The sequence below is a fragment of the Hypanus sabinus genome, chromosome 21 (genome assembly GCF_030144855.1).
Source record: "Hypanus sabinus isolate sHypSab1 chromosome 21, sHypSab1.hap1, whole genome shotgun sequence".
In the NCBI taxonomy this organism is placed as follows: domain Eukaryota; kingdom Metazoa; phylum Chordata; class Chondrichthyes; order Myliobatiformes; family Dasyatidae; genus Hypanus; species Hypanus sabinus.
Genome location: NC_082726.1, coordinates 50,952,219 through 51,240,576, shown reverse-complemented (window position 1 = coordinate 51,240,576; position 288,358 = coordinate 50,952,219).

Genomic DNA, 288,358 nt, shown 5'->3' with positions numbered 1-288,358 from the left:
AGTCAACAAAAGTTTAGTTTCTGAATAGATGATTGATGAACAATGTTACAACACCAGTGCCGAAAATGATCTGTTGCTAACAACAGCAAGGACATTACTCTATTCCAAGTCCCTTATTGAACACACGTTGTCTTATACAGCCTGCTGACCAAAGTGTTCCAGTTGCCATAGCAACCAACTCCCAATGCAAAATCAAATGAACATGAAATGTGGCTATGGCAACACTTTTACTGTAGTTTTAGTTTTATTCTGTGTATTTGCTCCATAATCTACAGAATCCATTGCAGCTCTTCTTTTATTGGGCTTTGATCCACGATCCTGGATTTCATTTTTGGGCGTGAGTAGAAGCTATCCAGCCTATCTCTCTTAACAGTCCCTGTGAAGATCTTAACAGATCTTCAAAATCTTTCCTCAAAACTGATTTCATTAACATGAGAAAATCTGCAGCTGCTAGAAATCCAAAGCAACACAAAAACTGCTGGAGGAACTCTACAGGCCAGGCATCATCTACGGAAAAGAGCGATGTTTCAATCCGAGGATTAGTAAGCCATTGGCATGCTGTGTTGACTCAAGAAGTATGGCAATACTTGTGGTGCCCCCACCCCAGCAAATCTTGGACTATGTTGGTCATTAACGTAAATGAATGATTCCATTCTACGTTTCAATGTCTCAATCTACATGTGACAAATAAAGCTAATCTTTAATCTTAAAAATGTATCTAGACTGAATTTTATCAGAGAAGTACTTTAGACACATTCCAAGTACAGCAGTGACATGTGATGGGCATAGGCAGCAATTAGTTTGTGTACACAATTGCCAATGATAAGTTCTAAGTGCTGAAAATGAATATACGACGTCTTTATTTTCGGGAGTTTAGTACATGATCTTACTGATGTATACAAAAAATTCTTGAGGTTTGTCAAAAAGGATACAAGAAGAACATTTTCACCAGCAAAGGGAGGTTAGAACAAGTCATGGTCTCAGGATAATTGGCAGCCGCTTAGCACTTAGATGAAGAAACTGATCCTTAAAAAGTTGAGAAACACTAGAATCCTCCATCTCAGAGGGCTGTGGCTGCTCCATCAATTACTGTATATAGATGGTAGCAATCAGTACATTTTTCTACACCAAAAGCATCAAGGGACAAGGTGATTGATTGGAAAAATGAAGGTAAATCTTCAGCTATGATCTTATAGGATGATGGAGCAGCCTTGAGCGATTGAATACATTTCTGTTGTCCCTATTTTATCTGCTCTTAGGTTCAGTTAGAACATAGAACGGTACAACACAGAGAAACAAACATGACACACCAGAACAATTTAGCAGGTCAGGCAGTATTTATGGAGAGGAATAAAGAGCTGGCACTTCGGGCCAGGACTCTTCATCAGGAATCAAGTTGTCTCAGCCCGAAACATCGGCTCTTTATTCCTCTCCTCAGACGCAACCTGACCTGCTCAGCTCCTCCAGTATTTTGTATGTATTACTCTGGATTTCAGGCACCTGGAGAAAAGATCAAGGGTTGAAGAAGAAGGAACCTGACAGGAAGAGAATAGTGGACAATAGAAGAAAGGGAAGGAGAAGGGGAACCAGAGTGAGGTGGTGGGTAGTTGAGGAGAAGAGAAAGGGTAAGAGGGTATCTAGAATAGGGATTGGTAAAGGAGAAGCAGTGGAGGGGGAGAGAAATTACCAAAAGTTGGAGAAATTGAGATATCCCGAGGAAGCTTTGATATAAGACTCAAGATTGTTTCTGTAAGTTAATGAATGGCAGCTATTGCATGATGTGACGTTCATTCTAATGAAACGGTGCTGGGTGGCGTCTTAAAATCAGTGGACTTTAAAAATTTGTAAGCCAGATTAAAATCAGCAAAGGATGAAAAACAGCGAATGCCGGAAGAAGGCTCCCGTGGACAAGGATACAGATAATTCAGGTCTGAGAGCCGTGGGTTACAACAAGGAGTCTCTGACCTGAAGGGTTAATTCTTCTCTGACCTGATCAATGTCTCCAATATTTCCGTTTAAAGGAAAGTATGGGGGGGGAGGAGGCTGAATTTCAGAGAATATTCTTTACACTGAGAGTGGTGGGTGTGTGGAAGACCCTGCCAGGGGTGGTGGTGGAGGCAGACACATGAGGGGTATTTAAGAAACTCTTAGACAGAAACTTGGATGATAGAAAAATAGAGGGTTATGTAGGATGGGAGGGCTAGATTGATTCTAGAGTATGAAAGGCCATGCAACCTCATGGGCTGAAGGGCCATGATGTTCTATGTTCGATGTGCTATGTTTCATATTTCTGTACTTTATTAATTTTCAGAAGATGAATAGTATTGGATAAAGTGGTGCTACAGCCCTATTTACAGTCATACATAATAGAAAGATTATTGAACATGGTGCCTGAACCGAATTATCATTAGGTAATAGTTTTTAGTGCAAAGAATTATCGTAAGCATTAAGCATTACTGCTCTAGCAGAAGATCAGCGATTAAACACATGATTAAGGAGTAGAATTGACTAAATTAAGCCCAGCAATGATTGTTTTCAAGAGATTTTCTTCTCCAGCAAGTATGCAATATTAAAAGGACTGACAGAGAGATAGGCCTGAAACAAATGGGTGGGAGTGCTGTAATTTTACACCCCTTTAGCCTAGCAAAAGTGGCACATTCGCTGTTCCTATACATACTGACACAACCCTGGAGACCTCCTCAAAAAGTCATAGACAAAATAAAAACAAATCTATTATCAACCTACTTATATGTAACCATATACTATCTCAGCATTCATTTCCAATAGAAGTTATACATAAACAAAGACTGACAACCAACCTATGTACAAAAGACAAATTGTACAAATAAAACAAAGTATTGAGAACATGAGTTGAAAAGTCCTTGGAAGTGAGTCTGTAGGTTGTGGAATCACTTTGGAGTTGTGGTGAGTGAAATATTCCACGCTGGTTCAGGAACCTGACGGTTGAAGGTAGTAACTGTTCCCGAACGTGATAGTACGGGACCTTAGGCTTCTGTAACTTCTGGCTAATGGCTGTAGGGAGAAGAAGGCAGGGCCTGGACGGTGGGGGTCCTTGATGATGTTTTCTTGCGGCAAAGCTCCATGTACACATGCTCAGTAATGGGGAGGGCTTTGCTTGTGACCGACTGGACTTTATTCACCACTTTCTGTAGACATTTCCATTCTAGAGCATTGGTGTTTCCATACCAGGCCATGATACAAGAAGTTAGCATGAAGAATAATACATTCCTCGGAGATTCCTGTAAAAATAAACACACTTGTTAATACCGATATACTACTGCAGGGGTCCCATGTAAATACCAACATCATCTTGCAGCAGCCTTGAAAAGTCTGACACACACTTGGCAGATATTGACACACTCCTGGGAACCCCTGTAAACACAGGAATAGCCTTAAGGCACCTCTATAAAAGCTACCCCAATCTCAAAGGACATGAGAGACTCGTGATGGGATCTGGAGCAACAGACAACCTGCTGGAGGGACTTAGTGGGTCAGGGAGTGTCTGTGGAGGAGAAAAGATTGTCAATGTTTCAAGTCGAGCCCCTGCAACAGGACCTGGTGTGGGGTCTTGGCCCAACTAGCCCAATACCTTCACAGATGATGCCCGACCCACTGAGTTCCTCAAGCAGTTTGTCCTGCACTCCCGAGGACCCTGCGAAGACTGACACATTCTAGAAGGACTCCTGTGAATACAGACCCCTTATTGATTTGATACAGACTTTGCTGGAGACACGTTGTAAACACTAACACACACTGCTGGAACTGCTGACACCCTTGCGTACACCTGCGAATTACCTATCAATGCCAATACACCCCTAGAAACCCCCTGACAACATTAACACACCAGTGGGAACAGGCAGAAAACAATAACTCATAGCTTTGGATGCACTGTAAACACTGCACACCCATGGAGCCTATTTGTGCTTGCTACCAGACTCTTCTGGAACTCCCTGAAACCACTGGGAACTCATGGACTGTACAACTAAACGACCTAACAAAAACTGACAGACTATCGAATATTGAAAGGCCTAGATAAAATGGATGTGCAGAGGACTTTTCCATTAGTTGGAGAATCTGGAATCAGAAGTTACAGCCTCAAAATAGAAGGGCAGACTTTAGAATAGAGATGGGGAGGAACTTCTCCAGCAAAAGGGTGGTAATTCTGTGAAATTCATTGCCCTAGATGGCTGTGGAGGCCAAGTCATTGGGTGTACTTAAAGTGGAGGTTGATAGGTTCTTGATTTGTATGGATGTCCAAGATAATGACAAGGGTTGGAGAATTGGGGTTGAGAGGGAAAATGAATCAGCCATAATTGAATGGTGGAATAAACTCAATGGGCTGAATGGCCTAATTCGGCTTCTATGTCTTATGACCTTAATAAACTTCAATACCGTTCACCATTCCAAAAGATGACACTCCAACAGTGCAGCGTTACCTCTGTATTGTGCCAGAGTATTAGCCCATGCTTGCACTCGAAGTGTTAGAACAGGATGATGACAAAATCCTTGCCTTTGACTTCATGCCATCAACTATAGCAGAACCTTACAATTTGCTAACTACTGTTACTAACTACATCATCAACAACACTCAGTTTTGAGATATTGAAGTAGTTTGGTTTGACTCCCCAAGATCACAGGGATAACTATTTAATGATACAGTGTGGAGCAGGCCCTTCTGACCCTCCAAGCTGAGCTGTCCCTCAACCCCAATGAACCCTAACCTAATCACGGGACAATTGAAATGACCAGGTAATCTGCCCGGTATGTCTTTGAACTGCAGGAAAAAACTGAAGCACTCGGGGAAAACCCACACGTTCCACAGAGACTCCTTACAGTATGGTGCCGGAATTGAACTCTGAGCTCTGGAATGCTCCGACCTGTAATAGTGCCATGCTAACCGCAAGCATAACTAATATACTAGGGTCATAAAAGGCCTGGTGGATAGTCAGCTCAGTGAAAACTTAGAGTGATGTTGACGTGTTCATCCGATTAAAGCTTTCTGACTTCACTGCCACTTCACCACAGGTTCACTCAGCTAATGAAGCGTCCCACCAAAGTTGTTATACATACAGGAAGACAACACTATGTTGTGTAATTGGACTGCAGTGCTTGTTTTTTTTTCACTGCACATTGCGCTCCAACACTGATTTTACTCAAACTCAGCAATGGATCACTACAAAACACTTCTTGCATTACAGAGTATTTGTTTCTCATTGTACTCCATTTTGCACTGTTGTTTCATAGTTGGTTCTTTCCTCTTCCCTGTCGTATGATTTACCTATATTTTACACTCACTGGCCACAAGTGTACATTTCTGCACATCTGCTGCTGCTGTAGCCCAGCCACTTCAGGGTTTGACATGTTGTGTGTCCAGAGATGTTCTTCTGCACACCACTGTTGCAAAGCATGGTTATTTGTGTTACTGTTGTCTCCCTGTCAGCTATAACCAGTCTGACTGTTCCCCTCTGGCCTCTGTCACTGATGATGATGGTATCCGTCTGTCAAAAAAAGGAGCATTTTACAAGCCTGGGCGGAAGGTACGAAGATCCTGGGATGCCCAGTCATCAAGATCCCCCTCTCAGCCTCACCCGTGTCATCCAAAGGAAAGTGAAGCAATATGTTTGGCACCAGATTGGCTGCAGGAGCTGATGGAAAGAATGTTCAATGACATCCAGCCACCTCAAGGGCTGCACTCTGGGCTTGCTGTCTGTGTTACTCCCGTAGCCTTCGTTTTCCCCGAGCCTGCCACAAGGCAGTGGGGCTGTTTACTCATAGCTGGAGATCTGGTTCATGAGCAACAGGGCGTGCCCACACACCGGTGGGCCCGAGCGCTACGTGACTGTGTCCAAAAGGAGTTCAGTTTCTGTGTGTCGCCAGCGAAGAGGCACTACGTGAGGCTTGCTGTTGAAGAAGCTATGTACTTGCAGGGAAGCACTTACACACTGAGCTCTCCTTTTCGTGAGACTGCTATCCAGAGGTGGAAGCTGAATGTGAGAGTGACAAACACTACCCACTGCACTACCACACTAGATGTGCCACAACAATGATTTGACACTCTCTCATTAACAAGGCGCTTTCACCCACAGAACTGCACCATTTTTGTTTTCTTGCACCATTCTCGTAAACTCTAGAGACTGTTGTGTGTGAAAGTACCTTCTGAGATACTCAAACCACCCCGTCTGGCACCAACAATCATTCCGCAGTCAAAGCCACTTAGGTCACATTTCTTCCCCATTCTGATGTTTGGTCTGAACAACAACTAAACCTATTGATCATGTCTGAATGTTGTATGCACTGAATTGCTGCCATATGAATAGCTGATTAGATATTTGCATTAACAAGCACCTGTACCTTATAAGGTAGCTACTGAGTGTATGTCACAAAATTTGTCTTTTGACAGCAGTCCAGTACAAGACATAGAAAAGATTACTATAAGCTACAGTAAAAAATAAAATAAATGATGGTGCAAAACAGGATTAGTGAGGTAGCGTCCATGAGTTCTTGGACCAATCGGGTGGACAGGTGTACTTAATAAAATGGCCACTGAGTGTATATTACGTGTTGTCTGAAACTCCATGCCTATGATGCTGCCACAAACAGGATTGTTTAATGCACCTGTACCCCATGTGCCTCTGCACATGACAATAAACTTGACTTGATTTTACCCGGAGTCAGTGATGCCTGTGATCGCTTCAAAGACCTGACACCTTCAGTCAGAATGCATTAGTGTGCACCATCTACACATCGGATGAGCGAGAAATGATCTCACATCGTTGAAGATATATCCCTGACCTCCTTCCAATTTGAATTAGAATCCTCATTAGACCATAGAAGCAGAATTAGGCCACTTTGCCCATCAAGTTTGCCCATTCTATCACAGCTGATTCATTACCCCCTTCAACCCCACTCTTCTGCCTTTGACACCTTTGATAATCACGAACCTATCAACCTTTGCTTTAAATATACTGCTTGACGGCCTCCATAGCCGTCGGCACAGAATTCTACAGGTTTGCCACCCCTCATCTCTGTTCTAAAGGGACATCCCTGTATTCTGAGGCTGTGCCCTCTGGTCCTAGACTTCCCCACTATAGGAAACATCCTCTCCACATCCACGCTATCTAGGCTGTTCAGAGGTGAAGAATGCATCGACTGCAATCTCTCTCTTCATGGCTTTTCTCATTTCACAGGCACTGACAATGCAGCAGTGTAAATAGCATCACTCTATCTGCCTAAACCATACACACCAACATTTACATTTCAATTGGACACCTTCCAGAAATATTAATCATTCCTTCAGAAAGAATGGCTTTAAATATATGTTTCACTATTAGCTAGCTAAATACAATATTACCGTTGTCTTGGACAATAAATAACAATCAAGTTTTTTCAGAAAATATAGATGTGTTTGGACAGATTTCCTAGAAGGGTTTATTTATAAAACACTAAATAGCAGTTAATGCAATCAAAAACTGTGTACTCACCAAGCAGGATGTAAAACACAGAAGGAAACATTTATAGAGAGCGAAAAAAAAGCTGTATATCACCCAAACAAAGAAAACTTTGTATTGATTGGCAGATCTACAGACATGGCTCAATGTGTGTGAAATCATCTTTGGGATTTTAGTCTGTTGGTGCATCATTAGAGCAGTGTTAATGGCTCCAGGGGCTGTGTTCTGTTCCTGGCACAAGATGTGGGAATTCTGCAAGACCTCCGGTCTTCTGGATAACCACATCCGCACTAGGTGCTCCGAACTGCAGCTCCTTGGAGAACGTGTTAAGGAAGTAGATGTGCAGCTTGGACCATTGGCTCAAGCAGGAAACTGAAGATAGGAGCTACAGGGAGGTAGTCACGCCTAAGCTGCACGAGGCAGGAAAATAGGTGACTGTCAGTAGAGGGAAGGGAAATGGGCAGCCTGTACAGAGTACCCCTGTGGTTGTTCGACTCAACAGTAAGTAAATCGTTTTGGATACTGTTGAGGGGATCAGCCCAGTCTCTGACCCTGAGTCTGGTGCAATGGCTCAGACCGGAAGGGACGGGGCGAAGAATGGGATTGCAGTTGTCATAGGAGGTTCCCTTGTTAGAGGAGGAGACATGACATAACAGGGACAGCTGGATGGCAAGATGCCTCCCAGGTGCCAGGGTCAGGGATGTCTCAAATCAGGTACATGACATTCCAAATGGGGAGGGTGAGCAGCCAGAAATCTGGCTGCACATTGGCACCAATGACATCCGCAAGAGAAGCAAGGAGGTCCTGAAGAGAGAATTTAACAAGCTAGGCAGAATGCTGAAAAACAGGACCTCCAGGGTAGCAATCTCCAGATTGCTGCCTGTGCCATGTGCCAGTGAGGGTGAAAGTAGGATAGTTTGGCAAATCAATGCGTGCCTGAGTAACTGGTGCAGGGGCAAGAATTCAGATTGCTGGATTTTTGGGATAGCTTCTGGGGAAGGTATGAACTGTACAAAAGGGACAAGTTACACCTGAACCTGAAGTGGACCAGGACCTTTGTGGGGAAGTTTGGCAGAGCTGTTGGGGGTTGCGGAGGCAGGGTTCATATTAATTTTGCAGGGCAACTGGAATGATAGGGCTATTGGCTTACAAACAGAGATAGTGCGTTGTGAGACCGACAGGGAGGACAGGCAGATGACAGGGCAAAATTGCAGTCAGTGGGATGAGCTGCAGTGTAAAAGGGCGACAAAATTAAAAAGAGTGATGGACACAGGGCTAGAGGTGTTATACTTGAATGCACACAGTATGCAGAATAAAGTAGATGATCTTGTAGCGCAGTTGGAGATTGGCAAGAATGACATTGTGGGCATCAGTGAGCCGCTGCTGAAAAATGATTATAGCTGGGAGCTTAATATCCAAGGTTATACATTTTATCGAAAGGACAGGCAGGCAGGCACAAGGGGTGGAGTGGCTCTGTTGGTAAAAAATCAAATCCTTAGAAAGAAGTGACATAAGATCAGAAGATGTAGAATCCTTGTGGGTAGCGTTAAGAATCTTCAAGGGTAAAAAGACTCTGAAAGGAGTTATATACAGGCTTCTGAACAGTAGCCAGGACATGGACTACAAGATACAACAGGAGATAGTGAATGCATCTAAAAAGAGCAATGTTGTGATAGTTATGGGGTTTTCAATATGCAGATAGATTGGGGAAATTAGATTGGTGCTGGATACCAAGAGAGAGAGAATTGTAGAATCCCCTCAAGATGGTGTTTAGAGCAGCTTGTGGTTGAACACACTCAGGGGTCAGCTATTCTCAACTGGGTGTTTTATAATAAACTGGATTTGATTAGGGAGCTTAAGGTAAAGGAACCCTTAGGAACCAGTGATCGCAATATGATAGAATTCCCTCTACAATGTGAGAGGGAAAAGCTAAAGTCAGATTAGCATTACAGTGAAAGTAAAGGGAGTTACAGAGGCATAAGAGAAGCACTGGCCAAAGTTGATTGGAAGGGGACACTAGCAGGGATGATGGCAGACAGCAATGGCTGGTGTTTATGGGGAAAATTCAGAAGGCACAGGATAGATAAATCCCAGAGAAGAAGTATTCGAAAGCAGGATGAACAACTGTGGCTGACAAAGAAGTCAAAGCCAACATAAAAGCAAAAGAGAGGGCATTTAATGGAACAAAAATTAGTTGGAAATTAGAGGACTGGGAAACTTTTAAGAAGCAACAGAAGATGACTAAAATAGCCATGGGGGAGAAGATGAAATATCAAGGTAAACTAGCCAATAATATTAAAGAGGATACCAAATAGTTTTTCAGATACGTAACGAGTAAAATTGAAGAGAGAGTAGATATTGAACTGCTGGAATATTAAACTGGAGAAGTAATAATGAGGGACAAGGAAATGGCAGATGAACTGAATAAGTAAGTATTTCACTATGGAAGACACGAGCAGTATGCGGGAAGTTTGAGAGTATCATGGGGGTGGGGACAGAAGTGAGCGCAGTTCCTATTACTAGGGAGATGGTGCTTGGGAAACTGAAAATCCTGAAGGTGGATGAGTCATCTGGATCAGATGGACTACAAGATTCTGAAAGAGATAGATGAAGAGATTGTGGAGACGTTAATAGTGATCTTTCAAGAATCACTAGTTTCTGGAATGGTTCTGGAGGACTGGAAAAGTACAACTATCACTCCAGAAAAGAAATTGCAGGCCAGTTAGCCTGGCTTCAGTGTTTGGGAAGATACTTGAGTTGATTGTTAAAGATGTGATTCCAGGGTACTTGGAGGCACATGATAAAATAGGTCAAAGTCAGCATGGTTTCCTTAATGGAAATACTTTGCTTGACAAATCTGTTAGAACTCTTTAATGAAATAACAAGCAGGATAGACAAAGGAGAATCAGTAGATGTTGTGTACTTCAGTTTTCAGAAGACCATTGACAAGATGCCACTAATGAGGTTGCTTAACAGGCATTGCAGGAAAGTTACCGACATAGATAGGGTGCTGGCTGATTGGCAGGAGGCAAAGATTGGGAATAAAGGGAGCCTTTTCTGGTTTGTTTCAGGTGACTAGTGGTGTTCCACAAGAGTTTGTGTTGGGACCACTTCTTTTGACATAATATGTCAATGATTTGGATCACAGAATTGGTAACTTCCTGGCAAGATTGCAAATGATATGAAGATAGGTGGAGGGCAGGCAGTGTTGAGGAATTAGAGAGGCTGCAGAAAAGCTTAGTCATATTTGGAAAATGAGCAAAGAAGTGGCAGATTGACTACAGGAATAAAAGTATAGACTATTTTCTAAGTGGAGAAAATTCAAAAATCCGAGTTACAAAGGGACTTCGGAGACCTTATGCAGGATTCCCTTAAGGTTAATTTGCAGGTTGAGTTGGTGGCAAATGCACTGTTAGCATCTATTTTGAGAGGACTAGAATATGCTGTAAAACAACAATGTAATCCTGCGGCTTTATAAGGTACTGGTGAGGAGGCTTCACTTGGAGTATTGTGAGCAGTTTTGAAAGGATGTGCTGACGTTGGAGAGGGCTCAGAGGAGGTTCACAAGAATGGTTCCGGCAATGAAAGGCTTATCATATAAGTAGTGATTGATGACTCTGAGCCTTTGCTCGCTGGAATTCAGAAGAATGAGGGGATCTCATTTGAACCAATTAAATGTTGGAAGGCCTAGGTAGAGTGGATATGGAGAGGATACTTCCTCTAGTAGGGAAGTCTAGAACCAGAGGGCATAGCCTCAGAATAGAGGGATATACATTTAGAATGGAGATGAGGAGGAATTTTTTAGCAAGAGGGTGGTGAATCTGTGCAATTCGTTGCCACAGGTGACTGTGGAGGCCAGATCATTGGGTGTATTTAGGGTAATGGTTGACAGGTTCTTGATTAGTCACGGGGAGAAGGTAGGAAAGTGGAGTGAGAAGCAAATGGATCAACCATGATGAGATGGTAGCACAGACTAGAGGGGCTGAATGAATGGCCAATTTCTGCTCCGATATGGTCTTACTTTGCTGAAAATCAACCGTTGATAATGATTTCTGTCACTTGTGAGTTTAACATCCTTGCATGTGTAGTTAGTGCCTTTCGTATCTGTCTAATCTGACAGAATGTGTAATCTTTCTGTGCTGTACTTCTCTATGACTCTATGAATAAAATTCTTACACACTTTCAAACATACAAATGAGGGCACTCAGTCTATCAGGAGTTCTGTGTCATTCAAAGTCAAAGTCAAAGTAAATTTATTATCAAAGTACATGTATGTCACCATATACTACCTCATGATTCACTTTCTTGCAGGCATTTACAGGAAAATAAAGTAATAGAATAGAATTGATGAAACATTACATAAATAATGCCTGACAAACAACCAATGTGCAAAATTAAATAAATCGTGGAAATAAAAATAATAGTACCTAGAATGTGAGTTTTAGTGTCCTTGAAAGTGAGTCTGTGAGCTGTGTGATCAGTTTAAAGTGGAGGTGAGTGAAGTTATCCACATTTATTCAGGAGCCTGATGGTTGAAGATGTACTGTTCCTGAACCTGGTTGTGTGGGACCATAGGCTCCTGTACCTTCTGCCTGATGGTAGAAGCAAGAAGAGAGCATGGCCTGGGTGGTAGGGGTCCTTGATGATGGATGGTGCTTTCTTGCGGCAGGGCTCCACGCAAAGGGGCTCAATGGTGCGAGGGATTTGCCTGTGATACACTGGGTTGTATCCACTGACCTGTTTAGATTTTTCTGTTCCTGGGATTGTTTCCATTTCAGCCAATGATGCAACCACTTTGCCAGGTGACATGCTGAATCTACACGTGCCTTCTTTGTAATAGCACTTAAGTTCCGGTCCCAGGATGGATCATCTGATGTGATAACTTGAAAGAATTTTCAGAAATATCATAGTCAAACTGTGTGAAATGTCTACTTGTCTATCTCAGTAACCTTTACTTATCAAGAGTCGACCTATGTTTGTCTTAAAATAATACAAAGTTTCTGTTTCCAACCCCTCTTTGGGAAGAGCATTCAAAAGATTCACAACCGTGAGAAAAAGCACTTCACCTCATCTCTGTTATAAATGGATAACCCTTAATTCTAGGTTCACCCATAGAGGAACCATTCTGTAAGACCATAAGACATAGGAGCAGAATTAGGCCATTCAGTCCATCTGGTGTGCTCTGCCATTCCATTATGGCTGATTTATTATCCCTCTCGTTCTCCTGCCTTCTCCCAGAAACCTTTAATGCCCTGATTAATCAAGAACCTATCAACCCCTGCTTTAAGTATACACAATAACATGGTCAGCACAGACATCTGAGGTAATGAATTCCACAGGTTTGCCACCCCTCAGCTAAAGAACTTTTTTATCATCTCAGTTCTAAATGGGTGCCCCTCAATTTTGAGACTGTGTCCTGTTGTTGTAGGCACCCCACTGTAAGTACATCCTCCGCGCATCCACTTTATCTAGACCTTTCAATATTCGATAGGTTGCAATGATATCCCCCCTCGTTCTTCTAAACTTCAGCGAGTACAGGTCCTGTGCTAACAAACGTTCCTCATACATCTGTTAATCCTTTTATTCTTGGGATAATTCTCACGCACCTTCTCCAGACCCTCTCCAATGCTAACAAGCTTTTCTTAGATAATGGGCCAAAATTTGCTCACAGTACTCCGAGTGTGGTCTAACCAATGCCTAATAAAGCCTCAGCAATACATCCTTGCTTTGATACTCTAGTCCTCTCAAAAAATTGCATTTATCTGTCTTACCATTGACTCAACCTGCAAGTTCACCTTCAGGGAATCCTGCAAGAGGACTCCCAAGACCTTCTGCACCTCTAATTTTTGAATTTTCACCCCGTTTAGAATATAGTCCATGCCTTTAGCCAAAGTGCATTAACAGTGCACTTCCCATCATTATATTTCATCTGCCATTTCTTGCCCTTTCCCTTAATCTGGCTAAGTTCTTTTGCAGACACCATGCTTCCTCAACACTACCTGCCCCTCCACCTATCTTTGAACCATCTGCAAACTTGGCAACAAAGCCATCAGTTCCATCATCCAAATCATTTTCATAACAAGAAAAGAAAAGGTCCCAACACCATTCCCTGTGGAACATCACCAGTCCGGGCAGCTAACCAGAAAATGCCACCTTTATTCACACTTTTTGCCTCCTGCCAGTCAGCCAATGTTCCTGTAATATCATGGGCTTTTATTTTGCTAAGTAGCCTCTTTTGTAGCTGCTTCTCATATGCCTCCTGAAAATCCAAATAAACAACACCCACTGACCCACCAGCATTTTGTGAGTGTTGTTTGAGCACCCACTAACTCTTTTTTGTCTATCCTGCCTGTTATGTCCTCAAAGAATTCCAACAGACTTCTCAGGCAAGATTTTCCTTTTAGAAAAACCGGCTGACTTTGGTCTATTTTATCTTGTGCTTCCAAGTGCCCTGAATCCTCATCCTGAATAATAGATTTCAACAACTTCCAACCACTGAAGACAGGCTATCTGGCCTGTAATTTCCTTTCTTCTCTCTCCCTCCCTTCTCAAAGAGTGGAGTGACATTTGCAATTTCCCAGTCCTCAAGAACAATTCAGAATCCAGTGATTATTGAAAGACCATTACCAATACATCCACAATCCCCTTAGTAACCTCTTTCAGAATCCTGGGGTATAGTCCATCTGGTCCCGGTGACTTATCTACCTTCAAACTTTTGAGTCTCCCAAGCTCCTTCTCCTTAGTAATAGCAATGGTGTTCACTACTGCCCCCTGACACTTACACATTTCTGACACGCTGCTAGTGTCTTTCACAATGAAGACTGATGCAAAACACTTATCAAAGTTCCTCCACCATTTATTCATCCACCATTACTACTTCTTTAGCATCATTTTCCAGTGGTCCGACATCCATTCTGATCTCTCTTTTACTCTTTATATATCTGAAATAACATTTTCTATCCTCGTTTATATTTTTAGCTGGCTTACCTTCACATTTCACTTTTTCTGTCTTTATGGCTTTTTTAGTTTCCTTCTGTTGGTTTTTATAAGCTCCCAATCTGGTACCTTCCCGCTATTTTTTGCTATATTATATGCCCTCTGTTTTGCTTTTATGCTGTCTTTGATTTTCCTTATCAGCCACGGTTGCAACGCCCCCCCTTTTGAATACTTTTTCATATTTGAAATATCTTTCCTGAGCCTTACAAGACTCCCCATAAACACCAGGCATTGCTGTTTTTTCATGATTCCCGCTAGTGTCCCCTTCTCGTCTACTTTGGCCAGCTCCTCTCTCAAGCCTCTGTAATTTCCTTACTTCACTGTAATACTGATCTGCTTGATTTTAACATCTTCTTCTCAAACTGCAAGGTGAATTCTATCATGTTACAATAACTGTCTCCTAAAGGTTTCTTTACCTTAAGCTCCCTAATCAAATCAGGATCATTACATAATGCCCAACCCAATCCAGGATATTAAGTTGTCTTTCAGCCATGCCCACAACATCATAACAATCTCTAACTGCAGACATTCATCTTCATTCCATAAGTTGCATGCATTCAAATATAGCACTTTCAATCCTGTTTTCATCACCTTTTTTTTTTGATTTTGGCCACTTGTTACTCTTTAACTCATCCCACTGACTGCAAATTTGCCCTATCATTTGCCTGTCCTTCTTCATTAGGTACTCATCACTGGCTGCCTATTCCCTTTCCCTTTCCTGATTGTCACTCAGGTAACTGCCTCCTGCAACTTAGGTGTTACTTCCTCACTGCAATTCCTATCTATCACCTCCTCATTTTCCCCTCTGAGCCGAAGGTCGTTCAGCTGCATTCCAGTTCCTTAACATGGTCTCTTAGGAGCTGCAGATCAATGCACTTCATGCAGATGTAGTTATTAGAGAAATGGGAGGCTTCCCGACATTGCCACATCTCACACAAGGAACATACTGCTACCTCCAGATACATTCCAGTGCACTAGCTATGTAGTAACAAAAAAAGACTTACTAGAAACTTTCTTACTTGCTTACTTAGAACATCCAGATGCTTACCCAGTCCTGTTCTGGCTCAAGCCTGTTGAGCCATAGCCAGACCACTCTAATACTGCCCCACTCCAACACTGGCTGATCTGCTTACAACTTCCTTCTTTTCATTGGCCCCATGCTGATTTCAGCCTGCCAAAAGAAAACTGAGAGGTCATGAGCTCTTTTTAAACTTCTCACTGCATCAAAAATGAATGATGTCTCACCCTAATTTCAGTTGCTAAAAGTGAATGAATTCTCTCCAGATCCACCTTGCAAAACCACTCAGAATCTTTTAAGTCCATAAACACTCTTCTGTCATGAAATTTGTTGTATTGTGGCAGCAGTACAGTGCAATACATTAAAATAAGAATATAGAAAATATGAATACCTAGTGTAAAAAGGAAGCAAAATAGCGAATAACATCAGAACTCTGAAAATTCTCCTGGTGAAGGGTCTTGACCTGAAACATCGACTGTTTATTCCTCTCTTTGGATGCTGCCTGACCTGCCGAGTTCCTCCAGCATTTTGCATGTGTTATTATAGCTTTCTGCTGTTGTCTTCACAAACCACATTCTGAATTTGTGGGGTGAGCTTGTAAAGAGAGAGTTAGAGACAAATTGTCACAACCTTTGCTAGAAAAGCAACCTGAGAAGACAAGAGCGGGAAAGAATGTGGGATACTTAGATTTATAAATAGAAGTACTGAATGCAAAAACAAGGACTTCATGCCATATGAATCTCTGCTATAGAATACTATGACTGATTCCAAGCACTGCACTTCAGAAAGGACTTGGGAAAACTGCAGAACAGTTGATCAGGGATATAGAGATATATTCTAAGTACAGAAAATCAGACACAACACGATCCTGTTCCTTTGGAGAAGACTGGGAGAGAATCAAGGAAGGCATTTAACATTATAAAGATTTTGGATGGAGCAAAAGTGGGCGGATAGCCAGATGTCACAGATTTAAAGTAAATGGGAATGAAACCAAAGAGGAAACAAGAAAATTGTTTTTACTCAGAGAGTTGTTAGGTCTGATAGATACTGCCAGGATAAAAAAAAAGGTTGAAGCAGATTTCATTGAAACTCATAAAAGGCAATTGGGCATATACTGTAAAGAGAACTATGTTGTAGGGTTATGGAGAATGCACTGGAGTGTAGGAGTTCATTAGATGGCTTTCCAGAAAGCTGTCATACATATGATGAGCTGAATAGCCTAAAACTGTGCTGTAACATTTAATGTGATATGATACATAAGGTTTCTGTATGGTTAATGCATCAAAAAGCCATATTTCTGTCAATCTACTGGTGCAGATGTTAGCCAACCTATATTTAGTGGCTTATCATCTCACACAAGGACGTTAAACATCTGGTTCCTAGGATCACTCTATTTTATTTGATTGGCAAATTCAGTGACTGATCTAGGTCAGCAGCAAGCCAGAGTTTATTAAAGAATATTTCCAGGCATTGAATGTCTCTCATTCCTGTTAGATCTTGCAGTTATGTTTTCTCTCTCGGTTCCTCTTTATTCCTCATTCTGAAATTAATATCTGTAATTACAATATCCCACAATCATTGCCCACTCACTATAATCTCGCTCAGGCACTGTCCAAACCTAGTAATCTCCCCTAATCAGTAATATTTCCCAAGCACTGTATGATCCCAGTAATATCTCCCAATCACCATCTGCTCACAGAAATCTCTGTCAAGCCCTGTCCAATCCTAGTAATCCCCCCTAATTAGTATCTGCTCACTGTCCGATCCCAGTAATCTCACTCTGTCACCATCCACTCACTATAATCTCAAGCACTGATTGATCTCAGCAACCTCTCCTAATCACTGACACAGTCCTAGTATATTCACTCAATTACTGCCCCGATCGGGCACTCTCAACTGCCCCCTGAACCTAGAAACCTCTCCCAGTCACCGACCAAATCCCAATATTCTAACCCAATCACAGCCCCAGTCTTGTTATCCCAGATCCTGCCATCCTTTGCAACTCCATTAGTTTCATAGATTAACACACATAAGATACTGGAGGAACTCATTCCCCTCCCCCCCCACCAACCTTCTCTCTCACGTAGCTTCCCCTATCACCCGCCAGCTTGTGCTCCTTTCCCTCCCCCCACCTTCACATTCTGGCTTCTTCCTCCTTTCTTCTTAGTCCTGTTGAAGCATCTCAGCCCGAAACATCGACCCTTTATTCCTTTCAGTAGATGCTGCTGGAACCTGCTGAGTTCCTCCAGCATTTTGTGCATGTTATTCTGGATTGCCAGCATCTGCAGAACCTCTTGTGTTTTCTTGTATTCAAATTCTTTGCCAACTGTACACCAACTCAAAAACAGTCAAACACTTCCAATGACAAATTTAAGAACCCATTGTCGGTGGAAAGAGGCCATCTACAAAGCGAACGACTCCTTATCCTTATCCTAGCACCAACAAGCCATATTGTTTGGTGCAGTCCTCTTTGAATATGTCCTACTAGGGACAGTTTAACACATCTCTGTCAAAGCAGCCATGTAAGGTGCTACTCAAAGTGCTGTTTAACATCCCTCTCCACACAATGTTTAATATCCATCTCTGATGCCCCCAAGCATTTGTTTTAATCCCTCCCATGCTGTGTAATATAGAACCTCTTGGAACTGCTGGCTGCAGTTTCCTTCTTCCATCTGCTCATCCAGTAAAAATGGAGGTACTTTTTGGAAACAAGAGACAATCTGCAGATGCTGGAAATACATAGAAATCCAAGTAAATCACAGAAAATGCAATTCTATTGGAAATAAATGCTGCCTGGTCTGCTGAGTTCCTCCAGCATTGTGTGTGTGTTGTGCATACTTTGGAAGTGACTTTACTCTAAAGAGCAGAACCACTTCCTGATGCTTTCATCACCTTCTGCCCAACCATTGATGGTCTTGGCTATAGCTACCTAGACCTTGAACTCTGATGGGTCCCTCTCCAAACATTCTGAAGTGAGAACTAAAGACACTAACAGCCGCTAACATGGTAATCACATGGATAATGTTAGATTATCACCAGTTAGATTGTCCAAGAGGACCACAACCTATGTGCCTCAATGACCTGGTGAGCTATATTGGCTGGAGTCAGGACTTTATTCTTTGGCTCTACATTGATGAAGGTAGAGCAGTAAGTGTAGTGTATATGGATTTCAGCAAGGGATTTGAAAAGGTGCCCCATGCAAGGCTTATTGAGAAAATAAGGAGGCATGGGATCCAAGGGGACCTTGCATTGTGGATCCAGAAATGGTTTGCCCACAGAAGGCAAAGAGTGGTTGTAGACGGATCATATTCTGCATGAAGGTTTTTGTGACCAGTGGTGTGCCTCAGGGATCTGATCTGGGACCCCTCCCTTAATGATTTTTATAAATGACCTGGATGGGGAAGTGGAGGGATGGGTTAGTAAATTTGCTGATGACACAAAGGTTGGGGGTGTTCTGGATAGTGTAGAGGTCTGTCAGAGGTTACAGTGGGACATCAGTAGGATGCAAAACTGGGCTGAGAAGTGGCAGATGGAGTTCAACCCAGATAAGTGCGAGGAGGTCCCTTTTGGTAGGTCAAATATGATGGCAGAATATAGCATTAATGGTAAGACTCCTGACAGTGTGGAGGATCAGAGGGATCTTGGGGTCCGAATCCATAGGACTCTCAAAGCTGCTGCGCAGGTTGACGTGGTTAAGAAGGAATTGGCCTTCATCAACCGATGTATTGATTTTAAGAGCCGGGGTAATGTTACAGTTATATAGGACCCTGGTCAGGCCCCACTTGGAGTACTGTGCTCAGTTATGGTCACCTCTCTATAGGAAGGATGTGGAAAATATAGAAAGGGTGCAGAAGAGATTTACAAGGATATTACCTGAACTGGGGAGCATATTTTATGAGAATAGGTTGAGTGAACTTTGCCTTTTCTCCTTGGATTGGCAGAGGATGAGAGGTGATCTGATAGATGTGTATAAGATGATGAGAGGCATTGATTGTGTGGATAGTCAGAGGCTTTTTCCCAGGGCTGAAATGGCTTACACAAGAGGACAATTTTAAGGTGCTGGGGAGTAGGCACACAGGAGATGTCGGGGGCAAGTTTTTTTACTCAGAGTGGTGAGTGCATGAAATGGGCTGTCGACAACAGTGGTGGATCTGATAGGGTCTTTTAAGAGACCCCTGGAAAGGTACATGGAGCTTAGAAAAATAGAGGGCTATGGGTAACCCTAGGTAATTTCTAAAGTAAGTACTTGTTTGGCACAGCATTGTGGGCTGAAGGGCCTGTATGGCGCTGTAGGTTTTCTGTGTTTCTCTACTTGTTAGTAGGGTCACTCATGCCAAACAAGTTAAAGGGTAGAGACCCCTGGTCCTCCAGGTTCAGGGTTTCAGCTCAGAGCTAACAACCCTGACTTATAAAGCAAAACTGTTATGGAATCAGCAAATTAGAATCCTTCTAATCTGAATGGCCAAGGACAGACAGAGATGGAGGATCTTCACTGCTGCAGTAAACACCAGCAGTGCAATGGGCAATAATTAAGTCACCAGTTAGATGACCCTCTGCTGCAGAGACTGTCCAGTTACTATTCCACTTCACACTTTCTTTTACAAAGATACTCAAATATGCCTGTGTTTTAACAGTTTTAACACAATAGGTAATGGCAGATGTGGTGGGTATGAACTATGGGTATCTTCATCTTGTCTTGGACCAAGTCTGGCCCATATTTTACTAAAACAACTTTGTATCCAATTAGCACTTAAGAGTGTTAGAATTAAGGTAATTAAAAAGGAGGAGGCCATTCAGCCCCTGGTATTTCTTTCATTCAATAAGACGGTGGCTTTTTGTTTAGAGACAGTCTTTGAAGTTCAATAAAGCATAGATAATGGACCTTCAGTCATGCCAACCATCAAACCCGTTTACACCACTGTTATACTAATCCCTTTACATTCTCCCGCCCATTCCCATTCCTTCCCTTCTCCCCATCAAGGTTATACCACTCATCTATACACTAGAGCAATTAAATCTACGTTTTTGTATTGAGGGAGGAAACATAGAGGAAACCCTCAGGATTGAATCTGGGCCACTGCAGCTGTGAGGCAGAAGTCCTGTTTTACTTAAACTCAGAACCTCAAATTCCTTTAACAACACACACAACTTGCTGGTGGAACACAGCAGGCCAGGCAGCATCTATAGGGAGAAGCACTGTCGACGTTTCGGGCCGAGACCCTTCGTCAGGAATCCCTTTAATTCCTTCCAATATAAAGAACTTGTTCTTGTCTGTCTCCTGTCTGCCTTTGTACAGTCAAACCTTTGCACAGGAAAATGCTCCTCGCGTTATGCCCTCCACTCCTCTCTCCACCCTCAGCCCAACCTATAGCTGTCAATTGAAGCACAGCAGGATGAGAGGTGATTTGATAGAGGTGTACAAGATTATAAGCGGCATAGATCGAGTGGACAGTCAGTGCCTTATTCCCAGGCCAAAGTGGCTAATACGCGAGGACATGACTTGCAGCTGATTGGAAGAAGGTAACTGGGGGATGTCAGTGATAAGTTCTTTACTCAGGGAGTGGTGAGTGCATGGAATATCCTACCATGGTGGTGGGAGAGGCAGCAGATACATTAGAGGCATTTAAGAAACTCTTAGATAAACACATGGATGGTATAAAAATGGAGGGCTATGTAGGAGGGAAAGGTTAGATTGCTCTTAGAGTAGGTTAAGATGTCAGCACAACATTGCGGGCTGAAGGGCCAGTACTGTGCTGTTAAGTTCTACACTCAGTTACCACTTTATTAGGTACAGCTGTACACTTGCTCATTAATGCAAATAACTAATCGTCCAATCATGTGGCAGCAGCTCAATGAATAAAAGCATACAGATGTGGTCAAGAATTCTGATTGTTGTTCAGACCAAACATCGGCATGGAGAAGAAATGTGATCTAAGTGACTTTGACCAAGGAGTGATTGTCGGTGCCAGACAGGGCAACATAGAAACATAGAAACATAAAGAACCAACAGTATAATACAGGCCAAATATGCCTTTACCTTAGAAATTACCTAGGTTTACCTGTCGCCCTCTATTTTTCTGAGCTCCATGTACCTGTCTAGGAGTCTCTTAATCGTATCCGACTCTACCACCATCACCAGCAGCACTCACCACTCTCTGGGCAAAAACTTGCCCCTGACATCTCTTCTGTACCTACTTTCAAGCACCTTAAAACTGCCCTTTCGTGCTAGCCATTTCAGCCCTGGGAAAAAGCATCTGACTATCCACATGATCAATGCCTCTCATCATCTTATACACCTCTATCAGGGTAGGTGGAGTATCTCAGAAAACGCTGATCTCCTGGATTTTCACACACAAAGTTTTCAGAGAATGATGCGAAAACCAAAATAAAAATCCAGTGAGCGGCATTCCTGTGGGTGAAAATGCCTTGTTTATGGGACAGGTCATGGCCTAGTTAGGGATAGCCAGCATGGCTTTGTACAGGGCATATTGTGTCTTACTAGCTTGATCTAGTTTTTTGATGAGGTGATGCAAGTGATTGATGAAGGTAGAACTGTGGATGTTGTCTACATGGATTTTAGTAAGGTGTTTGACAAGGTCCCTCACAGGAGGCTCATCCAGAAGATTGAGATGCATGAGATCCATGGAATGGATTTAAAATGAGAACTGGCTTGCGCATAAAAGGCAGAGTGTAATGGTCGAAGGGATTTATTCTAGGTGGAGATCTGTAATTTGTGGTGTTCCACAGGGATCTGCACTGGAACCTCTGCTGCTTGTGATGTATATAAATAAATTCAGATGGGTGGATTAGTAAGTTTGCAGATGTTATGAAGATTGGTGGTTTTACCGATAGTGTAGAGGACAGGCAAAGAATACAAAGGGATGTAGACCAGTTGCAAACATGGATGTAGAAATGGCAGATGGAAGTTAACCTTGCCAAATGTGAGATGTTGCATTTTGGTAGGTCAAATGTAAAGAGACCGTACCACTGTAAGGGGAAAATTCTTCACAGTGTTGATGAGCAGAGGGATCTTGGGGTCCAAGTTCATAGCTCTCTAAAAGTGGCAACACAAGTCTGTCTGATGGTTAAGAAGGCATATGGCATGCTTGCAATTATTAGGCAAGGCATTGAATTCAAAAGTCGGGGAGTAATGTTGCAGCTTCATAAAACTCTGGTTGGGCCACATCTGGAGTATTGCACACAGTTCTGGTCACCCCAATATAGGAGGATGCTGAGGCTTTGGAGAGGGTGCAGAAGTGGTTTACCAGGACATGCCTGGATTAGAGGTCATGTGCTATAATAAGAGGTTAGACAAACTTGGGTTGTTTTCTTTGGAGCAGCAGAGGCTGAGGGGAGATCTAACAGAGGTTTATAAGATTTTGAGAGGTATAAATAGCGTAGATAGACAATATCTTTTTCCAAGAGTTGAAAAATCTAATTCCAGAGGACATGCATTTATGCTGTCAGAGGTAATTGCAAAGGAGATGTCAGGGGCAAGTCTTTTTACACAGTGAGTGGTGGGTGCTTGGAATGTGCTACCTGCGGTGGTGGTAAAAGCAGATACATTTGAGATTTGTAAGAGTCATTTAGATAGGCCCAAGAATCTGAGAAAAAAAGAAGAATATGGAGGTTGTATAGGCAGAAGAGATTAGTTTAGTTAGCCATTTGATTACTAATTTAATTGGTTAGGCAAAGCATTGGTGGTCGAGGGACCTATTCCCGTGCTGTACTATGTTCTATGTCAGAGGAGAATGACTAGACTTGGTTCAAGCTGACAGGAAGTGAATACTAACTCACATTACCACACATTACAACAGTGGTGCATGGAAGAGAGTCTCTGAATGCACAACATATTGAAGCTTGAAGTGGATGGGCTACAGCAGAAGAAGACCACACTGGGTTCCATTCTTGTACCCAATAAAGTGGCCACTGAGTATATACTCCTTGTTTGAGACCTGGCACTCTACTGTGTTCTACTCCAAATAGTTGGCTTAAAGATGTTGATCTCCAGATGCTGTCTGACCTGCTCAGCACCTTCACTTTCTGTTGTTTATTCCTGATGCTTTGTCATCCTCTACTTGAACTCAGCCCCACTGCCTACTCCTTTTAACTAGACCTTCTCAAGCTGCGTTGATGCGTGGACTAGTGGATAAGGCATTGGTCCAGTGATCTGAAGGTCACTGGTTCGAGCCTCAGCTGAGGTAGCGTGTTTGTGTCCTTGAGCAAGGCACTTAACAACACATTGCTCTGTGACGACACCAGTGCCAAGCTGCTTGGGTCCTAGTGCCCTTCCCTTGGGCAACATCGGTGGCGTGGAGAGGGGAATGCGTGCAGCTTGGACAACTGCCAGTCTCCCATACAACCCTGCCCAGGCCTGTGCCCTGGAAAACTTCCAAGGCGCAAATTTATGGTCTCACGAGACTAACGGATGCCTATACTCAAGCTGATTTCAAATCCTTCAGCTAGTTATTGAAGCACACCTCCCTCACTCATCAACATGTGGAACATTTTAGGATGTTTTAATCTACATCAAAGGTGCTATATAAATGCAAGTTGGTGTAGGGATGTGACACTCACCTAATCCTGTGATTATTTAATTGCATTCTGGTTAATAATAGTACTAATTAGCCATCTGTAGTCACCCATACATCACTACAGCTGTTTAAGTGCGATATCAATAGTAGATTAAAATAGATTTTAAAGTCACAGGAACGTGACTTCAGTGACGTACAAAAAAAGTTTTCCACTTTTGCTTCATCCCGGTTCAAAAGTTGTGTTCTTATGATCATGGTTGGTAATTTTGCTAAAATACAGACTTACATTCAGTAGCCATTTTATTAGGTACCTTCTGTAGCTAATAAAGTGTCCACTGAAAGTCTGTTCGTGGTCTTCTGCTGCTGTAGCCCATTAACTTCAAGGTTCAATGTGTTGTACATTCAGAGATGCTCTTCTGCACACCACTGTTGTATTATGTGGTTTTGTGAATCACGGCCCCCTTCCTGTCAGTTTGAACCAGTCTAGCCATTCTCCTCTGACCTCTCTCATTGACAAGGCATTTACACCCACTCACTAGATTTTTTTTTGCTTGTTTCTCACACATTTCTCTGTAAACTCTAAAGACTGTTGTGCGTGAAAATCCCAGGAGATCAGCAGTTTCTGAGATACACGACCACCCCACTTGGCACCAACAATCACTTAGATCACATTTCTTCCCCATCTGATATTTGGTCTGAACAACAACTGACTCTATTGACCATGTCTGCATTCTTTTATCCATTGAGTTGCTGCCACATGATTGGCTGATTAGATATTTACAGTGATGTGCAGGTGTACAGGTGTACCTAATGAAGTGGCCGCTGACTTTTACCACTTCAGGAGATCATTACTAAGCATCGTAAAATCAAGTGAAATCTTTTGATGTGGGGTGAAGAGAAAGAAACATGGCAGCCATTTTGAACACAGAAAGTTTCCCAAGTAATAACAATGATGGAACAATTTGCTTTAGAGTTATTTGTGGAAGGATAAAAATTGTCTGAGATAATGGTGAAAAGTTAATGGTGAATTTTTCTAAATCGCTTGGAGTATTGTGAGAATTACAGGCCCTTCGGCCCACAGTATAGTGCCAACCTTTTACGAGTAATCAGAGGAGAATTAGGCCATTTGGCCCATTGAGACTGCTCTGCCACTCGGTCATGGCTGATCCTTCGTAACCCCATTTTCCTGCCTTTTCCCCATAACCTTCGACACCCTTACTAATCAAGAACCTATTAGCCTCCAGTTAAATACACCTAATGTCTTGGCCTCCACAGCCTTCTGTGGCAATGAACCACCTCCCTCTGACTAATAAAGTTCCTCCTTATCTCTGTTCTAATGGATATCCTTGTATTCTGAGGCTGTCGCTTTTGGTCCTAGACTCACCTTCTATAATACAAACTTAGTTAATCATTTCAAATGAGCGAGGGTCCAAGTGAAGTGAGAACAATGAGGGAAAGAAGTCCATTGAACTACAATGCTATGGGTTGTTGATTGTTCTACCTTTACATCTCTGGGGCTTAGGTTGATAACTTGTTCAGATGTTGGGGTAAAAGTTTCTGTCTTAATTCACGGAGAGTGCAGGTGTAGCTAGAAAACAATGCATTTCTCACCCGTCTCTGAGTGTACAAGGGCCGATTGAACTGCAGGGACTTTCACAGGGCAGCTGAGAGTCCCATGTTGCTGAGGGACTGGGCTAAAGTAGGAAAAGGCAGATTTGTTTCCCAAAAGGGCAATTGCTTTGACTGTCAGAATATTTATTGTCAGCCCTGTGCCAGCCAGTGAACTGGGGAGACACAGGACGCTGGAATCTGGAGCAACAAGCAATCTTCTGGAGGAACTCATTGCATCACATCCTCCACCCCCGTCTCTGGTTCTACTCTACCAGCTCCTGGTATTTGTTTTTTGTACATTCAAATGTCTTCTCAATCTGGTCTTTCCAAGGAACTCACACAAAATGCTGCTAGAATGCAGCAGGCCAGACAGCATCTATAGAGAGAAGCACTGTCGACGTTTCGGGCTGAGACCCTTCGGCAGGACTAACTGAAAGGAAAGATAGTAAGAGATTTGAAAGTAGGAGGGGGAGGGGAAAATGTGAAATGATAGGAGAAGACCGGAGGGGGTGGGGTGGAGCTGAGAGCTGGAAAGGTGATTGGCAAAAGGCATACAGAGCTGGAGAAGGGAAAGAATCATTGGACAGGAGGCCTAGGGAAAAAGAAAGGGGGAGGGGAGCACCAGAGGGAGATGGAGAACAGGCAGAGTGATGGTCAGAAAGAGAGAAAAAAAGGAGGGGGGGGAACTAAATATATCAGGGATGGGGTAGGGAGGGGAGGAGGGGCATTAACGGAAGTTAGAGAAGTCAATATTCATGCCATCAGGTTAGAGGCTACCCAGCCGGTATATGACGTGTTGTTCCTCTGACCTGAGTGTGGCTTCATCTTGACAGTAGAGGAAGGCATGGATTGACATATCAGAATAGGAATGGGACATGGAGTTAAAATGTGTGGCCACTGGGAGATCCTGCGGACAGAACATTCTTGCTTCCCAAGGAACTGTCAATTGTACCCTGACCACCTGCTATGAGACTTCTGCAGGAATATGGCCTTGTCACACCTCAAGAATGATGGTGACGCTGCGATAAAATCAGGGAACTTCAATTGCTTGCCACGGTCAACCTTCCGTTGCCAGTCCGACACCGTGGTGAGCAAGCCTGCTGGTGACCTGGGTTGAGGCTGTAAATTATTCACATGTAAACTCGTGATAATTTGGAGTCATACAGCACAGACACAGGCCCTTCAGCCCAGCATGAAAATGCTGGCTCAGTGCTTATCCATATTAGTCCATATTTGGTACTGGCATTGATATTGGAATTGTTTTACTATTCTCACATGTGCTAAGTAAGATACAGTGAAAAGCTTGCAATGCTTACTGTTCATACAGATCAATTCATCACACAGTGCATTGAAGTAGAACAAGGTAAAGCAATAATAATGCAGAATGCAGTCTAAAACCTACAGAGGAAGTGCGTTGCAGGTAGAGTAGAACTTCTATATCTTGGTGTTTCAAGCTTTTATCTAGTCGTTTATTTTATTATTTAGAGTTACAGCATGGTTACAGGACCTAACAGCTGAATGAGGCACACTGCTCAATTATACCCATTTGATCGATTAACCTACTAACTCGGATGTCTTTGGAATCTGGGAGGAAACCGGAGCACTCTAGGTAAACTCACATGGTCACAGGGAAAATGTGCAAATTTCTTGTGTGCGGTGGCTCTGAACCTGGGAGGCCAGCACCTTAGCAGGGATAGGCTAACCACTATGCTAAATGATGTAAGTATATTTGTCTTTGTCACCCACTCAGACAGTGTATTCCAGATTCACACCATTGTGTGTGAGTGGGTGAAAAAATTCCCCTCAAATTGCCTTTAAATCCCTTCTTAATCTCTCAATTTTTACCTATTGCCCTTTTGTTTTACACATCCTCATCCAGGGAAAAGAGATACTTAATATCAACTCTAATTATTCCCCACTCCCCAAATTTTATTTTTCTTATTTAGCGATATAGCACAGTAATAAACCCTTCCGGCCTAATGAGTGCACGCTGTCGAATTAAACCCATCAGACCGATTAACTTACTAACTCGTACATCTTTGGAATGAGGGAGGAAATCAGAGTATCTGGAGGAAACCCACATGGCAATGGGGAGAATGTATAAACTCCCTATAGAGATTAGCAGAATTGAACCCTGATCGTTGGCCCTCCAAGAGTATTATGCTAACAACTATGCTACTGTTGTAATGTGAACATTATTAAAAGTAAGTTAATGCTAATCGGGAAGCTGCTGGTAACAAGACGCTGGTTCCGGGGTTGGCGGGTTTTTCTTCCGGTATGTATTGTATATAGTTCCACCACCCAAGCTGCACAGGGTACCTGAAAGCCTCTGTATTGTAAAAATCATTTGCTGTCCCAGATGAAGATGTTCTTTTGGCCATAAAATTGTTGAGTGGCCCTTTTGTAAAGTGGAAGTTACCACATATTTTTGGCGACGAGGTGAGCTGGTTTTGTGGACGTGTCGGCGTGTTTCGAACAGGAGCTGTGAGCGGGCGAGGAGTCTCGCATTCAGATGGCTATGTTCGGGACTATCCGTGAATTTGTGGAGGGAGTCGAGGACTGGCTGGAGTATGAGGAAAGGTTGGGACACCTTTTCTGTGCTAATGGAATTACTGAGGAGGCTAAGAAGCGCTCTATTCTCCTGAGTGTGCGTGGGGCAAAGACGGACAAGCTGATATGGAACTTAGCTATGCCGTGGAAACTGGGAGAAATTCCATATGATGAACTGGTCAAGCTCGTGGGGAACCACCACAATCCGAAACCTTCGGTGATAGTCCAACGGTTCAAGTTTCACAGCCATTTCAGCAAGCCAGGTCAGTCTGTGGCTAATTTTGTGGCACCACTGTATAAGCTGTTTCACAATGACTCTAAGTGGCAGTGGGGTGAAGAGCAGGAGGAAGCTTTCAAGGAAGTGAACTAACTCCTACGCTCAGCAAAGCTGCTCATTCACTATGACCCAGACAAAGAGATCACCGTTTCATGCGACGCTTTGCCCTATGGAGTCGGGGCAGTTCTCTCACACGTAATGGAGGACTGTTCAGAGAAGCCTTATCGGTTTTGCTTCACGTACCCTGACGGCTGCTGGGAAGGGATATTCACAGCCAGACAAAGAAGGTGTGGCCGTTGTTTTTGCAGTCAAACGCTTTCATCAGTACATCTATGGACGTGCATTCACAATTTATACGGACCGTAAACCACTGATGAGCCTTTTTAGTGAGACCAGATGCATCCCACTGCTGGCCTCAGCCAGGATACAGCGTTGGGCTCTCACATTGTCAGCCTACCAGTGTATTATAGTGTACAGAGCGGGAGGGGATAATGCAAACACTGATGTGCTGAGTTGACTACCTTTACCTGAGACACCTGTTACTACATATGTGCCTCCTGAGATTGTGTTTTCATTGGAGAGGCTGTCAGAAACATTCGTAAAGGCGACCCAGGTCAAGCAATGGACAGAGAGGGACCCAGCCCTGTCTCAAGTCAAGACTTCCCTTTTACAAGGTTGGCCCAGTCGTGGAAGGAGAGGAACTGAGGCCTTATGCCAAACGCAAGACCGAACTGAGGCCTTATGCCAAACGCAAGACCGAACTGAGGCCTTATGCCAAATGCAAGTCTGAACTGAGGCCTTATGCCAAACGCAAGTCTGAACTGAGGCCTTATTCCAAACGCAAGACCGAACTGAGTCTGCAGGATGGTTGCATTTTCTAGGGGGCGATGGTCATCGTGCCTCCCCCTGGCCATTCACAGATTGTGGATGAAATTCATGAGACTCATCCAGGGGTGTCTCGAAGGAAAAGCCTTGCAAGATCCTACGTCTGGTGGCCAAGAATGGATCAAGATCTGGAGAACAAGGTAAAATCATGCACGCAATGTCAGACCAATCAGAACATGCCACTACCAGCTCCTTTGTACCCATGGGAGTGGCCAGTCTACCCCTGGTCTAGGCTACTTCTGGACTTTGCTGGCCCCCTTATGGGACAGATGTTTCTTGTAATGGTAGATGCACATTCTAAATGGATAGAAGCTCACATCATGAGCAACATCACAGCCCCTTCAACCATAGACAAACTCAGGCAAGTGTTTGCAGTCCACGGGTTGCCTGACACTCTGGTCACTGATAATGACCTGACGTTCACCAGTGAGCTTTTCAGTGAGTTCATGCAGCAGAATGGCATTCGTCACATTCGGACGGCCCCTTTCCACCCAGCCTCAAACTGTTTGGCTGAGCGGGCTGTTCAGACAGTGAAGGAAGGCCCGAAGCGGATGACAGGGGACTCTCTTAGTACCCGGCTTTCACATTTCCTGTTTAAATACCACCTCACTCCACAGACTACGACTGCACGTACCCCAGCAAAGATCCAGATGGGGCGTAGGTCCAAGTCAAGATTGGACCTGCTGTGCCCGGACATGAAGGCAAAAGTGGAGAGAAAGCAGGAAAAGCAGAAGGAGGGACATGATCAACATGTGCGAGAGAGACAGTTAGAACCAGATGACAATGTCTATGTGAGAAACAATCAGCAATGGCTACCTGGTGTTATTCTTAAGCAAAGTGGTCCAGTCTCCTATGTTTTTAAGCTGACTGATGGGTGTGTTTTCCACAGACATCAGGACCATGTGCACCTGCATCATGATTCTGGCTCATAGACAGTTCCATGGAGTTTCCCATGGTGAGACAGACTACTGGGGAAGCATGTCCACCAGTGACTTTGCCAGAGAGAGTGAGAGCGAGACACTAGCAAAGGGGGCAGAGTCCCCTGAAGAGGATGGACGTTCTCACGCAGACACACAGACCCCTCTCGTGTCCCCAACACCAGATCCACCCAAAACATCCTCCCCAGTGGTGCCGGCTGGGTCACCAGGGGTAGTGCGTAGATCACAGCACCCTCGTGAACCTCCTGACAGACTGAACCTTTGATTGGATAGTTTTTTTTGTTGTTAGATTGAATGTTGAATTTGCTATGCTTTTTTTTTAGGTGTTTTGTATTGGTAACCTGTTGCTAATGATACCACTGTCTTTTTATTTCCCAGTTCTTCTACATTTGGGGAATGTTGGATGTTAAAGGGGGAGAAGTGTTGTAATGTGAGTATTATTAAAAGTAAGTTGATACTAATCAGGAAGCTGCTGGTAACAAGAGGTTTACTCCAGGGTTGGTGGGGTTTTGCTCCCAGTATGCATTGCATATAGTTCCTCCACCCAGGCCGCACGAGGTACCTGGAAGCCTCTGTATAGTAAATATCATTTGCCGTCCCAGATAAAGATGCTCTTTTGGCCATAAAATTGTCAAGTGGTCCTTTTGTAAAGTAGAAGTTACCACAGCTACTGTGCTCCCCTTGGATGCCTCATCCCTCTATCAGGTCATCCTCAACCTCCTCCACCCCAGGTTAAACAAACCAAGCTGATCGATCCCATCCTTTAACTGAAATGCACCACTCCAGGTGACATCCAACTAAATCTCCTCTGCTTTTTTCTTTCCATTGCAAGCAACTGCAACATATAACTGTATGTGTGCTGTGTGTGAGAGTGAGTGCGGAGTTAAAGAATAGAGTGTACCATGTGTTTTGAATTTTGACACATTGCTGTCAGTTTTGGAGTTGATTATATCCAGTTACATTTTTTTTGCTAGCAGCTCTACCCCTGATATTTGCCTTGGAGGGCAGCAGCACAAAAAGACTGTAGACACCACAAGGATTACTGTACAATCTACTTGAAGAACTGTAATATTCCCACTGAATCCAGAGTGCTTCTGGACCATGGCCACTCAACATGCAAGCACATTCAGGCTGGTTGTGAGAACTTCCAGCCCACACTCAGGCCATGCATAGAAAAGAGAAGGAAGATAGTACTTCCCATCCACCCACCTACCTAATCAGCTGCTATCCACCCCCACCCCCACTGAACAGTCTGCAGTTCCCTCATTTACCACCTCCAGAAACCACAGAACTGAAAGCAAGACCAGCATTTATCAGACTAGTGAACCAGAGTGGATAACTTCATTCAAGCCAACACTGAACGAATCCACAACTATGAACTCACTTTCCAGGACACTACAACTCATGTTCTCAATATTTATTAGTTATTTGCTTATTATTATTATTTCTAGCTATACAATTTGTTGTCTTTTGCACATTGGCTGTTTGTCTTTGTGCGGAGTTTTTCATTGGTTCCATTGTGTTTCATTATATTTACTGGGAATGCCCACAAGAAAATGAATCTCGGGGTTGTAAATGGTAATAGATTTATTTTGAACTTTGATTCATTGCTCATCGCTAACTGCCCTTGAGGAGATGGCTGTGAGTTGCTTCTCTGAGCCAGATGGGATCTGATGACAATCCATTATTATTCCTTGGTTTATAATTTGTGGAGTTGATTTCTGGCCAAACTAATTTCTTCCCATAGCCGCTTCCAGATCCACTGTGTGTATCTGACATCTTCTGCTTTTACTTCCTTTTTAAAGACTCCCAAGTATTTGTTGACCAGTCTCCTTGTGGGTTTGGAACATCATGTTGAAACAAAAACAGTCATTATTTTTAAAAAGTGAATTATTAGTCAAACTCAAGAATTTTTTTTGTTGCTAGGGCTCCAGATGTCTCACAGAATTGGAGGTTCAATCTCCCACACCCCTCAAAAGCAAATGGAACAGGAGAAAGTTTGTGTATCTCTGAAAATATCCTTCAATTAATCAGAATTAGAATCAGGTTAAGACTGACATATGTTGTGAAATGTGTTGTCTTGCAGCAACAGTGCAGTGCGATACATAAAATGCTATAAGTTATGATAGGAGGTTGGGGGGGGCGGGGTAGAAGCTATTCCAAGAATATTGAGTGAGAGTATTCAGGCTCTCTTACCTCCTCCCTTATGGCAACAATGAGAAGAGGGAATGTCCTGGACAGTGAACATCCTTAATGTTGGATGCCACCTTCTTGAGTCATTACTATTGAAGATGCCCTTGATGATCGGGAGGCCAATCCCATTGGCTAGTGTGGGGTTAAAGTAAAGGCAACTGATGAATCCTCCAAGGTGGCTACAATTAATCAGAAGGCCTGTGAAAGAAAAGAAGGTCACGTGATGAAACCTCCTTGTGGCATAGACTTGATCATAAATGGTCAGTAAGGAGAAGGGCATTTCACATTGTTAGGAATGGTTGGCATAGATATGCAGAGGAGACGCAGAGTATGTCTGATCTGTGAAATGGATCTTGTTGCAGGGATTAAATAGAATTGTTTCTCCAGCATTTTCTACAGCTGTATTTTGCAGACTCTGCCAGAATGCATAGATCCTGGTGGCTATGTTACTTGAATCATAATTCAGAGATTGTTGTAGTAATTAATGTGAGCTTAATTCAAGTCACACCTAGTGAGTTTGGGAACTTTTTGCAATATCATAGAAACATAGAAAATAGGAGTGGGAGTAGGCCATTCGGCCCTTCGAGCCTGCACTGCCATTCAGTATAAGCATGGCTGATCATCCAACTCAGAACCCTGTACCTGCTTTCTCTCCATACCCCCTGATCCCTTTAGCCACAAGGGCCATATCTAACTTCCTCTTAAGTATAGCCAATGAACTGGCCTCAACTCTTTCCAGTGGCAGAGAATTCCACAGATTCACCACTCTCTGTGTGAAGAAGTTTTTCCTCATCTCGGTCCTAAAAGGCTTCCCCTTTATCCTTAAACTGTGACCCCTCATTCTGGACTTTCCGAACATCGGAAACAATCTTCCTGCATCTAGCCTGTCCAATCCCTTTAGAATTTTATACGTTTCAATAAGATCCCCCCTTGATCTTCTAAATTCCAGTGAGTATAAGCCTAGTCGATCCAGGCTTTCTTCATCCCAGGAATCAATCTGGTGAACCTTCTCTGTACTCCCTCTATGAATGTCTTTCCTCAGATTAGGGGACCAAAACTGCACACAATACTCTAGGTGCGGTCTCACCAAGGCCTTGTACAACTGCAGTAGAACCTCCCTGCTCCTGTGCTCAAATTCTTTTGCTATGAATGCCAACATACCATTTGCTTTTTTCACCGTCTGCTGTACCTGCATGCCCACCTTCAATGACTGGTGTACAATGACACCCAGGTCTCGTTGCACCTCCCCTTTTCCTAATCGGCCACCATTCAGATAATAATCTGTTTTCCTGTTCTTGCAACCAAAGTGGATAACCTCACATTTATCCACATTAAGTTGCATCTGTCATAATTTGCCCACTCACCTAACCTATCCAAGTCACCCTGCATCCTCTTAGCATCCTCCTCACAGCTAACACCACCGCCCAGCTTTGTGTCATCCACAAACTTGGAGATGCTGCATTTAATTCCCTCGTCTAAATCATTAATATATATTGTAAACAACTGGGGTCCCAGCACTGAGCCTTGCGGTACCCCACTAGTCACTGCCTGCCATTCTGAAAAGGTCCCGTTTACTCCCACTCTTTGCTTCCTGTCTGCCAACCAATTCTCTATCCACATCAATACCATACCCCCAATACCGTGTGCTTTAAGTTTGCACACTAATCTCTTGTGTGGGACCTTGTCAAAAGCCTTTTGAAAATCTAAATATACCACATCCACTGGCTCTCCCCCCTATCCACTCTACTAGTTACATCTTCAAAAAATTCTATAAGATTCATCAGACATGATTTTCCTTTCACAAATCCATGCTGACTTTGTCCGATGATTTCACCTCTTTCCAAATGTGCTGTTATCACATCTTTGATAACCGACTCTAGCATTTTCCCCACCACCGATGTCAGATATCTGAAAATGAATGAAGGTAAAATTGATGTTGAAGCTAACACAATGTCTCAAAGCTCCAGCAGGTTTGTTGAATTCCTTGAGTGAGGGAGATCTGCCAACCTTCCTTGGTTTGGCCCATCGTTGCTCACTCACCAACGAGACTGGCAGTGAAAGAAACCGATGAAACGGCTGGCTGCAGTACAAGTAGGCTGCCCACTGCCCAATTCTCTCAGGGTAACAATGAGCCTACACCAAATGCCAGTATTGCTCGTCGTGCCACAATCTCACACCTTCCATATATTTAATACCACATTGCCCCAAGCTGTGTTACCAAACAAACAGGCACTAAGTCTTGTGTCATGGAGGGTGATTAAAAGGTGGATTTTAAAGAGGGGAAAGTTTAGAGAGGGATTTTGGTCACCTGAGAAACAAACTGTAACGATAGAGCAGTAAAACCAGAGGATAGGCAGGAGGTCAAGGCTGAGGTGTTTTGGAGTGTTACAGAGCTTAAGGAGATCACCAAGAGCCAAGGTAGCTTTGCCATGGTCCGCCGATGCTGCCATGAGCTCGAGAAGTGGCTTGACAAAAAACAATTAGAAATATGAAGAGAAAAACATTTCCCATATGAAAAAACAAAGGAGATCACAGGGACAGGGAGGGGAAGACCATGATGGATTCAAAAACAGAAGTATCAGCTTTAACGAAGAGTTCCTTTTTAACCTAGACTCAATGTATGCCAGCGAGCAAAGGAGGAAAAGGTTAAGACATATGGATGTGAGTAACAGACACAAAATGCTGGAGGAGCTCAGCAGGTCTGGCAGCATCTATAGAAAGTAATGAACAGTCAACATTTCAGGCCCCAACCCTTCATCAGAAATGGAAAGGAAGGGGAAGGGAGCCAACATAAGAAGGTGATGGGAGGAGAAGGAGGATAAACTAAGGTGATAGGTGAAGCCAGGTAGGTGGAGGATGGGGGATGATAGGTGAAAAAGGTAAAGGGCTGGAGAAGGAATCTGATAGGAGAGGAAAAGTGGACCAGAGGAGAAAGGAATGTGGAGAGACAGGACGGGAGGTGATAGGCAGTTGAGGAGAAAAGGTAAGAGGGGCAGCCAGAGTGGGGAATTGAAGAACAGGGAATAGGGAGGGAGGAAAAGTTACCAGAAGTTGGAGAAATCGATGTGTGTGCCATCAAGTTGGAGGTTTACCAGACAGAGCATGAGATGCTGGTCCACCAACTGGAGAGTGGCCTCACTGCGGCAGTAGAGGAAACAGAACACTTCTAGTCTGGAATGACAAAGGCAATAAGCTAAGAAAATAGACTCATTAATGAATATCTTTCTGTTTAATTATCTAGCTGAGGAGAACCCTTAATAGGCTATTAGTAATTTGATTTGACAACTTTTTTATAGTGTATCAGTATTTAGGTGGGAGTGCAGTTGTATTATGTTGCTTCATCCTTATCGATCCAGATTCTCTTTGTAGATAAACAGAAATTAACTTCATTTATTTATTTTAGTTAGTGATACAGCATGGAACAGGCCCTAAACATGAGAAAGTCTGCAAATGCTGGAAATCCCAAGGGAACCTTTATTCCCCTCTATAGATGCTGCCTGGCATCCTGAGTTCCTCCAACGTTTTGTGTACGTTGCCCAAGATATCCAGCATCTGCATTCTGTCTTGCGTCCACATTTTTTTATGGTCCTGGCAACTTCCTTGTCTCACGTTGGTTTCTGCTTTCAAGATTTGTTGTTATGGAAACCCTTTCCTGGGGGGTTCAGCCACTTCTTGAATACTTTGGGGCATCTGGATTGCAAGGGTTGAGGGAGCCACAGAATTACCCAGAGTATTTTATAAAATGCGGAAGAAGCTTGTAAGACTAATATATACAAAGATTTTTTACCTCAGAATGCCCCAGAATAGGTTACAGTAACCTTGAAGCTGCCAATGGGGAAGTACAGCAGTCACAAGCAAGAGAAAATCTGCAGATGCTGGAAATCCAAGCAACATGCACAAAATGCTGGAGGAACTCAACAGGCCAAGCAGCATCTATGGAAAAGAGTACAGTAAACGTTTTGGGCTGGGACCCCTTCATTATAAATGCATTAAATAATAATTTTATTACATTTTATTATTAAAGCCAATAGAACTGTTGCCATTCATGTGTGGTATAACTGAGGGACTTCCTCACCCAACCCAGTACTTCCCTGTTGAGTAGTGGAAGAACTCTATGCTATGCCCTTTTCCCACCAAGCTTCAGCGCGTCCCTTACCACATACTCCAGCCCAGTGTGTTCCCCTTCAGCAGCATTCCTCTGCGGGCATATCGATGTGGTCGCAGTCCAGCAAGTTTCGGGCTGTCAAAATGGTGTTTTCCACTGAGCTGATGATCTTCTAGCCGCACCTGATGTCTGCCTCCGTGTGTGACCCTGGGAACAGCCCATAGATCCGCCTCACAGTTGCCCAGGATGGGCTGTGACACAGGCCCTCTCATCTTTCTCCGCACCCTCTTTGCAAACCCACAGCCTGCGCAGAGGTGAGCTTGCATTGCTTGCCCACTCCAGTCATCCTGTGGTGGTGATAAGGCATTCTGTCAGATGGTCTGGACAATCTGCTCGGAGAACCACCCCTTTATGTCCAGCAAATCCTTCTCCTGCAGCGTCCGCAGGACTTTTTGATCTAATCACTGCTTGATGGATTTATTATCAATGGTTGTGTTCCAGAAGGATTTTTCCACAAAGGAGAAGTAGTGTGCACCGTGCAGCTGACAGGGACGTTGTGTGCCAGTGGGCCCAGATCTATCCTTCACAGTGCCAGGGGCAGATAGAGCCTCAGCACAAAGTGGTACCTGGCATCCATGTATTAGTTTCCATGCACAGCCTGATACAGCCACGCACGGCGTTCATCAGGGTGAAGTCAAAATTGGGTATGTTTTTCGCTCCTGTTGTCCAGACCAATGCATCATGACTCATCTGACCCTCTGCATCTCGGGTCCCAAGATGAACCTGAAGGTGGCTCAGGTGATTTCCAAGCCAGAGGAGTGGACGGTACAGGGCACACCAGTCCTGAGGGAATCTCTGATGCACCATCGCCTCCCGGAGACGGGAGGCGAATGATAGGCTTTTATTAGCTGCAAGAGACCACCACACAACATCCTGGAGACTGAGGGAGGAGCGGTGCCTCCAATCGCCTTTATACAGGGGTCTGTGGGAGGAGACACAGGAGCAGTCAGCAGAGGGGTGTGTCCAGACAGGTATATGTAGTTCACCACATTCACCCCCCCTTTGTTTTAAAAGAGAGTCCCCATGGGGCGAAGTTTCTTACGAGTATATTTACAGGTTAAGTCTATCGGGCAGTTGAATCTGTTGCTGCGATCTACGTAGCACCGGTGGTGATTGCACTAGTGACATTGGTTGTGCTGGCTCCAGCCTGACTTGAGGTGTCAGCCCATTAGGCATCAGTGGTCCCTCATGCGTGTGCGAGGCGCCCAGTATGGGAGTGTCGTGAGGAATCTGTGTAGGGCTTGGTGTGCACGATGTTTCGTGGGTATACACCTCGGTGGGTACAGGGTTCAGAGTCACCGTGGAGTGTTTGGGGTAGGGGTTTGGTGCTCCTGCGGGCGCCAGGTCGCGGACGGAGACCGGGTCCTCCCGCCCATCAGGTAAGACCACGTAGGCATACTGGGGGTTCGCATGAAGTAGGTGAACCCTCTCGACCATCGGGGAGTATTTATTGCTCCTCGCATGTTTCCGGAACAGCACTGGCCCTGGTGATGTCAGCCAAGCTGGTAGGGTGGTCCCAGTGGCAGACTTCCTGGGAAAAGAAAAGAGTCACTCATGAGGAGTGGCATTGGTGGACGTGCATAACAGGGAGCGGATGGAGTGGAGCGCCTCTGGGAGGACCTCCTGCCAGCGAGAGACCAGCAATCCCTTTGACTTAAGGGCTAAAAGTGTGGCCTTCCACACAGTGGCATTCTCCCTCTCCACTTGTCCATTTCCCCGGGGATTATAGCTCGTGGTCCTACTAGTAGCAATACACCTAGCCAGCAGGAACTGGCGCAGCTTGTCAGTCATAAAGGAGGACCCTCTATCACTGTGGATATAGCAGGGATATCCGAACAGAGTGAAGAGCTGGCGCAGGGCTTTTATAACAGACATGGCAGTGGTGTCGGGGCAAGGGATGGCAAAGGGGAACCACGAGTACTCGTCGATTATGTTGAGAAAGTAGACATTGCGATTGGTGGAGGGAAGGGGGCCCTTAAAGTCGACATTCAGTCGCTCAAAGGGGCGGGTGGCCTTGATAAGTTGTGCTTTTTCAGGACGGTAGAAGTGCGGTTTGCTCTCAGCGCAGACTTGGCAGTCCCTGGTCATCGTCCTGATGTCCTCAAGGGAGTACGGCAGGTTCCGGGCTTTCACGAAATGGTAAAATCGGGTGACCCCCAGGTGACAAAGATCTGCATGGAGGGCGTATAGCTGGTCGAGCTGCGTGCTGGCACACGCTCCCCGGGATAGGGCATCAGGGGGCTCATTGAGCCTTCCAGGCCGGTACAGGGTATCATAGGTGTAGGTGGAGAGTTCCATTCTCCACCGCAAAATTTTATCATTTTTGCTTTTGCCCCGCTGTTGATTGCTGAACATGAATGCAACCCGGCGCTGGTCGGTCAGCAAGGTGAACCTTTTGCCGGCAAGATAGTGCCTCCAGTCTCTAATAGCTTCCACTATGGCCTGGGCTTCTTTCTCCACCGCGCAGTGCCGAATTTCAGGGCCTTGAAGGGTACGAGAGAAGAATGCTACCGGCCTTCCTGCCTGATTGAGGGTAGCAGCCAGCATGAAGTTGGAGGCGTCACTCTCTACTTGGAAGGGAATGGTCTCGTCCACCGCATGCATCGTTGCTTTGGCAATGTCCCCTTTAATGCAGCTGAAGGCCGCACGGGCCTCGGCAGAGAGGGGAAATGCGGTGGACTTGACCAGGAGACAGGCCTTGTCTGCGTAGTGAAGGACCCATTGGGTGTAATAGGAAAAGAAACCCAGGCACCATTTGAGGGCTCTGAGGGTGGTGGGAAGAGGGAGTTCCAACAGGGGGCATATACGGTCGGGGTCAGGGCCAGTGACCCTGTTCTCCACGACATACCCAAGGATAGCAAGTCGGGTGGTTCCGAACACACACTTGTCCCTGTTACAAGTAAGGTTCAGAGCTTCGGCCACTTGGAAAAATCATTGGAGGTTGGTGTTGTGATCCTGCCAGTCGTTACCGCAGATGGTGATGTTATCCAGATATGGGAACGTGGCCTTCAGTTGGCACTGGTCCACCATCTGGTCCGTTTCCCTCTGGAAGACAGGGACATCATTCGTGACACCAAAGGGGACGCGCAGGAAGTGATAGAGCCTGCCGCCTGCCTCGATGGCGGTGTAGGGGCTGTCCTCCGGGTGGATGGGTTGCTGATGGTAAGCGGACTTCAGGTCTATGGTCGAGTACACCTTGTACTGAGCTATCTGATTGACCAAATCCGCGATGCGGGGTGGGGGTATGCGTCAAGCTGCGTGAACCTATTGATGGTCTGGCTATAGTCCATGACCATCCTATTTTTCTGCCCTGTCCAAACAACGACCACCTGGGCCCTCCAAGGACTTGTGCTTGGCTCAATGATCCCCTCCCTGAGCAGCCGCTGTACCTCTGACTGAATGAAGGCCCGGTCCCCCGCACTGTACCTCCTGCTTCTAGTTGCCACAGGGTGACAGTTGATGGTCAGGTTGGCGAACAGCAGTGGAGGAGGGATCTTGAGGGTGGAGAGGTTGCAAGTGGTGTCAGTAGCGCGGCTGTTGGCATGGTGCTGGGTGGGATGTGCGGGTCGGTGTGTGTGTGGGGTCAGTAGTGGGGTATATGATGAAGTCCCACAAAACTGAGGATTTCTGACAGTGATTGGTGGGAGGGGCCCGTCATACTCCATTGTCACTCTTTTCAGGTGGCTCTGGAAGTCGAGCCCCAATAGCACAGGGGCACACAGTTGAGGCATAACCAGTAACGCAAAGTTCCGATATTCTGTGCCCTGCACCCCAATGTTGCTACACAACCCCCCCGGATGTCTGTGGAATGCGATCCAGAAGCCATGGTGACCCTCTGGCTTACCGGCCGTGTTGCGAGTCCGCAGCATTGCACCGTGTCCAGGTAAATAAAACTCTCTGTGCTGCCCGTGTCAAACAGGCAGCTAGACCTGTGCGCCTCCACCAGGATGTCCATCATTGACCTTGCGAGTGGTGTGGGGCCCTTTGGTCGAGGGTTACGGAGGCCAGAGTTAAATCGCCATCTTGGTGCCCGGTAAGCACCCGTGGGTCGGAGGCGGGGCGAGGTGGCGCCGACCAAGATGTCTGCCCCCAGGCCTCAGACGAGGCGGGCAGGCAAGATGGCGGCGACCAAGATGGCGACCCCCATGCCTCGCACGCGGCGCTGCTCGACCCCGCTCGTGGTTTAGACTTACAGGCCTTGGTGAGAGTGGCCCTTCTTTCTGCAGCTGGAGCAGGTAGCTTCTCGGGCCAGGCAGCGTTTTTGGGGGTGCTTTTCGAGTCCGCAGAAGTAACACTGCACGGACTTGTGACTGGCAAGAGCCATGGTCGATTGCGGGGAGTTCACGGACTCGCGAGTGGCAACAGCTGTGGTCGATTCGCCGGCGGGTAGCAGAGTCTGCAGCGTCCATGGGACCGGTGGGAGATCGTGCGGCTGGACAGCGTCAACATTGTGCAGAGCAGCCTCCCGCATGTTGGCCAGCACGATCGCCGACTGTAAGGTAAGATTGGCATTTTCCAGCAGCTACTGGTGCACATACACTGATCTGATCCCCGTAACGAAGGCGTCTCGTACCAGGAGCTCCGCATGCTGTTCCGCCGTCAGTCCCCTGCAGTCGCAGGCCCGCACGAGTGTTTGCCCAGACAAACTCAGCGCTCGACTGTCCGCTGCTGTCGTGTCGCTAAGCGATGTCTTGCGTAGACGGTGTTCACCGGCCGCAGGTACTGTCTTTTGAGGGCATCCAGTGCCCCTTGGTAGGTCGGCAGGTCCCTGATTAGGGAGTATACCCATGGACTGACTCTGGAGAGGACACGCAAGCCAGAGTTCAAAGGCAATGGCTGATTCGGGAGATTGAGGATCAATGTCCAATTTGTCTGGTCGTAAAATGCTGTCCATGTTTTAAAATTGCAGCTAATAAAATTGATGCACCATCAATAACTCTCGGAGACTGGAGGCGAATGATAGGCTTTTATTAGCAGCAAGAGACCACCACACAACATCTTGGAGACTGAGGGAGGAGCAGTGCCTCCAATCGCCTTTATACCGGGGTCTGTGGGAGGAGCCACAGGAGCAGTCAGCAGAGGGACGTGTCCAGACAGGTATATGTAGTTCACCACAAGCACACACCTGACGACCAGCTTCCAGTTATTGGGGGGTAGGGGGAGGTGTGTCCTCCACAAAGTCCCAGTTTCTCGTTTACCTTCCCAATCCTCTCCAATTTAGCCCTTCCAAAAATAACTCTGAAAGAAATTAATAATTGAGAGGCAAACCTTTATGAGTCTCTTATGAGCTGACCACTATTTTAATTGACAAGGGTAGTGGTGGCTTCCTAAATATGCATTTCCCTAAAAGATGACAAAGTGTTTTCTTTTTAGACCATCTCCCTTTATGAGACACAGAACCTGCCTCTCCCATCTCTAGATCCCCACAGCAAACTCAAGAATTTAAATCAGATCCATTTTTTCAGCCTTGAAATGCTCAGACATTTATACCTCAGTTAATCTGCAGTTTTGTCTTTCCTATAAAAATAAGTAGTTTTAAAACTAATCTTCTGTCATGTGGGCAGGACCAAAAAAGGCCAGTGTATATTGTCTGTCCCTCTTGTCCTTGAGAAAGGAGTGGTGAGTGGCCTTGATGTGCCTCTGCAGCAAAGGATCATCCACAGTGTTGCTGGGAGGGAGTTCCAGGATTTAGACCCAGTGGCAAAGAAGGAAGAGCAGATGCTTCCATGTCAGGAAGCATCCTAAGATTTAGTCCTGCAACCTAGAGTGGAATCTGCAGGCAGCGGAGTTTCCTTGTGTCTGCTGCTCCAGTCACCAGTGACAGATACCAGGGCTCCCAACATGAGTGGCTGCAGGATATTTTGTAGATGACACATACTGCTACACCAGGAGCAAATGGAGTTGAGGAAGTACCTTTCAAATTTTCAGTCTATTTTCAACTAGTAGGGTTACTGAGTAATGACATTTCAAAGCTGAAAGTTGATTAGTACAGTTATCTCAAATCTATCCATAGGCCTTAGCAGTCACATACTTACAGATATCAATTGCAACATTTCAACAGTAAACCCAACCATATTTCTCAGGGACAAGTTAGTCAAATGACAAATCTACCTAAAGACTTTGAGAGGTTGGCCAAGACTAGACTAAACTCCTGCCTCAGCAAGGACCTGGACCCACTGCAATTTGCCTATCACCACAATAGGTCAAAGGCAGTCGCAATCTCAATGGCTCTGCACACAGCTTTGGACAACCTGCACACCACAACCACCTATGTCAGGATGCTGTTTATCGACTAAAGCTCAGTGTTTAATACTATCACTCCCACAATCCTGATCAAGAAGTAGCAGAGCCTGGGCCTCAGTACCTCCCTCTGCAATTGGATCCTCAATTTCATGACCGGAAGACCACAGTCTGTGCAGATTGGTGATAACATATCCTCCTCACTGACTTCTCCTCAGAGATGTGAGCTTAGCCCGCTGCTCTACTCTCTATATACCCAGGACTGTGTGGTTAGGCATAGCTCAAATACCATCTATAAATTTGCTGATGATGCACCACTGTTGGTAGAATCTCAGGTGGGGATGAGAGGGTGTACAGGAATGAGATACACCAACTAGTGGAGTGGTGCCACAGCAACAACCTGGTGCACAATGTCAGTAAGATGAAAGAGCTGATTGTGGACTTCAGGAAGGCTAAAATGAAGGAAAACAGACCAGTCCTCATAGAGGGTTCAGAAGTGCAGAGAGTGAGTAGTTTCAAGTTCCTAGGTGTCTGAGGATCTAATCTGGTCCCAACATATTGATGTAGTTATAAAGAAGTCAAGACAGCAGCTATACTTAGGAGTTTGGAGTTTGAAGAGATTTGGCATGTCAACAAATACACTCAAAATCTTCTATAGATGTACCGTGGGGAGCATTCTGACACGTTGCATCACTGTCTGGTATGGAGGGGCTACTGCACAGGACAGAAAGAAGCTGCAGAAGGTTGTAAATCTAATAAACTCCATCTTGGGTACCAGCCTACCAAGTACCCAGGACATCTTTAGGGAGCAGAGTCTCAGAAAGGCAGTGTCCATTATTAAGGACTTTCAGCACCCAGGACATGCCCTTTGCTCACTGTTACCATCAGGTTGGAAGTACAGAAGTCTGAAGGCACACACTCAGCGATTCAGGAACAGCCTCTTCTCCTTTGCCATCCGATTCCTAAATGGACATTGAATCTTTGGACACTACCTCACTTTTTTTCTAATATACAGTATTTCTGTTTCTGCACTTAAAAAAAAAATCTATTCAATATACGTAATTGATTTTCTTGTTTATTTATTACTATTATTTTTATTTTATTTATTATTACTATTTTTTCTCTGCTGGATAATGTATCGCATTGAACTGCTGCTGCTAAGTTAATGAGCTTCACGTCACATCGCGTGGTAATTAATCTGATTCTGATTCAAACACCTCCTTATGTACCCTCTCAAGTAAGCCGACCATGAGCGCGGCTTAATACTTGATCCTGATTGGCTGGATCTGAATCGCCTATTTCTGATTGGTTAGTTTCAATTATGTCAACACTTAACGCAGAAAGAATTCTCTTTGTTCTTATGGGATGCATTTGACCTTACTCCCTCCTCTCCAATGAGTTCTCACTCGTTTGATCATGACTTTTCCGTCCGCATCTCATTGACATGACATTCCTCATGACTTCAGAATCACAATCAGGTTTATTATTACTGATGTATACTGTAAAGTTTACCACTTTGTGGCAGCAGCTCTGTACAACACATAAAAATCACTATAAATAACAATTAGAAATATATAAAAAAATAGCTCAAAAAGAGAGCAAGATTGCGAAGTAGTGTTCATGAGTTCATGGACTGTTCAGACATCTGATGGTGAAGGAGAAGAACCGATTCTAAAGCATTGATGAGGGTTTTCGGGCTCCTGTACCTCCTCCATGATGGTAGCAATGAGTAGAGAATATGGCCTGGCTGAGGCTGTTGTAATCCTGACAGGAAATTCTATTTCCAGCAATTCCCAGACTTACCAGTGACACCTTCCATATTTCAATATCCTGCAAAAGCCTTCAATTTTTTGAAGGCACTGGAGGCTGGATGTGATGTTGGTTATTAAGATGCTGAGGTAGATGCTGAATTAATTAAGCCAAGTGATAGCATAATGTCTGGCATGGGCCAAAGGAGGCGAGTGAGGAATTTGAGCGAGTGTTCAGTGCCATTTACCGGCCTTTTGCTTGCTGCTGCTGAAATAGCTATCTGTGTGTGACGATCTCTCACTCACTGCTCCTGAGGGAAGACTCCCACATTTCTCTGTCCCTCGATACTGTCAGAGGATGGTACCGAAGTTCAGGATCTGGCGTTTGTGGGTTGGACTGTAGTTCAATTGGACTCGTTCAGTTTTATGTTTTTATATTCTGTGTTTTCACCAGTTCTTTCTTGCCATTTGCGTTATTTGTTTGTGTGTGTGTGTGGTGTCTGATGTGCTGTTGCTGTTTGTCCAATTTTTTGTGTTGGGGGGAGTTGACGTTTTTCTTTAAAAGCTCCCATGTTTCCATTTTGTTCTGTGGCTACCTGGAGAAGATGAATTTCAGAGTTGTGTATTTCATAGGCCTTGAATGGTCTCCCTCTGTGTCATGAATACAGACTAGTGAAGCTAGTCGGCCCATCGCCTCTCAGCTCCAGTGATCCTGGTTCAATCCTTGATCCCTGTGTAGGGATGGCCATTCTCCCTGTTTTCCCTGGGTACACTGGTATCCTCCCACATCCATAGGATGTGCAGCCTTGTTGGTTAAATAGCCACTAGCAAACGGTGGGAAGGGCGGAGAATAGATTACAGGGAGGATAGGATTGCTCAGTGAATTGGCATAGACTTGATAGGTGAATGGCCTCTCTCTTAGCTGGAATCAGAATCAGAATCAGGTTTATTATCACTGACATAAGTTGTAATTATTGATTTGAAGCAGCAGTGCAATGCGGGCATAACAATTTGCTGTAATTTTATGATGAAAAGGAATGAATAATTAAATACTGAGTGCAAAAAGAGGAACAGCAAGATTGTATTCATACACTCTTCCCTATTGAGGGTAGCTGAATGGTCTCCGACCCTCGGTGAGGTAGGGGATCTGTCTATCCCAGCAGGTGAAGTCTGCCTTGTCCAACGGTCAAGAAGGCAGACCCAGCAGGTGTTGGTGGAGCACTAAGAGCATGACAAGGCACTTAGACGTCCTGGTCGTCCAGGGCAGCAGGAGAGGTCTCCAGCTGTTACGGTTGTCCGTGCCGCTGGATCAAGGTCCCTTCTGCCGAGGGAGTGGGACTGCCCCTGTGCAACGGCCGTTCTACTTAAAACTCCATCACGCACAGGTTTCTGTGTCTTCTCTGAATCCGAAGGACTACTATATATTCATACAGTAAGTCCACAGATGTGTCAGAAATCTGTTGACAGAGGAGAATAAGCTGTTGCTAAAACCTTGAATGTGGGTCCTTCTCCCTGATGGTAGTATTGAGTAGAGGATATGTCCCGAATGGTGAGGGCCCTTATTGATGGAAACTTCCTCATTGAGTCACTGGCTTTGAAAGATGCCCTCAATGATGAGGAGGGTTGTGGTCTGATGGAACTAGCTTGTTCTAAAACCCTCTGAAGCCTCTTATCATCCTGTGCATTGGTGACTCCGTATCAGACATTTAGAATATTTCCATGTCCATAAAAAATATGGAAAACTAGCATATAGAAAAAAATTATCTAACCCTATACCACACAAGAAACACTCTGCAATGCATTAGGTAAAATTAATTAAAATGATAATTGCAAAGCACTCAAACTTAATGGCCATTTTGCACCTAATAGATTGCACAGATATCAGTAAAATTAGTAAGCTGTTTAATTAGTTATTATTAGGACAAACAGGGGATCTTATACAGTGCCTTGGCAGAATTCATTTCACCCTCTTTGCATCTTCATCTTTTGAGATTTGTCTTTGTCGGGAAGTCTTGACTTACAGCCCCAACAACCGGGGTTCAGTACTGACCTTCACTGCTGTTTGCGTGGAGTATGCAAGTTCTCCCTGTGACTGCGTGGGTTTCCTCCAGGTGAAGCAGTTTTTCCCAACCTTCTAAAGACTTGTGGCTGGGAGGTTAACTGGCCACTAGTAAATGCCTCTCGTGGTCCTGAAACACCACGGTCCTGAAAAAGCGTTGTGGCGTTTTTACTATGTACTGTACATAGCAGTTATGGTCGAAATGACATTAAAAGTGACTTGACCTGACTTGACTCATGTGCAGGTGAGTGGAAGAATCTTGGGGGTCAGCAACAAACTATCTGCTGGAGGAACTCAGCAGGTCAAGCAGCATCTGTGGGAGGAACCAAATTGTCAACATCCGAGTCAAAACACTGATAATTTCTTTTCTCCCACAGATGCAGCTTGATCTGCTGAGTTCCTCCAGCAAATTGGTGTTAAGACACACACCAGCTTCCAGGGTTTAGATGCTCGAACTCTCTGGAATATGGATAGCTCCTGTGGCCCTTTTAAAGATTTTGGTCACCCCATTATTTGGCAGTCATGTTTTGGTGGCATGATTTAATATTTAAAGGGCACCTGAGCTGAGCTTTGGTGCTGAATCGTCACTCAGTTGTGGATTCTTGTCTAGCTTTTAGTTAAAAGAACCCTGTCTTCATTTCAGTCTCGTATCGTGTCTTGATTCTAGTCTCAGATATTCCAGCACTTGGGTCCTAACCTTCCTCGCCAAGATCTCATGTCACAATTGGTTTTTCTCCATATTCCAACATCTCGTGTCTCCAAGGTGAACGAGCTGCTCAGTGTGCACAACCTCAATCACCTCAACAGGGAACTGGTCGCACAACCTGTGGGCTCACTTTTGAAGACCTTGCAACCTGTGTTTTCAATCTTAATTATTTATTATTCTTACTAATTTTTTATATTTGCACAGTTTGTCTTCTCGTGCACATTGGCTGCTGCCTGTCTTCGTGTGTAGTTTTTCATAGAACATTACAGCAGAGTACAGGCCCTTCAGCCCTCCATCATTCTACTGTGTTTCTTTGTACCTGCTGTGAATGGTGGCTGAGAAATAAATCTCAGGGTAGTGCATGGTAACATATGCAAACTTAGATAATGTATTTGCTTGAAATTTGAATGTGGGAATTATTGCTAATGGGTGTTGAACACGGGCAGCAACGACTTTGAGCTTTGGAGGGCTGTTTCTGTGCTCTATTGGTCTCTGACTCTATCCCTCCAAAGCTCTTCCTTGAGGGTGAAGAGGAGGGGAGATGCAGTTCAGCACTAAATTAATTTGGAATGAAATGACAGTGCAGATAAAGATATGAATGAGGGGCGTAAAGGGTTAATCAGTGCAGCATTTGGACCTTGCCAGCATTTTGTACAGAAACACACCCAAATGGGAACTTTTGGTGTGGTACAGTGTGAACAGGAAGGCCAGGGCTTCCGAGACACTTCCTAGACGGAAAAGGCCCAGGGGAGGTCCAGTGGCCAACAACTGAAGTATCAGTCCAGGCCAGGCCTGGTCTGTTTGTGGGAAGTGAGTGATTAGCTTGGTTCTCAGCAGTTAATTGTCCTGGGTGGTTCAGGGAGAGTCCCCTGTTTCACAGAGACACTATCACACCTAAACTCAGCCCACCAAATTGAGAGGGCAGGCAGGGCACAAAGCAAAACTGCTCTGCAAAAGGGCAAATTTATTCTTTCATGTTTGTGGGAATGATTGCTCTACAATAAGTGAGATATCTCCTGAAGCATTTCTTCTCCAAAATCAGTTTATTTCAATTTATCCCCAGAGGTTAATTGTGAATATAATCTTCACACCATCACCGCAGACACCTCGGGAACATCATTTTTGTGCAAGTTCTTGCAGCTCCAGCTCGTGATAAGTATTCTGCGTGAACAATTATTGATGTGCAATGTGCACTGCAGGTGCCTTCTACTAGTAGTCTATCAAGGTAGCTTTATACATATTTCAAGCAATGATTTAAATTTCTATATTAACTTTTACATCCCTTTCAGTGAAGGATTTTTGAACTGCTTTGATGCAATGCTAGTTAATGCACAGCACGTTCCCATAACTAGATAATCTGTGTTAGTAACTTCAGCTAAGGGCACTCCAGGGCACTGGGCTTGATTGCTTTACTCCACCCCACCCCTTCTGCAATCACCTCTACCCTCAATCATCCCAACCACTTCAATATTCATTCTGTCCTCCTCAGGCTGAGTTCCCTTCTCACTCCTTCCTCTTCCCGAACCCAAATCCATCTACAACAACCTAGTCCCCTCTTCAGATCCCATCCTCAACGCAATCCCTTTCCATTAACCATCATCCCCTCCTCCACCTCCTCCTCAACCCTCGCTCCTTTTTCCAACCTCTATTCTTCCTTGGAAATTGATACCACGGACAGACACCAATGAGCTCTCTAAGTCAATGGTCCCACTCCCACCCCCTTTCCAACCCACTTTTCAGGAAATCAAGGCAGGAGTCTGTCTCTGTTCTTATTCCAGTACACATATCATGCCCAGCCTCTGACGCCACCACGTCTCCACCGGCCCATGATCTCTTCCATCTCAGTAGCCTCCAATATTGAATTTGCATTCCGGTAAAAAAGCAATTCCCTCCTCCTTCTTCTATTCCCCACTGGGCTCTTACCTCTTCTCACCTGCCTATCACCTCTCCCAGGTCAGCTCCTCCTTTCCTTTAGCCTCTCCTCCTCTCCTATCAGATTCCTTTATCTTTTGTACCCACCTGGCCTCACCTATCATCTTCCAGCTATCCTCCTTGCCTTGCCCTCCGCCTTTTTAATCCCCTTTCCTTTTCAGTCGCCAAGAAGGGTCTTGGCACTGTTTATTCATTTCCACAGATGCTGCATGACCTGCTGAGTTCCTCCAGCATTTTGTATGTGTTGCTAAAAATCTATTGTGTTGAACTTCAGCAGCAGTTTCTGAGCTCCTCCATTCCTACCTTGGGCCACGGTCCCCTGGCTTTGTCACCTTTTGCTGTTCTTTCCACCACCACCATTCCCGTTCCTGCCACACTCCATCCAATCACCCCTGACACAATGGTCGAGTTTGACATCAAGTGATGGAGTGAATCAAGAAGGGTGGGTGGGCGGGAGGTAGGGGAGGGATTAGGGGATCGACCAGCATTGATATCAAAGCAACAAAGAGGGAAACCAATCAATTAGTGGAGAGGTTCAATCGGGGGTCAGCAGGGGCAATTGTTCTCCTGTCAGAGTGAGGCCTGCCTCTCATCAGTCATGGGCAGAATGGGAAACACAAGGCAAACTTAAAATGTTTAAATTCTGCAGCAACATCTCAGTGAATATGTACTTGTAGAGTACAGTAAGCACACAGCCCATCTCCATCAGATCTTCAATTTTCCTTCTGAGCTAGTGCAAGGGATACCTATTCAGGGCTTCAGCCAAACCAAACCCTCACTTGGGTCCCCTCATTTGGGCCTTCATTGTCAGTAAGTCGAAAGAGAGGCTTTTCTCTCTGAGTTTTATTTAACAAGGGAATGGATGGAGAGTTTAAGAGGAGAGTTGAAATGATTGATTTGAGAGAAGTGGATTTAGACGCTGCGAAGCAATAGTTGTCGACAGCAGTGTGTGAATGTGGAATGTGGGTGTCATGGTAGTATAACACTATTACAGGTTCAATTCTGCCGCTCTCTGTAAGGAACGCATCAGACCAGGCAGCACCTGTGGACAAAAGTGCAGTCGACATTTCAGGCCAAAACCCTGCTGAAGGGCCTGCAGAGTTCCTCCAGCATTACTTGGATTTCCAGCATCTGCAGATTTTCCCTCATTTGTGACCAATTCGTATCCTCTAAATCTTTCCTACCCATGTACCTGTCCATGTTTCAAGCAAATGGGTCTAACCTGGATGGGCATCTTGTTCAGCTTGGATCAGTTTGGCTAAGGGGCCTGTTCTGCGCTCCATGACTCAATTCCAGATACTTAGTAGTGTAATGGTTAGCATAATGTTATTACAGCACCAGCACCCCGGATTCAAATCCACTGTTGTCTGTAAGGAGTTGATCTGTCCTCTCCGTTCCAGATTCCCTGGTTTCCTCCAGCATTCCAAAAATGTACAGGTTGGTGGGTTAATTGGCCTCATGGGCTCGTTGGGACAGAAGGGCCTAGCCTCAAAATGAATAAATAATTGAAATGGGCAACTCTTTCACTGGAGTCTGTTCCTTGAGTTCCTGAGTCTCTGGGCAGAGAAGAAAGTCTTGGCCTTCCCTTCAGATCCAGTTTCCTCAGTGATTTTGAGATCCTGTGGCACTGAATCTGAAAGATGTGACGGGACCAATGCAGGCTGATTGTCGTGGCAGTCTCCAGTGTCATTGCAGGAACCTCTCCTTATTACCTGGTCCTCTCTGTCTGGCATTGAAGTGGGAAGATGGAGTGGCTGCTGGAGATGAGATAAGCTGCAATGCTTGGTAAACACTCTCTCTCAGCCAGCCGAGCTGCTTCTGGAGACGAGACGCTCTGTGAGATACCATCTGTGATTAGTCACTTGCTGTATTGAATCCAATCTTAAATGACACTTCTAATACTGTACATGCAACTTTTATTATTGTGCATGAGTGTGTCTAATGATGAGTTTTCATTCCCTGTAATATCTGCTGATCTTTAATGTTGGGTGGCATTACAAATTAGCCGCTGTCAATGACCGTGGCAGCTTCGCAATTTGGTTTCCTCTGTAAGTGTATTCAGTTTGCTCCACACTCTTATTCACTGTATTTTCTGTATTTTATTAGAATAGACCTTGACTTCCTGCTGTTATGACAGCAGCAGATGGTGCTTCTTCTCACTGGACGGTCCCGTGGGATTGAGGAGGTCTTGCGCCCACTTTAGATTTGTAGTTTCTGAGGTGCTGTTGATCCTCAGACTCTGCCACTGATGGGGCAGGTGGGAAGACAGATTGTGAAGTGGTCACTCGGTGTGTCCCTGGTTCAAGCTCTCAAGCTTCTCAGTGCCATCCTGAACACTCTGTCTCCATTTTGAGCAGTCATGGGCCATGAGTTGAAGCATTTCAAGAAAATTCTGAGCACATCTTTAATCCTATATCCATTGAGCTCTCCTCATAAACAGAAATGTAGCACATTATTGCAGTGCTTTACAGCGCCAGTGATTAGTAATTGGTGTTCAATTCACTCTGCTGTTTTTAAAGAATTTGTACGTTCTTCATTGGCCATAAGATATTGGAGCAGAATGAGACACATTTGGCCCATCGAGTCTGAGTCTGCTCCACCATTTCATTATGGCTGATTTATTTTCCCTCTCAGCCCCTGTCTCCTGCTTTCTCCCCATATCCCTTCATGACCTGACTAATCAAGAATCTATCAACCTCTGCCTAAAGACTTGATCTTCACTGCCGCCTGTGGCAATGAACTCCACAGATCCACCACCCCCACTGGCTAAGGTTCTCCTCGTGACCATGCTGGCTTCATCTCTCAAAGATGTACAGGTTAGGATTAGGGTTTGAAGCGTTAGGCATGGCTATACTTGTGGGCTACCCCACCCAGCGAATCCTCTGACTGTGCTGCTCACCAATGCAAATGATGCATTTCGGCGCATGCTTTGGAGTCTTGATATGTATGTGACATATAAAGCTAATGAAAGCTAAACATTGTTGTGTTCAAACTATTCAGTGGAGGAGTCTCCCCAGCTGTCCTGGGAAAAAACTCCTGGTTACAAAATTTCCCCTCATCTATGTACTGATGGTTAGCCCATTATTTTCAGTTGGTTTCTTGGGTTCTAGACAACCATCTAGGTGATTTACCATCTATGCGTCTATCCCATCAAGCCCAGGATAAATCAGAGTTTCAATAACATGACAATGAGGTCAGGCAGGCAGCTTGGTTGGCTGGACCAGCTGGGCTGAAGGACATGCTTCCACATTAATTAACTCTGACACTCATTCCTCTTAAACACATGGGGTATAATAAGTCTTGTCAACATAATCTTTCTACTTTGCACCATTATCTGTCCTTTCTCTTTTCATTTTTACTTTTCTCAGAACTTGCCTCTCCCAACTATTTAGTTTAAAGACCATTTTGAAACTTCAAAAGTACTTACCCACTTTGTAATCTGAAGAAATATTCCCTGTCATCTATATGCAGGGGTGCGGCTTGGGAGAGTTTATTCATAGCAGCGACAAAAGGCTTGCTTACCTTTCAATGGACTTAGTTGAGCAGTAATAGAGTACCAATTCTGTTGTCCATTTAAGCAGGTGAAGCCCACCCCCCTCTTTTATACATTCCTTTTCTAATTTGGAAAGGAGATTCCAAATCCACCTGGAATGACTAGGATGAAGTTTATCCGTGCATGTGTGCCTAGTTATTGTCCTGGAAAAATGATCTTACTTTTCTCATGTCTGAGTTTGACTCCCTCCTGTTAGTACTGGCTATTTTAAAAAACGCTCTGCAAACTGTTTGATACAAGGGGCTGTTCAAGTAGACACTGTTTTCTGAATGAGGTAGACTTTGTTGGCAATGGGACCTAAGCCGCTATCATTGGTCAACACAGTCACATATTTGAAGCTTATATCACCATCTTCTAGGATGTGCTGTGGGATCAAGGGAGAATCTTTGGCCCAACACATTACTCATATTGGTAAAACATTTGGGTCTTATAGTATGGGGTTGAGTGGGGTCTGGGATCAGCCATGATGGAATGGCAGAGCAGGCTCAATGGGCTGAATGGCCTAATTCTGCTCCTATGTCTCATGGTCTTTTCGTCTTGTCTGCTCTCTAAATGAAAATGAAGACATGAAGACATGAAAACATAGGAGCAGAATTAGGCAACTTGGCCTCTAGAGTCTGCTCTGCCATACCATCAAAAATAACCTTTGACACTCTTATTACTCAAGGGTCTATCAACTTCTGCTTCAAATATACCCAATGTCTAAGGCTCCACAACCAACTGTGGCAATGAATTACATAGATTCACCAACCTCTGGCTAAAGAAAATCTTCCTCATCCTTGTTTTAAAGGGATATCCTTTTATTCTGAGGCTGTGCCTTCTGGTCCCAGACAGCCCTTCTATAGGAAACATCTTCTTCACGTCCACTCTTTCTAGTCCTTCCTACATCCCTGTGGCTCGACTTTTGTAAAGAGCCTTGTGTCCTGACCAATATTAATCAAAGGCTCTGTGCTTCTCACACACAGCAGATTAGGCCAATTATGTGCTGAAAGGGACTACATAATTCTGACTCTTTCCCTAAACTGACAATTGCTTCACAAGCAAAAGTGATTCTGAGAATATGTATTTAGTTTCCAAAGCTCCAATTCATTTTTATTGCTATTATTATTGCGCAGCGCATCACTGGTGGGAACATACTGATTAAAGCCATTTGTCTGGATTTTATTTTGCTGTTTAAGCCTTCCCCGTGCCTCCGGTATTATTAAGTGAGATCCCCGCAAGTGAAGAAGTTTCAGTCTGTCTGTTTCATTGTGAGGGACCAGGCTGTTAGAGCTGTGATAAGGTGAGGGCCTCTCATTAAAACTGCTGACACAGGACTAGTGGATGTGAAATGACTTTGTTCCATATTAGAAGGGCTGGCATCACTCCTTTATATTTGATCGGAGCTAACCTCAGCCAGGCATCAACACCACCCACACAATCTTTAACACATCCCCAGACATTTCATGGCAACATAATCAGATGGAAATGGAGGTTGAGACAATGAAAAAGATATAATGAATGCTGGCATAAAGACATTGGTTTTAACTGGTCTTAAACGAGCAGAGAGTCAGTGAGACAGAGAGAAAATTCTATAGTTATTGAGCTTCTCCAGCTGAACCCTCAGTGGTAGGCAAAGGAAGTAGGAGATGCACATTTGAAAAGCAGAGAGATTAGAGAGGGTTGTTATAGTAACAGCACTGTAAACGTATGCATACATCGCGTCAAAACAACATTCAATATTCCACAGATTTAACGTGGGGTTCTGTGCAAGATGTCATTTTTCTTTAGTGCACTCATCCACTAGAGGGCATAGCTAACTATTGATCACAACACAAGGCTCACTCCTACCCCCCAACATACCCCAGAATTGCAAAGACTATCTTAGCTGTACAGTTGGAGGAGGGTGTTGAGGTAGGGAGGGATGCAAGCATAAAGAGGTTTAAACAGCTGGAAATTTGTCAATGATTATAGAGTTAAAAGGTTAAAAGAAATTGATCTGTGTTATGAGCTGCACCACAGAATGCTGGATATGCTCAAGCAAGAGTCTGATAGTCAAATCAGGAGAGAACTCTAGGCAGGGATCAGCCTGTCTTTACTAGGTGGTCTGTGGCTGAGATATAAGACCTGAATTTATTGAACAACAACCCTCAACTTCAGGATGTCCCTAAGATGATCACAAATGCTACTGTTACACGAGAATGAAGCGTAGCAGCAAATTCTACATGTAGTATGTTTCAATGTGAAAATAACATGAAATCTATGTTTTTGTCTAATGTTGTTGACTTGGTCAGAACATTATGTTGAATACTCTGTTCTTGAATGTGACAAGATCCTTTATATCCACTTTGGCTTAATATCTCATTTGAAAGACAGAACCTTCGCTACTACAATACTCTTTTGGTACAACACTTACCTTTCAACTGAGAGGTGGGAGAAGAGATGAATGATATGATAGACTGTGCCTATTTGGTCTAATAATAACTGCAAACTATAAACGTTGATTGGTAATTGGTTCATTATTGTTACTGTACTGAGATATAGTGAACAGATGTCGTTTGAATGCCATCCAGACAGATTACTCCAAAGATAAGCACATCAAGAAGGTGTAAAAGGAAAATAAAGCAGCATGCATAATAGAGTGCAACGAACAATCTGCTGGAGGAACTCAATGGATCCAGCAGCATCTGTGGGAGGAATTGCCAATGTTTCAAGTCAAAACCGTGCAACAGGACTGAGGAAAAGTTCTTCAAGATCTGCATACTTGTGTCCTGAAAATGATTTCGGTCTGAACTGTTGACTGTTTTTTCCCCTCCATAGATGATGTCAGACGCTGAATTCCTCCAGCATTTTGTGTGCGTTGTTAAAAGTCAGCATTACTCAGAGAGACTTTGCAGAAGAATAAAGGAAACCCAGTCTGATGCAGGGTTTGCTTGAAACATCCACAATTCCTTCCACAGACATTGTTCCTCAACCAGGTTGCATTTTACTTCGTACTCTAGCATCTGCAGTCTCTTGTGTCTCCTCTGCTGAATATAGTATAAAAATTACAGAAAAACTGCAGTGCAAAGGCCATAATGAGGTAGACTGAGAGATCAAGAGTTCATTTTTAGCTTACAAGATGTCTGTTCAAGAGTCTTTTAACAGCTAGATAGAGGCTGTCTTGGTGGTAACTTTTGTAACTTCTTCCAAAAGTGAAGGGGTGAGAAAATCTGAGAGACAGATTATTTGCCATGGTGTTGGTGAGAGTAGTGGGAACGATTCTACAGCAGCTCCATCCCACTCAGGGAAAAGTAGGTGCTTGATTGGCATAGATTGATTACCATTAGCCCTCTAAGCTCCATGTAGCCATCCAGGAGACTCTTAAAAGACCCTATTGTTTCCACCTCCAGCACTACTGTCAGCAGCCAATTCCATGCACTCACCACTCCCTGAGTAAAAAACTTACCCCTGACATCTCCTCTGTACCTACTTCCAAGCACCTTGAAACTATGCCCTCTTGTGCTAGCCATTTCAGCCCTGGGGAAAAGCTCTGATTATCCACACAATCAATGCCTTTCATTATCTTGTACACCTCTTTCAGGTCACCTCTCATCCTCCGTCGCTCCAAGGAGAAAAGGCCGAGCACACTCAACCTACTCTCATAAAGCATGATCTCCCAATTCATACATCCGTTTACAGGAAATGGTGGGAAAAACAAGAAAAAATCAGTGAGTGGCAGTTACACTATGTCGGCAAAAGTGCCTTATTAATGAGAGGGGTCAGAGGAGAATGGCCAGACTGGTTCAAGCTGACAGGAAGGAGACAGTAGCTCAAATAACTATGTATTACAACAGCAGTGTGCAAAAGTGCATCTCTGAAGGTGCCTTCTGTATCAGTTAAATTGGGCACTAAATGTAAGTTATGAGAGGCCTGGAGAGGGTGATTAGAAGTGCCGATGCTGAATTAAGCAGTCTAGAGATAGTGTATATAGATTTTTTAAAAAAGCTAAAAATATTTGGGTGCACTTCAGGAAAAATCATCCAAAGGCCAGTGGTTGGCGGGGGGGGGGGGGCGGTTCTGGAACTCACTGCCTGGAAAGGTAGAGGAGGTGGAAACATTCAAGATACTTAATTGGTACTTGGCTGAGCATTAAAGTGCTATAGCAATAAGCATATGGAGTAAAAGAAAGGAGTGTGACTAGTCTGATTAATTCTTTCTCGGATGGTTTGAAAGACCTGGATGGCATGTAAGTGAAGGGCTGAGTTGTCTTTGTGTGGGCAACATAGCTAATGAAGTACTACCTTAGCTCCAGTGACAGGGGTTCAATCCTGACCTCAGCTGCGATCTGTGTGTACTTTACATGTTCTCCCTGTGACCTTGTAGGTTTCCTTTGGGTGCTCTTGTCTCCTCCCACATCCAAAAACCATGCGTGTTATTAGGTTAATTGTCCGTGGGAAGTATGTACACGAGTAGCAGAATTGATGAGAAAGTGGAGAAAGTAGATTACAGTGGAAATTGTCGGAGGGAGTAATTAGAAATTACTCTATGAGTCAGTGTGAACTCAATAGTATTGATATTGGTTTATTATTGTCACATCAAAGTTCAAAAGTTCAAAGTAAATTTTATTATCAAACTACATTTATGTCACCCTATACAACCCTGAGATTTATTTCCCTGTGGGCATCTATAGAATAGTATCGGTAACAGGATCAATGAAGAATCAACCATATTGTAGAAGACAACAAACTTGTGCAAATGCAAATATAAATAAATAGCAATAAATAGCGAGAACATGAGATAAATGAGATAGAGTCCCTTATAATGAGACCATTAGTTGTGGGTGCGTTTCAATGATGGGAAAGTGAGCGTCATTATCTCTCTTATTCAAGAGCCTGATGCTTGAGGGATAATACTGTTCTTGAACCTGGTGGTGTGAACCCTGAGGATCTTGTACCTTCTACTTGATGGCAGCAGCGAGAAGAGAGCACATCCTGGGTGGTAGGGATCTCTGACGATGGATGCTGCCTTCCTACTGCAGCATTTCACATAGATGTGTTCAAAGGTTGGGAGGGCTTTACCCATGTTGTAGCTGGCTGAATCTACCTCCTTTTGTAGGAGTCTCCGTTCAAAGGCATTGGAGTTCCCATACCAGGCAGTGATGCAGTCAGTCAATACACTGTCCACCTCACATCTATAGAGGTTTGTCACATGTACTGATATATAAAGAAAAATTTACTTTTGTATACATCCATATAGATCACTTCAAAACATAAGTACTTTGAGATAGTACAAGGAGAAATCAACAACCAAACACAGAATATACTGTTGCGGTTACAGCTACAGAGAAAGTACAGTGCAAGTAGAAAATAAGGTGCAAGAAACACGATGAGCTGGACTGTGAGGTGAAGAGTTAATCTTTAATATGGAATGAGTCCATTCAAAAATCTTATAACAATATACAAGGATATAAGCTGTCCTTGAGCCTGATGGTGTCTGTTTTCAAGCTTTTGCATCTTCTGCCCAACAGAGGGCAAGAGAAGAGAGAATGTTCAGGCTGGCAGGGGTCTTTGATTATACTAGCTGCTGCTCAAAGGCAGCAAAAAGTATAGACAGAGTCTATGGAGAGAAGGCTGGTTTTCATGATGGACTTAGCTGTGTCCACAACTCTCTGTCAAATGGCTTACTTTTATGTCGTAAAGGAACACAAAAATACCAATTTTCCACCATTCTAGCAAGGTTTTGGGGGATTTTGGTTTGTATTTGTAAATTGGTTGGAAGTGAAAAGAGGTAAGGAGTTAATTAGGTCGCTCTTGACGTGGGACATGATTTCCCTTTGGCTGTTGGGGGGCTTTGAACAGACCTAAACATCTCCTGAGCCCCTGTTCCTCTGGTTATTGCTTGTTATTGTCATGTTTAATTTTCTCCTTCACCAGTGCAAAGAAGCCAAGATCCTTCTGATGCTGTTATTATATCGTTGTTATGACAACCTATTCTGAGCAGCAGGGATTATATATCTTTATATTTTAAACATTTCCAGGGTTTTGCAGGCTCACAGAAAGAAAACACACAGAGCCAAAATCTCCAATGGGACTGAGGTTAAGATAATAATCAGAATTCTATTTGGAGAGAAGAGCACACATCAACAAACAGCCTGAGAAACTAATTAGCAGAAATGGAGATTAGCTTGAAAGAAGTGCATGATCGTTGAGCATAGGCATAAGGCGTATGACGCATCGATGAAGTGGACAACTAGAGACTTTTTCCAAAGGTGGAAGTGGCTAATACAAGAAAACATAATTTTAAGGAGATTGGAGTAAAGTATAGTGGGCATGTCAGAGGTAGGCTTAATTTGCAGAGAGCAGTGGGTGTGTGGAACACACTGCCAGGGATGGTGATAGAGTCAATTACATTAGGGACATTTAATAGACTTCTTGATAGGCAGATGGTGGTGGTATCCTTGCCCGTGTTTGACCTGATGCTATGAGACCGCATGGGGTTCATAGTCAATGCAGAGGACTCTAAGGCATTTATACCAATGAGATATTTATTCAGACAACAAGGCAGTCAGTCAGAAAAGAAAAGACTCCTTGTTTCCAGCAAGCCTTTTGTCTTCAGGATTATGAAATAAAAGCAGAAAATGCCGGAAATACACAGCAGACCAAAGAGACACAGTTAATATTTCATGTCAAAAACCCTTTATCCGATTTGGAAAACTGAAAACAGAGATACACCAGGGAGTGCAGATGTTGGCATCTGGAGCAACACAAAGTGCTGGAGCAACTCTGCAGGTCAGGTGTCATCTATGGAGGGAAATGGACAGTCAACATTTCGGGTCCAGAGGAAGGGTCTCATTGACTGTCAATTTCCCCCTCTGGATGCCGCCTGACCTGGAAAAATAAGAACAATTTACAGTGCCAATGATTAGGGTTCAATTCCTGCTGCTGCCTGTAAGGAGGTTGTATGTTCTCCCCGTGACTACTTTGGTTTTCTCCCATATTCCAAAGATGTATGGATCAGGGTTGATAAGATGTGGACATGCTATGTTGGTGCCAAGCTGACCCCGGCACATCCTTGGACTCGGTTGGTCATTGACGCAAATGATGCATTTCATAATATGTTCAATGTTTTTTTGTACATGTAACAAATAAAGCTAATCTAATCTAATCTAACATCAGGACTGAGAGGGAAAAGGAAGCATTTTTTTCTCTTCCTTCTCAGTTCTGTTGTAGGGTCATGACCCTGAACATCTTTTGCTCCCATGGATACAGCTTGGTCTGTTATTGTTCTTCCACGTCCAGTGTGCTCTCTCCCCTTTCTCTAACAATGGCTCTCATCTGTTCCTCTTCTGCCTCATCCACCCCTTCCCTGTATTTTCATCTCTCCTCTTCCATCACCACTCCCTCTCATCTTGTTCCCTTCCCCACAGTGACTTTGCTGACCTTGATGAAGATCTGAATCCCAAAGTCAGTGATACTCCTTTGGGAGGTGCAGAGAGGAAACCCTTTGATCTGAGCTGGGGGTCTATATATGCACAGCTCACACTGCAGGTTGATTATAGACTTTGGAGCTCATTTGGCTTCTCATTATGTCCCAGGGAAAGAGACTGAAGGTGGAGCAAATTTAAACAGACCAATCACTGAAACCACCTCGGTTTAAATAATTCTCATGTGCTTAGCTTAAATTCTATACGGCAACCAAATACTCTGCACTGAGCCAAGCAAACACTTTGATGTTTTCCAAAATAATCTGATAGCTGTAAGTGTATAATTTACATTTATTCAATTTGTGGGATTTGATCATCACTGGGCAATGTTTATTGCCCATCCTTAAATGCCTTTAAAGTGGTGATGAGCCACTTCTTGAGTCCTTCTGGTGTAAGTATTTCCACCAGAATGAGCCGCCAGCAGAAATGTTGGATGCAGGTTCAACTGCAGCGTTTAAGAGAAATTTAGATTAGTATATGGATGGGAGTGATATGCAGGTCAATGGGACTATACAGAATAACAGTTCAGCATGGACTAGATGGGCCAAAGGGCCTGTTTCTTGCTGGAGCACACTATAACTCTGTGACTCAATACCTTGGGGAGGAAGTTCTGGGATTTGAGCCTGACAGTAATGAAGGAATAGCAATATACTTCCAACATGTGGAAGGAAACCTTTAGTGTGATGGGGGTTATGGGCTGAGAAGTGATGCTTAAGTTGCTGAGGTAAGTAGCTGCAGAACATTTTGTTGATGGTACACGATTCAGACATTATGGGTCGGTGGTCGAAGGAGTGAATGTGTGCACTGTTGAATGGGTGCTACTCTGTTAGGCTGCTCCGTTCTCGATGGCTTTGAGCTGCTCGAGTGTTGTTGCAGCCACTGATATCCAGGGATGTGAATAGTACTTCATCGCTCATATGACTTGTAGATAGCTGAAAGGATTTGATGTGTCACAAAGTGAATCACACACCACGGGTCCAACCTCTCATCTGTTTTTATAGTTACTACTTATAGTTGCTGTATGGTTACCATTGAGATCAGAAGACACAGCCTCAGAACAGAGGGACATCCTTTTAGAACGGAAATGAGAAGGAATTTCTTTAGACAGAGAGTGCTGAATCTGCGGCAGCTGTGGAAGCCGAATCTTTGAGTATATTTAAGGCAAAGGTTAATAGATTCTTGCTTGGTCAGGACATGAAGGGATTCGGGGGAAGGCAGGAGACTGGGGTGCTATGTGGATCAGTCATGATGAAAAGGCAGAGCAGACTCGATGCATCAAATGGCCTAATCTTGCTTCTATATCTTATGGCCTTATTTGTATGTAGCTGCTCCAGGGTTTGATGTCGGACAATTCGGCAATCATAATTGGGATTGATTTTATTATTGTCACAAATACCCAGATACAGTGAAAAGCTTGTTTTGCATTTTGATCATTGGATCAAGGTCGAACACTGAGGTAGAACAAGTTGAAGCAATAACAATACAGAATAAAGTGTCACAGTTACAGAGAAAGTGTAGTGCAGGTAAACAAGTTGCAAGATCCTAACAAGATAGATTGTGAGGTCAAGAGTTCAACTTATCATACCAAGGAACCTTCTTGTCCCTCTTATGCTCTTACAGCACCAGGGTTAAAGCTGTCCTTCATCTTGGTGGTACATTCTTTCAGGCTTTTATGTCTTCTGCTCAATAGAAGAGGACAGGTTGACTGGGGTCTTTGTTTATGCTGGTTGTTTGAATGAGGCAGTGAAAGGTATAGACAGAGTCCATAGAGGAGATTTTGGTTTTCATGATGTGCACTATGGGTTTAGATATTCCATTTTTGGTGGATGTCATTGCCTACACTGGTCTAGTTTGAATTTTACTTGCCACATATCACCCCATGCCTAAATGTTGTCTATGTCTTGCTGCATGCAGGCAAGGCTGGCTTTTATTTATTTAGAGATACGGCATTGGAACAGGTCTTTCTGGCCCATCGAGCCCACGCCCCCCTATTACAGCCATGTGACTAATTAACTTACTAAACTGTACATCTTTGGAATGTGGGAGGAAACTGGAGCACCCTGAGGAAACCCATGCGGTTGTGGGGAGAATGTAAAACTCCATATAAAGAGCGGAGGGAATTGAACCCAGGTCGCTGGTGCTGTGAAGTGTTATGTTGTCCAATATGCTACCATGCTGGCCCAGAACTATGTCAACGTCATTACTAGGCTTGGATATTGAGCTAACATCACTGTTTTTCAACATCAACTCGGTCAAAGACGCTCTTTGGTCAGACTGAAACTTGATGGTCTACCAACACACGGAGATATCCGTGGGGGAATGCTGCCGACTGGCACATTCTCGGCTGCAGGAGTACGTGCTGAGGGACGCACTCAGACTCGGTACAGCCACCGCAAGGGCCTGGTGGGGAAGGGCCGCAGTCTAGGGTTCTTCTCCCGTGGGAGTTGAGGGGTGGGGGGTTGGGAGTATACCCACTGAATGTAAATATGAAAGAACAAAGTGCCACGTGGGTGGCAAAACTTTTGAACTTTGAAAATGTAAAGACAATAATGGTACCAACTGTAAAGAATTGAAAGTCTTTGAATGGTTATTGTATATAATTTTATTTTTGAATAAAGTATATTTTGTTTTATAAAAAAAAATCACTGTTTTTCTTCTTCTGATGGAAGAAGGATGACAGGTGAAGCACTTGAAGATGAATAGGGCTGCTATCCTACCAGCACAAGGGCCTGCCCTCATATCCCAGGCCTGAGACGATTGACATCCAGCAGGATCACCATTTCTGTGAGGTCCGACCAGCTATTTCACTGTCTTCCTTTTGATGTTTATTCACTTAAGTTTGCGGGGATTTCCAGATGCTACACTCAGTCAAAAGCTGCCAGGTCGGGAGCAGCATCTGCTCCAGTCACCATGTCAGGGGCAGTCTGCTCTTCTTTATACGTGTGAAACAGGGCTTTGAGTTCTGGAACTGAGTGGACAAATGACTCCAAATTTTGATAGGCATGAACCATTTTGGTTTGTGGACCTTGGCCCCTGTTCACTGCTCCTTACTATTATCCTCTCTACGTCCCCGCACCAGCCACGCCACATGCTTAAAGGTAAAGACTGGACTATAAAGATCAGCTTTATTTGTCTCATGTACGTTGAAACATACAGTGAAATGCATTGTTTGTGTCAACAATTTAAACAGTCTGAAATGTGCTGGGGGGTAGCTGCAAGTGTTTCCAGCATCATGGAGGCATGCCCACAACATGGCTGCAGTGTTGGCTCCCCGTGAATGAGACCACAGACCACAAGTCATCGGAGCAGAATTAGTCAATTCAGCGCAAGGAGTCTGCTCCATGGCTGATTATTATCCCTGTCAACCCTATTCTCCTCTCTTCTCCATATATCCTTTCACGCCCTTACTAACTAGTTAAGAACCTATCAGCTTCCACTCTAAATAGGCCTAAACCTAACTCCTAAGACTTTGGAATGTGGGAGGATACTGGAGTACTCAAAGGAAACACGTGGTCAGGGTAAACATACAATCTTGTTAGAAACAGCGGCAGGAACTGACCCCTGATCTTGCAGCTGGAATTGTAAAGGGTTTTGCAAAGGGCCACGCTACTGAGCTGCCCTAAGAAAGGTACCCAGCTCGTGACCAGCAGCACCAACTGCTAGATACCAGTAACGTGCATGGAGCACATTGATACAACCACCCATTTCCAGTGAGGTCAACACATTAAGTGACAAACTCAGTGCTAGTATGATTTTTAGGCAGCTGTGTTGGTTCCCCATGAATAAAACATACAACAGAACTAGTCCATTTAGCACATTGAGTCTGCTTCACCATTCCATCATGGCTGATATATTATCTCTGTCAATCTTACTCTCCTGCCTTCCCTACATAACATTTTCTGCCCTTACTAATCCCATATTTAATAATGATTTAATAATATTCCTCTACACTCCTTTATGATGAACTAAGACACTAAACAGGACACCTTTCTGTTGGCCGAGGCCTTTGTACAAAGACTTGGAGTCTCAAGAGTAGGAAGTTCTCCTCAACAATCCCCCAAATAACTTTACCTAAACCTATTTGCACTTTCATGTCTCCCATCATGGAATTTTGTTGTGCAAACAATATGACTGACTTTATTTAGTAATGCGATCTCGTGAATCGAGTATGACATTCTCTTAATGGTGAATCTTCAGGTGGTTGTCAAGGTTGATCTGGGATCCATGTATTCTGGTGACAATTGGCATTTGGAACTCACAATCATGTCTATTTGCCACTTGCACAATGCTACGGGACTTAATCCAGGATGTTAGGGTGGATTCCCTTAATGGAGAATGTCTGTGTATGATTTTATTTAACGTGGGGAAGCTGACCCACGGGCAGCCACCACACGAACCTTGACGGATCGGTGGCAGGGTCCAGCGGTGTGGAGTGCTGTAGCCTTCGTCGGCCTTCATGGCCTCCGTGATGTGTCATCATCTTCTGCCAGCTTCACTGTTGAGTGGACTGCTCTTTGTCTGGAACTTCCCCTTTGACCTCACTGCCATGGGTGACCCTACCAGGAGCTAAGTTCCAGATGGCTGAACTCCGGGTGCATCACTCTCGGGATCTCAGGAACTCAAAATCGGTCCACCATGACAAGGTGATGATCCTCAGAGAATACAATCTTTGTTCACACAGATACAACCAAAAGAAAAACATCCAGTACACTTAAGATATTGCTGGGCATGAGAATAAGGTGCTACATAAGTGTAAACATTTTTATTTTAACTACTGTTCTATTGCAATCACAGACTATTTTTAAGCCAGTGTCTAGTTCATATCAGAAGATTAGAGCCACTGGACCTTGATGAAGATCTCCTTAATCACTGTTGTGTCTACCACAGACCAATCAAGGAGGATCTTTGGGAACATCAAAACTTTCACAGGAACGAAGGGATAAAAAGCACTTGAACTGCCTCCATCAACAAGTGAAACAGCTGTCTCCTGCTGACGCATTCCCTACACATTGAAAAGACAAATAATAACTTGCTCAACAACTGAACCCAAATAGAAGAGATGATTCACTGCCCTCCTCCTGCCCAGAATAGTTCCACAGAAAGAGATTGTGCTTGTTGACAACAATCCTTGAAGAAGTGGGAAATTACTGGAAAATTCACAAGGCTACACTTCCTGCCCAGCTTATTTTCCTCTCTCTCTCTCTCTCTCTCTCTCTCTCTCTCTCTCCCCCTCTTTCTGTGTGTGTGTGTGAGTGTGTGTATGTGTATGTGTCTCCTTCCCTCTCCCCCTCCCTACCACTCCCCCTCCCCCTCCCCTCCCCTTTCCTCTCCCTCTCCATATCCCTCTCTCTTTTTCTATTTCTCTACCCCATTGTTTCCCTCTCCCCTCCCACTCCCCCTCCCTCTCCCACTCCCTCTCCCCCTGTCTCCCACTCCATTTCCTCTCCATTTCCCTGCCTTTTTCTATCTATCTCTCTACTGCCTCCCCTCCCTCTCCCCCACTCTCCCCCTCTCTCTTCCCACTTCCTCTTGTTTTTTTTGTCTCTATCTCCTTTCCCTTCTTCCTTCCGCTCCACCTCCTTTCTCTTCCTTCCATTCCCTCCCTTTCTCTCCTCTCTCACCTCTTCCTCCCCTTCTCCTCTTTCTTCTTTCTCCCTCCCCATCTTCTCATTTTGTGTCCTCTCCCTCCCTCATCCCTTCCCCTCTCCTTTCTTGCTCCTCTCACTTTTATCCCACCTTTCACTCTGTTCCCACTCCTTTTTTACTCCTTCCTCTCTCTTTACCTTAAGCTTTCTCTCTTTTTGCCTTCCTACCCTTCACCTCTCTCTTTCTATCCACCTCTTTCCCTCCCACTTTCTCGTTCCTCCCTCTCTTCTCACAGCCCTCCCATTCCTCACACCTTGTGCTTGCGTCAAATTCTGACACATTATCATCGCCACTGGTGTTCAAACGCTCAGCTCTCGGGGTCCTGAGCTCAGAAGTTCTCTCTCTGCCACTCTCCCTAAAAACTCTTCAAGCAAATTCTCTGTCTTGACTGGTGGAGAGCAGGGAAGCTGCCTGCTCTCAGCTGTGGCGAGGACTAGGCGTCAAGTTGTGGTGTCACCTGTCTACAGCTGGCCAGTAGAGTGCTGGGGGGTGGTGTGGCATGGCGTCCAACTTGCAATTAGGGTTGCCCTCGCTCCCCGGCGTTCACTCGGCAGAAGACAAACCGTATTGTTTTTCAACGTTCATGCTGCAACATTCATGGATTCAGGGTCTTGAACTATATTTTTTAGGTGTGACTGATATCTTATATGTGCTTGCTATCTATTGGTGCTATTTGTGCCTTTTCGCTGCATTTGACCATTGGTACTGTGTTTTGCATCTTGGCCCCAGAGTAACGCTGTTTCATTTAGCTGAACCACCTGGCATTTTTGCAGTGTGAACAGAAGTCTCAAAGGTGCAGGGAGGTTGTGGCGTGATGTGTATGAGCCATATCGAGGCAGCGGGAACCAGGCCCGAGAGCAGGGATCGAGCCAATGTTTGGCTGCGGAAGCAGGCTTGAAGGTGATTCAAAGTAGCAGAACTGAGGTGAGGCAGAGTCAAGGCGCTGGAGCCCGGGCCTGAGAACAAGGAAGAAACCAGGATTTGACTGATTTAAGCATCGAGCTGATTTGAGGCGGTGGGTCCCTGGCCTGATGGCATGTTGAAGTGGGAGGATCTGGGCCTGAGATCAAGGTCCTGTCTGGCCAATTGAAGTGCTGGGCCAGATTGAGAAGGTCAGGATGTCAGGGCCAGAGGTGAGGGATGGGCTGGTGTTCACTTTGCTGCTCCATGGGGTTTCCTAATCTCCGTGCTGAACTGAGGCTGTGGCCTGCAGTTAATGGACTTCAGGACTGGTTGTGACTGACTTCATGGCTGTGGACTCATGTCCATGAACTTCACTTCTGAATGACATTTGCCTAAATTTTATTGGTTGCATGATTTTTTTCCTGCACTTTGGGTGCTTGACGGTCTTTTTTTAAAAATGGGTTCCATTGCATTTGTTTTTGTGTCTGCTTCTGAAGAAACAAATCTCAAGGTTGTACAGTATACATACTTTGATAATAAATGCTCTTTGTATTCATGGATATACACATATGGCTGAATGACAATTAAACTTGAATTTGAATTTAATACCTATTTTGTGCTTTGATGTTATTGTTATTGTGAAGCACCTTAAAAGCACACTATAGAGGGTGTGTGCTAGTGCAATGTAGCCATCAGTCTTAATTCACCCGCCATAATAGTATTTGAACTAATTGCCTCCCATGTCTTTTTTCCCCTTGTTAGACCTATTGAACATGACAACCCAATTGAATTAGGTGCCCTAGCCTTTGGGCATTCGCAAAGGGCACTATTTAATAACTTTGTAATAAAGTGATGTTTCCTGGCAAGAGGAATAAGACGGTTTCTGTCACTCTGATAAAGATGTGTTAATATCACTAAGTAAAACACATGACTATTGATTCATTCATCTTGCTCATTTGTCTTGCTGATTTTCCATGGTAGTTGTGCATGTCTTGTTGGATATTTTTCACTGTGTTACATATTCAGTGACAAGATTAACCCTATCACCCACTAGTGTTCTTGTGTTCCATTGACAACATGTCATGAACACAACAGGTTCTGCAGATGCTAGAAATCTGGAGCAACACACACAAAAATGTTGGAAGAGCTCAACAAGTCAAGCAGCATCTATGGAGGGTAATAATCAGAAGATGTTTTGTTCTAAGACCCTTCATCAGGACTGGAAAGGAAGGGGTCAGAAGCCAGAATATGAAGGTGGGGGGGAGTGAAAGGAGTACAAATTGGCAGGTGATAGGTGAGTCAAGGGCTAAGGTAATTGGGTGGAGGACGAATGTGTGAAGCAATTAGCTACAAGGTGATAGGTGGAAGAGGTAAAGGTCTGAAGAAGAAGGAATCTGATAGGATGGGAGGGTGAGCCATGAATGAAAGGGAAGGAGGAGGGGCACCAGAAGGAGGCGATGAGAAGGTGAGGAGAAGAAGAAGAAGGGGTGAGAGCAAAACCAGAATAGGGAATGGCAAAAGAAAGAAGGAGGAGGTGGGGTGGGAGAAATTAGCAGGAGTTAACGAAATCAATGTTCATGCTGTCAGGTTTGGGGTTGCCCAGATGGAATATGAGGTGTTGCTCCTCCAACCTCAGTATGGCCTCATTGTGGCAGTTAGAGAAGGCCATGGATGGACATACCTCACAGACAGAAACTCCCTCTCATGGAAATTCAAATGAGGTGTAATCTGTCTACTTTTTCAAAGGTCGGTCGACAAACTCACCTGTAGTTAGCAGTCACTGTTCTGGCGCAATTGACCATCTTATAATTAAATGCCGGCCATATTACCTGCTTGGTGAGTTTACTGTTGTGTTCATCACTGTTGTCTACATGCTCCCCACCACTCTAAGCATGAATGCCCAATGATGCAGTGGGAGAGTCTGACAACAGCTCTCTACTAAACAAGCATCCAGATGGTCTCTTCATAAATATAGAAGACATCAATAATATTAACTTGCCGGATATTTTACCCAAATTCCACTAGCATATCACCTTGGCCACTCAGGACATCGGCAACACAGCAGTGGACACAGGAAATAGTTTCGAGCTCCTGGAAGTACACAGCTCCCATGACCACTCATGATCCCAGAACACATTCTACACAATCAGGAAAGCTCACCAATGCCTCTTCTTTTTGAGGAGGTTGAAGAGAGCTGGATTATGCACGTCTATACTCACGCCATTCTACGGTGGCGCAGTAGAGGGCATCCTAATGAGTTGTGTCACTGCATGGCATGGAAACTGCATTTTTCTGAACTGGAAGGCTCTACACCAGATAGTCAAATTGCATCACCTGGCACCGGACTACCTGCCGTCAAGGACATCTATAGAGAAAGATACCAGAAAAGGGCCAGTAACCTCATAAAGGATCTCACACACCCAGCTCATGGGCTGTTTGTCCCACTCCCATCAGGGAGGAAGTCCATGCCAAGACCTTTGGACTCAAAACCAGTAATTTCTCCAAGCAGTAAGGCTGATCAATACCTCCACCCACTAACCCTCCCTTTCACAACCCCCACTACCACTACTTTATCATTTCGTCAGTCACCTTATGTACAGACACTACTGTACCTAGCATCACCTTATGGGCATACAATCAATCTATGTATATATGCAAACTTATATATTTATATTTATTGTGTCTTTTAAAATTATTATTGTGTTCTTTATAATATTGAGGTTTTTTTTAACTGCATCAGATCTGGAGTAACAATTATTTTGGTCTCCTTTACGCTTCTATACTAGAAATGACATTAAGTGATCTTGATCTTGAATCTTGAATCTTAAGAAAGCATGAGAAAGGAAGTTCCTGTATTTCTAACACTCGAGCCCAAGGACTTTAATCACCATTTAGCTGGAAAAGCAGATAATCTGTGTACAAGAATCTCCCAGAAAGAGCAATATATACCAGGGGGCATAATTTTATGGTGATTGGAGTCATTTAAAGGAGGGGGGATGTTTGAGGTAGGTTTTTTACGCAGAGCGTGGTGAGTTCGTGGAACACCCTGCCAGGGATAGTGGTAGAGGCAGATACAGAGGGCCACGGGTGACAGAAAAATGGAGGACCGTGTAGGCGGAAAGGGTTAGATTGATTTTAGAGTAGGTTAAGATGTCAATACAACATTGTGGGCCGAAGAGCTTGTGCTGTGTTGTAGTGCCCTATTTTCTATACTCTACAATTATATTGACTGGATAATCTGTATGTTTTAAGTCACTTTTGTTTAGGAATAAGTATAGACAGGAATGTTTGGGAGAACTTTGCTGTTCAAATAGGGGCACATGATCTTTTACTACAGCATCTTGCATTTAGAGCATCCGAATGTAGTAAAAACAAACACTGTCACAGAGGCATGGAGACATTGTTCTGATCATCTAGGAGAGCAGATGGGTGTGGGAGGGATGTCTCATCCTGATGGAGGGTTTGAACCCTAAATGTTGACAATTCCTTTCCTCCCACAGACTCACTGAGTTCCTCCATTAGGTTTTTTATTGTCTTAGTTTAGTGTACTATGCAGGAGGCAGTCTGACAGTGTGGACCACACACACCTCTGTGAGGGTACAGCTAGACTTAATGGCCAATGCTCTTCCTCCAATACAACTGCATTGCTATTCATTTCATCACTGCTTCTTGGTGTGAAATAGCTGCAGTATTTAACAGCATTACAAGGAATTAACTGATGACAGGTCTCATCCTAAATTGGCATCTGTTTATTCATCTTCCAAGATGCTGCCTTATCGTCTGAGCTCCTTCAGCTTTGCATGCATGTTGCTCTGGATTTCCAGCATTTGTGGAACCTCTTGTATTTACAATTAATTGCAAGAATTTCATTGAGATGTTTAACTGGTGAGTTAAGGAGCTGTTTTACTCCTTCTTTCCTAATACTATCCACAGTCTTTTTTCTCAGGGTTGGGGAATCAAGAACTAGAGGGAATGAGCTGTCTGTTGAAGGCTAGGTCTGTGGCATTCAAGTCTGGCAACCCAGGCCTGTACCAGAAAACCAGGTATGATATGTGGAGGGCTATTTCAAGGGTGAAGAGGCAATTTCGAACAAGGTTGGAGGCAGCATCGGATGCACGGCAACTCTGGTGAGGTTTGAAGGACATTACTTCCTACAAAGCAAAACCCAATGGCATGAGTGGCAATAATGCTTCACTACCAGATGAACTCAACACCCTCTATGCACGCTTTGAAAGGGAGAACACAACTACAGCTGTGAAGATCCCTGTTGCACCTGATGACCCTGTGATCTCTGCCTTAGAAGCTGATGTTAGGCTGACTTTAAAGAGAGTAAACCCTTGCAAGGCAGAAGGTCTAGATGGAGTACCTGGTAAGGCTCTGAAAACCTGTGCCAACCTACTAAGGGGAGTCTTCAAGGACATTTTCAACTTCTCACTGCTACAGGCAGAAGTTCCCACTTGCTTCAAAAAGGCAACAGTTATACCAGTGCCTAAGAAGAACAATGTGAGCTGCCTTAATGGCTATCGTCCAGTAGCACTCACATCTACAGTGATGAAATGCTTTGAGAGGTTGGTCATGACTAGACTAAACTCCTGTCTCAGCAGAGACCTGGACACACTGAAAAATGCCTATCACCACAATTGGTCAGCTGTAGACACATCTCAGTGGCTCTCCACGCAGCTTTAGACCACTTGGACACCACAAACACCTACGGCAGGATGCTGTTCATCGACTTTAACTCAGCATTTAATGCCATCATTCCCACAATCCTGATTGAGAAGTTGCAGAACCTGGACCCCTGTACCTCTCTCTGCAATTGGATCCTTGACTTCCTAACTGGAAGACCACTATCTGTAAGATATCCTCCTCGCTGACGATCAACTCTGGTGCACCTCCTGGGTGTGTTCTTAGCTCATTGCTCTACTCTCTATATACACATGACTAGGCTTATCTCAAATACCTTCTGTAAATGTGCTGATGATACAAACATTGTTGGTAGAATCTCAGGTGGTGATGAGAGGGTGTACAGGAGTGAGATATGCCAACTAGTGGTGTGGTACTGCAGCAACAACCTGGCACTCAGCGTCAGTAAGACAAAGGAACTGATTGTGGACTTCAGGAAGGGTAAGACGAAGGAACACATACCAATCTTCACAGAGGGATCAGAAGTGGAGAGAGTGAGCAGTGTCAAGTTCCTGGGTGTCAAGATCTCTGAGGATCTAACCCGGTCCCAACATATCGATGTAGTTATAAATAAGGCAAGACAGTGGCTATACTTTATTAGGAATTTGAAGAGGTTTGGCATGTTAACAAGTACACTCAAAAACTTCTATAGTTGTCCCATGGAGAGCATTCTGACAGGCTGCATCACTGTCTGGTGTGGAGAGGCAACTGCACAGGACCGAAAGAAGCTGCAGAAGATTGTAAATCTAGTCAGCTCCATCTTGATACTAGTCTACAAAGTACCCAGGACATCTTTAGGGAGCAGTATAATTGATTTACTTCCTCATTTATTATTTTTTTTATTTATTATTTTTTCTAAATTATATATTGCATTGAACTGCTGCTGCAAAGTTAACAAATTTCACGAGGCATGCCATTGATAATAAACCTGATTCTGAGTTTAAAGTGAGAGGGGATAGATTTAATAAGAACCTGATGGGCAACTTTTTTCATCCAGAGGATGGTCCACATATGGAATGAATTGCCAAGGAACTGTTTGAAACAGGTACTTTAATAACACTTAAATGACAGGTATGTTGGTAGGAAAGGTATAGATATGGATGGGCCGATGGGGCTAACTGAAATGGGAACCCTGATCAACTTGGACCTGCTGAGGAGAAGGCTTGGTTCCTTACTGTATCATTCTATGACACAGTCAAATCCACGGGGAAAGCCACTTTTATACTCATAGTTGGTAATAATCAGCAGAATGGAAGTAAATGGATGAACTGGACCAGTTTTTGATTTGTATACTCCAGTGAAAGGGGCATCTGTGACCTGCTTCACCTGGTTATTAGATCAATTAGTCGCCCCAAGCTTTAGATCAATTTACTCTGGGAGAGTTTGAAGTGAGCGAATCAGGTGAGTTACAAGGTGATTCCGTGTGTGTTCAGAGGGATCTTCTGTTGGCGTGACAGCACATCTCCTATTCAATCCCCCACTTTTTTCCCCAGTGTAATCAAGAAAGGTTTGATTCTCCTGTGCAAAAACAAAACTTCTGGAAGAACTCAGTGGCTCAGGCAGCATGAGTAGGGCAATGGGATAGTCGATGGTTTGTGCCAAGGCCCTGTATCAGGATTGAGAGTGTAGAGGGAAGGTAGCCAGATAGATTCAGATTAGATTAGATTGGCTTTATTTGTCACACGTACATCAAAACATATAGTGAAATGTGTCATTTGACTCAACGATCAACAGTCCAAGGGTGTGCTGGGGGCAGCCTGCAAGTGTGGCCATGCTTCTAATTCTAACATAGCGTGCCCACAGCTTACTAACCCTAACCCATACAACTTTGGAATGTGGAAGGAAACTGGAGCACTCAGAGGAAACCCACTGAGTCTCAGGAAGAACTTGGAAATTCCATCCAGACAGCAGTGGGAATTGAACCCTGATCGCTGGCACTGTAAAGCATTGTGCTAACTCATATGCCACTGATAGATGATAGGTGGATACGGCTGAGGGTGCAACCGGAATGGATCTAGTTGAGGGAAGGTAGAGACAGAGGCAGTAGGGACATATGGAAGCAGATAAGGGGAGATGAAATGGGACGAGGCGATAGGATAGGTGAACCAAGGAAGAAGGCAAATGAAATGTTGGCCTTAATTGTTAGAAGGAATTTAAGAATTTAAGAACAGGGAGGTTGTGCAATAACTGTATGGGTTACTAATGAGAAATATTGGGCATACAGTGTGCAGTTCTGATTTTCTTACTTGAGGAAAGATATACTGGCTTTGCAGGTAGTGCAGAGGAAGTCTGAGGTTGATTCTGGAGAGGAGGGAGCTGACCTATGAGGAGTGATTGAATCACCTAGGACTATGTTCACTGGAATTCAGAAGAATGAGAAGAGATAGATAAGACAGAGGCAAGACATTTGTTTCCACTGGTAAGTGAGACTAGAACCAAGGCACATAGTCTCAAGATTCAGGGAAATAGATTTTAGATGGAAACAAGGACATTACACGATGGGGCCAATAAGTGGCGACTTTGCGGGCAGCTCTAATGGGAAGTATTGTGTTAAATATTCCCATCTGGAATTACTACAGCTGATATCTGCAGTCATAGCCATGGGTACATCAGTAGGCAACATTATGTAAAGATGCTTCTAAAGAAGTTATCAATATTCAAATCTGGTATTATCAGCAGAACCTGGACTGCAGACTCAGGTCACAGTTCCCCTTTAAGAAACGGAGGCATAGAAGATGAGCTGGTCTGCAAGAATGATTGAAACACAGAGACCTTAGACCCCCACCCCTGACCACGCTGCAGGTGAATGTGCAGTCTTTGGAGAATAAAACGGAAGACCTCAGAGCAGAATTGCATCACTGGAAGGACATCCGGAACTACTATGTACTTTGCTTTACGGAAACATGGCTCATTCCCGCCGTTTCGGATGCAGCACTGTAGCCTGATGGCTTCGTCATTCTGCCACAAAATGAGACAGCTCAGTCTTTTAAAGACAGTGGAGGTGGAGTATGCTTTATGATTATCATGGTGCACAGATGTGGTGGTTCTGTCTTGGTTCTGCTCACCTGCCCTGGACTACCTAGCATTTATTTCAACCAGGCCAGCTTTAATACATCACCTGTGGAACTAAAGAAGCCAACACACTTGACCATTGTTATAACACCATCAAGAAGGCTTACCATGACATCCAACACCCACAGTTTGGAAAGTCCGATCGCCTGGCTGTACTTCTACTCCCATCTTATAGGAAGAGACTAAAGACTGCAGCACTAGAGTTGAGGACCAAGAAGGTATGGTCAAGGGAGTCAGAGGGGTGCTTGCAGGACTGCTTTGAGTCAGTGGACTGGATAATATTTAGGGACTCATTTTTAAATCTGAGTGAAAAGGTTACAGTTGTACAGATTTCATCAAGACCTATGTGTGTGCCTTTGAGAACATACTGGACATGTCCAAGCCAAAAGCTGTGGATGAACCAGGAGGATTATAGTCTGCTGGGGGCTAGATCTGTGTCATTTAGACCAATGATCTAGAACTATATAAGAAGTGCAAGTACAATCTACAGAAAGCTATTTTAAGAACTAAAAAGCAATTCCTTTGAGGTTAGAGACAGAATCGGATGCACATCAGCTCTGGCAGGATTTGCAGGCCATCACTTCCTACAAGGCGAAACCTAACATCATGAATGACTGTGATACTTCGCTCCCAAATGGTGTCAACACATTTTATGCTCACTTTGAAAGGGAGAATAAAATTACACCCGTATGAATCCCTGCAGCATCAGATGACACTGTCATCTCTGTCCCAGAGACAGGCATCAGAACGTCTTTCAAGAGGGTGAACACTTGCAAGGCGTCGGGCTCTAATGGTGAAAACCTGTGCAAGCTATCTGATAGGAGTGTTCAAGAACATCTCCAATTTCTCACTGCTGCAGTTGGAAGAGCAGGGTGAACGGCCTCAACGACTATTGCCCAGTTGCACTCATATTTACTGAAGTGCTTTGAGAGGTTGGTCATGGCCAGAATCATATTGTGCTTAAGCAAGGACCTGTATGTAATGCAATTTGCTATCACCACTATAGGTCTACACCGGACGCAATCACTGGCTCTCCTCTTTATGGTGGAAATTAAAGTGGGGGGTTATATGGGTCAGCACAACATTGTGGGCCGAAGGGCCTGTACTGTGTTGCACTATTCTATCTTCTATGTTCCTTTTGTCCTTGGATCACCTAGACGATAGCAATACCTACTGTATATCAAGCTGCTGTTTATTGATTACATCTTAGCGCCTTCAGTTCTACTCAACAAGCTCCAAAACCTGGGCCTGTGTACCTCACTCTGCAACTGGATCCCTGACTTCCCCCTGGAAGATCATAGTCAGTGTGCTTGGGAAATAACAGCTCCCAGCTGACAATGAACCCTGGCGCACCTGAAGAATGTGTGCTTAGCCCACAGCAGTACTCTCTCTACACCCACAAGCATGTGACTAGGTGCAGCTCAAGCACCATCCATAAATTTGCTGGTGACACAACGATTGGCAGAATTTCAGATGCTGACGAGGAGGCATTAAAGGAGTGAGATAGATCAGCTGGTTGAGTGATGTTGTAACGCTCAAAACCAGCAAGATCAAGAATTTGCTTGTGGAATTCAGGAAGGGAAGTTCAAGGGATCAGCAGTGGAAAGTGTGAGCAGTTTCAAGTTCCTGGGATTCAACATCTCTGAAGATCTGATACGGGCCCAACATACTGATGCAGTTATAAACAACGTATGACAGCAGCTATATTTCAGGAGGTTAAGGAAAGTTAATATGTCACCAACACACGCAAAATGCTGGTGGAATGCAGCAGGCCAGGCAGCATTTATAGGAAAAATTACAGTCAACGTTTTGGGCTGAGACCCTTTGTCAGGACTAACTGAAAGAAGATATAGTAAGAGATTTGAAAGTGGGAGGGGGAAGGGGAGATCCGAAATGATAGGAGAAGACAGGAGGGAGAGGGGTGAAGCTAAGAGCTGGAAAGTTGATTGGCAAAAGGGATACACAGCTGGAGAAAGGGAAGGATCATGGGACGGGAGGCCTAGGGAGAAAGTAAGTGGGAGGTGAGCACAAGAGGGAGATGAAAAGCAGGCAAGGAGTGATTATGAGAGGGACAGAGAGAGAAAAAAAAGAAAGTGGGGAAATATATATAAATAAATAAGGGATGGGGTAAGAAGGGGAGGGGAGACATTAATGAAAGTTAGAGAAATCAATGTTCATGCCATCAGGTTGGAGGCTACCCAGATGGAATATAAGATGTTGTTCCTGCAATGTGAGTGTGGCTTCACCTAAACAGTAGAGGAGGCCATGGATTGACATATCAGAATGGGAATGTGACGTGGAATTAAAATGTGTGGCCACTGGGAGATCCTGCTTTCTCTGGTGGACAGAGCATTGGCGTTCAGCGTAACTGTCTCCCAGTCTGCGTCGGGTCTTACCAATATGTAGAAGGCCGCACCGGGAGCACTGGATGCAGTAAATGCCACACCGGGAGCCTGGCCGGCTGCGTTCCACCAGCATTTTGGGTGTGTTTTTTGAATTTCCAGCATCTGCAGATTTTCTCGTGTTTGCGTTAATATGTCACCAAAGACTTTCACCAATTTCTACACGTGTACAGTGGAGAAAATTCTAACTGGTTATATCACCTTTGGGTATGGAGGGGCCACTACATAGGATCAGAAAAAGCTGCAGGAAGTTGCCAACACTCAGCCAGCTCTATAAAGGGCATAAACCTCCTCAACATTGAGGACACCTTCAAAAGGCAATGTCACAAGAATGCAGCAACCATCATTACAGAGCCCAATCACCCAGGACATGTCCTTTTCTGATTGTTACCATCAAGAAGGAGGTACAGGAGCCTGAAGACTCAACTTTTCAGGAACAGCTAAAGAAAAAAATGCTTTAACCAGAGAATAATGTATCAATAGAATTCTCTGGTGAGGGAAGCAGTAGCAGCTGCCTCATTAAATATATTATAGCATGGTTACAACCCCTTCCTCACCATCATTCAGGAATCCAGATAGCCCTTCCAGTTGTGGCAGAGATTTATGTGCGTCTTCTCCAGCCTCAGCTACTACACTTGGTGTTTCCGGTGAAGCTTCCTCTTTATCGACGGGGCCAAGCATAAACTTAGAGACCATTTTGCAGAGTACCTGTATTCTGTCTACCAAGGCAATCTGAACTTTCCAGGTGCATGTCAACCCCTTCCCAATCCCACACCAGCTCGTCTGTCCTCAGCCTTCCCTCCTGCCATGGTGAGGTCAAAGTGCAACTCGAAAAACTGCACCTCATATCCTGCAGATCTCCAACCCAGTGGTACAAGCATTGAATTTTTCATTTTCAGATAAGCCACCTCTCCCTGCATTCCTTCCCCACTTTTGCACCAGTTCACCTAGGTCCTATTGAGTCCTGATGCGGGGTGTCAGTCTGAGCCCTCAGCAGTTTATTCTCCTCCATAGACACTGCCTGGCCAGCTTAGTTCCTCCAGCATTTTGTGTCGTTGAACAAGCTTTCCAGCATCAGCAGAATTTCTTGCTCCTAAGGAGTCTCCCTCTTTCTTCATCTGTTCTGTTTTTCCCCATCCCATTATCCATATTTGTTTCCCTCCCCAAATTGTTTCCTTCTGCCCATAATTCCTACTTTACCTAGTTCCAGTTGTCACCCACCAGCCTGTCTCTACCCTTCCCCTACCTGGTTCCATTGCCCCCTTCCCTGCCAGACTTTACTCTTTCCACCTAACAGAGAATAGGCTCCCTCTCAACACTCCCCACACCCCCTCCCCTGCCTGGTTCGATCTGCTCATCATACCCCTCCCCCTTCACCTGGTTCCACCTATCACCTAGCCTCTGTCACACAGTCCCCTCTCACTTTTATAGACTAGCTATCTCAGGGGTCAGCAACCTTTACCACTGAAAGAGCCACTTGGACCCGTTTCCCACAGAAAAGAAAACACTGGGAGCCGCAAAACCCGCTTGACATTTAAAATGAAATAACACTGCATACAACGTTTTGTTTTGCCTTTATGCTATGTATAAACAAACTATAATGTGTTGCATTTATGAAATTGATGAACTCCTGCAGAGAAAATGAAATTACATTTCTGCATGCAACAAAAACATTTTGAACTCCGAAAAAAAGACGTTGGGTTGAAGGTTACTTTTAAGTAAAATACTCAACGTCTATTTGAGTCCTTCTTGTATTTATGAAAAACGCCAAACTTAAATTTGCCGCCAGCAGCAAACCAAAAATAACGTCAGCCAGCTGTCAACCTGAAAAATAAAAGGACTATTTCACTGAACAATGAAAACATATGAATATACGTAAAATAATAGGCAATTAAAATATTTATCATACTTGTTCAGGTTGACTCACACCTGACAATGCAGTCGTATTTAGTAGGGATGGATCGATGCTTAGGGGAGTGACCGGGAAGGATAATGTGTTTTTTTCCTCTCTGAACTCACAGAAGCGTTTCCCAAACGATGTTTGCATTGCGATGATTGCAGAATGTAAATACTCCGAATTTATCATGTCGTGACCTTGTTTGAACTCCCTCAAATTGGGGAAGTGAGACAATGTGCCTTTCTGTAAATCTCTGGCAAGCAACGTCAACTTGCGCTCGAATGCCAAAACATCCTCCAACACGTGCAGGGCTGTACGTCCTTACCCCGTTGAAGAGCTGTGATCAGCGTGTTCAGGTGCGCTGTCATGTCTACCATGAAGTGTAGCTTTTCCAGCCACTCTGGCTGTTCCAGCTCAGGAAAGTTGAGCCCTTTGCTGCCCAGGAAAGTTTTCACTTCTTCCAGACACGCGACAAAGCGTTTCAGCACCTCCCCCCTGGACAACCATCAGACTTTGTTGTGCAGCAGGAGATCAGAATATGCAATTTCCAGCTCGTCCAGTAACAAACGGAATTGACGGTGATTTAAACTTTTTGCCATTATTTTATTGACAATCTGAATGACAACATCCATTACTTCTGTGCATTCCGGAGGAAATGTTTGAGCGCACAGTGCCTCTTGGTGCAAGATGCAGTGAAAAGTCAGCAGCTTTCTGTCCAGCAACTTCTGCAGTAAAGCCACAATTCCCTTGTGCGTTCCCGTCATATTCGGTGCCCCCATCAGTAGCTACTGACACCAGATGGGTGGTCTTTATTCCTTTGGCTCTTAAACAATTCAAGACAGCCTCACAGATGTCCTCCCCCCGTGTTTGGTCTTTTAGAGGTATCAACTCAATCAGTTCTTCCTGTGGCCCGGCAGAGTTTACATACCGGCAGAACAACGCTATTTGTTCAATATCACCTTTGTCTTTAGACTCGTCACAGGCAATCGAGTAGGCCACAGCTGAATTGATGTCTTTAATTTGCTGTCTTGTGATGTCTTCTGCCATTTTTATGGTTCTGTCTTTGACAGTCTTTGCAGAGAGGGGCATATCCCTGATTTTCTGCACAATTTCACTCTTGTTTTTAAAGTCCGTGAATAGATGTTCTGAAATCTTAATGAAAGATTCTTTTATATATTCACCATCTGTAAACTGCTTCCCGTGCCTGACTATTTCCTGAGCGGCAATATAACTGGCGTATGTTGTTGATTTTCCAGACTTCATCCATTTCTGGAAATGATTTTTGCTCAGATCAACCTTCCGCATCAGTTCCGAAACGGCTTTTTTTCTCTCATCTCCATCCGGATATTTTTGAGCAAAGGCTGCGTGTTTATTCTGGAAATGCCTTGCGACATTTGACTTTTTGTTGTTTGCTAGTTTCTCATTGCATATTAAGCATACTGGTAAACCAGTCTCGTCAACAGTGAAAGCAAATGAATCTGTCCACGTATCATTAAACGTTCTGTTTTCTTCAGTCACTTTTCTTTTTTTAGAATTCTCTATAGTTGGCTTACCTTGGATCGAAAAATTAAAGAAATCACGCACTGGCGGGTGTCAGGTATTGGCAGTGGTGACGTATATTAATAGCGATAAAAACACGTTGTAGCGGTGTGCTCACGCAGTCAGTAAACTGCAGTCGAATAACTTTATTCGAACTAAACAGCCTTGCTTTTAAGCCTCCCTCAACCCAGCCCCCATGGACGCAGATGCTGCAAAAGACGCGTACTCACAAACCCCCGTAGGCTATCTCCCTTAGCCGGAATGCTGGCTAATTGTGAGGAAATGTGTCGCCACACTTAGATTGTACAAGATCACCATAATCTTCAAATTTAGAATTACATTTCAAAAGCTAACAAACTAACATAAAATACATTTTAATTAAATACTGACCAATTATTTCCCAAAGCCACAGGGAGCCGCAGCACAGAGGTGAAAGAGCCACAAATGGCTCGGGAGCCGCAGGTTGCCGACCCCCGAGCTATCTCATCTCTAAACTCACAGCCCTGACGAAGGACTTTGACACAAAAAAACTGACCATCCGTTGCCTCCATACCTGAACCTAACCTGCTGAGATCTTGGAGTTGTTTTTTGCTCCAGATTCTAGTGTCTGCAGTCTTTTATGTTCAGATATTTCTTTTCTTCAGTAATTCTTGCTGATTTTTTTTTCAAATAACTTCTGAGGATGTCAGATCCTAGGGAGAGGCAAGGAATGAAAATCCATGCTTTCTTTTGTATGTTAACAAAGGATAATTAAATCATGAGGCACCAGCCTAAAAGACACGTAAACTTCGACCCAGTGTCCAATCAGACATTTGTTATCAACTGTTTTGTGGAAGTGCCATCCAGTACAACTGTGACTCATCGCCACATTTAACAATCTGTGGAGGGAGATAATCTCTCTGCTCTCTGGTTTCAAAACCTGCATCATCTTCTTTAGTGACCAATTACAAGTGTTCTGCCTGAACAAGATCAGCAGTACTCTGTACTGTTGTTCTAAATAACATATACACACATACAAACACAGATGCACGTACTCACATGCAGAATGCAAGCGCGCACATGGAACTAAATCAAATCAAGTTTATCTTACTAATATACGTGTATATAAATGATATATATAACCATAGAGAAATGAGACAATGTTTCTTCAAACCAGGGTGTAAAGCACAGCAGTACACATAACGCACATTACACATGTAACACACTATAACTTATGAAGGTAAGGATAAAATCTTCAGATGAATCATACAGAAATGAACAAATTAAATATTGTAAGGTACAGAGCAGATTAACCATTGACACTTTGAATGTAATGTGGCAGGGTCTGAGGGAAGAATCTGTTTTTCATCCTGACTGTTCTTGTTTTTAAATCGGCAGTCAAGATACACACACACACACACACACACACACACACACACACACACACACACACACACACACACACACACACACACACACACACAACAGCTGAGCTGGTGTCTCCCACCCTCATTTCCTTCCCCACTCTTCCAGTAGATCCTTAAACTGTACCACTTGTGACAGAGTTCCTGGTTCCTGTAAAGCCATGGATTTATTGTTCAGCTTGAAAGGAAACAAAATTCTGAGTTCACAACTCCACGGCAGCTGAGATTGAACAAATTGCCGTGAGGAACAGATGGCACAAGGCCTTTAGACTGAACACGTGTCTGGGTGTAATGAGAACCTGGATTTGATTAATTGCATGTTATATATTTGTGTTTTAATTTGCCAATGCTTGCAGAATCACTGGCAATTAGTCACGCCATCCGTCCATACTGATTAAATTCTAGGTAATCATATTGTCTCTTTAATGTGAACGGGTAGGATGTTTACCCCGTAGACAGAAGCTTGTTGGTTCAAATCCTACTCCAGCGATGAGCGTGTCATCTAGACTGGTGTGTTACTGAGGCAGTGATATCCATCCAGTGTTATCCTTGGGACAAAGGTCCTTCGCCATTTCAAGGGAAGAGCAGGGGAAGTCCTCTGGTATAGTTGTCCTTCAATTAAAAAAAATATTAACATGTAGCAGTTAGCGAGATGTTATTACCAATGGGGAGACCGAGTTCAGTTCCAGTGCCTTTGTACAAAGTTTGTACATCTATCCCATGAACACGTGGGTTTCCTCCGGGCAATCTGGTCTCCTCCCACATTACAAAGATGTGCCAGTTGGTAGGTTGATTGGTCTTTGTGAATTGTCCAGTGACTAGGCTAGAGTTAAATAGATGGGTTGCAGGACAGTGCAAATTGTTGGGCAGGAAAGGCCTGTTCCGTGCTGTATCTCTAAATAAATTAATTAATGAGGTGCCTCCTCTCAGTAGCCTGTTTCGTTTCCTTGTAGGTCCCAATAGATCTTTTTCTTTCAAAAATAAATTTTACTTAGACTAAAAAATACATACAAAAGAAGAACAGAGGAGAAAGCTCTTTTTAGTCTTGTTTGATCTATATATTCAGCCTTGCTGGTTCTATATATAGCAGTGCTAGCTGATCTTTCTTTCTAAGTACCTTTGCCACTCATGTGTCCCCTTGGGGTGATGTGCCTTTCAAAGTGGGGTTGGGGGGGTTCTTGTTTTCATGAAGCAGAAGGACCCTCAACTGTGGTGCTTCCCCACAGAACTTTTGCTTGGCTGCTCCGAGCGTTTCTTCATCCTTGTGCCTTCCTAAGAGTCTCTCAAATGTCCCTAATGTCCCTAGCAGCCTCTACCACTGCCACCGGCAAAGCATTCCAGACACTCACTGCTCAGTGTAAAAAAACGTAACTGACTTCTGCCCTATACTTTCTTCCATTCACTTAAAAGGACGTCCTCTGGTATTAGTTGTTGCCACCCTGGTAAAAAGGTGCTGACTGTCCACTCTAACTATGCTTCTTATAATCTTATACACATTTATCCAGTTGCTTCTCTTTTTCCTTCACTCCTAGCTTGCTCAAGATATGCTCCCTAATCCAGGCAACATCCTGGTAGATATCCTCTGCACTCTCTCTAAAGATTTCACATCCTTCTTATAATAAGGCAACCAAAACTGTACACAGTACTCCAAAGGTGGGCTAACCAGAGTCTTTCAGGGCAATGTTACCTTCTGGCTCTTGAACTTAATCCCCCTGATTAATGAAGGCCAGCACATCACACGACACACACAAAATGCCAGAGGATCTGAGCAGGCCAGCCAGTGCCTATGGAAAAAAAATACATTTGATGTTTCGGGCCGAGACCCTCGAGCAGGACTGGAGGAAATAAAGCTGAGGAGTAGAGTTAAAAGGTGGGTGGAGGGAGGGAGAAACACAAAATGATAGGTGAAACCAAGGTGCGGGGGAGTGTGTGAAGTAAAGAGATGGGCAGTTGATTGGTGAAAGAGATACAGAGCTGGAGAAGGGAGAGTCTGAAAGGAGAGGATAGAAGGCCATGGAAGAAAGAAAAGGGGAAGGAGCACCAGAGGGAGGTGACGGGCAGGCAAGCGGGTAAGGTGATAGACACATCATATGTCTTCTTAACCAACCTATCAACTTATGTGACAACTTAGAGGAATCCATGGATTTTGACTCCAAGATCCCTCATTCCATTCCTTTATTTTCACTGCTGGAAGACCAACAAGTTTCAAGCAGAACAAAGAGTGCCTTTAGCTGAGTTGATGAGCTTCCAGCCGTACTTGACGTCCATTTCTGCCTATGTCCCCAGAGCCCAAAGATTAGAGAGCCCTTTGTTAAGAAGCTGTGCGAGTTGAACTGAGACAAGGTTCCTTGCACCCTTCTCCAGACCCTTTTAGCAAACCCAGAGTCTGCAAAGAGATTGGTATCTGGCTTCTCCACATCACAAATTAGTGAGTGCCCCCAGCATTTTGTGAGGTTATTTCACCACATTTTGCCCCTTTGAATAGTGGAATTCAGTATCTCGGTTGCACTCAATGTAAATTAGTACCAGATAAAGTCTGCAACAGCCATGATCTCTGGAGTCCTGTACGGCTAAGGTTTGACTGTCCTTGTACTTTCAGTCCCACTTTAGATATTGATCAAGAGAATGATTATTTAATCAGTTCTTCAGTTAAGAGGATAGAAATGGCACTGTGATTTAATTACTGGCCTGTGAATTAGGAAATGGTAATTATCTTACATTTATAAAAAGGAGCTCTGGTTTCCTTTTAACAAACTCGTAAGCGCTGTTGTCACAGGAATGGAATCAGACAGGTCTCCCTTGTGACGAGTCCAACCCCACCCTACTCTGAGGACACAACTGGGAAATTGCAGCCCAGTCACCAAAGTACTGTGGACTTTTTGGGGGAAATTTGCACCTAGTTGCCATAGGGTCTATGGATCTCGATTGCAACTCTGAACATTGTTGGATCCTGACGCTTTTGAGATCCAAAGGTGCTTCAGAAATCAAGATTGAAGTTTGGGTCATTTTATTAAAATGAAGAAGAAGAAGCACCAAGAGAGCGAAGAAAAGAGACAGACTGAAGAAAAGTAGTCGTGGTCTTCTCACGCCAGACAAGAGGTAACAGTAATTTCATTGCTGACAGTTAGTGAATAAAACAGTCAGATTCAAGTAGTGTGGCATCTGCTACTGAGGCTAATAAGTTTCTAGAAAAATACAGGAACAACTGCACCATAATTCACTGGAAAATTCATTGAGCAATTACGTGCTGATAGGTGATTATTTAAAAATATAGGCAAGCATAGGAAAGTTAAACAACAAGAAAAACAACAATTCTACACTCCCATCCAGCACCATGAATGCAAGCAAGTCAAGGTACTGTACATGTCAAGGAAGGTATTTTTTAACTGTCCTTGAGTATTTCATTGACGAGTAGGCTGTTTAAAGATTGAAGCAAGCCATTTGGCTCAATGGATCTTTAATCGTCTGAACAGGCTACAGATTCACCATTTAGTGACATAACTATCACTATCTAGTGCTTTCCCAGCATACTGTATATGATGAATAAACCCTTCCTGGCTTCCAGCTGCATACAGGTATTGATCTTAACCAACGTTTCAATGACAAGCTCTGGCATCTCCATCAGGGATGATGCCAGGGCATGCCTAGTGTGGTGGTATTTATACCCCGTCGTCTGTTCCCCCCTCCCCCCCGATTGGTTAGTCTTTATCCAATCAGGTTTCTGCTGTTCCACTTTGTTTAAAATTGAATTCCTGTTCTTAGAGCGAGACCTTGGTTTTTGTTAAAATTCTTTTCCTCCAGTTTTATTTCAATGGCTTTCTCCACCAGCTGGTTCTAAAAGCCAATGATGTGGCACAGTATTTTTGTGCCATCGGTCAATCCTATGACCACTGTGACCACTACTACTGCGGATTTCTCTAGGTAACCCAAACATCAATGGGTTTTGGGACTATTTCGTGAAGGAAGCCTTTGAAATACAACTAGAGAAGAGTCTATTCATGTATCTTGTGTTGTGACAAGGCGATGTTTACCCTCATTGTGTTTCAGGTTTGGTCAAACTTATTTCAACAGGCGGTATCCCTGCATCGTAAGGAGTTTCTTGGCTCTTGCCAGGCTAACATTTTGTACTTAGTAACTGGGGTGTGCCCAAGAAGGAAGAGAGTGCATATTCCGTGTCAGGCAAACTAATTAGTGTGGCAGATTAACCGGGTGCTCTACACAACATGACAATTATCCAAACAAAGCAGAAAAACCCAAGGACTGTCAGTGAAGGGGTCATGACATTTTTTGACGTTATTATCTGAGAGAGTCAGAATCAGGATGTTTCCTGTAACTCCTGCAGACTTCCTTGAACTAGGAAGCAAGGTTTTGTGTGAGGCTGCAGTTTTTTGGTTTGCTGAGGGGGCGTTTTCCAGCAGGGTGTGGTTTGGTTGTCATCGCTTTGCGCAGTTTCCCGGGGCCACCACTTAAAAGTATTGCCAAGGTCAGCCCTACAGATGGTGACATACTTCCTGTTACATAAGAACAAGCCAAGGCTTTCTGTAAGGAAGAACCTTGTGTGCAGCCTGGCTTGTTTCCAAAGCATCTCTGAGCAAGGCAATAGCTGCCCGTGACTTCCTCTAGTGCAGGCACGCCACTGCTTAATGGCTGCCACACATTTCTTGGTGAAAGATGAATCTGAAGAATATACAAAGGCAATTAGAGATTTAATCTTTCTTTTATTCTTAACCTAGTCATCGTTTAATGGGCTCTTTTCATCCATTTTTTTTTCTGTTGAGGTCTTAGTATTACACAATTAATTGTTTGTTACCCCCCTTACTGTATGTTCTTGTTGCTGCCGGTCACCCTGTTGGAGGGGCTGGAGACAAGAATACGAGAAAATGAGAGCAGGACCTGCTTGCAGGCCTCTCAAGTCTGGCCCGCCATTCAATATGATCATGGCTGATCTATGCTGGTCTCAACTCCTTACCTGTGCTAGTTCCCCATAACGCTCAATTGCCCAATCTTCTGAAAACTTACCCGCCACCACTTTAAATACTTACATCTTCCACTTCTGGGGAAGAGAATTCTGGAGATTCATCACCTTCTGTGAATAATAAATTCTACAGGCCTCTATTTTGAATGCCAGGCACTTTCTCTTCTAACTACATTCCTTGCTTGAGACTCTTCTTTCAGTTTTAACAATTCAGCTTCTGCCCTGTCATGTCCCCTCTGGATCTCATCTGTGCCAATAAGGTCACCTATCATTCTTCTAAACTCAGAATCAGAATCAATTCTATTATCACTGATATGTTTGTTTTGTGGCAGCAAAATTACTATAAATTACAATCAATAAATAAATATTGCAAAGGAGGAATAGTGAGGTTCATGGACTGTTCAGAAATCTGATGGACGGGGAGATTGGTGGTTCTCCATTGTGTCTGATGTTGACAGGAAACGTGCAGGAGAGTTTTTAATATGGAAAAGCCATTGCACTGGGAAGTTCCATAATCCCAACCTCAGAAATCTGCGTTTAATGGTATGAAATAAGTATCATAATCAAGGGTCTTCCTTTGTTCAGTGGATGACCATGATGCCTTCTGTGCCTTGTCATGCCCTTCGCTCTCCATGAAGCATTGCAGAACTGCCGTCCTGGCCACTGGACCTCGCTGGAGACCTCATCCACCCAGTCCGCTGGGACTGACTTCACATGCTAGGACAGACATGTCCCTACAATACTGGGGTATGAGGCCCTCACCTAGCAGCCTGCTTGTTGAAGCAGTGTACTGAGCTGTGGCCGCAGAGAAGAAGCTGTTCATAAAATGATGAATGTTGGTCTTCAATTTCCTGTACACCCCCCCCCCACCCGATCATATTAATGAGAAGAGGGCAATTCCAGGATGGTCAAGGGGTCCTCCATATTGGATTCCATTTTCTAAAGCTACCACTTGTTGAAGATGTCCTCCTTCATGGGGAAGGTTGTGGCCATGATGCAGCTGGCTGAGTTTTCCAACTCCATCACAGCCCCTTTTGATCCTGTGCAATTGGAGTCTCCATACCAGGCGCGGATAGAACCATTCAAAATGCTCTCCATTACTATACATCAACAGACATTTGCTACTCTTTGGTGTCACACCAAATCTCCTGAAACTCCGAATGAAGTGTAACCACTGGCATGCCTTCTTCATGATTGCATCAATGTGTTGAGCTCTGGAGTGATCCTCAGAGATGGTGACGCTCAGGAACTTGAAGCTGGTCACCCTTTCCACTACTGATCCTCAATGAGAACTGGTGTGTGTTCTCCTGACGTCTCCTTCCTGAAGTCCACAGTCAATTCCTTGGTCTTGCTGATACTGTGAAAGTAGTTGTCACAACATTTTGCAACTCATCAATCTATCATTCCAAAGAAGACAGACCTAAACTCTTTGACCTTTCTTGAATAACTTTGGTCTTGGGTTCATTGGTACAAATGCAAGTTTGCAATCCAGAAGGAAGAGCCTGCGAATGTCACAGTGATGCTATTACTTGTAGGCACTGCTTTATTGTAGTATATAGCAACCAATAACTGAATCACATGCTTTTTACATCGAGTTTTAAAGAACAGCTTTATTTGTCACATGTACATTGAAACATACAGTGAAATACATCATTGCATCAAATCAAATAAAGGATTGTGCTGGGGAGCCTAAAGGGTTGCCACACATTCTGGCGCCAACATAGCATGCCCACAACTCATCATCCCTTGCATCTTGGTTAATGCATTGCTTTTCAGCAGCCAACCATAAGATCAGGGTTCAATTCCTATCACTATCTGTAAGGAGTTTATAGGCGCTGCCTGTGACCAGTTGTGTTTCCTCCAGGTGCTCTGGTTTTCTCCCACATTCCTAAGACATACAGTTAGGGATAGTGAACCTAGTACTGCATTTTTATTTGAGAGAAAAAGTTTCTGCATGTGGGAAGGAGTAAAATAATAGGCTGCCAAAACTAGGACATTCACTGAGCAATCCATTATGGAATTCAGCAGAGATTTATTTCTCCAGAGACGAGTTAGAAAGCTCACTCCCACATAGTGTGCCTGCTATGAAGGAGAAGCTAGATAACGGTAAGAAGAAGAAAGTAACAAGAGATTTATGGGTGGTAGCTTGAGCATGGATGGGTGGAGACATGAATTATAATTGCTGGTGTGAACTAGCTGGGCTGAATGACGTGTGGAGCTGTTTATTCTTTGTAATTTTATGTAAATATAAAAATAGCGACAGCAGAAGAAATACTTTGTTAATCTGTTTTTAATAAGGCTGCCTGTAGGAGCAAACATTGCTCCAGGATACAAGAAGAGCTTAAATGATTTTCTTAATATTCTGTAAATCCAGTGCAGTACATTTTTCCGCAGAACCGAACACACAGAAATACAGCATAGAATCAGGCTTTTCAGCCCATTATCATCCATGGCAGCCAAGATGCCCATTGAAGCTAATGTTATTTGCTCTCATTTGGCCCATATCCAACTAAACCTTTCCTATACATGTACATGTATAAATGTCTTTTAAATATTCTTATTGTACCTGCCTCAACCACTTCCTCTAGCAGCTGATTTCTTATACCCACCACCATCAAGAATTTGCTGCACAGGTCTCTTTTAAACCTTTCCCTTCTCACTTTAAGTCTATGCCCTCTAGTTTTTGATTCCTTTTCCTTGTTAAAATAAAAGATCTCATTCACCCTATTGGTAGGCCTTAGTTTACTGCCTCATCCGAAGATCTCCTGCTTTGTAGCACACCTCCAATACAGTGAAGAAGGATGCTTTAGTAATGTTGCGGGTTGTGTAGATGTCACCCAGCTCTAGGAACTCAGTCTTCAATCCTGACCTCCAGTGTAGGCTGACTGGAGTTTGCGCTTTCTCTCTGTAACCAACTGAGCTTTCTCAGTGGCGTCCAGTTCCATCCAACTTCCCAAAGACATGTAAGAGAGATTAGGTTACAAGTAGTAGAAGAATGGGAATGATGCGAATGGTCTGAGAGCCAGCACTGGGTGGGCTGAACAGCTTCCTTCTATATTGTAAAAGAACAAACACCATAGATTCTGCAGGTGCTGGAAGTCTTGAGCATGACACGCAAAATGCTGGAAGGCACAGCTTGTCAGGTTGTTCGGGTCTCGGCCCAAAATGTTGACTGTTTGTTACCCTTCGTAGACGCTGCCTGACTCGCCAAGTTCCTCCAGCTTTCTGTGAGTGTCATAAAGAAATATGAGTTTAGAAACAATGTCAGCTACATGTAGTTTAACACTCTAGGGTATTTCACAGGACCAAAAATACATTAAAACACTTGAAATACTCAGAAAGTCGTACCAAATTTTGTTGTGATGATTAAGAGAAGAACCTAAATATTCACACTGTTTTTGTCTTCACAGATGCTGCCCGACTTGCTGAATATGCACATTGTTCTCTGCTTTAATTTCAGGTCGTCTTCAGAGGCTTTTTTTGTTTCACTTTATATATTTTTTTTCTCCATAGGAACCTGTCAAACAAAATTTGGTGTCAAGCTGCATGATTAAGGCAGATGACAAAGACCAGGCAGAAGTTGGCTTTCAGGAGTCCCTGAAGGAGGAGAGGGAAGGAGGAGGAGAGGAAAAGGGTTTTGAGGGGAAAATACAGAATTCATGGCATCATCAGCCACAGAATTTATTTCATTTTTAAAAAATTATTTATTTAATTTTTAAAATTAGTTATTTAAGTTACTTATTTTATTCAGGTGCTACATTAATGTGGTAGATTATTGCTGAGGGTATGTGCAGGAGAGTCAAGAAACCATCTTAAAATGATTTAAGCAAGTTCTCTGACATTGTTTTACTAGGTGGGCATAGTAAAACAGAACACACCTTCTAAGTACATTAATTAATGAAAGGAAGCCTTGTGTTTACATTAACAAACCTTTCCCAGTCTCAGATCACTCCCACAATGTTTTTCAACCAGTCCTCCAGTGATGTTAGAAATGCCTGGCTATGCTCAGCAAGATCCCAGAAAACAACAATGAATCATTCAATAGACATGCTGATCATGTCGATTGAATGATAAATGTTGCCCTCTGCTTTCCTTGGGGACTATACCTTGAGAACTTGTAATAGATAGAACAGGAAAACTATAACAACTCATTCAGACTGGAGGTACCACTGACAGGCCGGCACTGCATCACTGTCACACCAACCTAGCCTCATGCCCATGTCTCAGAAATGGAGCTTTAATCCATTGCCATCTGACTCAGGAAGGCTGACACTGGAAGCAGGGGATTCAGCAGGACCAGGAGAGCATGAAGCTGCTAGAGATCACGCTCACCCTCCCACAAGCAGGAGACACAAGAGACTGCAGATGCTGGGATCAAGCGTAACCCACAAAGTGCAGGAGGAACTCAGCATGTCAGGTAGCAGTGACGGTGGAGATTTGTGCCGACACCATTCAGACCTCGTGGAACATAGAATATTACAACACAATACAGCTGCTTCAGCCCATGAAGCTGTGCCGACCCTTTAACCTTCTCTAAGATCAATTTAACCCTTCACTCTTATTCCTTGGTATTCTTCTTTTGCACTATATTTTTCTTGTAACTTGTGGTACATTTTATGCCTTGCACTGTACTGCCGCCAGAAAACAACAAAATTCATAATAAGGCTGGTTCAAATTCTGATTCTGAGATCTCAGCCTGAAACATTGACTGTCCCGTTTCCTCCATAGAGGCTGCCTGACCTGCTGGGTGCCTTCAGTGCTTTGTGTGTTGCTGCAGTCCACATGCCCACAGCTGATGATTCCACTAATGGTGCTAGAATGCACCATCTTCCTCTTCAAAGCACAATACTTGTTTTGAACCTAACCACATACAACAATGGTGTACATTGGACTGTGAGGTGAGCTTTGGACCATATAACTGAGCTATAGGTGAAGGTGTTCTGAAATAAAAACAGAAAATGCTGAAAATACCCAGCAGGCCAGCCAGGAAAGAAAGATAGTAAATGTTCCTGGTCAAAAACGTTACTAAGAAAGTGGAAAAGCAAGTCATTCTAGGAATTAGAGAAGATGGAGGTGTCTAGTGTGTGGAAAAAGGGAATGTCTGCAATAGGGTGACATAAACTGATTGGACAGCTCAGTTCCTCTGTGTAATATGTTGCAAAGGCTGGGTGATGCTATATACAGTACTCCTTCCCACTGGGATATGCACAGCAAATGGATTTAACATTCACAACCTGGATTTTAGATCCTCTCTTCCCCCCATCTCTCTCCTGCACTTCTCTTTGATCCTACAATCTTGTGACCTTCACATTCCTCCACTCCAAAACAATCATTTACTCTTTTAGAATCTTCTCCCTCAACCTCTCAGGATGAGGGTCCCGACGGAGTGGAGGTAGAGGACATGTTTCCTATAGCAGGGGAGTCTAGGGCCAGAAGACACAGCCTCACAATAGAATGAAGTCCCTTTAGAACATCTACCTGAATTGACTCAGCATCAATGTGTTCTTCAATAATGTGTCTGCCACGTTTCCTGAGATGTTTAGTTCTGTTACACATAGTGCAGCAATGGTAGAAGTTGTTGTAAAGGCTAGTAAGTTGGTTTGTTATCATCACATGCTCTGAGGCACAGTGAAAAACTTGTCTTGCTAACTGTCCACACAGATCAATGTATTACAATAGTACATTGAGATGGTACAAGGTGAAACAAGAACAGAATAGAAACATAGAAACATAGAAAACCTACAGAACAATACAGGCCCTTCAGCCCACAGTGCTGAGCCAAACATGTACTTACTTTAGAAATTACCTAGGGTTACACATAACCCTCTATTGCCCTAAGCTCCGTATACCTATCCAAGAGTTTCTTAAAAGACCTTATTGTATCCGCCTCCACCACCATCGTTGGCAGCCCATTCCATGTACTCACCACTCTTTATGTAAAAAACTTACCCCTGACAGCTCTGTACCATCTTCCAAGCACCTTAAAACTGTGCCCCGTCGTGTTAGAATACTGAACAATGTGCAACAGAGAAAGTGTCATGCAGGTGGGACAATAAGGTGTAAGGTCCTAACACGGTAGATTGTGTGGTCAAGGGTCCATGTTAATGTACTAAGGAGCCATTCAACAGTCTTCTAACAGAAGGATAAAGGCTGTTCTTGAGGCTGCTTTCAAGCTTATATCTTTGGCCAATGGGAGGTGGGAGAAGAAGTAAATGTCTGGGGTGGGTGTGATATTTGGCTGCTTTACCGAGGCAGCAAGAAGTGTGAACAGTATCCATGGAGGAGAGGCTGGTTTCCATGATGTGCTGAGCTGTGACCACAACTCTCTGTAGTTCCTTGCAATCTCGGATACCAAGTCATGTTGCATCATTGTAAGATACTTTCTGTGGTGGGTCAGTAAAAATTGATGAAGGTTGATGGGGAGATGCCAAGTTTTATTAGCATCCTGAGGAAGCAGAGGCATTGGCGAGCTTTCTTGGCCATAGTGTCAAATTGGTTGGACAAGGACAGACGGTGTATTAGTGGTAGTAGTGGATGATCACGAAGAGTTTGAAGATGTGTCCCCAGATTACTCCGAGGAACCCAAATCCAAACTGCCCTAGCTGTGGCATGTTGCTATCCCCAGATCATTAATATTAACTTTGGACTGAGAGTGCAGTGAGGATAAAGGCTGAACTCCTGAACTCCCTCACCAACAATGCAGAACTCTGCCACAAACTACACATTGAGTAAACATAATCACCTGTCTCTATCAATTACTGATTTATGACTGGCCTTTGGTCTGTGGGAGGTGACATCTGCCACTGGGACATTTATCAGTTGTCTCTTTCTGTTGGAGCTCCATGCATACTCAACATGTGCTAAGTACAGAGGTGAGATTTCCGTTCCATGAAAGGCAAAGTACCAAGCATGTTTTCCATAGTCTAATGGAAGACTAACTTTGTTAAATGCACGTTGACCTGCTTTTCTCCTCCAGCCTATGCCTTATCCCGGGTTTATTTGACAGCAGCCCAGTTCTGTTCTCCCGCAGAGGCTGCTTTTGAACTGGCTGCTGAGCCCAGATTCCTCATTAGGCAGAAAAAGGACAGGGTTCTCAATTAAAGCAAGAATTAACAATTTACCAGCACTGTTCACAACAGTACAAGAGGTGTAAGTGTAACAGGTGGATCATGAATCAGTTTGTTTTTCTCCTCGCTGTGATTGCTCCTGGAGACTCTGGATCTTCAGAACAAAGGTGTGCTCTCGAGTGCATCAAGTACTTACTTTGCACAGGTGATTATGTCATTACATTGCATATTTTCATAATTTCATATTTATGTACACCTATTTCACACTGCATTAATGATGCTGAAGTGCTTTTTCACATAAAGGCAACTTTAGATTTGGGATATTAACCACCTTTCTCAGTGTGGATATGGTCAGTGTGGTCATGGTGGAGGATTACAAATACCTGGGGGTACGAATTGACAATAAACTGGACTTGTCAAAGAACACTGAGGCTGTCTACAAGAAGGGTCAGAGCCGTCTCTACTTCCTGAGGAGACTGAGGTCCTTTAGCATCTGCGGGATGATGCTGAGGATGTTCTACGAGTCTGTGGTGGCCAGTGCTATCAGGTTTGCTGTTGTGTGCTGGGGCAGCAGGCTGAGGGTAGCAGACACCAACAGAATCAACAAACTCATCCGTAAGGCCAGTGATGTTGTGGGGGTGGAACTGGACTCTCTGACAATGGTGTCTGAAAAGAGGACACTGTCCAAGTTGCATGCCATCTTGGACAATGACTCCCATCCATTCCATAATGTACTAGTTAGGCGCAGGAGTACATTCAGCCAGAGACTCATTCCACCGAGATGCAACACTGAGCGTCATAGGAAGTCATTCCTACCTGTGACTCCTCCCTCGGAGTGTCAGACACCCTGAGCCAATAGGCTGGTCCTGGACTTATTTTCACTTGGAATAATTCACTTATTATTATTTAATTATTTATGGTTTTATATTGCTATATTTCTACACTATTCTTGGTGGGTGCGACTGTAACGAAACCCAATTTTCCTCAGGATCAATAAAGTCTGTCTGTTTGTCTGTAGATGTATCACCCCCAACTAACTGCAAATTTTGTCTCTCTGGTGTTGTCATGTCTTTGCCATAGACTCACAGAACAATTCAGTGCAGATTCAGGCCCTTCAGCCCAACCAATGCATGCTGACCAAGGGGCACCCCCAGCTAGTCCCATTTCCCTTCACTCAGCCATTCTTCACTTTCCCAATGATGCACAATCATCTAGAAAAACTTTATATATGAAGCTGACATTATTTGCTACCATCATTAATATGCAGATGCTGAAAATCCAAGCAACACACACAAAACGCAGGAGAAGCTCAGCAGGCTGGGCAGATCTGTGGAAAAGAGTAAACAGTCAATGCTTTATCAGGACCTTTGTTGCCAACCCTATCCAGATGCCTCTTGAATGATACTACTGCATCTACAATGATCCTATTGTCTTCTTGAAGTGAAGAGCATGTGACTAGTTGACTCTACTCACAGTTCGCATTACTCAGTGGCCACTGTATTAGGTATCCTGACACCTGCTTCTTGATGTAAATCTAATCAGTCAATCATGTGACAGCAACTCAGCGTATAAAAACATATAGATATGGTCAAGAGATTCAGTCATTGTTCAGACTAAGCATCAGAATGGAGAAGAAATACGATCTAAGTGGTTTTGACCGTGGAATGATTGTTGGTGCCAGATGGGGTGGTTTGATTATCTCAGAAACTGCTGATCTCCTGGGGATTTTCACGCACAGCAGTCTCTGGAGTTTACAGTGAATGGTGCAAAAAACAAAAAAGCATCCAGTGAGCAGCAGTTCTGTGGGCAAAAATGACTTATTAATGAGAGAGGTCAGAGGAGAACAGCCAGACTGGTTCAAGCTGACAGGAAGATGACAGTAACTCCAATGACCACACATTACAACAATGGTGTGCAGAAAAACATCTCTATATGCACATGTCAAACCTTGACGTGCATGGACTACAGCAGCGGAAGACCACAAGCATACACTCAGTGGCTATCTTATTAGGTACAGGAAGTAGCTGAGAAAGTGATCACTAAATGTGTATCTCTTCTTCAGAACCTGACTCCAGATCATTGAATTTCATTCTGGGCAGATACATGTCAATTGCTGTTGTTACCCTTGTTACTAGTTGTAGTGTATTTTGAGGTGACCTTTGCGTGCTTTTCATACAGTACTCATTAATTCTAATGACAATAACATTCAGGAGACACCAGGAGCTTCAAAACAAGGGTGTGTATGTACTTCACTGCTATTTTATTTAATCTAGAGACACAACATAGTAACAGGCTCTACCAGCTCGATGAGTCTTCACTGTCCAATTACGCTCGAGATAAATTAACCTACAAACACACATGACTTTAGAATGTGTGAGGAAACTGGAGCACCAAGAGAAGACCTACATGGCCAGGGGGAGAACATACGAACTCCTTACTCCAGACAGCAGCAGAACTGAACTTGGTTCACTGGTGCTGTAATAGCGTTACGCTAACCGCAACGCTGCCCTGCTACCCCTAACATTGCGGACTAACGGCAACTAACGCATCTCACACGTGCTCACTCAGATGTAAGAGTATGGCTTCTGGAGTCCATAGGACACTTTGTAATTCAGGAACAACTTTACAATGAATTCCACTCTCTTACATTCCAATCCCTAGCCCCTTAACTTGATACGGAGCTCTACCAGCCACAGCTCCATCATATTATCCATTGACATATCCCCAGGGAACCTCTATTATCTTGCTCAGCTGATAATTCTTAAGATTTCCTGCTCACGTTGCAGGGTAGTTTTCCTTGAGATCAGTTCAAAAATATACTGTTTAGTATTTTCCGTTCACATCCTTGGGGCTTACTTTTCCTACTTAAGTGCTGAAGTGATAATCTAGCTGTACTTTATCTCTACCAATTTATCTTTTATATAATTCATCGATACTCCCTTAACTCCCCTCACATGAGTTTGCAAAGCTTCTACTTTTATCTACTCTCGTAGCTCAAGCCTTTCCCCTTGGGATCACTCCTGCAGCTGTCAGCTAAGCTCTCTCCGTTTTGGATAAGTTTCTGCTCTTCAATGCAGAGGGAGGCTCAGGTTTTCAAAGCTGCTGGTGGGAGCAAGTTCCTCTTAGCCGTTACATCACCTGCTTCACCTGAATAATTCACAAACATTCATGTGCACAGAAGAGGGTAGATGGAGGTTGGGAACATTAATCCAACCACGTTTGAGGCATTGTCCTTCCTGACCATCCACCACCCGCCACCCATGTTATGTTAATCATTTTTACTCTCCCTACATGCCTGTGAACTCCTCCATGAGATTCCACCTCTCACCCACACACTAGGGCCAAGCGACTGAACAACCTGCACGTCTTTGGGATGTGGGAGGAAAGAGGAGCACCGGGGAGGGGGGAAAACGCAGAGACAGCATGCAAAGTCCACATGGATTGGACCAGAGTTCAGGATTGGACCTTGGTGTTTGGCGCTGTGAGGCAGCAACTCCAGCAGCTACCCGGTGTTCATTCAGTCTACGTCAGCCATAAAGGAGAAACCTACCGGGACAGTGCCATAGTGGTTAGGGTAACGCTACTATTGAGGCAGCGATCCGGGTTCAATTCCTGCCACTGCGTGCAGCCGTTCCTCCCACATTCCAAAAACGTACGGGTTCATAGGTTAATTGGGCACCTAGTGTAATGGAATGGAGCGGGCTCATTGGGCCAGAAGGGCCCTTTACCATGCTGTAAACCTCTAAAACTTAAATCTAAATCTAGGATAAACCCACTTGCCGACTCTTGATCTCTGTCCTTGCACTATACGACTCTTGTAGCACACAGTACAGGTAATGCAATGAGATTTTCTGCCTCTTACTTACTAACTCAAACCAGGAGCAGCGAAAAATGGCTCCTGCGCTGCGCCTTCTTGTTGCTAACATCCTTATCTCAAATAATAATGAGGCTGCCCACAGAGAAGAAGTCATCATCCTGACATAGTAGTGTCAAGAAAACAACCTCTCCTTTAATGTTGCAAAAAATAAAGGAACTGGTTGTGGACTACAGGAGGAATGGAGACAGGCTCACCCCTATTGACATCAATGGATCTGGGGCTGAGAGGGTGAACAGCTTTAAGTTCCTCATCATCCACATCACTAAGGATCTAAAGGGGTCTGTACATACTGGCTGTGTGGTGAAAAAAAGCACATCAGCGCCTCTTTCACCTCAGACAGTTGAAGAAGTTTGACATTAGTCCCCCAAGTCCTATTGACTTTCTGTAGGGACATGATTGAGAGCATCCTGACTGGCTGCATCACTGCCTGGTAAGTGAGCTATACTCCTCTAAATCGTAGGCCTCTGCACAGAGTCGCACAGTCAGCCCAGCGCATCTGCAGATGTGGACTTCCCACTATTCAGGACGTTTACAAAGACAGGCGTGTAAAAAGGGCCCGAAGGATCAATACGGTCCTGAGTCACCCCAACCACAAACTGTTCCAACTGCTGCCCCTACAGGACCACAGCAAAAAAGCCAGGACCAACAGACTCCAGGACAGCTTCTTCCACCAGGCCATCAGACTGATTAATTCATGCTGATACAATTGTATTTCTATGCTATATTGACTGTCCTGTTGTAAAAACTATTTACTACAAATTACTATAAATTGCACATTGTAAATTTAGACGGAGACATAATGTAAAGATTTTTACTCCTCATGTACATGAAGGATGTAAGTAATAAAGTCAATTCAATTCAATTCTTCAGGGAAATAAGTTGATAGTTTTCACCCTTTCTTTTTCTCTCATAATGTTATACATCTCACTTATGTTCTATGTTCCAATGAAACCAGCCCAGCCTAAACATTCTCTCCTTAAACATAAATATCCAGGCCAGCCAACAACTTTATAAATCTCCTGTGCACAGAATCAGGGAATCATAGAAAGGCTGGAATATGGAATGAAGCTATTTGGCTCATCCTGTTTTGAAGCAGTTTGCTGTAAGAACAGTCCAGCCTGTTCCACTCTCTTGCCAAGTACTTTTATTCCCTTCTGTAATGAGGTGACCATTACTCTATGCAGTACTCCAGCTGGGTCCTAACTGACAATTAATGCTGTTCTGGCATATCCTCCATCCTTGTATTCTGTGTTTGGCTAATTCAAGCAAATGTCACCTATGCCTTCCTAACCTCCATTTCAACCTGTCATGCAGCCTTCCTGAATCTCTGGGTAAGCACTCTACAGTCTCTCTGTTCTAATGTACTTCAAAATCAGAGATAGAATCAGGTTTACTGACGAAGGGTCTCAGCCCGAAACGTCGACAGTGCTTCTCCCTATAGATGCTGCCTGGCCTGCTGCATTCCACCAGCATTTTGTGTGTGTTACTACATCTGACATGTGTTGTGAAACTTGTTTTGTTTCCCTTGAGTTCTCATTCATTCCCTCAAGTTGTTTGCCCTCTTCACATAGATTCTTAACACACTTCTCTGCCCCAAATTCCATTTGCCAACTTTGTGCCCAACTAACTGATTATTGGCAAACAAGAGAATATCTGCAGATGCAGATGCTGCAAATCAAAGAAATGCACACAAATGGTGGGGGAACTCAGCAGGCCATTTATGAAAAAGAGTAAACGGTCAACAGTTCAGGCTGAGATCCTTCATCAGGACTGGAGAAAAGAGGTGAGAAGGAGGTGAGAAGAAGGTGAGGGGAGGGGCAGAAGAAGTACACGATAGGAGGTGATTGGTGAAACCGGGGGGTGGGGGAGGGGTGGTAGGGGTGAAGTAAAGAGCTGGGAAGTTGAATGGTGGAAGAGCTAACAGGCTGGAGAAGTGGGAATCAGACAGGAGAGGACAGAAAGCCAGAGTAAAAAGGGAAGGGGAGGGGCATCAGAGGTGATGGGCAGGTGCGGAGATAAGGTGAGAGAGGGAAATAGGAATGGCGAAAGAGAGGAGGGGTGCGATTACTGGAAATTGAAAAATCAATGCTCATGCCGTCAGGCTAGAGTCTACCGAGGTGGAATATAAGGTGTTATTAGTAACAAAAATAAGGTAACCAGTTATTAATATATTTTTCAACATTAATCTTACCAACAAATTTGACATCATTGGCAAATTTCTTAATTATGCCCTTCATATTTGTCCTAGTTGTTTATAAATACCACTAAAACAAATGATCTGAAGCTACCAAGTATGTTTGAGGGAATTCTGTTGATATACATTAAAGTTTGCCTCAAAAACAGATTGTAGGGTGAGCTTCAGTTTAAGGCCTAGCTGATTTTAGGCATTGATCCAAAGAGAAATTGCAGGTGTCCTTTGAAACTAAACTCCATATTTTCTACAGTAGGACAGAATTAACTGATGAAACAAATGAGATGCTGGAAGAACCTAACATGTCAGGTAGCATCAGAGGAAGGAAATGGACAGTCTTTATTTTGGGAAGATATGATTAAGGGTCTTGACTTGAAATATTGACTCACTGATGCTACCTGACCTGTTGAGTTCCTCCAGTCTCATTTGTTGCTCCAGATTCCAACATCAGCAATCTTCTGTGTTTTCATTTAATTGACAGGAAGTTTTGCACTTTGACAACTGGATTCTCATTGTGACTAAACTGCAGAAAGGAACTTACTGTTAGATCGTGAAAAAATATAGTCATTGTTATTGGAACTCATAAGATCCTGAGAGAAAATTAAAAATCAAAAAACTGCAGATGCTGAAAATCTGGAATACAAGCAGAAAATACTGGCAACACTCAGCAGGTCAGGCAATATCAGTGAAAAGGAAAATAGAGTTAACATTGTAAGCCAGACTGAAGGAGGTGTATTGTACATTATGCATTATATGCATTTGACATACACTTGTTTATTGGGACATGTACTAAGATACACCTGACAAGCATGGACATAGAGAGCTTAGTGATTTTCAGTCAATAAAACAAAAGAGATGGTCATTGACTCAGAAAGCAGACAGTACACATGCTTCTGTCTACATCAATGGGTTTGAGCTTAAGAAGGCTGAGAGCTTCAAGTTTCAAAGTGTGAATGTCACCAATAGCCTGTCCTGGTCCAACAACATTGATGTTGTGACCAGGAAGGCTTACCAAAGACTCTGCTTCCTCAGAAGCCTAAAGAAGTTTGCATGTCTCTGTCAACCCTCACCAATTTTTATCAATGCGTCATAGAAAGCATTCTGACTGGATACATAACAGCTTGGTATGGCAACTGTTCAGCATGTGAACCCCAGAAACTACAGAGAGTTGTAGATACAACCCAGCACATCACAGGGACTAGCCTCCCCTCTATGGATCCTATCTGTACTTCACATTGCCTCAGTAAAGCAGCCAACACAAAGACCCCTCCCATCCCAGATATTCTCTGTTTCCCTCTCTCCCATTGGGCAGGAGATACAAAAACCTGAAAGCACGTACCACCAGGATCAAGGATAGCTTTTATCCCATGGTTGTCAGACACTTGAATGGACCTCTCGTAAGATAAAATGGACCATTAACTTCACAGTCTACCTCGTGATGACCTTGCACCTTATTGTTCACCTTGCACTGCACTTTCTCTGTAGCAGTTACACTTTATCCTACGTGATTATTGTTTTAGTTATTCTAGCTCAATGCACTGTGTAATGATCTGATCTGTGTGAACAGTATACAAGACAAGCTTTTCACTTTATCTTGCTGCAATTATAAGCCAATACAGTGAAAACTTGTCTTGTGTATTTGGTTTTACAGATCAAATCTTTACATAGAGCATTGAGGTAGAATAACAATGCAGGAATAAAGTGTAACAGCTACAGAGAGAATGCAGAGCAGGTAAACAACAAGGTGAACAATAAGGTTCATAGTAATTTGGATGGTGAGCTCAAGAGTCAACTTATCATACTGGAGTGTTATATAATGTCCTTATAACAGTGGGATTTAAGACATCCTTGAGCCTGGGGGTATGTGCTTTTAGGCTTTTGTATCAGAATAACTCAGAATGAAAGTGCCTGTGTGACTCTGTGGAGGGAAATAAATATTTGACGTTTCAGGCTGAGACAGGATTTCATCATTCTTGATGAAGGGTCTCAGCCCAATGCATCATTTGTTTATTCCCCTCCACAGATTCCTGACTTACAGAGTTCCTCAGAATCTGTGTGTGTCATTCAATATTTCCAGCATCTGCGGAATCCATGCGACTTAATATAATTAAATGTGTCTGTGCTTTTATGTGTGTGAGTGAGCATAGCTGTGTGCTCACGTGTTCTTGTGTGCATGTGTGTGTGTGTGTGTGTGTGTGTGTAAAAGAGCGAAGAAACTGTCTGGTTCAAAGCACACTGGCAGACTCTACAATTCAAATTTATGTTCCACAGAGTACACACAGTCCTTTAATTGCAAATCAAAGTAAGTGTAGAAGACAGGAGCTGGCATATGTTTTGAAAGCAGATGTTTAATAGTCTTTAATTCTATGCCCTGCAAGGATTGCATCTGTGTCTTTTTTAGTGGAATTACATCATCGTTATTTTATACAATTAACTCCAAGATTAAGGGATGTAATATTAGATTTTAAGGAAAATATCTGAATCCCATTGGCTGTTAGTTAGCAAGAAGTTGTACCAACTGTTGAAGTGTCCCAGATCTGAAATGTTAACTCTTCTTATCTTCCCACAGATGGTCCCTCATATGCTTAATGTTTACAGTACTTTTCCTGTTTTTATTTCAGATTTCCAACATCGGCAGTATTTTTTTCAATTTTTCTGTCTTGCTGATGTGTATTATGTAATAATGAGTTCTGTTCAAAGTTCAGAATTCAAAGTGAATTTATTATCAAAGTTCGCATATGTCACCAAATACTACCCTGAGCCTCATTTTCTCGCAGGCATTTGCAGTAGAACAAAGAACTACAATAGGATCAATGAAATGGACTGATAAGCAACAAATGTGCAAAAGAAGACAAACTGTGCAAATACAAAAGAATAGTAATATCAAACAATCAAACAAACAAGCAAACAAATAAATAAATAAATACTGAGAGCGTGAGTTGTAGAGTCTTTGAAAGAGAGTCCACAGGTTGTGTTCCGTGATTTGTTCAGTGTTGTGGTGAGTGAAGCTCTCCATACTGGTTCAGGAGCCTGATGAATCTGCACAAAGAAGCTTGTCATTGCCTTTTGCTGCATACAATAGGATGGAGGTTAATGCTCGCTATGAAATGACACTGGAACGAATGAAGACCGTTTTGCTTTAGTTGCACTGGGAAGAGACTGTTGAGATCTTGGGAAAGTGAGCCTCTGTTGATTACACCTATGGGGGGGGGGGCGGGTTGATGGATTTGGATGGGATTCGATGGTCAGTTATTGGATGACCACACTTGTTCAGTTCTGGTCGCCTCATTATGGGATGGATGTAAAAGCTTTAGAGGGGGTGCAGAGGAGATTACCAGGATGCTGCCTGGATTAGAGAACATGTTCTACGAAGTTAAGTTCAGTGAGCTAGCACTTCTCTTTTTGGAGTGAAAGAGGATGAGAGCTGAATTGATAGAGGTGTACAGGATGATAAGAGGGATAAATCGAGTGGATAACCAAAGACTTTTGACCAGGGTGCAACTGGCTAATATGAGGGAGCATATGAGAGAGCCAAGTATCAGAGTATTTTCTGAATTAAGTTCCTTTCACAGAGAATGAATGTATGGAACACCCAGGGGGTGGTAATAGAGGCAGATAGATTAGGGGCATTTAATAAACTATTAGATAGACACACGGATGACAGAAAAATGGAGAGCAATGTTCAAGAGAAGAGTTAACTTAATCTTAGAGTAAGTTAAAAGTTCAAGACCTCATCGTGAGTCGAAGGACCGTACTGTGTTGCAATGCTGAATACCCTATGTCATCCATCTGCAAACTCTCTTTGGAAAGGTAAATGGAATCTGCTGCCCATGTTGGTCTTGTAATCTCACAACACAACGTATGCATGTATGAACCTGTCCCACTACTGCAACATTCATTCTGTTCTCTTCAGGCCCAAAGAGTCTCAAGAAAAAATATCCATTAAAACCATAAGACATAGGAGCAGAATTTGGCTATTCAGCCCATCGAGTCTGCTCGCCATTTGATCACAGCTGATTTATTTTCCCTCTCAAACCCATTTTCCTGCCTTCTTTCCAAAACCTTTGATGCTCTTACTAATCAAAAGCTTCTGGTTTAAGATGGTGCTACCAAACGTGTGTGACAGTTCATTGGTGGTTCCAATGGCGAGACATTCAAGTAAAAGCATTACTAATAATACCTTTTTTGGAGTAAGTCATGCTAAATTGTCATTGCAAACAATGAAGAGGTGAGTGAAGGCAAAACAAATTTGAGGGATGAGTCATTGTACATTGAAAGCTTGTACATTGCAGAATTGATGCAGACGGAGTGAGCCATTTGGAGACAAGAAGCCAAGGCAGAGGAGTTTCAATGCCTGTACAACTGACCCAGGTGCAAGGTTGCATTGCTCTGGGTGCTGAGCTGATTTGGAAAAGTTGAGAGTGGCTTTGGGCTGAGCAGTGAAATCTGGGCCCGGAGCGAGTTGCTGGGCAGTGTGTTCAAGGCCCAGAGTCTTTCGCGAATGAGGTTCCCAGATTCTAGTGCGAGGTACAATATGCTGTTTGACCAATTTAAACAATATACTGGAGAGACAAGGTGTAGGTATTGGAGGCGAGAGGTGATTTTGCTCACTCTCCCACAATGATGACTCCTCTCTATGAGACTATGAAGACTGTCACTGTCTGCTGTGTTCTATCCCTGCTGGACTGATACAGAGGCGTGGGCCTACTCCCGGTTGCTGCAGGGTTTGGATCCAAGTACTCACTTTGGTTCAGAATGTTGTTGCTCACTATTATTATTTGCTTGATTTGTGTTTTTTTCCCCTTTCCCTGAACATCGAGTGTTGGTCTTCATTTTATTTATTTTTAAAATTGGGTTCTATCGGGTTTCTTGCTTTGTGGCTGCCTATAAGCAAATAAATGCCAAGGTTGTATCATTTATACATTCTTTGACAATAAATGTACACTGACTCTGATTCTGATTTAGCAATCTCTACTTTAAATATACCCAATGATTTGGCCTCCACAGTAATCTGTGGCAATGATTTCCACAGATTCACCACCTCCTTGCTAAAGAAATTCCTCCTCATCTCTATTCTAAAGGGATGACCCTCTATTCTGAGGCTCTGCCCTCAAGCCCTAGATTCTCCTACTATTGAAAACATCCTTTTCATGTCCACTCTGTCTAGGCCTTTCAATAGTTAAAAGCTTTCAATGAATCTCCCCCTTATTCCTCTAAAATTCAGTGAATACAGACCTAGAGCCATCAAATGCTCATCGTTGATTAATCTTTTCACTTCCAGAATCATTCTCGTAAATCTCCTCTGCACCCTCTCCAATATCAGTGCATCCTTTTTAAAATATGTGTCCCAAAATTGCTGACACTACTATCAAACAAAATCTCACAATGTGCTTCAAGAGGTATTTGCTTTTTGTAGCAGAGAGAGGGTTGGGGAGCTTAATGAAGGGGAATTGTAGGTCTCAGAGCTTAATAGCTAAAGGCTGGTTGCCAATAGTGAAGCCGTGAAGTTCAGTCAGAATAGGCAGAGAGTAGAAATTTCAAAATATCATTGGGCTGGAGAAGCGAGGGAGAAGTGAGACAGTGAAGGGAAAGGAAACTAGCCCAGTGGTGCGGCCATTAGAGCTGCTGTCTCACAACTCCAGTGACCTGGGCCCCATGCTGACTGTGTGGAGTTTGCATGTTCTCCCAAAGAATATATGGGTTTAACTTCTGTAAGTGTTAGCTTTCCACCCACATCCCAAAGATAATGAAGGTTTGTAGGATAATTATCCAAGGTAACCTGCCTCTAGTGAGCAGGGGGTTTCATATAATATGGGAGAGTTGAAGGGAAATGTGGGGAGAATAGTTTTTGGGAAAATTAGTGAACAAGTGGTCTCTGAGAGCTGGCATAGATTGAGTGGGCTGAATGGCCTCCTATGTTGCAAGGAATTATAGAAATTGAATACAAAGACATCAATCATGAATTTTGATAGCAAGCTGTTGCTTGACCATGCTTGTCAGCAGGCAAAGGGCTGCAAAGCATACAGTTGGGGGTGGGTGGGTAGTAAGAGCATGTACAGCAAAGCTTTGGAAGAGCTGGGGTTAAGGAATTCAGCAAGATTAAAGTATCCCATTTTCTGCAGCCTTTCTTCTGAATCCTTGCACTGACCTCAAACTCCCTGGAGTTTTGCAGAATTTGATGTGTTGCTCAGTGTGGTGTCTGACCAGTATATCTACAGATCTCTACAATCTGTCAAATTCATTAGACTGACTCTCTGCTTACTCCAGAGCTCTGTATAATAATTTTACTTGTTGAGGAGCAGCATCTCTGAGAGGCCTTGCCAACACCAAAAACAACTCTACTCTCACTGTCACTCGGCAATTATCCTTAAATCTTACAAACCGTTCAATTTGAGGCTTGTCCTTCGATGCAACTCAGGTTTCCATTACCAAAAGCAAATATTTGAAAGTGGTGGGTTCAAATGTCACTTCAAAGACTTGAAGAAAAATCCTGCATTGAATTGTTAGGAATCCACATTTTTATCCCTCATCCTGGGAACAAAATATCTGAATGAGTTGTTATCCAGGGCATCCTCCCTGAAAAATGTGCTTTTTCACACAGTTTTTTCGCAGTCTCATGACAAAGCAAAGCACTTTACAGCCAACTAAACCACTTCTGCATTACCCTTATAATTGTAATAAAGAAAATCTGGCAACTGATTGGTACACAGAAAACTTCCACAGACGCAAAGTAATAGATAACTTCAAAATACTTGTTTTGTTGATCAACATTCCTGTCCAATTAACCTAGCAACCGGTACGTATTTGAACAGTGGCAGGAGCACCCGGTCGAATTCCATATGGTCATGGAGAGAATGTAAAAACCTCTTAGAGTTTGCAGGAACAAGAATTAAACCTGTGTCACCTGTACTGTAAAGCATTATTGCTAACCATTACACTATCATGCTAACCCACTCACTCTGGGCCTGTACTTGCTGGAATTTCTACGCTGTAAAAAATCTATGACTGATATTGGAATTGAGATAATTATTGGCAGGACATTGAATAACATCACTCTGGGGGAATCTTAGCTTTTCTTCAGAAAAGAGCCATGGGATCTTTTACATACTTAACTTATCAATATCTTACATATAAATAAGTTATTGATACCTTACGTAACTGCAGAAACAGTGAATGGGAGCTCAGTTTAACATCTAATTCAAAAGGTGGATACTCTTGACTGTGTAGTCCACTGTACTGAAACATCATCCTAGATTTTTTCTCTGGATTAAGGACTGGGCTCATGACACCCTGAGCCAGGGTAGGAGTGCTGCATTGCCACAGCAACACCACCATGAATTTGACCCTAACCTTTTACAGCGGCAGCCATCGGTTTTATAAGGCACTGTCAGACCACATTTGGAGTATGGTGAGCAGTTTTGGGCCCCCTATCTAGGAAAGGATGTACTGGCATTGGAGAGGGTGCAGAGGAGGTTCATGAGAATAATACCGGGAATGGAAGGGCTAACATGCAATGAGCATTGGATGGCTCTGGACTGCACTCACTGGAGTTTAAAAGGCTGATGGGAAATCTCATTGAAACCTACCAAATATTGACAGACCTTGGTAGAGTAGATGTGGAGAGGATGTTTCCTTTAGTGAGGGAGGCTAGGACAAAAGGACACAGCCTCAGACCTACAAGGGTGCTCTTTAGAACAGAGATGAGGAGCAATTTCTTTAGTCAGAAGGTGGTGAGTCTGTGAAACTTATTGGCATGGGTAGCTGTGGAGGCCAGGTCACTGGGTATATTCAAAGAGAAGGTTGATAGGTTCTTGATTAATGTAGGTGTCAGAGGATACGGAGAAAAGGCAGGAGAATGGGGTTGAGAGGGAAAATGAATCAACCATGGTGGAATGGCAGAACAGACTCAATTAGAAAATGGCCTAATTCTGCTCTTCTGTCTTATGGTCTTATGGTTATATAAAATTAACCACAGTGACCCCTTGACCATTTGACAACATCGCCACCTCCCCCCCACCACACCCCATCCACTACTCCTATTGAAGTACAGGCTTGCCAACACCCTGTCTGACTTGCCGAATGGTTGAAGTACTCCGTTGTCCACCTTACTCCAGCAGTGCTGCTGGGGGCGGGTGATGAATGTTTTCCTTCAATGGAACTTATTTGCCTAATTTATTCAGGTATGCTGGTGGAAATTCATTTCCTATAGTCTAAGGGCCTCCTAAGGAATACAAAAAATGCCCCACAAATAGTAATTGGTTGACCATTTCAAAATCCACTTACTCTGATTTCAATCTCATTAATACAGCAAACAAGTTCAGTCATGTGTGCAGGTGTGTGTGGATTGGTTGGGTGAATACACATAAAATTATCTGAAATACCTTTATTTCTTGTCATTCAGCCAAAACTAATGGAATAATCTTGGTAGCTTTCTTAGCACCAAGAATGTGAGCTTGTTTGTTATAGGACTCCGAGACAGGTAAGATTAAATGATGTAGATGTAGGTTAATTACAGTTGAAAACAATTCTACATCTTCTGCTGTGTTGAAGATACCACTTTATAGACAAGGTGTTTTCTAGGTTGGGTGGAATTGATTGCCTGACACTATTAAAGGATCACTTGTGAATTCAATTTTCATATTAAGATGAGACGCTGGCACAAGGAAATAATGTTCAAGCCACTGAAATGTGTATTTGCATATGTCCCTTCACATTCCTTTCAGAACGTCGTGAACACTTTACAACTCAGGAAAGCACTTTGGAAGTGTATTTATTTGTTTGTTTGTTTAGTTATTTATTGATATACAGCACGGAATGGCCCTTCTGGCCATTCAAGTCATACTGTCCAGCAACCTGCCGATTTAATCCTTGCCTAATTACAAAACTATTTATCATGTGGTTATTGCAGTGATACAACATAGATCATTGCAGCACAGTACAAATCCCTCAGCTCATCGTGTTGAGCCGACATTTTAACCTACTTTAAGATTAATCTAACCCTCCTCAAGCACTTTCATACTTGCCAATGCCCCTCTTGGGCACAATATACTTTGCGAAAACATGTCTACCACATGCTAACATGAGAAAAATTATTCTGCTCTAACATTTTATTTGTCTTTAAACCAAGTTTGCACAGTACCTGTGTGCTGTACAGCTGCTTCAATATCAATGTGATCCTTGAGTTTCATAGTGCTTAGCAAGAGTTGAAATATCTGGTTCAACTTGTGACAACAAAAGCCTTAAGTTCCCATGCATAACAATGTCCAAGTGGTTTCTGTTTTTTATGTGTATGTGGTTCACTGCACTGAAGCCTCTTTCAACAAGATAGGAGGATGGAAATGCATGAAGAGCAGTTTTCCTCTTCTCCAAAGATCTGGAAACTTTGTAACCACATACGACAAAAGCCAACACTTTTGCAAAGTGTTTTTTGGTCTTCATCATTCTGATTTTTGATAATTTATTCTTGCAAGCTCTCTTCCTGTTCTTCCACCTTGCAAAGAAATGGATTAATTACCCAGTCCAGAATTTCCAGGTCATTCAAATCCTTGAATCGATTCTGAAAATCCTTCTTCATTGACTGCAGGTGTAAGCAGTACTCTCACAAATCACTGGCTGTGAAAGAGTGTGCCATATATTCCAAGCACGGAAATTGTGAGAACATTCTTCTCCCATTGTTTTGCTTATATATTTCCAATTTTCCGATAAAAAATGGCACTGCACATTTTGTCTGGATTAAACTGAAATTCTCACCCTGCAGTTTAATATTTAGAATGTTCATTTTGTCATACAGATCGGCTGGGTATACCACATCTCCACATAGAAATTCAATCTTGTTTCCCAAGCTCTTGTCGCCTTTGAGCAAAAATTCAACCACAGTGTCAAAAAATTCAAAAAGCGTTTTAAGAGCGCAGCCTTTTGACAGCCAATGCACTTCACTGTTGAGAAGCAGCAGTTCAAACTCTTCATTGTTATCTTGGCATAACTGGCAAAATATTCAGCTATTTAATGAATGAGCTTTAATTTTGTCGATAGCCGTTGTTACAAGAGTCATGCTGGAAAAAAGTAATTGGCTGAGGTTTTTGGCTTCAAGATTTTAATGATGAATTACACAATGGATTACAAACAGATCTGGAATCTCCTTTCTCATAAATGCCACTAAACCAGCATGGTGACCTGTCAGATATGGTGCTCCATCTGTTGCACAAGAAATCATGTTTTTAATTGCAACACCTTTATCCTCAGTATACATTTTGAGCTCATTGTAGATTGATTTTCTGTTGATATTCATTTTTAATATTTTACAAAAGAGAATCTCTACATAAGCTTTTCGTTTATTTTTGATAAACTGTGCATATGCCATTAGCAATGCCATGTTGTCTCGCACAGTGACTTATCCAGTTGTATCCCAAATTCTGTTTTTTGTAGCTCTGTGCATAGTTGATACTCAATGTCTTCACTCATTTCATCAATACGATGAGCTACAGAGATATTACTCAGAGGAATTGATTTTCAAATACTGGTATCCATTTTCAGGACAGTGGTGAGCATTTCTGATTAAGCAGGCATTTTTAATCTTTCGCCAATTGTATGAGATTTTTCACACTTCGCTATCATTTTGGAAATGCTATAAGAAGCAATGAGACCACAATCAATAATAGTAATACCATCAGTAGCCTTTTCAGGGTGTCTTTTATGGAAGTGTTCCTGCAATCTTGAATGTTTCATGGCTTCATTAAACAGTACAGTATTACAAATAAGACGCATGGAGCTGGGGTGTCACTGATCTGATGGGAAAGGAATAAAACCATACTCCAGGTATCTAACATTGTATTGATGCACTTTCTGTAGTTTCTGTTTCTTTGAAGGATTAAAATTCAAAGCTTCACCACTTTCAAACTCATCAGACTGTACATATTTATCCATCATTAGCAGGGCTAAATTAAGATAAAAATGAACACAGACTGGTGTTGACAAAGACAATGAGTTGACATGGATGGAACGATGGTAGTGGTATGCAAGGGAAGAGTGAGGTGAAGATGAAGACGATCACAACAGTGAGAATTATGTTGATTGGAATCTGAATGTTAGTTGGGATACAGCTGGTATTTTGCAAGCTAACTTTATAGTTAGCACGATCGACCAATCACGTAAGGTCTCATAATCTCTAAAGTTGGTTCTTGACCGCACATATGAAATCACTTTGAACACCTCAAGAGGAATCATTGGAGTCAGCAAGTTCATTGGTTGGCTTTATTTGACCATTTGGTTCTGGCAGCAGTGTATTGTTGCTCAACCTGTTTCCCGTAGGTCTGCAGAGAAAGTGGAGAGGATGTACATGACTTAACAACTTTTCAATTGCATGAACTCGTTCTGTGCTATGACTCAAGGGGAACTATAGAAACACTAGTTGCTAATTTATGCATCCCCAGGAGTGCTCACTGCCTGCAGAGCTATGGTTCTTCCTGTGTTCCAGCGCTTTATCCTTCATTTGAAAATACCTGCTCTACTAATGGTTGGCTAGGTATCATGCCACAAGTTAGGGTGCCACTTACTGCCTCCCCCAAGAATCTTGAACACTCCAGATAACTTCTGTTTTCCCTGACAACCCTTTAGGACACCTTAACTGCCCCCTTGGGAATCACTGATCTAACCTTTCCAACTAGAGAGCCCTCTATTTTTCTATCATCCATTTGTCTATCTAAGGGTTCCTTAAAGTCCCTAATGTACCTGCCTCGACAACCACCACTGGCAGGATGTTCCGTGCACCCACCACTCTCAGTGTAAAAATCCTACTTCAGAGATCCCATCCCCTATACTTTCCTCCAATCACCTTAAAAATTATGTTCCTCGTATTAACCATTTAATCTATGGGAAAAAGTGTGTCTATTCATTTGATCTCTTTCAAGTTACCTCTTTTTGCTCCAAAGAGAAAAACCATACCTTGCCCAGCCTATCCTTATAAGGCACACTCTCTAATCTAGGCAGCATCCTGGTGAATCTCTTCTGCACCGTCCCTAAAGTTTCCAGGTTCTTCCTATAATGAGGCCACCAGAAATGAACACAATTCTTAGTTATGAGGACATATTAGATAGGTTGGGTTGTTTTCTTTCGATCACAGGATATTGAAGAGTAACATTATGAAGTTATAAAAGATTATGAGGAGAACAGATGAGGAGTATAGTAAACATCTTTTTGCCATGGTGGGAGTGTCAAAGATAAGACGGCATAGGTATGAGGTTTAATGAGAATCCAAGAGGGTATTTTAAAAATAGTGTATGGCTGTGCTGCCTGAATTGTTGATTAGAAACAGGTACTTTCACAACATTTGTGAAGTACCAAGAGAAGCACTTGATTCATAAATGCACAGAAAGATTTGGACTACTATATATACAATGGTTGGCATGGATACGATGGACTGAAGGGCCTGTTTATGTGCTGTCCAACTCAACAAATATCTGGCTCTGTGATTTGATGCCAAATTTAAAATACAGCATCATAGGAGCATAGATATAAAACACAGAGCATCACAACACAGCACCAGGCCCTTCGACCCACAATGTTATGCTGAACCAAATAAATTAGTAATCAAATAACCAACTGCACTAATCCCTTCTGCCTACACAATTTCAACATTCTTCCATTTTTCTCATATTCATATGTTTATCTAAATGTCTCTTAAAATTCCCTAATGTTTCTGCCTCCACCATCATCTCAGGCAGTGCATTCCAAGCATCCACCACTCTCTGTGTAAAAAAAAACTTGCCCCTGACTTTTCCTTTGAAATTACCCCCTTTCACCTTAAGTGCAAGCCCTCTGGTTTTAGTTATTCCAACTCAGGGAATCTGTCTACTCTATCTATGCCTTTCACGATCTTATAAGCCTTTATCAGATCTCCTCTCAGCCTCTGCTGTTCCTGAGGAAACAGCCTATATTTGTCCAACCTCTCATCAGAACACATGGTCTTTAATGCAGGCAGCATCTTAGCAAGCCTCTTATGCACCTTCTGTAAAGCTATGACATCAAAGCTGCCTCGAACGGGAGCAGAATCTTCTGTTCTTATTTGCCATATAAAAGCTCTGTGATTAAAACACAGGCTCCCCAACGTCTTGGTCAATCAATATTTAACCTTGATTAACATTTCTCAAAATGATCAATAGGGTAGCTAGTTGAGCCAGAGCAGCAGAGAGCCAGGTTCAATCCTGACCTCGTACACAGTCTGTGTTGACTTTGCACAGTCCCCTGTGGCCATCCCGGCTGTGTGCATACTCCCTGTGACCATGTGAAATTTCATGGAACTGGGTGCTCAAGTTTATTCCCACACTACTTAAGATTCTGAGTACTTTAAAAAAATAACAATTTTGCGTATTTATTTAGAGATACAGCATGGAACAGCCGCTCCTGACTCAACGAGCTGCATTGCCCAACAATCCACTTACGTAACACTAGCTAATCACAGGACAATTTACAATGACCAATTAACCTACTAACTGGTACGTCTTTGGAATGTGAGTGGAAACCAGAGCATCTGGAGGAAACCCTTGCAGTTCATGGGGAGAACATACAGACGACATTGGAATTAAACTCCAAATTCCAACGCCCCGAGCCGTAATAACATTGTGTCCGCTATGCCACCGTGGTGCACCTATCAGGTTGGTGACTTATTATGTTGCTTTAAATTGCTTCTAAATCATAGGATATATTTAAAATGGAGATTAATAGGTTCACGATTAGTCAGGCGGTTGAGGGTTTCGGGGAGAGGTCAGCAGAGTGGGGTTGAGAGGGATAGTGGGTCAGCCATGATGGAATGGTGGAGTAGAGTTGATGAGCAATAGACTAATTCTGCTCTTATGGTCTTATTGTGTAAGTGTGTGTTTAGATCAGGGTAGGGGGAGGTTGATGGGAACTTGGAGAGAATAAAAACAGGATTCATGTAGAGTGAGTATAAACAGGTTGTTGATGATCAGCATTAACTCAATGAAACAAAAAGCCTGATTCCATGCTGTATTTCCCTACAATTCAATGACACCTACTTTTATTTTTGAAATCTAGCAAGGTAACAGGTCCTTCTGGCCCATCGAGCCTGTGCTTCCCAATTCACCCGTGGATCAATTAACCTACTAATCCATATGTCTTTTGGGAAGTGGGTGGAAACCGGTGCACCTGCAGGAACCCCACTCATTTACGGGGAAAATGGACAAACACCTTACAAAGAGCAATGGAATTGAACCTGGGAGCCTTATGTCCCACACCACCATGTTCAGGAACGGTTCTCACCCTTCGACCATCATGCTTCTGAGCCAGCGTGGATAATTTCACTCACCTCAACACTGAACTGACTCTCCACAACCTATACACTCATTTTCTGGTACTTGACAACTTATGTTCTCAGTAATATTTATTTACCTTTTTAAAATTATTTGCATGATTTGTCTTCTTTTGCACATTGCTTGTTTGTCAATCTTTGTTATTTATATTTTTCAATAAGTTCTATGGTATTTCTTTATTTTCCTGTAACTGCCTTCAAGAAAATGAATCTCAAGGTAGTATATGGTGACTATAGATAATACATTCAGACTATAAGATCATTAGACATAGGAGCAGAATTAGGCCATCAAGTCTGGTCTACCATTCCATCATGGCTGATTTATTGTCTCTCTCAACCCCATACTCCTGCCTTTTCTCCATAACCTTTGACACCCTTACTAATCAAGTGCCTACTTTGGCTGTGTAATAGCATTTCGCTAACCCCTGCGCTACCATGCTGCCCCTAATCATCATATGTCATCATATAAAGCCATCAGTCAGATAATTTGCATTTTGTGAGATCTTCCTAGGCAGAGGTTAACTCCATGCCATGGCAGACCCCCAAGACAGGAACTATAAGACGTGGGATTTGCTATGCGCAGTGTATTAAGGTCAAGGGGCCAGCTGAGGCTGCTGCCGTCATGTCTGTCTGAGAGGGAATTATCGATGGTGGCAGAAGATAGAAAGGAACTGGAGGGAGAAGGGGTGACGCAGGACAGTGAAGGAGTTGTTTTGTATGAAAATAAAGATTAAAAACCAGAGATAGTGCGATATCAGTTAACAGCCTTCCTACATTACCTTTTGAAGGCAAACAAGCTGAAATTTAAGCTACTAACTTCATGGGTTATTAAAACATTGTTTCCAAGGTCGCACCTGTCCTTTAATCCTGGTTAACAGGCTTTTCAAGATCTTGTGAAGAATTCTACTTCAGAGGTGAAAAGCACTTCACAAACAGCCCTGTCTGATATTGCAGAACCTTTCAAGTTTACAACACCATCAGTCACATACCAATAAATTAATTACATTTCCTGTATTATCCTAATTTATACAAATACCTGTGGTGCAGACATAATATTTGAGGCAGCGCTGTTGAATACACAATTCACATTTCTTTGGAACTTTGTGTGTGAATTATTTGCTCCTGCTCATTCAGAGAATAACTAATTCAGTCCGCGGACACCAATAAATAGCTAAATGACTTTTGCGGAGGAAAAACTTAATAATTAGATGCATTGCCTTCAGAACACATTCCACTTTACAATTGACTCTTCCAATTCTCTGCAGAACAAACTCTGACTTTAAACTCTCTGCAGACCAAACACTTCCCTGGTTGTGTCCCAACACACTAAATCCCTGTCATTTAAACTGGTCTGGCAATGGCTAAACATTAAAATTTTCATCAACAATAAACAATCTGCTGGAGGAACTCAGCAGGTTGAGCAGCATCAGTGGGAGGGAAGGAGTTGTCAACATTGCGGGTTGAAACTCTTCATCCTTGTTTTCAAAGTTCTGCCTGGCTCCTGCCCCCATCCCATCTCCACCCTCCTCATTTCTGTAACCTCATGGTAGCAGCATGGTAACACAGCTGTTAGCGTTACTTTATTGCAGAGCCAGGGATCAGCTAGCGAAGTTGAATTTCTGCTGCTGTCTGTAAGGAGTTTGTACATTCTCCCTGACACCTGTGGGCCCACTTGCGGGCATGCTAGGTTGGCGGCAGAAGCACGATGGTTTTTCTGGGCTGCCCTCCAGCACAAATTCAGATTGTGTTGGTCGTTGATACAAACAATGCATTTCACTGTATATTTTAACATACATGTGACAAATACAGCTTATCTTTAAATCCAGGCAGATACACTATTGCAATATTGGTGTTCATCCAATTCTGGTCTCTTGCCCATCCCCATATACAAACTACATGAACATTAGTGGCTGTACCTCCTGCTAGAAGACACTACACTCTTGTATTGCACTTCACTCTAAGACTTTTCTAAAACCTGCCTCCTTTGCCACAGGACAAGAACAGCACAGAACAGGCCTTTTGGCCCACGATGTTGTGTGGACCTTTTAACCTATTGTAAGATCAATCTAACCCTTCCCTCCTATATAGCCTTCCATTGCCCTTTCATCCATGTACCTACCTAAAATTTTCTTAAATCTCCCAAAAGTTTCCACCTCTACCACCATCCCTGGGAGTGTGTTCCACACTCTCAACCATCTTCTGTTTAAAAAAGCCACTCCTGACATCCTCCTATACTTACCTCCAATCACCTTAAGACTATTTCCTGTCACATTAGTCATTTCTGCTCTGGGGAAAAAAGGCACTGGCTGTCCACTCTGTCAAAGCCTCACCTCTATCAAGTTCACTCTCATCCTTCTTTGCTCCAAAGAGAAAATCCCTTGCTCGGTCACAAGACGTGCTCTCTCATCCAGGTGGAATCCTAGTAAATCTCCACTGCACTCACTCTAAAGCTTCCACATCCTTCCTATAATGAGGTGACCAGAATGGAACACAATCAATAATGAAACCAGGTGTTAGATGTTAAGGTCATAAGAATAGATACAGCACTCAGCTCCCTGAGTCTTTCAATAAGGTCACGGCTTTTCTATTTTCAGAATCAGGTTTATTGTCAATGACCTTTTTTTGCTCACTACCTATATCCCCATATCCTGTGAGATGAAACTTCTGTCAATCTCAGCTTTGAATAGACTCAGTGAGTGAGCATTTGAGGCAAGGGAAGGTAAAGGCAGCACGGCTGCATAGTGATCAGTGTAACACTTCACGGTGATGACTGTAAGATTAAGGTTCAATTCCCATCGCTGCCTGTAAGAAGTCTATGTGTCTCCCCATGACCGTGTTGGTTTACTCAGGGTGCTCCAGTTTCCTCCCACGTTCCAAAAGCATATCAGTTAGCGTTAGTAAGTCATGGCCCTGCATGCCGACACTTGCAGGCTGCCCCCAGCACTTCCTCAACAAAAGTAACACATTTCACTGTATGTTTGATGTACATGTTACAAATGAAGCTATTCTTTATCTTTCAAAGGATTTATAGCCCCTCACATGAAGAAACTTATTCTTATCTCAGTCCTCAATAGCATGATCTTCACAGATAGACAGACAGACAGACATATTTTATTGATCCCGAGGGAAATTGGGTTTTGTTACAGCCACACCTACCAAGAATAGTGAAGAAATATAGCAATACAAAACCATAAATAATTAAATAATAATAAGTTAATCATGCCAAGTGGAAATAAGTCCAGGAGCAGCCTATTGGCTCAGGGTGTCTGACACTCCGAGGGAGGAGTTGTAAAGTTTGATGGCCACAGGCAGCAATGACTTCCTATGACGCTCAGTGTTGCATCTCAGTGGAATGAGTCTCTGGCTGAATGTACTCCTGTGCTTAACCAATACATTATGGAGTGGATGGGAGTCATTGTCCAAGATGGCATGCAACTTGGACAGCATCTTCTTTTCAGACACCACTGTCAGAGAATCCAGTTCCACCCCGACAACATCACTGGCCTTACGAATAAGTTTGTTGATTCTGTTGGTGTCTGCTATCCTCAGCCTGCTGCCCCAGCACACAACAGCAAATGGCAAATGGCAAGCAACACACTGAAACCTGAAACTTTGTTCTTAGACTCACCAGCCATATTCCCTCACAGGTTCATTGGCACTGCAGGAACATCACCTCTCTTAAATTCTAATCATTTGTCATGGGACAATCCCCTTAAGCTCAGAATCAATCCCAGCATGTCCCTCCACAGGCAGGGAGACTAAAACTGAAGATGACAATCAGAATGATGTCTCACAAAATTTGGCGCAATTTCAGGAGATCTTCTAGGCTGGTAGATGACCAGTCCTAAGAAAACAACAACTCCTTTTAACTGTAATCCTCACGACTATCAAGAACATCTTCAAAAGGTGGTGCCTCAAAAAGAAAGCATCTATCATTAAGGACCCTCATCAGCCAGGTCATGCCCTCTTCTCATTACCACCATCAGGGAAGAGGAACAGGAGCCTGAAAATCCACGTTCAATGTTTTAGGAACAGTTTCTTCCCCTCTGCCTATCAGATTTCTGAATGGTCCATGAATCTATGAACACTACTTCACTATTCCTCTTTCGCACTGTTTATTTATTTTTATTGTATCTCATGGAAAATTTTTTATGTGTTACTCTGTACTGCAGTCACAATACAACAAACTTCATGACTTATATCGGTGTTAAATGAACCCGATTCGGATTCCAACATAGAAAAAGAACATTCGTCCTATTGAGTCTATGCCAGTTCACTGAGCAATCATATTCTCCCACTAATTTTCCCTGTGATCTACTTTCCTCACTTCCTGTCAATTCCCCCATCTTCCCAAAGAGCAACGACTGGTGCTATTTAACCTCCAAGCTTACACATCCCAGTGTACCAAGGGGAAACAGGGAGAATGGCCATCTACACACAGACAGCATCCACGGTCAGGATTAAATCAGCGTCACTGGAGTTGAGGAGCAGTGTACTCTTCACAGCCAATCTTGCAACATTACATGACACTGCTGCCACAGAACACAGAAATTTCATGACCTATTCTCAGTGGACAATTTATTAGTTGCGCTTGCTCGTTATTGAAAATATCTGATCTGTCAATCATGTGGCAGCAACTCAATGCATAAAAGCATGTGGACATGGGCAAGAGGTTCAGTTGATGTTCAGACCAAACATCAGAATGGGGAAGACTTTGACCATAGAATGGTTGTTTTTGTCAGATGAGGCAGTTTGAGTATCTCAGAAACTGCCGATCTCCTGGGATTTTCACACACGACAGTCTCAAGAGTTTACAGAGAATAGTGCAAAATACAAAAAACATCTACAGAAAAAAACACTTTGTTAATGAGAGAGGGCAGAGGAGAATGTGTAATCTGGTTCAAGCTGAAAGGAAGGTGACAGTAACTCAAATAACCATGTGTTACAACTGTGAGGTGCAGAAGAATACCTTTAAATACACAGCACATCGAACTTTGAAGTGGATGGGCTACAGCAGCAGAAGACCACACCGGGTTCCACTCCTGTACCTAATGTACTGTCCATTTTGTGTATGTTCGTGATAATAAACCTGATCAATATCGTGTCCTGGGATCTATTGGTACCGGAACAATGAGTCAATTGAATGATGAGATCTTTGATAAGATATCAGTATATCTTCAGTTTTTCTCTACTGTTAGGCTAGAAGATAAATTTAAGTTCTGCCTGTGGTTTGACCCATTCTCTGCTTAGCAACTGAAATTAGCAACATCAATAAAGAAGCAAAGTTATTCCTTTGTGTAACACTATTACGGTCTTGCCAGGCAAATGTATCATTGAAGCATTTCTATGTCATTGTACAGTAATAATCTGCTCTCAGCTGTATCATAACGCTTTGACCAGGACTTTCTATTTAATTAATAGTTACCATTACTGACTACAGGATATAAAATGGTGTATCTAATCACCACGATCTAATTTGCTCCATTTACAGGAATCGCCTCCGCTAGAACCATTGCAAATCTACACATCGTAGCTAATCTTGCAATATTGCTTGAAATGTGAATTCATTCCAAGTGGTTAAAAAGAAGAGTATTGACCATTTCAGCATTAGGAAGTCTGTCACCAGTAAAATTTACATAAAGCACCATCTTTTGTACTTTCCCAAGATATTTTTTCCCCAGACAGGACAATTGGTAGGATAGGAAAAGTGGTTAAGAAGGCATAATTTCTTTAATTGATGTGTTTTGCAAGAGCAGGCATGGAATGGATGAACACGAGGAAATCTGCAGATTCTGGAAATTCAAACAACACACACAAAATGCTGGTGGAACACAGCAGGCCAGGCAACATCTATAGGAAGAAGTACAGTCGACGTTTCGGGCCGAGACCCTTCATCAGGATTAACTGAAAGAAGAGATAGTAAGAGATTTGAAAGTGGGAGGGGGAGAGGGAGATCTGAAATGATAGGAGAAGACGGGGGGGGGGGGAGATGAAGCTACGAGCTGGAAAGTTGATTGGCAAAAGGGATACAGAACTGGAGAAGGGAGAGGATCATGGGATGGGAGGCCTAGGGAGAAATAAAGGGGGAGGGGAGCACCAGAGAGAGATGGAGAACAGGCAGAGTGATGGGCAGAAAGAAAGAAAAAAAAGGGGGGAAACTAAATATATAAGGGACGTGGTAAGAAAGGGAGGACCAAGGATTCTTACCCCATCCCTGATGTATTTAGTTTTGCACCCCCCTTTTTTTTTTTTCTTTCTGCCCATCACTCTGCCTGTTCTCCATCTCTCTCTGGTACTTCCTTCCCCCCTTCTTTCTCCCTAGGCCTCATGTCCCATGATCCTTTCCCTTCTCCAGCTCTGTATCCCTTTTGCCAATCACTCTTCCGGCTCTCAGCTTCATCCCACCACCTCCGGTCTTCTCCTATCATTTTGCATTTTCCCCTCCCCCTCCTACTTTCAAATCTCTTAGTATCTTTCCTTTCAGTTAGTCCTGACGAAGGGTCTCGGCCCGAAACATCGACAGTGCTTCTCCTTATAGATGCTGCCTGGCCTGCTGTGTTCCACCAGCATTATGGAATGTGTGAAATAACCTTGATCCCCTTATTTAAGAACTGAATTTGAGGGGATTCAAAGAGATTTGGTAGACTATTTCCTGGGGTGAGAGTGTTGTCCTACCATGATATGGAAACCCAGGAATGAAAAGGTCTTCATAAAGTGCTGGATGCACCGCAGGAAAAGCCCTCCCCACTATTGAGCACATTTACATGGAGCATGGCCACAAGAAAGCAGCATCCATTATCAAGGACACACACCATCCAGACCATGCTCTCTTCTCACTGCTACACTTGGACAGGAGCTACAGGAGTCTTAGGTCCCACATCACCAGCTTCCAGAACGTTCATTACCCTTCAGCCATCAAGCTCCTGGACCGGCTTGGATAACTTCAGTCACTTCAATATTGAACGGATTCCACAACCTATAGACTCCTTTCAATTTCACTTTGATAATAAGTTTACTTCGACTTTGATGAGTGGTTAATGGAGCCCAGAAGAATTTAGCAGTGCATTTATTGAGTAGCAAACAAAAAGCTGGCTGAAACCCTTCATCAGGTTGCGCCTGAGTTCCTTGAATGCTGAGTTCCTCAAGAATTTTATGTGTGTTGCTCAAGATTTCTAACATTTGCAGAATCTCTTGTGATATGTAACTTAATGTAATTGAATGAGTCTGTGCATTTACGTGTGTGAGTGAGTGGTGTGTAGATGAGTGAGCACGGCTGCATGCTGACACAAGTGTGTGTGTGTGTGTGTGTCGTTGGTGGTTTTATTGAAATATGTAAGATCCTTAGGGGACCTTACAGAGAAAATGTCAAAATGTTTCCATGAGTGGGAGGGCCTTTAATCACCAGATTAAGGGAGGATGGCCATTTAAAATAGAGGTGTGCAGTAACTTCTTACAGAGGGTAGTGAATCTCTGGAGTTTTTTACCCTAGAGCGTTGTAGAGCCATGATCATTTGTAAAAAAGAGGTGAGTACATCAGGAACAGGAGAAGATCTGTAGGTGCTGGAAATCCAAGCAACATGTAAAAAATTCTAGAGGAACTCTGCAGGCCAGGCAGCATCTTTAGAAAAAAAGTATGTTCGAAATTTCATTCTAAATTTCGTCTATTCTCCAGATGCAACCTACAGCTGCTTGGCTGTGTCTGTCGCACAGTACGTATTCTGGCTCTGCAGCCATATGCCAGGTGGAAGAGGACCGTTATTCTGTACAATTGTAAGGCTGCTTCCTTTGATCAACACCTATTCATCATTATTAAGTTAACATCCCATTAGTTGTGTTCTGAAAACCACAAGTTATTGCTTTAATATCGTGCAGTTTCTCTCCTCTGACTCAGAACCAACCCCTGCACTGTGTGTTAGATTACAGACAATTCCTGCAAATTCCTTTCCATCTTCCTGATGCACCATCAATAACTCACTGAGATGTAAAGGTGAGATATCGGCTTTTATTGACTGGAAGAAGGAACAAGCAGTGAGTGACCACCATACTACATCCTGGAGACTGAGAGGCCGGGCTCAGGCCTCGATCGCCTTTATACAGGGGTCTGTGGGAGGAGCCACAGGAGCAGTCAGCGGTGGGGTGTCCAGACAAGTATATGTAGTTCACCATACTTCCTCACCCCTGAAAACTTAACCTTACATTAAACTGATATTAAACTTTCTGCTTAATCTCCAAGCATCCTAACTCCTTCATAGCTGCATCTATGTAACAACAACACTAATTCTATTTTCTTGTGGGAAGTTTGGCAGGGGGTGCTGGAGTATGTCAGAGTTGAAAGTACCAACTGCCTTTGTTCTCACCTGCTGACATTCATTTCTGTAGCCAGTTCCAAATACAACAGTAGTTGATTACTCTGCACTCATAAAGCAGAGCATTTGACAAGGTCCCCCACGAGAGACTCATCCAGAAACTCATGAGGCATGGGATCAGTGGAACCTTGGCTGTTTGGATAAAAAAATTAGCTTACAGGAAGAAAGCGGGGGTAGTAGTGGAAGGAAAGTATCTGCCTGGAGGTCAATGACCAGTGGAGTGCCACAAGGATTTGTCCTGGGACCCCTTGCTCTTTGTGATTTTTATAAATGACCTGGATGAAGAGGTGGAAGGATGGGTGAGTAAGTTTGCAGATGACACGAAGATTGGAGGAGTTGTGGATGGAGCTGTAGGTGATCAAAGGTTACAAGAGGATACAGATAGGCTGCAGAGTTGGGCAGAAAAGTGGCAGATGGAGTTCAATCTGGACAAGTGTGAGGTGATGCATTTTGGAAGGACAAACCAGAACGCTGAGTACAGGGTTAATGGTCAGTTACTTAAGAGTGTGGATGAACAAAGGGACCTTGGGGTTCAAATTCATATGTCCCTCAAGGTTGCTGCACAGGTTGATAGGGTAGTTAAGAAGGCCTATGGGTTGCTAGGCTTCATTAACAGAGGGATTGAATCCAAGAGTAGAGAGGTCATGTTGCAACTCTACAAATCTCTGGTGAGACCGCATTTAAGAGTATTGTGTTCAATTCTGGTCACCTCATTATAGGAAGGATGTGGAAGCTATGGAGAGGGTGCAGAGGGGATTTACCAGGATGTTGCCTGGATTGGAGAACAAGTCATATGAAGCAAGGTTAGCAGAGCTGGGACTTTTCTCTTTTGAGTGTAAAAGGATGAGAGGGGTCTTGATAGAGGTCTACAAGATTATGAGAGGCATAGATAGGGTGGACAGCTAGTACCTGTTTCCCAGGGCACCAATAGCAAACACCAGAGGGCATAGGTACAAAATTAAGGGAGGGAAGTTTAGGGGAGACATCAGGAGTAAGTTTTTTACACAGAGGGATGTGAGTTGTGAGTGCCTGGAATGATTTGCCAGGGATGGTGGTGGAGGCTAAAACATTAGGGGTATTTAAGAGCCTCTTGGACAGGCACATGTATGAAAGAAAAATAGAGGGTTATGGGGTAGTGTGGGTTTAGTACTTTTGTTTAAAGGAATATATGGATCGGCACAACATCAAAAACTGAAGGGCCTGAACTGTGCTGTAGTATTCTAGCGTTGAGTGTTTAGTGTCTAGCATTAAACACAGAACATAGAAAAGTACAGCATAGTACAGGCACTTCAGCCCACAATGCACTGCCAACCTTTTCTAAGAGTTAGGAGTAGAATTAGTCCGAGATCCCTGAGCCACACTACTGGTCACCAATCTCCGTTGAGTTTGCTCTATCATTTCATCGTGGCCCTCAACCTGATTCTCTTGCATTCCCCTTTACCCTTTGATGTCCTGACTAACCAAGAACTTATCAAACTCTGCTTTAAGTATACTCAATGACTTGGCCTCCATTGCTGTTCGTGACAATGAATTCCACAGATTCACCATGCTCTAGTTAAAGAAATTCCTCCTGATTGCTGTTCGAAAGGGATGCCCTCATATTCTGAGGCTGTGCCCTCTGGTACTAGACTCACCTACTATAGGAAACATCCACTCTGACTAGACCTTTCAATATTCAATAGGTCCTTCCACCCACCATTCTTCTAAACTCCAGCAAGAACAGGCCCAGAGGCATCAAATGATCTTCATATGCTTCTTAATTATTCTCAAGAACCTCCACTGATCCTCTGCAATGCCAGCATATTTTTTTGTTTTTAATGGGCTGGAAACTGCTCACAATACTCCAACTGTTGTCTGACCAATGCCTTATAAAGCCTCAGCATTATATCCTTGATTTTGTATTCTAGTCTTCTCAAAATAAATGCTAACATTCATTAACCTTCCTTACCACAGACACAACTTGCAAGTTAACCCTTAAAGAGTCCTGCACATCAATCCTCCCAGGTCCATTTGCAACTCCGATTTTTGAATTTTCACCCTGTTTAGAAAATAGTCTGTACCTTTATTCCTTCTACCAAAGTGCACGACCATACACTTCCCTACGCTATATTCCATCGGTCTCTTCTTTGCCCGTTCCCCCAATACGTCCAAGTCTTTCTGCAGACTCCCTGCTTCCTCAACACTACCTGCCCCTCCACCTATTTTTTGTATTGTCCGCAAACTTGGCCACAGAGCCATCAATTCCATCATACAAATTGTTGACATATAACATGAAAAGAAGTAGTCCTAATACAGACCTGTTCAGAACAGCAATTGTCACCGGCAGCCAACCAGAAATGCCCCTTTCATTCTGATTCTTCCCCTCCTGCCAATCAGTCAATGCTCCATCCATGCCCTTCTCTTTTCCGTAATACTCTTAACATGTTAAGAGTCCTCATGTGTGGTACCTTGTCAAAGACCCTCTGAAAATCCAAGTAAACAACATCCACTGACTATGCTTTCTCTACCCTGCTTGTTATTTCTTCAAAGAATTCCAGCAGATTTGTCGGGCAAAATCTCCCCTCAAGGAAACCATGCTAACTTTGGCTGAGAGTACTTTGTCATGTACCCGCAAGCACCCTGAAACCCCATCCTTAATAATAGACTCCAGCATCTGGATTCAGGCTAATTGGCCTTTAATTTCCCTTCTTCTGCTTCCACCCTTTCATAGTAGAGTGGAGTGACACGTTCAATTTTCCAGCCCTCTGGAAACATGCCAGAATCTAGTAATTCTTGAAACGATCATTACTAATGTCTCCACAATCCCTTCAACTACCTCTCACAAGAACGCTGGGGTGCAGTCCATCTGGTTCAGGTGAATAACCTACCTCAGAGTATTCCACTTCCCAAGAACCAACTCCTTAATGACAGCAACTACACTCACTTCTGCCCTCTGACATTCTCAAATTTCTGGTATGCTGTTAATGCCTTTCCCAGTGAAGGCTGATGTAAAATACTTATTAAGTCCATCTGCCGTTTCTTTGACGCCCCCCCCCCCCATGCTACCTCTCCAGTGCCATTATCCAGAGGTTCAATATCACCTTTTTAAAATCTTTTTACACTGTATCTATAAATACATTTTGGCATCCTCTTTGATATTTTTGGCTAGTTTACCTTCATATTTCATTTTTTCTCTCCATATAGTTCTTTTAGTGGCCTTCTGTTGGTTTTTAAAATTTTCCAAATTCCCTAAATTGCCAGTAATTTTTGCTATATTATATGTCCTTTCTTTTGCTGTTACACTGCCTTTGACTTCCTTTGTCGCTCATGGTTACCTCATTCTCCCTTCATAAGACTTCATCTTTGGTATGTAACTACCCTGTGCCTTCTGACTTGGCCCCAGAAACTCCAGCCATTGCTGTTTTGCTGTCATCTCTGCTAGTATCCACTTCCAATCAACTTTGCCAACTCTTTCACTCATGCCTCTGTAATTCCCTTTACCCCACTGCAATACTGATATATCTAACTTCATAATTCTCCCTTTTAGACTGCAGGGTGAATGCTGTCATATTATGATGATCACTGCCTCCCAAGGGTTCTTTTACCTTAAACTCCCTAATCTAATTTGGATCATTATATTACATCTGATCCAGAATTGCCTTTCCCCAAATGGAACACAAGTTGCTCTAAAAAGCCATCTTGGAAATATTCTACAGATCGCCTCTTTTGGTATCCAGCAGCAACCTAATTTTCCCAAACTACCTGCATATTGAAATCCCCCATGACTATCTTAACATTGCACTTATTAAATGCCTTTTATATTTCCCATTGAGATTTATATTTCACATCCTGACTACTGTTTGAGGGCCTGTACATAAGCCCCATCAGGGTCCTGTTACCCTTGCAATTTCTAACTCTATCCATAAAGATTATACTGTACATCTTCTGATCCTATGTCATCTCTTTCTAAGGATTTGATTTCATTTTTTACCAACAGAGCCACCCCACCCTCTCTGCCTACTTTCCTTTCCTTTTGATTCAAGGTTTATCCTTGGAGGTTAAGCTCTCAATTATGATCTTCTATCAGTCTAATTTTAGTGATGCCCACAACACTTAACTGTGCCAGACGATTATCTACCTTATTCCGTATACTACGTACATTCAAATATAACACCTTCAGTCCTGTATTCATCACCCTTTTCAATTTTGCCTCCACATCCTACTTCACCTCATCCCATTTACTGCCACCTTGCCCTATCACAGTCTCACTACACACTTCATCGATCGGCACACCATCTGCCCATCCTCAGCCCTATCATCACTCCAGTTTCCCAACCCCCTGGCAAATCAGTTTAAACCTTCCCCAACAGCTGCAGCAAACCTGTCTGCAAGGATATTGCTCCCCCTTAGGTTCAGGTGTAACCCATCCCTTTTGTACAGGTCATGCCTTCCTCAGAAAAGATCTCAATAATCCAGTAATCTGCAACCCTGCCACCTGGCATCAGGTCCTCAACCATTCTTTCATCTGTTCCATCATCCTTTTCCTGCTCTGACTAGTGTGTGGCACTAGAAGTAATCTAGAGATGAATACCTTGGAGGTTCTATTCTTCAGCTTTTTCCCTGATTCCCTATACTCACTGTGCAGGACTTCTTCCCCTGTTGGTACTTACTTCATTGATGCCAATATGCACCATGACATTTGGGTGTTCACTCTCCCTCTTGAGAATCTTCTCTAGCCACTCTAAAACCCTAGCACCTTGGAGGCAGCATACCATCCTGGCCTCTCTTTTGCAGCCACAGGATCTCCTGCTTGTCCCCCTAACTACTGAGTCTTTATCAAAACTGCTCTGCCTGGCTCTACCCTTCCCTGCTGAGACTCAGAGCCAGCCACAATGCCACTGGTCCAGCTGCTGCTGTTGTGCCCTGGTAGGCCATACCCCCACCCCCACCAACCTAGCCGTGTCTAAAGGGATATAACTGTTGCTGAGGGGAATAGTCACAGGAAAACACTGCACAGACTGCTCACTCCCCTTACTTCCCCTGGTGGTCACCCATCTACTATCTGAAGCCTGCACTCTCGGTATTACCAACTCAGTAAAATACTCATCTAAGAGGTTTTGAACCTCTTCGATGGTTCAGAATGCATTCAGTTCCAGTCCCTCGATCTCGTTAGTCAGGAGTTGCAGTTGGATGCACTTCCTGCAGATGTAGCCATCAAGGAGACAGTCAGTTACCCTGAAATCTGACATCTCACAGGAGGAGCATTCCACTACCTGAACTACCATTCTGCCTACAATTGTTATGTCTCAAACTTCTCAAAACTAATTTCTAGCCTGTGTTAGTCCTTGCCAGAGTTTGACCACTCTAACACCGGTCCACTCCAACAATGGCAGCTCTGCTCAAACCCCATTTCTTTTTATTGGCCCTTGCTAATTAACCCTAGTTACTATTAACCCACACAATCACCCTCTTTGCAGACAAGTCCTGACAAGCTCACTCACTTTTTAAGACTAGAGCTTTAAGTTCAACAGGAACTGACTTCAACTCACACTGTGATCTCCTGCTCCACGGACAAGACAGAGGAACTCAAACATTGGAGGAACTAAACAGGTCTGTCAGCTTCTGTGAAGAGAATATCCAATTGATGTTTTGGACTGATACCATTCGTCAGAACTTTCAACCTATTCCAAGATTAATCTGACACTTCCCTCCCACATAACCCTCCATTCTACTTTCATCCATGTGCCTATCTAAGAGTTTCTTAAATGTTCCTAATGTATCAGCCTCTGCCACCACCCTTGGCAACACATTCCACACGATCACCAGTAAAAGTCCTGCCTCTGAAATCCTGCCTATACTTTTCCCAATCACCATAAAATGATGTCCTCTCTTTTTACCCATTGGCGCTCTGAGATATGAGAAGAATTAGGCCGCTGAGCCTGCGCCACAATTCAATCTTTGCTGACTTCTTTCAACCCCCTTCTCCTTCCTTTTCCCCATAACCTTTAACCCCCCCCATCACCAATCAAGAATCTTTCAATCTCTACCTTAAATATGCCTTTTGACAACCTCCAAAGGTGCCTCACACCAGCTGAGGGGTGTTTGAAGATGATACTCTCACAATATTTAAGAAGCATCTGAATGAGCATGCAAATCACTGGGATGTGGTAAGTTATATACCTAGTGTTAATGGAGGGGATTAGTAAAGGGACTTACTTGATACCATGGACAAGCTGGGAAAGGGGTTCATTTCTGTACTGTATGACTCTGTGGCTATTCAGTCCTTCCTCGGAATGGAAAATGTATTGAGAAAGACCTGTGAGATATTCAGGTGGACACAAGATGTTCTGCAAATAGATACAGCATGACAAACAAAGACAATTTTCTCCCTTGTTTACTGAAGTTACTATTCCATCGTTGGTTCTGGGGGAAGGGGACAGTATTTTGCATATCTTTTATGGATTTATTGAGTATGCCTGCCAGAAAATGAATATCAGGGTTGTATATGGTGACCTATAGTGTACTGTATGTACTTTGATAATGAATTTACTTTGAACTTTGTGTTTTGAACACACCATAAATCTACATATAACCTCTGGCCCCAAGTAAAGAAAGATTGATTTACATTTGAGAATTGTGTACAGTTTTGGTTGCCCTTTTATAGGGAGGATGTCTTTAAACTGGAAATCATGCAGAGAAGAATTACGAGGATGTTGCCAGTACATGAGGGCTTAAGTTTTATTGAGAGGTTGGCAGGTTAAATCTTTTTTACCTGGAACATAGGAGATTGAGAAACCGACTTTTACAGAGATACAGAACATCATGAGGGGCATAAATTCAATTACTGTAAAGTTCTGATAATCCGGTTCCTTCAGGAATTTGATGTGCCAACTGACAGACTTACCAGACTTTCAAATAATCCACTGGAAAACTCAACAGACTGAGGAGTTTCTCCAGCTCTTCGTTGCTCCAGATTTCAGCATCTGCTGTCTCTTGTGTCTCCAGATTTTCTGGACTGTTGGACGTTACTCCAATTCATGCATAATCACAATTTTTCAATGATGCACACAAGTACAATGAACTTTCTAGCGAATAGTGTGAGTTTAAATGGAGAGCAGGGAACTGGGGCCTACTGCGTTCAAAGGAGAAATGGAGCATGAGAGGGAAGAAGCCAGAACAATAAAGTGGCAGGAGGGAAGGAGTACAATCTAGAAAAATAGAGGGCTATGGGTAAGCCTAGAAATTTCTAAGGTAGGGACCTGTTCAGCACAATTTTGAGGGCTGAAGGGCCTGTACCGTGCTGTAGGTTTTCTATGTTTCTAAGCTGGTAGGTGATAGGTGAAGTGGGAGTTGGGAAACCAGAGAGGAGGGTGAGGAGAAGAGAAGGGGTGAGGAGGTAACCAGAATGAGGAAGGGAAAAAGAGAGAAGGGGTGAGGGTTGAATTATCTGAAATGAGAAAAATACTGATTATTGGCTTTTCTGTATTTTATATCTTGTTTCTGCCTTACATTGCCATAGAGTTATAGAAAAGTACAGCACAGAAACAAGCCCTTCAGTCCATCTAGTTTGCACTGAACCATTTAAACTGCATACTCCTATTGACCTGCATTGGGACCATAGCCCTCCATTTCCCTACCATCCATGTACCTATCGAAACTTTTCTTAAATGTTGGAATCACTTGTGCTGGCAGTTCATTCCACATTCTCACAACCCTCTGAGTGAAAAAGTTTCATCTCATGTTTCTCCTCAACCTTTTCTCATTTCACACTTAACCCACGACCTCTGGTTGTAGTCCCACCCAACCTCAGTGGAAAAAGCCTGCTTGAATTTACCCTATCTATACTCCTCATAATTTTCTATACTTCTACCAAATCTCCTCTCAATCTTGTATGTTCCAAGGAATAAATCCTAACTTAATCAATCTTTCCTTATATCTCAGGTCCTTTAGCCATAGCAACATCCTTGTAAGTTTTTTCTGCACCCTTTCAACTTTAATTCCATCTTTCCTGCAGATAGGTGACTAAAACTGCACACAAAACTCCAAATTATGTCTTATCCGACTTTAACATAACATAACAAACCTGTACTCAATACCTTGATTTATGAAGGCCAATGTGCCAAAAGCATTATATATAACCCTACCTACCTGTGATTTCACATTTAATGAATTATGGAGCTGTATTCTCAGATTCCTTTGTCCTACCACATGCCGCAATGCCCAACTGTTCACTGTGTAAGACCTACCATGGTTGGTCCCACCGAAGTGTCCTGGATAATTGATTCCAGAATTTCACCCAACACTGATGTTTCTCGTCAAGGAGTTGCTTATATCCCAGCAAGACAAATTCTAAACCCTTGTAGCCAGTTTAATCCAGGTTGTGATATTACATTTCTGACTTTCCTCCAACAGCTTGTGGTGAGACTGCAGCTTGTATAAGTCGATCAAGTCCTCTGACAGACCGAAACCAGTATTTTCATTCTTCACGGTGTACAGATTAGCATCATCCAAGTCTGACCATTAACCCCATAAGAGTGGAAAATTGCTTCCTGGAGATTTCATGCAAGGTTCAATCTGCTCTCTGGCTACTTCGAATGGCAGCAAAATAACAGCACACTGTGCAACAATAAAACTCAGCAAGGTGCTGAACAACCAGTCCAACACAATATATCAAGTGACATTACTTATAAAATCAGAAAGAGTTTAAACCCAAACAGCTGGTTCTCTTGGTCAGAGTAGGTAGAATTGGAGTCAGAATTTAGGGTCTACTGCTTAGAAACATAGAAACATAGAAAATAGGGGCAGGAGTAGGCCATTCGGCCCTTCGAGCCTGCACCGCCATTCAGTATGATCATGTCTGATCATCCAACTCAGAACCCTGTACCTGTTTTCTCTCCATACCCACTGTTCCCTTTAGCCACAAGGGCCATATCTAACTTCCTCTTAAATATAGCCAATGAACCGGCCTCAACTGTTTCTTGTGGCAGAGAATTCCACAGATAGGGCCGAGATTGTGAGAAATTATATTCAGAGGTGTCTTTATTAGGTGTCTCCTGTACCTAATAGAGTGTCACTGAGTCTATGTTTCTGAACTTCTGCTCCTGTAACCCATCCATGTTGAGGTTCGATGTGCTGTGCATTCAGAAAAGCTCTTCTGCACACCACTGTTGCAACGTATGGTTATTTGAGTTACTGTCAGCTTGAACTAGCCTGGCCATTCCCCTCTGACCTCTCTCATTAACGAGGTGTTTTCACCCACAGAACTGCTGCTCACCGGATGATTTTTGTTTTTAGCACCATCCGGAGAATGCTGTATGTGAAAATAGCACTCAAACTGCCCCACTCAAAACCTACAATCATTCCATGGTCAGAGTCACTTAGATCACATTTCTTCCCCCATTCTGATGTTTAGCCTGCTATTGCAGACACCCTGCGCAATACCACCTTCTCTTCTTATCCGGACGATGTGAATGTGCACCCATTGCTGTTAAATATTATGGAAATTCTTGCACTTCCATCTTAACAGTGTGAACTTGTAAATCTGATAAATCTTGTAATCTTTGACTTGTAAATCTTCTACATCTTAGTTTTAAGGTAGCTTATATTTTTTATTTGTTTTTTTACTTCTTTTCTAATATTTGTATTTCAGTGTACTTACAATGCTCTGTGACACTGTCACTTCCTTTGGGACCAATAAACTATCTATCTATCTATCTATTCAGATTGTTAAATACATGGGTTGTAACCAGAGAAAAAAAAAGTGCAAGGGTGTTTATTAGGTATGCCAAAAATTAAACTTACAAAATTTAGAGAAAATAGCAAAAGGAAAACTGTCAGCATTTAAAAAATGATATCTACTGGAAATATAATAGCTCCATATTATTTTTGGTCAGTGTGAGCTCCTGGCAGCTCTGATCTCTTTCCCCCACTGAGAGCAATAAGCCCTGTTTAATAGCCATCAAGACATACCATCTTTAATTACCCACAAGGATAACTTAAGATTACACATGAATTAGAATATGCTATGCCCACAATGTAGTTACAAACATATTATAAAATAAACAGAAGTATCCACCTCCAATACAGTATACAAACAACATTGTCATGCTTACACATCCCCATTAGTAAAGAAATGGGATTTTCCACTGTGCATGATGGGAAACGGCACCATAAAGCTAACTCAAACACATCAGCTCGATTTCAAAATATTCATAAGAATTTACCAGGAAGACACAGCCAACACAATGACAGCCGAATGACAAGGCAATGTTTGCATGTGTGTAAATGTGCGTCTGTAGAGAGTGTGTTTACCGATCGCTCTCTACCACATAGGATTTTGGCAGATAGATAAAGAAATAAACAATATAGGGACAGAGAATAGTGGGCTCTGGTCACAGTCCTGTGGAATGACAGAGCCTGCCTGTGAAGCCAAATGTTTTATTTCTGTCCTATTTCATATGGCCCTATTTGTATTTTCTCAAAAGTTGTTGAGAACGTTATCTGGCATGCTGAAACGTGTTTGGCATTTCCTCATAGAGATCCGACTTCTCATACCTCAAAAAATAATGGAATAGAATGATATCTAACTGTGTCCAAAGAAACGTTTTCCTTTGACAATGATAGTTCTGTACCAATCAAATTGTTGATAGTTTTTAACTCCTTAGAGTATGACTGTAATTACTCGGGATTGTTAGATTTTTTTCCAGAAATTCCCAAGAGTCATTATGATGTAGATTCAGGGGTAAAAAGAAGCCCGAAGTGCATAATATGACAGCTCCAAGACTAATTACAACTGGAAGCTATGATTTTGTCGGCTGGATTATCAAGTTAGTGGATAAAATGTCCCACTTATTACATAGAACCCAGCACCCTGATTAATGCCTTCTCTGGACTACTGGGAGATCTGAAAATAATGCATTCTTGGGCTCAATGTTAATTTTGAAATGATACACAGAACTCTCAAAGGAAACAGGACACTTGTCACATGTTTTTCTTTACCTTGTATACATCGATAAATAGCACATTTGCCTCTGGGTATTTGAAGAGCAAATGGTCCTGATGTCGAGAGTAATATTCCACAAAGGAAGAATTGGATCACTTTGGACAGGAGGTACAGGAGTCCTAGGTCCCACACCGCCAGGTTACTACCCGACAACCCTCAGATGTGGTGAGTGAACAAAAGAAATTGATGAGGGTAGGGCAGTGGATGTGGTCTACATGGACTTTAGCAAAGCATTTGACAAGGTCCCTCATGACAGACTCATCCAGAAAGCCATGAGGCATGGGATATGTGAACCTTGGCTGTTTGGCTAAGAAATTGGCTTAAAGGAAGAAATCAGAGGATAGTTGTGGAAGGAAAGTATTCTGCCTGGAGATTGGTGACTAGTGGAGTGCCGCAGGGATCTGTCCTGGGACCCCTGCTATTTGTGATTTTTATAAATGACCTGGATGTAGAGGCAGAAGGATGGCTGAGTAAGTTTGCGGATGACACGAAGATTGGAGGAGTTGTGGATGGAGCTGTAGGTGATCAAAGGTTACAAGAGGATACAGACAGGCAGAAAAGTGGTAGATGGAGTTCAATCTGGACAAGTGTGAGGTGATGCATTTTGGAAGGACAAACCAGAAGACTGAGTACAGGGTTAATGGTCAGTTACTTAAGAGTGTGGATGAACAAAGGGACCTTGGGGTTCAAATTCATATGTCCCTCAAGGTTGCTGCACAGGTTGATAGGGTAGTTAAGAAGGCCTATGGGTTGCTAGGCTTCATTAACAGGGGGATTGAGTTCAAGAGTAGAGAGGTCATGTTGCAACTCTACAAATCTCTGGTGAGACCGCACTTAGAGTATTGTGTTCAATTCTGGTTACCTCATTATAGGAAGGATGTGGAAGCTATGGAGAGGGTGCAGAGGAGATTTACCAGGATGTTGCCTGGTTTGGAGAACAAGTCATATGAAGCAAGGTTAGCAGAGCTGGGACTTTTCTCTTTTGAGTGTAAAAGGATGAGAGGGGTCTTGATAGAGGTCTACAAGATTATGAGAGGCATAGATAGGGTGGACAGCTAGTACCTGTTTCCCAGGGCACCAATAGCAAACACCAGAGGGCATAGGTACAAAATTAAGGGAGGGAAGTTTAGGGGAGACATCAGGAGTAAGTTTTTTACACAGAGGGATGTGAGTTGTGAGTGCCTGGAATGATTTGCCAGGGATGGTGGTGGAGGCTAAAACATTAAGGGTATTTAAGAGCCTCTTGGACAGGCACATGGATGAAAGAAAAATGGAGGGTTATGGGGTAGTGTGGGTTTAGTACTTATTTTTAGGATTATAAGGGTCGGCACAACATGAAGGGCTGAAGGGCCTGTACTGTGCCGTAGTGTTCTATGATTCTTCTATGAAGTTATCCACACTGGTTCATGAATTTGATGGTTGTGGGGTAATAATTGTTTCTGAACCTGGTGGTGTGGGATCTAAGGTTCCTGTACCTCCTACCCAATGGTAATAGCAAAGAAGAAAACATGGCCTGGATAAAGGACAGCATTGATGATGGCTGCTTCTTTCTTGTGGCAACACTCCTAGTTGATGTGGTCAATGATAGGGAGTTTATTTTCCTATAATGGACTGGGCTATATCCAAAACTTTCTGTAGACTTTTCTGTTCATGAAGATGTACAGCCCACTGAACAGCAGTTGGTTGGGATTCATCTCTCTAGAAGGGCAATAGGTGATGATCATAATCACAAGCCTGGGCGGAAGGTATGGAGGTCCTGAAATGTCCATTTGTCAAGGTCCCTCTCTCAGCCTTGCCAGTGTAGTCCAAAGGAAAGATTATAAAGCAATACACTCGGCACCAGCTTGGCTGCAGGAGCTGCCAGAAGGATGTTCAAAGGCGTCCAGCCACCTTAGGGGCTCCACTTCGGATTTGCTCTCTGGACTTACTCATTGTGGTGAACTACATATACCTGTCTGGACACACCCCTGCTGACTGCTCCTGTGGCTCCTCCCACAGACCCCTGTATAAAGGCGATTGAGGCCTGAGCCCGGCCTCTCAGTCTCCAGGATGTAGTATGGTGGTCACTCACTGCTTGTTCCTTCTTCCAGTCAATAAAAGCTGATATCTCGCCTTCACATCTCAGAGTGAGTTATTGATGGTGCATCACTCCCGTAGCCTTCGTCTTTCCCAAGGCTGCCCAGATGGCAGTGGAATTATTTACCCATAGCTGGGGATCTGGTTCACGAGCAGCAGCCCATTGAACATTAGCGAACAACCGAAGCATATACTGTTGGATTTCCAGGAATGTTTGAAGTGGCAGAACCGTGAAACAAAATTTCAGAGAAAAGCTCCTTCTTTCTCCTGAGCTTTTACGAGCTTTCAAAACTTCTTCTCTTTAGATCACTTACTGTTCTTTAAATCTCACCTTTTGCTTCATTCTTGGAGAGGTGTAATTCCAATGGAAGAAGATATATTGAGATTAACACCAAGAATAAATTCTTTTTATAAATCTAGAAATCTCAAGCAAACATTGCAGATGTTCAAGATGTGAGTTTGAATGTAGTGTCATGTTCCATTGAAGCTCAGCACCTGAGGTTTGTTAGGAGTTTTATCACAGTGGAATAGCAGTTCTGGGATATGAATTCAGATGGACTTGCTCATGGCTGTGCAGTCACGGCTAAACCACTTACTGGCAATCAGCAGGAACAGAAGGGTAATCTTTCCATGTTTAAGCTATCGTCGGCTCCACACTCCAGAGGAAAGATCAGACCTCTGCATTTAAGAGGCAAGCATATGAGTATCATCAGCTGTGCATGCTGTTGTCAGCTGCAGTTTGATTAATGGTATGCCTGTTTTTCAATTGGACAATCCAAGTCCCATTCAAGAAAGTTGAGCATAAAAATCTATCTAGACACTAAGGGAGCGCTACATAGTTTTATGTGCTATTTCTGGAAGAGAGGTCATACTGAAACTTGGCTGGATGCAATCATTCTGAGATGGTTAAACTGTTTGGCACTCTTCCCACTGTTTTTTTTCCTCATTCAACATTACTCCAGCTGGTTTATTAAATCAATATCCCATTACTGTCTTGGAAAGTATGCTTCTTGTTAATTGGCTGCTGAACTTCCTACATTGCTGCAGAGATTACATTTCAAAGGTGCTTCATTGAATGGAAAGGTGCTACTGAAGCACATCTTTCATGATGGAAAGTCATTATCCTGAAAAATTAATTCTGATTCTCTCTTCACAAATTCCTCCCGTCCTGCTGAATATCTATAGCAGATTCTGCTTTCTGTTTTTCTTCTCTGCGGATTGGTCACAGGGTCATTCGCTTGAGGTTCTATAATCACAGCTACTGCACCACTAGCTCGGGTCTTAGGGTATAACAAGATCATAGGACATCCAGGCCATGCTCTCTTCTCACTGCTGCTATCCAGAAGAAGGTACAGGAGCCTCGGATCCCACACCACCAGGTTCAGGGACAGTTAGCACCATTCAACCATCAGACTCCTGAATCAGCGTTGATAACTTCATTCTTCTCAACACTGAACTGATCACTCAACACAATATTTGAACTCACTTTAAAGGAGGCTATAACTTATATTCTCAGTACTATTTATTTACATTTTTTGTCTTCCACACAATGCATGCTTGTCAGTTTGCGGTTGTGTGTAGTTTTTCATTGATTCCATTGTATTTCTTTGCTCTGCTATGAATGCCCGCACAAACATAAATCTCTAGATACTATATGGTGGTATATACGTAATTTGATAATAAGTTCTCTTTGAACTTGAACTTTGAAAATAAATATTTAAGATTAGCTTTATTTGTCATATGCACATTGGAACGTACAGTGAAATGTGCTGCTTGTATGAACAACCAGTGCTCTTCAAATGTTCTAGAGGCAGCCCCAAATGTCACACATAGCATGTCAATGACTTACTAACCCACTTGTCTCGGAATGTTGGAGGAAATCAGAGCTCCTGGAGGAAACCCATGCGGTTACGAGCAGAATGTACAAACTCCTTTCAGACAACGGACGGAATGTAATCTTGATCGCTATTGCTGTAAAGTGTTGCGCTAGCCACTACACAACTGTGCCGCCAATATCCTAAAGGCCAACCGAGGTCATAGAGTCATTATTATTACAGGCCTCAAAGTAATGTGTAGGGGTCTTTGCTGAACGAGGCCGCTACCAACTATCTCCTCTTTTCTCACACCTCAGTTACATGACATCAAAAAGGGGAATGGAGTGCACATTAAACTCTTGGGGCTACTTTTGCCAATTAAATACAGATTGGTACTGAAGATACAAAAAACTCCCACAGAATGGATTGTGGAAATATTGATCACCAACTAGTCTTGCTGAGAAAGCATTTGAAATGAATCAACACCATTCTGTCCCCTTATTTTTGATGTCAGGTATAAATCACCCTCCCATTTGACAAATTAGTGGCATTTCCAGTGCACTGGTAATGATGTTCATTAAGGAAAGCTGACTTAATTGCTCCTTAATATCTGACACATTCTCATTGAGAGCAATATCTGACCATTCACCCTTCCTTCCCACACAGTTAAATGGTTTTAGATAAAGCATTGACCCAATCTTGCCCAAATTACAGTCACCCTTAATGACAGCATGACAAGGAACCTGACTACCTGTCGTATTTATTGAAATACCTAATTAAGTAGGTCCATATATACACACACATGTGCATATATACACATACACGTGTACACACACACACACACTTTATTGTTATTCAATTATTATTAATAGTAATTGTTATTCAGTGATTATTAATAAATGAATTAATCTAATTAAATAATTTACTTTTTTATTTGCACTTTAAGTTATTTATTTGTTAATGGTTTTGAAGTATCTTTGATCATCAGGGATATTTGGAGACAGTGATAAGACTTTTGAGTAGGCAGCATGTCGCGAAGACAGTCATGGAGGGGAGGAGGGTGTAGTGTGTTATGTCCAGGGTCTGATCACTGCCCTGGATCAGCCTGCCTCGTGGAATGGTGGCAAAAGTAAGCTTTAAAATTTGTTGAGGGCAGTGCAAATTCCATCAGTCACTGCGGCCCAGGATCCAGCAGCAGAGGTGAACACAAAGTGCTGGTCGAGTTTAAAACGGTGGAACTGTACACCAGAGAAACCGATCCCTCAGCCCACCGAACCGATGCCAACATGCATGCCTGTACCAATCCCACTTGCCAGCACTAATTCCACATCCTTTTATGTCCTGCTCATTTGAGTATTTGTCTGGATGCCAATTTCATATTCTGATATGATGCAGAGCAAGGTCATTTGACCCATAGAGTTTATGCTGGCTCTCAGGCACTGGTGGAGGCCCCGTTTTGATGAAGGGTCTCAGCCTGAAACACCCTCCATACTTATTCCTCTCAATAGATGCTGCCTGACTTGCCGAGTTCCTCCGGTATTTTGTGTGTTTTGGTCAAGATTCCCAGCACCTGCAGAATCTCTTATACTTATCCCTCTGTCTCACTTTCCTCTTTGTCTACCTCCACTCACCTCTGTCTACCAAGTCCATTCCATCCCTCCCCTACCTGATTTGATATGTCTCCTACCTCACCCCTCCCCAGCCCATCAGTCGCTTCTGGCTCCTATTGTTTCATGACGCCCCCTCTCCTCTTTATAGCTGCTATCTCCCTTCTCCACTGAATTCCTCCAGATTTCACTCCTCAAGCAAATCGTTTCTTGCTTGAGGCATAGAGGGTCTCAGGGCACACTAATATTAGCTGAACCTCCTCCCTCTTTTTAAACAAGACAATTGTGTGTTTCTCCTGCTCAAGGGAATAAATCCTTGTCTGACTTTCCACTTCTGCGGCAGAGCTGCTCTAAGACAGGCGACAACTTTGAGTGAAATATTTAAGTCCAGTCTGCTCTTTCAAGAGACTATAAAATATCCAACGGCACTGTTGCAATAAACAGGACGAATCTTATTCCTGTGATAAATGGCTCAACTATGATTGATAGAAAAAGTAGATTACCTGGTCATTCTCACACTGTTGTTAGAGAGAGCTTGCGGAGTGTAAATTGGCTGTCGTCTTTCCTACAGTTACAGCCGAGCACCAGAGTGGCAGAGCCATTAGTGCAACGCTATTACAGCTCAAGACTTCACAGTTCAGTGTTCAATCCCGATGTCCTCTGAAAGGAGTTTCTGCGTCCTCACCATGGAATGCGTGGGTTTCCTCACCGGTACCCATTAATTGGTCAATGTAAATTGTCCTGTAATCAGGCTAGGGTTAAATTGTGGGTGGCCAGTGTCAGAGCTTGAAGGGTCTGAAGGGTCTATTCTGTTCTATATCTCCAAATTAATTAATTAATTAATTACTGCAAAATCAAATGTAGAAATATTTTATGTAGACCATGTCTGTGAAAAGACTTCTTATGTGGAAGGACATGAGCATTTGTAAATGGCTGATTTGATCTTATCCTGGGACGACAGTATTGTAGCAGTTAGCACACTGCTTTCCAGTGCCAGCGATCACGAATTGGGGTTCAATTCTGTAAGAACTTTATACTTCACCCCAAGAGGGTACCTTTTTTTTCCTGGTGCTCCCGGTTTCCTCCCACATTCCAAAGACATATGAGTTAGGGTTATTAAGTTGTGGGAATGCTTTGTTGGTGCTGGAAGCATGGCAACACCTGCAGGTTGCATCCCCCCGCGTATCCTCGGATTGTGTTGGTCATTGACGCAAAGGACGCATTTCGCTGTCTCTTTTGATGCACGTGTGACAAATAATAAAGCCTTTTTTTAGAAAGCTAATGTAATCTTTCTGCTTTGAGAATGTCACTGTTGCCTTTGTGAGTGAATTTGCAGGCCCTCATTCATGCTGTATCGCTGCTCAATCAACTCCTATGATAGATTGGCCCCTCCTCCTACTAGAAGCTGGGTTGGGACTGCCTGAAATAATTTCCTACCAGATCTTGTCACTTATTAATGAACAGGGATATTCATTGCAACAGTCAAGGCTGACATACATCAGATGGCAGAGATGAAAGCACATTACTTTAACTGTGCTATTTTGCCTTACTAATCTATGAATATTTAAAATATTATTCAGAGAAATCAAACTGTGTATGCATGAACCTAGGCAGTCTGTCTTATCTAACAATGCTGTTTAGAATTTGGAAAGCGTATTTGGGTTTCCACCCATCTGACTCCTTCTTTAAAATTTAGGTAAAGATGAATCCTTAGATATGCTGCTTCTCCGTTACAATCTCCCTGCTGATGTGGTCGATGGTTCCAGTGATTCCGATAGACAGAGCTCAGTTTGCCACTTTGTCACTGTACGGCACAACAGTGCCCTGTGTAGGTGTATCATATTGTGTTCCTCTTCCTTTCCAATTAACTAAATGTGCACAATTAACAATGCAAGGTCGTTGTATTACCAGCACACAATTCCTGTCCCTATCTCTAAGGAGTTTGTACATAACCCCCTTGACCGTGTGGGTTTCCTCTGGGTCTCCTGTTTCCTCCCTCATTCCAAAAGATCTATGGGCTAAGGTGAGTAAGTTACGGGCATTCTATGTTGGTGTTGGAAATATGACAACGCTTGCCGGCTGCCCCCAGCAGATATATGGATTGTGTTGGTCACAGCCTCAAACGAAGTACACTCCGTGTCTATTTTGGTAGGCACCTCCTGTATCTGATAAAGTGGCTACTGATTGTATGTCCGTGGTCTTCTGCTGCTGCAGGTTTCATGTGCTGTATGTTCAGAGACGTTCTTCTGCACTCCACTGCTGTGACACGTGGCTATTTCGGTTACTGTCACCTTCCTGTCCCCTCTGCCCACAGAATTGCTGCTCACTGGAGGTTTTTTTTTATTTTTCACACCATTCTATGTAAAGTCTAAAGTCTGTTGTGCATTAAAATCCCAGAAGATCAACAGTTTGTAAAATACTCACACCACCCCATCTGGCACAATCAGTCCCCAGTCAAAGTGACTTTTAGATGACATTTCTTACCCATTCTGATGTTTGGTCTGAATGACAATTGAACTGCTTGACTATTTCTGTATGCTTTTATGCATTGAGTTGCTGTCACATGATTAACTGATAGATATTTGCATTAATGAGCAGCTGTACAGGTGTACTTAATAAAGTGAGTATCTGCTTCAATATACATATGACAAATAAAGCTAATCTTGCCTTAATCTTGTCTCACAACCTTGCAATCTGTTCCATGCAAAAACGACAAATGACAAAGAACAGCTAGTGAAGCATCAGCTCCTCTAATACTGACTCCATCACATCGCATTCGAGGGAGATACACTAACAAATGGGCTGTTCTTCCAGAGAACAAGCTGCCAGGTTACCTGGGCACCATTCCAAACTCCCTATCACATCAAGGTCAACTTTGCAGTGATGAATGGAAGGCTAATTGTCATTACTTCATCTAACTACCTTTTACAATTAGTACTGCAACGTAAGACGGGTTTGTAAACACTGAAGAAGAAGCCCTCACTGGTCGGTGAACCCGAATGATGAAAAAAGAATATTTCTTCATCGAGGGAAGTATTTATATCTTTCAAAACATCAGTTGGTGGATTGCTGGGTTGATGGCTCAAAGGGCCGCAAGGGCCTATGCCATACTGTATCTCAATAAATAAATGAGTAAACAAACAAAACATTCCAAGGTGTTCTATAGCCAATGAAGAAAGCAAGATCCTACAAACAGCAGCACGAAGATGACCTGTCAGTATATTATAATTTAGGATTAAGAATTATTACTGGGCAAAGTACCAGGGAAAATACTTCTGTAAGACAGGTAGAGTACCCCTTACTCGAATTTCCAAAATCCAAAAGCCTCTGAAATCTGAGTTGTTTCTGTGTGCTGACATGACGGCACAAATGGAAAATCCCACAAGGTGCTGGGGAGGTTCACAGGCAATGCGTAGGTCTTTATGCACCACAGACTTTTGAACAATGAGTACAAGTTTATGAAAAATAGAAAAACTCTACAAAAAGCAAAAAATTAAGATCTCGAGCATGTATTTAAAGAGAGGATTTGTCACTGTCAGAGTGAACATATACTACTTAGCTTTATGTTGATCATGAAACAAGCAAAGATGTATCACAAACAACTGAAAATTGAAGGTACTGTGTTCGTTTCATGCACAAAATTATTAAAAATATAATATAGATCTACCTTCTCTCTAATCATAGTTGCGGTGGAATAGGAGGCTGTTTGAAATCGATGGTGGATATGAAACCAATCACAGCGCTGGAGTCTGGTAACAGATGCTTTTGGGGGTGGACATTCAACTCTGACAGTCCATGGAGGACCTGGCTCCATCATGCCAGACTGTGCTCTGACTGTGGACTGCTCACTCTTTGAGCTTCACACCAGCTGTATACTGTATGCAATGCAAATGGATTTTGTGCTTAGACTTGGGTCCAATCCCCAATGTATCTCATTATATAGATGTAAATACTCTAAAGACAAAAAAAAAAGATCCAAAATCCGATATACTTCCCGCCCCAGTCGTTTCAGATAATGGATGCTCAACCTGTGGTATCAAGGAATCCACCAGGAATCCCTAAAAGGCAAAACTGAATTTGGAGTAATGTTATAAAACAACTCCGACAGCCCCTGGACCATTTCTTGGGAGCTCCTTATTGGTAAGGGATTGATGATGAAGTTCACTTCTGCCTTCAACGTTCCAGCACAGTTCTTGGTCGACTTCAGAAAGAGGTGTTTGGAAGTCAAGACGTCAGACGTCGTCTATCAGGCAGCAGTGATCCCGCCTTTACTGTATGCTCCTGAGACCTGGACTACTGGGAGCAGGAAGCTGAAAGCACTGGAAAATTACTGCCATCACTGTCTTTGCAAAATCTTCCAAATTCACCTGAAGGTTATGTGAAACTTGTAAACCTTCTGATGCACCATCAATAACTCACACTGAGACGTAAGGCGAGATATCGGCTTTTATTGACTGGAAGAAGGAACCAGGAGTGAGTGTCCATCATACTATGTCCTGGAGACTGAGACCGAGCGTCAGGCCTCAGGTCGCCTTTATACAGGGGCCTGTGGGAGGAGCCACAGGAGCAGTCAGCAAGGGGCGTGTCCAGACAGGAAGTTCACCACATTCACCCCCCCTTTGTTTAAAAGAGTCCCCATGTGGCGAAGTTTCTTACAAGTCAAGTCTATCAGGTGGTCGAATCTGTCGCTGCGATCTACATAGCACCGGCTGTGATCGCATGGATGCCGGCGACATTGGTGATTGCACAGGGGACGGAGGTTGTGCTTGTTCCTGCCCACTAGGCGCCGGTGATCCCTCATGCATGTGCGAGGCGCCTGGTATAAATGCGTACGAAACGCCTGGTATATAAGTGTCGTGAGGAGTCTGTGCCGGGGCCTGGTGAGCACGGTGTCACCTCTGGTGCAGGGTTCATAGTTACCAGAGAGCCTTCAGGGTAGTGGTCTGCTGCACCTGCGGATGCCAGGTAGCGGATGGAGACCGTGTCCTCCCGCCCATCAGGTAAGACCATGTAAGCATACTAGGGGTTCGCATGTAGAAGGTGAACCCTCTCTACCAGCGGGGAGTATTTATTGCTCCTCACATGTTTCCGGAGCAGCACTGGCCCTGGGGACGTCAGCCAAACTGGTAGGGTGGTCCCAGTGACAGACTTCCTGGGAAAAGAGAATAGGCGTTCGTGAGGGGTGGCATTGGTGGACGTACATAACAGAGAGCGGATAGAGTGCAGTGCCTCAGGGAGGACCTCCTGCCATCGAGAGATCAGCAACCCTTTTGACTTAAGGGCTAAAAGTGTGGTCTTCCACACTGTGGCATTCTCCCGCTCCACCTGGCCATTACCCCGGGGATTATAACTCGTGGTCCGACTGGTAGCAATGCCCCTAGCTAGCAGGTACTGGCGCAGCTCGTCACTCATAAAGGAGGACCCTCTATCGCTGTGGATATAGCAGGGATACCCGAACAGAGTGAAGAGCTGGCGCAGGGCTTTTATGACGGACATGGCAGTGGGGTCGGGGCAGGGGATGGCAAAGGGGAACCGTGAGTACTCGTCGATAACACTGAGAAAATAGACATTGCGGTCAGTGGAGGGAAGGGGGCCCTTAAAGTCAACACTCAGTCGTTCAAAAGGGCGGGTGGCCTTGACAAGTTGTGCCGTGTCAGGACGGTAGAAGTGCGGTTTGCACTCAGCGCAAATTTGGCAGTCCCTGGTCATCGTCCTGATGTCCTCCAGGGAGTATGGCAGGTTCCGAGCTTTCACAAAATGGTAAAATCGGGTGACCCCTGGATGGCAAAGTTGTGCATGAAGGGCGTACAGCTGGTCGAGCTGTGTGCTAGCACATGTTCCCTGGGATAGGGCATCAGGGGGCTCATTGAGTCTGCCAGGCCGGTACAGGATATCATAGGTGTAGGTGGAGAGTTCTATTCTCCACCGCAAAATCTTATCATTTTTGATTTTGCCCCGCTGTTGGTTGCTGAACAGGAACTCAACCGAGCGCTGGTCGGTCAGCAAGGTGAACCTTTTGTCAGCAAGATAGTGCCTCCAGTGCCTAACAGCATCCACTATGGCCTGGGCTTCTTTCTCCACCGCGGAGTGCCGAATTTCAGACCCTTGAAGGGTGCGAGAAAAGAATGCTACTGGTCTGCCTTCCTGATTGAGGGTAGCAGCCAGAGCAAAATCGGAGGCGTCACACTCCACTTGGAAGGGAGCGGTCTCGTCCACCGCATGCATCGTAGCTTTGGCAATGTCCGCTTTAATGCAGTCGAAGGCCGCGCAGGCCTCAGCAGAGAGGGGAAACGAGGTAGACTTGACCAGGGGGCGTGCTTTGTCTGCGTAATGGGGGACCCATTGGGCGTAATAGGAAAAAAAACCCAGGAACCGTCTGAGGGCCTTGAGAGTGGTGGGAAGAGGGAGTTCTAACAGGGGGCACATACGTTCGGGATCAGGGCCAATAACCCCGTTTTCCACGACATACCCAAGTATAGCAAGGCGGGTGGTTCCAAACACACACTTGTCCCTGTTATAAGTAAGGTTCAGAGCTGCGGCCACTTGGAGAAATCGTTGGAGGTTGGCGTCATGATCTGGCCTGTCGTGACCACAGATGGTGATGTTATCCAGATAGGGAAATGTGGCCTGCAGTTGGTACTGATCCACCATCCGGTCCATTTCCCTCTGGAAGACAGAGACACCATTCGTGACACCAAAAGGGACGTGCAGGAAGTGATAGAGCCTGCCGCCCGCCTCGAAGGCGGTGTAGGGGCGGTCCTCTGGGCAGATGGGGAGCAGGTGATAAGCGGATTTCAGATCTATTGTCGAGTACACCTTGTACTGAGCAATCTGGTTGACCATATCCGCGATGCGGGGTAGGGGGTACGCGTCAAGCTGCGTGAACCTATTGATGGTTTGACTATAGTCCACCACCATCCTATTTTTCTGCCCAGTCCGAACAACAACCACCTGGGCCCTCCAAGGGCTTGAGCTTGGCTCAATGATCCCCTCCCTGAGCAGCCGCTGCACCTCTGACTGAATGAAGGCCTTGTCCCCCGCGCTGTACCTCCTGCTTTTAGTTGCCACAGGTTTACAGTTGGGGTCAGGTTGGCGAACAGTGGTGGGGGAGGGACCTTGAGAGTGGAGAGGCTGCAAGTGGTGTCGGTAGCGCAGCTGTCGGCCTGGTTCTGGATGGGATGTGTGTGCCCGTGTGTGTGTGTGGTCAGTAGCGGGGTATGTGAAGAAGTCCCACAAAACTGAGGATTCCTGACAGTGAGTGGTGGGAGGGGCCCGTCATATGCCATAGTCACACTTTCGAGATGGCTCTGGAAGTCCAGCCCCAATAGCACAGGTGCGCACAGATTAGGCATGACCAGTAGCACAAAGTTCTGATATTCTGTGCCTTGCACCACCAAAGTCGCTACACAACCCACTCGGATGTCTGTGGACTGCGACCCAGAAGCCAAATGGAACCTCTGACTTACCGGCCGCGTTGCAAGTCCGCAGCGTTGCACTGTGTCCGGGTGAATAAAACTCCCAGTGCTGCCCGTGTCAAACAGGCATCTAGTCCTGTGCCCCTCCACCCGGATGTCCATCATGGACCTTGCAAGCTGGTGTGGGGCGCTTTGGTCGAGAGTTACAGTGGCCAGAGTTGAAACGCTGTCGGGGTACCCGGTAAGCATCGGAGGGCCAGGGGCGGGGCATGCTGACGTCGACAAAGATGGCCGCTCACATCCGGGGTACCCGGTAAGCATCGGAGGGTCGGGGGCGGGGCGTGCTGACGCCGACAAAGATGGCCGCTCACATCTGGGGTACCCGGTAAGCATCGGAGGGTCGGGAGCGGGGCGTGCTGATGCCGACAAAGATGGCCGCCCACATCCGGGCATGCAAGATGGTGGCCCCCACGTTTCACCCGCAGTGCTGCACTCCGCTTGAGGTTGAGACTTACAGACCTTGGCGAAATGCCCCCGCTTTCCGCAGCTGGAGCAGGTCACTTCTCGCGCTGGACAGCGTTGTCGAGAGTGTTTTTTATGGCCACAGAAATAACAAAGCACAGGCTTCTGACGGGCTGCCGCTGTGGTCGGGTTCAGGGAGCTCGTGGAATCGCGACTGGCAGCGGCGTTGGCGAATTCGCTCCCGGGAGCCGGCGGTGGGGTCTGAGGAGTCCACGGAACCGGCGGGGAATCGCGCGACTGGACAGCGTCAGCATTATGCAAAGCAGCTTCTAGAGCGTTGGCCGTCTCTATTGCCGAGCGTAAGGTAAGGTCGGCATTTTCCAGCAGTCGCTGGCGCATGTACACTGACCTCAGTCCCGTCACAAAGGCGTCTCGCACCAGCAGCTCCGCATGCTGTTCTGCCGTGAGCGTCTTGCAGTCACAAGGTCGGATGAGTGTCTGTAGTGCTCGGAGAAACTCAGCGCACGATTCGCCAGGCCGCTGTCGCCGGGTAGCTAAACGATGTCTTGCGTAGACGGTGTTCACCGGCCGCAGGTACTGTCTTTTGAGGGCATCCAGTGCCCCATCGTAGGTCGGCAGGTCCCGGATAATGGAGTAAACTTTGGGGGTGACCCTCGAGAGTAGAATTCTGTGCATAACGGCGGGTTCAGTTGCACGAACCTCCTCCAAGTACGATTGGAAGCATGCAAGCCAGTGCTCAAAAGCGAGAGCTGCGTCAGGGTCTCGAGGGTCCAAATCCAACTGGTCCGGACGCAAAACGGTTTCCATGTTTTAAAACTTCCAGTCAATAAAATTGATGCACCATCAATAACTCACACTGAGACGTAAGGCGAGATATCGGCTTTTATTGACTGGAAGAAGGAACCAGGATTGAGTGTCCATCATACTATGTCCTGGAGACTGAGGCCGAGCGTCAGGCCTCAGGTCGCCTTTATACAGGGGCCTGTGGGAGGAGCCACAGGAGCAGTCAGCAAGGGGCATGTCCAGACAGGCACATAGTTCACCACACCTTCCCAGGTTAAGATCCCATGCGCTGAGCCTATAGTTACCCTCTGTTAGCTAACTGCGTAAACCTTATCATTCCCATGCCTTACAGCAGATCCCAGAACAGACAGACAATTCCAAGCTCGATTACATAAAATTACCAAGTGGACTGAGAGAAAAGAAAATTAAAGGTATGTTCAAAACTTCTTTGAGGAAACAAATCATCCTCTCTACACTCTGGGAATTCTGGGTGCATGAGTGGTCAAAGCATTCAGAAACAACACCCAGCTTTAGGGAAGATGTTGCAATTCTTTGAACACAGCAGAGACCAGGCACAGAGGGGCGAAGGACAGACCAGCTCACAAACTAGCCACCCACCTGTTCTTCAGGCACCTATTGCCTATTTGTGGTTCATACATTGATCACATGTGAGGTCACATCAAATCCAAAGTGAAAGCCCATCTGCGTTTCAACATCTGTAGTGTCTCACTTTTGTCCAATGCATCTGCCCGCAATGCTGTGTTGCCCTTTCTTTCTATAAACCTTTCTCCCTCTCTAAGCATCACAGAAATAGATCATTACGTTATTTTCACATCTTACTTGAGCTGTGTGCAAGTTGGCTGTGGATTCACTACCTTAAAATCCTGGCCAAACTTCAATAAAAGTACTTCACTTGCTGTAAATTGCTTTGGAAAATCCTGATATCGTTAAAGGAGAAATATAACCATATAACCATATAATATAAATGCACATCTTTTATTCTTTCTCATTCTTTCATTTTCTCTACATCTTTTTCTGGAGCTTTTGCTTTTTCTCCCCCTTTCTTTCACATAATCTTCCTATTCCACCTTCTCTCCCCGAGCTGCAGATTGGGCAGTGTCCCGGCACAGATGGTAGAGATGCTGCCTCACAGATCCAGTTCAATCCTGTCCGTTTGCCTTGTCGGGAGTTGCCTTGTCTAGCATATTCTCCCTGGGATTGCCTAGATTTCCCTTGGGTTCACCACTTTCATCCCACATTCCAAAGGCATGCGGATGAGTGGGTTAACTCGCCACTGTACATTGCCCCCTGCGTGAGGGTGAGTGGTAGAATCAGGGGAAGAAGATGGGAGTGTGGGGAAAATAAAACCAGATCAGTGAAAGATTCATGTAACTGGGTGATTGATGGCTGGCATGGACTCAGATGCCCAAAGGTTCTGTTTCCACATCTTATCTCCCAATGAGGCAAAGATGCAAGTAACCTGGAAATTCATTATTATTTTTCTTTAATATTTACAGATACAGGACAGTAACAGACCCGTCCCGGCCAATAAGCTGTGCTGCCCAGCAACCCACCTATTCAACCCTAGCCCAGTCACAGGACAATTCATCTACTAAACCGCATGTCTTTGGACTGTGGGAGGAAACTGGAGCACGTTGAGGAAACCCACATGATCACAGGGAGCACTTACAATCTCTTTACACGCGGCTCCAGAATTAAACTCTGAACTCCAATGTAATAGCATTGTTCTAACCACAATGTTGCTATGGTACCATGAGAGGGTGGTATTAAGCTTGTAATGTGGTGCAAAATTGCAGGGGGTGAAGGGAGCCCTGTGCGTTAATACACCTTGCTTCTGCATCACAATCTGAAAAACACTCTTTAGCCCGCTTCTCATACGGGCAGCGATCTGAGCATGCTGGAATAGGCTGATTGTTAATGAAGAGAGACAACAGCACAGGCCACATCAGATAGTTAATTTCCCTTCTGTCACTCTCTGTCGTATTCCCATTCATCTCTGCCTGAACTCCTCAAAAGGCTGAATCTTGATGTAGGCATTTCATTGGCTGTGTATTCAGAAGTTTGGGAGGAGGGGGTGAGGTATTTGGATAATGACAATGGGGGTGAGTGGGGTGTTATAAACAGATGGATGGTTTCCACTTATACCTTAGACAGTATAGACAACAGTCCCGAGCCGGACGCAGGAAGACAGATTTCAACTATACATCATTATGGCAAGCTGGTCATCATGAGAGTATGGGCTTAATAAATGCATTGAATCATTGTGGTCTGGGAGTTTCTGACCTGCAATTAAAATATGTATCGTTGCAGGTAGTTTGCTGAAGGGAATTATGTAAATTGCACTGAATTGTTCCACACATTGCTACAAGTCTATTTTATCCTGCCATTATTTATTTCATATAATGGTGCTACAATAGTGCTGCAGTTAGTACAACAGGATTACAGCTCAGGGTATTCTGTACTTCGGAGTTGAATTCAAGCATCTTCTGTAAGGAGATTGTACATTCTCCCCGTGACCACAGGGGTTTCAGCTGGGTCCTCTGGATTCCCCCCACGTTCCAAATTGCCCTGTGATGAGGCCAGGGTAAAATACTGTTGGTGGGTTGCTGGCTAGTGTGGCTCGTTGAGTCTGAGCATCTCAGAAACTGCCGGTTTCTTGGAATTTTCATGTACAGCAGTCTCTAGAGTTTACAGAGAATGGTGTGAAAATCAAAATAAAAATCCAGTGAGTGGCAAAGCTGTGAGTGAAAACACTTTGTTAATTAAAGTGGTCAAAGGGGAATGGTCAGACTGGTCCATGCTGACAGGAAGGTGAAAATAACTCAAATAATTACACATTACAACAGTAGAATGCAGGAAAGCTTTTCTTGATGCACAACATGTCAAACCTTAAAGTAGATAGGCTACCTTAGCAGAAGGCCACGGACTTAGACTGAGGAACAGAAGGTACCTAATAAAGTGGCCAATGAGTGTGCTGTTAAATAAAGAATTAAAAGTCCTGGAAATTATCACATTTGTACAGGTAGGCACCTCCCAGTCTCCACCTGCCTAACAGGAGTCACCAGCCACTCAATTCTAACTCATCACCTGCAGTCTATTTAAACCCTCAGTCTTTGCTCACTCATCAAACCAACCTGCATATTCAATTTCCATCTGGAAGTATAGAAGAGGCTTGACCCAAAAGCAGAGCAGTGGAGGTGATATAGCGGTGAATGATAATTTTAATAAACTGCAAAATAACAAGTCACGAGAGGCCACAGAACAAGAGTGAACAGATACTAAACACAGCACAGATACCAAACAAATACTAAAGACTAGGAGCAACTAGCTGAGTTAGCTGAATTAATGAACGAATAAGGATTGTGGATGAGAGCTGGGTTTAAAAAGGCTGCAGGTGATAGCTTGGAAACAAGTGGCAAGGAACTCCACTTAGCTGGGTGGAGACTGGGAAGTGTCTGCCCGTGCAGGCCTGACAGCCCTCCCCCCCCCATAGCCAGCCCCCAACAGCCCAGGACAATCTAGATGGGTCCAGTGGAAACTCCTTCATGAGTGATGGATTCAAATTTTAACTGGGTGGCAGCCGGGATCTCTCTTCCAACAACTGGTGAAACATATACACTGGAACACCTTCCACCATCTTTGATTGGGACCTGACTTGTATTGGACCATAGAAATTGTTCCTTTCATCTCCCTGTAAGCAGGAGAACTTTCTTTTCGAGAATACACCCTCCATGTGTCACATAAAATTTCCAAGAACAATCAACAAAATGAAGTTTTCTTGAGCTGCAAACAATAAGATCAGAGAAGTTGCACTGCTTGATAAATTAGCTACAGATTAGTACAAAACTTAGTTGATTTTAGAACTTAATTACAATTATTTAGTCAGTACAGATCTGTACACCAGACTTAAAGCATGCCAAACCACAGGAGCTGTCAGACCGCTGAATGTTGGAAATCCACCTGTTCACAGAGAGAGCTTGCAGACTCCACACAGACAGCACCTGTGTTCAGGATTGAACTTGGATCATTGGAGTTGTGGAAGCAATCAGATAAACTGCTTTTAATGATAGAGTCATAAGTCACAGCACTGGGGATCAGACCCTTCATCCCACCTAATTTAGCTGACACTACACTGATCCTATTTATTCTCCTCTCCTCATCATCAACTCACTTAAGTTGATGAGTTTCGAGGAGTTTTTAAGAGGTGAAGAGTTTTTACCCCTCACTATACCCCAGGGACAATTTTCAGTGACCAATTAACCAAACATCTAAATGTCGCTGACTGATGGAGGAAATGAGAGCAGCGGAAGGAGATCCATTTTATCACAGCAGGGATGTGGAAACTCTGCACAGATAGTGCTGGAAGTTAGGATTGAACCTGGGCTTCTGGAGCTAAGAGGCAAGTAGCACTGTTGACTGTGTTATTGTCCTGCTCATAAACTGAGGATGAACGTAGGCAAGAGGAAAGGGAGATCTTTGGAATAGTGCCATGATCTGAGTGAGCCAGGATTAGTGTCACGTTGAGGAACGATACCCCGGATGACACTGTGCTCCCTTTGGCATTGCAGGGGGAGCATCTGCCAAAGATCGCCTGCTCAGGCATCTGGAAAGGAACATGAATTCACAATCTGCTGATTCAGAGAGTGAGGTTGCAGCTGACTGAGCTGAGGCTGCTGTTGAACATACAGAAACAAAACTGTCGTCAGGGTATGTTAGAGTCAGACACGATGCACACCGCATTAAACATGAGCTGAACTTCACCTTGCACTGCTTCACGCAGTCGTGAGGATCAGAATAGAAAATGCTGCTTTCCCTGTTTCACTTTAAAAAACGTGCACAAAGTAAATTAAGCACATTTTATAATTAATGAGGATTATAAGGAGATTTAAGTAACAATGCTCCTTCTAAAGATTAGCTTTATATGTCACATGTACATCGAAACATTCAGTGGAATGTAATCTATGTGAATGGCCTAATTCTGCTCCTGTGTCTTACAGTCGAAGGCTGAGTAAAGTCCATCTCCCACCCCCCCACCCTCATCGCATTCGACAGGGCTTGTATTGAGAGCATCCTGAGCAGCTGCATCACTGCCTGGTTTGAACATTGCACCATCTCGGATCACAAGACCCTGCAGCGGATAGTGAGGTCAGCTGAGAAGATCATCGGGGTCTCTCTTCCCGCCATTACAGACATTTACACTACACACTGCATCCACAAAGCAAACAGCATTATGAAGGACCCCACACACCCCTGATACAAACTCTTCTCCCTCCTGCCATCTGGGAAAAGGCACCAAAGCATTTGGGCTCTCACGACCAGACTATGTAACAGTTTCTTCCCCCAGGTTATGAGACTCCTCAATACCCAAAGCCTGGACTGACACTAACTTACTGCCCTCTACTGTGCCTATTGTCTTGTTTATTATTTATTGTAATGCTGCACTGTTTTGTGTACTTTATGCAGTCCTGGTCTATAGTCTATAGTCTAGTGTAGTCTTTTTCTGTGTTGTATTTACATAGTTCAGTGTAATTTTTGTACTGTTTCATGCAGCACCATGGTCCTGAAAAACGTTGTCTCATTTTAACTGTGTACTGTACCAGCAGTTATGGTTGAAATGACAATAAAAAGTGACTTGACTTGACTTGACTTGACGTGACTTATGGTCTTATGTATGAGTAAGTGTGCCCCATAGACCATAACACAATAAGCCTATAACATATCAGAACAAAATTAGGCCATTCAGCCCATCGGGTTTGGTTGATTTTATTCATTTATTCATTTAGAGACACAGCAAGGAATAGGCCCTCCCAGACCTTCGAAACACAACATCCAGTAACCCCTGATTTAACCCTAAACTAATCATGGAACCATTTACGATGAGCAATTAACTTACTAACTGAAATGCCTTTGGACTGTGGGAGGAAACTGAAAGACCACACACCCCACAGGGAGGACACATAGGCTCCTTAATGATGATATTGGAATTGAACTCCAAACTCTTGATGCCCCAAGCTGTGTGCTAACCACAACACCATTATTATCCCTCTCAAGCCCATTCTCCTGCCTTCTCCCCGTAACCTTTGACACCCTTACTAATCAAGAACCCATCAATTTCCATTTTAAATATACCCAATGACTTGGCCTCCACAGCCATCTGTGGCAATGAATTCCACAGATTCACCACCCTATGTTTAAAGAAATTCCTCCTCATCTCCGTTCTAAAGAGACATCATTGTTTTCTGAAGCTGTACCCTCTGGTCCTAGAATGCCGCCCCTCCCCCCACAATAGAAAACATCCTTTCCATGTCCACTCTATCTAGGCCATACAATATTTGATAGGTTTCAATGATAACCCCCCTCCCCTATTATTTTAAGTCAGTACAGGCCCAGAGACATCAAATACCCCCTCATACATTAAGCCTTTCATTCCAGGGATCATTCCTGTGAACTTCCTTTGGTTCCTATCCAAATCCCTTCTTAGATAGGTGGCTCAAAACTGCTCACAGTACAAGTGTGTTCTGACCAATGCTTTACAAAACCTCAGCATTACATCCTTGTTTTTATATTCTAGTCCTCTCGAAATTGATCAAATGTTGCAGTTAGCTTCCTTACCACTGACTCAGCCTGCAAGTTAGCCTTGAGGGAATCCTGCATGAAAACTCCCAAATCCTTTTGTATCTCTAATTTTTGAATTTGCTCCCCAGTTAGAAAATAGTCTATATTTTTATTCTTTCTACCAAAGGTACATGACCTAACACTTACCTGCACTATATTCTATCTGTTGCTTCTTTGCCCTTTCTAATCTAAGTCCTTCTGCAGACTCCCTGCTTCCTCTACACTACCTGTCCCTCCACCTATCTTTATTGTATCGTCCATAAACTTAGCCACAAAGCCATCAATTCTGTCGTCCAAATCATTGACATATAATGTTAAAAGATTGTAACAGGTTGATAGGGTAGTTAAGAAGGCCTATGGGTTGCTAGGCTTCATTAACAGGGGGACTGAGTTCAAGAGTAGAGAGGTCATGTTGCAACTCTACAAACCTCTGGTGAGACTGCACTTAGAGTATTGTGTTCAATTCTGGTTACCTCATTATAGGAAGGATGTGCAAGCTATGGAGAGGGTGCAGAGGAGATTTACCAGGATGTTGCCTGGATTGGAGAACAAGTCATATGAAGCAAGGTTAGCAGAGCTGGGACTTCTCTCTTTGGAGCGTAGAAGAATGAGAGGGGATTTGATAGAGGTCTACAAGATTATGTGGGGCATAGATAGGGTGGATAGTCAGTACCTGTTTCCCAGGGCACCAATAGCAAACACCAGAGGGCATAGGTACAAAATTAAGGGAGGGAAGTTTAGGGGAGACATCAGGAGTAAGTTTTTTCCACAGAGGGTTGTGAGTGCCTGGGATGGTGGTGGAGGCTAAAACATTAGGGGTATTTAAGAGCCTCTTGGACAGGCACATGGATGAAAGAAAAATGGAGGCTTATGGGGTAGTGTGGGTTTAGTTCTGTTTTTTTAAGGTTATATGGGTCGGCAGAACATGGAGGGCTGAAGGGCCTGTACTGTGCCATAGAGTTCTATGGTTCTATGGTTCTAATTTTGTGTCCCCACATGTCTGTGCATGTGCATATGTGTTTATGTACATATGTGTGTGCATTTGCACATTTTTTTAAATGTGTGAGAGTATTTGTATGTGTTTGCACAATGCGTATGCTTGTGCATGTTTCTTGATTAGATGGGGCATGAGGTTATACGGAGGGGGGGGAAGGCAGGAGATTGGGGCTGAGAGGAAAAACAGAAAAACAGAAATAGCAGCACAGACTCAATGGGCCAAATGGCCTAATTCTCCTTCTATTTCTTATGGTTGTGTGTGTGTGTGTGTGTGTGTGTGTGTGTGTGTGTGTGTGTGTGTGTGTGTGTGTTTGTTTGTGCAGTCTCCCCTCTGTTGTAAATGATTATATGTTTAAAAAATCCTTTCAGCTCTGTGCTTCTTATTTGGATCCACCCGCTGAACGAATGATTAAATAGCTCATGGTGTAAAGATTTGGTGAGGGCCCATCAATCTATGGTTCAGAGAGACCTTAGATAAATGCAAGTTCTTTCTGTCATTGACTTGGTGATAACACTTCTCAGCAAAGTAATAATCCATCTCTCATCAATTAGCCACCCTGCAACTCCTGAGTCTGTGAATAAGATTGATGGGAGTCACAGATTAAATGTAGCAAGTCACGGGCTTGTTTTGTTTTCAACTGCTTTATTGAATCTGCTAAAGTCACTGTTTGCAGGACTCGGTCTGAGCTTCACCCAGGAAAGCCGGCAGTTTAAACTGTTCCTTTAGATGGTTTGCATTTCACTGACTTCCAAAGATGTCAATTAGCACAGAGGGGAATGCTGTGTGGACAGATCGAGGACTGACCTGCAAATGGCCCTTTAGCCTCATTTCCAGCCTTGTTTGTACATGACTCTACACGCTCTCCTATGAATTTGGCTTCACAGGGCAACCACCTGCACTGCCTTTCAGGTCAGGCACTGGCTAGATGCAGAGAATGCCTCATTCACTGCTGACAGCAACACACTGTAATCACAGGCAGTAAATCCACTCTCCCTTCGCCAGCGAGGGCTCCCGTTCACTGGTGTGGAGACTGAGCATTAAGTGCTCTGCAAATGTTGAGACTTCTTACTTCCTGCTTCCCTTCAGGCCCAGCACGAGTCTGGAAATCCTGTGTGTGCCAGGGGTCCAGTGCTTGCCAGGGGAAGCAGAGTGGCGTGGCTGGTAGAGCTGCCCACTCACATATCTGGCAAACTGGGTTCATCCCTGACCTCCAGTGTTGTCTGAGTGGAGTTTGCACCTCGGTTCGACTGCTCTGTCGGTGCGTTACGGATTCAAAGACCACTCCAGAGGCTCAAAAAACTCTCATGGGCCTTTAATTGGGGAGCATGCAGTAACCAGTCTCTATCTCATCCCTCCCTCTCACTTTTAACTGCAGGCTGCCTTCCCTCTACACTTCCGTCAAATCAAAACATTGACCGTCAGTTTCCCTTGACATGCTGCTCGATCCACTGCAGGTTCTCCCAGCGGTTTGTTTTTGACTAGTCATCTCTTGACTGCATCTTGTGTATGTTAACATTGTGCTCAGGGTAGCTGAGTCCGATGGCATCCTACATCTAAGCAACTTAACACTGTCACAGAGAGTTCCAAACAACATAAAGTAGTACTAGTACTTGAGGTTTCATCGCATAAATAGTTTAAAGTGGACCGGCTTGCAAAGATGCATTTTTGGATAAGAATTTGTTTAGTTCATTCTGAAGGCATTAAAAGCACAAAACTCTAACGTCCAAAATCAAAAGTCAAAGTCAAATTAACATCAAACTACTCACAGTATACGTCACTATACACTACCTTGAGATCCATTTTCTTGAAACCATTTACAGGAAAATAAAGGAAAACATAAAAGTTTCTGAAAAACTATGAGTAAGAAAAGGCTTGACACACAATTGTAGAGACATTAAAAGCCTGCTCCGCCATTCAATAACATCATGGCTGATCTGACCATGGACTCATCTCCACCTACTTGCCTTTTCTTTGCAACCTTACTATAACTTTACTTTGCAAAATCTATCCAACACTGTCTTAAATATATTTACTGAGGTAGTCTCCACTGCTTCATTGGACAGAGAATTCCACAGATTCACAACTCCTTTGGAGAAACAGTTCCTCCTCATCTCTGTCCTAAACTTACTCCCCCGAGTCTTGAGGCTATGTCCCCTAGTTCTAGTCTTACCTGTCAGTGGAAACAACTTTCCTGCCTCTATCTTATCTATTCCTTTCATAATTTTATGTGTTTCAGTAAGATCTCTTCTCATCCTTCTGAACTCCAGGGAATTCTGGATGAACTCAGTAAGTCAGGTTGTTTCTATGGAGGGAAATAAGTGATGGTTCAGGCCATCAGCCTTCATCGTGATGATCTCATAGGCACGTGCAAAGAGAAATAGAGGGTTATGGCCTCGGACGGTCCAAAGTTCGACTGCAAAAGGAAGAGGGTTGGACATGGGGCTACCAACACCAACCTGTAAAACCCTGAGCTACAGAAGCACCAACAGACGTTCCAAAAACTTCATCCCTGGGAAAGGAAGGGTCTTCGAAGATGGACTACACCTGGGGACAACTTGAAAGGCTGGGCCTGGATGGAGAACTCTGGTGAGCTGTTGTTGGAGGCCTATGCCCCAGTAGGGGTGATGAACTTAAGTAAGTAAATGGCTGTGTAGGAGGGAGAAGTTCGATTGATCATGGAGCATGTTCAGCACAACATTGTGGATCAAAGGGCTGTACTGTGCTACGTTCTCTGTTCCTGAGCACCCATCATTCTGTAATTCTCCTGGGCTCCGTTTCGATTATTACATTGCAATTGTTTCTGAGTCTCCTCATTCCCTCCTTCGCACATACTCTGCGTTCTATATATAGCTTCTTGAATGCTTAGCCATTTCTCCTGCAGGCCAGTTAACAGTTCTTGCTGTGAAAGCAGATTGCAGCCTAGCTCTGTGCTGCAGCTTTGAACGGCACGCAAGCTGGCAGAATGAATCATCTTTTCAACAATTTGACTAAACGGCTAAATTTGCTCCTTTATCTTGTTTGGCTGTTCTTCAGTTTGGGATTCCTGCAGGCAGCTTTTTTTTTCAGATGGTACAGTCCAGGTTCTGTCACGCCCTCCAATGCTTGTGAAATAGAGTCAGTAAGCACCCACCAACCTACCTCTCTCTCTCCCCCCCCCCCCCCCCACCTCCATTATCATTACTCCCTGCAGAGAGCTGCTAGGAGTTAGAGCTCACTGGAGTCAGCAGAGACAAACACTACACTCGGGATGACATAACGAGATCCTGCCGATGTCTTTAAGGGGATTTCTCAGCGCCTAGCAACAGTAGCTGATGCACAGCTGCCTCGGGACCACGGACAGGTAAATGAGCTTAGCTGTGAATTCAATCCAAGTCAGTGGAATGGACAACCGACTATTTAAGCACGATGTTCGTGTGGTTTAAGTAGAATGAGGGAAAATGAGGTAGACTGTGAGCACAGCAAAGGGATTCCATTACTAATCCACATTAAGCAGCAAGTAACGGCGACTCAGTGGGATGGGCTGTTAGTTTCTCTCTTTGAGAGAGCGTGGAGGACTTGCTCAGGGATATCAGCTGTAATAAATGGGCTCATGCCCACGTACAAGCAGCTTTCTTTGGTTTTTATGGACAGATTTCCACTTTTAGATGTTCTGTATTTCAAACTGCATAGAATTCCAATATGACTGGGACAACAAATAAAATACTGGAGGAAACCAGTGGATCAGCTTGAGACATTTCAAGTTCAGAGCCTGCATCTATCCAGTGGACATATTGAGTTCTTCAAGCATTTTGTTTGTTGTTGCAGATTCCAGCATCAGTAGTCTCTTGTCCTTCCATTCTGGAGCTACTGATCAACTAATCCCCTCACACAGGTCCAGAATATCTGTCTGAACATCCTCCTCACAGATCTTGAGAACATCTGTCTGAATATACCCCTCAAGTATCTCGAGAACATCTGTAAAAAAATCCTCCTCACACACCTTGAGAACATTTGTCTGGATACCCCGCTCAACTATCTCAAGAATATCTGTTTGAACATCCTCTTTTCACATCTTGAGAACATCTGTCAAAATATCTTCAGATATCTCAAGAACATCTGTCAAAATATCCTTCTCACACATCTCAGGAACATCTGTTTGAATATACCCCTCAAATAACTCAAGAACTTCTGTCTAAACATCCTCCTTACACGTCTCAAGAACAGCTTTCTGAATATATCCCTCAACTATCTCAAGAATATCTGAGTATCCAGTCCCTTTACACAACACCTTATGTCCACTTTGCTCCCATCTTTATCTAATTCTAAGTGTTTCCCCACAGGCCCTCCCACAGACATTTCCAAATGAGGGTTTGCCCTACCTTCCCTCCATGAAGGAAGGATTTGTGCTACTATAGCACCTTTCATGTTTTCTGTCAGGGAGTCCCAACCTGCCTTACAGTGATGAGGCATTTCTCTTGTAGGAAATGTAGCAGTGATTTGTGTACAGCAAGCTCCCAAGTTCCATTCAGTTCCAGGTCATCTTCACATCCAAGTACTGTAACCTCTGACCTAGAGACAGGAGTATAACCTACTAACACTTAACCTTTACTTGTTTATGGTAATCTCATGATAAACGATTCAATTTTGTGTATCAGCAGAAAGATTGTGATTAAAAGAATCCTGTAGGTCATAAAGATGAATATGACAAAGATTAGCTTTATTTGTCAAAGGTACATGAAAACACTGAAACATCCAGTGAAATGTGTCATTTTTGAAACAAATCAAAAAGCAAGGATTGTGCTGGGCAACCTGCAAGTGTCACCACACTTCTGGTGCTAACATAGCATGCCCACAAATTACTAACCCTAACCTGTACATCTTTGGAATGAGGGAGGAAACAAGAACACCTTGAGGAAGCTCATATGTTCACAAGGAGAGGATACAAACTCCTAGCAGGCAATGGCGGGAATTGAACCCCCATTGGTGAATGCTGATGCTATAAAAGCATTATGCTAACTGCTATGCCACTGTGTTCATGATGGTGGATTAAAGCAAAATGGCACTGGATTAACTTGAAGATGGTGCCTATTCACCTGCTGTGCAAAGAGTTTTCTCCTGAGCCCTGTAAGAGAAACATTATGTGCTAATTTTCATTTCTGTGTCTGTGTGTGGGTTAGGTCTATTGTACAGGTTCAGGGGTGAGTGTGATTTTTTTGTGTTGTGACATGATAATAAGCTCAAGGGCAGTTACCTTCCAACAACAAGAGTATTGTGATGGTCCTATTCAGGCCAAATTTTCCCAGTACCAATGTCCCCTGTTGAGGAAAGTACCATAATAAGCCTAGAGTTTGGAATTGCTAAAGTGCCTAAAACCAATTTGGCTGGCAGGGTGTGACAATGCTCCTGCTTTAGATTTGGAAGAGATGAGTGCAAAGATCTCTGCTTGCATCTCTCAGTGCCACACCCAAAGGAGAGCTACACCGTATTGATGCAGTCCTTCGGAGGATACTCCAAGCTGACAGCTTCTCTGCTCTGTCAAGTTGTTGTAATGGACAAGGGAGTTATCCATCGTATTCTAGCCAATAACTAACTCTCAAACAACATCTGTAAAGAAGTTACAAGAAATCTTCTGGAGGAACTCTGCAGGCCAAGCAGTATCTGTCAATATTTCAGGTCAGAAGCCTTATTTAGGGTCATGACTTAAGTTTTTCACCTGAAACCTCAACAAGTCCTTTTCTTCCATAGGGCTGCTCCATCTGCAGTGTTCTGCCAGCAGGTTGTCAAAGGTTCTTAGATCACATTCCTTCCCCATGCAGATGTTTGGTCTGAACAATAAATGAACCTCTTGACCATGTCTGCATGCTTTCATGCATTTAGCTGCTGCCTCATGATAGGCTGATTAGATATTTGCATTAACGAGCAGATTTACAGGTGTACCTAATAAAGAGGTCACTGAGTGTAATGCAATTGGATGAAGTTTCCGTCAACACCATCTCAATAACATCCCTGGTATTCTGGTACTGAGAGATGCCGCAGACCATGGCACCTTCCCCCATCCTGGCCTCTACAGCCGAGACATGGTTGTTGTACTTTGCTTTGAAAGGAGTTACAATGTCATGGCTAGATGTCATTCTGAAGGTGTTGCAAGAAGATGATTGGTATCTATGTTGTTCGTACTTTTATAGTGGATTAGATTCATTAAAGCATTAAAATGGCTATATAATGGAGCAGCTAATGGAGCTGCTGCTTGACAGTTTAAGAGACCCAGGCCCTGTCTAATAAAGAGAAAGACAAAGAAAAGATAAAAAACTTGCTTTACTTGTCACATGTACATCAAAACATCGAAACATACAGTTTAAACACGAGGAAATCTGCAGATGCTGGAAATTCAAACAATAACACACACAAAATGCTGGTGGAACACAGTAGGCCAGGTAGCATCTTTAGGGAAAAGTGCTGTCGACGTTTCGGGCCGAGACCCTTCGTCAGGACTAACCGAAAGGAAAGATAGTAAGAGATTTGAAAGTAGTGAGGGGAGGGGGAAATGCGAAATGATAGGAGAAGACTGGAGGGGGTGGGATGAAGCTAAGAGCTGGAAAGGTGATTGGCGAAAGTGATACAGAGCTGGAGAAGGGAAAGGATCATGGGACGGGAGGCCTCAGGAGAAAGAAAGCTGGGGGGGGGGGTGCACCAGAGGGAGATGGAGAACAGGCAAGCAACTAAATATGTCAGGGATGGGGTAAAAAGGGGAGGAGGGGCATTAATGGAAGTTAGATAAGTCAATGTTCATGCCATCAGGTTGGAGGCTACCCAGCCGGTATATAAGGTGTAATGTGTCCATTTCTGTCAACGGCCAACAAAGTCCAAATATGCGCTGGGGGCAGCCCTCAGATGTCACCATGCTTCCAGTGTTAACATAGCATGCCCACAGCTTGCTAACATTAACCCATAATGTGGGAATGTGGGAGGAAACCAGAGCATCCGGAGGAAACTGACACAGTCACAGTAAGAATGTACAAACTCTTTACAGTAACAGGAATTGAACCCTAATTGCTGATGCTGGTACTGTAAAACATTATGCTACCTGCTATGCTACCAACTTTGTAAACTTCTCCAGATGCTCCAGTTCCTTCCCACATACCTGTAAAGAGCAAGTTGATGGGTTAATTGCCATTTTAAGTTGCCCCCGATACACAGGTAAGTCGAGGGGCAATGGACACTGGGAGAATACAAAATGGGAATAATATGGGATTGGTATCAATGTTTATAGGTAGACAGGATCGAGCAACTGGGCTGAACAGCCCATTTCCATGCTGTACATGTCTCTAGGACTACCAAAATTACAAGTTACAATTTGACCCAAAGGCACAGAAGGAAGTGAATAAGCAATTGACGTTTTGAGCTGAGACATCAGAATCAGAATTGGAATCAGGTTTAGTATCACTGATATATGTTGTGAAATTTGTTCACTTTGTGGCAGCACTACTATGTAATACATGATAATATGGGAAAAAACTGATTTACAGAAAATTTGTGTGTGTGTGTGTATCAAATAGTTAAATTAAATCAGTAGTGCAAAAACAGAAATAAAAGAGTGGTGAGGTAGTATTCACGGCTGCAATGCCCATTCAGAAATCGGATGGTAGAGGGAAAGAGCTGTTCCTGTATCACTGAGTGTGTGCCTTCAAGTTTCTGTACCTCCTTCCTGACAGTAACAATGAGAAGAGGACAGGACTCATCTGTTCCTCCAGCATTTTGTGTCTGTTACTCTGGATTTCCAGCATCTGCAGAATCTCCTGTGTTTACCCAAGCAAGTATTTGGACATACGAATAAGGCTTGATCAAAAAGGTGGGATTTGAGCAATAGAGGTTGAGAGGAGAGTGGGGGAGGGATAGGATGGAGCTGACTCTATCTGTTGGGGATGAAGATTTATTCCATTCATGGTACTAGCTACAGTCATGATACAATTTAGCCTGAAACAAGACTCAGAGAGTGGGAGCTGTGCGAGGAATGTGATTGGTAAATCCCTCGGGACTTTCTCAAGGAAATCACAAATAAGATGGGGGAATTCCCACCGTCATTTAGGATTTGTCCCACGTGGAATGATAATTAAAGTAAACTCCCCCGAACCTTGGAGAGCATCGGCAATTTTACCAGGTTCCAGGCGATGCAATTAAAAGTGGAAATTGAATGCTGGGATTTATTACAAGTACAGACAGGCACAAATGGATGGAGGTCCCACTGAAACTTCCACTTGGCTGATCATTGTTTCTTCATTCACAGGATCGGGCAATGAGCTGTGAGGAAGGATTAGAGAAGCTTAGGTTCTGCACCTGACGGGAGGAGGATTCAATGGGATTACTGAGGGCAAACAAAAAGGAAATGGAAGTTAATGTGTGCTGCAGTAGAATAGCAGTTAGCACAATGCTACTACAGCTCAGAACATCGAAGTTCGGAGTTTAATTCCAGCGTCCTCTGTAGGAAAGTTTGTATGATCCTCTCGTGTATGCATAGGTTTCCTTTGGATGTTTTGGTTTCCTCCCACATTCCAAAGATGTGCTGGTCAGTTGGTTAGTTGGCCATTGTAAATTGTCCTGTGATTAAGCGAGGGGTGAATGGGTGGGTCACTGGCGATGCAGCTTACTGGGCTGGAAGGGTCTGTGTCACACTGTATATCTAAATAAGCCAGCTTTGTGGAACATAATCCCATTAGTAACTAATAGAATTATTTTCCTGGAAGCTGGTATTTGCCTCCTTTTGTGTAAAGTAATACATTTATAATATAATACTATTATACACTGATATTAGCACAGAATGAAGCAAACATGTCCATTTTGTCTTCTTCTTCTTATTCCCCTGTACCCCTCTCACACATACTCATCAATACTCAATTTATCCTTTTCCCAAGGAGTAAATTGCCCTAATGAGGTTTATTCACAGTCAGACAACCTGCCAACATATAAGAGGTAACAGGAACATCCTTTGGAATTCCATGCAGTAATGAAGAAAATATGTATTGTTTGCATAAACAATACTTGAAGCTAATGCAGAACCAAGGTGACACATCAAATTCCTGAGATTTCTTCAGCCCTGATGAAGGGTCTTGGCCCGAAACGTCGAAGGTTGATTCCCATCCATGGATGCTGCCTGACCTGCTGAGCTCCTCCAGCACATTGTGTGCATTGCTCTAGATCTCCAGCATCTGCATTGAATTCCGCAGGCTGTCCTTGTTTCCTCCTGTATGCTGGCAGGTTCTCTGCCATATGCAGTACCTCTTGCGTTTGTGAGATCTTGCCTTGTTTCCAAGCCACTGTAGCTCCTTTGGTAACTGCACTTCAGACGCAGCTGACTGGCTGAAAGGCTCTTTGGGAGACTGCAAATACATGACTGTTCCAGACTGGTCTTGCGGTGAAGTTCCACCAACATCAGAATCAGATAGTGATTAAACAAGGATAAATAGCATCACTTAAAAGCACACTGCACAAGACACAGCAAAACACAAGAATCGTTCACCGTGTAATCTCATGATGGGTGACATTAAAGAGAAATGTGCCGTTATTATCTGATCGCCACGGGCAACCGAGCTGCAGGTGCTGCACAACAAAGAATGACTCGGAAGAATTGGCTTCAAATAAAAGCATCCCTGCAGGTGCTGGTTTTGCATTGAAGGAGACCTGTGCTAAATCGGGCACAGGCAAGGCCAGGCAGCAGGGAGAAGCTCTGTGAAATGATGAGATCCATCATTCCAATTGTTTTAACCTCAACCTCCCACCACTCCCATCTAAGGGTAGCACTTATAAATCTCAATTTTGGCTTGTCTGACAAACACGTGGGCTTGCCTTTGTCTTTACCCACCATCCAAGTGGGTTTGAATAGTGACAAATTATTTTGTCACTGTTATTTTGTATGCTAGGCTCAGATTGGCAGTGTAATGAGAAGGCAGAGACCATCATCGTGAACTTCTCCCAAAAGCAGGTACAGTGTTCCTTTTTCCTTCTGGATTTGAGCCTGAATCTTAGAAGGATCTTTGTGTTCATGATTCAGCAATGGGTAATATTTCCACCTGTGAGGTGGTTTGATGCCTGTGTGATCTATCTCATTAATGAACATAGCATTCAGAGCACCTCCACCATCAAAACTCATCAGAGTTTCTCCACTGAATAAGCCTCTTCCACAACCTTTTATAATGTGAACCAAAGAACTCTGCTACTGTGACTTTAGTCATAGAGAAATACAGCATGGAAAATGCCAACATGAGGAAATCTGCAGGTGCTGGAAATTCAAGCAACACACGCAAAATGCTGGTGGAACACAGTAGGCCAGGCAGCATCTATAGGAAGAAACACTGTCGACGTTTCCTGGTGGGAATCATGCCAACTTTACTTAGACAGCAGCAGAGGTCAGGATGGAACCAGGTCTGCGGTGTTGTAATGACCTGCATTGCTACCTGCACCACTATGTCACCTAGTATTATGTTGGGTTGCATCACTGCAGCAAGCCATGGTGCATGATGCATCTGGAAAAATACATTATGCTGTACAGCACTACACTTAACTTGTGTGATCTATGTTCATCAATAATGTGTGCCCCATCTAAGATCTAATGATGAACAGTGGTGGGTCTTGAATGATGGCTTGACCACTGCTGTGGCTACACTGTAAGCTGTTGGGCAGTTAAGTGCTCTTTGGAGATCTAAGTCTGGAGATAGAAGAAATGAGAATCAGAATCAGAATCAGAATTAAGTTTAATATCACCGGCATATTTCATGAAATTTGTTAACTTTGCAGCAGCAGTACAATGCAATACATAATAACAGCGAAAAAACTGTGAATTACAGTAAATATATATAGTTTAGTTAAATGTAATAAGTAGTGCAAAAAAAAATAAAAATGTAGTGCTCTGGTGCTCAAGGGTTCAATGTCCATTCAGAAATTAGATGGCAGAAGCGAAGAAACTGTTCCTGAATCACTGAGTGTGTGCCTTCACGCTTCTGTACCTCCTTCCTGATGGTAACGGTGAGAAGGGGACTTGTCCTGGCTGATGGGGTCCTTAATGATGGACACTGCTTTGCTGAGGCACCAAAATGAAAGCAATTATACAGCCCCAGAGAAATTTCTTCTAACAGAGATTGGGCTCTCCAGAATTCACTGAGACTTGTAGAGACCAGCTCACTGGAAGCACTTAAACTGGTGGGAAGCATTTAAACCGGAGAAAGGGTGGGGTTTGATGGCTACGAGTCTCTGACCCAGGGAAGTAATTGAAGCTAAGGGCGGATTGACTGTGATCATATTGGATGTTGGCACCAAGGTGAATAGCCCTGCTCCTAGTTTCTTGTGTTCTTGTTCTGAAGTCTGTTGTAATTCAATAAGATCGCAGTTTATCCATGGCTGCTTCATACCATTTGATGTCTCTGTTTAACAAAAATTTTTCAGTTTGATGTTTCATATTAATAGTTGACCTGTCATAAATTGTTATCTGTAAAAGAGAATTCAAACAGAGTATTAAAGCTGATAGTCACAGTCATCTCAAGCAGCAGATGCATCGATCCAAAACAATACATTACTCTACACTGTATTAGATTCATCAAAATTAATTCCTCACATGGGATGCTGCACATGCCTTCTGAGCTTAAAAGAGGAATCTTAGGATAGAAATTCATCTATAAAATAGTGACTAGAATATCAACACCTGTTGTTACCCTGTTCTTGATGTCTGATTTTGGACATGCTGGTGACTTTGGATGAATTTTACTTTAGGCTAATTGCTCCCAGGTTGTTTGTTTAATCACATTTGCCCACCAACTAGAGAGTGCATTGTGTCCCTGTTACCTTTACTCACGGGGCTGGGTGGCTGCTGGCAACGACAGGATGTCTTCATGCACCTTGAGAAGATGACGGTTGAGCCTCTTTCTGGAGTAGTTACAGACTGTGTTGAAGACAATCCAAAGATTTCAAGGTTTCAAAGGTACATTGAGTGTCGGAAAAATGTATACAATATACATCCTGAAATGCTTTTTCTTTGCAACCATCCATGAAAACAGAGGAGTGCCCCAAAAGAATGAATGACTGTTAAATGTTAGAACCCCAAAGTCTCCCCCAGCTCCCCTCCCTCTTGTGCGTAAGCAGCAGTAAGCAACGATCCCCCCTTCCCCCACCAGCAAACAAAAGGATAAGCACCCACCACTGAGCCTCAAGCGTGACCAAAGCAGCAGCAAAGACACAGACTTGCAGGACACCAAAGATTACATGTTCACCCAGTATTTGACATACCACAGGCTCTCTCCCTCCCTAATAAGGGACAAAGAGATGTCTCCATTTCAGTGTGACGGGGGAGACAGAACAAACAACTCACTGGTTAAGAGTGTATTGAATTGCTTTTTCCGAGCTCTGTGCCCAAAGATCTCAGTACCCTGGGCACACAGCCTTAGATTTTACATCTTCCACGATGCACCAATCTGCCCGGACACCGACCTTCATTCTGCCTGTCTCCAGAGCCATGAGATCTGGGCCCTCTGAAGGCAAGCTGAGCTCTTAGGCCGGGCCCTTGAAGTGCAGAATAACGGCCGGTCGTGAAACCCCAAGAGCGGGTCCCATTCCCGCAAAGAACCATACTCAGCGTATAACTCCAGGTCAGGGTCTTCAAAAGAACCCTGAAAGGGAAAAATAGAGATATTGAAGATGGAAATGGAGCTGTTTCTGAAGATGCAGGCAAGGGAGTCACCTTTAGGTGCCATTAATCCTCCTAAGCCCCTCCTCCTCCAGGGCAATGTTAGGTTAAGGGCTGCTCCTCTTTTAAAGATTGGTTCAACTGAATAACTTGACTGATAGCTCAGAGGTTTGTTAAATGTCTACAATAGTGCAGCCAGTAGATATGCTACCTCACAGTGCTGGAGGCACAGGTTCCGTCCTGATGTCAGGGGCTGTGAGTGTGTGGTGTCTACAACCTGTGAAGGTACATGTGGGTTTCCTCTGGGTGCTCTGGTTTCCTCCCACGTCCCAAAAAAACAACAGAACCAGTGTCATGTTGATTGTTTTGTGGTGGCAGTGCTGTGCAGTTATTATAAGTCACAATAAAAGTTGTCTAAAGAGGAATAGCGAGGTGGGGTTCATGGGTTCAAGCACCGTTCAGAAATCTGATGGCAGAGTGGAAGAAGCTGTTCTAAGACATCGAGTGTGGGTCTTCAGGTCCCTGTACCTCCTCTTTGATGGTAGTAATGAAAAGAGGGCATGTTCCGGGTGGTAATGGCCTTTAATGATGGATACCACCCTCTTGAGACACTGTCTTTGGAAGATGTCCTCAATGGTGGGGTAGCTTGTGCCGATGATGGAGCTGGCTGAGTCTACAACTCTCTGGAGCCCCTTACATTCAAGTTCAATTATGAATGTAATTGCTTGCTAGGTTAATTGGCCAAATAAATTGCCACTTGTGTGTAAGAGAGTGCTAGAATCTGAGGAAAGGTGATATAAATTTGAGGAGAATAAAAAAATAGGGATAAGGCAGAATTAGGTGTAAATGGGTATTTGATAGTCAGCACAGACTCTGAGGGTCGAAGAACCTGCTTCCAGGCTGTGCCTCTGTATGATTCTACAACTATCACTGATACCACATTGATTTAATTAACTGAATTCAAATCCCGAGCAGCCATGGTGAGATTTAAACTTTGTCCCCGGATCGTTACTTTCAAGATTACTAGTCCAGTAATATTCACACCTCACCATCATGCATGATTACTGATGGAGCCCCACTGTTGACATGCAGGGGTTAGCATGTGTTGTAATCAATTAGCATTGATCTCACTAGAAGCTCTTCAGACTGCCAGCTTGCCACCTCGTTTCTCTGAGGACAGTTCCTCAGTAGCAGCTTGAGCAGCAAATGTATTCATGAGAAGCACCTCCATTTGTCTTAATCTGAGGTTTAATTCTCTTTTTTTGTTACAAAATGGGTGCTGGAAGGCTTGCAGCCAATCTCAGGTGAGGAAGCACTGAAATTGCTTGTTAAGTATTTGGGGACACAGCTTGGTGTGAGGTTGACTACACATGGATCCTTTATAACAGGACTTCCTACATCCAATCCTACCTAAACAGTTTTTTTCACCTCCAGCTCTGATTTGTTGTTGCTGCAGTCCAATAATCTTGGCACATTCAAGAATTTGGTGGTCCTGGGTAGATTTTGCACATTATTGGATATTATTTCCATTAATATCCCAATACACTTTTAATTCGTAATATTGCATTTATTTATTCAGAGGTAGTAGTCTCATGAAAACTCTTTGCTCAGGACTCGGGGGGGGGGGGGGGAGGGGAGTGCTTTTTACCAAGCTAAAGATTAAAGTATTGTTTTTGAATAAGATAAACTTTCAAACAGTATTCTTTGTTCAGCTTCTTGTCATAAACAAGAGCCGGTTTTCAGTTCTTGTTGCAAATTGAAAGCAATAATCAGTCTGAAGTTAAAAGGACAGCAAACAGCACTTCCTGTAGAGCACGGACTGCTGGCCCGCAGCCCAAGGCTGGCCGCTCAAGAGATGCAATGGGGTTATGGTAATCAAACCAGACAGCAGTGGCTAAGTTATTTAGTTCAGGGAAGCTTGCAGGACAGATCAATACTATCACTTAGCTCATCAAATAGCTGATCTATCAATAGTTGGAAGATTTGTGTACTTAGAGAGTCAGCATTCACAGCATTAATTGTGGAAATCTGCAATCTCTGTCGCCAGAAGGTTTTAGACTATCTGTGTGAAAAGTTATTTGAGAAAAATATCACATGTGTGGGAAGTCACCCAAGTGGCAAAAAAACCCATTTTAAATGTGAGAGAGCAGCCATGATTGTTAGCAATGGTCAAGGAACAGTAAGAGGAATGACAGAAAGATGGGGTTGTAGCGGTGTGCTACACGCAGCGCTAAAATTACGACACGGAGTCGGTAACTGCAGTCGAAGGAAAAAACTTTATTCGAAAACTTCAGCCTCACTTTTAAGCCTCTGTCAACCGGCCCCCCATGGCGCAGAGGCTCCAAAGCTCTGTGGTCGCAAACCCCCGTAGGCTATCTAATTGTGAGTCGGTTCGGATACGCTAGGAAATGGGTCGCCACATAACCCCCCCCCAGAACCGGCGATACACCCCCCAACATCCACAGTCTGGGCCAGAACCTGCTTGGGAGGTCGGCCTCTGCGCCGAGGCGCCGGAAACTCGGCCGGTTGCGCCAGGTCCACATGGGCCGGTTTGAGGCGGTCCACCGTGAAAACCTCCTCTTTCCCCCCAACGTCCAGCACGAACGTGGACCCGTTGTTCCGGAGCACCATAAACGGCCCCTCGTATGGCCGCTGCAGCGGTGGCCGATGCCCGCCCCTTCGTACAAACACAAACTTACAGTTCTGTAGGTCTTTGGGTACGCAGGTCGGGTGCCACCCGTGCTGTGAAGTGGGTATGGGGGCCAGGTTACCGAGCTTCTCGCGTAGTCTGCCCAGGACTGCTGCGGGTTCTTCCTCTTGCCCCCTTGGGGCTGGTAGGAACTCCCCGGGGACGACCAGGGGCGCGCCATATACCAACTCGGCCGATGAGGCATGCAGGTTGTCCTTGGGCGCTGTGCGGATGCCGAGTAGGACCCAGGGAAGCTCGTCCGCCCAGTTGGCTCCTCGCAGGCGGGCCATGAGGGCCGACTTCAGGTGACGGTGGAAACGCTCCACTAGCCCGTTCAACTGTGGGTGGAGGGCAGTTGTGTGGTGCAGCTGAGTCCCCAAAAGGCTGGCCATAGCTGACCACAGGCTGGAGGTGAACTGGGCGCCTCTGTCGGAGGTAATGTGGGCCGGGACACCAAAGCGAGATATCCAGGTGGCGATCAGGGCTCGGGCGCAAGATTCGGAGGTGGTGTCGGTGAGCGGGACCGCCTCTGGCCATCTTGTGAACCGGTCCACGATAGTCAGGAGGTAACGCGCTCCACGCGACACTGGCAGGGGGCCCACGATATCCACATGAATGTGGTCGAAACGCCGGTGGGCGGGATGGAACTGCTGCGGTGGGGCTTTGGTGTGCCATTGCACCTTGGCCGTCTGGCAGTGCATGCACGTTCTGGCCCATTCACTGACCTGTTTGCGGAGTCCGTGCCAAACGAACCTGCTGGAAACCATCCGGACAGTTGTCCAGATGGAGGGATGCGCCAAGTTATGTATGGAGTCGAAAACGCGGCGCCGCCATGCTGTCGGGACGACTGGACGGGGCTGGCCGGTGGCGACGTCACAGAGTAGGGTCCTCTCACCTGGGCCCACGGGGAGGTCCTGGAGCTGCAGACCGGAGACTGCGGTTCTGTAACTCGGAATCTCCTCATCCGCCTGCTGCGCCTCTGCCAGTGCCTCAAAGTCTACCCCTTGGGAAAGGGCATGAACGGTAGGGCGAGAGAGCGCATCCGCCAGGACATTGTCCTTACCCGAGACGTGCCGGACATCCGTCGTGTATTCAGAGATGTAGGACAGGTGGCGTTGCTGGCGGGATGACCAGGGGTCGGACGCTTTCGTAAACGCAAAGGTAAGCGGTTTGTGGTCCGTGAACGCGGTGAAGAGCCGACCTTGTAGGAAGTACCTGAAATGCCAGATTGCCAGGTAGAGCGCCAACAGTTCCCGGTCGAAAGCACTGTACTTAAGCTCGGGTGGTCGCAGGTGTTTGCTGAAAAACGCCAGGGGTTGCCAGCGATCTGCGATGAGCTGCTCCAGCACCCCACCGACTGCCGTGTTTGATGTGTCCACTGTGAGGGCGGTAGGGGTGTCCATTCTGGGATGTACTAGCATTGCGGCGTCCGCCAAAGCTTCCTTCGTTTGAACGAAAGTGGTGGCGGACTCCTCGTCCCAGGTAATGTCCTTGCCCGGACCCGACATCAGGGCGAACAGGGGGCGCATGATCCGGGCAGCTGAAGGGAGGAAGCGGCGGTAGAAATTGACCATACCTACGAATTCCTGAAGGCCTTTGATCGTGGTGGGTCGGGGGAAGTGGCGGACCGCATCTACCTTAGCGGGCAGAGGGGTTGCCCCGTCTTTAGTAATCCTGTGGCCCAGGAAGTCAATGGTATCGAGTCTGAACTGGCATTTGGCGGGGTTGATTGTAAGACCGTACTCACTCAGTCGGGCGCAGAGTTGACGGAGGTGGGACAGATGCTCCTGACGACTGCCGCTGGCTATGAGGATGTCATCCAAATAGATGAATGCGAAGTCCAGGTCCCGTCCCACCGCGTCCATTAACCGCTGGAACGTCTGTGCGGCATTCTTCAGGCTGAACGGCATTCGGAGGAACTCGAAAAGGCCGAAAGGTGTGATGAGAGCCGTTTTGGGGACGTCGTCAGGATGCATCGGGATTTGATGGTATCCCCGGACGAGATCTACCTTGGAGAAGATCCGTGCGCCGTGCAGGTTTGCTGCAAAGTCCTGAATGTGCAGCACAGGGTAGCGGTCCAGTGTGGTAGCCTCGTTCAGCCTGCGGTAGTCGCCGCACGGTCTCCAGCCCCCCGTCGCTTTGAGCACCATGTGCAGGGGGGAGGCCCATGGGCTGTCGGACCGCCGGATGATCCCCAATTCCTCCATCCTCTGGAACTCCTCCTTCGCCAGTCGGAGCTTGTCCGGGGGAAGCCGCCGAGCACGGGCATGGAGGGGTGGTCCCTGGGTCGGGATGTGGTGCTGTACGCCGTGCCTGGGCATGGCCGCTGTGAACTGCGGCGCCAGAACCAATGGGAACTCCGCCAGGACCCTGGTGAAGTCGTTGTCGGACAGCGTGATGGAGCCGAGGTGAGGGGCTGGCAACTGGGCTGCACCCAGGGAGAACGTCTGAAAGGTCTCGGCGTGTACCAGTCTCTTCCTGGGCAGGTGGACCAGCAGGCTGTGAGCCCGCAAAAAATCCGCACCCAGAAGCGGTTGGGCTACAGCGGCCAGTGTGAAGTCCCACGTGAACTGGCTGGAGCCGAACTGTAGCTGCACCTGACGGGTGCCATAGGTCCTTACGGTGCTGCCATTCACGGCCCTCGGGGGGGACCCGGTGCCCTGCTGCGGGTGTCGTAACTCGTCGGAGGTAAAACGCTGATCTCAGCCCCAGTATCGACCAAAAACCGGCGTCCCGACCTTCTATCCCACACATACAGGAGGCTATCCTGATGGCCAGCCGCCATAGCCATCAGCGGCGGCTGGCCCTGGCGTTTCCCGGGAACTTGCAGGGCGGGTGACAACGGCGGGCTTCTGCGCCCCACCGCTGGTGGTAGAAGCACCAGTGTTCATTGGGCCGGGGGTTGGCGGGCTCTGTGGCCGGGCCTGGACTGGTTTGCTGCCGGGAGCGTGGCTGGGTGATCTGTGCGATGGACGCCCCGCTCACCTTTTTGGCGTTCCACAGCAAGTCCGCCCGGGCTGCCACCTTCCGGGGGTCACTGAAATCCGCATCGGACAGCAGCAGGCGTATGTCCTCGGGCAGCTGCTCCAGGAATGCCTGCTCAAACATGAGGCAGGGTTTGTGTTCGTCGGCGAGAGACAACATCTCATTCATTAAAGCCGATGGAGGTCTGTCGCCCAAGCCATCCAGGTGCAGTAAACGGGCAGCCCACTCGCGCCGAGAGAGTCCGAAAGTCCTGAGGAGCAGGGCTTTGAATTCCGTGTACTTGCCGTCTGCCGGGGGCGACTGTACGAACTCCGCGACCTGGGCCGCTGTGTCCTGGTCGAGGGAGCTCACCACGTAGTAGTAGCGGGTGACTTCTGAGGTGATCTGGCGAACGTGGAATTGGGCTTCGGCTTGCTGGAACCATAGGTCCGGGCGCCGTGTCCAGAAACCTGGCAGTTTCAACGAAACCGCATGAACAGAGGCGGCGTCGGTCATTTCTGGTCCAAAAATCGTTTGGACCGTCGGGGTCACCAATTGTAGCGGTGTGCTACACGCAGCGCTAAAATTACGACACGGAGTCGGTAACTGCAGTCGAAGGAAAAAACTTTATTCAAAAACTTCAGCCTCACTTTTAAGCCTCTGTCAACCGGCCCCCCATGGCGCAGAGGCTCCAAAGCTCTGTGGTCGCAAACCCCCGTAGGCTATCTAATTGTGAGTCGGTTCGGATACGCTAGGAAATGGGTCGCCACAGGGTGAACTAGAATCCATTCCTTCACCTTCAACTTCTGCTACAGATGACTCATTCATCCGCATCTTGTTGGAATGTCTTTTTATCTGAAAGTGCCTGTGTCTTGGAATCCTTTGGTTTTTAGAAATCATTTCCAATTTGGAAATCTTTTATAAGAGAGAGAACCTCTGTGAATTTTAAATGTGCTTTAAGTATTTTCTATGGATTTAAATGTGGATCACGGAAAATAAATGAAGTGTGTTTAAACTACTTTGTTAGCGGGGAAGTACGTACTCTTTGGTAAGGAGGGGACCCACCAACCATATTGAGAGCTAAACTCACCATGTAGGATAAAGAGAAAAGTGATCTGGCCTTTGAGGGTAGGTGGCTACAATATAATCTCCCTTTAGTGAAGGTACCTATAGCTATCTATATCGTATAATGCTTAAGATCTTCATTTGAGTTCAGAACTTTGCAGTCAGCAAACCAAATGCCATCACAATGGTACTAGTGCAATCACTCAAATTGAGTAAGATGTTTTCCTAAGGGGTTGTCTATTGTTGGTTCTTCAGTTGGCTGTAGAAGCTGATCTGAGATCCATGTAAATGAAGAATATCTGTGGGTAACTTTGTTTAACGTAGGGAGGTGAATGCACAGGCAACCTCTACAGGTTCCTTGAGAGTTAGTTAGAATTACAGCATGGTAACAGGCCCTTCCGGCCCAATGAGCTCTCACTGCCAATTCAGATTCAGATTCAGTTTATTGTCATTTAGAAACCACAAATGCAATGCAGTAAAAAAATGAGACAACTTTCCCCCAGAATGATATCACAAAAGCATGTGACAAAACAGACCACACCAGAAAATCCACGTAACATTTGGCAATCCCCAATCCAGAGTCTGGAGAGGCTGCCGCATATTAATATCACGCTACCGTCTAGTGCATTCCCCGGAAAGGAGCTCCAAATCCACCAGACAAAAACAAGACCAAAAACTAAAGCTACAAGACCTGCACAAAACCAGATAATTACAACATATGGTTACAACAGTGCAAACAATAGCATAATTGATAAAAAAAACAGATTATGGGCACAATAAAAATATTCCAAGATGTTAAAGGACTGTAAGTTCAAAAGAAATCATCACACAGTTTCCACAAGTCCCCAGGGTCCCGACATACTCGCCATCCCACGCCGGCGGCAGAAGGGAATACACCCGTTATGGACTTGCAAGGCGCCGCCCAACTCAGCCTCGCAGATGCAGCACACAATGGAAGCTCCGTCGAAACCAGCCTCACAGACACAGCACACACCAAAAGCGACCTGAGTCCGCTGAACCTCCGAGCCAATGACCATCCCCTCCTGCACAGCTTCTCCGAGCACCATCCTCAGCCGAGTGTATTAAGACGGCCCCACCAACGGCCATTGGCAACGCGACCCCAAGGACTGGGGGCCTGTTCTACCCAGCAGAGTCCTGGACCTCACAGCAGCAGCAGCAATGAAGGTCTTCCTGGAATTTCCCGATGTTTCTCCGTGCTTCCACATCCATTTTCAACTGATTATGATTGCACATGGCACCCCACTTCACAAATAACAGATAATCAGTTCGGGAGTGGCCACTGCAAGCTGCGTCACGCCGCCATCTTGGATCTATTACACCTATGTGAGCAATTAATCTACAAACCTGCCCATCTTTAGAAAGTGAGAGGAAATCAAAGTATCTAAAAGAACCCATGTGGTCATGGGGAGATCATACAAACTCCTTACTGACAGTGGTAGAATTAAACCCGGGTCACTGGCGCTGTAATAACACTATGCTAACCATTGTGCCTCTGTGCTTCCTCACAGTATAGTTGTTTAGCATAATTATAAATTATTATTGTATAGTGATATTGTAATTTTCCAAGGAACACAGTGAGTTCAAAGCAGGAAAAAGAACCCAGTGAGTCAAATGCCAAATCATTGGAATTATCTAATACTGGGGTAGCAGATCATCAGAGTCTTATTGACAGGAACGAAGGATCTCTGTAATGAGGTTCCAGTGAAGCAGCTACAATTAATTTTGGAACAAAGAGGAAAGTGATTCCATTAGCTGGTGGTTCAAGGACCAGGGACCAGTGACAGACAAAATATATCAGAAGCAGGAGAAGGTGACAATTTACAACTCAATGCCTCAATGCCTCATGGAAACAGAGGCTTTCGAAAGAGAATTCCCTCGACTTTTGAAGGAAATAATCTGTTTACTATCGGAAAGAGTAAGGAATGTGACTGATTTGCTTCACTGGGAGTCAAAAGCTGATTGGCCTTCTTGTACAGAGGAATATTTCTATTATTCTATGTATTGCGTGACTTTCCGTGTCCAGTTTAAACAGCTATTTCAAAGTTCAAAGCTTATTATCAAAGTGCATACAGTATATGTCACCTAATACAACCCTGGGATTCATTTTCTTGTGGGCATAGTCAGTAAATGCAAGGACCATAATGAAAGACTGTACCCACCAGAATGGACAAGAACCAACATGCAAAATAAAACAAACTGTGAAAATACAAAATAATAATAATAAAAAACAAATATGCATTAATATCAAGAACATGAGATGACGAGTCCTTGAAAGTGAGTCCATCAGTTGTGAAAACAGTTCAGTGAAGCTGAATTAAGTTGTCCCATTGATTCAAGAGCTTGATGGTTGAGGGGTAATAACTGTTACTGTACCTGGTGGTGTGAGTCTTGAGGCTTCTACACCTACTTCCTGATGGCAGCAATGAGAAGAAGGCATGTCCTGGGTGATGGGGGTCCCTGATGATGGATGCTGCTTTCCTGTGACAGTACTCCATGAAGATGTGGTCAATGGTGGGGAGGGCTTTACCTGTGATAGGCTAGATCATATTGACTACTTTTTTTTGGATTTTCCATTCAAGCGCATTGATGTTTCCATACCAGGCTGTGATGCAACTGTCAATATACTGTTCACTACACATCTATAGAAATTTGTCAAAGTTTTAGATGTCCTATCTAATACTATCCTAATAAAGGGTCTTGGCCTGGAACGTTGACTCTTTATTCCTTTCCATGGATGCTACCTGACCTGATGAGTTGCTGTTGTATTTTGTGTGTGTATTGCTCTGGATTTCCAGCATCTGCAAAATCTCTTGTGTGCACAAGACTCCAGCCTGCACTGCCATGTACTACCGTGGTTTATTCCTAGACAGCCAGGTCTATCATTCCTCCTGTCTGTGATTAATTAGCCTCCCATTGTGGGATTAGACCGACTATTCCCTTCATTGTCTTCTGACCACATTCATGATCTGTTTTGACATGTAAACTTTATTCCTATGACTAGTTGTTTGCACAGTCCCAATCCAATCTTCCAACAGCAGAATGCCTCTTCTACAGCTTGTCTCCAGTAAGATTTTATGAGATATCTATATTTTCTAAAGTGCACACTCCACTGAGCCTGAGGGTACAGAACCGTCAACATCTCTGGTCCCCCCAGACCTCATTAATCCCAATCATTGTTCCCTGCCATCAGCCAGCTTTCTAAACATAGTTTGGTACCATGTGTCTCAATTATTGTAGCAAACTTTCCTGGGAGATACCATATAAAATGCCTGATGAAATTTTCTGTATTTCCATTTACAAATACAGTCAATTATGTTTTAAAAAGAGGTCAGTTAATGTTGTCAAACATGATTTGTATTTGGATCATCAGTGCTGGTTATCCTCAGTATTCTGGTATTATCTGTTTTCTAATAGGCATTAAAAGATTTCCCTACAACTAATACTGGACTATCATGTCTATAATTAACCAACTCCTACACTCCCCATTGGACATAGAACATTGCAGCACAATACAGGCCCTTTGGTCCATTATGTTATGTCAACATTTTAACCCACTCGAAGATCAATCTAAACCTTACCTTCTGTACACCCCTCCATTTCCATCCATGTGCCTTTCTAAGAGTCTCTTAATTATCCCTAATGTATTTCATTGTGAACATCAACTCTCCTTTTTAACTAAATGTAAAGGAAATTCAGATTGGTACATGGATTGGAAAGATTACAGGCAAGTGGGACTAGCTTAACTGGGCAACTTGGACTGCCATGGACCAATTGGGTTGAAGCGCCTGTTTCTGTGTTTTATGACTTTATGACTCTGAAGTTCAGTATCACTTTATTTTTGGTTTAACCCATTTTAAGGCTGCATGGAGCACACATCCACAAATTAAGGTTGTCTCGTAAATGCACACTGTTGTTATCATTGCCTTCCATCCTAGACCTGTTTCCAGTAACAGCTGAGAGTCCATCAGAAGGTAAGTATCCCTTAGTCTGTGTAAATGCCTGCACACCAAGTCTGCACAACTTGGACCCACTCTTTGAACTCATTTACTCTCGCTGAGGAACAAAAAGAAGGACTTCAAGGGAAAAATTTTGAAAATACTCAGTATGTCAGGTCAGGCAGAAAAAAAACAGATTTATAGGTGGATGATATGTCAATTATATTTCCAATAGTCTGAATTTTGGAACATAGAAATCTACTGCCCATTACAGACCCTTCACCCACTATGTTGTGTTGACTATGTAAAATGTAATCTACTCTAGGGACTGCTTAAAATTACCCTACTCCATAGCCCTCGCTTTGTCAAAGCTCCATGTACCTATCTAAGAGTCTCTTAAAAGACCCTATTGCATCCCCCTCCACCACTGTTACCAGGAATGCAACCCATTTAGGTTTAGATATGCTGATTCTGCAAAAGGAGTGACATATCAGGCAGAAACATTGCGCTGGGGAATAAGAACAAGGCGGACTGAGTAACAGCATTTGTCTTGTGTCAGGCTGTGACTCTACAACTTCCACTTAACTGACCTGTGTATGTTCATAGAATTACTCAGGGGAATTTGACGGGAAATCTGTGCCACTTATATGTTGGTTGCAAATGGCCTGAACATTGCTTTTCCAGCAAACAGTCTCATATGACCTACATCTTGTGTTTCAGGTTGGCTTACCTGACAGCACTCTTTTGCCTTAGATTCAAGGGACCTTGTGTTCAAAACTCCCACCAGAGACGTCAGAGCATAATCTAGGCTAACACTGTATCGCTCTTATTGAAGAGTGACTCACTCAGTCACTGTGCAATTCCAATGAAACGTTAAACGCAAGCCATCTTCAGCCTGTTGAAGGGCAGAGTGTTAACCAAAGAGGCACAAGCAGTTACTGACCCGCTTTCTCCTTTCCAACAGTCACACGTCACCAAGGAGTAAACATTGTCTTGGTAATGATGTAATGTACTTTTAGGAACCTCTATTGTATCTCTGCCTGACTTTCTTTATAGTGGTAGTAACTAAGCATGCAGTTCATTCATATGTTTTCATGTGTAAAATGTACTCTGTGTTTGTGGCGTTACTAGTCAGGGAAAATGTCATGGCAACGCTCAGTCAAGAGAGACTGGAGAACTCATCATCTAGTGAGACTTTATGGGTGGAACTGAGGAACAGGAAATGAATGAACACATTATTGGGGCTATATCAGAGACCATCCAACAGTCCACAGGAGTTAGACGAATAAATTTGTAGAGAGATTGCAGATTGTTGCAAGAAAAATAAGGTTGTTAGATTTTAACTTTCCCCATATTTATTGGGATTCCCATACTGTTAAGGGGCTAGATGGGATAGAGATTGTTAAATGTGTTCAGGAATGTTTCCTTAATCAATACATAGAACTTCCAATGAGGGTGTGTGCAATACATGATCTCCTTTTAGGGAATGAGTCAGAGTACATCTAGTAACCATAATGTCATTAGTTTCAAGGTAATAATGGAAGAGGATAGGTCTAGTCCTTAGGTTGAGATTCTAAATTGGAGAAAGGCCAATTTTGATGGTATCAGAAAAGATCTGGCATGGGCATGTGTGGATTGGGACAGGCTGTTTTCTGGCAAAGGTATACTTGGTAAGCAGGAAGCTGTGGCAGGGTGAAATTTTGAGAGCACAAAGCTTGTATGTGCCTGTCAGAATAAAATGTAAAGATGACAGGTGTAGGGAACCTTGGTTTTCAAGAGATGTTGAGGCCCTGATTAAGAAAAATAAGGAGGTGCATATCAGGTATAGACAGGTAGAAACAAATGAGGTGCGTATGAAGTATAAAAATACAAGAGAACACTTGGGATAAAAAACGTGAGGTTGCTCTAGCAGACAAGGTGAAGGAGAATCTTAAAGGCTTCTACAGGGATGTTAAAAGCAAAAGGATTGCAAGGGACAAAATTGGTCTTCTGGAAGATCAGAATGATAATCTATGTGCAGAACTAAGAGAAATGGGGGAGATCGTAAACAGATTTTTTGCATCTGTGTTAATTCAGGAGATGGACACATAGAAACATAGACACCCACGCCCTTCAGCCCACAAAGCTGAACCGAACATGTCCTTACCTTAGAAATTACCTGGGGTTACCCAAAGCCCTCTATTTTTCTGAGCTCCATGTACCTGTCCAGGAGTCTCTTAAAAGACCTTGTTATATCTGCCTCCACCACCACCACCCGCAGCCCCTTCCATGCACACAGTCTATAGAAGTGAGGGAAAGAGCAGAGAAGTAATGGACCCTATACGGATTACAGAGAAGGAGGTTGTTTCCAATCCTGAGGCAAATCAGGGTGGGCAAATTCCTAAGGCCTGACAAGGTGTTCCATTTGACCCTGCGGGGGGCAAATCCAAAACTCAGGGGCCATAGAAGAGATATTGAAATCATCCTTAGCGAAAGGTGAAGTACAAGGGGTTGGAGGATAGGTAATGTTGTCCACTATTTAAGAAAGGCTCTAAGAATAAACCAGAAAATCATTGGCTGGTGAGCTTGACATCAGTAGTGGGAATGTTATTGGAAGGTATTCTAAGGGACCAGATATTTGATTATTACGATAGACAGTCCTGGTCTTTAGACAATACTTGTTTTAACCTCAAGGTGATTAGTGCTTGCCAATAACTTTTCAAGAACTGAAGACAAGATTGACTTCCCTTTATGACCAGAAGTCAAACAACTGTTAAATAGTTTACTTAAATCAGTTTGTGATCTTCCAAGTAGCAAGTGCTCTGTTAAGAAAGCAAGATTAACAAGCAACCAAGAAAGAGAGAATACTACTTGCCAAGAAGTAAAAATCCATCACAGTGTACAACTCACATAAAGTTAACAACATAAAGTAGGTTTACTCCGCCCAAATGTTCCACACTAGACTTGATGATCAATGTACATACAGTCAGTGGCCATTTTATTAGGTACTTCCTGAAAATGATAAAGTGGCTATTGAGTGTATGTTCATGGTCTTTGGTTGCTATAGCCCATCCATTTCAAGGTTCAATGCATTTTGCATTCAGAGATGTTCTTCTATACATCACTGTTGTTATGCATGGTTATTTGAGTTACCTTCCTGTCACCTTGAAGCAGTCTGACCACTCTCCTCTGACTTCTTTCATATCAAGGCATTTTTACCCTCTGAACTACTGCTCACTGGATATTTTTGTTTTTGTTTTTCACTCCATTCTCTGTAAACTGTCGAAACTGCTGTGCATGAACGTTCCAAAGCATCAGTTTTTGAGGTACTCAAACCACCCTGCCTGGCACCAGAAATCGTCCTGATGTTTGGCCTGAGCAAAAACTAAACCTCTTGGCCATGTCTGCATGCTTTTGCGTGTCAATGGATAACAAAATGTGCAAATGCAAATATAAATAAATAATGAGCAGGAAATATCAAAATAAAAGAGTCATTAAATGAGTGTAGTTACCCCTTTTTGTTCAAGAGTCTGATGATTGAAGGATAGTAACTGTTCTTAAACTTGGTGGTGTGAATCCTGAGGCACCTGTATGTTCTACCTGATGGTGGCAGCAAGGATAGAACACGGCCTGGGTGTTGAGGATCTTTGATAATGGATGCTGTTTTTCTATAGCAACATTTCATGCAGATGTGCTCAATGGTTGGGAGGGCTTTACCCATGATCTACAGCAATCTAAAGGCCTCTTAAATGCCACTAGCTTACCTGTTTCCACCACCACCCTTGGCAGTGCTTTCCAACTCTCTGTTTTAAAAAAACTGGCGCAGTGCAGCTTCTTTAAACTTCCCTGCCTCTCACCTTAAATCTGTGCCCTTCAGTATTTGACATTTATACCGCTGGTTTCATTTGATAACCACCCCCACCCTCCACCGTGAATCAAGACGTACAAAAAAGCTAGATGAACTCTGCAGGTCAGGCAGCATCCGTTGAAAGAAGCAGTCAACATTTTGGGTCGAGACGCTTCATCAGGACCAAAGAAGGAGGGGGCATGGGGCCAATAAAGAAGGTGGGGGGAGGGTGGAAAACCGATCAGAGGAAAGACAAGGGGTGGGAGAGGGGAAGCAGGGAGGGGATAAGCAAGAGAATTGAAGAAGGAATGTAAGAGGAAAGCACTATGGGTTGTAGAAGAAGGCAGAATCATGAGAGAGGTGATAGGCAGCTAGAAGAGGAGACAGAGTGAAGGTGGGATGGGGGAAAGGGAGAGGGAGGGAATTACCAGAATTTGGAGAATTCGATGTTCATATCAAGGGGCTGGAGACTACCCAGACGGTATATGAGGTGTTGCTCCTCCAACTGAAGTTTGGCCTCATCATGGAGGTAGAGGAGGCCATGTATAGAAACATAGAAACATAGAAAATAGGTGCAGGAGTAGGCCATTCGGCCCTTCGAGCCTACACCGCCATTCAGTATGATCATGGTTGATCATCCAACTCAAAACCCTGTACCTGCTTTCTCTCCATACCCACTGGTCCCTTTAGCCACAAGGGCCATATCTAACTTCCTCTTAAATATAGCCAATGAACTGGCCTCAACTGTTTCCTGTGGTAGAGAATTCCACAGATTCACCACTCTCTGTGTGAAGAAGTTTTTCCTCATCTTGGTCCTACAAGGCTTCCCCTTTATCCTTAAACTGTGACCCCTCGTTCTGGACTTCCCCAACATCGGAAACACAAATGGACATATCCGAATGGGAATGTGAAGGAGAGTTGAAGTGAGTGGCAACTGAGAGATCCTGTCTGTTGTGGCGGACGGAGGTGCTCGACGAAGCAGTCCCCCAATCTGCGTCGGATCTCGCCGATGTAGAGGAGGCCGCACCGGGAGCACCGGATGCAATAGATTACCCCAACAGACTCACAAGTGAAAAGTTGCCTCACCTGGAAGGACAGTTTGGCGCCCTGAATGGTGATAAGAGAGGAGATGTATGGACAGGTGTAGCACTTACGCTTGCAGGGATTAGTGCCAAGTGGGAGATCGGTGGGGAGGGACGTGTGGACCAGGCAGTCGTGGAGGGAACGATCCCTGCGAAAAGCAGAGAGGGGTAGAGAGGGAAAGATGTCCTTAGTGGTGGGGTCCTGTTGAAGGTGGCAGAATTGCGAAGGATAATATGCTGGATCCGGAGGCTGGTGGGGATGATAGGTGAGGACAAGGGGAACGCGGTCCCTGTTGAGGTGACGGGAAGATGGGGTGAGGGCCGAAGTGTGGGAAATGGAGGCGATGCGGGTTCCTTAGTGGCAGGGTCCTTTTGAAGGTAGCGGAAGTTGCGGAGGATAACATGTTGGATCCGGAGGCTGGTGGGGTGATAGGTGAGGACAAGGGGGACACAATTCCTTAGTGGGGGGGGGGGGATCCTGTTGAAGGTGGCGGAAATGCAACTTGTTATTGCCAAGTCAGGAGCCATGCGCCATTGAAACAGATTCTTCAGCAGACCGCTGCCATGATTACAGTCAGGTACCCATGTACAACCTATTCACCGTGTGTAGTCTCCTGTACCTTCCCAATTCAGATGCTCATTGTGGAAATGCCTGCCTCCCCCACCCTCACAGACAATGTATTCAGATTTCAAACAACGTCTGGGGCAAATAAATTCCTCCTCAGATCTCCTCTAGCTCTTCAATCTCTTGTTACCTCCTTTAACCTAGCCTGAGTGATCCCAACGTGTAGCCCTAGTTGTGTCTACAATCTATGGTGTTGGCTGAAAGCTTCACTCAAATGCATCCACACTCAATGGCCACTTTATTAGGTACACCTGTACACTTGCTTATTAATGCAAAAATCTGATCAGCCAATCATGAGGAACTAACTCAATGCATGAGAGCATGCAGATATGGTCAAGAGGTTGAGTTGCTGTTTAGATAAAATATCAGAATTGGTAAGAAATGTAATCAAAATTACTTTGATGTTGGAATAATTGTTGGTGCCAGATGGGGTGGTTTCAATATCTCAGAGACTCCTGATCTCCCGGGATTTTCATGGACAACAGTTTCATTAGTTTACAGAGAATGGTGCAAACAAAAAAAAAATCCAATGAGCGTCAGTTCTGTGGGTGAAAGTGTCTTGTTAAGAGAGTTGAGAGAGATCAATGGTGAATTAGACTGGTTCGAGCTGACAGGAAGGCGACATTGATTAAATTAGCCATGCATTACAACAGTGGTGTGCAGAAGAGCGTCTCTGAGTGCACACCACATTAAACCTAAAAGTGAGTGAGCTCAGCAGCCTAGAAGCACTAACATACACCCAGTAGCCAGTTCATTATGTGCCACTGAGCGTAAATACCTGCTAACAAGCTGTGATATATATTTGCTTTATTTGCTCTCTTCATTTCACATGGACTCAAATAATGCCGTGAGCCAATTGGTCTCTTGCAGTCCATGAACTGATCTGGCTGTGATAAGGTTACAGCTCGCAACAGCTACACAGCATCCCCGGGGTGAAGAATTTCACCAACCCAATATATTCGACAAATACCTCCAATGCCTCCCTGGGTTGCTTATTGCAAGACATACAGCTTCCCTGCATCTATTTATTTTATTTTATTTTGCTTAAACTGTTACGTGCCTGGAGTGCATCCTAGTTGCAGTCACCACAGAGGTTTAATGAACATATCCAACCCAAGGGGATGTTGTGTCAGGCCTGACAGTTTGGGGAAGTGGGGAGGGATGAGAACTATATTGTTAAACAAGGCATTGCTTTCCTTGTCCCAATCAAAGGCTTTGCCCTTCAGATAAGATGCTGTACAGACGATACATCTGCCTTTCAGGACAGTTTGTGTTAAAGAGACAAGGTTCCTTTGTTCTACTGAAGGAAAAATATGAACTATAATTATCTAGCATTCAGTTTACAGTTTTTGGCCTCTCTCTGGCCATTTACAGGGCTGCCTCCTTTTCTCCTATAGCATCACCCAATCCTGAACCTCACCTCCTGTTATGATGCTCACTCCACCTTTGCTACCTCTTGATTCCCGACTGCTTTCCTTCAACTTACTCTGTGATACCAATTGCCTGCATCCCAGCTTTCTGACATACACTAGGTTAAAAATGTCTTGATTTGAAAATCCTTATCCTTTGTATTCAACTCCTCCATGTAATCTCCAACTGCCCTATAATCCTCCATGGTTTAATTACTCCACCTCAGTCGAGCCTTCAGCTGCCAAGGTCTCTAGCACTGAAATTCCGTTCATAAACCTTTCAGTCTCTCACAGTCTCTTTTCACTCTCTATAAAATCTCTTTTGATCATTTGCTTATATTGGTGCCTTAACTGACAGTTTTTAATTGTCAGTGTGGAACATTAAGTAATATAACTGATACTCAGTAACTATGAGACCATAAGATATAGGAGCAGAATTAGGCCATTTGGCCCATCATATCTGCTCCACCATTTTCATGATTCAATTTTCCTCCAGCCCCGATCTCCAATCTTCTCCCCGTATCCTTCATGACCTGACAAATCAAGAATTTATCAATCTCTTTCTTAAATATACATAAAGACTTGGCCTCTACAACTGCCTGTGGCAAAGAATTCCAGAGGTTCAACACTCTCTGGCTAAAAGGACTCTCTCCTCCTCAACTCTGTTCTAAAAGGACACCTCTCTATTCTAAGATTGTGTTTTCTGTTCTGAAATTCTCCCACCATAGGAAACATCCTCTCTACATTGACTTTTTCAATGCCTTTCAACATTCAATAAGTTTAAACGAGGACCGCCCCCCCCTTCTGAATTCCTGTGAATACAGGCCCAGAGACACCAAATGCTCTTCATATGACAAGTCATTCAATCTTGGAATCATTTTTGTGAACCTCCTTTGAACCCTCTCCAGTTTCAGCACATCCTTTCCAAGATAAGGGGATCAGAACTGCTCAGAATACTTCAATTGAACCCTTACCAGTGCTTTATAAAATTTCAACATTACACCCTTGATTTTATATTCTAGTCCCCTTGAAATGAATGTGAACATCACATTTGCCTTCCTTACCACAGATTCAACCTGCAAATCAACCTTTAGGGAATCCTGCACAAGGACTCCAAAGTCCCTTTGTGCCTCAGCTTTTTGTATTTTCTCTCAATTTATAAAATAGTCAGCCTTTACATTTCTTCTACTAAAGTGCATGACCATACATTTCCTGACTTTGTATTGCATCTGCCATTTCTCTGTCCATTCTCCTAATCTAGTCCTTCTTTTGCCTCTCTACTTCCTCAAAACTACCAGCCCCTCCACCTATCTTCATGTCTTCTGCAAACTTTGCAACAAAGCCACCAATCCCATCATCCATCAGTGACATATAACATAAAAAGAATCAGTCCCAACACACATCCCTGTGGAACACCACTAGTCACCAGCAGCCAGCCAGAAAAGGTTCCCTTTATTACCTCTCTTTGTCTCTTGCCTATCAACCACTGCTTTATCCATGTTAGAATCTTTCCTGTTATACCATGAGCTCAAAGCTTGTTCAGCACCCTCATGTGTGGCACCTTGTCAAAGGCCTTCTGAAAATTCAAATACACAACATCAACCCATTCTCCTTTGTCTATCCTGTTTGCTATTTCTTCAAAGAATTCTAACAAATTTGTCAGGCAAGATTTTCGCTTGAGGAAACCATACTGACTGTGTCCTATTTTATCATGTGCCTCCAGGCTCCCTGAGACCTCCTCCTTGATAGTTGACTCCACCATCTTCCCAATGACTGAGGTAAAACTAACTAGCCTATAGTTTCCTCTCTTCTGCCTCTCTCCCTTCTTGATGTTTGCAATTTTCCATTCCTCCGGAACCATTGCAGAATCAAGTGATTCATAAAAGGTCATTACTAATGCCTCCACAATCTCTTCAGCCACTCCTTTCAAAACCCTGGTCCAGGTGACTTATTTACCTTAGACCTTTTAGTTTCCCAAGAATCTTCTCTCTAGTTGTGGTAACTTCACCACTTCATGACCCCAGACACCTGGAAATTCCACCATATTGCTTGTGTCTTCCACAGTGAAGACTGATGCAAAATACTTATTCAGTTTGTCTGCCATTTCCTTGTCCCCCATTACTACCTCTCCAGCATCATCTTCCAGCAGTCTGATGTAAGATCATAAGTTAAAGGAGCAGAAGTAGGCCATTCAGCTGATTAAGCCTGCTCCTTCATACCATCATGGCTGATTTAGTATCCCTTTCAATCCCATTCTCCTGCTTTCTCCCTATAACTTTTGATGCCCTTACTATTCGTGTCATGGGCACATCCTTCCCCGCCGTCAGTAGAATCCATAGGAGGCACCAACTGCATAGGCAACATCTATCATCAAAGATGCCCACCATTTGGGCCATGCCATCTTCTCGCAGCTACCATTTGTCAGGAGGCACAGACGCCTGAAGTTGCACAACACCAGGTTCGAGAACAGTGACTTTCCTTCAACCGTTTGGCTGCTGGACCATCCTGCATAGCCCTAATCACAACCTCCGCATAGTGACACTATGGTCACTTTGATCACTTTGCACCACAGATATTTTTTGCTCTAATTGTGTAAAAATTGTGTATAATTTATGTTTAATTAATGTTTTCCTGTGAATGCTGCTCATTTGATGCCATGTGCCTGTGCTGCTGCTAGAAGGGAAGTTTCTCATTGCACCTGAGCATATGTGAACCCATTAATATGGCAATAAGCTTGACTTTGGCATTATTTAAGGGGACATGACTGCTCTTCAACTATCCTGCTTTGAATACCGATGAGAAGCGTTCATGAAGGATCTCAACTATACCTTCTGGCTCCAGGCATTCTCCTTGGCAATAGATCTGACAGGAGGAAAAGACTGGGAGGAGTGACAAAACAAATCAGATGAACGGAATCTGGAGGAGAATGTTTTAAAGGTCGAGAGAGGGATTTAGGGAGGAAGTAGGTGAATGAAGCAGCTTCCTGTGGGGAAGGCTGGAGTCTGTGAACAGACCTTTAGGATAAAGTTCTTGGGATGGAGGAGATGATTGGGTGAGCATTTTTCAGGTCAGTCCTGATGAAGGTAACCTCAGTCCAAAACATCAATGTTTAAAGTAAATTTATTATCAAAATATGTATATGTCACCATATACCTTGAGTTTCATTTTCCTGCAGACATTCACAGTAGTACCAAGAAATACAGTAAAATCAATGGAAAACTACACACAAGTGGTCAATGAACAAAAGAAGACAAACTGTGCAAATAAAAAGTAATACTGTGAACTCAAGTTGCAGAGTTCTTGAAAGTGGGACTTCTAGAAAGTTATGGAATCAGTTCAGAGTTGAAGTGAGTGAAGTTACCCACGCTGCTTCAGGATCCTGAAGGTTCTAAGTTAATAACTGTCCATAAACCGAGTGGTGTGAGATCTAAGGTTCCTGTACCTCCTTCCCGATGGCAGCAGCAACTGTTTATTCTCCTCCATAGATGCTGCCTGACCTGCTGAGTTTCTTCAGTATTTTGTGTGCATTGCTGTTGATTCCTAGCATTTACAGAACTCTTGTATTTAAGATCACAGTGTGATTTGTGGACGTGGAGGAGGATTTTAACTAGAAAGCACTGGGAATAGGAGGACAGGCTGAGCTTCAGTGTAGTCTAAGAACTGGATCTCTAATTTCAGACCCAGAGGGAAAATTGTGATCAAGTGAAGCATATCATCAAAATCTTATTTGCTCAAACCATATTGCAGCTGAGTTGAGATTTTTTTAAAAAAATGGAATGTTTATTCGGATATCCTGAGGCTACTGGAGATCATTTATAAACTGAGTTTAGTATCATACGCAACAGTGAGTTTATATCATTTGACACTGCATCAAGTTTTATAGCACTGGGTCTATTGGGCTTGAGACAGCAGCTCATCTCTGTTTACAGACAAATCAGGCAGGTAACAGGTAATGAGATTCATAACTACAGTGCAAGCTAGGTGCTGACAGGAAGAATCTGTCAATTTTCTGAGTGCTTAGCCTTCGGCACTGTTGTCAGCTTGGCTTAGTTGCTGGTGTTCTGGTGGCTGGATCTGCGGGCACAAGGTTCAATTTTGTTCTACGATCCAGTGCAGTGCTGGGGGAATGCTGCACAGTCAGAGGTACTGTTTCATAGTTGTGACACTACACCAATCTCAAAGCTGCAGCGCAGAGCTAGGCTGCAATCTGCTTTTCACAGCAGGAGCTGTTAACTGGCCTGCAGGAAAAACGGCTAAGCATTCGAGAAGCTATATATAGAACGCAGAGTATGTGCGAAGGAGGGAATGAGGAGACTCAGAAACAATTGCAAGGTAATAATCAAAAAAGAGTCCTGGAGAATTACAGAATGATGGGTGCTCAGGAACAGAGAACGTAGCACAGTATAGACCTACGGTCCACAACGTTGTGCCAAATTACAGATTTCAACAGACTCCATGTTCAATCGAACCTTTCCTCCTACACAGCTCATACAAACTTACTTAAACCCATCGCCCCTACTGGGGCATAAGCCATCAACAGCTGCTCGCCAGAGTCCTCCATCCTGGACCAGTCTTTCAAGGTGTCCCCAGGTGTAACCCCTCTTCAGAGATCCTTCCTCTCCCAAGGTTATGGTCTTTGGAGCTTCTGTTGCTCTGTCCGTAGCTCTGGGATTTTAATGAGATAGGGTTACTAGCCCCATGCCCAACCTTCGTCCTTTCCCAGCCGGGCTTGGGACCATTATTAGCGGGGTTTAATATTCTTCTGGATCCCAGCATACTAATGGGGATAAAAGGGGCCTTTCCTCATTGGCTGTCGGTGATTAGTAGTGTTGTGCAGTGGTCGATGTTCATGCTATATGTTAATGATCTGGATGACAGAATTGATGGTTCTGTGGCCAAGTTTGTGGATGATATAACGATAGACGAAGGGGTATTGTTGAGGAAGCAGGGTGTCTGCAGAATGACTTAGACAGATTGGGAGAATGGGCAAAGAAGTGGCAGTTGGAATACAGTGCAGGGAAGTGTATGGTCATGCACATTGGTAGATGGAATAAAGGTATGGACTTTTTATCTAAATGGGGAATGAATTCTGAAATTGGAGGTGCAAAGAGACTTGGGAGGCCTTACTGCAGTGGCCCCCAAAGGCTAAATTGCAGATTGAGTTGGTAGTAAGGAAGGCAAATGCAATGTAGCATTCATTTCAATATGACTAGAATATAAATCAGGGATGTACGCATGGCTGAGGCTTTATAAGGGATTGTTCAGGCCACATTTAGAGTATTGTGAGCAGTTGTAGGCCGCCATATCTAAGGAAGGAGAGGGTCCAAAGGAGGTTTTGCAAGAATTATCTCAGCAATGAAAGGGTTAACATATGAGGAGCATTTGATGTTCCTGGGTCTGGAGTTTAGAAGGATGAGAGGGGCTCCCATTGAAACCATACTGATTATTGAAAGGCCCAGATAGAGTGGGCGTGGAAAGGATTTTTTTCAGCAGTGGGAGAGCCTGGGACCAATGGGCAAAGCCTCAGATTAGAAGGACGTCCCTTCAGAACAGAGGTGAGGAGGCATTTCTTTACCCAGTGGGTCGTGAATCTGTGGAATTCATTGCTACAGCTGTGGAGGCCAGCTCACTGGATGTATTTGAAGCAGAGGTTGATAGGTTCTCCATTAGAAAGGGCATATAAGGTTACAGGAAGAAGGCAGGAGAATGAGGTTGAAAGGGAAAATAAATCAGCCATGATGGGATGTGGAGCAGAGTTGAAGGGCCAAGTAGCTTAATTCTGGACACATGATCTAGTGATCTTACTAGTGGGGGCACTGCACTGAAGAAAAGAATTGGGTTAAGTGCGGAGCTATCTGACTGGAGGACGCTCGTGCACAACGCCATTGTCAACTGGGGTCAAATAACAATTGCTGTGCCTCATGACAGGAGCAGAAGCTCCGATGCATTTGTTCTCCTTCTTCACCTTCCCGCAAATTCCCAGGGACCTGACAGTCTGGGCAGAAGATGAGGGATTCATACCCCGCTCTTGCAATTGTTCCTTCTGGTGATGTAGATGATACATCAAACAAAGTGAGCTAGGGGTGGCAGAGTTAAATATTCATGAGGCAAAATCTTATTCAAAGGCTGGCATTTGTGAACATTGTCAGTTTCAGGAGCATCATAATAAAATGAGCAAGAGGTGGAGGGAAATGTGTAACAGTAACTCTCGATAAAAGATGATTCAGAATGAATGGGCTTTTACAGGGAAGCGAGCACGTGCTTGGAGAATGCTTAGCGGACATTTGTCATACGCCAGCAGTCTAGATGCTGATACGTGGATAGGGCTTCTGACTTTTATGGTCATAAAACTAGTCAGAGCAGAATTCTTTTTTAAAAAAATCAGCTCCTCTGTGAAATTGTCCATGTGCATTTGGAATTAGCGCCTTTAGAGAGCTGTCGATACACCTTGTAGGTAGGCTAAAGTCTCCACCAGCCAATATATCAGTTTGCAATACAAAGAAGAAATGAGTCCATGCACTGGTCAAGGGGCAATGGATATCAGCGAAGCGTAACGGTTAGCGTAACACTATCGCAGCATCAGTGACCCGGATTCAATTCCCACTGCTGTCTGTAGGGAGTTTGTCCGCTCTCTTTATGACTGCGTGGGTTTCCTCTGGGTGATCTGGTTTCCTCCCACATTCCAAAGATATAAGGTTAATTGGTCACACAGTTGGGGAACTTGGCAGCTCTTTGGGCTGGAAGGGCCTGTTACTGTTCAGTGTCTCTAAATTATTAAAATGAATTAAATCATTATTTCTTTGCTCTTATTGATTACAATCTAGAATTTGGCTGCCATTGATTCTGTTTTTTTTAATTTAGTGATACAGGCTCCTCTGGCGCAATGAGCCCACATTGTCTAATTACGCCCATGCGATCAATTAACCTCCCAGCCAGCATACAGGAGGGAGACTGAAAACGTGGCTGAGTGGTGTATTAACAACATCCTCTCACCCAATGTTATTAAGTCCAAGGATCTGATAGTGGACTTCAGGAGAGGGAAACCAGAGGTCCATGAGCCAGTAATCATTAGAGGATCAGAGGTGAAGAGGGTCTGTAACTTTAAATTCCTCAGAGGACTTGTTCTGGACCTATCATATAAATATTATTGGGAAGAAAGCGTGCCAGTGCCACTACTTCCTTAAGGGTCTGCAGAGGTTTGGCATGTCATCAAAAACCTTGGCAAACTTCTGTAGATGTGTGGTGGAAAGTGTGCTGACTGCCTGCATTATGGTCTGGTGTGGGAACTCCAATGAAAATCCAACAGAAGGTAATGGATTCGGCCCAGTACATCACGGGTAAAACCCTCCCAAGTATTGAGCGCATCGACATGAAACTTTACTATAGGAAAACAGCATCCATCATCAAAGATCCTCACCACCCAGGCCATGCTCTTTTCTCACTGCTGCCGTTAGGTAGAAGGTACAGGAGCCTCAGGACTCACACTACCAGGTTCAAGAACAGTTACTGCCTCTCAACCATCAGGTCCTTGAACAAAAGAGGATAACTACACCCATTTAAGGACTCTGTTATATTGTTAGTTCATGCTCATTATTTTTTGCTATGTATTTATATCTGCATTTGCACAGTTTGTTTTCAGTTAACAGTCCCTTTTGTTTGCAGTTTACAGTTACTGGTCTGCAGATTTGCTAGGTATGCTTGCAGAAAACGAATCTCAGAGTTGTATGTGGTGACACGCATGTACTCTGAGAATAAGTTTTACTTTAACTTTGAACCTGTACTTCTTTGGAATGTCGGAGGAAACCAGGCTATCTGAAGAAAAGCTGTATAGTCATGGGAGGACTTACCAACTCCTTACAGGCAGTGGCAGGAGATGAACCCGGGTGCTAGCACTGTAAAATGTTATGCTAACTGCAATGCAACTATGGGGCTTCAAATCTTTCTTATATGGTTTATGTTTCATTGACACCACTGACTCCAGGCACAAGGACCTGTTGAGAGATTTGCCAAATGAGAGCAGACTATGCCTGTCATCACAGAGGAAGAAAGCTTCAAACCGCAAGAAGATCTCGGCAGAAAAATAACAGATGAGATTTAATCCTGGGTAGCGTGGGTTAATGGATTGAGGGCATTTGAAGCAAAACAAAAGATGAGAGACGAAATGGTTGGACTCTGAGTGAACAAACTTTAGAATGTACTGTATGTAAACACCTAGATTCTGCAGATACTGGAAATACAGAGCAACTCATAAAATGCTGGAGGAACTCAATGGGTCAGTCAGCATCTATGGAAGGAAATGGACAGTCGGTACTTTGGGTCAAGAACCTTCTCCAGTCTTGAAGAAGAATCTCAACCTGAAACGTCGACTATTATTTCCCTCCATAGATGCTACCTAATCTGCTAAGTTCATCCAGGATTTTGTGTGTAATTGGTGTGTATTCCTTCATGTTCTTAAACATAGTAGGACAGGGCTTTAAGGTAATTAAAAAAAGGTTTTTAATGTTTTCATACACTGAAGATTTGTTTTATCAGTGTATATTCCTCAAGAGTTTATGCTAGAAGTATAGACGATGTTTGTCGCAGTTTGATACTCAATGCAGTTCTAGTCAACACATTATAAGAAAGATGGGACTGAACAGCCTCAGAATAGAAGGACATCCCTTTAGAACAGAGATGAGGTGGGAATTTCTTTAGCCAGAGATTGGTGAATCTTTGGAATTCTTTGCCACAGACAGCCGCGAAAACCAGAACATTGGGTATATTTATAGCAGAGGTTGATAGATTCTTGATTAGTGAGAGCATCAAAGATTAAGGGGAGAAGGAAGGAGAATAAAGCTGAGTGGGTTAATAAATCAGCCATGATGGAAGGATAGAGCAGAGTCAATGGGCCAAATAGCCTTATTCTGCTTCCATGTGCTATGGTCTTCTGAACTGGAAAGGGTTCAGAAGAGATTTAAGAGTATGTTGCCAATACTGGAAATTAGTAATTATGAAGAGAGATTAGATAAGATATGATTGTTTTCCTTGGAAGAGAAGAAGCTGATGAGTAGTTTAACCTCAGTGCATAAAATCAAGAGAGGTCTCAAGAGAATAAATAGGAAGAACCTATTTCCCTTAACTGAGAAATCAAAAACCTGGGGCACAAAATCGAAAGGAAGGTTACAGGGGAACCGTGGGATCCTTTTTTCACCCAGAAGGTGAAAGAGGTTCTGAAATCACTGCCTGAGAGGGTGGGAGAGGTAGAAACCCTCCCTGCATTTAATCAGCACTTGGATGCATATTGAAAAGCCATGATCTGCAGGGCCATGAGTTTTCCCCTTCCTGTAGGCTTTACCTGCGAGCATGCCATCTGAAGGTGGCCAACTGTGGTCATTGCCAAGTCTTTCCACTCCACTGATCCAGCTAACTTCCAACCATAAGGGAAGGTAACCAGTGACAATCCAATTAAATGGATCAGGCTGTATTAAGCAGTGGGTTTTCCCTGCTTGTTTATGTATTATATTCACAGATCTGAGACGTACACACCAAATTCAAGAAATGAGTAAAGTAGTTACTCTACTTTATTTAAAAAAGGAACTTATGACAAATCTTTATTCATGAAGGTAAGAATGAGCTAATTAATCTCCCTTTTAAATGTACAGGGTGCATCAAGCCAAGTTTTTGAATGGACATTTTTTTATTAGCAGGTTGGAATACACCAATGTTTCTCAGATTCATCAAGTAGCTTACTCATAGAGTCATAGAGCACTATAGCATAGAAACAGGCCCTTCAGCCCATCTAGTCCAGGTCAAACTATTATTCTGGCTCATCCCATCAACCTGCAGCTGGACCATCCATTTACCTATCCAAACTTCTCTTAAATTTTGAAATCATACCTTCATTCACCACTTTTACTGACAGCTCATTCTGCACTCTCAACAGCCTCTAGGTGAAGTAGCATCCCCTTCACATTTCTCTTAAATATTTCACCTTTCAATCATAACATATAGTATGACCACCGATTCAAGTCTCACCTGGCCTCAGTAGAAAAAGCCTGCTTACACATACCCTATCTATACCCCTCATAATTTTGTGTAACTCTCTGAGTAAACGTATTCAACACTGTGGGGCAAGGTTTCATAGCACTAGTCGAACTGACACTGCACCTGACACACATCTGGATCAATGAATGTTACTGGCTGCCTCTGTGACTCAGGTGCCATTGCTGTATTCCTCGACCACTGTTCACACTTCATGGTTTTGACTTCTGCACTCCTACATCACCAAACTTAGGACTGAAAGATATCCAGGTTTGGCTGGAAATAGCCAGGAATTAATTAGCCAGATTCTAATACATAGATTTACTAAAATCCATCAACACAGTATGTGAGTTTTGGCTGTGAGTTAGCCCAGAGCCCAAAGTATCTGGACACCAAGGACCTTTCCTATGTGGGTTTCCTCTATGTAGAGATGTGGTAAGCAAGTCTACACCTGGATCAAGGTCCTGGAAGTTATTGCAGAGAGAAGCCTAAAGTGATGCTTGTTGACTGGAAGGATGGTAAGGGGCAAAGTGAAAGTTAGATACCAGCAGGTGGTGCATCAATATCAATGGTCAATGGACAGGTATGTGAGGCTCAGGTTGACAGATCAGTGGCAGAGGTGGGAAAGAGTCATTATTTTGGTGGTGGGGTATATAGAAATATGTAGATCTGTGTTGGTGCTGTGGGGGGTTCAGAAGAAGATATATAAATAGCTTAAAACTGATTCACCTGAATTGGTTTCTATCATTAAACTGAGATCTGTCCAAATCATCTCTCAAAACCCAAAGAGAAAAGCCCAAGGTCACTTAGCCTTTCCTCATAAGACATGCTCTCTAATCCAGACCGCATCCTGGGAAATCTCCTGTGTACCCTTGCTAAAGGTTCCGCATGCTTCCTATAAAGATGCAACCCGAACTGAATACAACACTCCAGGTGTGAGCTAACTGGAGTTTTATAGAGTGGAGCACAAATTGGCTGGATTGAGTCAGGTCTCTGGGAAACATTCATCAGCAGGACTGTTGAGTGTCTAGTCAATTACGCTGTGTTCCTGCTAATGATCACCTCTATCACTCCATTCACACTCCATCGCTGTCATGCATGTGAGCAGCAGTGAAGGTGGACACCTATTTTTAGCACCTTGTGCTCTATTGGCGCTGTCATGCAGAAGGAAGCTTGTGAGCCTGTAGGCTGCTGAGATGGAGCTCAAAATTCTGCAAAGGTCTCAGTAAAAAGCAGCAGCTTGATGGAATGAAAGAGGCATATGTGCCTCAATATCATCTTTACTGGCAAATGAGGACGTTTCAAATCAATTTTCAAATGAATATTAGGATATTGGATTGTAGGAGACTAAGGGATGACCTTATAGAGGTCATCATAGGGCATCGGTCAGGGAGTATTGTAAGCAGTATTGTGATAATAAACCTGATTCAGATTTTTGGCATCTAAGAAAAGATGTGCTGGCTTTGCAGAGAGGCACAAGTATGATCCCAGGAATGAAAGGGTTAACACATGAGGAGCATTTAATGGCTCTGGGCTGGACTCCCTGGAGTTTAGAAGCATGAGGTGGGATGTCATTGAAACCTAGCAAATATTGAAAGGTCTAGATACAGTGTACATGGACAGAATGTTTCCAACAGTGGGAGAGTCAGAATACAAGGATGTTCCTTAACAGCAGGGATGAGGAGGAATTTCTTTAGCCAGAGGGTGGGGAATCTATGGAGTTCATTGCCATAGACAGCTGTGGAAGTCAATTCATTGGATATATTTAAAACAGAGGTTGATAGTTCCTTGATTAGTAAGGGTACCAAAGGTTACAGGGAGAAGGCAGGAGAATGGGTTTGAGAGGGGTAATAAAGCAGCCATGATCAAATAACAAAGCAGACTCGATGTATCGAATGGACTAATTCTGTTCCTATGTACTGATAGACAGGCATTCAGCCTTCTGCTCGTGGCTAAACTGTATCTCAACTCCTTTAACCTACTATTATCCAGAGGCTGTTCATGGTTTGGTGTGATGATAGGGATGATATTCGGGCAGGTGTGGCTCGTCTGCCTTGGACGGCAGCCCGCCAAGGAGAAGGGAAACTCTGTTTTTAAACCTCCGCTGCCTTGCAGCCATACCCACCCATGGGAAAGTCTTCAGGAGTAAACCCCGAGGAAGAAATCCGGAGCCAGGCAGTTTGATGTTGTCTACTTCACTCTGGCAATCTTTGCGATGACACTGGTGCCAAGCTGTATCGGCGCTTGCCCCTCCCTTCGACTGCATCAGTGATGTGGAGAGAGGGAATCCGCTGCGTGGGCAACAGCCGCTTCTTCAAATCTTCCCGCCCAGGCTTGCACCCTGGAGAGGACACAGTCCAGCAGAGGCACAAACCCACGATCCCCTGGGATCAGCAGCTGCCTACTAAGGGTGATGTAGCTAGGGTAGCTGGATAGAAGAAATCAATCCTGGATTTCCACCTTGAGTGCCAGCTCTCAATCTCAGCTTTGTGACGCCTGCATTCAAAGCGGAACATGAGAAAGAGAAACAGTGGTGGAGCTGCTCTGAGAAGCAGTAGTTCGATTGCTTGTCCATCATATCTGAAGTTGACATATCAATTTGTGCAGCTCTACTCTTTAGATGATGTAAACATGATTCTGTTTAAGTGAGAGGTTTCAAAGTGGAAAAGCTATTGCACTGGGGCAGTTCCACTCTCTTGATCTTGGAGGTTTGGGTCCAGTGATATGAATATTCATCAGATCTGGGGTTCTCCTGAGTTGCAGTGGCTGACCATGACTTCTTTTGGGCTTTTTCATGCCCTTTGCGCTCCACAAAGCATTGCAGAGCTGCCTTCCGGGCCATTGAATCTCATCTATCCAGTCCGCTGGAGCTGAGTTTGCATTCTAGGACAGGCATGTACCTATCTCAAGGCCCTCCAGCTACCCTCACCTGGTTTAGCCCGGCTGTTGAAGCGGTGTCCTGGGATGTGGCGTCTGTTGCCTGGAAACAGCTACTTGGAGCCATAGGTGAGAGCTGAGTGTCCTGTGGGGACTAAAGGTGGGTGAATAGAAATGACAACAGTCTTCTCCAGAGGTGCTACCCTTCCCTGGATACTCTATACACCCTGAAACTGTAGTAGGACTGCAATAAAACCTAGTGTTTCATGTTTTTCTTCATTCCTTCATTTCACATGCTGACCTGACCAGTAGTTACAGCTCATCTCCAATTGCCACTTGAACTAAGGCTCTTTCTGGAACATTTCAAAGTACAGTGAAGCAACACTAGTACGTCCGGAGTCACATGTAGATCATGTATATGATAACTTCACACCATTGTATGAGCTTCTTACCCCAATTAAGTATATCTGATCAACCATTCTATTTAGCAACATTCCATCCCTCTCTATCTATTACCCTTGGTACTGCATTACACTGTAAACACTGTAGAACTACTTTTTATAATGCTGTTTATATTGTAAGTACATGGTGTACATGGTTTATATTGTAAGAACACATGGTAAGTGGAGGTGTGGAATGCACTGCCTCAGAAGACGGTGGAGGCCAATTCTCTGGATGCTTTCAAGAAGGAGCTAGATAGATATCTGATGGATAGGGGAATCAAGGGATATGGGGACAAGGCAGGGACTGGGTATTGATAGTGAATGATCAGCCATGATCTCAGAATGGCGGTGAAGACTCGAGGGGCCGAATGGTCTACTTCTGCACCTATTGTCTATTGTCTATGATGGTATTTATGTACATTTTATTCCATATTCATCTTTAACCTTTAACTTTTATATAATTATTCTTTATATTTGTTGGATGTTGTTTCCAGAGGTTTCAATGGTACAGTGCATTTAATGTCAGAGAAATGTATACAATATACATCCTGAAATGCTTTTTTTTGCAGCCATCCATGGAAACAGAGGAGTGCCCCAAAGAATGAATGACAGTTAAGTGTTAGAACCCCAAAGTCCCCTCTAGCTCCCCTTCCTCCTGCGCAGAAGCGGCAGCAAGCTATGATTCCCCCCTCCCCCCACCGGCAAAAAAAAGCATCAGCACCCGCCGCTGAGCATCTAAGTGTGCAGCAAAAGCGATAGGAAAGACACAGACTTGCAGTTCTCCAAAGTCTATGCATTCACCTGGTATCTCACATACCACAGATTCTCTCTCTCCCTAATAAGGGAGAAAGAGATGTCTCCGTTTCACCGCGAGAAGGGATCATAACAAACAAATCACTGGTTTACAATGTTAAAGGTCCGTTGTGTCGTTTTTTCTGAGCTCAGTGCCCAAAGGTCACAGGTCTCTGGACACAGTCAAAGATCTTCCAGTTCCCACGACCCACCAGTCTAGGACACCGACCTTCAATCCACCCGTCTCCAGAGCCCCAAGATCCTAGGCCTCCAGAGGCAAGCCAAGCCCTTAGGCCTCACTCTTGGCACGTCAGATAATGGCCAGTTGTGACACCCCAAGAGCGGGTGCCATTCCCACAAAGAACCAAAGTCAGCATGTAACTCCAGGTCAGGGTCTTCAAAAGAACCCTGAAAGGGAAAAATAGTGATATTAAAGATGGAAATAGAGCAGTTTCTGAAGATGCAAGCAAAGGAGACACTGTTTAGCACCATTTTGACTAAGCTCCGCCCTCCAAACCGTTTTTTGCTGCATGTCGTGTGCTGACCAACAAACCACAGCAAATTCCTAATACATGTAAACGTAGACTCAGTGGCCACTTTGTTAAGTTCCTCCTGTGGTCTTCTGCTGCTGTAGTCCATCCACTTCAAGGTTCAATGTGTTGTGCATTCAGAAATGCTATTCTGTACATCACTGTTGTAATGTGTGGTTATTTCAGTTACTGTTGCCTTCCTGTCAGCTTGAATCATTCTTCTCTGGCCCTCGCCTATTAACAAGGAATTTTTGCTCACAGAACTGCTGTTCACTTTATGTTATTTTTTTGTTCTTCATACCATTTTCTGTACACTCTAGAGTTTGTTGTACATGAAAATTCCAGGATATCAGCAGTTTCTGAGATACTCAAACTACCCCATCTGGCACCAACAATCAAATTACAGTCAGTTGGTGATACCACTTTTCTTCCCCATTCTGATGTTTGGTCCAAACAACTGAACCTCTTAACCATGTCTACATGCTTTTATGCATTGAGTTGTGCCATATGGTTGGCTGATTGTCATGGTCCGGTCCGTGTACTCCAGACTCCGGGTCTTCCGGCGTTCCCTTGTCTCATTTGGGCTTAATCGTAAGCACCTGATTCTCGTCTTGGGGCCAGGAATATAAGTGGCCCTGGGGTTGCAAGTGGTTGCTGGTTGTCCTTGCCTCTGTGGGGTAAGTCAGGCTGTCCTTACTGTTACCCCATGGTTGGGATCTGTCCCTCCTGGTCCTTGCCTCCATTGGGTAAGTTAAGCTGTCATTGCAGTTACCCTGAGGCTGGACTTTTCCCTTCTGTCCCCCTGAAGCCCTGCCCTGCAACCTGTGTCTGGAGCCTCATCTCTGCCAGGAGCCTATTTGGAACTGTCTGTCTGTGTCCACACCTTTGCTAGGTAGGTCTGGCTGTTTTGCTGTTACTTAGTGTTGGGAACTGTCTTGTTGTGTTCAGTGTCCTGTGTAATGAGTCCTGGCCCTACATCCTGTATCCATGGAGGGGTCCTGGCTCAGTGTTCCATGTTCCTGTCTCTCCCTTGGCTCTGTGTTCCTGTTCTCCCTTGACCAAAGCTTTGTGTTCTCGTCTTGTTGATGTGCCTTGCCCAGCCTGGTGCTGGGATTCCCTTGTTCTGTGCTGGGGTTCCCTTGTCCTGTCCAGGACTCTCACATCCAGTCCTGTGCCTCTCCTCGTCCTATAGCCATGTCTTGTCCTTGCCTGGAGTCTGATCCCCAGTCAAGACCCAGGTTCTGGGTCATTGTCCAGTCTCTGGCTTGGAGTCCAAGCCCAGGCTCCTAGTTCCCAGTTCCATGTCCTGGTTCTGCTATCCTTGTCAAGTCCTTGCCCAGGCCTGGAATCCTTGCCTCATCAGGGGCCTGTGTCATGTCCAGCGTCCTTTCTTCCTCACTTCCCCCGCTTCCTTCTTGTGCCTAGTCCTGTTCCTGGTAGTTCAGTGTCTGTGTCTTGCTTTTGGGTCCACTCCCAATGTCCCCCTTATGACACTGATAAGCTATTTGCATTGATGAGCAGGTGTACACATTCCTAGTAAAATGACCAGAGTGTATAATGGCTAATAATGTTGATCCTGGTTCTTTGATCTTTGATCACAAGGACAGATTTCCTTCCCTGAAGTATGTTAGTGAACAGATAAGTGAATGAAAGTTTCATGATCAACATCACTGATTCTCATCATTGATAGACAGCTAATTATCTGTATTTAGAGCTCCCATCTGTAGTGATGGAATTTCACTTCTTGTTTCTGATTCAGACTTCCATGTTTCTCAAAACTTGCCTAGTTGTATAATCACTATGATATTGAACTATATGATTACACCAACAAAGATGAGAATTCCAAAAATTTGTCATATTCTAGGTAGAGATATTTATTTTTCCCTATTAAATTCTTAAAGAAATACAGTCCTATCCTGAATATGTGGCCCCTCATTCTAGAATCCACTAGGGAAACAGCCTAAGGGTCTTGGCCTGAAACATCCACTGCTTACTCTTTTCCACAGATGCTGCCTGGCCTGCTGAGTTCCTCCAGCATTTTGTGTGTGTTGTTTCAGTATTTTCTTTTTCTTGAAAATCTTATGCATATGACTGAATTTGGTAAATTGCTCTGCTGCTCAATAAGGTCATAGCAAATCTTATTTCTCAGCATCACTTCCCTGCATGTATTCCATACCACTTCCTCTGCTTAATATCTAAACCAATCAAAATCTGGTTAGAATGCACTGACCCCCGCAACCCTGTTGCTATGTGAATTCAGGGGATTCATCACTATCTAGGCCCTGATTTGCTGATCCTTTATCTTTAACCCCAGGTTCTAGATACCCTGGCCTGCTGCGTTCCACCAGCATTTTGTGTGTGTTGCTTCTAGATGCCCTAATGGCCAACCCTTGAGTTTTGTGTACTTCAACAAGATCATCTCTCATTCCTCTGAACACAAGAGAGCATTGACCTAGGAAGAGAAGGGTGGAATTGGGGTCCCAAAGGTAGTCCTGTTGACTGCTATGATGGGAGTGGGTTTGGTGATGTGGAGGATGAGGAGAGAGGATAGACTAACCCCAGACTATCTAAAAGCTCTTTCTCTTATGGAAGAAAACATAGACCTGGATAGGGAAGGGGAAACCTTTTACTTAATGCAAGACATTCTCTTCAGGAAAGCTCTGTATTGACCCAATCTGCTGGGCATTGCTTTAGTGTTTTCCTTTGTCAGGGAAATAGATGAGGAGGTCTTGGAGAAATCCAGATGAGGCGTCAATGCCTGAAGCAGAGTGCACAGTTCAGGTGGATTGATACACTTTGTATGTGGAAGTTTCATTATAAAAGTAAGACTCCTTCCACTTCTTTCAGAACCTTCCAGAAAGTTTTGCAGCCAAATTTGAAGAGTAGTCACCATGGCAATAGAGCACTTATGGGGACCATTTGGCACACTGTGCCTGGGTCATCTCATTGAAAGGACCATTTTCTTCATTCCTCTCTCCTGCTCTTTCTTCATTACCTTCCAGGTCCTTATCCATTTCTCTTTATGATGGTGCTCTTAAATATGCTTCTGCTAACCTCTTAGGCATATTATACCAGATCATCACAGCTCTGAGTAAAAGAAGCTATCATCATTGATCTCTGACTTCTTGCTATTTATTTTAACTATGAAAAATCTGCATTGCCGGCTTTAATTACTCCTTATTTTTCCAAATCCTTCAACTCTGAACACTTGCATTAAATCTCCTTTGCTCTGCAGAGATTCTCATCATTAATCCCTCCACCAAGTTCAGTTCATGAAGACTTTCAAGTTTTATTGCAAATGCATTGACAAAAAGGAGTCATTGAAGCAGTATTATAAATTCCAGGAAATGGTCTAAAATAAATAAGCCAGGAGTCAGAGCATGAATTTATCTGCACCAAGAATGGTTCAACATAGACTGTAGTGATACATTCAGATTTTGTTTTTCATATTCAGATTTATTTATCATATGTATATTGAAGCATACAGTGAAGTGTGTCATTTGCATAAACAACCAATGATGTGCAAGTGGTGCCACATATTCCAGCACCAACATATCATGCCCACTATACTTGGCAGAACAACACAGAACATACAAAGTGACAAAGCAACAACAGCAACACAAGCCCCATTCCTCCTTTCCACCCACCCACACACATACAATTTCCTCTAACCCCAGGAGAGGATATCTTCAGCCACTAGCATCCAGCAGACTTACTTTGATTGAATTCCAGTCTTTAACCTTTGGTATCAACATAAAACTTACCAATGATGATAAAAGAGGAACCTAGATGAGAACCCGACCATAGGCCTCAAACTCCAGACGCACTGATGATGGAACCTTGTTGCACAATTGGCGTGCCTCGGGGGTCACCAGTCCTCTTTCCTCCTGTCCGCATGGAATATGCCAATGACCTCAGCCCGCATCTTCTCTCAGTTCCAGAAGTGAGCGTGTGGAGTGAATAGACAGAGCTGATGGCCCTTGGACAATTCCGGTGGCTATTATAAGTCATCTGGGAAAGCTGATCTCCTTCCTCATATCTTTTTCATTGCCAGCGATTCCTGCACAAGAGAATGTAGTTGCTGGAATCTGGAGCAACACAAGTCCTGATGGAGGAATTCAATGGATCAAGCGTGAAAGAAGCTCTTAGTGTTCCAGGTCAACAGTTGCTCTCACCTCTCCACTCTCAGTCGTGATGGGGGGTTTTGATTTGAAATGTCGACAATTTCTTTCCTTGCTCTAATACTTAACCTACCAAGCTCATCCACCAGCTCATGTCTTGCACTGGCAATGCCTATTCCAGACTTGCTTTTAACAGCACACATATCTAATACAACAACACCTTACAGACTGCTACAAGATGATATGACAAGATTGCTTAATGACATTTCCAGTACACAAAGTAAAGGACAACAAAATAATTGTTATATAATTGTTAGCACAAAACACAATAAGATAAAGAACACAACAATAAAAAATATGATAAATCTAAATTCTGCGAATCTGTTTTTATATACATAGACTGACAGATAACAAGCCACATTGCGTTTGACTGCAGACTTCTGCAACATTCATGGATTCAGGGTCTGGGACTATATTTTTTTGTTTGACTGTATTTTACTGACATATTAAATGTTCTATATGTGCCTTGTGCTCTGTATGACTGCTGGTACAATGTTACGTACCTTGGCCGCAGAGGAATGTTCTTTCGTTTGAATGTATTCATGGATATTCATGTATGGTTGAGTGAGAATTCATCTTGAACTTGTAATGCTAGGTACAGGAGTGTTTGTTCATAAGGTGACTGACAGGAAATGATAAAGTAGTGGTGGTGTGGTGGGTTAGTGGGTGGAAGTATTGATCAGCCTTACTGCTTGGGGAAGGAAACTGTTTTTGAATGTAGTGTTCCTGGCATGGATGCTATGTAACCACTTAGCTAATAGGAGTGGGACAAATACTCCATGAGTAAGGTAATTGTGATCTTTCATTATACTACTAGCCCGTTTCTGGCACCTTTCTGTATATATCTCTTTGTTGGTGGGTAGGCTGGTGCTGGAGACGTACTGGACAGTTCTGACTTATTTGCCTGCCATAGAGCAGTTTCTGTACCATGCAGTGATGGTGCATGTTAGTATGCTTTCTACTATGCATCTGTATAATGCCGTGAGTATAGATGTACATAGTCCAGCTCTCTTCAGAAAGTAGAGGCAATAGTGAGCTTTCCATGTTGTGTAGAATGTGTTCTGGGACCATGAGTGGTTGTGTGTGGTGTGCACACCAGGAGTTAGAAACTGCTTGCATTTTCCACTGCTGTGCTGCTGATGTAAAGGAGGGCAAGGGGAGAGATGTGAGTGATACAAGTTCTCCTGAGGTCGATAACCACCTCCGTTGTCTTGTTAGCATTCAGAAGAGATTGCCTGGCAGCAGGCCACAAGCTAGTATATTCATCCAAACTATTGTTGCTCTTTAGCCATTTCATAGATCTACCAAGGCATACAAACAAGCTGGATGAACTCAACAGATGCTGCCCGACCTGCTGAGTTCATCCAGCTTGTTTGTAAGTCATGATTTGACCACAGCATCTGCAGTGTACTTTGTGTTCATAGATCTACCGATCTACACCCATTGTTTCACCTCCCATAATTGGAGTCATAGATTAATAGCACAGAAGACACTTCAACCCTAATGGTCCAGGCTGATCAGGATTGCCATCTAAACTACTCCCATTTGCCTCTGTTTGGACCATATCCCTCAATCTTTCCTATCCATGTACTGTCCAAGTACCTTTAAAATGGTGTTAATCTGTCTTCATCTGGTGACTTATTTCATATACAGACCATTGTCTGAGTGAAAACAATTGCCCTTCAAGTTTCTATTAAGTCTTTCTCCTCTCACCTTAAGTGTAGCCTTTTAGTCCTTGATTCTCCAACCTTGGGGAAAAAGGCTTTGCGCATTCATCCTATCAATGTCCCTCATTATTTTATACACCTCTATAAGATTGTTTCTCATTCCCCTTTGCATCAAGGTAAAAAAGTCACCAATTTGCTCAATCTCTCTATAACTCAGAATCTCATATCCTAGCTACATCCTCATAAATCTCCTCTGCACATGATCCAGCTTCATGATACCTTTCCTATGGCAGCGTGTCCAAAACTGAGCACAATCAGCCTCATCAAAATCTTGTACAACTTGACCTCATTCAAAATTGTACTGCCTTTACTTCAGTCACAAGAAGGTTCATTTGACGAACATACTCCACTCATGGGCCAATACTCCCGATGCAGAAATGCCTCTATTTTATTACCAAATCCCTTCCTTGCCTATCCCCTTCCTTTCTCTTGAATGTCCTTCAGCATTATTGTCCTCCAATGTCTTTACGCTCCTCAGGTCCAACCTTTTGCCCATCCCTGATTTAATTTATAGGCACCAATGCCCTCATTTGCTTCAGTTCGGCAAATCCCTTTTGGGCAATGTTTTATGGTAATGTTTTGTGGGCAAACTACTAGATACTCTACTAGATATACTTCTGAACTAAGATTGCTACAATCAGCATCCTGTGATTTCCCTTTAAGAATGTACTTTTGAACCATCTAACCAACCAGTGATTTTATTACCACCTGAAAGATTTGGTGAACTTGACTCTCAGGAATGCAGGTATAGCACCTTAAGCTGAATGGAGGTTGGCTGAAAGAGAGAGCACAGGGGCAGACTTCAAGCCACATTAAAGGGTGGAGGACCGAGAACAGAAAACAAAGTGGCACTACTCCGTGCCAGCCAAGGTCCCCAGCCTGTGCCTGTCCCACCTGCCTGCCTGCCCTTGACCCTTCTCCCTTGCTTCTCACTACGGTCTTCAGGCAGGACATACTGGGCTCTTGGGTTCCAAGCCACCAGGTTCAGGAGCAATTGTTGCCCTACAGGACCAGCTTCACTAGTTTCAGTGCTGAACTGACTTCACAGCTACGGTCTCAATTTCAGGGACTCTGCAGCTCATGTTCTCAGTATTATTTGTTTACTTTTTTATGACTTGTATTATTGTCCTTTTTTTGCACATTGTCATTGGCTTTTTATAGATTCTTTTGTATTTCTTAGCTTTCCTGTGGGTGTCTGCATGAAAATGAATCTCAATGTTGTAATTGACATACGTGCTTTGATAATAAATTTATTTTGAACTTTAAACTTTCCACCACCCTTTCATCTTTGAATTTCACCTGTGCTTAAAGTATTGGTCGTTGACCTTAGAATAAGAGTTGGAATTAGGTTTAATATCATTGCATACGTCATGAAATTTGTTAACTTTGCAGCAGCAGTACAATGCAATACATGATAATACAGGAAAAAAGATATTCTTTGAAGAGGCATACAACATTGAAACAGGGTCTTCAGCCAGCTGATTTCTCTGGTGAATACTGACTATTCATTTACGCAAGTCTTATATTTGGCGAGTCTGCAATCTAAGGGCACAGATCCTAAAGCTGAAGGGTTGTCTTTTAAGAACTGAGATGAGGGGGAATTTCTTTAGCCAGCGGGCGGCGAATCTGTCAAACTCATTGCCAAAGAAATCTGTAGAGAGCAAGTCATTGATGTATTTAAGGCAGAGATTGATGGGTTATTGATTGGTAAAAGGGTTGAAGGTTACAGGAGAAGGCAGGGTTGAAAAATTATCAGCCAAGAATGAATGGCAGAACAACTTAATAGACTAAATGGACTAATTCTGCTCCTAGAACTTTTAGACATATTAGTTCCGTTTTTTAAATTCTCTCTATAATCTCATCAACACCCCCCCCCCCCCCCCCACCACCCATCCCCTTATCTCTACAGTCAGGGAAATTTGTCATGGCTTCAAAGTTCAAAGTAAATTTATTATCTGAGTGCATATGTTACCATCTATCATCTTGAGATTTAATTTTTTCACATGCATTTACAGGAAAAAAGAAATACATTAGAACTTCATGAAAAGCTATACATAAGCAGATTGTGCAAAAGTAAACAAATTATGTAAATAAAAAATAATACTGAAAGCACAAGTTGTAAAAAGACCTTGAGAGTGAGTCTGTAGTTCATCAAATCTCTCCACAGTAGTGGTGATTGACATTATCCATGGCAGTTCAGGACCCTGATCATTGTAGGATAATAACTGTTTGTGAACCTGAAGGTGTGGGACCTGAAGCTTCTGTACCTCTTGCCAGATGGTAGCAGAAGAGAGCATGGTCCTGATGGTGGGGGTCTTTGATAATTAATGCAACTTTCTTAGGGCGCCATGTTAATGTGCCCAATGGTGGGGAGAGCTTTGCTATCATGTGCTGGGCTGCATCCACATCTTCCTGAAGTCTTTGTTCTTGGACATTAGTGTTTCCTTACCAGTTTGTGACACAATCAGTTAGGATAATCTACAGAATACAAAAAAAGTTTGTCAATGTTTTGGTGACATGCTGATCTACACAAACTTCTAAGAAAGTAGAGGTGATATCATGCCCACTTGATGATGACAAATCCTCTGTGATGTGATGTGGATTGAAACGGGAGGAAAGCCACAGTTTTGGGAGAACAGTCACTGCCTAGAGTTAGGATCAAAAGTGGCTCTTGGGCGCAGTGAGATAGTAGATCTACTAACTGCCCCACACCATCTCCACTTGACCCTTGATGCCATTCCTGTGAAACACTTGGCGGAATAGGCATACTCATGGGTCAAGTGGAAAACCTGTTGCTGTTTCCTCTAAACCAGGATAGCATGCAAGTTCCCTGCAATTCAGATAGATCTATCTTATCCTCAACATCACGTTGGTTTAGACGACAGCTTGAGTGTGGACCACTTTGTTACGACGTAAGAGCCAGCTTAGATTAGATATTCAATTCCTGGAAATGACTTTTCAAATTCACAAACCTTGCACTTATGGCAAAAAAAATCATTGTCTTCATTATCTAAAAATTGACAAAGTTAAGACAGAGGGAGGAAAAGAATCTTATTTTAATTCAGTCTTCACTATTAAAGTGAACCTTGTAAAGGCTGCCTTCAGCTGTCGAACTAGCTCATAACTTGCAGACTGATTATTTATGGTGAAGGCAGCCCGTATCTCCAAAAAATCGAAGGTTTCTGAAAGCTCTCATATTTTTATGTCTGTGGTCTATTCCCAGAGAGGTGAAAGTTGTGAATGGAAGATTATTTATCATGTACAAACTGCCGTGCCTGACTTACTTACATTCTCACTTCCCTCCCTGAGGAATTTCATAAAACCTATTGAGTTTCTGAATTCCCTCTTTCCTATAGTCTTGGTTAATAAATGTACTCAGACAGACAGTAACCTCCAATGGAATGTTCTTTTGGAGTCAAAATTCTTGCTTGTTTTGGTTGTTCTCCTGTGGAATTTCAATAGCAACTGTAAGCTGCACACTCAGTGATCTGCTTACTGCTGTACTGAGGGAGCAGGTCCCTGTCAGAGGTGTTATGTTTTCAAATCAAAGTAAATTTATTATCGAATTACATAGATGCCACCATATACAACTTTAATTCATTTTCTTGCAGGCATTTATGGGAATATGAAGAAGTACAACAGAATTTATGAAGTACGGATAAAGAAAGATTGACAAACAATGAATGTGTAAGACAAATTATGCAAATAAAATGAATCGATAGAAATAAATAATTAATAAATGAATAGACAGACAGAAATAGATAAGTAAGAAATAGCTCGATAGATAGGAAATTAATAATAAATACATACATACCAAAAATAATGAAATGTACTGATGTTGAAAGTGAGTCTGCAAAGTTCTGGAATCAGTTCAAGTTGAGGTCATTGAGTGAGTGTGTGAAGTTATTCATGTTGTTTTAGGAGCCTGATGCTTGTAGGGTAATAAGTTTGGGTGCAGTGTTAAACAGAGCTCTTCTCTGCTCAAACACACACACAGGTTAGTCCTGACGAAGGGTCTTGGCCCGAAATGTCGACAGTGCTTCTCCTTATAGATGCTGCCTGGCCTGCTGTGTTCCACCAGCGTTTTGTGTGTGTTGTTGTTTGAATTTCCAGCATCTGCAGATTTCCTCGTGTTTGGTCTTCTCTGCTCCGTCTATCAATAGCAAGAAAACATCATGCAATTCTCTCATGGGAGATTGGGAAGTCATCTATAGTATTACAGTCAATATCCATATCTCAACCAACATCGTTAAATTAAGAATTAGCTATGCACCATGATTACCCACATTAAAATAATTCTGGGAATATGATGCAGTGGGAATAATAGTATTCTGACTTAAAATAAGAAACAGCTGTGTACAAATATTTTCCACATTAAAAAGCATTATCGGCTGAAACATGCACTGAGGTCACAAAGGAGAAGATGGAAGTTTGAGGCACTTTGTGATGAAAGTAGTGGAAGGAGCGATGGAATGAGGCACTGAGACAGGTGTAAGTTTAAATGCAACCCCCCAACAATGCTGTACTCTGTTTTAAAGACAAGATTATACACTTGAGACGAGAAGCGAGAGCTAAACCTACAAACTTCTGCCTTGAAATAGGATATGGCAAGTACCATCTCAAACAGATGGATATCGTACCATCTCAAACAGACAGGCTGATCCCAAAGACTGGTGAGAAGCAGCTTATCAGTCTTGATGCAGAGATTTGACTGGACACGTCAACAATTCCTTCCCCCACAGACGCTGAGCTCCTCCAGCTTGATTCCAGCATCTTGAGTCTCTTGTATCCCCAGTTCATTTCAGATTCAGATTAATCTATTTATCACAAGTACATTGAAACGTGCAGTAAAATGCGTCATTTGTGTGAACAACCAACACAACATAAGCATGTGCTGGGGGCAGTCGGCAAGCGACTCACTGCAGTCCTCATCGAGGGATCAGCAGTGGAAAAGGTGAGCAGTTTCACATACCTGGGTACCAACATCCTGAGCCCAACATACTGATGCAGTTATAAAGAAGGCATAGCAGCAGCTGTATAACACTAGGAGTTTGAGGAGATTTGGTATGTCACTGAAGACTACAGTAAATTTCTACGAACTTAATGTGCAGACCGTTCGAACCGGTTGCATCACCATCTGGTATGGGATACCACTGCACAGGATCAGGAAAAAGCAGACGAAGGTTCAAACTTGGCCAGCTCCATCATGGGCAATAGCCTCCCCAGCATCAAGGATATCCTCAAAAAGCAATGCCTCAAAAAGGAGCCTGAAGAAAAAAAAGAATTTTAAGAACAGCATCTTTACCTCTGGGAACACAGTACATCCCTTATTGCAATTTATAATTTTTATGCATTGCGCTCTATTAATATAAACAAATTTTATGACCTGTGCCAGTGATATTAAACCTGACTCTGATCCAGATTCTGCCTCCATTTTTCTATTTAGTTCATTTTGGTGTTTAACATAGCATGCTCACGATGCAGACTTTCTAATTTCAAAAATATACTTAATTCACATTATTTGAATGCTTTATTCAAAAACTGCAGAACTTTAACATTCATGCTCAGTATATTCAGTAACGTTAACTTAATTTTTAAACCATAGCACCATTGCCACTCCTGTGGATGCCTGGGTTGTAACACCCTTTCATTGTTCAAGGGGATTATGTCACCAATTCATAAATGCTGCAAGCATATTCTCTAAAATCTTGGTGTTTACCTATCATTGTTAAGGGCTAGCACGTCGCCTTCAAATTGAGTTTTAAATGTGATCTTATCACCTCATGAGAACAAAATATTAAATTAGGGGAGGCGTTACTTCCTTCTTCACCAGCCCTTACCTCACCCAAGTCGCTTTGTTTCGAGGGTAAATAGTTCGTTTCCTGACTAGAACTGTTTACACTGAAGCATGATTGATTAAGAAGCTATGGAGTACAATTGGTCAAATTGCTCAATATATAACCAGCAGCAGCACTGTTATCTAGGAGGAGTACAGGTCGATAAAAACAGCCCTGGGAATTCTGGATTTTTTTTGTTTTATTGTAGATCTGAAGTGGCACATAAACAATAAAGACTTTTTTAATGAAATCTCTGCAATATAGACTTTTTTTCTCTCCCTGGAGCCTTCAGTAATGAACTGTAGTTTTATACAGATTATCACCAAATGACACTATGAATGATGTTATGGTGGACACCCTTTTGTACTTGTAATCAGCAACTTCAAGGATTTGATTGAAGTTTCCAGGTTAGTAGCGATAGTGTGATTACTTGAGTCAAGTATGATGTTCTACTAAGGGGTTGTCTATTGGTGGGTTCCCAGATGGCTGTAGAGGGCGATCTGGGATCCACATATTCTGCACTTAGTGGAGAACAACTGTATGTGACTTTGTTTAGTGTGGGGAGGCTGATACTTGAGCCGCCACCATACGTTCCTTGACAGACAGGGTCAGGGTCCAGTGGCATGGAAACCTTTCATTGCTGCAGTCTTCCTCCATTGTGACTTGTCGTCATCTTCTGCCAGCTCTACTGCTGAGGCCTTGGCTGGATTGTTCTTTGTCTGGAACCTTCCCCTTTGACCTTACCACTATGGGTGACCCAACCAGGAGCCAGGGTCCAGATGGCATCACTCTTGGGATCTCAGGAACTCAAGCCTCTCCACCACAACAAGGAGACGATCCATGGAACTATTACTGGAACTAGGTGGATAAATGGGGAGGGAGGGTGGCAAATATATCTATTGCTGGAGCCTGAGAATATTGTCTAAAAGTTTAGGACAGACCATCAAAGCTTGATTGGTTGGAAGCTGCAACGGCCTTCCATAAATAGCAAATGATGTTGAGTCAATTATTAAATTCAAATTTAAGATGGGTAAGAGTGTTGAAAAGGAAGTAAAGCCATGCTAACTAAGACTGCACTGAGAAGGTGGGAGAGTCAGAGACCTGGGACCAATCCTGAATTCAGATGCTGTGTGTGTTGAGTAGGCATGTTCTCCCTGTGAATGCAAGACTTTCCTCTGGGTGTTCCGGTTTCACCCTTCATCCCAAAGACATGCAGGTTGGTAGCCGATGCACTTTGGCTGAAAGGGTCGGCCGAGGCAATGTAGTCTAACCGCACAGTTTGGAAGAATGTGCAAGAACAGAGGAACCTGCCGTTTATCTACATGAGTGTTTCAAGGTGAAACAATGTGTTAAGGTAGTATTTGGGAAATCAATAGGATTTTGGGCTGAGAGACAGGGGCATTGAATTCAAAGGCAAGGTAGTTAAGTGTGTTTTCTCAATGTGAAAATTTTAGTTACAAGAATAAGCCATAAGATAGAAGTAGAATTTAGCCCTTTGGCCCATAGAGACTACTCTGCCATTCTATATTGGCTGATTTGTTACCCCTCTCAACCTCATTCTCCTGCCTTTACCCTGTAATCATTGACACCCTTAGTAATCAAGAACCTATCAACCTCTGCTTCAAATATGCGCAATGACTTGGCCTCCATAGATTTCATGGCAATGAATTCAACAGATTCACTATCCACTGGCTAAAGAAATTCATCCTCAACTCTGTTCTAAAGGGATATCCTTGTATTCTGAGGCTGTAACCTCTGGTCCTAGACTCCCCCCACTATAGGAAACATCCTCTCCACATCCACTCTAGGCCTTTCAATATTTGATAGGTTTCAATGAAAGGCTGTTATTCTTCTAAACTCTAGTGAGTACAGGCCCAGAGCCATTAAAAACCCCTCATATGTCAACCATTTCATTTCCAGGATCATTCTAGTGGACCTGGGAGAAGAGGGAGCAAAAAATGTTTTCTTTACAGCAATGACAGTTAACAGTAAAGCATTTAGTAAAGGTATCAAGAAAGAAAGGTATAATATTGTATCCAGGCAGTTTGTAATTGGCCACTACAATTGCCCCTAGTGTGTAGGTGAGTGATAGTTTGGGAAGAATTGATGGGAGTGTGGGGAGAACAAATTTGGTGATTAATTTTGGATTGATAAATGATTGGTAGTTGGATGGCACAGACCCAATGGTCTAGATCTGTTTCCTAGCTGTACCTCTCGATGACACTATGACTGTTACTCTCTGAGATGGTAATCTAGGATATTGGATAGAAGGCAGGTGTATGGTGTTATGACAGAAATAGACTATACCTCACTGAGTCCCAGTACAGGCTCAAGTGGATTTGGCCTTTTCTTCATCTGGCGCTACTGCAAAGTTTGACATTCATCGAGGTGAACCAATGAGATAATACCAAATGTACCAAAGTCGAACAGCTCTGGCAGTGTTGCGCTCCATCAGGACAGCCCAGGAGTGCCAGATTGCACTCTTGAGTAAAGAACTGGTGAGCTTTAAGGAGGAGCAGTGAAAAGAAGGAATTCAAAAGCGTCGGATCTCCAAAAAGCTGAAAACAGGATCCTAACAGTAAAATAACAAAGTACAGATTGCAGGAGGCTAGACTTGGACAAAGTCATGAGCTGAGGAAGGTTGCAGAGCTAGGAAGTGGGGAGAAAAATAAGGATCGAGGATCAAATTATTCACAATATGTATTCAAATTTATTAAGTTTTCTGTGGTGTTGGTCAGGGCTTTGACATGCAACAAAAATCAACAATATTCAATATTTATAACTAATAGTTATACAAAATTAAGTGAGGAATATGGGTATGGACTAAAACGTACATGTGCATTGGGGCATCTGGGAACAAGGATGACTTGCTTCCAATGTTATTCTGTCTGGTTCTGAAGTGGTCGATGAGGCTGATTTGGGACTTGTAGAACCTTCCACAGGTGGGGCATCTACTAGATGGTGAGTGGTTTGGAAAGGTGTGTGTTCCTTCTGCCATCTACACTTGTTTTGCCCCCCCCCCCAACTTCCTAGGTCTGCAACCTCTCCCAGCACATGACTTCCCCAAAAGTCTGGCTTCTGTGCTCCCCCAATAGAGGTGTTCATTTCTCCTTCTCTGGTCTCAGTAGTCACAGCGCAGGTATAACCAACAGGAAGTGGGGCTGTCACACTGTCTCAGAGTCTCTGAGAACACCCTTGGATTTCTTCCTCTGCCAACCTGATCGTCAGGTTTAAGATGGAGCTGGTGATGACCAGTGACATTTTACCCGAGGCAAAATACAAAGCAACTTATTAATAACATCTTAATAATAACAAGCACCACTAATAATGGAGAGGCATACAGAGGCAAGACTAGACGAGTGAAGGTGAAGGTAAAGGCGAGGCATGTTGGAGACAAGCAGAGGCAAGCAAAGACGGGAGTGAGGGAAGTCCCAATGTTTAATTGATTTAAACGCTGGGTCAGATTGGAAAGGTTGAGTACAGGCCAAATCATGGTGGTGGGATCCAGGTCCCAGAACAGTCTGAGAGCAAGGAGTGATCAGATGCTTGGATGATTTAAGCACCAGGCCAGATTGAAAAGGTCGTGGTGTCAGGACTGGAGGTGAGGAATGGGCCAATTCTGCCTGGGTTCTGCTTGCTGCTTCATGACATTTACTTAACTCTGCACTGAACCAAGGCTGTGCCCTGCTCTGGCTGTTATGGTGCCTGGCTCTTTCTCTTTGGTAAAACTTCAGTTCTGAATGCTATTTGCTTACTTTTATTGTTTGCACAGTGTTCTTTCTCTCTACACGTTGGGGGTTTGACAATTTTTTCTTTACTGGGTTCTTTTGAGGTTTCTTTATTTTGTGGTTGTCTGTAAAAAGATGAATCTCAAGGTTGTAAAATGGATACATACTTTGATAATAAATGTCCTTTGAACTCTGAACTTTGGTGATCTCTTGCCGCTTGATCACTTGGTGTGTCACAGGAGTCTGGTAGGAGGCATGTGAACAATGTCTTGCCCAAAGCAGCCAGATGAGTGTAAACGGAGCCTCAGTAGTGGGGCATGTTGGCCTAGGAGGAAGCATTGACATTGTCTCATCTATCTCATCTTCTGTGTTACAGTTAATAGCCACAGAAAGCAGCTTAAATCAGAATGAAAACAAACCAACATCATTTCATCAGACTTCTCTATTCCTTGATATTGAATCCATCATTCAGTGTAAAATATGGAAAGCATTTAATCAGGGATAATCTTTCTGATGGTGGCTGTAGTGAATAGGGAAGAGAGGTATGTTCACACAGGAAGAGTCGAGGATTAAGACTGAACTCGAAATTACTTGACATCTTAAACACTTTCAACATCCCGAAATAAATTATGCCCAACTTATTAGTTATTTTGAAATGCTGTACAGCTCCATCATGGGCATTAGCCACCCCACTGTCACGGACATCTTCAAAAGGTGATGCCTCAGAAAGCGGCATCAATCATTAAGAACGCTCACCATCCAAGACGTGCCCTCTTCTCTTTGCTACCATCAGGGAGAGATACAGGAGCCAGAAGACACACTCTCAGCATTTCAGGAGCAGGCTCTTCCCCTCTGTCATCAGACTTCTGAACAAACAATTAGCCTATGAAGAATTCCTCATAATTTTTGCTCTTTTGCACAGCTTGATACACACATACCCCCCCCACTTTATTCGTACCTCCTACACCTAATAAAGTGGCCAGTGAACGTATGTTTGTTGTCTTCTGTTGCTCATCCGCTCCACGGTTCAATGTGTTGTGCATACAGAAATATTCTTCTGCTCACCTCTTATAACGTGTGACTATCTGAGTTACTATTACCTTCCTGTCAGCTTAACGGACCTGGCCATTCTCCTCTGACCCCAAAAAGGCGATTTCACTCACACTACTGCTGCTCATTGGACGTTTTTCCTTCTCACACCATTGTCTGTAATCTCTAGAGACTGCTCTTTTTATAGTTTATTTATATATTGCTGCTGCAAAGCAACAAATTTCATGACATATGTCAGTGATAATAAACCTGGTTCTAATAGTATGTAGCTAGAATGGCAAACTTTTTAATGCATTGGAAGATCCCACCAGTAATGAAAAAGGGCACCAGGTGATTGGCTATAGACTAAGTGCTGGGCACGGGGTTAATATGAAAGGATGCTCACTGGTCAGCATGGGTGAGTTGGGCTGAATGGCCTGTTTCCTTGTTATATGATTCTATCATTCAGTCTTCCTTTGTTGGAAAGGGAAAGGTGTAGTGGGGGATTCCTGGAGTATCCATTAATGCTACATTTTTGCATCAGTAGCTAAATCATCTTAATAGAGTCTAACCTTCAGGTGTAAAACGTTCAAAGACTCGTGAAATCCCTAGGCGCCTCTCAAACATGTTTACAATTTCACTTGAAGTACTGAATGGAAGAAAAACTCATCAAGGTACTTATAGTGTTGTTACACAGAGCACCAAAACATGAGTCCTGTCTCCACTGGGCACTAACCTTATCTGAATAAATAGGAAATAGTTACCAACACAAATAATGGAGCCGAGCAATGCTTCCTTTGTTTGTGAATTAATTAATGGCCTTCCACTTGCTTTAGCATCACTTACACTGCGTTATTGAATTCTGTTACACTGGTATTCCATAACTAGTAATGTAATTTTTATCAAATAATTATTTATTGATTGCAATTTATATGGTAATCCTGTTGACAGAATTCCTTGTCACACTACAGCACCAGACTTGACTATATCTTTATACGTCAATAACCTTACAATTACATGACATGTAAGCAATTCTAATGTATTGTTAACAAATTCCCTCAATGACTTTTCAGATTTGGCCTGGCTCTGTATCTTGGGTGCAAGTAGGAACATGAGATTAGCATGGTAGCATAATGCTGTTGCAGGATCAGCTCTAAGATCGGGGTTCAATTCATGCCATTGTGTGTAAGGAGTTAGTACATTCTCCCCATGTCCACATGGGTTTTCTTTGGGTGCTCCTGTTTCCTCCTCCATCCCAAAGACCTACAATTAAGGTTAGTGCATTGCAGGCATGATATGTCAGTGCTGGAAGTATGGTGACACTTGATTTGATGCAGACGATGCAATTCACTGTATGGTTTGGTGTACATGTAACAAACAAGGCTCACCTTCCAGATGGAGAATGGCACTTCCTTCATGTATTTTTTCAGTCAAGAGGTGGTATTACTCACCAGTACTGGTAGACTTTTACCGAGTGAAGAAGGTCTCACAGGATACTTGAGGCAACTTCATGGTCGTCATTATGATTGAAGACCATCCATGTTGGTTTCAGAATCCTGGTCCATTACCACACACAAGGCCATTCAGCCGATCACACCTGCCTCCACACAGGTGCTGTCTCTCCATTGACTCTTAAATCCTGCTTTGAATATTAATCCATTTTCAGCTTGAAAGTTTTTATGTTTACCTTCTAACACTGATGGATAGAAGATACCAAAGTCTAGTTTATTGCTATGGTTAAGTCCGGGTGCAATGAAAAACTTGCAGCAGTAACATTAGGAACTTCACAGGATTCACAAGAGAAATATTATTAAACATAAGTTATACACAACTTTTACAATAATGAATGCAATTGGGGAAAAAACATAACTTTAGCCATTTTAGTGCAAAGTGATTAAAGCAGTCAAAGTGATTAAGGGTCATATTGGTTGATTTAGGAACTGAATGTTTGACGTGAAGTAGCTATTCTTGAACCCAATGGCAAGGGACTTCTGGCTTCTTTACCTCCTGCCTGATGGTAGCTGAAAGAAGGTGGCATTGCCCAGATGGTGAGGAGCTTTGATGATGGATGTTGCCTTCTCGAGGTGGTGTGTCTGTAGATATTACTGGTGGTGGTGAGGGATGTGCCTGTGATGTGTTGGTCTGAGTCCACTACGCTCTGCAATTTCTTCCATTGCTGTGCGTTCAAATTGCCGTACCTGACAATGATGTAACCAGTCAAGACACTTCCAACACTACATCTGTAGAGTGTTCAGTCCAAGCTAAAACTCCTTAACCTCATAAAAATGTAAATGCCAGATCATCTTGTTTGTGATTGAATCTACGTACCACCAGGTTAAGGACAGCTTCTAACCCCCTGTTGTCCAATGTTTGAATGGAAATCTTGTATGGACTATAAGATGGATTCTTAACTTCACAATCTACCTCATTATGATCTTGCACTTTATTGTTTACAACTGCATTTTTCTGTAGCTTTTACACTTTTTTCTGCATTGTTATTATTTTATCTTATTCCAGCTCAATACATTGTGTAATAATTTGATCCATATGAAGAGTATGCAAGATGAGCTCTTCACTGTATTTTGGTAAATGTAACAATAATAAACAAATAGGAATAATGAGGATAGGCCTTGGATCATCTCATATGTTGATACCCAGATGTGTGCCTAGAAATTGTTTTTTGATATGTTTCTGCTGCACTAAACATGGGCAATGAGCTACTTCTCCGTTCAACTGCCTCTACCCCAGAATTATAAAATTGGTCAAAGGTACATTAAAAGCATCATTATAGCAGTTTGCATCACGCATCCTGCACAAAAACCGAGAACTGCGCAGTTCCCAAGAAGAGTCATTTAAGAAACTTCCATTTGCTGCGTATTTGTGACAGTAATCTCCAGAAACAGTGTGGAGCTTCAGGGATCAGCAGCAGCCACAGAACATCTACCTAAGTGGCTTTTATGGAGGCAATGGCAAAGTGTGAGAGATGGGGGCCGCAGCAGTCGCTATGTGCAAAGTACTCAACAGGTTAGGCATCATTTGTGGAGAGGAAGTCGACATTTCGGGCTGACATCCTTCATCTGGACTGGAAGGGAAGGGGGTAGACTAAGAAGACACGTGGTGGGGGGGGGGGGTGATAGGAGGACAAGCTGCCAGGTGATTGGAGAGATTGGGTGAGGGAGAAAGTGGTTGGAGAGGGGAGATGAAGTGAGAAGTTAGGAGGTTGAGGGCTGAAGAAGATGGAATCTGATAGAAGACAACAGTGGACCATCAGAGAAAGGAAAGGAGGAGAGCACCAAAGGGAGATGTTGGGCAGGTGAGGAGAAGAGAAGGCTTGAGAGTGAAACCAGAATGGGGAGTGGCAAAAAAGAGAGATGGAGAAAGGGGGGAGAAAATACCAGAAGTTAGAGAAATCAATGTTCATGCCTCCAGTTTGGTGTGGGAAACCCCTACACATTTATTGACCCAGAGTAGATGCTATACAGTGAATGATAGATTCTACCATTTTTGGTAGAATCTCAGGTGGTGATGAGAGGGTGTGCAGGAGTGAAATATGCCAACTACTGGAGTGGTGCCACAACAACAACCTGGAACTCAACATCAATTAGTCAAAAGAGCTAATTGTGGACTTCAGGAAGGGTAAGATGAAGGAACGCATACCAATCCTCATGGAAGGATCAGAAGTGGAGAGAGTGAGCAGTTTCAAGTTTGTGGGTGTCAAGATCTCTGAGGTTCTAACCTGGTCCCATCATATCAATGTAGTTAGACAAGGCAAGACGGCGGCTATACTTTATTTGGAGTTTGAAGAGATCTGGCCTGTCAACAAATACACTCAAAAGCTTCTACAGTTGTACCATGGAGAGCATTCTAACAGGCTGCATCACTGTTTGGTATGGGTGGTCTACTGCACAAGACTGAAAAAAGTTGCAGAGGGTTGTAAATCTAGTCAGCTCCATCTTGGGTTCTAGCCTACAAAGTACCCAGGACATCTTCAGGGAGCGGTGTCCCTGAAAGGCAGCGTCCATTATTAAGGACCTCCAGCACCCAGTACATGTTCTTTTCTCACTGTTACAATCAGGTAGGAGATACAGAAGCCTGAAGGCACACTCAGCAGTTCAGGAACAGCTTCTTCCCCTCTGCCATCCGATTCCTAAATGGACATTGAATCCTTGGACGCTACCTCACTTTTCTTAATATACAGTATTTCTGTTTTTTGCTTGTTTTTTAAAAAAATCTATTCAATATACACAATTGATTTACTTGTTTATTTATTATTATTATTTTTGTGTTTTCTCTTCTATATCATGTATTGCATTGAACTGCTGCTGCTAAGTTAACAAATTTCCCGTCACAGGGAAATAGACCTGATTCTGATTCCACATCACAGCAGGAGGTGTGGGATCAATGAGGCACAGATCCAGATGAGTAGCTGTGGCATGTAGAGTATAAAAAGCTGCAGTCTTTGATGGAACATATGGTCAGTGCATTTCTATTATGCTGAGCTTTGACCGTGGCTGGTAGATGCTGTGTGGAGACACAGGAGACGACAGATGCTGGAATCTAGAGCAGAACACAAAACAGTGGAGGAATTCAGTAGGTCAGGCAGCATCTATAGAGAGATGAGCAGTCAACGTTTGGGGTTGAAACCCTTTGTCTGTATTTGAAGATGGAGAGGACATAGCCACTATAAAAATGTGGAGGGGAAAGGTTACATTAATTATATTTCCCTCATGAACATCAAAATATCGAAATATACAGGGATGGAGCCCCCACCCACATGGCTTCACCCATCACCTTCTGGCTAGCATTCTTCCTCTCCCTCCCCCCCCCCCACCTTTTTATTCTGGCATCTTCCCCCTTCCTTCTCAGTCCTGAAGAAGGCTCTCAGCCTGAAACATCGACTATATTCATTTACATAGATGCTGCCTGAACTGCTGAGTTCCCCTAGCATTTTGTGTGTGTGTTTTGGATTTCCAGCATCTGCGGACTCTCCTGTGTTTAGGACTGGAACAAGAGCTGGTCAGTACATCCAGAGGAGGAGCAGTGATGAGCAGATGGAGGTGGGAAGAGTGGGAATAGCACCAGAGGCATGGGGAATGGCAAGAGGGTGGAGATGGAGTCTGATGGGGGAGGAAGGTGGAGCCTGGACACAAGCATCTCAGAGGATTTATCCTGGGCACAATATATTGATGCAAAAAATGAAGAAGGCATGCCAGAGACTGTACTTCATTTTGCAGTTTGAGATTTGGTATCTTGAGGGACTATAGTAAATTTCTACAGATAGGTGGTGGAGAATATTCAACTGATATGGAGGATCAACTGCACAGCATTGAGAAAAGCTGCAGAGAGCTATATGCCCAACATCTCCATGATGGGCACTATCCCCTCACTATCGAGGACATCTTCGAAAGGTGGTGCCTCAAGAAGGTGGTATCCATCATTAAGGATCCTCCCCTGGGACATGCCCTCTTCTCATTACAGCCCCAGGGAGGAGGTACAGGAGTCTAGGAATGCACATTCAAAGTGTCAGGAAGGGCAGCATCCCCTCTGCCATCAGATTTCTGAACAGTCCATGAGCACATGAACACTACCTCGCTTTTTGCTTTCATTTACTTTCATATATTTCTTACTGTAACTTGTAGTATTTTTTTTTTGAATTATACTGTACTGTTTGAATAAAAATGGGGAGTGGAATTAAAATGGTTGCCTTTCTCATTCCTCAGAAGTCCTCAGTATTCTCAGAAGGCTGAGATGATGTGCTAACAAGTCTGCTCCGCTGTTTTGTAATTTGGTTCTACTTCACCTTCCTGTATGCAGACGACACTTTATCTGACATTTGTGGCTGTGACTGGTAACTTATGATATTGGGAAATCACATCATCAAAGCCACATCCTATTTTTTGTGCTCGGAAATTTGGAAATAATATGACAATAAGTTTCTGTGTAAATTAAAACTTTGATGCCAGTGTCCAACTTGCACCTGGCCACTTCATCCAACCCCACCCGTAACCCTGTGCTTGCCCTTTTCCTTGTGTATGACACCTCATATCTAAACATCTCATTCTTACTCCAAATGCGCTCATAGTATCACACCTTGCCATCTCTGTTATTTTATCCAGCCCTTTTTTAAATATATAAAGGGTAAAAGAGGGTTGAGGGTAGATATAGGACCAATAGAAATTTACACTGGAGATATTGTAATAAGATACACAGAGATGAGAGGAACTAAATGTGCATTTTGCGTAAGTCTTCACAGTGGGAGATATCTCTAGTATACCAGACATTCAAGATTGTCGGGGAAGTGAAGTACTGTATGTGCAGTGAAAATTACAACTGAGAAGGTGCTCAGGAAGCTTAATGGTTTGAGGGTGGATAAATCTCCTGGACCTGATGGAATGCCCCCTCAGGTTCTGAAGGAAGTTGAGCAGAGCAGACTAGATGGGCCAGATGGCCCACTTTTGCTCCTATATCTTATGGTCGTCTGGTCTTAAAGCTAGACATGGCTGAGAATAGTGATGCAACAATGACCATAGGACCAGACATGACAGATGTAGCAATGAAAACTTGCACACCAACACTTCAGACAGTTTGACCCAGAGCTAGAACATTACAATACTCTCATCTCCCCAACACCATGGAAAATTTCCCAGTTATATCCTGCTTCAAAAATCAGGACAAATCCAATCCAACTAATGACCACTTAATCTGTCCACTTTCAATGCTCAGAAAATGACAGAAGGCATTATCAACGATGTTTTGTTGCAACACTCACCAAGAATCTGACCAGTTTGGATTTTGCCAGGACTGGTCCACTCCAGAATGCTTCATAGCCTTAGTCCAAATATGAACTAAATAACCGAATTTCAGATGTGAGGAGAGAGTCAGAATCAGGTTTATTATCACTGACACGAGTCATGAAATTTGTCGACTTGCAGCAGCAGTACAATGGAATATATTAAAAATCACTATATGCTACAATAAGAAATAGCTAGTTAGAAAGGTACAGTACTGTGGAAAAATCTTAGACACACACACTTTTGCACAGTACTGTATATTATGCCTTTCCAATTACCAAATAATACTTAATACCTCTAATACAAAGCTGAACATTCTTATTTCTGTTTCCCAACAACCTTTCTATTTTAACCAATATACAGTACTATGCAAAAGATTTGGGCATCCTAAGACTTAGGCCCCAGTTGTGCCTAAGACTTTTGCACAGTACTTTAGATAGATAGGTTAATAGTTCAAAGAGGGAAAGAAGCTGTTCCTAAAATGGACTGCATTTGATATTTAAGGCATCATTTGACACAATGTGGCATCAAAGAGGCCTGGTAGACCAAGATCAATAGATAAGAAGGGGATAACTGTATTAATTTGATTCACACCTCATACAAATGTGGTTGTGGTTGTTGAGGGTCAGTTACCCCAACTTCAGGACATCACTACAAGAGCTGGTCTGAGCAATGACTGAAATGCAACCATCGTCAGCTATGTGACCAATGACCTTTTTTCCCCGAAATAAAGAATGTTTAGTGAGGATTGCACAATGTTTGGCTTCATTCATAATCTCTCAGTTCCTTCATTCATAATCTCTCAGTTCCTACATTCAATAACATCTAGATGACAACGTGCTGAAGACTAACAAATGGAAAGTAAAGTTCATGCCACTAAAGAGCCAAGACATGACTACCTCAAACAAGAGTGGGCCTAACCACCAAAAGTTGGTGTTCAGTGGTAACACTGTTGCCAAGTCCACTGTCACCAATAACCTGAGGTTACCATTGACCTAAAACTCAAGGGAACGGATCAGAGGCAAGCTACTCTCTAGCAATTGATTCACCTCCAGACATTTCAAAATTCTTCCATTATCTGCAAGTTGTAAGTCAGGAGAGTGATGGCAACCCTCCTTTTGTCTAGATGAGTGCAGTCTTACAAAACTCGATACACTTGATATCAATAGGACAAAACAGTCTATACAATTGACACCTATCAGTCACACTAAACATTAATTATCTTCACCACTAGTGTACTGTGACTCTGTCTGCCATCTACTCAATGCACTGGACCCAACAGTTCATTTAGTAAGTGGTAGATATTAGTGTCACCAAATGGACCTCCCAAAGCCATGATCTCCAACATGAGAAAGACCACCCCTCCAAGACAATCAAAATTCACAATTCAAAGTTCGAAGTAATTTATTGTCAAAACATGTATAAATGATACCACCTTGAGATTTGTCTCCTTACAGGCAGCCAGAAAATAAGAAACCCTAAAGAACCCATTTAAAAAAGATCAACAAACACCTAATGTGCAGAGAGAGAGAAAAAACAAGTCGTGCAAACAATAAAAGCAAGCCGCAGCATTCAGAACAAAAAAAATGTGGAGCAACCAGATCAGGCCCACGGCCTCAGTTCGTCACAGCAGAGCAAAGCATCGCAGTGTTCGCAGACACAATGCCTGGAGCAGCCTTGGTGCAACGAAGCAGCAATCAGAACCAGCCTGACCCTTGCCTCTGGTCCCAAAACCTGTATTTTCAATCCACCTGACCCAGTGTTTAAATCATCCAAACACCAGATCATTTTTTCCTCCTTTGTCATTGGATTTAAATTCTTGAACTCCCTCCCCAGCAGCAGCATGAGAGGGTCTTTACCTGAAAAACTGCAGCATTTCAGGACAGTAGCTTTCCATCACCTCCCCAAGAACAGTTAGACATGGGCATTAAGTGTTGGCCTTGCCAATAATGACTAAATCCTGAAAACTGAATGTCAAAAAATTCAGATTATTTAATTAACAGAGTTCAAATTCTGTATCAAACCCCATGGAATTGGGATTCATGTTTCCAGATTAGTGATATTAATCCAATAACCTAACCAGTAACATTCTATCCCCTGGAACTTATCAAATCATTCACCACAACACTAGTAACCATGCCTTCGACTGCCTAGTCACTGACCCAAGGAAATGTCTCTTTTCTCTGTAACTGTAATTTTCTCTGAACTGTCTCTTTTCTCTGTAAAACCTAACTTTTTGTTTTTTGTCTTAATGTCTCATTTTTGGCTCATTGTCAAACTTCTGTCAATTAAACTCCTGTGTAATACCTTGGAATACGAACGTTGATTTTTATAACTTCTGGTAATTTCTCACTCCTCCTTCCTTCTCTCTTTTTCCATTTCTCATTCTGGTTACCCTCTCACCCCTTCTCCTCACCTGCCTATCACTTCCCTCTGGTTCCTCACCTCTTTCCCTTTCATCCATGGTCCACTGTCCTCTCCTGTTAGATTCCTCCTTCTTCACCACTTAACCTCTTCCACCTATCACCTTCCAGTTTCTTACTTTATTCCCTCCTTCCCCTTACATGGTTTCACCTTTCACCTGTCAGCTTGTACTCCTACCCCTTGCCCACTTTATTATTCCTCTCCCTTCCTTTTCAGTCCTGATGAAAGATCTCGCTCCAAAATGTCAACTGTTTATTCCCCTCAATAGATGTTGCCTGATTTGCTGAGTTCCTTCAGCATTTTGCATATGTTGCTCAAGATTTCCAGCATCTACAAAATATCTTATATTTAGATTTTGCTGTAATGCTGCTTTTGTTCCAGTTATGCAAAATATTATTCTCAAAGCATTATGTAAAATCTCATAAGCATTCACTGTATATCATACCAGTTGTTTATTCAGCAATGGCCTGAGCATTCATCATTCATACAGTGAGGCTTTGAACTTCTAGTCAACTGAGCTCAGTGATGCGTAGCAAATTGCAGCTTCCAAACTTTGTTAGAAAGTATTTGCCAGTGCAGGGTTATAGTACAGAGCTGTAAAAGGCTAGAACTCATCATTGCCAGAGCTAAGATAAGCTCTTCAACATAACCCACAAGGGTATTAGCAACTTATCTTTAAAATTGAGTGTATCTGTGCTTGTTAATACTGTTGAGTATTACAAGTGGAAATGGGAAGTGAGTCCCAGAGCCCAAGATGAGCTGATTAAAAGACAGCAGATAGAGGAAAGGGAAAGATATCTGATTATAATCACAGAGGCTTAGAACCGAGACTTGTTCCAAACTCATGATGCGTGAAATTGGCCAGGCATTCCAGGATTACCAAACAAGGAGTATGCAATCCACTAATGCCAGACAGCAAGTCTGATCATTCTACAAAGCTCCTAAATAGAGAGGTTACAGCAGCTTGCCAAAACTGCATCTGCCTAAATCTGTAATCCAATTAAATCTGGAATTTTAAAACATGTAACTGTGAAACTACTGGCTTTATGTAAAAAAAAAGTAGACCCAGTTTGTTAACATTCTACAGGAAGATGGAAATGGAATTGGAGTTTATTATTACTGAGGTATAGTGAAAAGCTTGTCCCGCGTTCTATTCATACTGATCAGGTCACTACAAGGTGCATTGGGTAGAACAAAACAATGGAGAAATACTGCTTCAAAGAAGGTGCACTGAAGGCAAACAACAAGGTGCAAGATCATAGCGAGGGAGATGGTGAGGTCAAAACGTCTTACTGTATAGAAGATTACCTACCATCCTTACCCAACACAGCCTATATTTGACACTGTCCCCTCAGATTAGGGAATGGCCTGTCCCTTCACAAGGGTGACTGGGAATCGGGCACTAATGCTAGCTTTGCCAGTAACATCCATACCCCAGGATCTGGTTTAAAACCTCCATGGAACAATGAGCCCAAGGAATCCTAGAGTGCCAGGAATTCCTGTGTTTGTAGCAGTGATAGGGGAAATAGAAGTCATTGGATTGTTCTATATTAAGGGAACTAAGAAATATGATGTCAGTATAGAAAAGTGGGATGAAGCTAAACGATCAGGTTGATTGAATAGCAGAACACCTATGTGAGGTTGATTGGCCAACTGCTTTGATTTTTTTAAATGTTTTTATGCTTTTATAATCATCCGTATTTTACCATTACATCCTCGATGAGAGATGTTGTGATATTCCTGTGAGGCAGCTCCACTGAGTCATACTGGGTTTTGCAAGTGACATAAGGAGAGTGTTTTCTATGTAGTGATACTGGAAGGTGGTAGCAATCTTCTTGCGATCATGAGTTAATGCAAGACTTTCCTTGGAAGAGTCACAGAAAAAGGCCTTTTGGCCCAAATTGTACCCATACAGAGCAAAGTATGGATCCAACCCAATCCTGTGTTTGGCTCATATCCATCAAAACCTTTCCTGTCCAAATGTGCTATAAGCATTGTAATTATAGTCACCTATATTGCCTCCATTGATATACCCACCATCCTCTGTGCATAAAGTTGTCCTTTGGATCTCTTAAATCTACAGGTATGTCCTTCAGTCTCATCCTCCCCGACCCTGTAATAGAGGCTACTCCCCTCAAAATCTTACATATCTTTGTAAGGTCACCGCTTAACCTCCTACATTCAGGGATAAAAATCTCTGCCTAACCAGCCTCACCTTGTAACTCAACCCCTCCAGTCCCAGTAACCAGTACCCAGTGCCTGGAATGAGGAAGGCCAAGTATGCCAATGAAAGGTTTATGAAATATGCCAGGTACCTTCTTCACCACCCCTGTCTACTTGTGTCGCCACTCTCGGGGAGCTTTTTACCTGTATCCTAGGTTTCTCTGTTCTACAAACTCTCTAGGGGCCTGCCACTTGCTGTGTAAGTCCTGCCTGGTTAAACAGATCAAAATGCAACATCTTGCATTTGCCTGGGTAGACTTGCCATCGGGAAGACTAAATATCATATCATAACATGATTAGATTTGAATTATCCCTCTCTAAGATGAAATTTATAAAATAGTTTGGCGATTTGACAAAAATTACTCAAGATCTCCAAAGTTCACCATGGTGAGCCACTGAATGCCAATCTCAGTGCCAATGCTAGTATTGAGTTGATCTTAGGTATGGTGATTTATATTGCTGCCATTTTCTTCATGAAGGGAATGCTCCTGGTTCATTCAGAATAGTCATAGAATGGATATAGACCACTCCAAGGTAGCAATGCTCAGCTAGAGAAAGTCCAATTTCAATATGATGAGAACAGAAATAGAATCAAAACCCAAGGTCAGGACTGAACCCAGATCTCTGGAGTGGTGAGGCCACAACTATATTCGGGGCACCAAGGTGTTGCCCTTTGATATTTGCTGTTAGTATAATCTATTAGGTTTATTGTCACTGACTTATGTTGTGAAATTTGTTTTGCAGCAACATGAGAGTGTAATACATAAAATAACCACAAATTACTATATACAGTATATGCAAAAAGAGAGCAAAACAGTGAGATAGTGTTCATGGGTTGATGAACCATTCAGAAATGTGATGGCAGAGGGGAAGAACCTATTTCTAAAATGTTGAATGTGCACTTCCCTTTTGACATTTCTGCAACCAGCCTGGTTTTCTTTTGCTATATGCTGATATGTTCTGCTATATTCTATCCATAGTCTTTTTGGTTATCTATATTCCTCATAAATCTCCCTCAAGGGAAAGTACCACAATCATAGTTAATACATATCTAGTTTAAAGATCTCCCGATAATCAATTACAGGAGAACAGTTCCTGTGACCCAGCTTCAATCTTAACTGTGGTAAATGTCTGTGTGGAGTTTGCATGTTCTCCCTGTGACTGTGTGGGATTCCTCGGAATGACTTGGTTTCTCCCACGTCCCCAGATGCATGGGTGTGTAGGTTAATTGGTCACCGTAGCGTGTAGGTGTGCCATTGACTTTGAGGTAAGTTGGAAGGAATGCAAAGAAATTAGGTTACAGGGAAAATTAGTGGGAGAAGGAGAATGCTCTGTGAGCTGGCGTAGTCTTGACAGACTGAATAGTCTCTATGACATGAGGAAATATGAAATATGACACATTCAAAGATATTCTGTAAGCATATGAGTAGGGAAAGAGATGTAAAAGTAGAGACTGAAAAAGAAATGAGGTATGTTATAGGAATACTTGAGAAGCAGACACATTGTGAAATTTGTGGTTTTGTGGCAGCAGTACAGTGCAGTACATAAAATATAGTATAAATTATAATAAGAAATACTGTGCAAAAGTCTTAGGCACACTAGATATTTTAGCAACACACACAAAATGCTGGAGGAACTCAACAGGCCAGGCAGTATCTATGGAAAAAAGTACAGTTGGTGTTTTGGGCTGAAACCCATTGGCAGGATTGGGGAAAAATCTGAGGAGTAGATTTTTTTATATGGATTCAGATGGTACAGCTCCACAGAGCCCTAATCTCAACATCATCAAGGCTGTCTGGGATTACCTGAAGATACTGGAGGAAGTGAGACAGTCAAAGTCTGCAGAAGAACTGTGGCAAGTTCTCCAAGATGTTTGGAACAATCTACCAGCCGATTTCTTATAAAACAGTACGACAGTGGACTTAAGAAAACTGATGCAGCTTTAAAGACAGTGGGTGGTCGCACCAAAGATTGATTTGATGAGTTTGTTTTTTACTGTTTACTGCTCTTTATAATAAACTTATTGACTTTTAGAAATTTTTCATTTATTATTTTTGAAAGCATCTTCACTTTACAGAATATTTTACAAGTGTCTTAGACTTTTGCACTGTACTAAAAGTCATGTAAAAAGAAAGCAAGATAGGGAGGCAGTATTCACAGATTGGTTCAGAAATCTGAGTGCAGAGGGGAAGAAGCTCTTCCTAAAACTTAGAGCATGTGGCCTCAGGCTCCTGTACCTCCTCTCTGACGAGAGCATGCCTTGGGAGATGAAGGTTCTTAACGGATGCTGCCTTTCTGAGACATCGCCTTTTGAAGATGTCCTCGATGCTGGGGAGGTTAGTGCCCATGATGGAGCTAGCTGAGATTGCAACGCTCTGCAGCTTGTTGTTGATCCTGTGCAGTGGACCCTCTACACCAGATGGTGATGCGACCAGTGAAACTGCTCTCCATGATACACCTGTGGAAATTTGCTAGAGTCTTTGGTGACATATCAAATACCTAATGTCAGCTTTCATCAAGAAAGTAGTTGTTGCTGGAGTCCCAACAAAGAAAGATGACAGTGAGATACTGGGTGGGTTAAATGGTAAAGGGGAAGGAGCTAGCATTTAAAATGGATAAATAACCTGGTCCAGATAGCATACACGGAGTAAGGAAGAAGATTGCAGAGAAGTTCAAAATCTTCCAGACATCTAAGGGTGATGCTTAGGAAAGGAAAATTGGAAAATCATGACCTACTGATGTCAAGAAGTTGAAATCCAAATAGAAAGTACTGGAAATGTGCAGCAAGTCAGGCCGTATCTGTGGAAAGGGAAACAATTAACAATTAGGATCAAAGGTTCATGCTCAAAAATGAGACAGCCTTGATCAAAGAGCAGAGGTGACACCAAAAGCCAGCAGAAATACCAATAAGAAAGTGTCTGACAGTATCAGTAAAACTGTGTTACTGTACAACAACAGTTTCAGTGATATGATGGTCACTATAAGAGATTTAAATTGCCTTAACCCCGAAGAAAGAATGTAGAGATAGATCCGATAGTTTTAAACCAGTAAGTTTGACTTTGGGTGGGATAGCCATATTTAAATCAGGCTTGGATTAATCCATACTTTGTCTCCACAAATTTGCCATTTGTTTGCTTAAGCAAAGCCAAATTGACTTTTGCTTTCTCAATTTTCATTCAGAATGGCTACAGATCATCTTATTCAACCAGTGGATGATCTAAAGTCACCTTGAGTAGGAGGGGTTCAACTCACTAGCATCTTACATTCAGGAAAGGCATAAAGAATATGGAAGCGTCAAACTCGTCTCAGATCACAGTGAAGCCCTGAGGGCACGAGACACCAGATCTTCAGATGGAATCTGGATCTGCTGAAGGTGCCCAGTGAGTCAAGCAGCATCTGTGACCAGAAAAGGAATTGTCAACGTTACGGGTCAAAACCTTGCATTAAGACCGGTGTTAACAATTCCTTCTCCCTCCATAAATGCTGCTTGACTTGCTGAGTTCTCTGGCAAAAATGTCAGTGTGGAGCCCAGTTCCACAAACTGAGTTCTTCTAAGCCTCAAAGAATACATCAGCCCATGACGAGTTTTTCACTTGCCTCCTAGGTAGAGCAATTACCCCAGTCCCAGTCTTTTTTACAGACTCCCGACCTTATCTAAGAAGGACACAAACACAAGAAAATTGGCCAATGCTGGAAACCCAAGCTACACACACATCAGATCCTGATGAAGGGTCTCAGACTGAAATGTTGACTGTTTACTCTTTTCCACAGATGCAGCCTGACCTGCTAAATTCTTCCAGCTCTTTTCATCTGTTGCTTAGAATTTAAGAGTTAGCAACATATTGCAGCTATAGAAAGCTGTTGTTAGGCCACACTTGGAGTACCTAAGGATGAATTTCTTCGTAGGTTGGTAAATCTATGGAATTCATTGCCAAAGACAGCTGTGGAGGCCAAGTCATTGGATATATTTAAAGCAAAGGTTGCTAGGTTCTTAATTAGTAAGGGTATCAAAAGTTATGAGGAGAAGGCAGGAGAGGGAAAATAAAAGAACCACGGTTGAACTGTCATCCGTACATCCCAAAGAAATAAAAAGATGGGCTTTTTAGGGGAAATGTAGAAAAGGCCTGTTGAGGTATCAAATAAAAAATCCTAGCCCACCTATACCCAATCAGCACCCAAACCAGGCTGGGAAACATGTATATTTCCACATCCAAGCCCACATAAAGTCTAGTCCAAGCTGGCTGTGGTCAGGCAGTCAGGTTCCTCACTCTTATATTGTTCAGTTGCACAGTATAACAATTTTTGATTCCAAAAATCCCCTTTGAGAGAAGCTCTGTGAATTTGCATCTGTGGCCAGACTTCAGTTTCCCTGGGGTTTTCAGGACACCTCCTACTCAAGGTGACATTAGCTCACCCACAGGTTAAATAGGAAAACCCACTGTTCATCAAGCCAATGGGTTGCATTCTTTCCTTTGAGAGAAGATTGATGGTGTAAGTCCCACTTTAAAGACACAAGGACAAAATTCTAGCATGCTATAAAGGAAGCTGTCTGGAGTTGAAGATATTGTGAGTGGGTGAGACTTCAAACTTTAGGGGCTCCACCTGCTCGCTCAAGATGACGTTAATAATCCATAGCATTGTTCTGAAGAAAGATGAAGATTAGCTTTAATTGTCATATGTACATCAAAACAGGCTGCAAAATGTTTTGTTTTGCATCAAATTCAGTCAGCGAGAATTGTGCTGGGGGCAGCCTGTAAGTATCACCACGCTTCTGGCAACAACAAATCACTAAACCTAACCTGTACGTCTTTGGAATGTGAAAGGAAACCGGTGCAACCGGAGCATTTGTCGTATGGCCACTGGTAGAATGTATAAACTCCTTACAGACGGCAGTGAGAACTGTACCCTAATCTTACAGCGCATACACTAACCACTAACCTACCATACTGCTGCTGTGTCGGAAGAGCAAGCACCTCTTCCCTAATGAACTATAATACTTAATGTTTAAACAGCATTGTAAAAACAAATCACTTGGCTCTGAAGATGATTTTTGGGAGCAGCTGTGGACAAGTTGCCTGTTCAAAGCTCAAAGTAAATTTTTTATCAAAGTACATTTATGTCAGCATGTATAACCCTAAAATTAATTTTCTTACGGGCATAGCAGTAAATCCAAGAAACACAGTAGAATCTTCTGCACACACTAGAATGGAATAGGCTCTTCCATCATAATAGAGGTTGTACTTTAAAGCAAGGGTTTCCAATCTGGGTCCACAGACTTCTTGCTTAATGGCATAAAAAAAAGTTAAGGAGGAAGTTCATTAGTAGTAATGCATCGAGGCAGTGAAAAGTGCTAAGTAAACGCAAGAGACCCTTTCAATGACTAAGTTGCACCTTGGAGTCAGCTTCTGATGAAGAAATGACTTGTGTGTCAAATTTTGGAGATACCATCAGTTGGGTGAGACTTTTGTATGTTTGTATTCAAAACTCGCTTGATCTAACAGTGGTACTAACAGCGGTACAGGCAGAAGTTGTGAATATTTTAAAGGCAGAGGTAGATAGGTCCTTGGGAAGTGTAGAGGGAGGAAGGGAAGTGAAAGTTTACACAACAGAGGTAGATCAGGAGCAGCACTGTAACATTACGGTTAACACATCGCTTTACAAGGCTAGCAACCCGAGTTAAATTCCTGCTGCTCTCTGTAAGGAGTTTGTACGTTGTTCCAGTGCCCATGTGGGTTTCCTCTGCCTGCTCCCATGGTCCAAAGATTATGGGTTAGTGTTAATTGGTCACATGAGTATAATTGGATGGAACAAGCCATATGTGTGTGTTAATATGCTCTATCTCTAACTAAATAAATAACCAGCCAGAATGAAGAATTGAAGTTGCAATCAAATCAGGCAAGATGTTATTAAATGGAGGAGCAGGACTGAGGAGTCGAGTGGCTTATTCCCACTCCTAATACATCTGCCTTTAATCAGAGGCCCTGTTCTAATGAACACAGGTCCCAAGGTAGTTGACTTGTTTTTTTTCCCTTACAGCAAGGCAACAGGCCTTTCCGGCCCAATGAGCCTCTGCTGCTCAATTGGTTACACTCATGTGACAAATTGACCCACTAACCCATATGACTTTGGGATGTGACGGGAAACCAAGTACATGAAGGAAACCATACAGTCACAGGAAGAACGTCCAAACTACTTAGAGACAACAATGGGAAGAAGGAGGATCTTTTCCAGTGTCTTAGCTGAAATTTATATTCCAAACTTTGCCACACAGCGTAACTCTCTGTGGGACCTCACAATACTCTAATTGGGTGCTGCGTATATATTGAGCTGGTTTGAAGCTGACTATGAACCACTCCTACTTGTATGTTTTCTGTGTACTGACAGATCAATAGTGACCACTTCAAATATAATTCATTGATCAAGAAGCTCTCTGTAAAAGCAAGCTCTTTCTTTTCATCGCAATCCTGTTTTTCCCCACTGACTCTAAGCTTTCATATGCATGTGCTTGTGTCAGGTCACAATTTGAGAAATAAAATGGTCTTGTGTTATTACACCTGTGGTGGCACAGGTTAATTAGACCTGGGTCAGCACTGATCGAGCTTCAGTGACCTGGGCTCAATCCTGACCCTGATGCTGCCTGTGTCCAGTTTATATATTCTCCTGTGATTGGGTGGCTTTCCCCTAGGTGCTCCAGTTCCTTCCAACATCCCAAAGCCGTGCAGGTTTGTAGATTAATTGGTCTCTGCAAGTAGTCCCTAGTGTATAACTGGGTTATAGTATCTAAGGGTAGCTGCTGGTACTATAGAGACAAAAACTGAAATTAGTGGAGAATTAACGTAAACAGAGATCTGATGGTTGGCAAAGACTTGATGGGCTGAATGGCCTGTTTACACACTGTCTGACTATGATTCTATGACATTTACTTAATCAAAGTCTAACATTATTGTAAGGCCCTGCAATTCTTAATGGAATTCACATTGATGATACAGGTCCTTTCCAGGTTTCCAATTCCTAAATATGTACTCCCCTTACTCATGTATCAGTATTTGGAAAAAACTGTTAGGATTGGCTTGCCTTCTACTACGGAGTTATAGGCATCTTCTGTCACCTGGAAAATCAGTTCATGGCTGCGTTTCTCATTTACAAACTGTCTGGAATACAAGTCATGGGTACAGATCCCCACCATAACCTCAGGCAGACCTGTATGCTCAATATAAAGATTGCTGCCAAACCTCCCCGATTACTCAAGAAGAACAGTTACTACCCTCAACCATCAGGCTCTTGAACCAGTGGGGATAACTTCACTCATTCCAACACTGAACTGTTCTCTTGAACTATGGGCTTATCTTCAAGGACTCTTTATTTCATGTCCTTGATATTTATTGCTTATTTATTAATAATAAAATTCTTCTTTCTTTTTGAATTTGCAGTTTGTTGACCTTTGAATATTGGTTGTTTGTCCATCTTGTTACCTACAATCATTCATTGATTCTATTGTGTTTCTTTGTATTTAACTGAGGATGCTTGCAAGATGGTATATGGGCTGTATATGGTGGCACATATGTGCTTCAATAATAAATTTACTTCGGACTTTGAATTTTGAAGTTTTGTCCATACTAAAAGTGCCCAAGTCCTGGCAAAGCAGTTTTCCAACATTTGTTTCTGAGCACAAACAGCTTGCCTACTGAACTCTAATCAGTATATATCTGGGCTGCAGAATATAAGGGGAGGAACTTATCATTGTTTGCCAACACCAGTCATGTGGAAACATTGGTTGTCATGACCTCTGACCTTTGCATATCTGATTCTGTCATTTTGGAAATAATGAACATGAAGGAGGTGAGTCAAGCCACTAGCCGAGATTTAGCAATGGCAAATAAAAATGAGTTGCTCCACCATCGTATCTGAAAAAAAGATTTTTAATAAATCATTTAAATGTTTCATGACAACATCATGTATTGTCATGTCTGTCTCCCTTTCAGGAGCTGGAAACCAGATTTCTTGTTGCCTTTTGCTTCTTAAGTCTGTTTATTGAGAGATGTTTATTCTATTTAGAAATACAGTGTGGAACAAGCCCTTCCAGCCCAATGAGCCACACCGCCTAGTTATTTAACCCTAGCCTAATCCCAGGACAATTTACATTGACCAATTAAACTACTAACCGGTATGTCTTTGGACTATGAGAGGAAACCAGAGCACCTGGAAGAAATCCACAAAGCTCTCAGGGAGAACGTATAAACTCTTCACCGACTTCTGGTGTCTTGTCGTTCCTTTCTTTTGTTGCTACTTTGGATGATTTTGATCGGGCCAGTCTGCAGATAACGAATGGCACAGCACTAGATTGAACTGAACAGAGCTGAACTGATTTTGTGTTTTATATTCTGTGTTTTTCTTTTTTTTTTGCTCTTTGTGCTTTTTGTTTTGCGCATGGGGGGTGGGGTTGATGTTTTTCTTTGAACAAATTCCATGGTTTTCCTGGTTTCGTGGCTGTTTGTGGGAAGATAAATCTCAGGGCTGTATACTGCATACATGCTTTGATAATAAATGTACTTTGCATCTTTGGATCTGTGAAGGGCACCAAAATGAAATTCCTAACTCCAACTCCCCAAGCTGTACTAGTGTGGTACTAACCACAATGCTAATGAGGTGCCCAGTGTGTTTGTTTTTCTTTCAGACTTCTTGTTGGGTATATTTTGTCATTTCTAAAATTACTATTACAAGGATACTGTAAAAAATATTACAGCCTTTTTTTTTCATATATTCATTACAGAAAAAAAGTCCCAAAACTTCCTAGTAATAATAGAGGATAATTTGAATAGTAAGCCATATATAGATACATTAGGAAAAGAAAATGCTACAGAAAGTTTCAAGTCTTGAAGGCTGAAATGGTCTTTTTCTATGTTGTAAATATAAAGTATGGCCTATCCTAGATTATAGATAGATTGAAGTACTGGCCTGCTTAAAGTAAATGCGTCAGTAAAACTTCAATTAAAATAGCAAACAATGCAATCAATTATCTAATATGTACACATTATCAGCAGAGTGAAAGATTCTGTAATTGAAAAGCAAAATATTGCAGATGCTGAAAATCTGAAAACAAAGTCAAAAATGTTGGCAATGCTCAGATAGGTGGGTAATATCTGTAGAGCATGAAACAAAGCAAACGTTTCAGGTTAATGACCTATCAACATGATAAATGTGCTTCCCACTCCATGATTATTCCCTGAGCTGAAGAGTATTTCCTGTACTTTTGTGTTTGTTATAGAGATATCAGTACAAGCGATTTTAAAGTTCAGTCAATGATGTAAGTTTATCGTGCATGTCAGAATAGTAGAGAGATAAATAGGTAAGCATGAGCAATTCAGTTCTTTATTCCCATTCTGACTCTTTGAAAGAGCTGGTTATTCAATCTTATTCCAATGATCTGCAATTTTTAAGTGTGTATCTAATTCCTTTTGAAAGCCACTGTTGACTTTTAACTGACTTTTTAGGTGGGCAGTTCCAACTATTAACAATGGATTGTACATTAGATTCATCTTTTCTTCCTTCTAATGATTAATCAGTTTCTGATTATTGACCTTCTTGTCAATAGAAACAGTTCTTTTTGATTAAATCTTTTCCTGATTAGTGACACTATTTATTTAACATCTGATAGGTGATTTGTCCATTTTCTTTCATTATTAAGATCCAAGGTCATATAGAGAAAGGTGAAGAAATTTATCTCATTTGTAGGAGACACCAGGTTGCTATAAAGGTCATGAAAAACCACATATAGTCAAAATCTTCGTGAAACCTGGTACCTGACAAAGGGCAATGACACTTCTTAGTATTGAGCACTTTCCATGGGGAAATTTGGATAGGGTGACCCCAGGGTAATGGCTGCTACTTTTTGCTATTTCAGTGTATAGTACATTGATTTATTTCTAGAATATGGATGTTGTCAGCATCCATAGTGTAGAGTAAAGCAGTGGTATTGTGGCTAAATTACAGATCTTGTAACCAAATTAACTATTAAACATAAAAGGCATGTACAAATCTCATCCAGATGAAGGCCAATGTGGAAATGACTTTCTTGAGTCACTGTGGTCCTAGTGGACTGCTCTCACTATCAAGATCAGGAAGAAGTTCCATTATTTCCATGTCAGAATGGTGTGTGTTTGGAGGAGAATCTACAGGGAATGGGTCTTTCCATCTGTCTGTTGTTCTGGTCCTTGCCTTATTTGGTGATGAAGTTTGCTCTTGAAACAGACAGCGCTGTGGGAAGTTCAGTGGCACAGTTGGTGGAGCCACTGCCTTATAGTCCAAGTGACCTGGGTTCTTTCCAGCCTTGTGCGCTCCGAAAAGTGAGCACTTCAATCCTTGAAACATAGAAAATGGAGGGGAGGTAGACTGAATTATGAGGGGTTTAGATAAGGTAAATGCAAGCAGGCTTTTTCCACTGAGGTTCGATGGGACAACAACTAGAGGTCATGGGTTAAGGGTGAAAAGAGAAATGTTTAAAGGGAACATGAAGGAAAGCTTCTTCACTCAGAGGGTTGTGAGAGCATGGAACGAGCTGTGGTGCAAGCGAGCTCTATTTCAATGTTTAAGAGAAGTTTTGATAGCCACATAGACAGGAAAGGAATGGAGGGCTATGGCCCGGGTTCGGGTTAATAGGAGTAGGCAGTTTAAATGGTTCAGCATGAACTACATGGGCTGAAGGGCCTGTTTTTTGTGCTGTACTTTTCTATGACTTCGTGCGTAGAGTTCGCACATTATCCCTGTGACTGCATGGATTTTATTTTCTAGGTGCTACGGTTCTCCCCCCCCCCCAACATCCCAAAGACATGTGGGTTGCTAGGTTGATTGACCACTGTAAATTTCCCTTAGTCTGCTGATGAGTGTCAGAATCTGGGGGAAGTTGTTGAGAATGCAAGAAGAATTACAAATGGAATTAATGTAAGATTAGACAAATGGGTTGCTGCCGATGATGAGCATAGATTTAATGGGGTGAGGACCTATTTCCATGCTGCATCCCTCTATGACCTTTTGACTCAAATTGACATGGAGCTGTGGCAGTTTGTATAAAAGGTTCACATACAACTGATAGGCTGTTATTGGAAGATGACATTTGAGATGCTAATCAGGTGACTGCCTTGTCCAGATTGCATTGGATTTCCTGTGCTGTGAGCATGGGGAGCTTCCTATCGCAGTCTGGATGTGTATTGTTCTTGGTGGTACGAGGTCAGGCACAGAATTCTTCAGACTTGCAACAGTTCTGATAAAACTTTATGGACTCAGATTATTAATTCTGTACCACCAAAAAAAGGCTGCCTGATTTGCTGAGCATTCCCATCATTTCCTTTAAAGAGATAAGTTTAACTTGCTTTGTCACATGCACATCAAGGCATACAGTGAAATACACCATCTGCCTCGAGTCAAATCAGCATGGATTAGGCTGAACAGTCTGCAGGTGTCACCATGCTTCTAGCACCAAATTAGCATGCCCAGAAAACATTCTCTGAGTCTTGAGGAAAGGTCTTGGACTGAAACATCAACTGTTTATTCCTTCCATAGATGCCACCTGATCTACTGAGTTCCTCCAAAATTTTGTATGTGTTGCTCTGGATTTCTAGCACCTGCAGAATCTCTTATGTTTCTGTTTATTTTCTTGTACACATGGTACTTCTATGGCAAGTTCACGGAGATGGTGACTGGAGAGAGCCTTGGCCAGTTCCTACTGCTGGATTGACTTACCTTTGCAGGGACAGTTTGATGCAACAGGGCCTGTGATATCTTGGAATGATTCAAAGCATAGACCTTTATGCTGTACTTACTTTTCCTGTTGCAGAAAAAACAGATTTTGCAGTGAAACTTCTCTGAAGGTTGTAATCAAGGTAATAATATATCTCAGATACAACTTCCTCTAGAAACAGCAAAGCTGAAGGCAGCAGCAATCAATCAAGGTGGTGCACCTCACTCCTGTGACAAGGGTAAGCTGAGCACCAAGAGCCTCGAGCCCAGCACCAGGTCCTCTTCTAGCCACAGAAACTCCTCTTCTGTGCTTGGGCCAAGGACTGATCTATCCTAAGGACATCCATATAGATCAGGTTGAGTACTGCAAGAGAAATACCATCTGTCAGCAAGAGGGCCGCAAGTAAAGGACTGAGCAGAAATTGCAAACTAAAACAGGTACACCAGCAGGAAGATACACTTCCAATGAGTTGGGGTTGTCCATTCTGACTGGATGTACTTACTTCCTGTACATCATAATGTAGCTACTGAGTGTATGTTTGCGGCCTTCTGCTGTTATAGCCAATCCACTTCAAGGTTCAACATGCTATGCATTCAGAGATGCTCTTCTGCACCCCACTGTTGTAACATGTGGCTATCTGAATTACTGTCACTTTCATGGCAGCTTGAATCAGTTAGGCTATTCTCCTCTGACTTCTCTCATCAACAAGGCATTTTCACCCACAGAATTGCTGCTCACTGGATTTATTTTTGTTTCTCGTACCATTCTCTGTAAACTCTAGAGACTTTTGTGCATGAAAACCCTAGGTGTCAGCAATTTCTGAGATACTCAAGCCACCCCATCTGGCACCAACAATTATTCCATAGTCAAAGTCACTTGGATCACATTTCTTCCCCATTTTGATGTTTTCTCTGAACAACTGAAAATCATGCTTTAATACACTGAGTTTCTGCCACGTGATTGGCTGATTAGATATTTGCATTAACAAGCAGGTGTACAGGTATACCTAATAAAGTGGACTTGGAGGGTATTTGGAAAAGAGTCCCATCAAATGGGCTCCAGCTTCTCTGCACTCGAGTGGCCCAACCATACTCTAACTGGTTGCCAGACATGCCAATCTTCTTGCTGGGTTTCCCTGCCTCCCCAACTGAGCAAGAAAGCCAAAAAAGACTATATTATCTTACATGTATATTCTTGACTGATCAACTGCCTTCACCTGCAATCCATCTGCAATATTTTTATGGTTAGTAAATAAAAGTGTTCATAAATGGAAACTAGGTCACTTGATATGATGTGCTATCATTAATAAATATATATTGTAAATACAAATGATTCTGCAGATGCTGGAAACACAAAACAACACATACAATATGCTGAAGGAAGTCAGCAGGTCAGGCAGCATCTATGAAAGTGAATAAGCAGTGTTCAAGTGCTTATGAAAGTGAAAAAGACATTTCAGTGTTCATCAAGACTGAAAAGGAAGGGAGAAGATGCCAGAATAAAAAGGTTGGGGGAAGTTACGGAGGCTAGCTAGAAGGTGATAGGTGAAGCCAGGTGGGTAGGAAAGGTAAAGGGCCGGAGTGGAAGGAATATGATAGGAGAGGAGAGTGGACCATGGGAGAAAGGGAAGGAGGAGGGAAACCAAGGGTAGAGGATCAGACCATTAGACAATAAGACATAGGAGCAGAGTTAGACCATTCAGCCCATCGAGTCTGCTCCAGCATTCCATCATGGCTGATCTCAGATATCACTCAACCCCATACACCTGCCTTTGGTGCCCTCATCAGTCAGGAAACAATCAACTTCCAGCTTAAATATACCCATGGACTTGGCGTCCACCACAGTCTGTAGCAGAGCATTCCACAGATTCACTACTCGCTGGCTAAAAGAACTCCTCCAAACCTCTGTTCCAAAAGTCACCCCTCAATTTTGAGGCTGTGCCCTCTAGTTCTGGATAACCTCACCATAGGAAACATCCTCTCCACATCCACCCAATCTAGTCCTCTCCACGTTCAATGAGACCCCCTTCATTCTTCTAAGTTCCAGTGATACAGGCCCAATAGGTAGATGAGTGTTAAATGAGATGAGGTAAGAGGCCAAAGTGGGGAATAGAAGAAGAGGGAGGGGAGTGGAAAACTAAAGAGAAAAAAAGTGAAAAAATACTGAAAGAAAAAAATTGATGTTCATGCCACCTAAGGTGTTGCTCCTCCACTCTGAGAGCAGCCTCTTCATGCAAAAGAGAAGGCCGTGGACGGACATGTTGGAATGGGAATGGGGATAGGAATTAAAATGGTTGGCCACCAGGAAATTCAGTGTTTTGTGAATGGAGCAGAGATACTTGATAAAACGATCCCCCAACTTACGTCAGATCTCACAATGTAGAGAGGCCGCATTGGGAGCACCTATAGATAACCCCAACAAACTGCAGTGTTGCCTTAACTGAAAGGACTGTTTGGGGCCCTGAATGGAGGTGAGGAAGGAGGATAATTGGCTGATATAGTATTTTTGCTGAAGGATCTCGGCCGGAAACATTGACTGTACTCTTTCTCATAGATGCTGTGAGGCCTGCTGAATTCCTCCAGCATTTTGTGTGCGTTGCAAGAGCATTAGATGAATTCCTTGTAAATGAGTACATAGGATGTGGGGACAGTTCAATGATAGGGCGAGTGAAGTTATCCACTCTGGTTCAGGAGCCTAATGGTTGAGGGGAACTGTTACTGAACCTGGCGGTGCAAGTTGTAAGGCTTCTGCACTTTTTTCCTGATGCCACCAGCGAGGAGAAATCATGATCTGGGTGGTGGGGGTCACTGATGATGGATGCTGCTTTCCTGTGACAACGCTTGATGCGCTTAATAGTGCGGAAAGCTTTACCCATGATGGACTAGGACATGTCCACTACTATTGGTAGGATTTTCCATTCAAGGGCATCGGTCTCTCCAGACCAGGCTGTGATGCAGCCAGTAAGTATCCTATCCATGACACATCAAAAGAAATTAGTCAAAGTTATAGATGTCATGCCAAATTTTCACAAATTCCTAAGGAAGTAGTAGTGCTGCCGAGCTTCCTTTGTAACTTCAATTATGTGCCGGGCCCAGGACAGGTCCTCCGAAATGGTAACATCAAGGAATTTAAAGTTACTGACACTTTCCACCTCTGATCCCTCATGGACTTTTGCTTTCCTCTTCCTGAAGTCAATAATCAGCTCCTTATTCTTGTTGACTTTGATTGAGAGGTTGTCATTATGGCACCACTCAGCCAGATTTCCAATCTCTCCCCCTGCCCTGATATGCTGATTCATCACCACCTTTAATTTATTTTATAAATGTGGTGTTCTCAGCAAGTTTGAATATGGTTTTGGAGTTGTGCTTAGTCACACAGTCATAAATATAAGGTGAGTAGAGCAGAGGGACTAATCACACAGCCTTGTGATGCACCTGTGCTGATGGAGATTGTGGAGGAAAAATGTTATTGCCAAACCAAATTGACTGGGGTCTGCAAGTGAGGAAATCATTGATCCAATTGCACAAGGATGCACGGAGGTCAAGGTCTTAAAGCTTATTGATACCTTTTGAGGAAATAATATAATTGTATGCCAAGTTATATTTGAAAAAGAACATCCTGATGCTGTCCAGATGTTCCAGGATTGAGTGATGAACCAATTAAATGGCATCTGCTCTGCACTTGTTGTACTGGTGGGTAAATTGGAGCAGATCCAAGTCATTTATCAGTCAGAAGTTGAGATATTTCATCACCAACCTCTCAAAACACTTCTTCACAGTGGATGTAAGTGCTACTGGACAATAGTCACTGAGGCAGGTTACCAAGTTCTTCTTCAGCACTGGTATAATTGAAGCCTGCTTAAAGCAGATGGGTACCTCAGTGAACGCTCCAGCCAGTTGATCAGCACAGGTCTTTAGTACTCGGCCAGGTACCCCATTTGGGCCAGAAGCTTTACGTGGGTTCACCCTCCTGAAAGATGATCTTACATCAGCATCAGGATCATTGGGGGGCTGTGGGAGTTCATGAAGGTTCCTCCATGCTATGTCAGTCTACGCTAGCATAGAAGGCTTTGAGCTCATCTGGAATTGAGATCCTGTTGTTACCTATGTCATTTGATTTAACTTTATAGGAATTGATAGCATTCAAACCCTATCACAACTGTTGAGCATCCCTCACCCATTTTGATTCCACTTCCCATTCCCATTCCGTTATGTTAATCCATGGCCTCCTCTACTGTCACAATGAAGCCACACTCAGGTTGGAGGACCAACTCCTTTTATTCCATCTGGGTAGCCTCTAACCTGATGGCATGAACATTGAATTACCTAACTTCTGGTAATGCCCCCCCTTCACCATTCCCCATCTCCTTTTCCCTCTCTCACTGTATCTTCTTGCCTGCCCATTGCCCCCCTCTGGTGCTCCTCCCCACTTTTCTTTCTTCCATGGCCTTTCTGTCCTCTCCTATCAGACTCCCCCTTCTCCAGCCCTGTATCTCTTTCAACAATCAACTTCCCAGCTCTTTACTTTATCCTTCCCCCTCCCGGTTTCACCTATCACCTTGTGTTTCTCTCTCCCCTCCCCCCACCTTTTAAATTTACTCCTCATTATTTTTCCTCGAGTCCTGCCCAAAATGTCAACTGTACTTTTTTCCATAGATACTGCCTGGCCTGCTGAGTTTCTCCAGCATCCTTCATTGATTCAAGTTCAGTCTGGAATTGACACTTTGCCCGTGAGATGGCTTTGCTCAAGCGTCCTGTAACTTTTGTGGTTGCCAAACCTGAATGCCCCTGATCTGGCTCTCAGCTGATTGTAGATTTCATGGTTCATCCAGGGCTTCGGGTTGGGGAAGGCTGTGACTGATTTTATGGAGTTTGTGACCTCTTTTATGAAGTTTTCAATGGAATTACATTGTTGAAACAGTGTTCATGGAATCCATTCATGTAGGTCAGAGGAGAGGCGAGGGAAGGGACTGTCTGTGACAAGGTACAGACCAAGATTGTCCAGGTGACAGAAATACTGCAAGTGAGGCTGGCAAATGCCTGATGATTTCAGCTGATTAGTCTGAAGGAGGTGGAAACAGAACGATGTGAATGTGGGAAAATAACGAACAGTGCTCGAACTGTGGGATGCAAACCACAGCTGTTGTTGAAAACCAAAAAAAACAAAAGAAAATGCTGGATGTATTTCAATAGATTAGCTATTTCCAGCTACCCTAACCTTGATCCTACTAAGGCTATCACTCACAGTATCTTCAAAATAGCTGGTGGCATACCAGCAAGCAAGCTCCTGCTATTTATTAGTAACCAGGCCAAATCAATTCATGCAAACTAGATTAACTATTTTAACCCTAGATATATTAAAATTAGCATATTTCCTAATTGTGGAGAGTGGGATCAGACTTTCCAGTTTGAGAATCATCAGACCACCATCCATAATCCTCATTTATTGTAGTCAATTCTAAACATACTTTGGCAAATGTAGATACACCTGAACAAATCTCCTCGTAATATCATTTAGTTTAATTAAAGTATTCTGCGATGCTTTGCTTAAAACCAGAGAGTGGTAAACTCAAGGGATGAAGTAATTTTTAAATAACTCTTCTTCCTGGGCCAGTTTAGGCTTCAGCTTCAGGAAACCTTGAGCCCATTCTTTGAGTTTCCCGGTTTATTTTTCTGACGACATTCCTGTCCATGGATCAATCCTGACACCAAGATACCAGTAAAAATGATTTGCATTAAAAAGTTGACTAATGATGGTGTTAGAAACAACATTTTCACTTCTGTGGAGGAAGAAACTGAGATAATGTTTTCATCAGAACATGCTGGTTGTGTCACAAATAGGAAAGGCTGCCTGATCTAATGAGTTTTTTTCCTTCCCCCAGTGTTTTCTGTTTTATTTCAGATCAGGAGATTTTTTTTTTTACTTTCAAAGCTGGCTATCAAAAATAGTTGAATTCAAGACAAGTTCACAAGAAGAGGTCAGAATGAGTTTGAAGGTTAAAGTGACAGACCTCTGGAAGATCAGGGTCACCTTTGTGGTCTGAGTATAGTGCAAAGCAATCACCCAATCTGCAATTACAGTTAAAACGCACCATGGGTACAGAACGCATTGGACCAGACTGGAAAAAGTACAAGTCAATTGCTGCTTCCCCTGCCAGTGTGGTTCGGGTCAGTGGATGATGGGGTTGACGAGTAAAGATTAAAAGCATTTCCTATAGTTGTTTTCAAACTGCTATGAGAAGAGGGAGAGGTTGGTGGAGATGGACAAATGGACAAAGAAGTTCAAATTCAAGTATATTGTTAGAAAGGGCTCACATACACTGGATATAAACGCCATGAAAATTAGCTTCTTATTGCAAAGGTACAGTACATGATATGACACAGAGAAATATAAGTTAACATAAATTTAAATTAAAATGAATCATACATAATTTACACATGTGCAAAAATAAAACAATGAAATAAGGAGCAACAAGCAATCTACTGGAGGAACTCAGTAGTTCGATCAGCATAGTGGGAAGAAAGACATTGTCCATGTCTTGGTTTGAAACCCTGCCCAAAACATGGACAATTCTTTTCCCTCCACAGATGCTGCTCAACCCACCGACTGCCTCCTGCAGATGGTGTGTTGCTCCAGATTACAGTCTTGGCAGTTTATTGCAAAAAATATATACATAGTCTGAGGTAGTGTTATGGTTTTTCAAGGACCTGATGGCAGTGCGGAAGAAACTTTTCTTGAACATTGGGGTGTGACCTTCAGACTCTTGTATGTCCAGTATAATGGCAACACTGAGAAGATATGACCCATATGTTGGGAGTCCCTTCAGACTAATACTGAATGGAGAAGAGAGTGCCGAATGGTTGTGTAATCACATTGAAAGGAAGTGAAATTATGGAGGATGCTCCACTGGATGTGGAGGCTGGTTGTGTAGAAGAGAAACTCTCTCTGGGAGGAAAGCAGGTAAGGGAAGAATTGTGGGAAATAGAATAGACAAAGAGACAAATTTCAGGACAAAAGGAAGATACGAAAAGGTGTCTAGGAGGGGATTCTCAGCCTTTGTGTGGTAGAGGTCAGTCAGTCAGTCAATTCAACACTGCACCATGCTTGTCGGGAGTTTGATGATGATGCTAGCTTTCATTCTTAGTGAGTGCTGTTCCACGTTATGTACCTTAACAAAAAAGTGAGTAAAACACAAAAGGAGGTCCTGCTACAACTCCACGTTGGCCTTGGCTGGATTATTACTTTTGGCCATTTTCTCCGTACTCAGGGATGAATACACTTACATTGGAGACAAATTCGCAATTCCGTAGGTTGATTCCAAGGATAAAGAGGTTGTCTTAATGGGAAAAGACAATTAGATTAGGCACATTCAATGAGTTGAGAAGTAAAATATGTGATCTTGTTGAAATTAACAATTCTAACGGGACCATACCAGAGATATTTAAAGGATATTTCACCTGATGAAAGAAATCAAGAATAAAAGTCACTTTTCTGCGTCAGGGTGCATGTGTTTAAAATGGGCATGAAGAGACATTACTTGAAAGGTTGTGAATTTCTGGAATTCCAGAGGACTGTGGGTGGAGAGTAAGTGATTGATTTCATGCTAGGTTAGAGACTGACAGGTTTGGATAAGGGTTACAGGGAACAGAAAAGAGTGGAGGTGAACCCAAGATGAGGTCACCATAATATTTCAGAGCAAGAATATGGACTTGAGGACAAATGGCATATTCCTGCCCTTTTGTAAAGCTCTTAGAGTAAAATTGTTAGCTCATTTCATAGGTTGCCTGATATTCTCATCTTCACTGAAGAACAAAGGAAGGTTATAAGGGTAAGAGTGTAACAGATGCACTCCATAGTCACTTTGTTAGGTGCACATGTGCACCTGCTCTTTAAAGCAAATATCTCATCAGCCAATCATGTGGTAGCAATGCAGTGCATAAAAGTGAGAAGATATGGTCAAAAGGTTCAGTTGTTGTTCAGATGAAATACCCAGATCAGGAAGAAATGTGATATAAGTGACGTTGACCATGGAATGATTATTGGTGCCAGATGAGGTGATTTGAGGAACTCAGAAACGGCTGATCTCCTGGGATTTTCACACGCAACAATCTCTAGAGTTTACAGAAAATGGAACGGTAAACAATAAAAGAAACATCCAGTGAGAGGCAGTTCTGTGGGAGAAAATGCCTTGTTAATGAGAGAGGTCAGAGGAGAATGGTCAGACTGGTTCAAGCTGACAGAAACTTAGATAACCACGCATGACTAGAGTGGTGTGCACAAGAACATCTCTGATCATACAGCGTATTGAACCTTGAAGTGGATGGGCTATAGCAGCAGAACACCACATACACTCAGTAGCCACTTTATTAGGTGCAGGAGGTACCTAATAAAATGGCCACTGAACGTATGTTGTACATAACATTAAATACAAGCATTAACAATTTTTCTTGTTATGCCCTCCATTCAAGACGTTCTGAGGATACAAAGACAAAGAGATTTTCAGGTTTATAATCAAATCACTTACAAGGAAAAAGAGAGAATAAACTCCTGTAATAAAATCACGCTAGTAGAGAAATATATTGTCTTGTCAGTCATTGTAGAAGAGGTTTGGAGCTCCTCTTAGATAAGTTATGTCATGTAGCAACTAAATCTTCCTGCAACGTCAGCCTTAAAGGCACTCCAGATTAGTCTTTAGTTTGATTCCAGCTCAAAGCACCCACAGTTTGTGAATTTATGATTTATAACCAAACAATGCCCAGCCTGAGAGAGATACAGATAATTAAAATGATCTGCGTAGGAGCTGTATTTAGACAATGTATTTTGAATTGCAGATTTCTTTGCTTTTCATTCCAATATTGCTGCAGGGTACAATCTGTTCAATCTCTCCTTTCAGCTTGGGGACTAGGTTTGAACTACTGTCCAATTCTGGACCATGCTTGCTAATAATTGACACCGTATAATCAACCAGCAAGGCAACTGGGGCATCAGTCCTGACTTTCAAGGTAAAACCTCACATTAGAGTCTTTCAACTTCACTTTAGAATCTAACTTTAATTGAGCTATCAGATCACATGCATCAACCTGAAAATAAGATTTGAGGTTTAAACTGATAACAGTGTATATTCTTAAACTAATCCCTGATGTTCAAAGGAATGAATTATTGATGAGCTCAAAAATCTTCAGCTTCCAAAAGAAATCATGTTGTAGAGACATATGACATACTTACTGTGGTGGAAAAGTTAAGCAGCCAATAATGCTGTCATATATATTATGGAGATGGGAAATGAATAGTCTTTATAACAGGAGATGGCAATGAGATCCATTTCAGATTCAGATTCACTCATTTCAGATTCAGATTCCAATTCAGGTTCATGTTTTCATCACGTACATCAAAACACATCTTTTGCATTAACAACCAAACCAACCTAAGGATGTGCTGGAGATGGGCCACAAGTGTTGCCACACACTCCAGTGGCAGTATAGCAAGCCTACACTGCTAAGCACAACAACACAGAGTGCAACAACAGTAAACACAACAAGCAACAAATACAAAGCAGATTCATTGAGGTTCTGTAGAACAGGAAGTAATGGTATAGGATTTAGAATTGAAAGAGAGACTTGATCTTTCCTTACCATTCCTTCTAAAATAGGTTACAGCCAATGATAAACTCTTGAAATATTGTACCGTTATGACATTCACTCAGTGGCCACTTTATTAGGTACGCTTGTGCAATGGTTTGTTAATACAGTATCTAATCAGCCAATCATGCGGCAACATCTCAATGCATAAAAGCATGCAGGTGTGGTCAAGAGGTTCAGTTTTTACTCAGACCAAACATTAGAATGGGGGAGAAATGCGATCTGGGTGACTTTGATAGAGGAATGATTGTTGGTGCCAGATGGGGTGGTTTGAGTATTTCAGAAACTGCTGATCTTCTGGGATTTTCGTGCCCAATAGTCTCCACAGGTTACAGAGAATGTTTCGAAAAACAAAATAAAACATCCAGTGAGTGGCTATGCTGTGGGTGTAATTCCTTGTTGATGAGAGAATTCAGAGAAGGATGGCCAGACTGGTTCAAGCTGACATGAAGGTGCCAGTAATTCAAATAATCAGAATCAAGTTTGACATGACCAGCATAGATAATGAAATTTGTGTTTTGTGGCACAGTAAACTGTGATATAGTAATAAAAACTATAAATTGCTATTAAAATAAATTTAATTAATTAAATAATTAAGTAGCACATACAAGGGGGATAAATACTGAGGTTCAGCGTTCAAGAGTTCATTGTCCATTCAGAAATCTGTTGGTGGAAGGGAAGAAGCTGTTCCTGAAATGTTGAGTGTGTGTGTGTGTGTGTGTGTGTGTGTGTGTGTGTCTTCAGGCTCTTCCTCCTTCATGGTAGCAATGAGAAGAGGGCATGTCTTGGGTGATGGGCTCAGTAATGAAGGATGCCACCTTTTTGAAGCAGTGATCCTTGAAGGTGTCTTGGATGCTGAGGAGGTTAGTGTCCAAGATGGAGCTGACTGAATTTACAACTCTCTGAAACTCTTTCTGATCTTGTACAATGGAGCCTCCATACCAAATGGTGATGCAACCCGTTAGAATCCTCTCCACGGTACATCCGCAAAAGTCTGCGAGTCTTTGGTGACATAGCAATTCTCCTCAAACATATAATGAAATACAGCTGCTGTTGTGCCTTCTTTGTAGTTGCATCAGTATGTTGGGTCTCGGATAGAGCCTCATACATGGTGATCCTCAGGAACTTGAAACTGCTCATCCTTTTAAACTTTAGATCTGTCCATGAGGACTACTGTGTGTTCCCTCAACTTACCTTCCTGAAATCCACGATCAGTTCCTTGGTCTTACTCAAGATGAGTGCAAGGTTGTTGCCGCAATATTACTCAACTAACTCACCTATCTCACTCCTTTATGGCTCCTCATTACCATCTGAAATTCTGCCAATAGTTCTATCATGGGCAAATTTATAGATGGCTTTTGAGCTGTGCCTAGCCACACAGTCATGGGTGTAGAGGGAGACTAGCAGTGGGCTAAGCATACATCTCTGAGGTGCGCCAATGGTGACCGTCTGCGAAGTGGAAATGTTATTTCTGATCTGCACTGATTGTGATCTCCCAGTGAGGAAGTCGAGAAACGCTTTGCAGAGGGAGGTACAGAGGTCCAGGTTTTGGAGCTTGTTGATTAGAATTGAGGGTATGATTGTGTTGAACAGCAGACAGACATAAGTATTAGTATTGTCCGGGTGATCCCCAAACTTCCTTCCTCTCTCCTCACCCTATCCACTCTGGTTTTCGATACACCTACCATGAGTAAAATCGCCTGCTCCACAACACATCAAACCTTGAAGTGGATGAGCTACAGCTGCAGAGTTGCACACCGCGTTCCACACCTGTACGTAATCCAGGCAACATCCTAGTGACTGTCCCCTGCACTGTCTCCAGTGCAAACACACCCTTCCTATAGTGGGGCTACCACAATTGCACACAAGTGTGGTCCAACCAATGTTTTGTGCAGTTGCAACATAATGACCCAACTTCTATATTCTATGTCCCAATCCTATGCATATGCCTCCTTCACCATGCTATCAATTTGTTTTGCCATGTTTAGGAAACTACAGACTCCAAACCCCAAGATCCCTCTGTTCATCAATATTCTTCAACACCCCATAATGTAATACATATATTCTACCCCATTTAACGTCCCAAATGCATGTTACACTTTATTTATTTATGTATGTGTGTGTGTGTGTGTGTGTGTGTGTGTATGTGTGTGTGTGGCTGGCTGTGTGTTTATTTGCAGATACCACATGTAACAGGCCCTTCCAACCCAACAAACCACACTGCCCAACAACTCACCTATTTAACCCTAACCTTATCACAGGCCAATTTACAATGACCAATTAACCTACTAACTGGTACGTCTTTGGAACGTGGGTGGAAACCAGAGCACCACTTGTCAGGTTTAAATTCCATTAGCCCACGTTCCGTCCAAAATATCTGATCTCCCCTGAGCCTGAAAATTCCCTTTTGTATCCATTAACAACACCAACTTTCATGTCATTAATCTGTCTATTTTTATTTAACATTTTCAGCATTTGCAGATTTATTTTTTGCTTTCATTCTATGTTTGGAATATCAGAACACTTCAAGAGTCTGTGTCTGCTCTGTCGAACACTGCAATGTCCATGTCTGGAATACTTATGACCAAGACGTGTGGGGAGGGAATTCGGAAATCAGATCTAAAGAGACGTGCTAGTACTAGTTCAGGATTCCCTTAAAGGTAACCTGCAGGTTGAGTTGTAGGTTATGAAGCTAAGCACAGCTGCAATGACATGTTCCAGTATGCTGACATCAACAATGTTGTGGGCAGAAATGAAAGTGGTAACGAATCATCTTATAGGCAGGAGATTGAAAATCTGGCTGAGTGGTGCCACAACAACAACCGCTTACACAATGTCAGCAAAACAAAGCAGCTGATTATTGACTTCAGGAGGAGGAAACCAGAGGTCCATGAGCCAATTCTCCTCGGAAAGTCAGAGGGTCAGCAACTTTAAATTCCTCATTGTTATCATTTTTGAGGACCTTTTTCCAGGCTCAGCAATTACGAAGAAAGCACAGCAACATCTTCCTTAGGAGTATGTGATAACTTGGTATGACTTCTAAAACTTTGACAAACTTCTATAGATGTGTGGTGGAGAGTATATTGACTGGGTACCTCTCAGCCTGGTATGGAAGCACCAATGCCTTTGAATAGAAAATCCTACAAAAAGTAATGGAAGTGGCCCAGTCCATCATGGGTAAAGCCCTTCTCACCATTTAGCACATCTAAATGAAGCGCTGTCACAGGAAAGCAGTATCCATCATCAGGGACTCCCACAACCCAGGCCATGCTCTTTTCTCACTGTTTCCATCAGGAATAAGGTACAGGAGCCTCAGGGCCCACACCACCAGGTTCAAGAACAGTTATTACCCCTCAAATATCAGGTTCTTGATCCAAACCTGATAACTTCACGCAACTTCATTTGTCCCATCACTGAAATGATCCTACTACCTAAGGATTCACTTTAAAGGATTCTTCATCCATGTTCTCAATATTTATTGCTATTTATTTTTTTATTATTATTTCATTATATTTGTATTTGCACACTGGTTCAGTGCCCGAGTTGAATTCTTTCATTGATTTTATATGGTTATTATTCTATTATAGATTTATTGAATATGCTCACAAGAAAATGAATCTCAAGGTTGTATATGGTGATAGATATGTACATTGATAATAAATTTACTTTGAACATCAGACTTTGAGTTAGACAAGTGAAATGTCAGTATTCATTTCAGGAATAATAGAACATGCTCTAAAAACAAGGATAGGTTGCTGAGGCTTTATAAGCCATTGATCAGACTGTGTTTAGAATATTGTGAGCAATTTTGGGTTCTGTATCTGAGGAAAGGTATGCTGGCCTAGGAGAAAGCCCAAATGAGGTTCACAAGAAAGAATATCCTGGGAATGAATGTCTTAACGTATTTGGAACATTTGATGGCTCTGGACCTATTCTTGATGGAGTTCAGAAGGATGAGGAAGGAATCTCATTAAAATCTGGAAGGCCTGGATAGAGTAGACAAGGAGAGGATGCTTCCATTAGTAGGAGAGTCTAGAATCCAAGTGCACAGCCTCAGATTAAAGGGACGTCCCTTTAAAACTGAAATGAGGAGGAATTTTTTTCAGCCAAAGGATGGAATTCATTGCCATTGAGAGCTGAAGAGGCCATGTCATCTGATATATTAAGGGAGAAATTGATAGGCTGTTGATTGGTAAAGGGTTTGTGAGTTATGGGGAGAAGGCAGGAGAATGGGGTTGAAAAGAAAATCAGCCATGATTGCACGACAGAGCAGATTCAATTAACCAAATGGCTTAATTCTGCTCTTATTTACTTATGTGGGGTCTATCTTGAAAAAGAAGCATCTTAGTGCTGCTACTAAATCATGAGCCCAAAGTATACTTAGGCCTTTGTTTAGGTCTCTGCAGTCAGTTCTATAAAGTCCTATCACTCCTGTGCCACTTGTGTTTACATTTGCTGCTAGTTAAACAAAACATTCTTTTCACTTGTGGAACTACTGCTTTATTGATTGATGGATTGAGGGTATATAATGAAATTGTTCACTAAGATCAGAACTTTTCAGCCTTTAGTCAACTGCATTTCTTTAATTTTGACCATGTCTCCATCTTTAATCAACTCTCTCTCTAATGACTGTGATTTCCAGGTCCCTAAATTCTGGACTTCCCACCCCGAATCTCTCCTTCCCTCTGCTGCTCTCTTTGCCTTTTGAGACACTCCTTAAAAACCTGCTTTTTGAACAAACTCGTGCTCATATCTCCCATAATCTCTCAAAACAGTCGTGACCCGTTTTGTGAAGTGCATTCTCATGAGGATAGGACTTAACTGAGGGTTGTTGTTGTAATTTCAGAGGTTGATTAGTTTTCTCATACTTTAATAATAATTGTACACTAGAGAAAACAGCTGCATGTCTGTAAAATGACTAAACAGAAAGATAATCAAGTAGCAACCATTAGCACAGCAGGGCAGGCCTGCAGTTTGCAGTATGTGGCTTCCTTTAACTGCCAGACTACTTTTTGTTCCTTTCAAAGTGGTAATTTTCTGAGCCACACCAACGCAGGAACTATAGATCCAAGCAATGTTCCAAACAATGCTCTCTGGTAGAAAATTACTAACATTCTACTTAAGTACAAGAACTGGATGTTGGAAAAACATAAACTGTCATTTGTTATAGTTGCTCCCTTCTGATTATCTCCACCCAAGCATCATTCAATAATTCTTAAATTTATGACATTCATATTTCCCAGAGAGTAGATAATGCTTCAATGTGATGACTCATCAAACAGACAACATCTTCAATAGTGCAGTTCTCCCTCAGTTAACAACCAGTTGCTACAGACTACTGTGAGATCATCACCCAAAGTTGATCTGCTGAAAAGTTTGCAAAAAGTTTGGGTGGATACAGCCCAGTCCATCACAGGCAAAGCTCTCCCTATCATTGAGCTTATTTAAAAGGAGCAGCGGCACAAGAAAGCAACCTCCATCGTCAAGGACCTTTATCATCCAGGCCATGCTCTCTTCTCACTACCACTGCCAGGTAGGAGATACTTGAGCACAGTGTCAGGTTCAGGAACTGTTAGTACCCTTCAACCATCAGGCCTCTGAGCCAGCATAGATAACTTCACTCACCTCAACACTGAACTGATTCCACAACCTATAGAGTCAATTTCAATGAATCTGCAACGCAGAATTACTTATTCATGATTAAAAATTATTAGCACTATTTGTCTTCTTTTCCATATTTTATGTTTTTCAGTCTTTGTAATATATAGTTTTTCACAAATACTTTCTTTACTTTCCTGTAAATGCCCACAAGAAAATGAATGTCAAGATAGTATTGAAACTAATGGCATTGTGAAAGTAGAAAAGCTAAAAGAAGATACGAGGTTGCTGTGGGAAGTAAGGTGAAAATTAATCCGAAGGGTTTCTACAGTTATATTAATAGCAAAAGGATAGTGAGGGATAAAATTGGTCCCTTAGAGAATCAGAGTGGACAGCTATGTGTAGAGCTGAAGGAGATGGGGGAGATTTTGAACAATTTATTTTCTTCGGTATTCATTAAGGAGAAGGATATTGAATTGTGTAAGGTAAGGGAAACAAGTAGGGAAGTTATGGAAACTATGACAATTAAAGAGGAGGAAGTACTGGCACTTTTAAGGAATATAAAAGTGGATAAATCTCTGGATCCTGACAGGATATTCCCTAGGACCTTGAGGGAAGATTGTGTAGAAATAGCAGGGGCTCTGACAGAAATATTTCAAATGTCATTAGAAACGGGGTTGGCGCTGGAGGATTGGCATATTGCTCATGTGGTTCCATTGTTTAAAAAGGGTGCTAAGAGTTAACCTAGCAATTATAGGCCTGTCAGTTTGACATCAGTGGTGAGTAAATTAATGGAAAGTATTCTTAGAGATGGTATATATAATTAACTGGATAGACAGGTTCTGATTAGGAACAGTCAACATGGATTTGTGCATGGAAGGTCATGTTTGACAAATCTTATTGAATTTTTTGAAGAGGTTACAAGGAAAGTTGACAAGGGTAAAGCAGTGGATGTTGTCTATATGGACTTCAGTAAGGCCTTTGACAAGGTTCCACATGGAAGGTTCAATCGTTGGGCATTAATATTGAAGTAGTAAAATGGATTCAACAGTGGCTGGATGGGAGATGCCAGAGAGTAGTGGTGGATAACTATTCGTCAAGTTGGAGGCCGGTGACTAGTGGTATGCCCCAGGGATCTGTACTGGGTCCAATGTTGTTTGTCATATACATTAATGATCTGGATGATGGGGTGGTAAATTGGATTAGTCAGTATGCAGATGATACTAAGGTAGGTGGCGTTGTGGTTAATGAAGTAGGTATTCAAAGCTTGCAGAGAGATTTAGGCCAGTTAGAAGAGTGGGCTGAATGATGGCAGATGGAGTTTAATGCTGATAAGTGTGAGGTGCTACATTTTGATAGGAATAATCCAAATAGGACATACATGGTAAATGGTAGGGCATTGAAGAATGCAGTAGAACAGAGTGATCTAGGAATAATGGTGCATAGTTCCCTGAAGGTGGAATCTCATGTGGATAGGGTAGTGAAGAAAGCTTTTGGTATGTTGGCCTTTATAAATCAGAACATTGAGTATAGGAGTTGGGATGTCATGTTAAAACTGTACAAGGCATTGGTAAGACCGAATTTGGAGTATTTTTATACAGTTCTGGTCTCCGAATTACAGGAAAGATGTCAACAAAATAGAGAGAGTACAGAGAAGATTTACTAGAATGTTACCTGGGTTTCAGCACGTAAGTTACAGGGAAATATTGAACAAGCTAGGTCTTTATTCTTTGGAGTGTAGAAGGTTGAGGGGGGACTTGATAGAGGTATTTAAAATTATGAGGGGGATAGATAGAGTTGACATGGATAGGCTTTTTCCTGTAGGGGACAGTCAAACAAGAGGACATAAGTTGAGAGTTAGGGGGCAAAAGTTTAAGGGTAACATGAGGGGGAATTTCTTTACTCAGAGAGTGGTAGCTGTGTGGAATGAGCTTCCAGTAGAGATAGTAGAGGCAGGTTTGTTATTGTCATTTAAAGCAAAATTGGATAAGTATATGGACAGGAAAGGAATGGAGGGTTATGGGCTGAGTGCGGGTCAGTGGGACTAGGTGAGAGTAAGCATTCGGCATGGACTAGAAGGGCCGAGATGGCCTGTTTCCGTGCTGAAATGTAATATGGTTATATAGTATATGGTGACATAGATGCACTTAGGTAATAAGTTTACTTTGAATCATTGATGGGTGTCTTCAACTCCACAGCTTCAGGTTCAACACTCATGCTACAGCCGACCTCCTATGCAAGTAATAGCAGATGTTAGAAATCTGAAATAAAGACAGAAGTTGCTGGGAATATTCTATAGGCTAGGCAGCACCTGTGGAGAGAGAAACGGAGCTAATGTTTCAGGACAATGACATTTTATTAGTTGGAACTAAATCATCTCAAGTCCCAGGACCTGCATTACTGCTACAAAGGAGATTGACATTGTGTAGGGATTTGACAGATGTTCAACCTGACACTGAAGGCTTGAGTAGAGACTAGAGTACAGAAGCAATAGGAAACTAGTCTAATGCACGGTGCCACCCTTGACTGCATTTAAAAGATTTCCTCAACCTTCACTGTCAGCACCTCTCATTTATGGTTTTTCAAGAACATTCCTTACACTTCACGTTGTATTTTAACAATATATTTCAGCAATAAATTACACAGCTCGGCTTTTCCCTGACAAATTTATTAACACTTAAAGATAATTTATGGAATATTTAACCTAGTGGCAATTTTATTTCCAACTTCATCTGCATAACGTTAAGTTTCTAAATTTTTTTGCACGTAAAATTGATACAGATGGGCACAGCACTCTGATATGAGCTGAGAGAAACGAACAATGTTAATGGTGTGAATTAATGTGAGAGGATATTAAATAGGAAAAGAATTATATATCAGGTGTGCGAAGGAATGGGCAATCTATCTCATCTATGAAGCAAGTGGTTTGCAGTCAGAGTAGCTTGTAATTTTACTACCATGGGGATTTCTTAGTGCAGAAAATAAACTGAAGTACTTGGGGCCAGCAAATCAAGCACAGTTATTTTCATAATTCCAAACTAAAAACAGAAAATTCTGGAAATCCGACAGGATCTTTAAAAAGAAAAGTAAAATGTTGCCATTCTGTTGGGCTCCCCTTGAGCTGACTGGCAAAGGTTCATAGTGTTAAAATGAGGTCCCTGAACTTGATGAATCATTTTCTCTGTGCAGCTGAATCTCACAAAGCAGCAACACTAATGATTAGGACAATAATTTTATTAGATTAATTTTATAAGACAACACCATTCTGCAAAGCTTTTGCTTCACAAGCCATTTAATCTGGTGTGTCTGCATGAACAAATATTTCTGATTGTATTTTACATGAGCTGAAGGTTAGCAGCACTAATAAGCTGCTGCTAGAAAGTGACAGTCATTGTCATACAGCACAGAAACAGGACCTTTAGCCCATCTGATCCATGCTAACTAAGAAAAACATCTAAGCTCGTCCCATTTTCCCTCATACCTTTCCTATCCAGTACCTGTCCAATCTTATAAATGTTGATAATTAACCTGCCTCAACCTTTCCTCTGGCAACTCATTCCAAATACAGACCATCAACTGGGCAAAAAAGGTACCCATCAGGTTCCTTAAACCTTTGCCTTGTACATAGAACACAGAGCACAGTACAGGCCCTTTGGCCCACAATGTTGTGCCGACCTTTTAACCTTCTCTAAGGTCAATCTAACCCTTTCCTCATCAATTTAGTCCTTCATTTTTTTGATCATCCATGTGCCTATCTAAACGTTTCTTTAATTCCCATAATGTATCTGGCTCTACCAGTACCACAGGCAGGATATTTCATGCACTCACCTCTCTCTGTGGAGAACTTAAGTCTGATATTCCCCTTATACTTTCCTCCAATCACATTAAAATTATTCCACCTGATATTTGCCATTTCCACCCTGGCAGTAGTCTCTAGCTGTCCACTTGATCTATGCCTCTTATCATCTTATACACCTCTATCAAGTCACCTCTCATTCTACCTTTCTCCTATCTATAGTTTCTAATTCACCAGCTCTGGGGAAAAGACTGTATAAATTCATCCTTTATATCCATCATGATTTTATACACCTCTGTAAGATCATCTCTCAATATCCCATCGGTAATCATTTGTAAATAGCCTAATAATAAACAAATTGCCCAGAAAACTGAGGAGAGACACTGCTTGCTACTTTTGAACACCACCAGGGTATCCATTCTGTGTCCAATCAGTTTTACTACCTCACCTGCAAGATTGCATCTTCAATGATGCAGCACTGTGACATTATTACAAAGGAGCATCTGTCTCAATTCTTTTGTTAAAATTTTTTTTTAATTGAATTTTCAAATAGGTTACAGAAAGAGAAAACAAAAATTAAAAAAAATCTATCTTGTTTCTTGCTACAACAAATAAATCCAAAGGCTCCACTCTCCCAATACAGGATGCGAGATTGGCGCCCAAATGTCCTTTTGAATAGTGGGATCAATAGGTGTTTGGTTGTACAGAGAAAGCAAGGAACCTGGAGTTGCTAAGTGAGGCAGTACAGATGAACAAAGGGAGAGAATAGAGCCGTGGCCAAGTTTCAATAAATAAACAAAAAGCACTGGAAGTAATCAGCAGATCAAGCAGCGTTTCGAGAAAGAGAAGCAGAATTAAATGAGAATTAGGTAGATACGGGATTAGGAAAGATTTAGAGGAATATGGAACAAACACAGGCAAATGGGGCAAGGTTAAATGGGCATCTTGTCAACATGAATGAGTTCAGTTGGTGGGATTATTCTCATGCTGTACTACTCTAAGAGTCTAATGCCTCAGATCAAAGACCTTAGTCACAACTGGTCTATCCTGACACACCACAGGTACATTCAGTCCAGCAGCCAGTCAACCATTCCAAAGTTTTATTACATTACAGTGCCCTATTACAGTGCCAGCAACTTGGATGCCATTCTGCCACTGTCTGTAAGGAGTTTGTACATTCTCGCCATGACCGAGTAGGTTTCCTCCAGCTGCTCCAGTTTCCTCCCACATTCCAAAGATGTACGGGTTAGTAGGATGTTTGGTCACATTGGTGTAATTGGGCAGCATAGGCTTGTTGGGCCAGAAGGCCTGGTTACCATGTTGTATCTCTAAATAAAAATGAATACATTTCAAATGCACTATAGGACAAATGCCACTCCTTCATTTCGCCTGTGCTGATATCCTAGGCTTGGTGTGAATGACCTCTGTTGACCACAACCCTTTGATGCCCATTGGCTTCAGCTTAGCCAGAGCTCCATGAAGTCACAGTCAGTCAGATTCTGCTCTAATGTTAAGGATTATTATTCTCACTTCATTCAATAAACATTACCCTCTGAGCAATCTATGGTCAATATATGGTAAATCTTCACAAAGTTATTTTACAATAGAATGGCTGAAATGATACTATCCTATTTCCTCAGAGCATTGCATTCATTAAAAGCAGTAATGCTTGGAAATGTCCAGTTGCTATGACAAGCTTAAAGGATCAGAAAGCATTGGTCCATTGGTTTTAGCTTTGCATCAACTGTATTCAGTGATTTTGATCTGTATTAAAATATCCTCTGACATCTGCTGCTAGTTAATGGTTATGTGTGAAAATCCTGGCTCAAAAAATAAGCTGGTGCATTATGGAGACAGAATTCTGCTGCCCAATTTATTTGTCCTGCATCCATCGCCCAGATCTCTGTAGGCTCGCATCCTCCTATGTAATCACTGTCAGATTTTCCTCTGAGTCCCCTTTTCATAACTAAGTATTTTTCTCCCCCATTCATTCGTCTGGGCTCCAGGTATATCCTAAACACAAGAGGTTCTACAAATCCTGGAACACGCATAAAGTGCTGAAAAAACTCAGCAGGTCAGGCAAAATCTATGGAGAGGAATAAACAGTTGATGTTGCGGGCAGAGACACTTCATCATAAATGGGAAAGGAAGAGGAAGAAGATAGAATAAGAAAATGGTGGGAGGGGAAGGATACAAGCTGACAAGTGATAGGCGAAGAGAGGTGAGGGGGAAGGTGGGTGGGTAGCGGAGATGTGATGAAGTGATAGGTGGAAAAGGTGAAGGGGTAAGAGAAGGAATCTGATAGGAGAGGAGAGTGGACCATTAGAGAGAGGGAAGGAGGAGTGGAACAAAAGAGATATGATAGACAAGTGAGCAAAGGAGAAATGGTAAGAGGTTAGCCAGCATGGGGAATGGAAAAAGAGAAAATGGGGTGAGTGGAAAAATTACCGGAGGTTAACAAAATCTATGTTTATGTCATTTTAGAGGCCACCCATGTGGAATGTGTGGTTTTGGTCCTCCAACCTTTAAGTGACCGACCTCATTGTAGCACTAGAAGAGGCCATGTCAAATAGGAATGGCATATCAGAATGGGAATTCCTCTCATTCCATTGGCTACAAGCAATGGACCACTACTTTCTGATCTTTTCTAAGCTTCCCATGGCAACAGGACATTCCTCTGAGCATTATTGTTTGCAAAGAATGCAACACTGTGAGAAAATGGAGTTGAACTGTTTCCTTCCTTTTCTTCAGTGTTCCTATTGTAAAAAAAAGCTTTGTGAAAACTTACCATAAATTAACCAATGATTGACCACAAAGATGTACGGCTTGTTAAATGAGCTAAGGGTGACTGCCCTTGACACTATGGAAAAATCGGGCCTCAACAGGAAAAAAGTATTCCATTCATGTAGCTCCCAGATTCTCACTTCATCTCCCCCCCCCCCCCAAAGCCACTCACCTTCTTCCTCACCTAGTCTCACCTATCATCTGCCAACTTGTACTCCTTCCCCCCCTTGCCCCACATTCTTATTCTGGCTTCTTCCCTCTTCCTTTCCAGTCCTGGCAAAGGGTGTCAGCTAAACACATCGACCGTTTATTCCTCTCCATAGAAGCTCCTAAATTCCTCCAGCATTTTGTGCATGTTGCTCTAGATTTCCGGCATCTGCAGCATCTCTTGTGTTTAAGATTCCTTGTGTATATGTTTACGTTTCCTAGAATTTTTAACTTCGTTGCAGAAATTTTCCAATCTAAAATGGTGACACATCGGGTAGTACAATGTAATGCTGTCACATGAGTGGGTCAAAGAAAAATCCAACAATCAAAGGCCGACAGAAAGCTTGACACTGGCTAAGTCATGTCTCCAAGCTGAACAAGATTTCAAACTGTCAAATACTGTGTATGTTTCTGAATATCCCTGATATTAAAAAACTTAAGCCATTAAGACAGCACCTGACCTGTTTTGGAAAAAAGGATTCCATTCATATGGCATCTTTCACAATCCCTTCAGAGTGTTCCAGTGATGGTTAGGATGAATGAAATGTTGTTATTATATCTTGTAACTCTAAAATGCAAGAAAGAGTCAGAAGCCCAGAAGAATGGGTCTTAGTTTGTTCTTTAGTGGGACATGCATGTATCATGTGGTAACGTGATAAAGTATATCATTTATGTACTTTTACATATAACTGCTATGCATTATGTAAACAACAAAGAATGCTAATCAAGCAATATATTTACAACATTATGAAAAATTACTGATATATTAAATAAACAATACTTCTCCTTCCTTAGCTACAAACTCCAACTCTATATAGAATGCATCTCAACTGATATACATGCAGTATACTGTATAATAAAACTACTATTTAGACATCCACAACAGAGTAATTTTTATATTGTCCCATTCAGGCCTGAAGATTTAATACCTGTGGAGGCTTTCTTACTCTTGTGAGATAATGTCTTTCCTGACCAGGGGGATTACTCTGCTGGACAAATGAAACTTGAGGCTATGAAACAACCTCAGGTTCTGGGGCCCCCTCCATGGTGGCTGCAGGAATTGACTCTGGGATGGCAGGAATTGGTTCTAACAGCTCTGGACATCTTTCTTCTCCAACAATTGACTTTGCTGTCCTCAACTGGTCATGTAGCTCCTTCACCACCTGAACTCTCAGCTTGGCTGGTATAGCAACTCTCAAATGACATAAGGCAGCCTCTGTTAAGGGCAAATTCATCCCAGCATTGGTAATAAGAGGGGACTGGAGTTTCTGCAACACATTCCAGCCATTTTTGGGTTACCCTGTAGACCTGAGACAGTGTGAGGTATTTTCTGGTTTCCCTTTGGATCATCTCTGCTGTAATAGGGAAACGTTTGATTTGTGTTAGAGAGAATACGTCAAGAGGAGTGTCACTCTTTGTAAATTTTTCAGGTATTTCCTTTTCCGAGGGTAATGGAACATTCCATCCATATTCCCATGCTTATTCATCCTCTTGAATTTAATCTTGTAATTGTGTCTTCCTAGAAACAGAGCCCATTTCTGCATTTGTGCTGTTGCTATTAGTGGAACACCCTACTGTGGATTGAAAATAGACACCAGTGGTCGATGATCAGTAATGAGGGTAAACTCTCTCCCATACAAGTGCTATTTGAAATGTTTTACACCCCAAACCAGACTCAAGGCTTCTCTGTCAATTTGTGCATAATTTTTCTCTACAGCAGTAAGGGAATTTAATGCAATGAAGTGTACACTTCTATCACTCATAATACGTAACATAACTGCACCGATACCATAAGGTGAAGCATCATAGGCAAGCCTCACTGAATGATGTAGATTATCAAGTGTGAGTGTAGTATCTGACATCACCATTTCCTCTACTTTTTTGAAATTCACCTCACACTGCCTTGTCCATTGTCATTTCTTCCTGATCTGCAGTAATGTGTTCAAGGAGAGGAGCACTGTAGCCAAGCATGGCAGGAGCCTGTTATGGTATTTAGCAAATTGTGAAAAGGACCACAACTTTGACATATCCTTTGGCCTGGGGGCATGCACCGCTTCCTGAAATTTCTCAAGACGCTTGTGTAAACCTTGGGCGTGAATAGAATGATGCTTGGTTTAAGGAATTCACACTTGTTGCGTGGTGCTCTGAGCCCATAATCAATAATATTTTCAACACTGTCATCCAGATTAACACTGAGTGCCTAGACAGCCTTGCAGCACCTGGTCCATAGTTTTCTGCCAAAGTGCAGGTGCAGATGCCACTCCAAAGATCACCCTACTATTATGATAACACCCTTTGTGAATATTTATGGTCAAAAACACTTCGGACTCTTCTATTTTGCTGAAGCGTCTTCCTCCAGAAACGTTTGCAAAGAGATCCCCTGTCCTAGATCAGCAGAGGGTACTGATCTACTTTCAGTACTTCATCCAGTACCTTTCTTAATTCACTTTCAGTTGATACTATTACAGGTACATGGCATGCAAACAGTGGATAGATCTTCAGCTGAGTTGTAGTTGTCTCAGTCAATCACATCCCCACAATGCTGGCCCTCCTGTTCTTATCAAATACAAGCTCAATGTTACTTCTTGGTTCTTGTATTTCACGGTAGGACCATCGTTCCCATAGGGATTATCTTTTATCAAGTATAAGTTTTTAGTTGGATAGTTGTAGGCTTCAGTTTAGCATCTTTGAAATGCCATTCAAAATCATTTTGTGAAATATCTAAAACTGCCGAGCTAGTGTCCAGTTCCATTTTAGTTATTTGCCATAATAACCCATATTGCTTTCTATTGTTGGTTTTCATTGTAAATATCAAAGCTACCCAGTCCTCCATCATTATCATCATTATCAGATTTTTTCATCCACAGCATGCAGTTAGTGGACTTTTTAAAACTGTAACTTTATTTTAAAAATCTTTTTCTCTACCCTGTGCAGTCCATTTATTTTTTCTGCCCGACATGCTTTTTGTATGTGTCATAATTTGGTAGCATTTTCTGCAGGTTTCACCTTTAGATCTGCATTTGTCTGGTTTATGTGAGCCCTTGCCACAGTGGTAACACATTTTGCTCGGCCTGGCAGCCCTCTGTCTAAATGCTGCGATTTTGTTCACACTTACTTTCATTTCTAACTGCAATTCAATTGTATCTGTCTGTTGTTTCCATTGATACTGTTATTTCATCTGCTCTTTTAAATGCAAGTTATACATCAGTTAGAAGCAATTTTTAGTGCTTTCTTGTTATATTCCACAAGCTAAATGACCTCTCAATGTATTATTAAGCCCATTACCGAACTGATAATCCTCAATCTCTTCAATTCAGCCACATTTGCTGAAATGGACTCCCCTTCCTTTCAATTCTGCTTATGAAACCTAAAGCATTTGGCAATCAGCAATAATTTCAGTTGCAAATGTCCTTGCATTACTTTCATGATATCAGCAAAGCTCATTTCAGCTGGTCTGGTTTAAATTTCTAAGCAAACTCTATGCTTTTAAATCCACTGCACTCAGCAAAATTGATCCTCATTTCTCATTGTTTATTTTATTTGCATTAAAATACCACTCAGTCCATCTTGGGTTCATTTTAAAAATAACATTGTCACCACTGTTACGTTTTGAAAACCAAAACAAAAAAACTAATTACAAGAAAAAGTCAGAAGCCCAAGATAATGGGTCTTACTTTGTTCTTTACTTTAGCAAGGTGCACACGTATCACATGATGGTGTGACACGTAATTTATGTAATTTTACATATAACCCACAATGCATTATGTAAACAACAAAGAAGCTTAATCAAATCATATATTTACAATACTATTCAAATATTACTGATATATTAAATACACAGCAGTCACTGTTGTAAAAAAAACATGGAAATCAGTTTGCACAAAGCAAACTCGCACAAACAACATTGACAATCACCACGTTATCTGCTTTAATGACACAGAGTAAAGGTTAAATGTATGTGTAGATTTCAAGAATTACTACAGTACCTGCCACTCTTCAAAAATATCCTGCTGAATTTTTCACATCCATCAGAAATGGCCTTACTTTGAGGCAACATTTCCAGCATCTGCAGTCTCCATTGTAATGGCTTGGTTTGAGATTTTATACTATAATGAGAACATCCTATGTGGTAAGACACCACCATGTAGCATAGAACTGTCTGTCCAGGTTTTTCTGCTGCACTGAACACCGCGAGTGCGACAGAGTAGGAAGACCACACCCATTGAGTTGCGACCACCATAATTGCCTGACCTTCAAGCTCCACAGTTCTAATTCTAATTAGGCCAACAGCTTCTTCATAAGCGTCAACTAATACAAAAGTCATAGTTATTAGATGGTCAGTAATCCATGCAAGAAGGAATTCAGGAGAAACCAGAGAATGGTGAGAATGAGAGATACTCTGGCAGATGGCCGATGCTGTGGATATCAATTCGTATTCAAGGGAAACACCCAGCAGAAAGAGGAGCTGATGGAGCTGTTGATTGGTTAGATAAGAAGAGGAAAACAGGTGGAAAATAACCACCAGTACTGACCAGTCGGATCACCTAATACCGAGCTGTAAATGGTATTTATTTATTTATTGGCTTCTTTTTGTTTGCTAATCTCTCTCTCTCTCACACACACACACATTCCCTCTCTCTCTCTCTATCTATCTATCTATCTAGTTATAGTTTAGATACAGCACAGTTCCAAAGTCTTCCGGCCCAAGGAGCCAGAGCTGCCCAATTACAGCCATGTGACAACTAACTAACCTACTTACCCATATTTCTTTCTTTTCTATGTTTTATGAATGTGGGAAGAAACTGGAGCACTCAGAGGAAAGCTACATGGTCATAGAGAAAGTATAAAACTGTTACAAACTGTTCTATAGCATTACGCTAACATCTACAGTACTGTGCTGCCCCAAATATAAATGCTTTGCATTATAATGTACTGGAGGCCAGTCACTGGTGTGAATTAAGCAATCTCACCCACCACACACAGTTTTGGAGTTATCTGTTTTCTGAGCGTGCATTTTTATCTATTGGCCAAGTTCAAAGCTGTTGCAGAACTTCAGTATTGCATACATTAATTAGCACACTCTACGGCAATTAAAACTAGGCAATTATTCTGCCTGAACGACACATTTCATGCCACTTTAGTAACTGCCCTATACCTGCCTCTCTACATCTGTCACAGATCAACCTGTTTGTTCCTCTTGAGCTGAGTAGGATTAACCCTTTGATCCCTCCTTCTCAATGATGTGTGGAACATCAATAACAGATTTGCCTTCAGCAGAATTGTACTGTCAGGAGAGTTGCAAACGTACGTGACATTTTACCGAGACACATTCCTGAAATGGCAGAAGATGTGGAGGATGGAATACAGTGTAGGGAAGTGTACAGTTATGCATTTTGGTAGAGGGAATAAAGGTGTAGATTATTTTCTAAATAGAGAGTGAATTGAGAAATCAGAGGAACAAAGGGACTTGGGAGTCCTAGTGCAGGATTCCCTAAAGGTTAACTTGCAGGTTGAGTCAGTAAGGAGGAAGGTAAATGCAATGTTATTCAAGAGGATGAGAATATAAAAGCAAGGACAAAATGCTGAGGCTTTATAAGGCATTGATCAGACTGCATTTAGAGTATTGGGAGCATTTTTGGGCCCCATACCTAAGAAAAGATGTGCTGGCATTGGAGAGTATCACAGTGTGCACTTGCAAAAACAAGTGCAGAGTAAAGACAGACTCCAGTGAAGAGACGGCTAGCAGAGTTTATACATAGAAATTCCAAGAGAATATCGATGGCTCTACAAAGAGACACCGCAAGATGAAACATTCTCCAAAACTAGTACCCTGCATTAAGCGTTAAAGGACCTCCACTTAGTACATGCGACCAGGAATTCTCCAGCCTATCAAAATAAACTAAACAAGGTTAAACGATAAATAATACTAGTTAACAACAAGTAACCTATTAAGTTAGTCTAGGAACCTTGGAAACAAGTACTCTCCAGCTCCCTGCACAGGCCCAGAGAGTTCATTGTAAGAGAAGGTCTGGAGGAGGTTCATGAGTATCATTCTGGGAATGAAAGGGTTATCCTATGAGGAACATGTTCATGAGAATCATTCTGGGAATGAAAGGGTTATCCTATGAGAACATGTTCATGAGAATCATTCTGGGAATGAAAGGGTTATCCTATGAGGAACATGTGATGGCCCTGGGTCAGTACTCGATGGAATTCAGAAGGATGAGGGGGGATCTCATCGAAACCTTTCGAATGTTGACAGGCCCAGGCAGAGTAGATGTGGAAAGGATGTTACTCTTTGTGGAAGGGTCTAGGACAAGAAGGCACAGCCTCAGGATAGAAGAGCATCCTTTCAAAACCAGAGCTGCAGAGAAATTTCTTTAGCCAAATGTTGGTGAATTTGTGGAATTTGTTGCCACATGCCCCTGTGGAGACCAGGTGGTTAGGTGTATTTAAGGCAGAGATTGATAGGTTCTTGATTGGACATGGCATCAAAGGATACAGGGAAAAGGCTGAGAAATGGGGTTGAGGAGGAGATAGAAAACAGGATCAGCCATGATGAAATGGCAGCACAGACTCGATGGGCCAAATGGCCTAGTTCTGCTCCTATGTCTTATGGTCTTATGGTCCAATGAATGAGGAATGTTTGATGGCTCTGAGTCTGTACACTCCCTGGAGTTTAGAAGAATTTAAACCTACAGAATATTGCAAGGCCTGGATAGAGTTGATGTGGAAAGGATGTTTCAAATAGTGGAAGAGCCTACGACCAGAGGGCACAGCCTCATAATACAGGGACACTCCTTTAGATGAGGAGGAATTCCTTTAGCTGTGGAGGCCAAGTCATTGGATGTTTAAAGTGGAGGTTGATAGGTTCTTGATTAGTGAGAGTATCAAAGGTTACAGGGAGAAGGCAAGAAAATGGAGTTGAGAGGGAAAATAAATCAGCCATGATTGAATGGCAGAGCAGATTCAAAAAGCCAAATGACCTGAACATGCTCCTACGTCTTATGAAGATATTTATCTTTCAGCATCAGAATTAGAATCAGGTTTAATATCATTGGCATATTTCGTGAAGTTTGTTAACTTAGTGGCAGCAGCACAATGCAATACATGATAATATAGAAGTAAATAAATAGATTACAGTAAGTGCGTGTATATATTAAATAGTTAAATTAAAAATAGTAGTGCAAAAGCAGAAATAATAAAAAAAAAAGTGAGGTAGTGTTCGTGGGTTCAATGTCCATTTAGAAATCAGATGACGGAGAGGAAGAAGCTGCTCCTGAATTGCTGAGTGTGTGCCTTGAGGCTTTTGTACCTCCTTCCTGATGGTAACAAAGAGATGAGGCATGTTCAAACAACATCACAAAAATAAATTACTTGGTTATTAATAAAAGTACGTGGCTGTACACAAGCTGACCGCAGTGTTTCCCACATTGCAACAAAAGTAGGAACTTCTTCCCACTAAGTGTGGTGAATCCTTGGAATTCACTACCCCAGAAGTTTGTGGAGGCCAGAATAGACCATAAGACCATCAGATATAGGAGCAGAAGTAGGCCATTCAGCCCATCGAGTCTGCTGCACCATTCAATCATGGGCTGATCCAATTCTTCCAGTCATCTCCATTCCCCTGCCTTCTCCCCATACCCTTTGATGCCTGGCTAGTCAAGAACCTATCAATCTCTGCCTTAAATGCACCCAGTGTCTTTTCCTCCGCAGCTGCTCGTGGCAACAAATTCCACAGATTTACCACCCTCTGACTAAAGCAATTTCTCTGCGTCTCAGTTCTAAATGGATGTCCTTCAATCCTGAAGTCGTGCCCTCTTGTTCTAGACTCCCCTATCATGGGAAATAACTTTGCCATAGCTAATCTGTTCAGGCCTTTTACCATTCGGGATGTTTCTCTGAGATCACCCCCCCACCCCCCATTCTCCTGAACTCCAGGGAATACAGCCCCAAGAGCTGCCAGACGTTCCTCATACGGCAACCCTTTCATTCCTGGAATCATTCTGGTGAATCTTTTCTGAACTCTCTCCAATGTCAGTATATCCGTTCTAAAATAAGGAGCCCAAAACTGCACACGGTACTCCGAGTCATCTCACAAATCCCTTACTAAGCATCAACATCACATCCTTGCTCTTATATTCTATACCTCTAGAAGTGAATGCCAACATTGCATTTGCCTTCTTCACCGCCAGCTCAACCTGGAGGTTAACCTTTAGGGTATCCTGCACAAGGACTCCCAAGTCCCTTTGCATCTCTGCATTTTGAATTCTCTCCCCATCTAAATAATAGTCTGCCCATTTATTTCTTCCGCCAAAGAGCCTGACCATACACTTTCCATCATTGTATTTCATTTGCCACTTCTTTGCCCGTTCCCCTAAACTACCTAAGTCTCTCTGCAGGCTCTCTGTTTCTTCAACACTACCCACTCCTCCACCTATTTTTGTATCATTGGCAAATTTAGCCAAAAATCCATTAATCCAATAGTCCAAATCATTGACATACATTGTAAAAAGCAGTGGTCCCATCACTGACCCCTGTGGATTTCCACTGGTAACCAGCAGCCATCCAGAATGAGATCCCTTTATTCCCACTGTTTTGTGCTGATCAGGTAATGCTCCACCCATGCTAGTAACTCGCCTATAATTCCATGTGCTCTTATCATACTAAGCAGCCTCATGTGTGGCACCTTGTCAAAGTACATCACATCTACTGCATCTCCTTTGTCTACCCTGCTTGTAATTTCCTCAAGAAATTGCAGTAGGTTAGTCAGGCAGGATTTTCCTTTCAGGAAACCATGCTGGCTTTGGCCTATCTTGTCATGTGCCTCCAGGTACTCTGTAATCTCATCCCTAACAATCATATCCAACAATTTCCCAACCACTGATGTCAGGCTAACAGGTCTATAATTCCCTTTCTGCTGCCTCCCACTCTTCTTAAATAGCAGAGTAACATTTGCAATTTTCCAGTCATCCGGTACAATGCCAGAATCTATCAATTCTTGAAAGATCATTGTTAATGCCTCTGCAGTCTCTCCAGCTACTTCCTTCAGAATCTGACAGTGCATTCCATCAGGTCTAAGAGATTTATCCACCCTCAGACCATTTAGCTTCCTGAGCACCTTCTCAGTTTTAATTTTCACTGCATATACTACACTTCCCTGACACCCTTGAATGTCCAGTATACTGCAGATGTCTTCCACTGTGAAAACTGATGTAAAATACACGCAACACACACAAAATGCTGGTGGAACACAGCAGGCCAGGCAGCATCTATAGGAAGAAGCACTGTCGACGTTTCGGGCCGTGACCCTTCGTCAGGACTAACTGAAAGAAAAGAGAGTAAGAATTTGAAAGTAGGAGGGGGAGGGGAAAATGTGAAGTGATAGGACACATTCAGTTCCTCTGCCATCTCTGCATCTCCAGTGTCATTTTCTATTGGTCCTATATCTTCCCTCAACTCTCTTTTACACTTTTTATACTTAAAAAAGCTTTTAGTTTCTTCTTTGATATGTCGCCAACTTCCTTTCATAATTCATTTTTTTCCTTCCTAATATCCTTAGTTTCCTTCTGCAAGTTTTTAAAAGCTTCCCAATCCTTTATCTTCCCACTAGCTCTGGCTTCCTTGTATGCCCTCTCTTTTGCTTTTACTTTGGCTCTGACTTCACTTGTCAGCCACGGTAGTGTCCTTCCCTTTGAAAATTGCTTCTTATTAGGAATATATCTGTCTTGCACTTCCCTCATTTTTCGCTGAAACTCCAGCCATTGCTGCTCTGCTGTCCTTTTTGCAAGTGTCTCTCACCAGTTAACTTTGGCCAGCTCCCCTCTCATGCCATTATAATTTCCTTTATTCCACTGAAATACTGACACATTGGAATTTAGTTTCTCCTTCTCAAATTTCAAAGTGAACTCGATCATATTATGATCACTGTTCCCTAAGGGTTCCTTAACCTTAAGCTCCCTTATCACCTCCGGATCATTGCACAACACCCAATTCAGCACAGCCTATCCTCTAGTGGGCTTAACAAAAAGCTGCTCTAAAAAGCCACCCCTTAGACATTCTAAAAGTTCTCTCCCTTGAGGTCCAGTACTGGCCTGGTTTTCCCAATCCATTTTCGTGTTAAGATCCCCAATGATTATCATGCCATTGCCCTTCTGACACGCCTTTTCTATCTCCTGCTGTAATTTGTAATCCACATTCTGGCTGCTGTTTGGAGGCCTGTATACAACTGAAATTAGGGTCCTTCTACCCCTGCCATTTCTTAACCCAACCCATAGAGATTCTACATCTTCCAATCCTATGTCATCACTTTCTAATGATTTAATATTATTTCATATACACAGGGCTACACCACCTCCTCTGCCTACTAACCTGTCTTTCCAATACACCATATACCCTTTGACATTCAGCTCCCAGTGGCAGCCATTCATTAGCCAAGTTTCAGAGATGGCCACAACATCACACTTGCAAATCTGTAGCTGAAATTCAAGATTGTCTGTTTTATTTCTTATGCTGCATGCATTCAAATATAATTCTTTCGGTCCAGTATTTGTTGCTTTCTGTTTTAAGTGCACCATGCCTCTAATGCCCTAATTCATCCCACTGGCTGTGTCTGTGCCTCATCTCCTGCCTGTCCAGAATATTCAAAGGAAATAATTAAGCGTTGAAAGATCAGGGAACTGAGTGTAATAGTGAAGAGGAGATTATGCCTGTGGCAAATCAGCTATGATCATACTGAATGGCAGGGTAAGATTAAGATGCTGAGTGACCTTCTCCTCCTCCTGCTTTCTAGTCGTCTTTGCATGTTCAGAAGGATTCAGTAGCGCAGAGGTGTTGGGGATGATTCAAATGTTACATTAAAGCAATAGGATAGGCAGTGAATGCTCAGTCTTCACTGCAGAAGACACTCACAGTGTACCAGATATTGTAGTGTGTGAAGAAAGAGAAGTGAGTGCGGTTACTATTACAAGGGAGAAGGTTCTCTAAAAGCTGAAAGACCTAAGGGTACGTAAGTCTCTTGGACTAGATGAGCTGCACCCTAGGGTTCTGAAAGAGGTTAGAGGTTGCGAAGGCATTAGCAATGATCTTTCAAAAAATCGTTGGAATCTGGCATGATGCCAGAGGACTGGAAAATTGCAAACATCATTCCACTCTTTCAGAAAGGAGGAAGGCAACAGGAAGGAATTTAAAGACTTAATTACCCTGAGCTCAATGGATGGGAAGATGTTGGAGTCAGTTGTTAAGGATGAGGTTATGAAGCACTTGGTGACACAGGGCAAGATAGGGCAAAGTCAGCATGGTTCCCTTAAGGGGAAATCTTGCCTGACGAACCTGTTGGAATTCTTTGAGGAGATTACAAGTAGGATAAAGGAGATGCAATGGATGTTGTATATTTGGACTCAGAAGGCCTTTGACAAGGTGACACATAGGAAGCTGCTTACCAAGTTAAGAACCCATAGTATTACACGAAAGTTACTAACATGGTTAGAACATTGGCTGATTAGTAGGAGGCAGTGAGTGGGAATAAAAGGATGTTTGTCTGGTTGGTTGCCTGTGACTAGAGGTGTTCCATAGGGTTCGGTGTTGGGACCACTTCTTTTTATGCTGTGTATCAATGATTTAGATGATGGAATAGATGGCTTTGATATCAAATTTGTAGATGATATGAAGATTGATGGAGGGGCTTGTAGTGTTGAGGAAATAGGTAGGCTGCAGAAGGATTTAGATTAGGAGAATGGGCAAGAAAGTGGAAACTTAAATACAATGTTGGAAAATGCATGGTCATGCCCTTTGGTAGGAAAAATAAATGTGCAGATTATTTTCTAAACAGGGAGAAAATCCAAAAGTCTGAGATGCATAGAGTCTTGGGAGTCCTTGTGTAGAACAACCTAAAGGTTAACTTGCAGGTTGAGTCAGTGGTAAGGAAGGTAAATACAATGGTAGCATTCATTTCAAGAGGTCTTAAATACAAGAGCAGTTAATTGATGCTGAGGCTTTACAAGGTACTGGTGAGGCCTCACCTTGAGTTTTGTGAACAGGTTTGGGCTCCTGATCTAAGAAAAGATATGCTGGCATTGGAAAGGGTCCAGAGGTCATTCACAAGGATGATTCGGTGAATGAAAGGGTTATCATGCAAGGAATGTTTGATGGCTCTGGGTCTGTACTTGCTGGAACTTAGAAGGATGAGGGGGAACCTCACTGAAACCTTTCAAATGTTGAAAGGCCTAGACAGAGCAGATGTGAAGAGGATGTTTCTCATGGTGGGGATGTCTAGGACACGAGGGCATAGCCTCAGGATAGAGAGGCGTCCATTTAAAATAGAGACATGGAGACACTTTTTTATCCAGAGTGGTGATGAATTTGTTACCACAGGCAGCTGTGGAGGCCAGGTTGCTGGGTGTATTTAAGGCAGGGATTGATAGGTTCTTGATTGGACACAGCATCAAAGGTTATGGAGAGAAGTCTGGGGAGTGGGGCTGAGGAGGGGAAAAAGGATCAGCCATGATTGAATGGCAGAGCAGACTCGATGGGGCAAATGGCCTACTTCTCCTCCTTTGTCTTATGGTCTAACCGTGCTACAACACTTGGATCCTATCACCAGATAAAAACACTGAGATTGAATTTCAACCAGCTAAACGATCAGAAAGTAAACCAAATATTTTCCAAGATGGTGTCGCGACGCAGCTTGCAGCAGACACTCCGGAGCTGATTATCTGTTATTTGTGAAGCGGGGTGCCGTGCGCAATCATAATTGATTGAAAATGGATGTGGGAGCATGGAGGAACATCAGGAAATCTCCAGAAAGACCTTCTTTGTTGCTGCCACTGCTGTGAGGTCCGGGACTCTGCTGGGAAGAACAGGCTCCCTGTCCTCGGGGTCACGTTGCCAATGGCCACTGGTGGGGCTGTCTTAATACTCTCGGCAGAGGATGGTGCTCGGAGAAGCTGTGCCGGAGGGGATAGTTGTCAGCTCGGAGGTTCGACGGACTCAGAGTCCGCTGCGGTCAGGTCGCTTTCATTGTGTGCTGCGTCTGTGAGGCTGAGTCGGGCAGCGCCGTGGAAGTCCATAGAAGGGGTACTCCCTTCTGCCTCTGGCATGGGATGGCGAGTCTGTCGGGACCCTGGGGACTTGTGGAAACTGTGTGGTGATTTCTTTTGAACTTATAGTCCTTTAACATCTTTGCACTATTTTTACTGTGCCCATAGTCTGTTTTTTTTTATCAATTATGCTATTGTTTGCACTCTTGTAACTATATGTTGTAACTGTGTGGTTTTGTGCAGGTCTTGTAGCTTTAGTTTTTGGTTTTGTTTGTCTGGTGGATTTGGAGCTCCTTTCCGGGGAATGCGCTAAGACGGTAGCAAGATATTAATATGCAGCAGCCTCTCCAGACTCTGGATTGGGGATTGCCAAATGTTATGTGGATTTTCTAGTGTAGTCTGTTTTGTCATATGCTTTTGTGATATAATTCTGGAGGAACGTTGTCTCATTTTTTAACTGCATTGCATTTGTGGTTTCTAAACGACAATAAAGTGAATCTGAATCTGAAATAAAATAACTAATACAATACTTTTTCAGTGAACCAGGTGACTTTAATCAGAATGCAGGGAACAAAACCCAGGGACCTTGGGAACAGTTCTGGTTAGTTTCTAGGGAGCATGGGATCATGACTCTGATGATCTTATAGGGACTGATGGACGGTGCTCCAGTGAGTTTATAGCAAGTATGGAAATAGCACTGCAGTGAGGTGTAGAACCAGGGCCTTGGTGAGTCTACAAGAAGCCAGTGAATTTATAAGGATAATGGGAGTCCTTTGAGCCAGATGTCAAACTATAGGGATTTCTAAGGAACTGGATAACTGGTTATTTGATTTTTACTGCAAATGGTCATTTTTCCTGCTGACCTATTCAAGTGCAGGAGTGCACAAGGTCTACGCAAGAGTGCATGCACAAATTGTATTTACACTTCACCCACAGCATGCACTGCACCCGAAGCCACAGGGACAGTCCGTGTGTCACACTCACAGTTGTGACTGACAGAAAAACATTGACCAGGCATCAGTAAGGAACCTTTATCTTTGACAAGAGATCAAAGGTTGAAGAGTACAAATGTACCTCATTCTCTTGAGTAATGTGTACTGGTACTCACACAGCCATTTAAAGAGGAAGCTTACATCTGGGACCACCACTGAGAAATGTAGAGCAACTAGGCTTTTGGGCTAGTAATCCCTCTGCTAGTATTTAGGTCAATTTGTCTCATCTCCTCGCTGTGACCAGTTATAAATGGAGATGAAATCCTATGGTCAATTTAATTCTAACAACATGTGTAAATAATGCAGCAAGATAGAGTTGGTACAATGGCCCAAAATGGCTATCCATGTGGGAACTGGCCAGTGGTTTTTGCAATGCTCTGTATTTCTTCACCGGAAACCATGCTCCTGGTGAATGATTTCTGCAGATCTTTGCAGCAGGAGCAGTTGTAGCCAAAGATCCCTGCCTTTTAAACAGTGCATTGAGATTCCTAACATCAACCTGCACCAGGGTGGAGCAGCTGAAGTAGGCCTCACTCTGCAGTATTACCTTAGTACTGCAACTAAGTGTGGGGCCAAATATTATTGTCATTTCTAATGGTGAGATGGATCCATCACAGTGAAGCAGAGATACAGTGCTGCTCCTGAACCTAAATAACAATCATAGAACAGTGCAGGCTCTTCAGCCCGCAATAGTGTGCCAACCTTTTAGACCTAGATCAATCTCACACTTCCCTCCTACATAGCCCTCTACTTTTGTATCATCCATGTGCTTTTCTAAAAACCTCTTAAATGTCCCTAATGTATCTGCCTTTACCACCCCTCCACCCCCCCCCCCCCGGAATTGCGCTCCACACACCCACCACTCTCTGTGTAAAGAAACCTACAAATAACACCCCCCTTTATATTTTTTTCCAATCACATTGAAATTGCGTGTTCTCGCATTAGCCACTTCCACCCTGGGGAAAGTGTACTGGATGACTATGCTTCTTATCACTTCTCAACCTCCTTTGCTCCAAAGAGAAGTTCCCGAGCTTGTTCACATGTTCCTCCTAAGACATGCTCTCAACTCTAGGCAGCGTCCGGTAAGTCTGCTCTAGAACTGAACACAATGCACCAGTGTGATCTAACCAGTTTTATAGAACTGCAACATAACCCCGCTCTCTTGAGCTCAGTCCACTGACTAATGAAAGACAACATACCATTTGCCTTCTTAAAAAGCCTATCAACTTGTGCTACAACTTTGACAAATCTGTGGCCATGAACACCATGACCCTCCTGTTTCTCCACACTGCTAAGAATCCTGCCATTAACTCTGTATTCTACCCTCAAGTTTGACCTACCAAAGTGAATCGCTTCACACGTCTCTGGATTGAGCTCCATCTGCCTCTTCTAAACCCAGCTCTGCATTCCACTCCTTATGCTGATACACGCTTGAAACCAAATGCTTTTCAAATCCATCTCTGTCTCATTGCATTACTTGCATACATTGACACCATACAGGGCTATGGGATTAGAGCAAGGAAGTGAAGTTCCCCATAGACTTTTTATCATATTTATATAACTAATTTTTAAACATTCATAATGAGTCCATTTTCACTACCACATCACTGCTCACTGTGGGCATTCCTTCACCAGGAGCATGGTAGGGTCTCAAGAAGGCAGCCCATCACAACCTTCTCTGGGGCGCTTCGGGGTGGGAAATAAATGCAGGCCCACAAGTTGCAAATAAATTAAAGACTTTAAAAGTCAAAGTCGAAAGTCAAGCACACATAAGGACAAATGCAATGTAAACACTTCTTTCAGCAGCATCAGAGATACAGATTCTAAAAATGATTAAACATATACAAAATTATGCATGAAAAATCAATTAGAACAAAAATTGAAGTCAATTTAGTGCAATGAGGTCAAAGCGGTTGTACTGTTGCTGTGATGAGGTAGTGATCAGTTTGGTTCAAGAATCCAATGTTTGGAAGGAAATGATTAGCTGTTCCTGAATCTGGTGGTTTAGTCTTGTCTTCTGTACCTCCTGCTGGATGGTAGCTGTGAGAAGATGCATGCTCTGACGACACATTGTCTCCTCCTTAAGGAAATTCCGAGCAGTCTTTACTGAGATAACATCTCTAAGTGTTCATCAAGTCCATTCCCTATGAAGTATATGATAAGATATTCTTTTCAACAACAGGGCATAAATGAGATGAATAACCAGTCTTTTCTCTAGTAAAGTGGAGACTAAAGCTCGAGTGCATAGACTTAAAGTGGGAGGGGAAAGATTTAAAAGGGACCTCTAGGGCAACTTTTTCACACATATATGGAACAAACTTTCAAAGGAAGTGGTAGATGCAAGGACAATTAGAACATGTAAAAGTCATTTGGGCAGGTTCAGGGATAGGAAGGGCTTAGAGGGACATGGGCGTCACACAAGCAAATGTGCTCAGTTAGGTAACTTGGTCACCATGGATGAGCTGGGCTGAAGGTCTGGTTACTGTGCTTTATAACTGCTGTCTGTACAGAGTTTGTACGTTGTCCTTGTGTATGCGTGGGTTTCCTCTGGGTGCTCCGGTTTCCTCCCACACTCCAAAGATATGAGGTTAGGAGGTTAATTGGTCACATGGGTGTAATTGAGAGGTGTGGGCTCATTAGGCTAGAAGGGCCTGTTACTGTTGTTGTATCTGCAAATAAAAAAATAATTAATTAAACACCACCCCTCCACCCATCTCCTTTCTCCATCCCACCTCCCACCTCAACCTCCTCTCCTATCTCCATCCCACCTCCCACCTGAATTCCATTCTCGTATCTCCATCCCACCTCTTTTCACATCGCAGTCATACACAGACTGCGGTTGCTAGTTCGCGCCTTGGCTGAGGCTGCGTGTGTGTCCTTGAGCAAGGCACTTAACCACACATTGCTCTACGACGACACCGGTGCCAAGCTGTATGGGTCCTAATGCCCTTCCCTTGGACAACATCGGTGGCGTGGAGAGGGGAGACTTGCAGCTTGGGCAACTGCCGATCTTCCACAAAAAAAAACCTGGCCCAGGCTTGTGCCCTGGAAGCTTTCCAAGGCACAAATCCATGGTCTATCGAGACTAATGGAGGCCTCCTCCTACTACTACATACACAGACATCTCCATCATTGAGCTGTGCCCAAGGCAGCCAGCAAGGAATTGTAAAATACTAATGGAAATAGTTCTGCCTTTTATTTTTATTGCTATTACATGTGTAACTCTCTCACCGGGCTCGTATGCAAAATTGTCTAACAGCCAGGTGACTCAGCAGTGAAAAGGTCAACAACAATTTCTATCAAGGGTCAGCATGATTTGGGGTTTAACCAAACAGAAAAGTTGGGATGTTACGGTTAATGGAACCTCGATTTGAGTGAATGCTGTGTAAGTACTGCCCATACAGAACTACTGGTCACCAAGAAATGACAAATCGTACACCAGCATGTAATTATAAAGAAAGTATATTTACCAATATCAGCTTTGTCAAACAATTATTAAGAGAAAGAAAAGGAAGTAAAAAAAATAAAAGGGCCCATTACAGTTACACCAGTCTAAATGTGCACTTGACCATTGGAGCTCATCTCTTGCAAAGGCTGGATATTTCTGTTACTCACAGTGCTGAATTCTCATCACCAGTCACCAGTAGATCTTCCCATCTTGGACTCTTTTGTCTCACAAAGCACTCCTTGCAATAGCATCTTCCTGTCAGATTGAATCCAGCAGTTGTTCCCCGCCCCCCATCCTTTCTTCTCCTGCCAAAAGACCATGAACTCGACCACCGTCCACCACAAACCTCTCTCTGCTCCGCTCAGCTCTCTCTATAATTTTCTCCTGCCTGGATGACACAAAGTCCCTAAGTTGAACAACTTGGCTCCTTATCTTTAGCCAAAACCAAAACATTCTACCAGCAGGACACACTGCTTTTAGAGAAAATAATAAAATGAAATACTTCACAGCACAACAGTAGAAATCTTACCCAGGGCATTACATCCTCCCCCAACCAAAAATAGTCATGTCCTCATGACTTTGGAAATGATTAAACTATTGTTAACAACACAATATCCAAATGAATTTCATGATCTCAGGACCCCCTGATCCATTTGTAAATGAGAGGAATGTATTTCAGTATTGGGTCGATGCAACGCTCTGTCTCCCTGGTGTGTCATATGCCAGCCTGTCTGGGGTTTCCAGGCTCTCTGAGACTTTCTTTTCTCCTCCTCTCCTCAACTTCTTCAGCCTCAGGCTCTTCTTGTGACTGTTTCTGTATACTTGTGGATGCCGCGTGCCCCCCCCCCCCCCCGCCCATCCTTCACTCATGCCTTCCAGCTACTCAGGACCCTCTGCCACCAAACTGAGCTCAGCTTCCTTCTCAATTACACTGGAGCCCAGTTACCCCTCACTATCTTTCATCGTGTCTTCCTGCCCACTGGTAGATCTCCCCACTGCACCAGAGTCAGGGCAGGGAGGTTCAGGAACCTCTTCCTCAATTCTTGGTGAGTTTGCATAAGGTAATGCATACCTCACCCCCATTTCCTCATCCTCTGAGTCTGTACAGTGATCAGAGGTTGGGTCCTTTGCACATCTGTTTGCTGATTGCCTTTCTGTTCTCCTCCCTCTGTGCGGAGTTCTCCCATGTCAGGCTCTGCGTCAACACGTACGTTCTGCCTTAGAGGTGAAGGGTGATTCCAATGGATATTTCTGACATAGCCATTCCATGCTTTGGCTTCTCCTGGAAAACCGACACATTTGGCATCTGGCTCCCCACCACATAAGGCGGTCAGCCAGTTTATGGTTCCTTGGTGGCCTGAAATTTCTTGTTAAAACTCTACCTCCAGACATCAGTTGAGGGAGCCTACTTTTTTGATCATATCTCCTCTTGTTTCCTTGGTTATGCTTGGTAGTAGAAACCGCTGCTAACTAATGAGCTTTTTGCAGTTCTTTCCTCACATCAGACACATACTTGAGATGCATCTTCTGTGATAAGTCTTCACCGCCAGCTCGAGAAAAGAGAACTACGGGCGATCTTGCTTCATGCCCAAACATCAAATAGTATGGCAAGTATCCAGTAGCTTCATTCTGTGTGTACCAAATGCCCAATATACTGACTCCACTTGTTCTTTTTGCTGATATCCAGGTTTCCAAGCATGTCTAACAATGTCTGGTTGAAACTTTCAGGCTGGGGATCACCCTAAGGGAAATATGGTGTGGTCTTTGAATTCTTGACTCCAAGCATGCTCAGTAATTCATGTATGAGCAAACTCTCAGAATCCCTTCCCTGTTCACTGTGCATTCTTCTTGGAAGGCCATAATGAACAAAACACTTCTCCCATAACACATTGGCAACTGTGGGCGCCCTCTGATCCTTTGTGGGGAAGGCTTAGGTATATCTGGTATAGTGGCCAGTGATCAGTGAAGACATTTGCAACATTGCTGGAATCAGGCTCAGTGGAGAGGAAATCCATACACACAAAATCAAGTGGTCCCACATTCTGCAATTGAGATTATGGAGTAACTGTCATAGGCAGTGTCTTCCTCTAAACACATTGGATGCACAACTTACAGTATTCTTCAATCTCAGGCTTCACTCGGGGCCTATAGAACCGATGGGCAAAGAAGTGGCAAATGAGATACAATGTTGGAAAGTGTACGGTCATGCACTTTGGTGGAAGAAATAAACAAGCAGACTATTATTTAGATGGGGAGAGAATTCAAAATGCAGAGATGCAAAGGGACTTGGAAGTCCTTGTGTAGGATACCCTAAAGGTTAACCTCTAGTCTGAGTCAGTGGTGAAGAAGGCAAATGCAATGTTGGCATTTATTTCTAGAGGCATAGAATATAAGAGCAGGGGTGTTGAGCCTCTATAAGGCACTTGCGAGACCACACTTAGAGTATTGTGTGCAGTTTTGGGCTCCTTATTTTAGGATATACTCAAATTGGAGAAAGTTCAGAGAATATGCACGAGAATGATTCCAGGAATGAAAGGGTTACTGTATGAGGAACATCTGGCAGCTTTTGGGCTGTATTCCCTGAAGTTCAGGAGAATGAGGGGGGATCTCATAGAAACATTCCAAATGTTTAAAGGCCTGAACAGATTAGATATGGCAAAGTTATTTCCTATGGGGAGTCCAGGACAAGAGGGCATGACTTCAGGATTGAAGGATGTCCTTTTAGAACAGAGATGCAGAGAAATTACTTTAGTCAGAGGATGGTAAATCTGTGGAATTTGTTGCCATGAGTGGCTGTGGAGGCCAAGACATTGGGTGCATTTAAAGCAGAAATAGATAGATTCTTGATTAACCAGGGCATCAAAGGGTACGGGAAGAAAGCAGAGGAGTAGGGATGACTGGAAAAATTGGATCAGCCCATGACCAAATGGCGGAGCAGACTCAGTGGGCTGTTTGGCCTACTTCTTGTTCTATTATGGTCTTATCATCTTATGGTCTTGGACCAATCTGTAGGACTTGTCAAACCCTACATGGTCTGAATCATCATGAAGTGACTTCAACAGGACTACCTTTCATCACAGGTCACTGCAGAGAGTGGTGCAGACAGCCCAGTGCATCTGCAGATGTGAACTTCCCTCTGTTCAGAACATTTACAGCAGCAGGTGCGTAAAAATGACCTGGACGAACATCAAGGATTCCAGCCTCCCCAACACCTCAAGACGTTTGCTTCCATCTGGCAAATGGTACTGCAGCATTAAGGACAGGACCAACTGGCTATGGGAGAGCTTCTTTCACCAGGCCATTGGATTTATCAATACACCTTGATCTGATTGTGTATCTGAATGTACATACAGGTATACAAAACAATTATGTATACAGTCTTATTGTTCGGTCAATATCCTCCCACATTTCCCTTCTTCATTGCCTGTACATAGGGATGGAGATACAACACAAAGATTTTGACTCCCTCATGTTGTAAGATTCTAATTCTAATTCTAACACAATCCTCCAATGCTTCTGAGGCAAAACCAACTGAGAACACTGTCCCATTAAAATCCATTTGCTACAGAAGTAAGCTCTAAAGGCCTCATCTCCCCAGGGAGAGGAAGGGTACACCAAGAAGATAGGCTACACCTGGGGACAACTTGAAAGACTGGTCCTGTAGAAAATCTGGTTCCTCAACTCCAGGTTATCCCATTTCCTCATCAGTAAGGTGTATGGTAGGGTGTTTCGGCTTTTCAACTTGGGCCATATCCTCTTTGGCAACAGATAACATAATGGCACCTAAACAAGGGTTGTCTCACCATACAGCCTTAAATGCCCACTCAAACCAAGGAAATTTTCCAGTAAAAATACTTTAGGTAAGGAAGTCTATTTTTCATATGACATCTTCTGATAGCTCTGGACCTTCCAAACATATCCCAGACCAGGTTTTATTTAAAATAACAAGCATTTATGAACAGGTTATGATAATCTACATTCTGAGGCCACTTTATTAGTTACATATGTACACCTGCTCATTAATGCAAATACCTAGTGAATCATGTGGCAGCAACTTAATGCATAAAAGCATGTAAACATGGTCAAGAGTTTCAGTTGCTACGCAGACCAAACAACAGAATGAGGAAGAAATATGATCTAAGTGACATTGACTGTGGAATGACTGTTGATGCCAGAGGGTGTCGTTTGAGTATCTGAGAAGCTGCTGATCTCCTGGGATTTTAATGCACGACAGTGTCTAGAATTTTCATGAATGGTGCAAGAAACAAAAAAAATCCAGTGAGTGGGAGGTTTTTAAAAACTTTTTCATTATGGGTTGTGGGTGTCACCAGCTAAGCCATCATTTATTACCCATCCCTAGAAGGTGGTGATAAGTTGCCTTCTTAAACTGCTGCAAGAAGTTCAGTGGATGAAAATAGTCTGTTAATGAGAGAGGTCAGAGGAAAATGGCTAGACTAGTTCTTGCTGACAGGAAGGCGACAGTAAGTCTAATAACCATGTGTGTTACAACAGTGGTGTGGAGCAGAGCATCTCTGAATGCACAGCATGTTGAACCTTGAAGTGGATGGGCTGCAACAGCTGAAGACCACAAACTGGGTGGCTACTTTATTAGGTACAGGAGATACTTACTGAAGTGGCCACTGAGTGTATTTTGTTGTGCTGCAGATTGTGGATAAAAATCAGCCAGGGCACGTTCACCTGCTCTTCTTTAAACTTGTTTCAAGGGATATTTATGTGCCCCCAAGAGGGGAAATAGATTAATGTTCATCTGATCACAACACATCTAACAGTGTAGTATTCCCCCTCCACTGCACCAGATGGTTGTGCTGGGTTCTGTGAACAACTCCCTTGAGTGAAAAGAATTCACAACCAGGTCTGATACCTTCCTCAAAGAGAATTTAGCAAGCAGAGCTGAATGAGTACTGGATTATTAAACTGGCACCATTACAGGTGATTGAGAACAGAACGATAAGAGAGAGGATTAGGCATGTCTCATTGACCTTCAGTAAGTTTTGTTTCTCATTCTCCACGTGAGACCCATTATTCTCTGCCTGATCTTCATTCACTTATCTCCAATACTTTCCACCTCAATTACATTGTTTTGATTGAACCAGTCAGTGATGAGGGCTATAATCTTTACTAGGGGGAGTTAATATTGCATGGCCTTTTCATGCTCTGACTCACGTCACTGGTCGCTTGGCATGTCCTTGTGATGTACCCTCGCCCCTTGCCAATTGCTCAGCTAATATGCTGGACCCTGACAGACGTTAGCCACAGCAGCTCCACTGCACTAGCCCCTTTAATGTAGTGAAAAATCCCAAGGTGCTCTGCAGGGGCATCAACGAACAAAATGTGACACCGAGCACTGTAAAAGGAAAATAGGACGTAGCATCAGACGTTTGATCAAAGAGGAATATCTTGAAAGAAGAGAGAGAGGTAGATCTCTCCTCCTGGGACATGCCTCTTTCTCATTACTACCATCAGGGAGGAGGTACAGCAGCCTGAAGGCACACATCAATGATTTAGGAACCGCTTCTCCTCTGCCATCAGATTCCTAAATGGTTCATGAACCCATGACCACTACCTCATAATTTTTCTCTCCTTTTGAAATACTTTTTCATTGAAACTTGTAGTATTTTTTGTGTTTTCTACTGTACCACTGCCACAAATTAACACATTTCACGACATTGGTCAGTGACATTAAACCTGATTTTAATTCTGATTCTGCTCCTGAAAGGTTAGACCCCAAGTCCTACAACATGGCTACTTGTCCAGCTCCTCTACGCCAAACAGGATACCAATATTAATCCCAGCTTCCAGCACTTGTCTTCTGTGCACTGGCCATTCAAGTGCTTGTCTAATCACTCCTCAAATGCTTAAAATTAAGCGAAGAGATTCCACAGCTGTGAGCTTTGCCGGGTGAAGATATGGCTGCTGCTGCTGCTGGGAAGAGTGAACTCAGGGAATGATCAAAGGGCCAGTATTGAAGGGGAACTGACATCCCATAAGCTGGAGAGCCAAAGTAAAACAGAAATCACGAGGCGCAGTCCCCAGTATTTTTAAACTGGAGCTTTCCAAAGGAAATGAGAAAAAATTTACAACTATTTTTGATTTCTACCTGGGTAACTGGTGGCAGTGTCAGTGAGATAAATTAGTAATTATTCAGGAACTCCACTGCAGAGGTCATGAAGTCTGAGTGTGAAAGGCAAAGGTTGGTATAGAAATGAAACCTCCATGAACTGGGTGCCATCTGGGTTAAATAAAGGAAGTAGGCTGTTTATTAATGGATGCTTATTAATACCTGTTTAGTAAATCTGTCCCATCAGAACAGTTAACTCCCCAACTGTATTTCATGGAAATTCTGTTGTCTATAAGATGTTTGTTAAATCCAAGCTGATTGACCAAGCTTTTGGTCACTACCTGAACATCTCTTCAATGTATTAAGCTTTGATTGTTGTGAGCTGCTGCAGGAAGATTTTCAACATTAGAGGTTCTGCACACACTCATTGCCACCATATCAAGTACCTTCTGAATCTGCATTGCCTTCTGCTGCTGTAGCTCATCCACTTAAAGGTTTGATATATCCTGCATTCAGAGATGCTCCTCTCCACACCGCTGTTGTAATGAGTGATTATTTGAGACACTTTTTTATTTATTTTTTGTTTGCTTTTAATTCTGTACAGAGAGAACTCAGGGAAACCGGCATCAAATTCCTCGTATGTGTCCTCATACTTGGCGATAATAAAGGATTCTGATTCTGATTCTGATTACTGTTGCTTTCCTGTCAACTCGAGCCAGTCTGGCCACTCTTTTCTGACCTCTCTCTTTAATGTGGAGTTTTTGTCCACAGGCTGCCAATCACTTTTTTTTTGCACCATTTTCTATTGAACATTTCAGGAGATCAGCAGTTTCTGAGATACTCAAATCATCCCATTTGGCACCAACAATCATACCATGCTCAAAACTGTCTAGATCACATTTCTTTCCCATTCTGATGTTTGGCATGAACAGCAACTGAACCTCTTGACCATGTCTGCATGCTTTAGTGCATTGAGTTGCTGCTACATGATTGGCTGATTAGATATTTACTTTACCGAGCAGGTGTACTGAATAAAGTGGTCACTGAGTGCAGATGCAGGTAGTTGATAAACAATGTTGGTGATTGAGGGTGGACGTTAGCCTGTTCACTGGGAGAACTTAACTGCAGAGTAAAAGCAGAGTAAACTGGAAAAACTGTTCAAGCAGTGCTGCAGGATCTTTGGCATTCTCATAAAACTCTACAACAGAGAAATGCTGAGAATATTTAGTTAGCTCCTTCAATAAGGGAGAAATCGCTTGGTGTTGCCTGGTGGAAACTTAGAGTCTCCGAACTCAGAAGCACCTCACTGGAAAATAAGTGTGGTGTTAAATTTATCCGCAGGATGAGGAGTCAAAAGACACTTAACCTAACCCATGGATATAATGTTGAGATGATTAGGTATAATGAACATGGATTTATGAAAGTAGAATTGTGTTAGACATATCCACTGGAAATTTTTAAGGATCCAAGTGGTAAAATAAGTGATGGAGGAATGGGAATATGGTGCTTGTGAACTTTCAGAAGAGAGAGCTATAAAGTCCTAGAAGACTACACCACAGAAACAGACCCTTTGGCCCTTCTAGTCCATGCTGAACTATTATTCTGCCTAGTTCAATTGATCTGCACCTGAACCATAGCCCTCCATACTCCTCCATCCATATACTTACCCAAATTTCTCTTAAACATTGAAATCGACCGCTCATCCTCCTCTTTCACTGGCAGCTCATTCTACATTTTCAGCACCCTCTGAGTCAAGAAGTTCCTCCTCATGTTCCCCTTCAAACTTTCATCCTTATCCCATGACCTTTGGTTCTAGTCCCAGTTAACCTCAGTGGAAAATGCCTGCTTGCAATTGCCCTAATAATTCCCCTCATAATAAATTTATCTCAGAGGTTACTGTGTAAAATTATTTCACATGGAATTTGGAGTAATATCTTAGCAGTAATTAAAAATAAGTTAACAGGCAAAAAGCAGAAAGAAGCAATAGATAAATCATTTTCTCAATGGCAGGTGTACCTTGTGAAGTACAGCTGGACTCAGGTTTTGGGTCTGAGCTATTCACAATAGATAGATACCCTTAATTTGAATGATTATAAGTTGCACTCAGTGGCCACTTTCTTAGGTCCCTCCTGTACATAATAAAGTGGCCACTGAGTGTGTGTTCAGGGTCTTCTGCTGCTGTAGCCCATCCACTTCAAGGCTCAACATGTTGTGCATTCAGAGATTCTCTTCTGCACACCACTGTTCTAGCATGTGGTTATTTGAGTTACTGTTTCCTTCCTGTCAGCTTGAACTAATCTGGCCATTGACCTCTGACCTCTCTCATTAAAAAGACATCAGAAGACCTGCTGCTCTGGATATCTTTGTTTTGTTTTTCACACCATTATCCATAAACTCTAGGGGCTGCACATGAAAGTCCCAGGACATCAGCAGTCTCTGAGATACTCAAACTACTCCATCTGGCACTAATAATCATTCCACGGTCAAAGTAACGTGGATCACATTTATTCCCCATTCTAACGTTTGGCCTGAACAACAACTGAACCTCTCGAAACTCAATGCTTTAGTGCATTGAGTTGCTGCCACATGATTGGCTGATTAGATATTTGCGTTAACGAGCAGATGTACAGGTGTACCTAGTAAATTGGTCACTGAGTGTATAATATTCTGGGTGGAATATTATGGAAACTGGGTGGGGCTGTGACTTTTGAGGAGTAAAAAACGAGC